Source organism: Nyctereutes procyonoides, unplaced genomic scaffold, assembly GCF_905146905.1.
Source record: "Nyctereutes procyonoides isolate TBG_1078 unplaced genomic scaffold, NYPRO_anot_genome, whole genome shotgun sequence".
Lineage (NCBI taxonomy): Eukaryota > Metazoa > Chordata > Mammalia > Carnivora > Canidae > Nyctereutes > Nyctereutes procyonoides.
Window position 1 is genome coordinate 12,147,035 of NW_026575144.1, and position 288,358 is coordinate 12,435,392.

Here is a 288,358-nt window from a genome sequence, read left to right on the forward strand (position 1 = left end):
GAGGACAGATCTCCTGACCCCAAATGTAACCAGTGACCTAAATTCACAAACACCACACTTCCTTTGACGTGGCCCATGAGCAAGCCATGGCAGTCCACGTTATGAGTCGGGTCTCATCTGAGCCCATCCATCTGCGATGCAGTTGTCTTTTCAAGAGAGTGAAGATTTTGGTCTCTCCCGGCTTGGTGGCTCTTTCTCCTGGTGGGTACCAGGGCCTTCTCCTAACAGCCTGTTTCTTTTGAAGCATTTTCTTGCCTGTGGTTTTCAGGCTTCCAAATCTTCCAGTACCCCTGAAGCTTTTCATCCTTAATCCCTCCCCTGCTGCCCTGGCATCTGATCTCCCTTCTCAGCTCACCCTGCCTCACTGTCCTGCCAGATGCTTCAACTGCAGAGCTAACTGTTAAAGTTTCGGGCCTGGAGCAAACATTTCAGAATCATTCTTCCTCTTCTGTGCATTAATTACCAAATTAATCACTCTTCGGGGAGAAGGTCTCTCCCTTTCCTCCGTTGCTTCTCCTGCGGGCTCCAGAGCAAAGTTTCTGGAATGATGCGTCTTCTCTCTAAATATATGGTGATTGATCAAAGTCGGGCGACGACTCTTGAACATCCAGAAAGCACATCACTGGGGGTCTTAGACTTTCCTGCCTTATTCTAACAACTCTTTTTTTTTTTTTGTAAGATTAAGCTTTTTTTGATTTCTTGATGCTTATCCATCCCAAGTCTCCTCAGACTCATCCAGGTCCTTCTTCCTATCCTTTATTTTTAATTGTGGTGAAATGCATATAAACTTAAGTGTATATATGTTTAACCATTGTTCAGTGTACAATGCAGTGGCATTGAGGACATTCAGGCTGTGTGCTACCATCACCACGCCCCGCCCCGCATAGAACTCTCTTTATCCTCCCAAACTCCTCAAACTGTCCTCATTAAATAATAGCTCCCCATGTCCCCTTCCCGACCTCTGGCGACCACCATTCCACTTCTTGTCTCTATGAATTTGACTGTTGTAGGGACCTCGAGTGTTGGGCATCATGGAGTATTTGTCCCTTTGTGTCTGGCTTATTTTACTCAGCATGATGTCCTCAAGTTTCATCCATGTTGCAGCAAATGTCAGAATTTCCTTCCCTTTTAAGGCTGAGTAAAATTCCATTGAATGGATAGATTACGTTTTGCTTATCCAGTCATCCCTCAATGGACACTTGGGTTTTTGGCTTGTTTTGGCTACAGTCGATAATCCTGCCATAAACGTGGGTGTGCACATATCTCTTCAAGTTCCTGCTTTCAGTTTTTTGGAGTTATGACCAGAATTGGAATTGCCAGGTCAGATGCTCAATCTAGGTTTAATGTTTTAGGAACTGCCAGACTGTTTTCCACAGTGGCTCCAGCATTGCCCATTCTCATCTGTAGCACATAAGAGTTCCATTTTCTTCCCATCTTGCCAATACTTGTTTCACATGTCCATTCCATTATAATACGATTCCCTGCAAGGCAAAACTCTGGAGGGACAAGGCCATGCACGATGACGTCTCAGAGAAGAATAAAGGCAACATGTTTCTACAAGAGCTGCCTACAAGGTTTCTACAAGGGTTACTGCAGGAGGGCTGAAAGAGTTCAATTTTCCCAGCAAGAATGTTGAAAATGGTCATTTATGCTGGCAAATACCTTTATAAATAAAATGTCCGTCTATAAGTTTGATGTTCACATCCATTAATATAATGTATTTATGTGGTCAAAGTTTGTGCACCCAAATTTGTTCTTTGGACAAAAGGAGGGAAGGTTTTTGTAGACATCTTTTTTTAAGATTTTATTTATTTATTTGAGACACAGAGAGAGAAATAGCAAGAGAGAGAGCGAGTGAGCACAAGCAGGGAGAGCAGCAGGCAGAGGGAGAAGCAGACTTCTCACTGAGCAGGAAGCCTATGCAGGGCTCGATCCCAGGACCCCAAGATCATGACCTGAGGCGAAGGCAGATGCTTAACCAAGTGAACCATCCAGGCACCCCTCTTGTAGACATCTTTCGACAAGTGGCCATGTTATTGGATAATATTTAAGAAATATAATTTTCCATTTGGAAACCAATCACTGGCAGGAATAATCCTCATACGAGCAGTAAGACAGATAATTAGGGCAGCTAAGTTTACTTCCTCTGTACATTTCAGGGCAAATCACTTAAGAGGCTCTTGCTTCGAAAGAACAGAACAAGATCTGTCAAATTAGGGAGAAACGCTTGATTTCAGAGCTCTTCTCAGTGGTATCAGTATAAACAGTGTGGCTCCGTATGCCAGTCTCTTTACCTGGGTCACTACCAGGCCTCCGCTTTGCACAGCCATTCAGAAATGAGATGGTTTTAAGACAACACTGGCTGCCCAATGGCCTTCAGGTAGTTCAAGAGTAACAACAAAATAGAATCAAGTGGGAGTTGAGGGGCTAAACCCACTGATTTGGGTCTGAAGGAATGCGCCACCTTCCCTTCTGAATCATGCTGTCGTGCTATTTGGGTTCTCAAGTACTTAATTTAAAGGGATATAGAATGCCCAGCCTTGGAACCCCACAGTCATGGAAGTGGGGATTGTGAATCTCTGCCTGCTGTTTGCAAGCCCTCAGCCCAGATGGGGTTCTGTAATGACTTCTACAAAGGTGTTTAATCAGATCCTAGACAAGCACATGACTGCCATGTTTAATTATTCCAATTTAATGAAGCATTCAGCTAGATCCCTCTTGGTTTCCTATCACTGATCATGGTTGTGGAGATGAGGGGCAAGAACCCAGACGTCCGGGCCCTATTTCTGTTATGCACAGTGATAGAGGAGACTGCCAGGGTCTGAAATCTCCATCTGCAGATGTGTATTTATAGCCATTCTGAGCCAGCACCGATTCAGTTGAGGCAGATAATTTACTGAAATGCTCTGACTCTGAATCCCCCTTGAGCACACAGACTTCATCATGATTTCACTGCATGTGAGGAGCCTGGGAGAGCAGCTGATATTCAAACAACAAAATCACCAGTGCCCAACCTTCCGATCGATGGGTATTGATGCCCAGGATATTGGTAGTCTAAACCTTAATTTTGTTCTTTAATAACTCAGCTATAGTTTAGCAGCCAAAGGACATTTGCATGTCAAGGGAGCTGATTATTTTTTCTTTGCTATTCTGAAAAACCAAGCTGCTCTGTGCATTTTAGGCAGGTCTCTGATATTAGAGATGAAAACCAGAGGCTGGTTGTTTTTGAGTCTGCAAACGCTAACAGCTGTACCCAAACCTTGATGGTAAGGATTTAACAGGGCAGTGCTTCTCTGATATTAAGATAAACTGGAAGGGCTTAAAGGATTTTTTTAAAGATGACTTATAAGCCCCCAAATCTTCTATGCCAAAATGCAAGAATGTCACCTTCAGGGTGATGATTTAAGCTTTTTATAAAATTCACGAGGAGTCTTTTCTCTGTGCTTAAGCTTCTGCCTAATTCCTATTGTTGATAGTCAGGAAGCTTGGTCTTTGGGTTAATTTGGAGGTCACAGGTCAGAAACCTAACCCATGCCTTGGATTTGGGCAGGTTTCTTAACCATTTTCCATCCTGTGGAGCATAAACAAACACATTTACCTCCCACCTGCCTCTAAGCAGGTGTTGGATGAAACCCAGTCAATTCTACTTACTTTCTTTTCCGCTACTGAGTAGCACGCCAGAACTGTGTACACTAGATCAGCAGAATGGTTTTAAATTTTTAAGCCTCAAATCCACAAACATTCAAGCAGACTAGAACTTACTCTTACCAGTAATTCCAAGGAGCAAAGCAACTGTAAAAAACTTATCACTTCTTTTTGTCCCTCCCCCATGCCCAACTTGGAAATTCTGAAGAACACACATTGGTTTGACCTCAGAGGATCTGGGGTTATTTATTAGATTTTTTTTTTTTAATTCATGAGAGACAGAGAGAGGCAGAGACACAGGCAGAGGGAGAAGCAGACTCCCCACAGGGAGGCCGATGTGGGACTCAATCCCAGGACCCCAGGATCACGACCTGAGCCAAAGGCAGATGCTTAAACAACTAAGCTACCCAGGCGCCCCAACCCCTGGCATTTCAAAAGATAACTGTGAGATCAGCAAAGGCAGGACTGGTATTATGGTCCTCCCAAATTTAACTTGTATTTTTAATGATAAACCTACTCTTGGATGGGATATAGAGAATAGGACGATGGAAGCCTCCAATATACAAATTAATTCAGTCACATAGTAGACTGACCTTAATACATAATAGATCACTCCATATGGTTAGAAAAAAAAAACCCTGCTGGATATTAATTATTCCAAAGTAAAAATAATTTTAGTGGATATATTCCAGTATTTAATTAGTTTGTATTTGCTGAATGTTCCAGAGAGTCAATGTGTCTAGTTGGTAGAGGGTACATTTTGTAACCGACAGTGTTCACTAGGATGCCAAGTTGCACAAAACCACATGTACTATGGGAGTAGGAGGAGATTTTTCTATGGCTTGGCTGTTGACAGGCAACACCCCATTTGAAAAAAGTTTAACAGGCCAAAATCACTTTGGCCGTCTCCTTTGGCATGGCCCTTTGGAAGCAGACTTGAGAGATGATTCAAACTTTTGCTAATGTAGGCTGAGAAGCACTTCTTCAAAAAATACCTTTTGGTTTTGTCTCCAGGTACACTTTAGGAAGGTGGGATTGCCCTCCATCAGCTAGGTTTTGGTCGGATCCCCTTCTTTTCTCTAAACCATGTCAACTTTCCTGTCTTCTTCTTGCCCTCTATATCACACGCATCCACTGCTGGCCAATGACACTCTCAGGACCACCTGCTGTGAAGCCTCTGTTAAAAGTTGGACATATTTATGGAAAACTCTCTGGTGAACATGGAGCCCATCTCTTCTGAAGATCAGAGCTTATCCCCAAATCAGACTGTCCCTCCTGTCTCCAACCTATCAGCAGTTCTGTGGGTTCTAGTGTTCAAGTGTAACCCACCTACTTTTCTCTGCCTTTCCTGCCTCCTTGTAGCCCAGCCTGTGCCACTTCCTCCTGGGACCGCTCTCGCTTTTCTGTTTTAAATTTTATTTATTATTTTGGAGAGAGAGAGAGTGAATTAAGAGGGAGAGAATCTCCAGCAGACTATCTGAAGAGTGGGGAGCCTGACACGGGGCTCAATCTCATGACTCCAAGATCATTACCAGAGCTGACCAGATACTCAACCAACTGAACCACCTGAAGGTGGCCTTGGTCTCTCTTTTCTACTTTCTCTTATCCCAGGGGTTGGTCAGCTATGCTGGTGGGTGGCTTGAATGCTAAGAGTGGAGTGATCTTTCAGCTTTCAGGGGTAATCAGAATTTAAAAATATGCAACGGAGACAAAGCATGATACCCAAGCCCTAAAGTATTTACTACAAAGGCCCACACAGCAGTTTGCAGGTGCCTGTCCTAGGTGATCCATTCTCCTTCACAGGTCCGGATAGTCTTTTATTTTTTTTTATTTTTTTTGGGGGGGTATCTTTTATTTTTTATATATATTTTGCTCCCTTCCTGCTTCATCAGCCTCCTTTTGACTTAGGACTAAATCCAGACTCTGCCATGGGCTATCATTCTTTACTGATCTGGCTTCACCTATCTTTCTGACTTGTCCCTATCACTTTCCTCATTACTATGTATATTCTGTGCACCCTTTCTATAGCCTCAGGGCCCTTGAACTCTGTGTCTCCTCTATCTGGGATATTGTCCCCCAGCTTCTCATGGCTGGCTTTCTTCCCACCTTTAAAGTCTCCCACCCACGGGGGTCTCCCCTGAGCACACTACCGCTCATTTCTTGATCTGTATAGAGGAACTGCGTGTAATAATTATCCCACAGGCTGCTGTGTAGACATCAAAGACTAGAATGGTGCCTGGCACAACATACCCACCCAAACAATGTCAGCTGTTACAAGGATTATTTAAGGAAGCCATCCCAGTCATTCCTTATTTCCGTCCCTCACCTTTTGAAATAATCTGTACCCCCATGTAGACTGCATGCCCCATGCAGACAGGCCCTACTGGGTCTTGACCTGTGTTGGTTGGCTCTTCAGCTCCTGGCACAGTGCCTGGCACACAGTGACAGGAAAGGAAGGGGGCGGGAAAGATCTCTCTGTGGCCCATATTAACATCTTGAATCCCTGAAAAACCACATACACTGGATGCATTCTGGAAGCACACCTGTATTGTTCACAGGGAGGCTTCAAGAAACAGCCTTAGGAAGCCTATGCCTACATTGGGTATAGGAATGTTAAGGATATTTTTAGTACACTCTCAGGTGAAGCCCATGAAAACCCATCTCTTTTAGGGTAAGTTCGAGAAATCACTTTCCTTCCTTCAAATTCTTCATATGATTTCTATTCTCAGATGGTTGAGAAATTTGCTCCTTACATGGCTCCTCTCCCACTTTGGCCCACTTTCTGCATCTTCTTCATCCTACATTTGATTCAAATTCATAGTTTACCTCTTCTCAACTATTTTTCAAATTCCCACTACTTTACCTCATGTATTTTCTTGTAAGCGATGCCAAATTCCTGGCTGGGGTAAATCATTTAACTTGAGCCTCAGTTTCCTGAGCTGTAACATGGGAATCCCGCCAATGGAACGTGCAGAGAAGAGTGTGTGGACCACGGCAGCTATTAATAGTAGTTACTCTTTACTTCGAATGAGTTGGGGATTCAGTAATAAGGCGGCGAAGCAGTATTCAGTACAGATTACGATGCCAAATGGCCCAAAACAAATTCACATACACTCAAATTATTGACACACAGATGCTAAAAATCTACATACACCTAACACCGTGACTGATGTGGACTCTTTTGAACATTTATTAAAAAAGCAAAATGTATGTTCATCTCAAATAGAACAGTTAAAAATGGTAAAGCAATACAAAGGACTCGTTGCTAGCAGCATCCAGTTGTTAGAATTTCCCGCCCTGCTTCTCAATCCGACCCGGGCAAGCTCGTCCTCCCGGAGCTTGCTGCTGCCTACACCTCCCTCATCGTAGTGCAGGTCAAACCAAAGTTTATAAAATTAACAATTTAGGGTTAAATAAGCTTAAATAAGGGGGTTAAATACAAGACACTTCATCAAAGCTTCTGTACAAAGATAAACAAATTTGGCGTCTGTGTACACGGGGTTCGGCTGGCTCGCCGCGGCCGGCCGGGAGGGTGGAGGACAAGCAGGCGTGCGCTTCTCTCCGCAGCGGCGACTATACACAGTGAACTAAGTGGAAGGGACTGCTTACTGAGCCATAGACAAGGCATATGTATCTTTTTTTTTTTTTTTAAATCAGAACACTGTTAATATTCAGGCACCGTTTGCTCCTGCAAATAAATAGGCCTCTAAATTAACTGCATTCAAACTAGCGTTAAAGACATCAGTGCTTTTTCCTGTTTTCATTTTTCCCGACACGGCTTCTCCAACTATTTACTATGCCTCTTTCTTATTGCTATGATCATGTGGCTGTGAGAAATAAAACTACTGTACATCCAAAAAAATAGAGCACCTTTAACATTAAAGTATATGTCTGATTATTTGCTTCCGGGTTTATTTTACAATACTAAAGCCCAAACTATGGTCAATTGCTTTTAACATCGCTACCAGGTCACCTGATCCACAGGAGGTGAAGCCCCTCCTCTCCTGCCTCTTGAGGTACGCCCGCGCCAGAGCACCATTCTAGTGGGGTCCCCCACACGGAGGGCCAAACCGACGCCAGGGTTTACATTCATCTTGACACCAGGGGTTACATTCGTGTGCACACGGCCTCGCTGTCCTCGCTGCTGTCACCAGGTGGCTTCCGGGAAAGAGTCGCCTCCCTACCCTGCGGGGGTGAATGGTGCTAGACGGGTGGAACAGCAAAAACATCTACGATTGGCTGCAAGCACACTGAGAAACCGCGCATCTGCGGGTTCCCGGGGTGGGGGGCGGCGGGGGGTGCTCGGGGCCTCTCCCCAACGACCCCCGGTGGGCTAGGGCCGGGTTAAGACTTTTTGTCGATGGTGTTGAAGAACCACTCCGTGAATTTCCGCAGCTGGGCGGTGGCCGTCTGGGACTCCTCCTGCAGCCGCATGTTGTCTTGGCGCAGATGCTGCACTTCGGCCTGCAGGACCGCCTTGTCCTGCTTCTCCTGGGAAGAGGGCACACAGACAGGGTCACGCATGGGCCGGCACGTCCCCTGCCCCCGAGCTGCACACCCAGCACCCTTGCTTCTGTGGGGACAGGGGGTGTCACCTCCTCCCAGGTGGCTGGCCTGCACATGGTGTCAGCCCAGGATGGAGGGGCCGAGGGGGACACCCTGGTGTATTATTTCCTCTCACTCTCCTTGGCCTGCGACAGGTATCAACCTAGCTGTTATTTGGGGCAGGTTATTAGCCACAGTTTACCTCTTCCTCTGTCCAAATCAGAGAGATCACAGGAGGAGCTCAAAAGACAGACCTTGAACAAATGCACGAACTTTCTGCACCAACTCCCTCATTGCTGTTGGTCCAAGGTGTGTTTGTTTCTTTCTCTTTTCTTTTTTCTTTTTCTTTTCTTTCTTTTCTTCTCTCTCTCTCTCTCTCTTTTAAGATTTTATTCATTCACTTATGAGTGACACACAGAGAGAGGCAGAGACATAGGCAGAGGGAGAAGCAGGCTCCCTGTGGGGAACCCAAGGAGGGACTTGATCCCAGGACTCCAGGATCATGACCTGAGCGAGCCAAAGGCAGATGCTCAACTACTGAGCCACTCAGGTACCCCCCGACGTGTGTTTCTAATAAAGTAAGTACTTGGGCCTTTCACTCCATCGTAAGCTCTCCTGCTACAGTGTGTGTCCTGTGACCTTCAGAGTTTGCCACTAAACACTATGTGAAAATAATCAAGAATTTCCAGAAGAATCACATCTGATGTACAACCCTGAGTTTCAATTCCCAAGTGCTGAAAGGCATGTCTTGCTCCAAACAGACAAAGAGGTCATTGTCAGATTGCAACAATTGGTATTTTTTTAAAAGTGGGATCTAACTTGACTGCTAAATCCTGCAGACACCACCCGCTGTGCTGTGCCCAGCACTCTTGGGGGGTGAACTGTAGGGGCTGTGGCTTCTGTTGGCATGTCTGGCACCTCCCTCAAGGTTTGCTTCTATTTCCAGACCTCTGCCCAGGCACCCACAATACTGCCCGCATCACTGCTAAGGGACTCCAGTCACATGAGGAGGCATGAGTATCACATGAGGACAAAGCTCAATACTCCTTTCCTTCTGCCTAGACTCTCCTTGGTGGTTTTGGGGGTCCCTGTCCCAGGATTTGCATCCCAGCATGGTTCAGAGCATCCCACGTGCCTGAGGCCACTTGGTGGCCTGCGTCTCCAAGACTCCTCTGATCCTTTGTGACCTGTGGAACCAGTCCATGAAAACCTTTGAAACTCTCAACCTCTTCCCCCAAATTCCCTTCATCCTCACACCTCTAAGTGAATCCCTACTCTCCTGACACCACCACTCCCTGGCTGCTCATGAAGGGGAGAGAGGGTGTGCTCCTGTAGTTGGAAGACTTGGGCCCTGGTGGTCCGGCAAACAGCTTGTCCCCCAGTGCCCAGGGAGTTACTTACTTCCCTAAAACTTCAGCTTCTCTGAGAAGTGTGACCTGCCACCCCTGCTCACTCTGTCTCTAGTCCCTCCCATCACTAATGGAAGATTCTAGAATGTGGTTTGCTCTTCTCTCCCCTACCACCTGTCCTGTTTGTTGATGGTTCCAAAGCCACTCAGACATTCCACACAATCCATTCTCTCCACCACTTCCTCTCTGTGATCTGGAAACCCACCTCTCCCCAACTCCTGCTCCCACGGCCATCCTGTACCTTGCCATTACCTATAAAACTGCATAGCTTTTGGGATGCTTCAGCCTCTCAAGTCCCACTCACCACCTCTTGTTCTTTTAGAATAATTTCTCCAGTATCCACTCCTCCAATAATTATCTAATGTCTAACCTTATCTTTATGTTCCCTGCAGGGACAGTATGTCTCCTCACCCAGCTTATACTCTAGGCTCCTCAGTTTAATCCCATCCTATAGATACCCCAGGGGCTTTCTCTCTCTCTCTCTTTCTCATCTTGATTTCCTGTCTAAACTCTTAACACTGATTACATTCAACTTTCCAATTATCCTGTGCCCACAGCTGGGGGCAGGGTGATGTCCCAGTTTGCTTGGGGCATTTCTGGTTCTAGCTCTGGAGGTTCTGTATCCTGGAGCCTCTCCATCCCAGGCAAACCAGGACAGGTAGTCATCTGAGCTGGAGAGAAACAGCTAACTTTGCCAACAGATGATGGCTTTAATTGAGGCTGCAAATTCAAATGGACCTTCAGCCTTGCTTGGCAATCCTATCAAATACACCCAGTAAATTTACTCACTACTCTACACCTACCCTCTGACCTCAAACCCCTCCTACTCCTTCCTATCACCTCTCACTCTCACCTCATGACTGGAAAAAAAGAAACCTTCAGAGGGGAACTCTATCAATTTATCTCTATGTGTATGTGAACATATGTATGCACACCCCCACACCCCCACACCCTGCTCTACTCTGGTACTATGTATAAACTGTCCCCACTCTGAATCAAGGTCAGTCCTTTTGTGTCCTAGGTCAGGGCATGACCCTCTGGCTCCCCCTATTCCTGCCATTACTTCCTTCCTAAATGGATCCCTCTACGAGCACTGATACCGGCTGTGATTTCTCCCTTCTTCCATAAACAAAACGGTAACAAAACCCTTCCTGTGACATCTCCCCATCACCCTCCCACTGTCACCTTCCCTTCCATTCCCATGTACAGCACAGTGGTGACCCAGCACAGTGCTGGTGATAGCACAACGGCACAGCAAATGTGTGAGGAATTAGCTAATTTCTTTGGAGGACCGACCATGCACATGTGGACATGGAGGGCAGATGTTGTGAGGGTCACGTAGCTGACTCAGGGGAATGTAATAGCTCGGGAAGAACAGGCTTTCTGGCAGTAACTAACTCCCCTCAGGTCAGTTCATAAACAGTTGATACAACTGGTCACTCACTGAACCAAAAAATACTAGCCTGCGTGTTTCTGCCTCGCTCTGAGGACTGGCCGTCCAGAGGGCTCACCCTCACTGGGTCCTATTTCCAGCGATCCTTGGGCCCCCTAACAGTGAAAAATAATGAGCTGGAGGCCAGAACGCAGAATTAGACCTTATGAGTCTGTTTCTATTAATCATTGGCTTTGACAAGGGCACTCATCTTTCCTGAGTATCTTCGTTTTTATTTCTACCAGTTGGAAGGGGTGGATTGTGCCAGATAGAGCTCTGATTATGGATTGCAATGGATCTCTTTACCTTCCGAAGGTCAGTCTGCAGTTGTCGAAGAATCAACTCCAGTTGATTGACCTTCCCGGTCAGTGTGGATGGAGACCGCTCCCTAGGGAAGAAGGGGTAGTCAGAAAGACTCAAGGCCACTGGAGTGAAGACGCAGCACTCAGTACTCTTGCTGGGAAAGTTTGCACTCCGAGAATTATTTCATGTGCTTAGTGCCCAGCGAGGGAATAAATAATATCATGTCAGACTTGGAAAGGGAACATATTGCTGCTTTGGTGGAAAATCCCTTCTGAGTCTCTGTTGATTTAAAAAGGGATTCAGAATCTACAACCATAGATACTGGTTAAAAACAAAAACAAAAAAACAAAAACAAAAAAACAAAAAAACAAACCAACAACAACTCAGAAGATAGATTATCTAAATCAGTTTATCCAACTGAGACTCGGTAGACCAATAAAGTCCTGGGAACCAAATATAGAATCGATTTCACCAATTTGTTTTTCTCAGTCAAGAAAATATCATGAAGCTTATTACCAAGATGAATGAGCAAGTTAATAGTAACACAAGTTCATATAAAAATTGGAATCAGATAAAGAACATATACTCTGTGGGGATAAACAATGTCAAAAAATACAGGGAATGGGATGGTTCATTCAAGTGAGGCTGGGTCATGGGCTGGGGTTCTGGGGGGAGCTGTGTCCTCGGCAGGTCCGCACCTGCAGCCTGGCAGCAGGAGACTGATCACCAAGGCCCCTGTCCATCCCAGGGCTGTGGCAGCAATTATGGGCAGACATCAAGCCTGGTCCACACCCTCCCTCTCTCTGTCAGAGATCCTGGTCACCCTGAGCCCCAGGTGACATGTCTTAGCAGGCAAGGATTGCCCTCCCCAGCAGGGTAGGGGGCAAGGTCAGCTCCACTCAGTCCCGGGTCTGGATCCTAAAGGTCCAGGGGATGCAGGCTGGATGTGATCTCCTGGTGGCCCAGGGCTTCGCTGAACCCATTACCCAGGGGCCTGGGGAGATGCGGGGGGTGGGGGGAGGCTCCCCAGGGGCTCACATACCCAGCTGTGTCCATGAAATCTTTGCCACTGCCTGGGTCTACACATAGAGGCGGCTCCTGTGCGCCTTCCAGGTCCTGCCCGTGCTGCATATCCGTCAGGGTACAGAAGGATGCCACTCTCTGGTCTGAGGAGGGGAGACACACACATGCCAAGGCAGTTGAGTACTGGCTGCAAGGTGACGTTTGTGCAAGCGAATTTAGTCACTAACCCTCACCCCCACCCCATGCCGCCCCCACCTCCCAATCAGTTACTGCCCTGTTTTAAACAAAATAAAGATAAACGGACTCAGGCAAGCTGCTGACAATCAGAAAGCATGAGGATTGGCTGTCCTTGGGGGCTGTATGGCATGCGCACATCACAGCCAGGGGGACAATTAGCAGATACTGGATTTGCTAGAGCCAATTCGCTTTCTTCCTTCCACATCCCAAGAAATGCCAAAGCAGCCGGCTGGCACGCAAGAAGGGCGTCGCTGATTAACAGAACCGAGGAGACAGACCTCTCCTCAAGCAGTCCCCAAACCGGGGTGGGAGGGGGATCCCTGAGACACAGCAGCCGGGCCCCACGGCCCCTGTGTGTGCCAACCCTCTGAGCTCAGATATAACCATGCAGACGTGCAGACACGTGAAATAGAAAGAAAAGGTTACAGAACATCCGGAGCCCATGGTCAGCCCCGGACAATCACCTAGATAGGACGTGTGGTGACAGAGCAGCCCAAGTTCTTCATCTGAGTCAAGACCTGAAATAAGATTTAGAATTTCCTATGAACAGTGGCATCTCTACGCACCTGGAAGCCTCTGGGGCCCACACAAGACTCAAATAATGGGGTCTCGTAGAGCCCGTGCTTGTGCATGTGCTGGTGTGCATGTGCACCTGTCGTGCTGAAGGAGGCATGGCCCTCGACAGCCAATAACAGATGATGCCAAACCATGTGGTTCAACGTTGCAGGTGAACAGTCCTGGCTGGACGCACGCTCTCGTGTATGATGAAGAGAAGTGGTGTGCCTCACACATGCAAGTCCAACCCTAAGAACACGTGCCCATTGGGTTTACTGAAATGATCCACTCCGTGAACGTAGAATAGTGGCGGTGAGCGAGGTCAGCTACATACTCTTACTAGAAACAGCAGTGGTAACAATGATCAGTGTGACTACACTGCCTTATCTTGGGACTGGACCATTTCTACTCTTGGCACCAGTAATTTCACATTCAAAGATTCCTGAGCCAGGCAGGAAAGGCAATATTTTCTGAAACAGGCACCAGACAGGCTCAGCTCTGGTGGCTGAACACTGACCCAAGAATCAGTCCAGAAATGCCAAGTGGCATGCAGAGCAGTCCCATGTTTGCACAAGGTGGAGGTGAGAACCAGGAATGTATCTTATTATCTACTTCCCCCATTCCCTGGTGTCTCTTTCCTTGGTGCCTGTGCACATATAGGCATCTACAGTTGGAATCCAAGGGATATAGCAGGTGTATTAGTGCTGTGGTGTCTTTTTCGTATGATTTGATTAATGGCTGAGAAATTGCACTTGGGTCCGTGTCAGGGGTGCTCTGTTCTTAATTTATCCCACTCTGACTCCCTCTGGCTGCTGGACGAGTCTCCTAATGAGGCTACCTGCTTGTCTGGTTTATGGAGGGTATTGTACTTCCTGTTAATTAGAAAGAATGGTGGAGGCTGCCAGGGCACATGAAGGAAAGCAAGCTGGAAGCACCCACCAGAGGCCTGGGCCCTCCTGGAAGCAGTGCTGAGTGCACTGCATGATCAGTGGCACAGGGAGTTCTCCGGTCCAGCCTGCTTTCCTACAGCAGATTTCCCAACATCTGTGGTAGGTACACAGATGTCCTTCAACATATCCTTCTATAAAGCTTTAGGGATGTCCATCTCCACACTTCAAGCCTACAAGATGATGGACATTCTGTAACTATGCATTCCTGAGAGATAATCATATTCCCAGTTTGGTACTGACTAGTAGGATTTGTGCATAAAATGAAATAATTTGTAACTTAATTAAGATTAATAGCACAATTTGGGTGCCTACTTCTACACGTGACAAGATGCAAATGGCAGAGGTGGGGGCAGGAATGATGAGGCATAGTAGCTAGCTGGGGCTGAGCAGCTCCAGGGGTGGGTGGGGAGGGTCTAGGGCTGCCCTGACATCCAAGATAACTCTCTGCCCTGTGATGATCCCAAATAATACCTCACACTTAAAAAAAAAAAAAAAATGAACCGCAGATATATTTTTATTCTACGGTAAATTCACTGACAAAAAATGAATGTCAAAACAGATAAAGAATTTATATTTCTCACTTTTTCATAAAAGAGTTCCACTGACTCATCCAGGTTTTACATGATCCCGTGATAATCTGGTTCGTTTCCATCTTTCTTAATATAGGAGTCTGATGGTCAAGCTGAAATACCTGGATGAAAATGTTTTAGCTTGTTCCAACTATTTTTACCTTAATTGATAAAATATCTACATATTTAACAGAAACAGAACTAGTTGCTGGCAGTCATTCAAGCATTCCTTGGGGAGAAACAAGGTCCTACTGGTCAGAAGGCAAGATGCCAAAAGGGGGGGTTTGCCAGCACTGTAATTTCACAAAGAGGATTTTACTCTGGATCTGAAAAGCTGGGATGTTGAAATCCAAACAGAATGCTGCTTGATTAAGTCCAGACACTAAACTATTCTGTAAAATAGCTAACCTCAGTGACAGTTTCCAGTGGAAGCTTTATTCTTCGACAGTTTATTTCTGTGATGATAAATATTCAGTAACCAAGTAGTTACTGACACTGAATCAAGCGGCAGAGAGAAAACCGTGTCTGAGCTTCACATAAATGGTTAGCGCAGCAGATACAATCACCCACAATCCACATACATAGCCTTCTCTTCTTTTCCTTCCTGTTCTCCTCTGTGCAAGAACACCTGGCTAAGGGGGGGGGGGGAGATACCAGGCAATGAGTACATATGGAACACCTCAATCCTTTAAATAATCTTAGAAAAACTTTATTTCAATGCAATTTCTTGGTTGCATTTGGCACTACACAAGGAGATGAACAGTCAACCAGATATTCCGCATCAATCTGGAGCTGAGTTGGCACAACAGTTGCTGGCAATTAACTCCCATGGCCCAACTGGGCGGCCTAGAGCACTCAGAGAACAGTAAGGCCAAGCCGGCCTCAGGGAGGAGGGTGGCTGATGGATTAGTCGTGTCTGCTGAGGAGCAGGAGAAAGGTACCTGTGCCCGGCCATGCAAGCGTGAGGCTGGATTCAACCAAACCCATTTGCACAAACAAAGCTCTTCTAACCTGTCTCTGCTATCACTACAAATTACAGAGAAGCTGGAACTTTATAGTTCTGTGTAGGAAATTAAAGGTACTGGCTCTAAGCACCCTGCTTATCAGATTGTGGAAAGCTGACTTAACTGGCAACCAGCAAAGAGAAAAAAAAAAAAGTTACATTGCACTTTTGACATAAACACTCTGGCTTAGGCCTTTTGCAGCCTGCTCATAAATGCTGCAAGATAATAGCCTAGAGTCTGCCTCTCAGTAATGAGCAAAGAAAAGTGCTGGGATTATGCTTCATTTAAGATACAGCTCTGGTTGCTGACCCGAGACAATTTCCTTACTTTTGAGATCATTTAAGTTGATTTATTTTATTAAATTGACTTTGCATTTTTCAACTAAATAGCATTTTTCTTTTCAGTTTTGTTTTTTTTTTAACTAATTATGTCACCTGGGGAGTCATGCACACTGTTTATGCTTGTATACACACACACACACACACACACACACACACACACACACACACACACACACTGTGTTCAAGTACCAGTAACCAGCAACTTTGTCAAGGTTAAGTTGCAGCTTCACAATGAAAACAGTGATTATAAAAAAAATTATGCTATTAGTCTCTTTTTAAAGACCAAGGGCATATGGAGCCTCATATTAAAAACATAAACTTGTATTTTTTAAAAAATACGTTTCCATAAGCTATTTTGTTCCCACGGTGGGGCCTGATAACCGAGCTGCTGGCTCTGCATGTGTACCGCACCCAGACACTCACGGGCACGCGCATCTCAGTGTGCCCGCGGGCAGACAGCTTATTGTCACCACCAACCACAAAGGGCTGAAATCCAGAAGAGAAGCCGGGCTGTTGCTGGCATGTGGGACCTGGCAATTCAGTCTCCCAGCACTCATTTGTAATTTCACCTCTGAAAGCCTGTTTTCATTTAAAACATCATCCGTTCAGCAAATGCTTACCACTCATCGCCTGCTTCTGATATTTCGATAAATGAGAACTATTTTAAATTCTAGCACTTTTGAAGAGACTCTGCTTCCCTTCCCCGGCTCCAGGTCCAGTGCTGGACCCACGGCCAGTGGTTCCGGTTGGGTCTGTTCACTTGCCCACACTTGAGGGGGATGGGATCTGCTATATTTATTACAGGCGTACCCACATCTTCCATTATCCCGCCCAGTACAGGGAACGAGGCCTCCATGCCCTATACGCCATGACCTTACTGTACTGTGGAGATCAGAGATTTCATGTAGGTGTTCTGATGTGCAAAGGGTCACATCTCGCCCCCGACAAACAAAAGGACTGCATACACGCACTAAAACAAACATGAACTGTGGCCCCATTTTTTAAACTTGATTGTCGCAGGAGAGGGAGGCAGGGGCATAGGCTCACTGTCCTTGAGTTACCCTCTCCCTCACAGGCTTATTAAAGAGGTGCCGATTTTTTGACATTCGGTCTTACAGGCAGAGTTTGGTTATCTACCTATTTCCAGTAAGCAAGTTCTCAGGAATTAGATTTCTGGTCAAAGAGTGGGCTCTAGCTACATATTGTCATACTGCATAAAAAGATGGATCATACCGTCTTTGTAATGGTACCAGCCCTGAGTATTCTTCATAGCTTCCTGGAGTGTGGGATCATTCTTCACCTTCTAAAGATACGAGCTGGTACCTCATCGTCATTTTGAATTTACGTGTGGTTGAACATTTTTCAAATACTTAATTTTGTGATTCTACTTTTGAGGACTGTGCGTCCCTATGCCTTGGCTGCTTATTTATCAGGGGTTTGGTGTTTTTTTGGTTGAGCCCCTCCACACACTTGGGAGAGCCTGGTTTTACCCATCACATTCACTACAAATCCTCCCTCATATTCCTGTTTATCTGAATGTTCTCTTTCAAGTTCATAAAAAATGTAAATGTTTAAATACTTTTATCTGGCATTGTATTTTGTATGTTCTCTCATTATGCAATAATTAAAGCACTACCTTGCTTCTAAGATGGTAATCCTACTTTTACTGTTTCTAGAACTGACTTTTCTAAATCCTAAATCCAAGTGGAGTATACACATTCCTTTCCTGTTTAAATTATATTCAGATTTTTGGTCTGGACTCTTCTTCCTCCAGGAAGACTAATTTCTATTTTTTTGAATCATTACTATGCTGTTTAATTATTATTTACGGTAGACTTTTTGTGGAATATTTTTATCTATTTCCAACTGGATGCAATTAAGCTTTTTAACATATCCTTTAGATATGTGAATTGAAGTTGTACTAAATCTACACATTAATTCAGGAAATGAATTGATTCATCATCTTGACCGTAAGCTTCCCACCCGTTCTTTGCATATATAGGACTTTCCAGTTACTGAAATGTCCTTTGCTTTCTCGAATTAGAACTCTAATGATGGCTAAATTTCCAAAGAACGTATAATTTGATCTTGCAGATACAGCTAGGGTGCCTTCTGTCTACAAACACTGTTATGGGCACATGGTAGCCCTCACACCAAGAGGCAGAGCCTACCTCCCACCTCCAGGATCTCGGCTGACTTTGGGACTTGCTTTGACCAATAGCATGTGGGGGATACAATGTTCTGAGTCCTCCCAGACCAGGAGGCCCTGAGACATCATGTAGCTTCTGCTTTTGCTCTCCTGATTGGATTCCTTGAGTCACATGGGAAGAAGTAGAATTGCCATGCTGGAGACAGGGGTCCAGCCAGAGACCAGCTGAACATATCAGTGAAGTCACCTTCCAGCTGAGCTCCCACTGAATATGGCTGCATGTGTGATTCCAGCTGAAACCAGAGGGAACCCAACCAACCTACAGAATCATGAGACATAAGCCCTTGTTCCCAGCCATAAATTTTGGGGTGGTTTTTATACAGAAATAGATAACTGAAAAAAATTAACAACCCTTTGAGACAAGGCTTACAAAATATGAGATCTATTTTAAAATCTCTCACCTACTTTGTTTTATAATCTTGGATACTTTATTTTTTGAAATTTATTTTTTTTAGTTCAAGTATAAGTAATGGTGTTATATTAGTTTTAGGTGTACAATATAACTGTTCAGCAATTCTATACTTGTGCTCATCAGGGTAAGTGTCCTCTTAATTTGAATAATTTCTTTTTTATCTTTCGTATTTTCTAGATACAGAAGCATACGTATAAATGGTTTGTTACCTCCAAAATTCATTCCTTTTTTCTTTGCATTGTTTGTATAAATGTCAAGTATTTCACTACAGAATGAAAGGACAGAGTCTCAACAGATGACACTGTTTAGTTTCTGGACTGAAGGTATCTGCTTATAAAACCATTTCCCACTAAGTATTTTATAACTACTGGGAATAAAGTAGTTCTTCATTAGTTTTTAATGGTATCTATCAAATCTCAATTTTTATCAAGAAATAGGTCCTAATTCTACTAGGTATATACACCCTTCTTGGGAAATCGGTACAATAACATTTACTTATTTCATTTACTATAACTTTTTGTAATAGAAGTTTTTCTTTTGTTATACTGGCTAAACTCTTGCCAATAACAATGGATAATCTTTCCAATCTCCTACTGAATTTCATCTAAGGTTGACATTGCTATTAGTGACTGAGGTTGTCTTAGGATTTTTCTCTTCTTGTGTGTTAGCAGGAAAGAATTCTCTCATGCTGTTTCTGGCTGCTCCTGAATTTCAAGAAAAATTTATATGGGGACACCACTATTTTTTTAAGCTTTGAAAACAATGAACTCTAAACATATTAGTTTCAGGTAACATTTTCGATGCCCTCCATCTTTGGGCCATTGACAGTTTTTTATGCTCCCTCCTTTGTTTTCTTGCAAGAAATACCCAATTATTTTTATCTTCCTATATAGCTACCTGACATTCCTTAATAATTTTTTTTAATTTCTCTTATGTATTGGTGAATGCTCATTTCTTTTCTCATTCTACTCTTGTTCATTTGTATTTTCCATTTTTTGACCAGTTATGTTGCTTTAAACATAGGAAAAAATTAATCATTGATTTTATTTGTAAATTGCACTGAAGATTCATTTGCCAGTTCACAAAAAAATCTATTTGATTTCTTTCTTTTTTGTTTGCTTTTGCAGCTTTTGTAGAATCTTTTTGAAGTATAGTTAACTTGGTTAATTTTCATGGGGTATTTTTTCCTCATTTAAATATGTTTCTGAAAACAGTACATTTTTGTTTAAGGATTATTCTCTGGCTGCAATCCAAAGATTTTAATAGGTAGCATCTTTTTATTATCACTTACTAAAAAGAAAAATATGCCCTCGTATTCCCAAATGCTGCTTAGAATAATGATTATGAATTACATTAAGAGTCTTCCAAATGGGGATAATTTTTTGTTTGTGTTTTTCTTCTATTTTTCTTAGTTAATTCTATTTCCATTGCCTTGTGGCCAGAAGCGAGTGGAAATGCTTGTTTTTGGAGAAGCTTCACTCATGGTAACAGAGTATCCGTTATGTACCAACAGAGTTTGGATATATTTAAGCAGCCCTGATTGGGGCAGATTAGATTGGTACTCCTGCTCTATTCTAGAATGGCATAGTAAAAAATCTAAATTCTTACACTCATGTATCCAGTGTCAATTTTAGCTCTTAAACAAAGGTAACTGCATCATATGCAAAGTGTGGAACATAAACAGATCAACGGGGGAGAGGCATACCTGCTTGGATGAATCTCACTGGTGGATACGACAAGGGTCATGGTGTTAATAGGCAGATACATTCTATTTTTTGAAGTGTGTTGACTACTTATGTTGATGTATGGGCACAGCATTATTCCAAGATCGCTCTGAGCTCAGAAAGGCATTTTGAACTGCCTTTATTAGTGTGTAACAATTATGCAGACACTTTTTTTTTTTTTGGACTATCTTTATCATGTTTAGTCTAGCTCAGAAATGGCTCTGGGAACTGGTACGAAAAGATCAAGTCACAGGCAGGGCAACTGGGTTATCTCGGTGAAGACATTTCTCTCCACAAAGTGCTGAGGTGACTGATGATGCCCATTTGCCACCACACCAGCGGATGTCAGGGTGGAACTGACACCAACACAAGAGAAGCTGATTAGCAAAAGTCTAGAGTTGCAAATTCCCACTGTTATTTTCTCAAGGTGAATGCCGCCTTATAGGGTAGCACTGAAAATTAACTGGAATTTTGAAATACAAACTATAAACATTTGGAAACTTCAGGAAGGTCAGACAGCCAAAGTCCTCTCCCTCGGCAGAGAGAATTCCACATTCTCTCTGCACTGGCACCTGAGCACCAGTTATCTGGTGTTTCCACACCATGCTTTTGGTGCCATGCTCTATGGGTGCCAACCTCCCACTAGACTCTAACTTCAGCTTAAAACTACTTTCTGAAGAACAGGACTGCAGAAGTGGAGGCTTACGACTGTCAAACCCGATGTGTTCTTTGGTAAAGGTCTTCATTTTATGGACAAGAAGCCTGAACGAAGTCTAAAGCAGTCATGGACCTCTGAGGATTACCGTCGAACATCCACTTTTGGCCCAATGTGTGGCCATTATGGTAGTTAACGGACTTGTCCGAGGCCCACAGCCCAGCAGCTGACCATGACTATGACCAGAGTCTTGAGGTTGATACCTTAATCTTGGCTATATGCGCCATTTTCCTTCTTCCACTTCCTGCTCTTACTTAGCCTGTCTCCGGACAAGATTGTTTCACAGGAGTAATTTTATTCTGAAGAGGTAAAAGGGAACTAAGCATAGATAAAAATGGGGGGGTAGTGTGTGGATCCAGAGATAAACCCATAAATATTGTTTTAAATCTGAAAAATGAGCATAAAATGCAAAGGACCTTCAGAGGTCAAAAACTATGCCCTGAGTTGGTATAGTTCAGGTGTCCTGTGCATTTGATACCTACGTACTCCTTGGGACTAGCTCTTCTCATTTAGTTATCTCACTGTGTGCTTGATAAATAAAGGTAAGATGAATAAAACAAGCAGCCTCCCCTTGAGACATTCATCACCTAATAAGACGACACAGACAAGTGAATAAAGCAAAATTCAGTGTGGTAAGTACCATGCAAATATTTATGCTGTGGAGAACACTGCAGAGAACAGAATAGATGTTCTTATATTCTCCTGGGGGCAGTAAGACAACACAGTGTGTTCAGAACATGCCAGAGAAAATGCTATTACCTGCTGCCTGGGTTGCTCTAGACAGAGTTAAAGACCATGTTCCTGCCCTTTGGGGCAAGGTTGCATCTAGGTCAGTTTGGAAGTACAGAAGTAACTGGGCCATGGGCCTGGGGTTCTATAACCAACTTTGGGTAATGTCAAGGGAATGAAGACTGCATCACAGAGCAGATGGAGCATTCTGAGGCTTCCATGTGGAGTACTTTGCAAGGTGGTGAACCAAAGACCCTCACTCCTATTAAGGGAGCAGTAAGAGCCTGTTCATTTTGCAGAAGTTTCCTAACAGAATTTTGCTTTACTTATCTACTGGAGCTAAATGTCCCTGGTGTCTGAATTAACTTGCTAGTAGCCTTCACCTCCCCCCCCCCCCCCCCCACAAAGCTTACCTACCTAAAGACAAAGATCCCAGTAACTTACAGCAAATCTACTGGCGGGCTGCCCTGGCAGGGCAAGCTTGCTAAGATTGAGGGGTAAGTAAAGCAGCCTGACTTGGAAGCCCACCTGCCACTCCTGGAAAAGGAACCTGCCTTTGTTTCCTAGATGAAGCTTGGACAGCATGGGTGATGGGGGGCAAGCTGCCAGAGCCTAAGAAGGTAAGTCGACGGGGAGGATGAGAGAAGAGATGGGTTGCTCAGGCAGCTGCAGCCCCTCCCGTGGGGACGGCCTTGAACACTGAACTCCACCGGGACGCTGCGGCCCAGGTGCATGGGGATTCTCCAACAGGCCTACTGAAATGGCCCTGTGTCCCTTGTCAGTTTTACCAGTCACGCCAGGAGCAGCTGTAATCTTAGAAGAACAGCATCGGCAAATGGCAAAGATCATAATCCCGGGTCATTTGTTCTCTTCTTACCCACAGGTAAGGTCCTGAGGATGTGGGTGAAGCATCTTCCTTGTTTGGGTCTACCTTGACCTGTGAGTTGGAAAAAAGGTATTTCCTACAGAGCAGCTTCAACCTTCTAAAATTCACATCAGTGTGGCAGCTGGAGGGGTCCTGAGAGGAGTGTGCCCAGCTACTCTCAGGGACCACACTGTTGGAGGTGGAAGCTGAGGCCCAGACAGGGAGGGCCAGGGGCTTGGGTTGGGCAGATCATGTTGCACCTGCGTTTATGCCAAGCCACCAGACACCTCGTGTGTGCCCATCTTGCCAAGCTAGGCAGTGTCAGCCTCTGAAGGCCTTTCCTCTCAGCTTCCCTCATCACACTCAGAAGAAAGAGATGATCTATGCCCTACATACACAACCTCCACATTTCAGGTAAGAAAACAGGTCAGAGAGGAAGAGTGACTTGTCCCAGGTCATAGCTGGGGCCTCATCTGGAATTCAGGTTTGGGGTCCTCTGCCTAGTGCTCATTTCACGAAACGGCATGGTGTCTCCAAGGACATATCCTTAGTCACAGCTCAGGCCTTCTCCTGCTTGTTTTCATCCATGAAGATGTGCCAAGTATCCGAAACATTAACACAGACAATCCCAAATAGAGCCATGTTCCCTACGTGGCCGCCCCAGGCCCTGGAGGCTGCGAGTCTTTACCTTCAAATGCCCGTGCCGCGTCCACAAGGTGGGACCAATCTAAGCCCGTGGCCGTGTCCGGGAGGGGCATCAGGCCAGGATCTGCACACTTGGACTTATCCGATAAGGACCCATCGGAGAACCAGAACTCATCTGAACAGAAACAAAACAGGAGTGTCAGTTGGATGGTAGTGCAGGGCACAGGCAGCCCCTCCGAGGGGCCAGGGACTTCTTCCAGCAGACCCTCTGCCCCCAGTGAGAAAGGGGATAGCATGGTGCAGTTATCCAAAAGACACATGGCTGGAAAGACAGAGGTCTGTAGAGAAGCACGACCTACTGACTCCTTTAGAGGTTGGCCACACTGAGATGGAAGAGATTCCAGAACGGACTAGCTGGATGGTACAGTATTGAAATCTGACAGTTTCCTTCCAGGGCAGGCTTCTCGTGGGGACATCCATCCGAGTTGGACTAGCTGCAGGATCGATTCCTGTTTTCTGTAGGCATTACTTCCCCCTTTCAAGTGCTGCAAACTTCTACTGAACACAAGATTTGGTACAGTCTCTCTCTAGCCTGATGGTTTAAAAAGCTTCCTGAGCACCACACGTTCAAGATGCCCGTTATCAGTTTATTATAAAAATGCAGAAGGGCTAACTTTGCCTTCATTAACAGGCAAGAGAAGACACAGTCTTTTCTCATGCTATGCCCAAATACGGTGGTTGGACTGCTGTGCCGCCTCACTGAGCCAGCTTGATCACCAACTAAACCAGAAACACCTCGTCGTCCACCATGGAATTTTGTCTGTCCTTTGTCTGTATGAACTGACCTTTTAGGTTTTTTTTTTCACCTGTCATCACGGGACTTGAAGTGTTTATGCCATTGATAAAACTCGTTAGAACTCACTACACATCTGAGGACAAATTTTTCAAAGGCTTCAACTGGACTTTCTCTGACATATCTTTTTCTGAACCTGCCCAAAACGTCACAAGCAGCTGCTTGTGAACACATCTGCCTAATGAGACCAATCAAAATAATGACCACCTGGCTGGCTGAGCCTGCAATTAAGTTAAGTAAGGGGCATAATTAACCCAAGGCACCTGCAATTTTTGTTCCCACACCCTTTGGGGTAGCTGTGAAATGCTGGCATCTGGAGGGAGAGCAAGCAGTGGTGTTTGACCTTGACTCTGAAGGGCACTAACGGTCTTCCACCTGCTTGGTACCTTCACGGGCAGCTCTCAGCCTTCCTCTACACGGTGCTGCTAAACCCACCCAATCGTGCTATTTTCAGCACTACCACATTTAGCCATGGTAATACAAAACCAACTTAGTCCTGGCCCCCACTGTGAAGGGAATCCAGTTACGGATGCTCTGTCTGCACCGTTCCTGCCATGCTCCCTTGCCACAGGCTCATCTTCTTTGAAACAAGAACCATTTGTACGTGGTCTACATGTTCAGTCCTCGTCCAGGCCACGGGGGAAACAAGGAACTACAAAAGGAGCAAAGCTGGAGTGCCAGCCAGGAGTGCCATGCTCTCCTGACCCAGGGAGGAAGGAGCTGAGCAGAGTTGGGCTGAAGCCCCTCCCAAGCCTCAGGGCTTCAATCAGAAGTTTAGGGTTCAACCTCCAGGCAGAAAGGTCAGGAAGCCCAGGGATCTGCTATCACTTCTCTTGTCTTTCAAACACACTGGCTGCTTTGCTTAAAGCAGGTTTTCCACTCAGCATACAGGGATTATTTGACTGGGTGGCAGGTGTATTTGTTACTGATTTCCGTGTGACCCAATAAGGTGAAGAGAGTGGCAGTCCCGTAGAGGGTGCATCAGGCAGGCTATAACCTATGTGCCCCGGGGCACTCACCTGCTTCCTCTGCCTCTCCTTCCCTCCCTGGAGAAGAACACAGCTGGGACTGGAGAATTATTCAGCTAAATGAACATTTCTATAGAAAGTATACTCTGACAGTCATGCTTTACTAAGAAATGCAAACTTGAGGATTTTCTTTGCCTTTTTAGACAATCCTTCACCTGAGCTTCTGGCATCATAAAGCCTAAAATCAAGCCAAAGGCATGCTTGCCTGTGCAGTCTACCTTGTTCCTGGCCCCCACAAGACAACACCATCCTTCCCGGCTCTCACAGGAGCCAGGTGAAAAGAGGGGCAGAATGCAAACTGAAAGGGGCACTAGGCTAACATCCCTGTCCCCAATCCGCATGCGCCTCCAGCAGTTGTGTGCTCCAAGAGCCACCCTCCCCACACCAAGGGAGTACTGGCAGTCCTGGGATGCTCCGATGATTCTTGAGCTGCTGGAGATTCCATGATATGTGGCCATCTGTAATTGAGACAAGGCACAGACTTGAATCCCGGTGGCCAGGAAGCCAGAGCCCAGAGTGAGTGAGTGAGTGTGCCCACCTATTCACCCAGAAGGGCAGGTCAACCAGCACCACAGCTTTGCTCGCTGCTGCCCTGCACCAAGCCAAGCAGAGGCCGCTTGCAAAGCATGTGATGACTCGGGAGACCTGGGAAGGTTTTGGGGAGTAAGTTTCGCAAGCAGAGGCATGCCCAGGGCACGCTAACTTCCTCCAGCTTGTGTGGAGAGGCAGGGAGTGAAAGGAGGGAAATACAGTTTGTGGTCTTTCTTCTTATCACAAACGACTACCCCTCCTCCCTGGTTTGTGAATGGAACTTTTGTGTTTACTTGAGACTATGGAACTGGCAAAGACGATCAGTAGATTAGAAGTCTCCTCTCCCCCAGGGTTTACTTGGAGTGTATCCGCTGACATGTCCATCTGGGATGTTCACTAAGTGACTACTGTCTGCCTCGTGTTATGTTTGGGACAGCAGTGGCTGAGGTAGACAAGGCCCATCCCCTCTCGAAGCTTACAAGTGATTGGGGGAGGGGGGAGAAAATAAACAAAAAAAAAACAGGGAAATAAATCTTCTAAAGAAAACAAAATGGGGATGGGAATGAGGTGCCTGATAGCATGTTGGGGGATTGCTGATCTCAGGAGGTGGCATCGCCAAGGAGCTGCTTGGTGGAGAGCACAGTTCAGGTAGAAAGCTCCTGGGATTTGAATCAAAATCTATCATCTGTCAGTGTGCAGGAGGAACCTAGTGTCAACGACAGTCTCCTTAAATGATGTAAGAGTGCCGACAAATTTTTCTCTGGATTATCACAATGAAAAAGCACCTCAATTTCTTTTCAATTGTTTGGAAAATCATATAACTGGCAGAAAAAAATACTTTTTTTTTTTTTTTTTTTTTGTCTGAGACTCCAAACCACCACAAATTCTTTATAATACTTTTAATGGACATTAGGTATCACTACTGCCATCACCTAGATGATGCTTATTGAGCATCTTCTATATTCCAGGCACCACCAGGTACTATATTAGCACCCAAGGAGAGAATGACCATTAAGACCCAGGTTCGGCCCCTGAGAAGCCCAGTCAGCAAGCAGATGAGCCCTGCTGGTGCTGGTGTGGGGGGGTCTGGTATGGCCCAGGCAGTAAGTACCTCTAACCTTGGTGCATACCACAGCAGCTGTGACTGGATAATTTCCTGAGCTTTACAGAGGAGAAGGAAAAGGTACCACTTGCCTTAGGTATCAAAGCCTGTTACTTCAAATCCCGCTCTCCAAAGCTAGCCTTCTGTCAGCAGCACACACTGCTTCTTTTGACCAATTCAAAGAAGAAAGTAGCTTGTGGATTCTGAAGGATGGCTCATGTCCAGTCACTGAGGCTGGGGGCCCCCTCCTCTCCAGCCCAGACATTGATCTTGTGGCTTCCTGTTTGTTTAGCCATGACAGGAAAGCCCTGCCCATCTCTACTAAGTCTGACTTTATTTGTTGCTATAAATTTTGAGGAGCCTTCCTGATGGTCAGATAGCTGAAATTTTGCAGTTTCTCTTCAAAAACCAGAGAACATGGAGAACATTTGAAAAAGGGAAACAAATGCCCTACTGAATCATTGTAGGGTGGCATCCACAGATATCTTCTATAATACCAACTGTAGCAAGGGTCATCTTCTGCCTTCTAGCAGCTCTTAACCACCTATGCTCCCCCATACTGAATCTATACCTGGGACTGCAGCATCTTACGTGAATACTGAAGGAAAGGAAAATACTCATTTTATTTATTTTAAATTCTCCCCCTATTTAAGCTTCAAGGGGCATCTTTAGGGAGGTGCCTAGGTTGAAACTACATGATATGGAAACACACGTAAGTTGATGCTTCTTCTTATCTTTGGAAACTTAAGAAGTCTTGTGAGTCTATGTTCATAAGAAGATTTCTACAATTCCCTGGAGAGCTTTCATTCCATAAAAACCCAGAAATTTTCACAAAAGACCCCAAATAGCTTAAGCAACCTTGAAAAAGAAAAGCAAATCTGTAGGTATCACAATTCCATATTTCAAGTTCTATCACAGAGCTGTAGTGATCAAACAATGTGGTACTGGCACAAAAACAGACACATAGATCAATGGAACAGAAGAAATACCCCAGAAATAAACCCAAAACTATACAGTCAATTAATGATTGACAAAGGAGGCAAGAATATGCAAGGGCTGAATATGCATGCAGCCACATGCAGAAGGATGAAACTGGACCACTTTCTTCCAGTAAACACTAAAATAAATTCAAAATGGATTTAGAACTTAAATATGAATCCTAAAACCATAAACATTCTAGAAGAGAGCAGAGGCAGTAATTTCTCTGACACTGGCCACAGTAATTTCTTTCTAGATATGTCTCCTGAGGCAAGGGAAACAAAAACAAACTATTGGAATTACAGCAAAATAAAAAGCTTCTGCAAAGCAGTGGAAAAAAATCAACAAACCTAAGACAACCTACTGAATGGGAGAAGATATGTGCAAATAAGACATCTGATAAAGGATTAGTATCCAAAATATATAAAGAACTTACACAACTCAACACCAAAGAATAATAATCCAACTAAAGATGGGCAGAAGACAGGAATAGATATTTCTCCAAAGACAGCATCCGGATGGCTAACAGACACATGAAAATATGCTCAACATCACTCATTATCAGGGAAATGCAAATTAAAACTACAATGAGATATCACCTTACATCTGTCAGAATGTCTAAAAACAACACAAGAAACAAGAGTTGACAGGATGTGGAGAAAAAGGAACCCTCATGCACTGCTGCTGGTGGGAATGCAAACTGGTACAGCCACTGTGGAAAATAATATGGCAGTTCCTCAAAAAATCGAAATAGAACCTACATATGATCCAGTTGCATTTCGGTATTGCATTACTGGGTATTTATCCAAAGAATAGGAAAACACTAATTCGAGGCAATGCATGCACCCCTATGTTTATAGCAGCACTATCTACAATACCCAAGCTATGGAAGCAGCCCAAGTGTCCACCAACAGATGGATAAAGATGTGGTATGTATGTGTACGTAAACACACACACACACACGGAGGAATATTATTCAGCCATACGGAACAATGAAATCTTTCCATTTGCAATAGTATGGATGTATGGAGAGAATATACTGCTAAGTGAAACAAGTCAGAGAAAAAAATACTCTATGATTTCACTCATATGGAATTTAAGAGACAAAACAAAGGTAAAAAAGAGACAAACCAGAAAATAGACTCTTAACTACAGAAAAGAAACTGATGGTCACCAGAGGGGAGGCAGATGGGAGGATGGGTGAAAAAGGTGATGGGGATTAAGAGTACATTTATCATGATGAGCACTGAGTAATACATAGAATTGCTGAGTCACTATATTGTACCCCGAAACTAATGTAACAGTGTATACTAACTGTACTGGAATTAAAAGAAAAAGAAAAAAAATTATAAAAAGAAAAAATAAGAACAACAGTTTTCAGAAGGGAACATGAAGGATGTAAAAAGCCTTCCTATTATTCCCTTGAAGGCTCTCTTCCCATTTCAGATATTGTTGAATCTTGAAAATGGATTTTTTAATCAGCCTTTGGCAGTTCTGTCGAGGATATAGTCTCTTATGGCATTCTGCAGAAATAGGATTATTGATATACTTTGTTATTGTTTTAAAATGACATTCATAGCCTTCTTTGTATCTAAAATGGCAGAATTTTTATAAGAAACATTTACCAAGAAAAAAATTGAAAATAAGTTTAAAAAAATCAGAAATTCTCTTTAAACATGTTGGGAACCTGTCAATGCTCGGGACTACACTGAATAAAGTGAGTTGCCCAACAGGAAATACTTATCAATATCACTGGTTATCTGGCCTGTGAACCATGTGTCCAAAGGGCCACTCCCCATTTCTTTCTATCTGGGCCACGGAAGAAATCTTGTTCTGAAATCTAATAATAAGAAAGGAAAACAGAGGCCCCAAATGCAGTGCAGAAATATTTCAGAATTCTTTTCAACTGCTTGATCGGTCATAGTTCTACACCTCCAAATTGGGGAACTAATGATCCAGCACATTTTGGTTGCTCCACAGGAAATATATATGAATCATGGCATGAATCACACCCAAAATGTATTTGTGAAGTACCTGTCTCACCAGGTTGAATTAAGATCTCAGTCTTGAGAGAAGAAAGATTCTGAGGTTCAAATTTGGGACATTTACTAGCTAAAAATATCTGAACAAGGAGCCTGTGATTACTATTATAGTTACATGTAGAAAAGCTGCAGCAATATTCACTGTTGGAGATGAACTTACCGATCCTTTCTCTGCACTATCCTTACTCCAAATTAGGAACGAATCTCTGTAGTGACAGATTCTTTCTTTGAGGATCCCAGGCTAGGAATGCTCAGATTTTAAAGCTTCTCAGGAGAACACGTATGCCTTCTGAGTTTCTGTCTAGCTCTATGTGGCTCCTGGCCATCCGGTGTTAGAAGGTGGATAGAACTGGCCTCCCCCTCCAAACTTTTACATGAAGCCAAGTCTCTGAGGAGCTCAGAGAAACAACTGAAAAACCTCAACTAGTCCTCACTTCTCACTCACACACATCTGTTGTTCCAGTTTCAAACTACTCTGCAAGAGTCTGATCTTCTCACCGAGGCTCAGCTGAGTGACCAGAGAGCACAGAAAGTGAAGAATGAGTAAAATGTGACAAGGAGTCACAAAAGTAATGACCACACAGGAGAGTGCAGGAGTCAGACACAGCACCAAACATCGGCAGCTCTCTTGTTTACATTTTACACTTCACTCATTGAGCCAAGAGAGAATTTTTCTGAGTAGGTTTTTTTTTTTTTTTTTTAAGATTTTATTTATTTGACAGAGAGGGAGAGAGAGAGAGTGAGCACAAGCAGGGGGAGCAGTAGAGGGAGAGGGAGAAGCAGACCTCCCACTGGGCAGGGAGACTGATGCGGGGCTTGACCCCAGGACCCTGTGGTCATGACCTGAGCCAAAGCAAGAGGCTTAACCAACTGAGCCACCCAGGTGCCCCTCTGAGTATCTTAAGTAAACTGGAGAAGTCCCACTGCCAGATGAGGTTCTGTTAAAGAGCAAATAGCAAGGATCACTCTTACTCTTTTCCTAGAGAAATGAATAATGACAACAAGTAGAGCAGCTTTGAACTTGGATGATGAATTAGTTACATATCCTGCTGGTTTCCTACTTGTGCGTTTACACTTTTAAAATACTAAAAAAAGGAGGCAGTCCTTCAGTCAGTGGATGGATGAATAAACTGCGGTCCATCCAGACAATGGAATATTACTCAGCACTAAAGAGGAGTAAGCTTTTCAGGCCATGAACAGACATACAGGCAGGACCAGCCTAAAAAGACTACATGCTTTAGGATTCCAAATCTACGGCATTCTGGAAAAGGCAAAACAATGGAGCCAGGAAAAGGATCAGTGGTTGCCAGAGGTTGGGCGGAGGAAGCTTCGGATGAACAGGCAAAGCACAGAGGATTTTTAGGGAAGTAAAACTATCCTGTATGATACTGTAATGGTGGATACACGGCATGTTACTTCATCCAGACCCACAGAATGGACAGCACCAAGAGTGAATCCTAATGTAAACTATGGACTCTGGGTGATGATGATGTGTTGGTGTGGATTCACAGATTCTAGCAAATGTGTCCTGTTGACGGATATTGATCGTGAGGGAGGCCGTGCCTGTGTGGGAACTCCCTGTGCCTTCTGCTAAATTTTGCCGTAAACCTAAAACTGCTCTAAAAAAAAATCCATAAAAAAGAAAAAGTAAAGCTAAAAAAAAAAAAGATACATATCTTTCACATGGAAGCAAATAAAGGGTACGACACGAGAACTGTCGTACGCATAGGCCACCAATTTCATGAGCACACATCAAGCATTTTGAATGAAAGAAACTACATTTGCAAGAAAATAGCTTCACTGATTTTATGAAAGCTTTCAAGAGGACATTAAAGTTACCTATTTACAAAAAAGGAAAAACATTTAGAGGATTATTAGGTTATTAGAATGTGTTTGACCTTTCATACAGTTATCAAGAAGGAGTTTAAAGGTTTCTCCAATTTAGGCAAATGGACTCGTTATAATAGGCAGGATATTATGTTACTTAAAGAAATAGATTATGAATTTTATGAAACAAGGTTCATTTCCAATTATGTTAAACATCAGAAGAAGCATTATTAGAACTTTTATTTCATTTAGCCTGAGACTTCTATGTATATTATGAAGTTCAAATTGGTTTTAAAGATAATGCTTTTTATGATGAAGCAAGGAAAAAACCTGATAATGAATCTATTTCTGATTAAATCCTCATTCTTCCTGTACAATAGAAATTAAACTCTGAAAAAAAAGGAAATAAAGCCAGTGTAAGAAAAATTAGCAAGCTAAAACAGTAACATGTTAATAAGAAACAGACACTAGGTAAATATCAAAGATTTTAGGGTTTGAAGGAAAATCAGGCAGAAATTGCCTAGTCAGTCTCTGACCAGTAAACTGGAATAAACTGGACATGGACTGAGAACGTGCTCCCTGTCCCAGGTTGAAAACTCAGGTCTCCTGACGCCCATCTACCACCTTGACCACCACCAGGTATTCAATGTCAAGAAGAAACAGAAACAGAAGGTTACCAAACTTGCTTGCTGCCCACCAGAATATCTACCTCCTGTGCCATAGTTCTTTCTTTATAAAATCAAGTCTTAAGATATTTATGAGTGTAATAGCTAAGAGATAGTCACTTAATAAAAATGTTTAATATGGGTTTTTAAATTTTCTTCAAAATGGGCAGTATTGCTTAACTTTTAGAAAATGTCCACTCTGGTGCTTTCATCATATTTTAAAATTACTTAAAAAAAAAAAAGAAAAAGAAGATATACCAAATAATACATTTATTAAAAAAATAAACCAACCCCTCCCAAAGCTCTGTAGGAGATAACACAAAGAGCCCACACCTATAGAAGCTCAGCAACCCTGACCCCACCCCACACACTTACTTCTCAGGCTCCCCATGCTGGGGGCTGGGTGGGTCCGAGGGGGCAGTGTGCTGTGGTAGGGCGGGGTGGTGCTGAACAGGATGTCGTTGGGCAGGGCTTGGTCCAGTATTGAACTTCGAGAACTGCCAAAGGAAGAGCCTCTCCGATTGCTGCATATGCTCTCATCAGAGAGGGTGCGATAGAGTGACCGTCTCGGAGATAGGTTCCCATAGAATGAAAACTAGGGGTTAAAACGTGGGGGGAGAATGGGGAAGACAGGCAAGAAAGAGTTAAAGCATGGAACTGATTGGACTAAATCCGGTGGGTACACACACCACTGTGCTAGCTTCTCTGGGTTGTCCCTAGGCAGGCAGGCACAAAGCATTAGCTCCGGAATGCTAAACCAGGCTTGCAGGTCCTGTAGGCAAACACACCAGGGCTCTGGTGCTGTTACTGGATTTGAATGTTTGCCTCCTTTGACATTCTGTGAAATACTATCATGAATTAGACATGCATGGCTTTATTGATTCTGAAATGTTAAATGGAACCTCCATAACCTTAGAGCAGTGCCAGCTCCTGGAAATGGAGAAGGTTGTTGCCATTTCCAGTACAGTTATTTGAAAGCACACATAGCACTGCCTTGATTTTAATTTGAAATGACTATGTTTTAATATTAGACAATTTCTGTACCAATGAACAGCATGTGAGGTTCAATATCATCTAAATAATAATAAAGCTAAATTTTGAACATGGTATAGCTTTCTAGGCCATGCAAACAGGTTCAAGAAAAAGGCTATCAGTCCAGTAAAATCTAGTTGGCTATAAAAATCACCACCCATAAAAGTCTATTACAATTGTTGAAAATGGAGCTATAGTTACTGATCATAACTGGATTTAAGGGAACCACTGAAATGATTGAGTGTTAATCCCACGTAGGGTGAGGAAAATTCTGACTCAAGAGGCAAACAGTCCAAAGCTCAAGAAAAACTAAATCAAATCTGACTTTCCAACTTCTTCTGCATACCGAACCACATTCCTTTTATATAAACAATAGTAAAAGCCAGAATGTTTGTATCAAACAAATACAGAAACGGCTATTTACATTCATGAGTGCAGCAAGGAGGCTAAAAATATTTCTATTGTATGTGTTCCTTCCATTGTGTCAGGTCTGTCCAACTGATGAATGGCAACTGGAATGTGTGCAGACTACAAAGTTAAATTTATACTACGAAAAGAAGGTGATTTGTCTTAGAAGGGGGGAAAAACGACCCACATGCCAAGGAGAAGCTCATTCCTATAAAAAGAGAAACTATTTGCACTTTTTGTACAATGGTCTGCACTCAAGCTTATACAGTACCATATACATGATTTGATACAAGTTTAGAAAAAAAAAGACTCATTATGATTGACTTCATCTGGGATTCCCTCTTCACACACCAGCAGGTCCTTCAGAACATGATTACAGGCGCATTAGATTAAAGCAGCTTTGAGGTAGTATCTAATTAGAGTGTTATTCTAAGAACACAATTAGGTTAATTGCAGTATTGTTTTATTATAGGGAAGACAGAAGCACACAGACTTGGTGTTTACCCTGATCACAGACAACATAGCAATGCCTGATTTTTTTTTTTTCCTTTTCCTTTGGACAAGAGAGCGCGCAGGATTAGAAGGGAGGACGTCCAGATTCTGTCCCTGACTCTGCCACCGGATATTTATGTGCACTTCTCATTTCACCATGTGGGGACTCAGTTACTTGCAAAGGGAGGAGACAGAGCTAAATTACCTGGAAGTCCCTTTTAATACTTTCCATGACTTCACAAAGTGGTTTAAGGGACTGTAATAATACTGAAGCTACAACTTGTAACAACACTAATCTATCATCAGCCCAGGACCACTTTGTTATGAATGAAGGTGTGTCAACCAACGTGAGGTTGGCTTATCAGACTGACACATGGCCTTCCCATGAGGCTGCTGCATAGTTCCATATTTACAATGTCTCAGCCTGGAGCAGAGGGTAGACTTCTGTAGCACGTCTGGTGGTATGGATTTAACAGCTACGGTTTCTTTCTTTTTTCTTTTCTTTTCTCTCTTTCTTTCTTTTTTAAAAGATTTACTTACTTATTCATGGGACATAGAGAGGCAGAGAAAATAGGCAGAGGGAGAAGCATGCTCTGTACAGGGAGCCTGATGCGGGACTCAATCCCAGATCCTGGGATCACACCCTTGATACGAAGGCAGATATTCAACTGCTGTGCCACCCAGGTGTCCCAACAGCTACCGTTTCTGATCACCCAGATCTGAAAGTACTATAGGAGGTCTGTCTGTGTTTTTTCTTTTCTTTCTTTTTTTTTAAGGATTTATGTGTTTGAGAGAAGGAGAAAGAACAAGCATGTGAGTGAGCATGAGCAGGGGTAAGGCAGGGGTAGAGGGCAGAGGGAGAGAGAATCCTAAAGCAGACTCCCCACTGAGCAGGGAGCCTGATACAGGTCGATCCCAGGACCCTGAGATCATGACCTGAGCTGAAACCAAGAGTCAGCCGCTTAATTGGCTGAGCCACCCAGGTATCCTGCCCATGTTATTTCTTATCTTTGGTCCAAATCTGCAGTGCATGTTTCATTGTCTCCTTTCTTCAGAAGAGGACCCTGGGCCAAGAGGTCAAGTCACGTGCACAAAGTCATGCAGCTGATTGTCGGGAGAGCTGGGACCTTAGGCCAGCCCCGCTTGCCTCTCGTCCATCCTCTCACCATGCTAGAAAGCTGCCCTTCCTAACCTCTCTCAGGCTCCCTCTGCTGAGTGACAGAACCAACCCTGAGGATGGGCAGCCACGCACAGGCTAACAGGTAGAATCGTGAGAGAGAATGCATGTGGGGGGGACTCCTGAAATTTCTGGGTCTCCTTAGAACCTTCTTTAGTGTCTCTGGTAACTTCAAAGCCTCTCGAAAGTAGCTAACCTTTCTTCGTCCCTCCTCCACTAAGGGACTGTCAGGAAGCATCAGCTTCAGGAAATCTTCTTTGGACAGCACATGCTGAGTTTCTGAGGCTGCATCCCCCACCACGGTCTGGTGCTGAGCTGCTGTGGACAGGAGATCCATCTCACCATATAGCCTGTTGAAACAAACCAGAGGGGAAATTAAGAGCCGAGGTCAGCATCTCTGTCAAGAGCCTGTAGCCTAAAGGATTCAAATCCGCTGTTTCGATAACCACATACTCATACATGTGATTCTTAATTATTAAGTCAGCTCATTGTTGCTGCATCTGCTCCAGACCCCCACGTCATTTTACATCTGTGAAATGAGCTCCACAGCAAAGTTAAGAGTTCTGAATAATTCAGAAACAGATCAGATCCCTGAAGCCCTGGATGGGAAAAAAATATAGCCCGCTTCTTTTTTTTTTTCAAAAAGGTCGTGTCAGAAAACACATTTTCAATAATTCATCAGAGATTATCATATGTCCTTTGCAACACTTCCTTGTGATTCTTAGAAACTCGAGAGAGGCTTTCTCTTGTGGCTAGACAACCACACCCCCACATCTCACCCGGACAACACAGAGAGAGGCACCCTAGGGAGCCTGAAGTTTAAGAGTAATCGATTCAGGCATGTGCCAAGCATGTTTTATTATCAGCAATTCCGCAAAGCCGTTTGGATAAATAAAGCAGCTGTCTCCCTTAATTATCAGCATATAAAAATGTATTTACGGACAACAAAAGTCTGTCTCGCAGAATTACCGTTTTCAGCTCCTTTCCAGGGAGAAAACCAGGGAGTCATTTTTAAAAGGTTTACTCTGGAAATGCAATCTGAGCAACCAAACATTCCGGAGGACACACAGAACCATTAGTGGCTGTACTGTCAGCAGAGGTGAGTGGTCCTTGCCGCATGACCTGAAATGTAGTGTTCTAGGAATCCATGGCCCAGGGCAGCAGGCAACACAGGATGACCTGTATGTTATTGCCAGGTGTCACTGGGATGACTCTATTTCAAAAGCCAGGCTATCCTGTCACAGTGTGACAGCTCACTAAGAAATTACCAGCATAAGAAACACACAGATATGCTCAAAATTAACAATGGTTAGGTCTCTATGGCCTTCGCTTTGTTTCTGAGATAGATAAGGCTCAGTCTGAGGGTTCCACAATATGATTTTAAAGGGATAACTGGAAACCTCAGAGTTCTGTGAAACTTCTGGAGGGCAGAACTGATTTTATATTTTATGTCCGAGGAGACACTAACATTCTGTAATCCTCACTATACAGACTAGACACACTATACTTGGCCAGTCCTTTTCAAAGCATTTTTCTGTGATCTGGTGAAACACTGTTTTTGCAGTCTGCGGTGTTAGAGTCATCACTTCTACACTAACTGGAGTGTTTCCTTGTTTTCGGAGTGCTTGACTCAGCTGGACAAGGCCTGGGGCACCTGCCCCCGCCCCAAGCACACAGAGACCTGGCCTGGGAGCCGGGTTCAAATTGCAGCACTAGCCTTGTGTGAAGAGGGTATATAAGTGGTCTGCCAGGCAGATCCTCAAATCCCTTCCTCACCATGCCCCCAGGGTTGTCCTCCTTTTGCTAAAAGTCAGTGCCATCAAACCCAGATGTGAAAATGCACAGTCTCTTGTAGGCTCTGGAGACAAAGATGTCCACATGGGCACCTGTGGACAGAGGCAGGCCCTTTCCTGATTGTTCGAGAGAGCCCCCTGCTCAAATAGTGCTTCTACACAGAATTTGGAAGGCTTGGGATGCATTTCTGGGAAGCACTCAGAAGATGTTACTAAAGAGGCAGACATACCAACGTTATCATTAGGAATTTGCATTTATGGTCAAAAAGTGTGGTTATCACTATAAAATTCCTTTCTAAATAACTCATCTGCAATGACTGACATGTTTTTTTTTTTTTAAAAAAGGATTCCATGTTCAGGTTCAGTACTAAAATGATTTTTAATTGAGAGAGCAGAATCAGGTTCTTCCTATTTAAGAAGTGGAATCATTTTTTAAGAGAAAAAAGTGATACTAATTTATCAACCAAGTTTAAGATCTAGAAGTGCTCTCTGAAAATCACTGCAGCCCCCAGTGTCCCCTGGTGCTGTCAGTATTTGGGGACACAGCCAAACACAGTGGCTTCATAATTTGGTGCATGGGAGATTGTTTTTCCTTAAGGCTGTCTTTTTTTTTTTTTTTTAATAAGCAAATGAACAGTAAAATAGCTCTGACTGCCCTTGCTTTGTATCCTTGAAACATGATTTCTTTACCTCTTCAAAGAGACAGAACAGTTTCCACATGTGCTTTATAAAATGGATTATCAGCATTTTTTTCTTTTTTTCAAACAGGTACATAACATCCCCCCCTTTACCTGTTCCCACAAAACCTAACAACCAAAAGGGAACCAAAGTCATGTTAAAATTAGGTAGAGTCCTTTTTCTTTGAAGATGTCACTTATACGACAGATTTAAGAAACACACTCACAGACTCTGTGGGAATTCAAATTGTCCTTGAACTTGTTTATTTACGGGCGTTATGATCCCATCATCAATAATAGCACATTATCATGACTGTTCTACTGCAGGTGGCTTGTTGGATATAAGAATAAAGAACGGGGATTTCTTTTCTATGCAAATGTCAAGGAAAGAGAAGACTTTTAAAGAGAAACATAAATGCCACCATTTAAGAAGTTTTACAGAGATGTTTCTAGATTACTCCTTTTTAGAAAAGATGTTTCTGACACATGCTCAGTCAATCCCCATGGTGTGGAAGGTTGCCTAGACACGAGCCCCTGGCCACCTTACCCCTGACACTCGGTCACTTCAGGCTCCTCTGGCGGTGGGCTGTCCTCTGATTTCTTCCAGCCGATGACATACTTGCTCACGGCTCCCTGCCGGTGGTAGGGCTTGGACACAGACCCAGGGACCTGTTGGGCACTACTGTGAGACACGATGTAGACTTTGGACGTATCCAGGGACCCACTATTTTTGGAACAGTGAGCTGAGGGGCTTCCTGAATGGTGTGAACCGCTGGGGAGAGAAAACAGACCAAAGCTGTCATACAACCAGATTCCAGCAGTGCTAGATTAGCCTCTGGATGTGGAGCTACCATGCTTGACACCCGGGAGTGACATTGGGTGGAATGAGGCAGGCACAGCTGTCTTTCAACCATGGGACTTTCAAAATGCCCAGTTTTCCAAGGGCTAAGGATGCTCCTGTGCCAGCTATAGGCCTGTGGCTGGAAGGATGTTAAAAACAATCAGAGGAAAATAAAATAGAAACATAAATAGCAAACTGAAACAGATGCTTCAAAAAACAAGGAAACACAAGAGAAGATGCTCAACCTCTGCTGTTGCCAGGAAAATGGCCCTGCAAACCACAAAAGAGTACCCCGCACATTCACTACCTCACAGAAATGGGAGCATCTGACACTGAGTGTCCAGTGTTGGCCGGGACTGGGAGCAATGGGCACCTTCCCACTTCTGGGAGGAGCAAGAAGTGTGGTGGGCAGCCTGGAAGGCAGCCTAGGCATTCCTTGTGCAAGTGTGCACCTGTAGTTATGACCCAGTAGTTCCGCTCCCACGTGCATACCCTAGATAAACCTCTGCATGCGTGCCATTGGAAATAAGTAACAATGTGGACAGGAGGACTGATTTAATAGGTTCCCAATGGCAGCAACCTGAATCATCAGTGAAGTAGATGGTCAATTAATAAACAAGAATGGATAAAGGGAATACGTCATGAACAAATAAACTGAGACTGCACACAACTCAGGTGAACCTCACAGACATCATGTAGAAAAAGAAGCAAATCACAAAGAATATGTTGATTCCATTTTTAAAGGAAGTTTATAAATAGGCAAGATGGTATTACTCAGGAACGCATATATTCAGTTAGCAAAAACAACAAGGAGATGCGAGGGGAGGCTGATCAGAAAAGCAGGTTAGTGGCTACCTGAGGACACGACAATCGCTGGTCACAGAAATGCCAATTCTGTATCTGGTGGCTGTCTGCATGTTTGCCATATGACCACACGATACAACAGCAACAAAATAAAATTTGAATGATGTAATCCCAAAAACAATTTTTTTTTTTTTTAATTCAGTGGTTAAGCTAAGACCAGAAGGACTCCTCACTGGCTGTATAAACACCTCTAGAGTGATAAAAGCCTAAAAACCTTTTTTAATTCAGGAAATTGACACTATCACATTTTATGATTATTGAGTACAAAATAGAGATTATTGGCATTATTTTACAAACATGAAAAAATTAAAATTAAAATCTAAATGCTTCAATTACAGTAGGCCTCCCGGTATGATGAAATATAACCTTATTCTGAAACCCCTGATAAGCACCTACCTTTCTGAAAAACCTACATAATCAAGCATCATGTGATGCAGGTGGTAAACAAAAAAAAGTCCAAAATTAAGAATGGTTATTAAAATGGACTTTTTATAAACATTCACAAAGAAACAGGGTGATAAAATAAGCCAACTCATTTTGAGGGTTTACATAGCTGGAGACACTGTGGTATATGAAAAATTAAAAAACAAACAAAACAAAACAAATAAAACACCTCATTTACTACTATGAAGTAACTGCTGTTGGTGGTAGGTCTGGCGTTCCTGCGTGGGACTCAGAGCAACTTCAGTCTGAGCTTAGACTGGGCTCTGAGGGGAGATGCTTAATTGCCTTCTCATGCCCAAAACTACCCAAGAAAGAAGCAAGGACTGCAGAAGGGAGCTAATGAACTCTTTTCATTTACTGGGGTACACACCCAGTAGTCACCTCCCAAAATGAAATCTCCACATCCAGGCAATGGGGTCTGAAGGCCTGTATGTTTTCCCCTGAACTGCCTATTTTGAAAAATTTCAGATTTAGGGATATGGTATAAAAAAGAGTAAAATAACACCCATATATCCTTTATCTACAGTTACTATCTGTTACTATTTTGCTACATCTGCATTATTCTTCTGTACACATATTCCTTTCTGAATCTTTTGAAAATAGCTGCAAACTTTGTGACATCATACTCCTGCATTTCAGCATAAGGTCCTTAAAAATAAGGACATTCTCCCTACATGGTAACACCATGATTATCACACTCAGGAGATCACACATGAATGCAATGCTATCACCTAATATGTCGTTCAAATTCTAATTTCCCAACAGTTCCCAATCATGCTTATGGAAAGTTTCCCCATTCAGAGCCCTGCAAAGGGTCATGCATTGCCTTTAGCTACCACGAGCTAACATGATTTTCCTTGAGATGTTTTATTTTATTTTATTTCTTAAATATTTTATTTATTTATTCATAGAGACACAGAGAGAGGATGAGAGGCAGAGACACAGAGAGAGGGAGAAGCAGGCTCCATGCAGAGAGCCTGACGTGGGACTCGATCCAGGGTCTCCAGGATCACACCCCGGGCCACAGGCGGCGCTAAACCGCTGTGCCACCAGGGCTGCCCGTTGAGATGTTTTATAGTTAAAATCTCAGGGTACCCCAAGCCTAGGACAGTTAACATGCTGCGTAAACCACCCACATGTCCCACTGAAATGACCAAAATGAACATCTTTTGAGAATGTATTGTGAATAATGACAGCAGGGTCAGAAACTGTCATGTGCTTTTACATTTGCTTTACAAAAGTTATTTTTCTAATGCAGACTTGATTAAAAGTGTCTTTTACCCCAACAGTTAAATGTATAAACCTTAAATTCTAGAAAGATCTCGGGTTCATGGGTTTGAGCCCCATGCTGGGTGTAGGGATTACTGAAGAAAACAAATAAATAAATTTCGAAACAAATTTACTGAGTCGACTGGATGAGCAAAATGGCAAAAATCTATGCTTAGCAGCAGTAACATCATTATAAAAGTTTTCTCTGAAATGGGTAAATATTTTAGCATTTTGGCAATAAGCTTTCCATGAATCCTTCCCTTCTGGACTAAAATTCTTATTTTCAAGTTTCAACACCTGAAAGCTCCAATCGCTGCTACTAAGAAAAGGGTATAAATAATGATAAACAGGAGATAATATGAGTCATTCTGCAGAACAGTCCAGAACATGAAATTATTATTATTTGAAGTTGATTCATTTCACTTTGCAAAACCTTGGTTAGGCTGATATGACTCCTGCTTTATGTTCTGAGCTCTTATCTATGTGTTCTGCCCTCTCAGAAAGAAAAAAAAGGGGGGGGGGCAGAGATTGCTGAACTAAATATCTTGAGTAGCAAAGAAAGCAGGCTGTATCCATGCTTGTTCTGCTTTTTGGATGACTCCTGCACATCCCTCCACCTGTCTGTTTTTGCCTCCTGCCACAGAAGCTTGTCTTAAAGAGTTTTATGTCCTCCATCTTCCTCAGCACAATCCTGGAATTGTACCACACACACAGCCCTGTGCTTACTTTCCTCCTGGATGGCTGCTAGGAAGTAAGCGTGTGGGCGCTGGGGCTGGAGAGGGTGGTGGTGCAAAAGCCGAATCAGAGTAAGAGTGTGCCCTACACTGATGAGGGCTCGTAAACACCAGAACTGGGAACCACTGGTCCCAGGCACCTCCTACTTCTCCAGGAGAAACCCCCCGTGGGTTTATGTACTGAATCAATAAGCATTTACCAAGCATTCTTCCTGCATTGCCCTCCTTCTTTTCCCAAGCCTTCTAAGGCCCACCATGTGCAAAGACGTGTACTAAAGTGCTGTGGATACAAAGTGAATGAGACAAGCCAAGGGCCTTCCAGGCTCCAGGACACTCCAGTGAAAGCAGGCAGCAGTGAGCTACAGTCTCATGCAGGGAGATGTGGAATAAGCATAACCCATCTCGGCTAGGGGTGAGTGCGCACAGGGAAGGAAAACGTTATGGGATCCAGAGTGCGTGGGGGATGGGGTGTGACTTGAGCCAGGGTGGTCGGCCCTGCTCTCAGCCCCTACAAGCAGTTTATTGTGCTCCTTCTGCTACTTGGCCTATTCCCAGTCACTACCCAGACCCCTGGGGACTGGCCCTCAGCTCCCAGGTGATCACGCACCGGCCTGAACAGAAGCAGAAGAGGAAAGCAGGGGAGCTGGTGATTTTGTCATCACAGACTTGTGTATGCCGGCCGGGGCACTGGCCCTTCGGGGTCTGCAGAATCTGACAGAGGCTTTCATGAGCACAACTCCTTTTACCTCAACTTGCAGAAACCTTAAAACTTATTTTAAACATTTTAAATGTAAAGTATCAATATATTTAATGTTTAAAGTATTTCAAGATAAAAATACTTATATTTTATACTCATATAAATAAATATGATATTTGAAATTTTAAAATATTTTAAAAGCTTCAAAATATCTTACGTCTTATTTTCTCTGGTTCTCCTGCACAGGTCAGGGGACAGATGGGAGGAAGTATTCAGAGGACTCAATTTAATGACTGAATTTTACCCTGAGCAAAAGCATAGAGCTGAAGTTGAAAGGTGGCTTCAAAGTCACTGTCAGCGAAGAACAACAAGAAAAACCCAGCCAGGTGCTAAGGGACTTCAGTCCCTCAACATGTATCATTTCCACAACAGCTGTGCACAAGTTCAGTTTAAAGTGGTAGAAGAAAGTAAAATCAACCAGAAATTCCATCTCACACTTGTACATACTTTTTAATAGCCTAACCCATTAAATTAATGAACAGTTAAGGTATTCAAGAAAGTCTACTTCAAATCCCTACACGTATCCCTGCCTCTATTTATAAACGAATGTGCTCTCAGTGCAGCTTCCACAGAAATTTTCCTTAATAGTGCTACAAAATTCTGTTTGCGATGCCAGTAACATTTGTCTTACAAGGTATCACGGAGTCGGCTGTTTTACAAAACTTGTACACTCTGAATAAGACATTCGAAGGGTAGAAATTCCCAAGGTGATTCCTGTAGTGGGGCCAATTTTCAACTGTCCCTGAGGTTGGAAAGGAATAATGTAGGTAACTGAAGTCACTAATACTTCTGCATTATATCAGCTATTTATCACTAAACGTTTTAAGTCAAATTATTAATGAGAACTGGTAAGCAGTAGTAAGAACATCTATTTTGAAAATAATCTCCATATCCTATGCTCCCTCTGCCCCAACAGAAGGAGACCTAGTATGGGGTGAATCCTTAGGACCCCTCGTCTGGCACTGCCCCTCCTTCTCCTGGTGAAACAATACTTTGATTTTCTTCTGGGGAAGCAGCAGTCTTCTCGGCTGCATGGTTTGGGAGGGACTGGCCTCTGTGAGGGGCACTGCCTGCCTCAAACAGTGGTACCTCCTACCACTCCGAGGGGACATGAGGAGGTAATTTGAAGATGTGGGTAGGAGAGTTTCTGCTGAAACTAAAGAAAATCACACTTTCTTCCTGTGGACACAGGAGCATGGGCTAGGGGTCTGCAGGTGCCATGGCCATTTTTGACCAAGAGGGGCCCCCTGAGATTTCTGGGGCTTTGATGTGGAACCTAAGGATGGAAGGTAACCCAGTTGTGGGTGGTATCATGTGAGTTGCAAGCAGAAATACCTTGACAGTTCTGGACTTTACAGTTACATGAACTGAAATATTGTGCTTGTTGTGTGAACTGATTAGTGGGGAGTTTCCTTTGACTTGTAACAAAAATGCCCTCGAGTGACATAAACAGTAAGGAAGACGCCAATGAAGGTGTGAGCCACAGGACAAGAAAAGCAGAACAGCAGCAGTGAGGAGGTGCATGTGTGTGCAAGTTTTACATAAATAACTTTTCATGACTTCCAGGGAAGAGAGCTGAAATGTTCTACATGTTTCTTTGAGAACGGGATCACGGTTACCCCTGTTTCTACCCACTGACTGAACATGGGGTTGTCCACTGTGGCTTTTGGCCCAGAGTTGGTGAAGTCCCCGCCCCTGGCCATGGCTGTAGGAGCAAGGGACAAGGTCCTGGCACACCGATAGCTTCGAGATGGGTTTTGGGGAAAAGCCTGATAGTAACTGGGAGTTGAGTTAGGAAGCCATGCAGACAAGAAGGGAAATTAGGGTGGTCAGTGTGCAGGGGTTAAATTCTGTCCACAGCCAAACCTGAACAAATGAGTTTCTGTCCAGTCTCTGACAGCACAAATCACAAATCATAGGAGTTTTAAAACCATTGTACAGATGTACATCACATAAAAGTTTAAAGCTACTTGTAACTGTGTATTAAACATCTGCACTTCAGATATCATTCTTTTAAACTTAGCTAGTCTTTATTTTAAAAAAATGGAACTGATAATCTGAGTGTACTTTCAGACCTTGGGTGCCCCCTTTCTGGAAGGGGGTCATCAGAACCCAGAAGACACCCGCACTGCCTTCATCAGAGGGGGCTACACCCGGACAATGCAGAGCCTTCCACCCCCAGTTCCTGGAGCGGGGGTACAACTGAGTACTGCCCAGATCTGTCCACTTCTCCTAAAACTTTAGGAGATGACATTGGGAGAGGGTAGTCAGTGGCCTGACTCGAGCAATTAATATCCATGTGTAGTTCTCGCCCTCCGGAGAGGAGGGAAGAGAACAGACACACAGTGCCTTACTGATGTGCAAATTTCACACCCAGACTTCCGAAACAGGCCCTTCATCTGAGGTTGCAGGGCGGGGCGGCCAGTGGACAAGCTACCTTGCCTGCGCACACTGCATCCGTTTCAGGGCCCTACCCGCCCCCAGCAGGACTCCGGGGGCGCCCGCAGGTGCAGGCCCGGCGCGCAGGTGCACTGACCTGGAATGGGACGAGATCTCGCTGAGGTCACCCATGCTGCCGTCGGCCGCGCTGCCGGCCGAGATGGGGGGTGCGTAGCTGTGCACCGCGTACATCTTCGCCTGCTCGTCGTCGGGCCCTGCCACGTCGGCGGAGTCGGCCCACTGCTCGGCGCGGCTGTGCATCACCGCCCGGCCGCCCGGCAGGTGCACGGCGCCCAGGACGGCGGCGGGCATGCAGGGCGCCGTGTCGATGCCGCTGTCGGTGGAGGCCCCTTTGATGTAGGTCAGCCCCAGCAGCTCCGGGTCCATCAGGTCCCCAGACCCGAAGTGCTTGTCGTCGCTGTTGCTGGACGTGTTACTGGAGAGTGTGTTGCTGCTGGAGTGACTGGAGCAGCTTTTGTCTCCGATCTTGAGAAGAAAGAGAAATGGAGAGGCTTCGGATGGATCCATCCCATGCTTTGCTTCTTTGTGAGGATGATTACTCTCACTCAGACTCACAAAGCTATGCACCAGATGACTCCAACTGAACCTTTCTACTTGCTCTTCGGTGTGAGGCAATGAGAAAATTCACTTTTAAAAAAAACACCCTGATTTTAGGCAGAAGTCCCAGACTCATAACTCCTCTCATAATTCATTTTAAGTTAAATGGGGATCATCTCAAGTCTCCGCTCAATTATTTATGCACAAAGCCCAAAAGTATTACCCCGGTGTCACTAACTAGAAAATAATCAGCAAATGTTAGACAAACTGGAAAAGCACATGGAAAATTAATAAAAGGAGGAGAATAGCCTTTTATCGAGAAAATTCTACTGTGACAAATTACAGCGCCAGCCTTGGGTGTGGGCAGAGGACTCAGGTTTGAATCACAGCGGTGCGATATTGTGCCATCACTCTGCCCCTATCTGTGCTTGTAACACTGAGTGTGGGTGATTAACATGTGGACCCAACAAGATAATACACTGTCATGTACTGCAGCTGCCAAGCGCAAGATAAGTGTAAGTGACTTCTCTGGGAGACCTCAGGTACTATTGAGAAGGGGCGCTCTTTGCACTCCCTGGAAGACAAAAAGCACAGACAGTGCAATACATGTCCCCATCTGGCTAAGGTGCTCCTACAGACACAGCTCTTCTGCACAGCCTGGGGATGCTGACACGACCTGAAGCACTGGCAAAGGGCAGAATCATGAGGACAAGTGGTGCCCTGATCTATCTTAAAGTGGCTTGGCCTTGGGACACCTGGGTGGCTCAGTGGTTGAGTGTCTATCTTCAGCTCAGGTTGTGATCCCAGGTCCTGGGATCGAGTCCTGCATCAGGCTCCGCAAAGGGAACCTGCTTCTCTCTCTGCCTCTCTCTGTGTTTCTCTCATGAATAAATAAATAAAATCTTAAAAAAAAAAAAAAAGGAAGGAAGGAAGGAAGGGAGAGAGGGAGGGAGGGAGGGAGGGAGGGAGGGAGGGAGGAAGGGGGGAGGGAGGAAGGGGGAAAAAGCAACTAAGTCAGGCAATGATAAAACTCCTTCACCTGCAAGTTTTCCAAACTAAGCTACTCTAAAATGTTGGCTTTATGTGGCAAACACTACCAATTCATGTTTTCGTGTTTGGTGAAGTTCAGCTTCACTGAACTATGGTTCCCTGTAAGGCTCACCCATTAGGTGAGACTTCTGTGAAGAGTAAATGGAACACTGAGTGCAAATGACCAAGAGCCAGGCACCAGGCCTTGTTGGAGTGCTACCTGCAGGTTAGCTAGCAGCCGCCGACTTTACCGTCAACCATCTGGAACTGGACATCAGGTGGTCAGCTATGGGCAGAGGTGCTCCAACCACATACTGCTTCACAGTTTCTGGCCAGGCCCACAAGGGGGTGAACAGTTAATGCTCACAGTGGGTAAGGAGTTCACATTTTAAAAACAAGATTGTGATTTAATAAGTATTACGCTGGGTATCAAAGATCAAAAGGCTAAGGATATATTCTTGGCTTTGTCAGTAATTTACTATGTGACCTTTCTTTGAGGGTCTTTATAAATTAAGGAGGAAAAAAAAAGCTTATTTATTTTTACCTCCCCTCCACTGAGAATCCCTGGTAGTATGGCTAATACTGGGTGCTGAGATGCCTCAGAATGGCTAAAGGAAAGGTTAGTTTACCAATGAAGGACTTACATGGGAAAGCTTATTGGGGGAGTCTTTGCAACTTCCATCTTTCTGCAGCGCTCTTTCTTTATAGGAGCTCAGGACTTTGGAAGGTGGGCCATGCCATTTGGTTTCTGTCACAGAAAGAAAAGATTTGAATATCTATTTCCAGTGTTGACAATAGAGCAAAGCAAACCCAGAAGCCAAACAAAATGGTTTGTGAAAATGAACAGGACTGTGGTTCTGGAACTTTCTGGTCTCAGCAGTGGATACACTCTAAGAGTACATGGAACAACTACCATAAAGTTAACGTTCCATGTCTGTGGGCACCTCAAGTACAATTATCTATGACTGTGTCCCCTGTGACACTGGGAGACATAGTAGACCACACTGGCATGTTGTACCAAGTGGTCTGACACACGAATGAATGAATGAATGAGGGATGACAGGAAAGGGGGAGCAGGGTGGAAGGGTGTGGAGGTTTCTCCTTACCCAGGTGCCTGCTTCCTTCCAGCGTGTCCTCCCGTTCCCTGGCTCCTTCACACTCCAAAGGGCCCGTGCCCTGGTGCTCGAGCAGCAGAGGAGACTGGCACCTGCAAAGAGCACAGAGCTGAGTGGCCTGCTGGCCAGGCACCCCCTGGCACATCCCCTGTGTGTGCTGCTCTTGAGCAGGCAATCCTGGGGAAACCCCTTATTGGAAGTCAGCTCCTGGAACCGAGGACTCTTGTTTCACCACTGGCTCAACAGAGGCACCTGGATGACAGCCGTTTACAGACACAAAAGGGCTGCCAATGCTAGGAGGCTGGAGGACGGTCCAGGGTCAGAAAACCTGTCCCCAGTAAGCTAAGGAGGAGCTCACTGCTTTCGTTTTCATTTTTTTTTCTTGTGCTGAGAATATATGGCACTGAAACTTCTTTAAATCAAAATTTTTAAGGAAAGTAATAAGACTGATTGGCTCCAGACTACATATAGGTGGAGTCTGTTTCATGAAAACTCCAAATAAGACAATATAATCTTACAAAAGAAATAAAGCCCAGGAGCTCTTCATATTACAAAGCCATTTTTATTTGTAGAATTCAATGACAGATCCTGGTTTGCAGAAAAAGCCAGAAATGGCTTTTCCATTGATTAAAACAAATCTCCTCTACTTTTCAAATGCGACTCAACTGAGAAAAATTTCTTTAAGTTCTTTTTAAGAACTCCATCTATTGCCTAAAGGTAGGGAAGGCATGTAATAGGGAAGGCATGTAACTCTGATGGCAAATGTTTCGCGGATTCCAGGGAGAGACATTTCCCTCTGCCCCTGTGAGAGCAGTAGCAGAAAGCTGCTGCTCCCCCAGGGAGACCCTTCCTGTCTGACCTGGCCATTCATTCTCCTGTCTTCAGACTCCGTTAAAAGCAATAAAGATATTGCCAGGAGTACCATCCTGATCTGCTTCCCCTCCCGAGTTTCTCTGTCAATTTAGCATCACTGTGTTCCCAGCTGTCCCTGGGCTCTACTTGACCTGCTCTCGGATGTCACACACACACTATGAGGGACAGTCCTCAGCCTGATTTGTGAGGCACCCTTCCGCTGTTCTCAAACAGGAGGCAGGAAAAGATGGCCAAATGCTAAACCTGCCTTCCCTGATTTGGGACTGTGTTGTGGAGAAGACGCACTTTCAAGAGAGGCTGTGAACTGACTCCTCGACAGCAATTTAAGCGAGAATAAAAGTCCCAAAAGCTATTGCCTGTAGAGTCCCCAAATCCTTAATTTTCAGAGAAACTTTTCTTGTTAAAATGAAAAAACATTAAAATCCCACCTGGCATTTTTATATCCCCCAAATAGCCTTGTGTACAGCAGGCTCACAGTAAATGCTTCCGTGCACGATACTGAACATGTCCCACCCAGGGGCCAGCAATGGGGCAAGACCAAGTAGTACCCGTCATATGTTGTTTGAGGTCTCCAGGGTCCGCTGCCGCCAGGCCCAGGGTCACTGGAGGATGACTGGTTGCTGGGTGAACTTCTGAAATGTTGACTAGAATTATTAACAGGGCACTGAGGTATCTGCAGAGCACCAACATCGGGATCTGGCTCCTTTTGTTTTAAAAATAAACTCATTTTCAATGACAAAGAAAAGGAAGAAATACACATTGCAGTGTGAAACAGAATGAAATGTGGACAAATAAGCCAAGAACTGGTGATGCCAGAGACATCGGGTGGCTCATGGCTGGCAGTTTATTACAGGAAAGAGATGTGGCAGGAATAAGCCTTCACCATCTGAAGATATAAAGCACAGTAATGATTCTAGTGAAATATGGAAGAATGGCAAGAGAACCCCTAAGAATACAGAATTACGAAAACATTACTACTACTTGTTCTATGAAACTTAATGCAAGGCACGTTCTGGTCCTGTATTTAAAACCTACACAGAGAGAGAACCCTACATTTGTCAAAACCATTTATTTTCACACATCTATTGGATGCAATCCTATTTATTTCAGACACACAAAAATAAGTAATACTCAAGAGAAGTCATTTGATAAAGACGTGCTTGCCAAGTTTCTATTTTGCTGCTAGAACCCTCCAGGGTTCCCCCCCCCCCTAGAATTTACTAAACGTTACTTTACCAAGGGAGGCTCTGCAGACCCCTTCCCTTTCACCTGGGCTATCTATGCGTGCTCCTTTGAATATGGGGAGTTTATAAACTCAGCAGATCTCTGAGTACGGAGAGCCAGAGCTAAGATAATTTAATGTCAAACTGAACACTTTTCCTGCATTCAAACTGGAAAGAATGAACTGGAAAAAGCAGAGAAAGGCCTCATGTTGTAATCTTACTAATTATCAGTAATACTTATATAGGCTTCCCACATGCCAGGAATGGTTCTAAGCAGTTTGCAAATATTGACTGAGTCCATCTTCATAATGCCCTGAAAAGGTCTCTATCATTAGGTTTTATTTTTCAGATGAGGAAATCAGAGGTAGGAGAGGATGAGTAATAGCCGAGGTGAACATACACATCAGGTAAGCAGCCTGGCTCAGCATCCTTGCTTCCAAAGCTCTATTAGACCAGAGCCTGGCAAACTACTTTGAGGAAACTCATGGCATCTCTATGGCCCATAGACAAGTTTACCATTTTGTTCACTTAAAACTACCATAATGGGAATTATGCAACCAAAAATTCTCGCCAGCTTCTAATGCCATAGATGCACTTTTAAAAAAGTGCATTCTCTCATTCAAAAATTAATTTTGGGGGCCCCTAAGTGTTGTTTCAGTCAGTTAAGCATCTGACTCTTGGTTTAGGCTCAAGTTATGATCTCAGGGTCATGAGACTGAGCCCTGTCTGTGCCAGGTTCCCTGCTTGGCGGACACTCTGCTTGAGATTCTCTGTCTCTGCCCACCTCCCCACTCTCTCTCAAATAAATAAATACATCTTAAAAAATCAATTTTAGGGGTTCCCTGGGTGGCTCAGCGGTTTAGCGCCTGCCTTTGGCCCAGGGCATGATCCTGGAGTGCCGGGATCGAGTCCCACGTCGGGCTCCCGGCATGGAGCCTGCTTCTCCCTCTGCCTGTGTCTCTGCCTCTCTCTGCCTCTCTCTCTCTCTCTCTCTCTCTCTCTCTCTCTATGTCTATCATGAATAAATAAATAAAATCTTTAAAAAAATCAATTTTAAAATTATTTCAGTTTGCTTAAAATAAGAAAAAAAAAGGAAAGAAATGCTAATGATCTTGGACCTCTTAAAATATACACATTAGGATGATGGGATCTAGTCACTGATTTTGTAGTTTTCTTTATATTCAAAGCTGCTTGCACTTATCTAGAGGCTCATGAAGAATCCCATCTCGGATTCCTTGCCCAAGATGGTTTAGGGAGGCAGGTCACCAGGAGAGGGAAAGCTGAGGCCCTGGTGGGTGAGTCTGGGTAGGACCTGCAGGTTATTGGCACCACCACTGGGCAGGGGTGGATAGATCCCTGTAGCCCTGCTTGCCAACTTGTTCAGAATAAGCTAACTCAGAAACAATCCAAATAGAAAAGTCCGCCCCCCACCCCCACCCCACACACAACAAGTTCTAATCCGAGTCCTCGAGGAAAGACGCCAGCCTTACCTCGTGCCATCGGGCAGCTTCCGGTCGAAGGAGGTGCTTCGAGGGATGGCAGCCTGGGCCTGCTGGAGCAGCTGCTGGCACTGCAGTCGGTCGGGCGTGCCGGGCACAGGGGAGGCCCGGGACAGGGGCTGCAGGGCCGGGGTGGGCACGCGGTGCCATGTGGTATTCCTCCGGAAGGGGGTTTTGTACTCGCACGGGGTGCCTTCACTGTCCAGTTTGTACTCCACCATGGGGATGCGACAGAGCTCTGAACACCCTCTGTTGGGCGGAGAAGAGCAGGTAAGTAGGGAGGCTCCATGCCAAGCCATCTGCGAGGCTGCTAGTGGCTTCCAGATGATGGAGCAGAGCCACCTGCCCTCAGGAACATCCCTGGGGTATGGGGGCTCTGTCTTATGGGAGGGCATATGGAGGCCCTGTCTATGATCCAGTATGAACCAGTAGCATCCAGCATCACGCTTGTGGCTCTGGTTATCTGACCGATATTGCCTTAGGCATTATGTGCATATATCCTGTCTTTCTAGGTGGTTTGCTTACTTACTTCTTAGACCCGAAAACATCTTTAACCATTTGCATATGTGAATTCTTGCACACTGAAACATGGGCAATAAACAAACTTTAACAGATTAAAAATGCCTCATATACAATCTGAACAGATTCAAAAGAAGTACAGTACATTACGTAGGAATTAGTCACATGTCAGCTTTTCTAGTGAGTCTGAGAAAAGTGAAGAACAAAACTAATAAGCTGTCACAGTCAAGAGGAAACATGAGTGCCCATCCTGTCAAAGCAGGATTCTTAGTTACCATAGTCACTCTCTTAAACTAGCATTATCACAGTCCCCCAGATGCTACCCGCTGGGGTGCCCTCTCACATACTCAAGTGACCAGTCAGGAACGTAAGACCTGTTAGCCTCAAACTGTGGTTTATGCCAGACATTTCTCAAGTTTCTCATTAATTACATAGCACAAATAATACTATCAATTTGACCAGAGTTAGTCTGTGAAACTAACCTGTGCAGTATGGCAAGGACGCAGGAGACAAGGTTAAGTTTTAAATCTGAGCACCAGGGCAAATCATCTCAGTTTACCGTGTTGGTAAAGCCAGTGCCCTTCCCGGACGTTCCAGAGTCAATATAGAAACTTGCTAATATTCAACATCCCAGCCATCTCATCCTCTCCGAGACATCTACTAGAGGAAGGTTCTTTAAAAAGGAGACTTCAATTCTCAAGATGGTAGAGGAACACTTCAGCCTCTTTTCAAAATCATTATATAAGAACGAAGAGAACAAGAAACAAACTTGACCATCTACCAAATTTGAGACAACTGAAACTCTAAACCACAGCAATCACAGATGGAAGGCAAATGGAATAGTGCTGATAGTTCAGCAGAGCACAGGAAGGCAAAACCCAAGGGTGTGCAGAGGGAGACAAGGAGAAATGAGACCATTCCTTTGGCATGACCCTGAGCATGCCCAGGGACAGGAAGTTCCAGGCCTCAGTGCAGGAGATAAAAGTGAAAGAGAAGGCTTCAGAGGAAGGGGTGGTTTAGAAAAGAGAGAACCAAGAGAATTTTGAGCCTGGGCACCATTAGCACCACACAGCACCGGGTCCAGTCACATGCTAACCACTCCTGCCTCTAAAGGGCAAGAACAATGGTCCAGGGAACTCCACCTGAAGGATCCAAACTCCAGTCACAGAGGACAGCATGGCCAAAAACAAAAGGTTAAGCAGAAGTCTCACTGGAAAATGAGACCTAGAGTCATTTCTCCTTCCTTCAAACCTAGCTTCAGAATGCTGATCACCCCACAAAGACAAACAGAATCTTCCTCTAGAGAAAAGACAATGAAATGGAATGAGATGTAAGCCATCCAATCACTCTGCAGGGAGGATCACCAACCATTTCCTTACAGAAAAAGGAACTTCTGAAATTGAAAAACATGATAGCTAAAATTCAAACTAAAAAAGTCCACAAAGACTAAGCTAAATTGACGAACTCTACTGTTACAGGAGAACAAGCATATGGAAATTAAAGCTCAATCTAAGAAGTCTAAAGTCTACCTAACAGAAGTACCAGAAAGAAGAGAAAGGGAAAAACATGGGGACGAGATTAAGAAATAATACAGGAAAATCTCCAGAACTAAAAGATTCATAAAAACCAGAGTAAAGGGCAGCCTGGGTGGCTCAGTGGTTTGGCGCTGCCCTTGGCCCAGGGTGTGATCCTGGAGACCTGGGATCGGGTCCTGTGTCGGGCTCCTTGTGTGGAGCCTGCTTCTCCCTTTGCCTGTGTCTCTGACTCTCTCATGAGTAAATTAAAAAAAAAGTAAAAAGTCCACAGACTGCCCAATGCAACGAATGAAGAAAGGTCTACGTCAAGAGACACATACGTACATACGTAGCATGGGAAGAAACGTTTGGAGGTGATGGGTACATTTATGGTGATTAGGGTGATGGTTTCATGGGCATTGGCATGGTTTCATGGGAGAAAAGTATCTCCAGACTCACTAAGCTTTGTGCATTAGATGAGTATACCTTTGTTATGTCACTCATACTTCAATAAGGTTTTTTTCAGACATCATGTGGAACTCGAACTCTTGGGTTACAGAAGAGATCCTGAGCTTCTCGCAGGACAGGAAGGTGGGGCTGGCCTCACAAAAAGGGCCAAAGCACAGAACAGCTTCATTTTTCTCAACAACAATCCTGGATGAAAGTTGCTTCCTACCCGTCAACCCAACAGTACTTGGGATCTTCGGATGAAGAGACAGGTAGGACTAGAACAACAGCCTGCTTTCTGGCTTGGGAAACCAAACAGATAGTTGGTGCTACCCTCTGAGAACAGAAGTAGACTGAATAACCCATCCAAAAAAATACTCACGCCTGTTTTGGTAAACTTTTACTTCATCTTTTAACTCTCCTTTCCCCAAAGCAAAATTAATCTCTTACCTAGGTGAGTTTAAATTACCCTGAATTTCAGAAATGGGTTAGCTAAATGATTGGTCAAATCTGATAAGCCCAAATTTATACTGGATCACATGGTTATTATTATTATTATTACGATTATTATTTTATAAAATGTCAAAGTTCTCCAACTTTCACTCATGGACTTGTATTGTTTCCAAGTGTTTTTCTCATTAACTAGATGACACATCTCCTGGGACTACTGATTCATCCATGACCAACAACCTAATTCAAAATCATGAAGGTGGGACAGGAGAGTAATATCAGAATATGGATAAAACCTACTCTTGTCTTCTACCCAACCTGGTGCTCTAAGGAAGTCACTGGATATTCAAATGAACCCCCAGGCTTTGGTCTCAAAGCTTGCAGTTGCCCGAAGAGTACAGGTTAGGGAATCCTCAAAGGAAGGAGACCTACCCAGGTTACAGGTCCTGGGGTTGTCTTTGAATGGAAGGAACATGAAACCTTGAATCTTGTGGACCAAAGGGCAAAGGGTATTTCCAGTGCCTATCTGGGCTCCAACTTTACTGGGCTAGGCTTAAAAGGAAGAAAAAGCAAAGACAAGACAGATGATGGAGGTGTGTGGAATATTTAATTCATGCTCATAGATTGTAGCCTTTAATAAGATTGTAATTTAGCTTAAATCTGTAAGGAAAAACATAATATAAATGCATAATCATGAGTAATATTTTAGAGAGTGATGACAAAAACGTGTGTGAATGCATGAGGTCGAGGGGAGACTCGGTGGAATTATTTTATTTTCAACCTCTTGCACAAAGTCATATGTAAATGATCTACTTAATAGTAAAAACTAGCATTCTCTGGCTCTAATAAAGATCAGCTTTTTCCAAAAGAATGGCTCTATGTGAAAATCAAAATTAATTTTGTTAGTATGTGACACTTCTATGGCAACTACTCTTATAAACTAGGTTTCTGCTTTGTTTACTTCTAGGACTCAATCATCGAATAAAAACCGCTAATTTTAACATTCCAGCAAACCTAGTCAAATATAGTTCTGCTCTAAGAAATGTCTGGAAGGACACGTCTAGAAAACTCAACCAATTTTTAGGCAACTAAGGAGTGGTCTAAAATAAGGATTGCCAATTAACCTACTGCAGAGGTCCTCCTGCTGCAGCGAGTCTGAGAAACTCATCCCCACCTGCACCTGTCTCTGCACACACTCCTCTTTGTCTCCATGGATAGCTACAGTGCAAGGACATCAGGTGAGAAATCTCTGCTTCTCGGGAGAGAGCATCAAGCCTGGTGCTGCCCTGAAGGAGCACACGGTAAAGATTTCTGACCACTAGGTAAAGACCCACAGAAACTCAAAGTGACCAAATGCCAAAACACCTAGCACAAAAAGACATTCCCCCAAAGAGTGAGCTACTAATGTTGTGTATAACTGAAAATTTTTAAGAAAGCCTTCAGCTTCCTTGCATTAGTATACAAATTCAGACTTCACAGAAAAATGCTCTCAGCTTCCTTTTGACATACATCAAATCAAGTCCACAGACATGAACTGTGTGTCTCTAGCTTCTAGCACACTTTTCACAGTTTGCTTGCCCAAAGAAGACATTCAAAGACGTTAGAGAAGGCTGTGGGGACACTTCCATGTAAGCATATGGATTTCCTCTTTGCTCAATACCAAATGAATCTGTCACCTACTTATGCTTCTAATTAACATGCCAGGTAGAGATCAATATACACTCTGGTTCAGGGTTAAAAATACATATAATTCTTAACATGGCTTGTCTGGCCAATAATTTCTCCGGGTCTACTACTACTCTGTAGTATTAGAAGGAAGGCAAAACATTCTGTAGACCAAAGTGGTCATAAAAATGTGCTCACTGAATGTGCAATATTACAGAAAACTATAAAACTGACAAGCAGGTCCATTTGTTGGCGCTCTCAGAGCATCTTACATTTTACTGCTTTACTCTGCAAAACACTACTACTTGTCCCTCTGAACTTAGCCTGGTAGACTTTCTGGGATGGCTATTCCTGGACAAGGGACACTCGTTAACTTCGCTGTACCCTCACTGATCAGCGTTCTCCCTGCTTCAAGCTGCCTGAAGAGATTTCCTACGAGCAGGGTTCTAGAGCAACACAGAGATGGTTCCTGCTCCGGGTCATCGTTACAGGCACCCGCCTACACTGCCAAGCACTGTACTTATGCATCATCCCTAACTAGAGAGACACTCTGCAAGGTCCCCAAGTGGGCATTTGCTCTCCCAAGACCAACTTCTTTAAAATGACACCACTGGTTTCCTGGAAAAACGCCCCGTTAGCCATCAATCATTTGAGCACTTGAAAGTAGAATCACCACTGGCCGGGCTGAAGTTCTGAAGGATCACTGTTACCTTCGAGCCTGACCATCAGGGCCATCAAGGATGGCTCCACCCAGCCAGGCCATAGCAGTTTTCTCTACCCATCCCCAGCAGGGACCCTCCCCAGGAATCACGCTGTTTTGCATTAAAGAGACAGTTTGGGCTCTTGGCTCAAAACCCAGAGCTGTCAACGTGTAGCTTAGAAACAGCACACTCTCTTTAGATCCATGTTAAATCATAGGAAGTGTATAAGCTTTCCGAAGTGTTGGCTTCACAAGAAATAAGTCAGTTACAAATAGATACTACTATTTTTTTCCATTGATAAAACAGAAAAAGCTAATATTAAATAAAGACTGAGAGGTGCCTAAATGTTCACGGAAGTTCTTTCTAGATAATATGTAGATTTCTAGAACTATGGAATAGTAAAGCTCATTTAACAATCAGAATTGCAGAAAATTTTAGAGCTGTAAGATTCCCTTTATGTGCCTTCACTTATAGAACAATTCATCATTATCCTGTTCCTTTTTCTTTCCATCTTACATAAAAGTAGGACACATGAGTTTAAGCCACTTCAAAACTAAGAAGGGGGAAGAATTCTAACGGATGACAAATAGGGAAAATGCTTTTGAAGGGTGGCAAAATGAAACCAAAAACCTAGAAGACTGAGAAGACTGAAAGAAACAAGTTATATTTTACCAAAAAAGAATAAGAAAGAAACAAGAAAAAGGCAGTTAGATAAGTTCACTCCTGGACCTGTACGGGGTAAGCCGTGGCCCGTGCAGCAAGGGCTTAATCACATAATTGTGACTTGCATTTACTGTACTCTGAAACTGCCTATTGGTTTTATTTTTCTTGGCTGCATCACAGAGAACCTTTAACTGAACCCAATAATCTAACATAAAGCCTTACAACATACTGCAATGCTTATTCTTGACTTCCAATCCTCCGCTCACCTTGTGTGGCAATTCCCAGTTTTCCAGACACATCATAGCATTTCAGTTTCACAAAAATGTCTGAAGTAATACAAAGGAAATCTCCCACTTTCAGAAGAAGGCTCAGACAGGTTGGAAAACCCCCACAGCCAATCAGGGACAGGTTCACACCAGAACCTGGACTCCTAGCTCAGCACTCATTCCAAAACACTTCACCATCCCCTCAGAAAACTGTCAGAATAGTAATGTGGCCCACATCATGTCACAGTTTCCAGGAGGAGCTAAGAGCATCTTTGGGAACAAAGGCAGATAGATCCCCTCAAATGAACTACCTGCTTCTTTTATATTATGCACTTTGTAAAAGAACCTTTTTATAGCCCTAGGGATTGAAGTAATCACTGATATTTTAATCATTTTAATGTCTGTTATGCTAATAGCCTTCTAATAGCTAAAAGACTCTTTCCAAATCATCCAACAAGGTGACAGGGGTAATTGATGCTCATTCACTTAAATCACAAACTCTTTCTTTCTGTTGCATAGAAAAAATCAAAAGCTTCCAATGGGGAGATAACCACACAGAGTAACTTACTGTAAAGGTTAGGGCAGTGTCATATATGAAATAGGTACTACATGAAACATTAATGCACTCTTCTACGTATTTCCTTAATTTATACAGAAATAGACATCTAGGCAATACATAGAAAAAGACCTATCTAGACCATAAACCTACTTGACCAAGCCCTTTGAATAAAGGTCAAATTGAAAGGGTGTGTGTGTCCTACTAAATGGGAGGTAAGGCTATATGGAATTCAATAATTCATCAGCTTGCACCCCTCTCCTTCCTCACCAGACACGGGCAACTGAGTCTTCACCTACTGTGTACTCAGTACATCATTCAACTTAAAACAAGGGCTCAGAAAGTTCTTCAGGAAGCCAACATCCTTCCTTTTTTTTTTCCTTAGGAAGCTTGAGACCAGGAACAACGTTTTATTGCAGTACATCCTTCAAAGTTAAACACAGAAGATTCTCAATAGCTATTTGATGCCTGATTTTTGAGGAATGTATTTCCATGAAAAAGAAGACCCACTGGCTGTCCATTATTCTTGTGCAGTGTACTTGTCCTTTGTCATGCATGCACCTATTTGTCACCCTCTGTGCTCCTGCTACAATGTCACTGACATCACAACATTTCAAACTGCTAAAAAAACAAAACAAAACAAAACAAAAACACAGGTGCACCAAAAGTGTCAATTATTGACTGGAGAGGGTGAAGCATTTTCTGTACTGAGCTACCAAGTATCAAGTAATAAATTATTGCTATAGTTTGAGAAATACACTTTTGTTGGGAAGACCTCTATTTTAGAATGCCAAGTAGGAAAAAAAAAAAAAAGACTTCAGGGAAATAAGGATGACATCTTTCCTCGTCATTCCCACCACTTCAGTGTCTAGCACAGTTTGTGGCACAAACCAGCTAAGGGTGAAAGAAAAGATGGAATGAGTAAACACAAGGCCACCACCTTCTTGTTACTTCTGTAATGCAAAGCTCTTACTTCACGGGCCGAGAGAAAAATCTGAACTTTAAGTTGGAGGGATGGGGCAGAGGATGCAGAACCTCTCAGTTTACACTGAAAATTCATTCCTGGAGGGCACCCATAAGACAATACTAAATGTGGAGCACCTGGGTGGCTCAGTGATTGAGCATCTGCCTTGGGCTCAGGCTGTGATCCCAGGGTCCTGGGATCCAGCCCCATGTCAGGCTCCCTGCTCAGCGGGGAGTCTGCTTCTCCCTTTCCCTCTCCTCTGTCCCTCCCCACTGCTTATGCTCTTTCTCACTATCTTTCTCACTCAAATAAATAGGTAAAATCTTAAAAAAAAAGTACCAAATGTAACTGGTTTTTCTTATCCACACAAATAAGTTGGAATTCTATTCTAAAAACCACAAAGGTCAAGATCTCAACTCACCATCTACACTATATATTTTTATCTCTATCTCCCCAAACTGCTAACATGAAAAAAAACTGAGTTTTCCTTCTTATTTCTATTTCTACATCTTCTTGTGGGTACTTCAGGGAGTGGAATGGTCTGGCAACCAGCAGCACAGCAGAAAGATGTAAAGCTTCCATTTATAGAATGAGCTTAAATTAAAATAAATTTATAAAATGAGCATAAAGCTTCAGAAGAATGATGAGAGAATAACAATTTAGGTTCAAGACGACATGAGACAATTTCCACTGTTTCACATTATATAGAAAAATATGCCTGGGATGGTATGTCAACAAAGTATGAAAAATCGCCCCAAACAGAAGCGCCACAGCAAGGAATTTCATTTCCACGTTTATTGGACATATTTACTGCATCACTCACATTGTATAACAACTCATGCATAATTCTGATGAGTTGTTATTGCCTTTATATCGGGCTTTTAAATTGATGTGCTTGCCTTAAAATGACAGTGATAGAGTGTCAGTCACCTTTGAAGGCTAGGAGCTGGGGCAATGTGATCCCTTGCAAAACCAAGTTAGAGCTTAATGAAGCATCTTCAGCCAAGTCTTCTACATCTCTGCCACAGAGATGTCTGCTTGGGAAATAAGCTTCCTCTCTTTAAAACCTCATTTTCATTTGAAGAGTGCTATTCCCCAACTGCTTCTTGCCACTCATTCCCCGTCTATGTGAATTTGCTCCTGGTCTAACCCCAGCACGACATCAGTTAATAAGCATTCCCGAAGGGATCCTCCTCACTCAGTATACTCTGGATCTCCACAAGGGAAAGGGAAAACGGATCTGCCTTCCTTTCAAGCTGAGGGACAGCTGAATTACCATCACCTCGAGGCTGGAGAACAGGACTTCAAAATGTTGGGGGAGCTTTTGATAAATACTTTCCCAACTAAAGACTTCATTTAATCCAGCAGCTTCTGAGTCATGAGCAAGCACCTCCTGACCTGTGAACAATCAGAATTAAGTCTATTAGCGGACAGGCCTATCCTACTGCTGATGGCAACAGACAGGCTGGAGGCGAGTCATTCCCCACTAAGGTCCTGCTGGAGAAAATCCAGCTGATCAATGGCAAAAATGAATCGGAGCATTTTTCACTCTATCATTCGTGATGCTGACAAAGACTGAAGTATCTTTGCCATTCATTGATTTGTCTGTTTTTGTAGTCCTATGGGTCTTACATTAGAGATCAACACACACGTGCGCACAAACACATCCACGTGCACACGCGCGCGCACACACAGACGCGTGCGCCCACAGGCACACACACATGCATCTAAATTAACGTCTTCTTTTTTCTGCCCCTCCCTGACAAGCACTCTGAACAGTGTGTGAAAAAGATGGCAGTAATTATCCATGCCACAAATCACACATGTAGCTTTAGCTTGCGGAAGATCCTTGTATATTTTGCTAAGGAGAAATGGCACTAAGCGATGTTTCACTTACAAGTTTTGTACTTTAATTTTTTAAATGAGCGAAGGGGCTATCCATTTCCCCTATTACGCCCCCCTGCCCACCCATCCCAAAACTGTTCCTTAAAAAAATCTAATAACATAGAGGCTAAACTTGCTGGAGCACAGATGAAATTTAAAATGACGTTTCATCCTTGTTTTGCGGTCTGAAGCAAAGGGCTGTTACTGCAAGGATCACTTCTTGTTATGCGAAGCCCCTTGACAACAGCGGTACTTTGATCAGGGAGCCCAGGCAGTTATAGGCAGAACACGAATCCCAAACTAACAAAAATATGGACTTAAAAACTGAGATTCAAATTCCCACAAAATTGGAAGACTGGATGGAAAGAATCTGAAATAACAAACATGAGGCTTTAAACCTTTGTGACTTGCAGAAATGGGGGCGAGGGGCAGGCGGGGTGTCACTACCAGGCAAACAGCTCATTCTGACCCTGACTAAGGTAAAAATACATGAGACAGTGATTCCAGATTAATCGGGATAGAAGTCTGTATCTTCAGGAAATGACATTAATGAGACTCTGAGGAAACAAAGACAAAATCTGTAAATACCTTGAACAGCTTTAATAAAAACATTTGCATTTAAAACAAAGAAAGAATTCATTATGTGCAGACCAAGGCAGAAAACATGTCCTTGGATAGAAAAGTTAACAGCCAGAACTTTTATTTTTATTTTTTTTATTTTTTAATTATTTTTTTTAAGATTTTATTTATTCATGAGAGACACACACACACACACAGAAGCAGAGACACAGGCAGAGGGAGAAGCAGGCTCCATGTAGGGAACCTGACGTGGGACTCGATCCCAGGTCTCCAGGATCACACCCCGGGGCTGAAGGCAGGCGCTAAACTGCTGTATAGTACAGTACACTGGGGCTGCTCCAGCCGGAACTTTTAAATGGTAGTGTTTGTTTGTTTGTTTGTTTGAGCTGAGAAATAATTCAGTACTTCTCAGGAAATTATATTCTTCTAAATCATACGTTCTAAACACCAAACATAATAACTTCAACATCTTCATTAACCAGAGCTCTTGAAAAGTTTAAAAAAAATTCTACTGAGCAACAGGAGGTCAGAATTATAAATAGGTAAGAAATGTCATTTTTTAAAAATATATTTTATTTGTCAGAGAGAAAGAGAGAGGAATCAAGAGAGAGATCGAGAGAGCGAGCACACAAGTAGGGGAAGCAGCAGGCAAAGAGAGAAGCAGGATTCCTGCTGAGCAAGGAGTCTGATGCAGGACTTGTTACCAGGACCCCAAGACCATGACCTGAGCTGAAGGCAGATGCTTAACCGACTGAGCTACACCCAGGTTTCCCAAGAAATGTCATTTTTTAACTCAAAAGGTGAATATGGCAACTTTTTCTGTCTAACTCCATAGCAGTAATCAACCTCTAAGACAGATACTTACCAGATTTATAAATCTGTATTTCCATCAAAGGAAGAAAGAACTTTATATGGAAAAATTTCTGGCAACTGGCTTAAATTTTATTTTAAAACACTTCACTTACACAATATTGTGGCTTCAAAGGTCTAAAGTCTTGCCTCTTATTATTTCCAAGTCTCATTTTTAATAAAATAGTTTGTCTTTGATTTCTTTGCACTCATACTACTATGTGTGATTCGGGAGATTCTCAGAAAGCAAACAGACTGAACAGGACAGAACCTGGCAAGGCAACAAGAAGCATCCTCGATATTTCCCGTGACATACATCTGCTACTCTCAAGAAGAATTTTAGCTCATTAGACCTTTATTTTATAAAACTACTGGGTAGATATAGGAAACAAACCCACAGAAAGTCAGGCAGGTAACAAGTGGTAAGAAGTTTATTTTATTTTATTTTTTATCTTTATTTTTATTTTTTTTAAGTGGTAAGAAATTTAACAGAAACAGACTTTTGCAAAGTCTGCATGCTAACCAGGAAGGAAGGTATACAGTGTGCCTCTGGTCTGTGTTCTAAAAAAGGCCATGGTTTAGGGCTGATCTAGACAAAAAATGGTAGCCACTAGCCACAGGTGGCTATGTAAATCAACTGAAATGAAAAATTCGCTTTCTTAGTAGCACTAGCTCAAGTGTGTGATAAGTGCATGTGGCTAGTGGCCATTCTTTCAGAGAGTGCAGATATGGAACATGATCATCGGGCAGCACTGGTTCACAGAATGAAGTAAGGACACAAAGTACAAAGAATGATCTCAGTTACCATGGAAGTACATCCAGAAAGTGGGCAGTCATCTTGCTATCTTGGAATAATAAGAATTTCTTTTAGAGCATGAAAAAACTCACACAAATATCCTAAATTTTTAAAATTTTTTTAGTAACTAAAATGTGTGCAGTTCTGATCATGCTATGTGCTTTATATGTATCATTCTTACTTAATCTTTATAAAAGTAGTCTGAGGGGACTTGATGGGATGATCACTGGGTGTTATACTGTATGTTGGCAAATCGGACTTCAATAAATAAAAAGGAAAAATAAATTAAAAAAATAAAAGAAGTCTGAGATAGGCAATATTTTAATTCACATCTCACGGAGAGACAGTAAGGCTTAGAGAGAGCATGGGCATGACCCAAAATCACACAGCTAAGGCCTGGACTCCAAGCATGCCTATCTCTCAAAAGCCAGAGCCTGGAAGGAGGCCTGTAGGAACTCCTTTTGAGCTAGGGAGAGAATGCACACTGGCTTCTACTACCAGGCACTCTACAGCATAACAGAGGGCCACAGCCCGATGGATGGCTTATTCTTAATTGGCTTTTGTTCCCCTTTTGGCTTAAGATCTTGATGTTGAGCACGATTATTTTCTCTTAACAGTGGAACACTACTGGGGCACCTGGGTGGCTTCATGGGTTAAGCATCTACCTTCACCTCAGATCATGATCCCAGGGTCCTGGTATGGAGCTCTGCATCATGCTCCCTGCTCAGCATGGAGTCTTCTTGTCTCTCTCTTTCTACCTCTCTCCTCTCTCTCTCTCTCAAAAAAAAAAAAAAAAAAAAAAAAAAGGAAAATATCTCCCACTAATTCCATTCTCTTCCTACTCTCCACCCATCCACCTCTGAGCTTCTTTGCATAGGTTTCTCGTGATGGCTTACAAGAATGTCCTAAACCAGTTCAACTATAATGGAAAAGTCATTTCACAGAGTGTATCTCATGGTCCACCACTCCTTCTGACATACAGTACTGATCTCTTACGTATCCTGTTAATAATCATTGAGCTTGCGTTATAGAAAGGAACTCTAGCAGTGCAGAGTATTTAACTTGCTAAGGGTGGAGCCATGATAAAGAATATTTCCTCTTAGGGATCCCTGGGTGGCTCAGCAGTTAAGCACCTGCCTTCAGCTCAGGGCGTGATCCTGGAGTCCCGGGATCGAGTCCCACATCGGACTCCCTGCATGGAGCCTGCTTCTCCTTCTGCCTATGTCTCTGCCTCTCTCTCTGTGTCTCTCATGAATAAATAAATAAAATCTTAAAAAATAAAAAGAATATTTCCTCTTAGACATGAATCTCAGCAGTCCAGGTGAACCAAGCAGAGTGCTCTTGCTCCTTAGTTTGGAAGATCTCAGCTTTTACATGGTTAATGTCCCTAGAAATTGCTTAGAAAATTGTAATTGATCATTTATTATACACTAATAACTTTTTTAAAGCTTTCTTTAAATCGCTCTAATAGTTGATGTCCAAATGACTTTGGCTAAAGATGCATCTGACAGCATCTTCTGCGGATCCTGTGGGAGCAGCCAGGACAGCACTTGCTACAGAGGCCAAGAAGGGGGCGAGCCCTGCACAGGGCCTCCCATGCCTTACCTCCGGGGTGAGCCATCATCGTGGGGCTGGATAATGACCACCTTCACAGTCACGGAAGTTCGGAGCAGGTCAATCATCTGCTCATGGGTCAGGGTGGCCACAGCCACTTTGCAGATCTCCACGAGGCGGCTCCCTTGGCGGAGGCCAGCCTTCCAGGCAAAGCCAAAAGGTTCCACATCGGCAACAATGCCTTCAAAATTGACATGGAAGCCAAGCTGGCCCAGCCCGTTCCTCCTCAGGGTCATTTCCACGGTCTCGCAGCCTCTCGTTACTATCTGAAGGGGAAGGAGATCGTGAGACATCGCAGTGGAGCATCTCCCCTACCACCCCCCACTACCCCCCACCGCCATCCCAAGGTAGAGATGCACACATAGGCCTCCCAGCCCTGTCCTCCAACAGTCCAGGTGACATGCCAAGGACATCACAATACCAAGTTCACCATAATTAACTGTGGCATCGGACGCAAAGAGAACAGCAAAAGTATAAACAGTGGCTTTACCTTCAAAGGCAAATATACTACTGATACAGATGTCCTGCTTTTTCTTAGAAGCCATTGACCCCAGAGGTCATGAGATTTAGACAGGTTCTGATAACTCCTTCCTCCCCTTCCCTATGTCAGCTGACTTGGGTCTTTTTTTTTTTTTTTTTTTTTTACTTGGGTCTTAAGCATATAAACCCCATGGTTCCAGATGGACTGCAGCAATGGGAAAACACAGACTCTTTTGAAACCATGACAAGTTTCACCCATTAAACATTAAAAGCTATTAAACAATTTCATCCAACTTAAAAAATGGCCTACACCCCTTCCAAGCTAACACTCAGAGGGCTGCTCCCAGGAGGTCACAGCAGAAGTCAGAATGTTAGAAGTGCAAGTGCTCTCTGGGGATATCCTGGTCTGTACTCCGGGAAGCTATCTCCTGGGGGTGGACTGCCTCTGCTTGCCTGGCGGGGGTGGGGGCGGGGGGCTGGGGTGTTTTAATTCAAATGTGGGCAGGCCTCCCAGGCTCCCTGGCATCAGCCGACAAGGGCAGTGTGCAGGATGGCACTCTTGCAGGCAGCAGAGACGTCCTGCACCTGTGGGGCCACCTCTCCTTCACCTCTGGGATCCATCCTTTGGGGGCCAAGGGGAACCCCAAACACAAGCAGCTTCAGTGCTCTGACCTTCTCTCAAGAGTGTGCGTCTACAGCTGTATCACAAAAAGGAACATGGAAGAAAGGTCTGTGTCCCTCGCAGTGCACTAAAGCACTGATAATTAGTTAATGCCACCCTCAAAAGTGCTTACTGAGAGTAACTTACATGCACAGAAAGAAAAAACATGGGCTCATTAAATGTCATTTGATGACTAAGGCATTACTTATTTGTGGGAAATTTAAAGTCAGGAAGTATCATACCCATAATCCCCTAAAGCACAGAGCTAATGTATAAAGTTGCAGTTTAATAAATGCTGCATTTCCATGAAACACGCTTGGAATACACAGATTCCTATTTATTAAGAATTACAAGTGTAAGTACAGCTGTAGGACAGGGCTGGGTTCAGTGTATGTCCACTATGTCTGTTTCCATGGTTACCCACAGGGGCACACATGTGGCCTATCCCATCAATGTCCCATAGACACACAGGACAGTTGGCAGCTCAGGAAAAATGGGGCAAGGTATTATTGGTGTTAGTGTTGAAGTTTTCAAAGATTGAGGCTTGCAGAGTTATGAACTGAACTAACTGGAAATTGTTGGAAAAATACTTTTGTAATATGTACAACCTGAATAGAATTTTCCTTTCTTTTCAACTTTGTTTCAACTATACTCTCTTACCAAAAGTTTGCATATGTATGACGTATACCTTGCCTTCTTTCCAATATTAATGCAATTTTCAGTTGAAATTTAACATCTATGTATCAGACTAAAGAGTGAACAGTCAATCCTTTCCTAAGACCTATGTGTCTCTCCTGCTTATTTCTTCCAAATACCTGCTACCTGCCCTACTTTTGTTTTTTGCTATCTCTTTATCCCTTCTGTTCCTTGCTTCTTAACATTTGCAAAGGGTGAAGGATCAGTTATTTGGAGTTCCTTACATACTCACATGGACTCAATAATCATAGGAGAATGGTGGCTTCTTATCCATGTACCTACCCAGGGCTGGCCACATAATTGGTGGGGCCCAGTGCAAAATAAAAATACAGGGCCCCTGGGCAAAGACTAGAATTTCAAGATGGTGACAGCAGAGCACTTAACCAAGTAGGGACTCTTCTGAGAGTAGGTCCCTGAGAATGGGTCACAGATTGCACACGAATATCCCTTTAGGGGTAAGCTCTCATTCCTCCTGGGTCTCTACCTACATAATAGACACCTTCAATTTCAGTTTCCACCACTATTAAATGCACACTGAATCTACCGCCTGCCGACTAGCACTCATTCCCCAAATCTGCACTATGAATGCAGCATCCTCCTTCTTTGCATTTCTGTTGCTACTACCCTGTACCAATCTTATGTTCTAATCCTTCAAAACTGTGGGTTGGTTTGTGTCCAAAATCTCCTGCTGCAAGTCATCTTAGACACACAATGCATTTCCTCTAACATAATCCAGACATTAGGCAACTCCATCACATTAGCCATACCACTGCTTTTCTAGGAAAATGGTAGAACGGGATCCCCAAGACAGTGAATGGGTAAGGACCTATGAAATGTGCATTTTAGTGATTGGTGAAGTGGTGTTTATTTGTGTTGTATTTTCAGGAGCACAGATTGTAATGACTAAGTGGATTTCCTAAAAAGAAGTATTTATGACATTATCAAAAGCATAGTGTGTCCTGAAACTCACAAAGATAACTCAATTCTCCAGACACATAAACTAATCACATACTTAATCATCCCCAAATCACATCTATGTTTATGCACATGCACTCAATAATACTATTGAACACACTGAGGTCTGTTCCTGTAAATAGTGTCTACAAATAATTACATTATTTCTCCAAGGCTAGCAGATACTGACTTGATTGTATTGTCTCTAATACATGGTCTCAAATAACAAAGGGGAGATTTATATTTAGTGGGAGGATATGGGACAGGAAATGGGTATAAGTTCTTTTTTCATGATCCATAATTGACTAAATCTTTTCTAAAAATTGAAATGTCCATCCCCTTGGGGGGAGATTTAAACATGAGAAATTCTTTTGTCAAAGCATTTGGGTTCTTACAGTATATTTGATTTATTTTTATAACTGGTTTGACAGACAATAAAATCTGGATCTTTCTGTGTGAAAATCAGGATCAGAAATTTTAACTGTTACACACTGTGCATATCATTTAGGAGTTCTGTACTAAAAATAATATTTAAGAAAAATGTTTTATGACTGATTTTTCTTAAAGTTTCAAAGGGTAATTCTATAAAACTTGATGAAACTGTGGCTAGAGATTAATAATATATTGAATCTGGTAGACTAAAGAAAAATGCCTGCTGTATAAACACACACAGAATTGAAGTTGCGAAGAGGACACAGTCATTCATAGGGCCAATGGCAACTGTATGCCCATTAATCTCCCCTAGAGGAGTACTGACATGGCAGTCTCTACACACAGACATATTATCTAGACTTTTTTTTCTTTCAGATACTATAAAAATACATCCTGATGTTCCCTTTTGGAAGTTGTCTAACTTTTCCTTTCCAAATGGTTTGTAACAGGTGCTTCTCTACCACTCATATTTAGCAACTGCTCAAATGGACACAGTATTCAGAATTAAGCCCTGTAGCCACATGAAATAATAATTCATTCTCTAGGTGCCAAAATAGTGGTACAATTTCCACAGTGAAGCCCATTATGAATCTGTTATTAAAGACCTAGGATTGTAGAAACACAAAACCTGTACTTACTCCTAATCGCTGGACAATTTCCCTGATGTCTTCGGCACAGTTATCCACTGAGGACAAAAGGATACATTCCCCTCTTTCGTAAAACACTTTGATACTCATTAATCCAGATGTCCACCCAATGACGTCCCTGCAGGAACAGTTAAATACAACGTTCTTGGAATCCTTTTCAATCAACATTATGAATTCATTGGAAATCCCAAGAAGACATTCAATGTCAGCAGACTGGCCAAAGTCCCGAGCTATTACATGCCACATGATTGCTCCGACACTGAACAGATGGGCATCCTTCCTTGGCTTTACTTTCTCCTTTTTCTTTGCACCCAGTGTAATGAAGCTGAATTTCACAGAGGTATCCACAGTGGCGGTCGTGACAAAGTTCTCCGCCAGATCCTTCAAGTACTCTTGCCTTGTTCGAGTGGCCATCGCTCGAAACTTTTCTGATTTATGGGCTGCGTTTTCTGCATTGATTACTTTGGCTAAAAGGAAGTCCCGAAATACTGCTGACTTTGGAAAAGTTACTCCTTTGGGAATTGGTGGACCAAAAGGTGGCACATCTTTTGATCTAGAAACTCCAACACTGAGAAAGAAAAATAGGAAACAAAATGAGCTGTAATTCCATAATATTTGCCTTCAGAAATGTGACATATACCCATACAACTCATGCCATCTACTTTGTAGCTTTTTGTCATACTAATTTCTGGATATCCAGTGTTTGTTTGCTTGTTTGTTTTTCAAACTTAGTAGATGCGGTGTGTTATAGGTGGAGTTACGTCTCCTTAAAATTTGTATTGAACCCAAGTAATTTGGAATGTATCTGTACTTGTCAGATAGGGCCCTATTTTTGATTAGGTCAAAATGAGGTCATTAGGCTCCAATCCAATCTAACTGGTGTCCTTTTAAAAGGAGATTTGGACACACAGAGAGACACCAGGGGCACATGTTCATAGAAGACCACTAGAGGACCCAACAAGAAGGCAACTATCTATAAGCCAAAGAGAGGCCCCTGGAGAAGCCAAATCTCCCAACACCTTAATCCTGGACTTCTAGATTCCAGAACTGTAAGAAATAAATATCAGTTGTTTAAAACCAACCTGCTTGTGGGTACTTTGTCACGGCTGCCCCAGCTGACTTAGATAGAGGGTAATGGATCAACAGTGGGAAGGGAAACCCAGAGTTTCAGAGGAAACTCAGCATCAGTACTAATCTCATGTCTGCCTGCGCTGATATTTTCTACATTGAAATAAAGGAAGTGATCCATACTTCATCTTCATTGTTACTGAAAATTTTGAACATGGTGAACAAAGGAATGAAATAATTCTGTCCAAATTTGTTCTGTTAGGTGTGGGCTCCTCTTCTGGAAAGTGGCTGGTTAGATTCTTAAAAAGAACAGTCTCCAGATCTCTCTCACCTTTGCTTTAATCTGCACACTCTTCAGGAGAGTGAGTCACTTCTGGTGAGCTGGGCAGACTGTCTGCATGGAGCTGTAGCTGGTATGAAAGGGGAGGGAAAGGCTGATTCTCTTTGGGACAGAGGCACCTAATTCATTCAGGGATGGCAGTGAATACACTAAACCAGACAGTGATAGGGCATACTTGACTGTGTCCACAAAGAAAGGCCTTAAAAACGCTATAGAGGCTGAAATATCCTTGAGACCCACCTCATCCTTGACTCATTTTCCTCTTGCTACTACCCTGAGAGTGGACATTCTAGACTGAGTAGGAATTAATTTGTCCTCACATTTTAACCTTCAGAGACTGTCACAAAGCTACCTGTCTGGACTTGTGATAATGCTAACCACATATTGTTGCTTCTCCTTTACATTAGTCAGTGAGCTCCCATGGCCTATCTGCACACTGGGACCTGCCATCCCAGTAAACTCATGTTATCACCTCCCCGAAATTGTTTTTTTCTTCCAGTAATCAGCACAAAGTCCTGAAAGAACTGTACTCACAGAAGGCTCAGGTGGCCCAATCTCATGTGACACTTTGCAGGATTACTTTTTTGTACCTTGTTCTATGGATCTCAAGCTACTTTGACTACCTGTAGGCATTTAAGCCAAAGCATCAGGGAAAACTTTTTATATCTGTATTCCAAAAAAAGATCTCACTGTAGAGCTCCATAGTGGATAAAGGGAAGTATCTTGTAAAAGGGCAATTGTTTAAAAAAAAAAAAAGGCAATTGTTTTTGCCCCAAATTACTGACCCTAAGATCTAACTGGAAGTTCTCTTCACCACATACAGTATATTAACTTCCTGATCAACTAAAATCCTGGGCATCTCAGATCCAAATTGTACATGAAAAGTATCCAGAATTCAGGTCTGGCTATTCCAGGATCACTGTGATATTATGGAATGGAGATCAATTAGAGATTGCTGGTTACAGAAGTATATATAATTCTTTCAAACAGAGTTGAGGTCAGAGGAATAATCCTTGGCTAGATTTAGATGATTTTCAATGGGTTGAAGCAAGAATGTATTTCAGAATTTCTTTCTTTTGTGTTTATTTTAAAGATTGTATTTATTTGAGAGAGAGTGAGCATACCCACGCATGAGCAGGACTGGACAGGGGAGGAAAGGGAGAAAGAGAATCTCAAGCAGACTCCCCACTGAGCACAGAGCCTGTAATGTGCCTCAAACCCATGACTCTGAGATCATGGCCTGAGCAGAAATCAAGAGTTGGATGATTTAACCAACTGAGCCAGATGCCATGCCCTGTCCAGGATGCCAGCTTTACTGCCTGCTGAGAGTATCTGAGCTAGCAACTTAATCCCTCCATGTCTCAGTTTCCTCATCTGTAACATGGAGAATGAGTGCCATTCTCAAAAGGCCATGGTGAGCATGAAACCAAGTAATGCAGGTAAAGCTATTATTATGCAAACTATTTTATCATTATTACTATCACAAACAATCACTATTTTAGTCATTGATTTAACACTATCATCTAATTTTTGTCCAGAGGGACTACATATTAGATTTTCTAAAGAGGAAGCCATCGCTCTCGGTAGATACCATCTCACACTTAATCAACAGCTACCAAACCTACATAGCAAGAATTTTACTCATTAAGTTACCATGGGATGCATTTTGCAAAGAGTTTATCTTGGAAAGTACACAAACACATAAATCCCTCAAGGTTAGCTTTGCAATAGCTATTGCTAGTAAAATTAAAGCATCTTGTCTAAAGAAAGAGGCAATTAGTTAAGTTTGCTTTTTAAAGATTTTGAGTACATGGAGCTTTGGAGATGCTACCTCATTGTCTCTCCCCAGGCTCTAGTAGACCCAGCCTCACTTCTTGGGAACTCTGCTGCATCTGTGGGAGGTGCCTCAGACTACCTTTCTAAAGTGAGAGCATGCCTTTCTACCTTTCTGGACTTGCCAGTCACGACAGTTCTTAAAGAAGAAAGTCACCTCAACTGACAGTGAGTCTAGACTATGGATCTACACTAAGCAGTCTTGTAGGTCCTTATCAGTCAGAACGTGCCAACCACTCAACACGTGCACAAAGCTCATCAGAGAAACAGTATTTGTGGGGGTTCCCTGAGGTGCATGTGATTTATTTAGTCTTCTTCAAGATGCATCCATGGGTTAAGACATAGCAATTTAGAGAATAGTAAACCTGGACTATATTTTATCATTTCCTTGGATATGATTTTAATGAATTTATTTTGCCTCCGGTGTGTTTTGAGGAATGGCATATGGAAGAGCCCTATAAGGTGTTTTTGGAAAATCTAAGCACTGTACCTTATTCCATGTGACAGAGTTAATATGGCTTCGTAAAATGTTATGGAATTGATTTGACTATAGTATTCAAGAAGATTATTACTGAGTCGTTGTGGGATACTCATGAAGTTTTTAAGCATGATAAGTACAAATGTTTATGAGACACTTACCAAAATTTGAGGCACACTACTGACTTCATATTTGAATCTCACTAGCAAATGGTAATTTAATGATAACAACGTGGTTTCTTAAAGACCAACGACTCCATAGTCGAATGATTTGCACAATGCTACCATCTATCATAGAATACAGTACACCATCTACTTTGTTTAAAGGTAAGATCTACATCTAGTCCAATATTGGTTTCAATATCCCTCCCTAGTAATTTTATTAAAACCAGAAAATCCAAAACAAGTGAAAATAGACATTACTGATAACTTTTAAGATTTTTGGTGCTCATGAACCATCTCCTGACATCAGTATAAACTATAAGGGAAAGTAATTAAAAATACTTGATTTGACCTAAAAACAGCAGCCAATAAAATAACACCAAATTCCATAAAGCCTTAGGCTTAAGTTTCCAATCCATTAGGAAGGTTCACTTAAGATTATTCTTCATAATTACCATTCATTGGGTGAGATCTCAGAAGAATAATCCAACTTACCATGTTTGTACCAACGTCAATCTGTTTTATAGCATGGATGTTATAGTTTTTGTTTCTTTTTTTTTTTTTAATCTCATTTTTTGAAAGTAGTTCTGAGCATTCAGGCCAGTGGTCTTTACCCAGATGTGACTAAGGAATCACTGTGGGAGGGAAACTCACCGATGCTCAGGCCAACTACAAGTCTGATATTAGCACACTGTACCTCAGTAGGGTGGGAGAATGACCGCATTTAACGAGCTGTGAGGCAAGATTCAGGCTAGGAAGTACTAGTTTATAGACTCTGTGTTCCTTTGAGATGGCTAGGCGTGGGGCAGGCCTGTAAAACAGCCACATCTAACACACAGGCTAGTTTCTCTGCCTTTAGGAGAACATCCTTTACAGTCTTCCCCATCTTCCCATCCCCTCCCAGTGCACATACATGAGCCCCAGCTCGGCCCAGGAGGCAGCTGAAACAGCACTTACTGTTTTAGGATGATAAAGGGAAATAATCTTTGGTGAGTGCCAGGAACTCTAATGGGTGTTCTGCATAATTTCTGCTATTTATTCTACACACTGATGTAGGTACTATTATCCTCAAATTTAAGAGAAGGAATGAAAGGTTCCAAAGCATTAAATAACTTGTACAAAGCACCGCAGGCAGCAGCGCTGGATTCTAAACTTAGGTCAGACACCCACTCTTTTACCCTGTAAGACATGATCTTCCAGGGGCAACTACTTCCTACAAAAGAGTCTGTGGGGAGGGGAAAGGAAAAGTCAGAAACAGGCTAGGGATTGTGCGGCACAAGTGTGGCTCTTTGAAGTCACCAACGCAAGCATCAACTCCTGGTCTCAGGAGCCCTGTGGGGGTGAGTGTTTCCAAAATCTTGGATGAGAAGCAAGGTTTTCCCACCACAGTAATTACTTCGCTCAGGAAGAACCGAAATGGCCACATCATCCACCTCCAAGGCTGGTATCAATTAAGCTACGGTTCCGGCAGGGGCTGGATGCAGTTTTTAAGGGGAAAATTGAGGAAATGCGTAATCTACAATTTTGAACTGCTAGGCATTTCACTTTTCAAAACGGGAAGGAGGCAGTTACTTTGTACAGCAAGTACCTGAGTGAAGACAGTGGAAATATAATTAGCAAAAGAAAAAAGGATAATGATGGGGTTTGAGATAATAATTGGAAAACAAAGATATTTCAGGAGAAGGTGTGCTGCTGAAATATAGCTGACAGAGTCAAAGCGCAGGACTGCTGGCTCACCTGTAACACACGTTTTCGGTGCATGGATTGTGTACTCTGACTATGACAAAGACGTGCTGGAAGTGGGATCGGATGCTTCTTGGAGTAAAAGGAAGTGCTCCAGGCTCTTGGAAGACAATGGTCACAATGTCATTTCCAATATGCCTTTTCCTCAGAAGCTGCGGTTGAGAACAAGAATACACATGGGGTTACAAAGGCAATTTTCTGTACAGACAAAATGTGCCAATATATACCACTTGCTCATCTTTCTATTTTAAAGGACTGATTCTGAAAGCCAGAGTGCTTCTTTGAAAGTCAGTGCTCCTCCGTGTGACCCGGGAAGAGCAGAATGGGCTGCGTCCGAAGTGTCTATGGAAAGCAAAGCCTAACTAAGTTAATCTCTTCCACTTTAAAATTGGACTCCTTTTCATCTTGAGTTTCCTCACCCTGTAATAATAACACTTTGGCACTCAAATGTTTTCAAGAATTTTATAGCCTAAGCTCTTCAACTTAAAGCAAGGAGAGAGAGTCCAGGAGAGGGTACAAGTTTGCTAAAAACCCTACACCAGTGTGTTGGGGCCTTCACCTATTGCTCCTCCACAGGCAAGTCTGCAACAGCAACACAGAAAGACTGTTACTTTGGTGGTTAATATATTCAAACTAATTAACTGAAATCTGGCCTTTCACATGTAATTCAGAAACACAGAATTCTACAATAATAGCTAGAAAACTCAACTTACAAATTACAAATGTGACAGAAGACAAGGAACCCTAGAGCAGTAACACTTTATTTATTATTATTATTATTATTGCTATTATTATTTGAGCAGCAACATTTTAACCGCACTTTCACTTTTCATGTTCCTGAAACAGGTCTCCCTTTGCCCCAAGTTGCTCCTAGACAGCTCAGGGCTCTGACTTAGGTATCTCCTCACCTGTAAGGATCTTTCCCAGCAAGCCTATACGGGCACTCCACCCGTACACCCAGGTCTACCTCTATTAACATTAGTGGCAATAGAACTGTGCTAATTGTCAATTTACTTCTCCCGCATCAAATCATGATCTTCAGGGGGGGCAGGAGAAGCGTCCTGCTGACTTCTGATTCCCTATCTCTGATGGCCTGCACAGGGCATAGCCAACACCCATTACACATTTGCTGAAGGCATAAGTAAGTGGTAGATACAGGATCCCAGCCACATCATACTGTGCAATAAAACTGTGATCACACCTCTGAATATATGTCGATGAAGCCATACACAAAGCACTCTCTAAGTCGATGCAAGTAAAACCACAGTATCTGTGTTCACAAAGTTTGTGATCTTCAGTTTTAATAGATACAATAATCTTTATAGGAGCTGATGATGTCACCACAGGAATGAGATAATCTCAGGTAGTAAATCTCTCTTTACTAGCAATAACAAAGACAACGAGCTTGCTCTTAAATTTATTTGGCACCTACAGAACATACCTCACCATAAAGAGCATTGAGTTCAACTCTTAAAGCCTTTTCAACCCAGATACAAAAAGGATTTCATTGTCAGGCCCCTGACTTGTGATTTAGTGCGATAAAAGGTCTGGAAATGCGGGGATGAAATGTTCCTTCTTCCAGAGTTCTCTGATATGCCAGTTAAATCACTGATTCATATGCTGGAAAACTCCCATTTAAGTAGCCACCACAGTTCAAGTCACACACAAAAAGGTCGCTTTCCTGTTTGGGTGAAGTTTTGGAACATATACTCATATATGTTAATACAGACCCAATGAGCCATCTGTAGCTTTAAAAATGTTTGCTAAATACTTAAGTTAAAATGCGCCATTTCAGACGCATGTAAAAAAATCAGTAGCAAACCAGGTCCTATACACTGTGTGATTATTTACCCTTATTACAGTGGACACAGATGATAACCACAATAAATATTTCATGTCAAGGAGAGAAAAAAAAAAGCAAGGATAAATATCTAAAACAAATATCACTGACAAGCTAGAGACTGTACTAGGTTAGGATGTTCTTCTCTCATTTCCACAATAGCTGAAACACAGGATTCAGATATTCCTTAGAAGACAAGGGGAAAAAAAGGAGCAAATGAAAAAGTAAAAAAAAAAAAATCATATATATATATATATATACATATATATATGTATATATATATATGTATATATATATATATATCAAATACCTAACACTGTGTTCAACTTCTCTGTTCAACACGGATCACAACAGTTGACACAATACTTTATTCAAGATCTTTGAAACACAAGAGTTCTCAGATTGATGAGTGCAAGATGGTTCTTGTGATGGCCAAGGCCACACAGTGAATTCTGCACCCCTCCTGCCTACGTGGCTGCTGTGCTGCACTTCACCTTGGGCCGGCCCTCTCAATTAAACTTGTGGGGTAAGCACGAACTCATCAGTCTGTGCTTCCTCCATTTTCTCTTTGTCCAGAAACCGTTAGGTCCAGTTCTATACTTCACATCACAGGAATACTGAAAGCATCACTTAAAAGTCTGGTTCCCTCAACAACATGTCCCTTTTTTAAGCATATTCTTTGGCTTTGTAAAATGGGCCAAAAATGTTTTTAATAGTCTAGTTAGTTGAACAAGGGTCACAAAATGTTCTTGGCAAAACAATAAAGTGTGGGGAAGCAGGATGGGGGGAGGGGGAGAGGCTGGGAATTAGGAGATTCATTAAGAAGAGTAAAATTTGAAGTTCTTTGTAGGAGAAAAAAAATAAGAAAAATTAACACCTTGTCCATTAATGGGATGTCCATTAATTTGTTCAAATTCTAAAGAAAAATAACATCTGGAAAGTTAACAGAAATATCTTTCACTGCTTTCCTGGACTCTGCCAAAACATTAAATAACCTCAGTAATTCCTTAGACTTCTTATCTAAAGGTAAATATTTTCTTTAGTTATTATTTAGGGTTTTTTTCTAAATGGTGAGTGAAATTCTGTGTAATCGAAGTCCAGAATTGGAAGGAGAAAGGATATGGCAGCCCAGCAAGTTATGAAGGCAAGCCCCTGGATCATGAAGAAGACATGTCTGGCACTTTGTCAGGGAAGTAAGGAATGGTGGCTTCTAGTGCTGACCCCTCCTTCTAGATGTGAAGCTCCTAACACTTCTCAGTGCCCAGAGAACCACCTTTGTGAGAATGAGTTAATCAGTACTGTGTTAGATTTACACAGTCAATCCTACAGAATTTCCAATGCTTGATTCAAGCAGTGAAATAAGAATAAAAGCTCTTGTTATGACAAGAAAAGTGAAATGTGATTCTTCACCCAATGCCATGGCAAAAATCATCCAGATGCTACAGAAATAGCAGCCATTGGGGTAATTCTCAATTCCCTAACCAAACATTGGGGCTTTAAAGGACCAGTTTTAACTCAAGGCAACAATCAAAAGCCAGTGAAAAGTGTCAGGTAGCCACACTCAGATCTAGACTGGTATAAAGTTGAACAAGGGCAGATCTAGTAGCCTCTATGCAAACAGCCTCGTTTGTTCATTTTCTCTCAGCATAGTAAGGTAAAGAAAGCATTTTGCACACCTCATTCTGGGCGGCGGGAGGGGGGGGGGAGGAGCAGCCTGCACAGTGTGAAAGAAATGAAGATGGATGTGGCTCACAAGTGCCTAAGAGTCAGAATTCATGAAGAGAGAGTTTAATTTGAAACTGGAAAAGGCTGATCTCCAGAGACAGTCTCCTGTCTCAAGAAGCAAATACGTGAAAATTTGCATGATTTCAAAGAGAAAACTGCATCATGTAATGATTATCTTATGTGTTCCAAAATTCAAAGAGACGAACCCAGAACTGAGCAAGAAATTAAAGGTATCCCCATAAAAACCGATCACAAGTTCTGGATCTTGGTCCTTGGGTTGGAATCTAAAGTCCTGTCCCAGGAATAGTGTTGACCAAGACTCCTTTGAGTGTATCCTTCCTAACTCTCTGACTTGTCACCCATCCCCACCTCCCAGAGAGTCACCTTGCCTCTCCAACAGGTCAGTCTGTTTCTGTCACAGGCACTTTGCTCTTGCTACCCCCTTGCCTGGGAAGTTTCTCCCTCTCACACAGAGGGTCAGCTTCTCTCTCTTCAGAGACTCTCTTAATTCTTTTTTTTTTTTTTGATCCTTTTAATTCTGCATGTGTGCACACAACACACACACACACACACACACACACATACACATCCTACACCCTCATGTACTCTACACTCAAGACTCAACACCAGTGGTTAGGTTTTGGTTTTGATTTTTAAGAGATTATCTAGATTTTCCTATGAAAAGTAGAAATGTGAATGTAGATCAGGAGTCTAATAAGAAAGAGGGAAACCTACACACATGATCACATAAATTCAAAAGGCTTGTATTCAGAGAGGAAAAGTCTCGCCTACCCACTCCCCACAAAAAAAAAGTGAAAGCTAGGTTAACCGCTCTTAGCTTAGTAAATCATATCAAGTTTAACTGCCATCTCAAGGATTCATCGTGGACTTACTTTATATAACCAATATAAAAATATTATGTAAAACATTTAATATAAAATATGTAAAACTGTATTTCACCAATAAGAAGAGTCAATGTTCAAATCAGTTAGGCTAGCAAAGCTGAGTATTCTTCTACAAATGGATAAATAGAAACAAACGAAGAATGTAGATTTTTAGTGATTTAATTAATAACAAAATGAAGAGAAGAGGATTATGAAGATACAATTATTTCTGATACCTGGTAGTAGTACCCACCCTACTGTAAGCTGTCATGTTTATTATCTGGGATAAGTACACATTCTTATTTAGGCCCTGGGGATAAATCTGATCACAGAAGGCTGAATAAGCATTTTATTCTTCCAAAATGTTCCATATTATTATTATTTATAGGTGAACCCAAATGCAGTCAGGACCTACTCGTACAGTACTTAATGAGATATATTTCTCCTGTATCTGAATGGTTCCTTAGCAGTTCCAATTAGGGACTTACAGAACCAAGTGCATACACCCCTCAAGATAGGTCGGCCATCTATCCAAATTATATAGAGAAAGGCTTCCAGGTTGGCTCAAACCTAACAAGCTGTGTTCTCCATTACCGCTGTAGAGGTCAAGTCTGTCCCTAGGCTAATGCCAGTATTCTTCAAATGGAATCTCAGAGACCTAGTGACTTGGCCTAATTCCTTAGGGACCTCCTAGAGACTTGGATAACCCTTGCAAGCAGAGGAGCTCTATCTAACTTTATGCATGTACTTAAAAAAAAAAAAAAACTACATGTTCTAGGCACCATGCTACCATTATCCATTTTATATGCTTACATTTAAGAAAAGGTCTCTGCCCAAGTGAATTCTGAAGCTAACTCATGTTCCTTCCACTGATAATATGTCATGATAGCTAATCTATGATTTGGCTACAGGACAAGTAGAAGGGAAGCATACAGGGGAGACAGCCCTGGGAAAAGGAATCCAACCACCAGACTGGCTCAGAGAAACAGATGGGTCTTCAGGGAAGAGGGAAACCACTCCAAGAGCGGGCTCTCTTATCGTTCCCTGGGGCTGCCTAGGTTTTCTTTGTAAGAGTCATACATTCCAAACACTGAACTCTTTTGCAACAGTGGTAAACTCTCTCAAGACTTTTAATACATCTTGGAATAAGCTTTCAGCTTGATTTATTATAAGAACAAACATAAGAAATTATATCTGATGGGGACGAGTCTGGACCAGTTAAATAGTCACAAATACCGTGGTGCTAATGAGGCCAAAGTTACAGGCACAATTCATGTACAGGCCAGCTAACTTTGCTAAGTTCTGTGGCTTCCAACTACACTCATGAGCCCAGAGAGTCATGTCAGACATTTCCACCCCTGGGATGAACATAATCTGCAGGCATGGGTGAGGAGAATGGCAGATGTGCAGAGGGCCAGTACAACCCATACCAAATTTGGACAGTACATGTTCCAAGATTGCACACTGGCAACATTTATCTACAAACAGAATATTCTGGTAACAAACCAAGATTAGCAAAATATTAAATGCCGAAGTAAAAATAATTTTCTGAAATTTCTGATAAATTAGCCCCTTACTTTCTTAACTATCTAGGCCTTACTGTCTCATAACAGAGCTTCAGGATTGGAAACAGGAAAATAAAATGCAAATTAAGTCATCTAAAAGACTTGTGCTATCTAATATATGATGAAATAGTAAGAGCAATTAAAACTTACCGAGCACATTCTGTGCCAGGCACCAGTAAATGCCTTATATGTATTGGCTCACCTAATTTCAGCCACTGTCTACAAAAGGTTCATTTATTCTTTGAACTAGTGTTTACCGCCTGCCTACCGTGTTTGGGGTATGGTTCTTGGTGTATAGGGACACCTCAATGAAGAAAAAATATAAAGTCCTTGCATTCATGGATAAAGGAAACTAGATCATAAAAAAAATTGCCCAAGATCACAAAACTAGTAGCTGGGATTCGAATCCAGATAGTATGACTTCAGAATTCTTGCTCTGTTAACAACTACCTTTTTCTGTTGAAGCTGTTTTTCTATCTAGAAGCAGGAAGCCTCAAACGGCCCAGAATCACAGAAATCTGACACTAAGAGGGACATGCTGTGTATCATCTAGTCTAGGCATCGTGTGTGCCACATCCCCCAGCTGTAAAATACAACATTCTTTCCGTCTGAGCCAGGGTGCTACCCTAGCATCCTTCTTAACACAGTTTTCCAAGAAGCCACTGCTGGCCATCCAAACCATGTCCTTATTATATAATTACCTAATTTCTTGAGAGGCTAAGATCTTACCCAAAGACACAAGGCAAGTGTCTGGCTATGGCAAGTTTAGAATACATCCACTGACTCTTATGTCCATTCTTCACCATCCCCTTTATATTATGAATACTTGCCCACATAGCATTCCATACACAGATTTCCCAGTGGACCATATACAGGATCATATATGTCCCAGGCACAATAAGGGTACTCATTAAAAAAGTAAAACAAACAATTTTACAGTTTTCTACCTCTAATCCATTAGTATAACTTAATGTCATGGATTCTCACTCAAGTTTTAAGAAACAACAAAGAGGTATAACCAAGGAAGTCTTTAAGCTACAGAGTCTGCAATGTATAGTATCAACTTACAGGGGATTTGTGTTTTTTTGTTTTTGTTTTTTTTTAATTTGGGATGTTTAAAACATCTATCCATCCCCACTCCCTAATGTCCATCCTTCCATCTCCTTTTTTGTGTATAGGACTTTAAGGACAGTTTCAGTGAGGAAAAATAAGTCAGGTACAGAAAACTCATAAACCCATACATTTTAATTACCATGCAATAGGAAGGAGGCAGGGAAAGCCTCGTTTGAGGTCTGCTAACAGCAAAGTCCAGCAGACTTCAGAATTCCAGAGGCTGCCATCTGGGAAACGATGGGGGCCAGTCCAGCTTGGAGTGCAGTGGCTCAAGTAATTAGGGAGCTGGAAGTGTTCTGTGGTCTGAACACTTGATTACTGGGGTCAAAAGGCACTGGCTCTGCTTCTGCTAACGCACAGACGGATTTCTTGGCCTGAGTAAGCCCTATTAGTTTTCCGAGCGACAACTCACACAGAGCTTAATTACTGAATGATTCACAAGTATCCGGTGGACAAATGCACTGGTCTAAATTAAGCTTCTTAATAGCAAGGGAATCTGTTTGGCATTATTTCAAGTAATTTTTTTTAAGAGCTAGAAATCCTTTAGGTTAAAACATATACAAACACATACATATGATCTAGTGATTGTAACTCTTCCCTTAAAAAATCATACAGATATAGGGGCTCCTGTGTGATTCAAGTAAGCATCTGCCTTCAGTGCAGGTCATGATCGCAGGGTCCTGGGATCGAGCTCCTCATTGTGTCAGGGCCCTCTGCTCAGCAAGGAGTCTGCTTCTCCCTCTACAATCCCCCTGCTCATGCATGTGCTCTCAAATAAATAAAAATCTTTAAAAAAAAGAGAAAAAGTACAAATATTGACCAAAAGGTAGATTTTCTGATGGTAGTGGGAAGAAATCTGATTATTAGGAAACACTGCAGATCATCAGGAAGGACAACAGACTGAGGTTAAGTATCAGATAAATGGCCAGAAAATCCAGCTGGCAATGAGAAGGAAAAGGGAAAGAGGAGCTATCCCTATTGTGAAGAGCTTGGCTGGAATCAGAAGCCAGCTTTCTCATCCCAGCTGGAGAGTCTAAGGCGGTTCTTACAATTAGTGATGGGTGGGGCAAGCAGTTTCTTTCCAAAACTTTTGACTACCTTCATTGAATTTCATGAGCATAAAAAGGAGAAGAAACATTCTCTTGCAATTAAGTTTCATTCATTCAGCACATTCTTTTTTTTTTTTTTTTTAAGATTTTATTTGAGACAGAGACAGGGCAAGGCGGGGGAGAGGGAGAGGGAGAGGCAGACTCCCCACTGAGGGTAGAGCCTGACTCAGGGCTCCATCCCAGGACACTGAGATCATGACTTGAACTGAAAGCAGACTCTTAACCAACTGAGCCACTCAGGCATCCCTCATTCAACAAATGCTATGCAGCCCCTGGTGTGCTAATATATTTTTATAGCAAAGGAGTGCAGTTAAATGACATCATAACTAAACTTCCTTGACATGAAAACAAACTTTAACTCCTGACTGAACCCAAATACAATCAAATCACTAAAACTGAATCATGCCATGAATAAATTAAAAGATCTGTTCTTACAGTATTTTCTATAAATAAGTTATCTACCCATACTCAGAAACCTGAGCTCAGCTCACCTCACTGGCTTATTTATATTGAACACAGTTGACACTGGTTTCCACTAAGATTTTGCCTAGCAAGCAATAAGGTGCATGTGGAAGAGTTTCCAAGTATTTTAAGGAAAAAGTGCAACAGAAATATGCAAAACTCCTCCCTTTTAAAGGCCCACTACTTCCAAATGATGAAAAGAGTAAATATTATTAATGCTGCTGAAGAGAAAATCCCCCAGTGAGGCTTTGCCAATTCCAATCTCATGAAGCTCATCAGTGGGCTGAGCTCAGATCTGGGAAGTAGAGGGAAGACCCACCTGCTGCCTGTTGTTGGGCATGTAGGGAAGCATGGTGGACACGTGGAACATGACTTCATAGTCTTTGTATGTGGTGTAGAGGGAGTGAGTTCCTGTAGAATCAGCTGAAAACAGAGGTGGAGGACAAAACCAAGTCAGGAAACTGCAAAAGTTAGCAACGGGACACTTAGAAGGTTGTTTTCCTAAGGCAATCCATTTGCAAAGGACAAACCACCCAACTATACCCCACCGGTGGTGTCTTGGCAGCCACTCTACTCTCACTGCACACCATTCCTGCCACTTCCCAACCCACCTCTGTGGCCTTAATGCTTGGGTTTCTCCTCATCTGCTCTCATCTATGTGCTTCCCCTCCCTTTTTTCAATATGCTCACCTTTGCAATCCTGACATAGAGGACCCACCACGGATGCAGCTGAGCAGAGGTAAGCACAGGATGGAAGCTGGAGGTGCAGCTCGGCAGGTGTGGGTGCCATTATTGGAGAGTACGGGCCAACTAGCCGCCCTCCTTGCCCCACTCTGTGTGTGGGTTTACAGTTAATTCTTAATGATTCTTGGGTACCTGATCTTCCAGAACTCAACAAAATGAAACAGGACTGACTTAATATGAGAATGAGAATAAAAAATGCTCAAGATTTCTTTCCCTGAATTACATAATTAATTTCCTTCCCTTTAAAAAAAAAATTTCCTTCCCTTTACAGCAGGCTATGCAATGATGCAGTCATATGATTAAGGCAGAGAACGACGGTGATCTCTTACTGTGTATTATGCACTGACATGTGTTAAAACCTGTGACATCTGAACCTCTCTTAATCATACAGTTATTCACCTGCTGAAAAGCAGAATGATTCTTTGCAAATTCAAAATCCATCTGCATTATCCACAGGTTACCACAAACTGAGTTTCACACACCTAAACCAACAGTGACTTAACACTTACGTGATAACTTTAAGGCGTAGTTTTTAACCACTTTGCATATGGATAAATAAAGACAAAAGGATATATATGAGCAAGATGTACACAGAATTCAGGGCTGCCTTTCTCAATCTTTGACTAACATAGAAGTTTACTTGTCTATCTTTTAAACAATAAGAAACAATGTTATTCAAGGTCATTAAAAAAAGTTTATTCCACTGTTTGTTAGGAATTCTCTGTAATCATCGTTTTTTTTTTTTTTTTTTTTAAAGTGGGCTCCATGTCCAGCATGGAGCCCAATGTGGGGCTTGAACTCAAGATTGAGATCAAGACCTGAGCTGAGATCAAGAGTCAGACTCTCAACTGCCTGAGCCACTCAGGGCCCCCTTTTTTCAATCTAAACATTTTAATTTGGAATGCCTGGGTGGCACAGTGGTTGAGCGCTTGCCTTTGGCTCAGGTCATGATCCTGGCATCCCAGGATCGAGTCTTGCATCAAGCTCCTTGTAGGGAGCCTGCTTCTCCCTCTGCCTACGGCTCTGCCTCTCTCTCTAGGTTTCTCATGAAAAAAAAAAAATAAAATCTTCAAAAATATATATTTTAATTTTACTTTAAAAATATTACAACACTTAACCTTCATGGACCTTTATTCTTTTCTTTCTGAATCCTGCAGTTTTTCTTTGAATGTTCATTCTGACTCAGAAACAGTCCTGAAAATTTTGTAGAAAAAAATGATCACATCCAGTTTTGCAGATTCTGAAAAGGTATTCATAGCAGACAATTTAATAAAAAGGGGAAGTATTTAAAATATTTGACAAATCAACCTGTAGATGTTAAGAGATTATTCATCTAATAACCTCTTAACCAAATTCCATTAACCAGTTCCCAAATCAATGATCTCTTTTAGTTGTATTTTAGTTGTGTTTTAAGTACATATGTGTTATTTTTCATAGGACTTCTTGGAAGGTACAATTCCATTTCAACTCTCTTGGCTGAAGACAGAGAATGTGGCTTTGGAAGTGAAAGAGCATGGTCATAAGGGACTGATGATCCTCTTCCATGAAGAACTCACTCATTAATAACAACATGAAGGTCAGGGGCTGAAATAACCCAGCACATTCAACAATTCTCATCACAACACCCTGCTATTTGGATGGTTAGAATTCAGTGAGAGGAATCCTTATAGACAGCTAACAGTCTAGTCACCAGGTTTCAGCTTCAGGATATTTCAATGAAGGCAGGGGAACAGACTTGTTTTCCTAAAGATTTTATTTATCTGAGAGAGACAGAGAGATCATAAGCAGGAAGGAAGGGCAGAGGAAGAAGGCAAGCAGACCCCCTCCTGAGCAGGGAGCCCCATATGAGGCTCGATCCCAGGACCCCAAGATTATGACCTAAGCCAAAGGCAGTTGCTTAACCCACTGAGCCACCCAAGTGCTGGAGAAGAAAACATTTTTTTAAAATAAGATTATAATTTGTCCCAAACAGTCCTACAAGATGGATTCCTGAAATTAAATATTCTGACATTTTTCATCTCAAATATCAGTATGGTAATGGAACAGGTGAATGGACAAGCTGTTCAAGGGTCTGCTACAAATATTTCTTTCTTTTTTTTTTTTCCTGCTAATATTTCTATTGGATAAGAGCTGCAGGCCATCAGGGCAGTCCCCAGTTTTGTCACCTCAGCATCCAGACCCAAAAGAGACTGTCCACAGACAGCCTCAGGTCTATACTCCACTGTGGTGAGCAGAGCACCTTAGTGGCTCATGTTCCCTCTCTTCCTACTTCATTTCACTTTGTATTTAAGACAGAAAGAACCCATTTTATGATACCCAGAAGGGACATCCCAGACACGCTAAATTTTCCTTGTGGCTCAGATTCGACCAATGTCCTGTGGGAGGACAGGGTGAAGACCATACCACACCACTCTCCTGAATTCAAGAACGAAGACTTTTTTTGCGTCAGTTCTATGAAAGATCTAATTTTATTTGACCATTTCATGAAACATAATTCTTAGAAACTTCCTCTTTACCACAGGGATGTCTTAGACTTCGTCACATCTCACAGAATGCCTTGCCTTATTCATAAGAATAACTTAGATTTGCTGATTATGAGAACCAACATGTCAAAATCTCATTCTTATGTTATCATTTCCTTGAGTGAGGTACTTAGTATTGCATCTGTAATGGATCAAGGACATGTATCTCCTAGGTCATAAAAATTCAAAGCTGATGTTGATTCTTATACCTAGAAAAGTATTTACATTATCTGTGTGGCAGTTTTACAGAATGTACAGATCAGAAGTTCTTACAATGTTTCCTCAATTCACCCCACTGAAGAGAGATGACAGGCATACATAATAAGGAATCCATGTCAGCAGTGGTTTTCCAGGATGCATATCCCTAAGGGTGGCACGCCCACATCTCTAGGGGGTGGCTGGTGGTTTGCAGGCAAAGGGAGTTTGCAAATAAAAAGGAAGAAAAAGGGATCCCTGGGTGGCGCAGCGGTTTGGCACCTGCCTTTGGCCCAGGGCGCGATCCTGGAGACCCAGGATCGAACCCCACATCGGGCTCCCGGTGCATGGAGCCTGCTTCTCCCTCTGCCTGTGTCTCTGCCTCTCTCTCTCTCTGTGTGTGTGTAACTATCATAAATAAATAAAAATTAAAAAAAAATAAAAAGGAAGAAAAATCAGAAAAGGTCTCATATGTGGATACTTACAGTGGGTGTCACAAATTATTTCCTAATCTTTACAGATCTGAGGCAAGAGCAATATGCATCTGATATAATAGTCAAGTCCAACCTTGGCATCCGTGTAGGACACACAGGGGCCAACATATGAGGTAATACTGTCTCCAGATCTTAGGATCTACGTTCTAAACCTAACTTTCAAAAGTAGATAAAAATCCAGATCTGACTGACAGGCACACAAAGACACAGTACCACCCTGACGCAGGGAAGTATCGATGAGGCTTCCAGGTTGATGGGCTCTGGGTAGCATGGAACCACGGGCCCTGAGATGGACTCACACAGATGTTCCCTTGGGGAAGAAGCTTCCCCTTCATTTCGCGCCTAGTAGGAGTGGGCTACATGGCTTCCCACTTCTTCCAACTGTAGGATCTATCTGCTCACCTTTGATTAAAAGAGTAAGCAGTCAACTGCTTAATAATAAGCAGAATTTCCTCAAATAAAATTACTTTGTCTGGTATGTTAGATGCTGATGGCAATGAAATCCAATGGCACAAAGATAAGATATTTAGAATCTATGAGGACCAGAGGAAAAGGATCCTCTAAATGAAGATACAAGACCAATCTGCACATCACAGGATGGCATAGAGTCTATGTTTTCAGTCAGCTCCTTGAACCTAGTGTGTGTCCCGCTCAAGGGTACCTGGGTAAGGATACTGAAAAACAGGATGCATCAGCTTTTAATCACTGCTTCAATTCCCCAGCTTACATCATGAAACCAGAAATGAACAGAATGAGCCTGAGAACATGGCATGAGCAAACGCGCTAATATTTTGTCTTTTAGAAATGAATGCAGAGGTGAGGCTAAGAGAAAGAAGGAAATATTAAAAGATTCTTCATGAAACACTGGGGAATATCTCTGCTGGCATTACAGAAAAAGAACTGACCTTTTGAGCTTCTGTGAAACATATACTTCTTGAGAAATGTGCTTCCTTTGCTCATCTGAGGAAATCTCAACTCTATCCCAAATAAGCTTGGCTAGGCCACTGCCAGGGTCAGGAATGGGAGGGCAAGTGATTGCTCACTTAGATTTATGTGGTACACCTACCTGCGGAGAATTAAATTTGTGCGCGCGCGCACACACACACACACACACACACACACACACACACAAATATGAAGCTTACTTTTATTGTCTAGCTGAGCTCGGTATTTGGTAAATCCTTTCAGCCGGACTCGCTGGCCCAGAAGATCAAGGAATTCTTCAAAAGCTGGTCCCGCCGTCTCATTGTTATACATCTCCTCCTCTGTGCTCTGGCCTGCTTTGCAATAAAGGATCCCGATCTTGTGCTGAAAGCTCAGCTGAAATGGGGGAGAAATAGAATTACTTGGCAAAGAGTATTAGACAAGCTAACTTCCAGTAAAATTAAAACTACAGTAAGCATGCTAGGACCATTCCCATAAGCAAAAGAGGAAGCAACTGTCATTGCGTGAAATGCTACAGATAGATAATGAACACAGAAACCACCAAATACAGTTGGAGAAATGGTAGAAACCCTAAGAAATAGAATGTAAGGCTATGGCCATGTGGGATTGACCAGGTTTCCAGAATGGAGAGACAACTTCAGGAATCTTCTGGAAAATATAACTGGGGAAGTCCTAATCTTACACCCTCCATGCAGTAAGGAGCATCATCTTCTGAGTCCGAAGAAAAAAGAAAGGCCACAAACTTTTAAGTTTTTTCCCTCTCTGGCTCCTGATGCTTTAGTTGTTGTTGTTCTTTGAACATTCATGAAGATATGAAAGACAGTAATGAAAAAACAAATCAAATGAAGGTCCAGTAAGAAAGGAATCCCAGTGAGAACTGTCATATATGTATATAAGTAGAACAACATTTTGTGTCCGTGAAAGTAACTTTGGCTATGAAATTATAGTTATTTCTGTATTTTTGACTGTCTTGCAAAGAAAACATCTGCTAAATATACAATAGACCATAAAGAATTTTAAGAGTCACTGAAGAGTTCCTGCTGTAATTCTAACTCACAATCAATCTCTTGTCACGCTGGAAACCTCAGGACTGCGTTCTCCCAAGGCCAGGGAGACACTGGATCCATTTTTATAGCTTTCTTATTTTATCCAAAGAGAAACTACTTCTCACTCATGAAATCAGAGCACTTAATCTTACTACCAGCAAACAGAGCCTCAAAACCTGACAGATTTATCAGACATCACCGATTTCTTAAAGGCAGCAGTCCATAACACTATTCACTTTCATTATCAAGCCATAAAATAGAGCCTTTAATCAAAATGTATAGGGGACTATAAGTAAAAGAAGGCAAAATTATATTCATTTCCCTCGAACAGGAAAGTGATAAAAGCCGTCTCATCCACATTACCTAATGACAACACACAATTCAAAAAAGGTAGGAAGCCCCCTGCCCGGGTGATCCAAGCAGACTGCAGGAAGCACCTCACTGCACATTAGGATAAATTTAGAGTTGAAGAGAGTCAACTACCACGATATTCTGAATGTTGTCAAACTGGACTAAGTGCTATTGGGTGAGTGGGGAGGATGTTAAAGGAAGCATTTGTTCACAATCTGACTCAACAAGCTACCGATAGTGATGGACACCACAGCATAGTGGACAGCCCATAGGCCTGGGCTCCTATCATAGCCGAAGACATTCGACTGTACAAGTGAAGACAATGATTCTTATCCTGGATGTGGGAATGTGAGATGCCATACACAAGCTACTTTATAGCTCCTATCACAAATTTTATTGAGCTAATTCTTCAGTAGGGTCAAGTAGAGAAACATTTCCTTTCATCCAGAGACTGAGGAATAAACGTTTCTGATCAACTTAACTCTCCAAATAAATGAGATCCCATATCTACTGCAAATAGACTGTCATCTAGAAAAAATATGAAGTGCAATAAAATGCCTAATATTATTTCATTATAAACACTAATTGTTCCTGAGTGACTCGGAAGACATTTCGGGTATTAAAGCACACTCTGGAAATGCAGCACTAGCAATATCACCACGGATGTTGGTGATCTCAGCGATTGTCAGGATCCATACCGATCCTCTAACGAGCCAACCCCATCCTAGATATGCTGGTCTGACGTCTCTTTTGCCATTAGAGGATGATTTCGACTCTCTCCAGTTACCTGGCTCTAGCCTTAAAGAGAGTCCAGCAGAGATGCAGCGGTATGGTTAGCGCTAGTGCATGCGACCCACGGGCCTGAACGCCCATCCATCCCCGCTTCCACAGCCTTCCCTGCACCCAGAGACTGCCACACTGTCCTCCACATCCTTGCAGCTCATCCTGCCCGCCCGTGCCCTGCTCCTCTACCTGCCACTCACAACAGGGCTCTGCCAGCACCATGTGTCAACATCATCTGGCCACTGCATCTTGGGCTGCCGAAGCCTCCAAGCCCCCTGGCCGCTCCTGAAGCTGTCTCAGTCTAAGCCTGTCTCAGTCTGCCCTGGCATCCCTAGTGGGAAACTCCTTTCCCTCCTCACATCCACCCTTTTGGGAGGAGGCCCAGAGCAAAGCTGTGTGAGGCCCTGCAGTTTGGGCTGGTATGGCCTCATGCCCATTAAGCAGAGTGCTCAGCAGATTGGCACAATTTCTCTATGTGATTCCAGAGTCTTCTGGACTTGATATTCCTTAGGGGGCTCTCATTCAGGCAAAGACCAACACCCAGAGAACTGGACTTCCCCAGGCCTACTTTGCTGGCTGGAGTGCTGTCCACATCACATCTTTCTTCCCAGACACTGGACAAACCGGGCAGAGTCTAGACCCTGACTGTGAACTGGATCTGTGTTCCCTCCAAGAAGCACCTAGGCCCATAAAAATTAGGGTATGTGGTACCAATAGATCTCAAAGCCCCCAAGTATTGACAACAGCCACCAGAGCTCTGTTGCAGTGAAAATGTCCTGGGGCACACACATAGCATGGCATGGGCTTCACACACATTTACTGTAAGGAGCCCACAAAGTGGAACTGTCTTTAGGGACTTGGAACAAATAATTGGAGTTTGCTTGCTACAATGACTGTCATTCCACTAAAGCAATAACAGAATGAAACACTGTGAAGAGACTTCTCTGACTTGAATCTCTTACAAACCTCATGAAAACACTCGACCATCACTCCTCTTGTGTGGTATCACAGAACCAGCAGTTCTTAGAACTGCGGTTAATCAGTTAATCAGGGCACAAAACAAAGAGGAGACCCCAGCTACCAAGTATTAAAATTCCCAATTGTCTTAGAACCAGGTTTGTATCCAAGCCTCCAGACCTCAGGCCGCCCCCCAAACTCTCACCCTTCCCACTGCCCTTGACTTAACTGCTCTGAACTACAGCCAGTCCCATGGTCCTGGCGGGAGTTCGGCTGATTCCAGAGCATCATCAGTGCTGTTAGAAACCAGAAATACTTGCTTGTAGAAACTGCATACGGCTTCAGTGCTGAAAGCTGGACTTACAGACAGGCTGCCCAGACAGACAACCAGCACAGTAGGTTTCCTTTGCTTCCTAAGACAGGATAACAACTGACTGCTCTTATTCCCAAGGGCAGAAGTCTTGTTCTCATTGACAAGGAAATTTAAATTTAAATGAAGGTGACAAAACCCACAAAGCCTCAAAAATGTCTTGCAAATAGACTGGAGTGTGCTAGGAAGCCCTTCTTTCCGGTGCTTTCTCAGGACTCCTACTCCTGGCAAGCCTGCAGTCTCATTTATTTAGATCATTTCTTTAGACTCCTATGACTTCACCTGAAGCAAGCCTGGTATGTATGCATATATATCTAGGGTGAGGGGACAAAAGGGAAGTCAGCCTGAAAACAAATCAATCATTCTGCCAAAGATGTCATGATATTCTAAGACAGTGAGCGGCCATAATTTGAAAGTTTTTTTACACTGACCTATATAATTTTATAAAGTCATCTGTTTTATAAATTAGGATTGTCTCTTAAAACAGGAAAAATGGGATTTGAGAGGCTGAGAGGTGAATTTATGTAAAGTAACAAAAGTTTCAGAGTCTCACTTAATAATTACTTCCTTTATCATTCTCCATTGAGGGGAGTTTTTCTGCTCAAAACATCTTAACGAATGTAAAGAATGGAACATGTATGTGATCTAAACTTCTGCTGAACCTCCCGCTTATGAACCAGTGTCGTGAACACAGCGATGCACTCAATGACTGTGCTGGACCCACTTTGTGAGCTACAAACCCCAGGGAAGCAGCACATGACCATGTATCCCTTCAGTACTTTTCAAAATTAACCACCCCCCTAAGAACAGTGCCCTAGAACTGACCCATCACACTCCTGTGCAGATTTACTATTAAGAAGGTGAATAAAAAGAGCACTACCTAGAATAAATTCTCAAACACTCTAGCAGGTTAGTGGCAACTTTTAAGGAACCTTTAAAAACTCGGACGTTAAAAAAAAACAGCCCTCCAATCTAAAGGATGAATATAAATAGTATCTCTTCCTCATGTCATATAGGAATCAGACACCATCAAGAGGTCAGGGTAAGTGACAACGTCACACTGTACACCATTAGAAAGTATACCAAAGTCAAACAAATACAACTGCCAAAGAAAAACCACACGAAATTCAACCAGAGTAAACGATGCATCGGTCTGCTTAAAAGCAGAGCTTGATTTTGAAAGCATGAATTTTTACATCAGACTACAAAAAGGTATTCATTTAAAAGCAGTTAAACTCTTCATTAACAACAAAAAAATTGCTCAGTATAGCTTCTGGACCTATTCTGCTGAGCAGACATCCCCAGTACTTGCTTCATTTTGTGAGGAGAGGGTCAACTCTAGTTGCTGTGATGTCTCTCAGGGCCTTGAGGACTTTGGGATTCAGGCCTGCGGAACATGGGCCATCTGTGGGAGTTTCCACAGCATCCCAAGGGTACAAGCTACCTCATCCACCAAGTACAGCCAAGCAAGCATAGTGATATATTTTGTGCAGTGTTAATTTCTTAGACAAAATTACCATTTCATCACTTTTGGAATTCCAGCCATCTGAGTATCAAATACACCATCACTATACCACATTGATGTTATTGGGTCAACCAAGAAATACCTCCTATTCTCTCTAAAACAGGCAAAAGAATTTTCCTTAGAAAATTCTGGAATAGACATTATTTTTTTAGTTTTTTTTACAGCATGCATTTAAAAACAAATCCACTCATTTGAAATCTACTGCATACACTGGGATGCTGACCTCTTAGCTTCCCACTACAAGTTATCTCACATCTGACACTTGAAAGATCTCTTCCTGTCTTCTGGGCCACTGTTCCTATCCTGTCCATCATTAATTCTCTCTGGGACGAGGTCAACGGCCCATAATTGAACTCCAGGCCATCATCAGTCTTTATCTTTCCCAGCCTGTCTCATTCCCTTCCAGCAGGATAATCTTTAATATAATACAGCTCTGATCCTATCTTGTCCTACCAAAAAGCTTCAGTGGCTCCCTACTGCCTCCTAAATCACGTGCAAACTCCTTAGCCTAGCTTTCAAGGTCTATATATGCTCTAGCTTTTTTTTTTTTTTTTTTTTTTTTTTTTTTAACTACAACCTCCTGAGATGTGCCCCTGGCTTATAAAGAAACTCATCAGAGTTCCTAAAGCAGCCAACTCCTTCCAATCCCCTCCTGGAATTCTACCTAAATTCCAGTTACAATGCCACCTCCTTCAGGAGATGTGCCGTCAAATGTTCTTTCTTCTTTTCCCAAGGCACTCACTGCATTTAAACTTCCCCAAGGTCCACTCCCATATCTGCCCTGCAGAGGTCTTGTCTTACTTTCCCTCCAGGGGGGAAGGGACTACTTCTCTATATCAGTGTCCCCAATGCACAATGTGCACTTCCACCTGTTAGCATGAATGCCTCACACAGTGGACAAGAATAAATGTTAGTTTGGGGAAAGGTCCAATGTGAGTTTTTTAAACTCTGGAAAAAATACCACTGCTCTCTAAGAATCATGGATCAGCTGTACTCTTGTGAGGACACAAGACACAGGACACACCAGAGCCTTGGTAAAAACCATATAGGTCACGACTCAGCAGGAGGAGAACTATACTAGAAAGCCATTGTGTTTCTTAGGAACAACTGGAGGAGGGGAAACATGCTTTGAGGCATTAAAAATAAATGATCTTAAAAGAAAGATGGATGGGAAGAGTCCAAAACATTCAGAAACACAGACACCTGCTGCTGCCCAAAAGTAGAGCCCCACACACCGTACACACCCCTTGTTCATCAAGCTTGAGAAGCTGCTCCGAGACTTTGGGTGAACTGGAAGCCTGTCTCAGGCACTGAATGCTCAGCTCTGGAATGACGTACTCCAGAACTTCTTTGAGAGGTAGTCCCCGCGCGGTTCCATGCCTGGCAGTGGAGGGTATGGCATCTTCTAGAATTGCTCCCCGTAGGGTGGTAAGCTGCGGGGGCAGAACAGAAGACTTCAGAACATCACAGAAGAGTTTGTGTTTATGCTCGGGGACTTCTTGAAAGCATACTTTCTTAGTTGCCTTCCTCGCAGGTTAAGTCTCTTTTCTGAGGGGGGCAAAAGTGACATCAGCTCTCAACTGGTAGAAACAAAATCAACACGCCCAGAGTCTTTAGATGACAAAAGTGCATAGGGCTCAGGGAGAAGGCAAGAGGGGGCTGAATCAGTGCCTGGAGGAGGATGGGAGCCAGGCAGAACCCTGATGTTCCTGCAGCTCTCGGGCCGACCAGAGGAGGACGCTGAGGAGAAGTTAGATGTCATGGGGCTGGGCCCTAGCCCTCCCTTCTCTTTTCCTACTGCCCTGTTGTTCCACATTGACTTTTGTTCCATTCCTTTCTCTTCTTCTTTTTAACTTTCCACTGCTGATGAGTCCTGAAGCTGAATGGGGACATCCAGTGACACCCAGGGGCAGGGTGATTCAGGGCTCAGGAGATTACTTACTACTGAATTTTGCCTCATGACTTGTGATAGGTCCTCAAATGTGTGATGAATGCCTGGGACTGCCATCCAGAGAGGAAATCCCAGCACTGCAAGTCAAGAGACCTCGCTCTGACTCTACCCACTCTGACTCTGAGAAGAGAACTGATAGTGGTCTACAGAGTCAGGGTGACGGTTGTAGCAATGATGTCTGCCGTGTGCGTGACGCTCTAGAACACCACTGCCCAGCAGTTTTGTGCAATGATGAGAATGCTCTCCATCTCACTGGTTGATACAGGAGCCACTGGCTCCAGGTGGTTACTGGGCACTGGACATATGACCATCATGACTGAGGAGCTGTATTTTTAATTTCCTTGAATTATGTTAAATAGTCACATGTGGCTAAAAGCTATTTAATTGGACACCACAGGCCTGTGACTTAAAATATGTCACTGCCAGAGAGGAGTTTTATCTCCCATTTACTCAGCATAGAGCCCAAATCACTGGAGCACCTGGCAACATACACAGTGGAACACAGGCTCGTGCATACACAGGTCACTAGCAAACAGTTCTCTTCTCTCTCTCTTCTCTCTCTCTCTGATCTGGAAGGAGCCAACCAAAAATACGCACGCTGGAATACTTGCCAGATATATTCCCCTCTAATTACAACAGGTCAAAAGAATGAAACCTTACATGCAGGCCAGATCTCATTCTTTGTCATCAGCATCTCTAACCTATTTGGCTATACACAGTTCATTTGTACAACAATCCCATGTTTTACTCACAGCAAGGCAAGCGAGGCACGAAGCAGGAGCCTCCATGTGATGAAGTGTGCACAGCCATCCTGCCACACTCCCCTCCTCACTGTGGACTGCCTGACTGCCTGCGTTAGATTTTGAAGTGGTTTCTAAGTTCTGACATGAATTGTCCAGTTCATGTATGTTTCTTCTGAGCCTCCAAACCTTGCATTCTTACCATTTTATCCATTCTATCATGTGAGAAGGAAGTAAAATCATTGCCCCTTAACATCTGTGATAGGTTTTCAAATTTTTATTTGGAATACTATAAGCTTTCTCTATGATCTTAAATACTATAATCATTAATATTATATAGTATCTGAAAGAACCTAATGCAGTAACAGCTCCAGCCTCAGGACCGTAAGGACACAAGGCACCCATTACCTCACTTGTCCTGAAGGCTACTCGGTAGTTGAACTGGGACCCCTCTTTCTCCTTGGCGTCTTCCACCTTCTCCCTCCGGATGCTGACTGCCACGGGGCCAAGGTTTTCATCTATTCCAAAGTAGTTCTGGTGCTCTGTAACAGGAGAGAGTGGTGGCATCAAAAGAAAGGAACAAAAGACCAGATGGGTATTTCTCGACTTGTGTGTCAAATCTCTGAAAAAATATCGCAGGGGTCTGGGTACACAATCCCCTGTGTGTGATCACAGTGTTTTGTTTCCGAATCAGATGTGCTCGTATGTCTCATCTTCCGTTACTTCCTCTTCCCATTCTGCTTTTGCCTAGCTCACAAGCAGCAAGAACCCTCCCGCCACCCCCAGCCATGATTTTGGCATCACACAAACAGCATCCCCAGAAAGAGTGTGCTGCCATTCCTAGAAACTGTTGAAAGAGGAAACTACTCGAAGACCATGACTGAACAGTTCCCCTCCAGCTGGGAAGGTCATCCTCTGAATGAGTGTGGGCACTTGGACTAGCCAGGTAATCTTGGTGCCCAGTGCGGTGGCAAACATCACCCCTGCACTACGAGATCACTAAAGGACCTAGCCATCTAAAGCGGAATTTAACAACAGACGGAAAAGACACAAAAGGTCATTAGCTGCTAAGATCAAACTGTATCTACTAACTCTAACTTGGTTTACTGTTATCAGCTACTCATGTCTTTCACAAAACAAAAAAAATACCTACTGGCCCTGCAGGGTTTCTAATCTGTACAGTCTCACTGCAATAACATATTTTGGAGGCCTTCTTCTCCATCTAGCATAGGAATCCCCCAGTATACTGCTCTAAGGGATGGCGATTTCATGGTGGGGTCATAATCCAAGACAAATTCCTATTCTTGAAGCCAATATATGAGCCTGAACTCTGCCAATGGCAGGAAACTCATACTTTGTGAGTAATCACTTCTGGACACTGTCTGCTGAAAGAAGTCCAAACACTTCATTGTGACCGGATTTTTTTTTTTAAGATTTTATTTATTTATTTGAGAGAACAAGCAGGGGAGAGAGGCAAAAGGAGAAGCAAACTCCCCACCGAGCAGGGAGCTGGATGGAGGGCTAGATTGCAGGATCCCTGGCTCACAACGTGAGCTGAAGGCAGACTCATAGCTGACTGAGCCACCCAGGTGCCATGCAACCAAACTTTTCAAGTATTGTCTTCTAATAGGGCCCGACTTAACACAACACTCTGATGTGGTCTGCACCCATACAAAATAGAGGGATCAATTACCCCAATGTTTATTCATGCAGCTTATCTATTCTTGGTAGCCCCATCATACCATCAATTCCATGTGGAACAGGTGGTAAACACAAACCCCCAGGTGGTATTCATTTATTTCTTAATGAACTGCTACCAGGTCGGTTCCCCAAGGTGTATACTTATACAAGTAATTTTTTCACCCTCTATGCAGAACCAGGCTCATCCCTTCTGACTGTCACCCTAAAGCTTTTGGCCCATCTTTCCTGACTCTTCATTTTTTAGTTAAAAAGAAATATATCCGGTATTTATAAACTTGAAGAAAACTGTAGGTATTCGAAAGCCTTTTAGTTATAACATTTTCTACTGCATTAATTTTTGAAGGAATAAGAAATGTCATTCAGAAGAAGAAATCAGGGTGAAAATAGTGCCTAACATTGGCCAGGGCAAGCATCACCCAAAGCCAATGAAGACTACCAGCTAGACCTTGAAAAGGCATTTATTTCTTTTCCTCTTTATTTTCATGATCATTTACTCCTTTACCTTTTGCAACCCAATGAGATTAACACTGTCATTATTTCTCTTTATAGAGTGACGGCTACAAGCAGTGAGTGCACTATTTTAGGGGCTGGAGGGTGAGTTATTGACTTGCTATTGTCCTGGAATTACACAGTAGGAAACAGGCCTTTGTTTTTGATGCATAACTCATCCCCTGTGTAAATTACATGCTAATAACAGCCAGGTTAACTGTTATAGACCAGAACAACTTCCAGGGAAACCAAACACACATTGTAAAGAAAATGTATGGGGTTGAGGAGAGCTGATCCAGCAGCACTTAATCTGAGTTTTAAACAAGAATTTAAAAATATTCATTGTGAACAGAGACTAGAAGTTAACTGTCTACTTCAGACAACTAGGTATATTATCATTTTGTTAAAGTTGGCATTATTGACTATTAGACCCATGGGCATTATAGTAGATCCTGTGGAAAATGCATCCTTACACTTAAATCAGTTTAGGATTTTCTTAGTTGCAGTTAGTAACTGTCCTGACAGAACTTTCCTCTTTGTCTAGTTTTTCATAAGGCAAATGCATTAAGAAAAATATTCAGAAAGTGCACGAAAACAGTCATCATCATGATAAAACTTCCTTCCTAGAACCCACTTTGACAAGTTACTTTGCAAAAATTCTCAAATCAATTCCCTATTAGGCATTTGAGGAATCCTGCTGAAGTGAATAAAATCCTGCTTCAAGTTATTTTAGAGAGAAAAAAGAATGACTAAATAAAACCCCTTCTTGTGGTGAAATTGAGAGTCCAGATTAAGGGAATCAAATCACTAATTCTAACAGCTGACAACTAAAAATCACATGGTGTGTGCTCTCATACTCAGCAGAAGCTGCAGGCACAACAGACCAGGGCAGCCAGGGTCTCATGGCAGGGGTAGGGGCAGGCCTCAGGGGAACACCTGGGAAGTTTCTGGGCTGGGGGAGCTATCCTGCGTCTTGATGGTGCTAGTGGCAATGCATCATATTCATTTTTCAAAATTCTTAGAACTCTACACTTGAAAAAGGGTGAGTTTCACCATAGGTAAAGTATACCTTTATTTTTTAAAATTAGGGAAGAAAAGAAGGTGGATGAGAGAAAAGCTAGTGGGTCTGGCCAGTGGATGGGTCTCTGACAAGACAGGAGTCATGAATGCTCCCTCAGCCCGTACACCATCTCTCCAGCCCTGCATACCTGCTCCTCAAGTGTTCGCTTTCTCCCCCTCCCCCTTCTCTCCCACCCCACAGCCCTGGCAGGCCTGTCTGCCATGCTGGGCACTCTTGGCTCTGGGGGTGTCCTTTCTGAGTGAGCCACCCCCGGCCTCTCTTATCCCAAGTCTCCACTGTCAGCCCATGACTGTTCTGACTCTGTCTCTGTTTTTTGACGTATCTGTTTGAATGTCTGTCTATCTGTTTGTCCTTCCAGCCACCCACCCACCTTCTCCTGGAAGTTCCTCAGCGACATCACCCCAAACTCTCTACAGACTCCTCTCCCGTAACTCCTCTAACCCACACGTTTGCCTCCTCGACCTGACACATCCTTCACTTTTCACTCTAACACATCCTTTAAGACTCAACCCAAGGATCACTTCCACTGCAAATAATCGCCTCACCTCCAGATGAGGCTGAGTCCTTCAACTTTTAGGTCTTCAAGGCCTGATACAATAGGGCCTAATAAATGATAAGTACTTAACAAATTGTACTTGAATTAAGGAACTAAAGTAGCCTCCCTTGGTAATGCTCAAAAATACTGGTCTTACTGAACTTCAACCAAGACTATAAAGTTAAACAAGGAGGGCCACCGGGGTGACTCAGCAGCTGAGCATCTGCCTTTGGCTCAGGTGGTGATCCCCGGGGTCCTAGGATCAAGTCCCACATGGGACTCCCTGCAGGGAGCCTACCTCTTCCTCTGACTGTCTCTGCCTCTCTATTTGTGTCTCTCATGAATAAGTAAATAAAATCTTAAAAAAAAAATTAAAACAAGGAGGCAGCTCATTTCATGCTGGTGAGTGGAGAAGGCAGCATGAAAGGTCTTGGGACCAGAAATGTAGCAGGTCCTGCCCTCATGAGAGGGGCAATATAGTTTCTTGAAATATCTACACCAATTACAACTCCGATGTTAAATCAGTGTCCTAGTGCTGTTATAACAAATTGCCACAAGCATGGAGGCTCAAAGCAACACTCGCTAATGGTCTCAGCTCTGGAGGTCAGAAAGCCAAAACCTATTTCAATGGGCCACAGTCAAGATGATGGTTGGGATGCATTCCCTCAGGAGGCTCTGTTTCCTCACCTCTTCCAGCTTGTAGAACTATATTCCTTGAATTCCTTGGTTCACATGGCCCCTTCTTCTATCTTCAAGTCCAGCCCCAGATCCTGCTTCAGGGGCCACACTGCATTCTGCTCTGTCAGACTTGCCTCCACCTACCTCTTACACGGACACTTAGGATGACATTCAGATTCCACCCAGAGAATCCAGCACAGTCTCTTGGTCTCAAGATTCTTAACTTTACCACATCTGGAAAGCTGCTTTTGACATATAAGGTAAGATTCACAGGCTCTGGTGATTAAGACCTGGGTATCTCTGGGGGCCAGTACTCAGCCCACCACACACACTTCATTCATTCACACAAATACAGAGCATGGGCTAGGTCTCAGTTATACACCAGACACTGATAAATATGAGGGAAACAACATCGAGCACAGTGCCTGCTTCACAAAATCTTAGTCAGTGGGGCTAGCACTCATCGGAAACAGAGAATTACACATTCCAAGTTCTATGACACGAATAAGCATGAAGTACCCTGGAAGCACCGCCAATATCCCCTATGGATAGAACCAACAATCCAGAAGAAAAATGCCACACACGCAGTCAAAGTAAATGTCACAAGGCCCATCTAGCCTATTTTAACATATTCATAAGCACATAATTTTAAAAAGCTACTCTCCTTCTTGTTCTCCATTTTTCATCATTCTTAATTCCATTCCTACAAAACACTTCAAATTCTATTACAGACTGAGTATTCTAACCCACAACCACAACGTGTCGCCTCCACCTTTTAAGGCTTGCACTTGGCTTTAGTGATGCTTTGTAGCCCTCTGTCATTCATTCACATCTTTGTTTGGATTTTAGCCCAAGGTCCTTGATGTTTTAGGATAATGTAAATAGTATCTTTCAAAAAGTTTCCATTTCTATTTGTATATTTCTAGTATATAGATAGTTCAGATCTGAGATTTGATTATTTCCCCTTTCTGTTTGATCAGTTTTTGTCCCCCCCCCCCCCAACCTATTCTGAAGCTATGATTTTGGTGCTTGGAACTGACCCTTTTATCATTATAAAATACCTCTCTTCATCTATAGTGACCCACCTTGTTTTACAGGCCACTTCATGTTGCCCTGACTGGGGAGACCCAGCTGTTCTATCGGGGAAGCCCCCAGGTCTCAGTACAGGGGTGTCTTTTTCTCTTGAGCCCATCCATGGCTCCTTGAAAGTTCTCCCATTTTCCTGTATGGAGGTATTTAGCCCAAATAAAGACACAGGGCTGGGCATCTCACTGTTTTGATTTTCACTTACTCCCTAGTCTTGGGGTTGAGTGCCCTTGTCCTGTCTTGAGCTGTGCTGTTATTCAACTTCCCCAGAATAAATCTTCAATCCACATCCCAACCCCACCCCCAGCCGGGTGGGGCTGAGCAGTCAAGGGACTACAAGGGACGGGAAAGAAAACCCAGCTTTTTAAACATATTTAATTAGTTCCCTACTCTCACTCCTGCCCCAGCTCTTCTTCAGATGAACCTGGTTCTGTAGTGGATGAACTGGCTTCCTCCTGATGGCTGGTCTCTGCCACACACACACACACCCATGCTGGAGAGGTGGTGTTTTCCAATCTGCAAAACTGGTCTAGCTCTTCCATCTGCTTTGGTGTGTCTAGTCTTCCACTGCTTCTCTCTAGTTCTCTCCTTTGTGGCTTTATGCCCTTTGTTATTCCTTCAGGATCATTCTTAGTAATGTTTTAGAAGGAGAGAAAACACATGTCTCCAATTTGCCACACCAAACTAGCAGTTCCAAACTTATGTACTCTTAAATACCTGTGATTCTAGTAAGCCTGATTACTGATTTCTGAATTTGGGCTATACTAACATATCCCCTGTTTGAGCCCTGGGTGAATTACATAACCCTTCTTAACCTCAGTGTGAGCTCCCTGCCCCACTCAAACATGTATCATACTTATCACCCTTAAGCAGTAGTCCCTTTACTGCTCAGCCCCACCCAGCTGGGGTGGGGGGTGTGGATTGAAGATTTATTCTGGGAAAGCTGAATAACAGCACAGCTAAGGACAGGACAAGGGCACTTAACCTCAAGACTAGGGAGTAAGTGAAAGTCAAAACAGTGAGATGCCCATTATAAAGGAAGACATGAATATTAGACAAAAAACTAAATCACAAACAAAAAAGGACTGGACATAAAGTAAACAGCATCATGGGGCATTTTGACTTTGAGCCCAACAGTGCTATAAAGCTCAAGAGTCAGCCTGAAGGTGATTCACACTTATAATCTCAAAATACAGACCTATAATCACCTAGACAAGCTAGATCCCATTCATGGTAGTCTTTTAAAGAATGCAGTGGCACATATCCTACTTAATTATTTCTATCAAGAAGTATATTTAAAAAAACAAAACAAAACAAAAACCTGGGTGAATCCGAAATTTGGATATTGCCTTTTTCAACAAAAATGACAGGCAAATTAGTGAAAGAACTTTTTTTATTTTATGTCTGCCTCCCCACACTTTGAATTTTTCTCTCCCCATTTTACACACTCTTTGAATTCAAGCAGAGAGTTGACGTTCCTGCCACTTAGTCATCACACCTTTGAGCATGCCAGCTCTGAGGCCTCCTAGATGTTTTCCAGAGGGTCCTTCAATGCTTTCAGTTTGCCAGGGAATAGACAGCAGGCTACCTGGATATGTCTCAAAAGAAGTCACAATCTCCTGCTGCACAGCGTAACATGCACAGCATACAGCTTCCACGTACCATCAGGGAATGCACTCCCTCCAAAGTCTCCACTGAGGAGCCAAGTTGACCCCTTCAAATGACACCCTTCAGGACAGCTCAGCTTGCTCGTCTGCATCATGTGATACTATCCATCTGAGGGCAGAGGACAATGAGCAAGTCCCCCTCATCCACTGGAAACTATCTTTATCCCAAGCACATGATTTCCATAAAATTGCTTTAAGGGTGCATCAAATAAAATCCTTCCTTGGCAGAATGGAAACTGTGAAAAGACTAGAAAAGCTGAATGAAAATCCACATATCATGCAAATACAACAGGGCAAGATCAAAAAAATTGGTTAATGAGATTGCAGTGTAGGAAATGAGATTCAGTGCATCTATCTCTGTGGTGCATTTTGTGTAGTTAGGAAAGAAAAAATCTAACTCAGAAGAGTTTAAAAAAAAAAAAAAAAAGGCAGGGCCACTTGCCATCAGGGCCCAAAGGCTATTTCCAGGTACTGCAGTATCTTGGAAGGAACATTTATCAGGTTCATCACTAATGAATTGAATAGATGAGGATCTCAATTCTGCAGGGCCTCCTGAGGTCAGGTATGTAAAAGCACAGTTCTCTGCCTTACATTCTTAGATGTTAGCCCTACATGGCCCAGCCACCATTATCAAGTCCTCCAAAGTCACGAGAGACTGTGGACTGGGCCCTGCACCCTTCACTCCATGAATTCACACAGCAGAAGCTTTCCTCCATCATGGAGAAAAGAAGCAGTTTTCTTGCTATTTTTCCATAAAACATAGTTTAATGTTTCTTCGTTCTTTCAACAGCAAGTGGATCGCTTAATTGTTGGCTCACTGCCTCTCTGGGTTACATCCATGGCTGCAGGTGGCTGTTGCCTAAATTCCCACCTACGATTATCTTCTTTAAACTTTGCCTCTGAACAATCTTGTGTATGCATTTTAGATCAGCTCCCCTGTTCAGAGCTCTCTTAGACTTACAGAGAAAAAGTCAACAAGGGACTATGAGTGGATGGATGGATGGATGAATAGAACAATAGGGCCTGCTTCTACAGATAATAATAGAAGAGTCATTAGATAACTTCAAGAAGTTTCAAGCTCCCTGTTCATGTTTCATGGATTAAATTACTGAATTCACCATGATGGAGAAAAGGATGCATTTTTGCATTTCTGAAGACTCCTTTGACCAAAATTTAACCAAAGTATTAGCTAAGTTTGAGAATGAGGTGTTACAGTGAAAATAACAACATTTAATAAACCTGACATAAATGAACTCATTTCCTTCTCCCTACCTTTGAGGAGGTATCCCCATTTTACAGATAATATTCCTGAAGCGGAGGGGCTAGATGACTTGCTCGGGGTCTTGCAGGGTGACACAGAGGATGCTCACCTTGGTGGGCTGGTCTAGGACTCTCTCATGCAAAGGGTGTTGAGAGTCATGGAAAGTTTGAATTCTAAAAATAAATTAATGCATGGTAAAATGAACACAACTTACAGATGAGTCAACAAATCTGTCCTGAACATAAGGACAGTATCTTGGGAGACACCGTTGTAGGAAAACCTCGAATAAAAAGGGAAAGACTGGAAAAAAAAGGCAGCCGTCAAAGGCTTCCTTCGATAATCCACAATTTTGAGAGTTATTTACTACAAGAGGAAGAAGAGAACACTAGGAAAGCAAGGAAGAATTCACTGTGGAAAAGCCAAGGAAGGGGCAATCGTCCAGCTTTTTCATTGTATTTCCTAAGTATGGTAAAGAGTGAAATAAATCTTGGAACAAAGACAAGGTAGGTCGGTTTCACTAAGCTTCCAGGTGTTCTAAGACCTTATGTTCCAAAGACTCTGACTTCCAACTTGCTGTACCAAGATGCAAGGAAGTCTAACCACCACATCAGTTACACTGCACCGAAATATTACAGTATCCATTCCTCTACTCCTAGGGAAATAAATAAAACCTTATATCCTCTTCCTCAAATAATCGATTCCTGATAAACTCTGAGGCCAGAGGGTCCACAGGAGGAAATCTGCAGTCCTCTCCAAGTTCCTAAAACACGGCAACAGGTGGGAGCTGCCAGCCAGAGTTTCCCACTGCCAGCTGCATGGAACTGATACCATTATAACCCACGAAGCTGGGATCTCCCATGCAGCTGGGCAGCTCCTCCCTGCTCAGAGCTGGCTGGGCCTCAATGGGAGCTCTGTTTGTGGAGTTCACACTGGCCAGCCAGAGAGGTGAAGAGCAGAAGCGACTGTGTCCCCTCCAGGAGGAGGACTTTGCATCCCAGAACAGTCCTATTAAATTGGACTCAGTTCACCCAATATGAATTTAATAGTGTCCAACTCCCTATTAATTTCTTCAGTGACTGTTTAAAACCGGAAGGGGTTGGGGGAGAAGCCGCCAGGCATGAAATTCAAAGCAAATGCAGCCATGCATCACTTAGGCATGGGATTCATTTGATATGTAAAGGTACACAGCGGCCCACAACTGCAACATTTGTGAAATTTAAGTGAATGTGTTTGGAAGGGGTGGCATATTACTTCACCAGACACCTTGCCACAGGGCCCCCTGCCATATGGTTCTACTTTTTTCCTCCTTATCTTTTTAACCTTTTTAGTTGTTAAAATAAAGTATTGCCCCTTGAAATGTGGCACCAGTGGTACAGACAACAGTTTCTTTCTAGAGAGAAAGGTTTTACACATTTATTTAAGAACCACTTGGGGGAGGAGGAGGCCTGTTTTGTGACAGGCATGGTCATAGGGGATATTTTTATTAGGATCCCATTTTATAGATGAGTAACTGAGGCACAAAGCAGTTGAAGGACTTGTCTAAAGCTGAGTTGGGATGTGAACCCAGGAACCTGGCTTCAGAAAGGTCTGGGCTCCTCACATTAAGTTGTGTTGCCCTGCCCACCAGTCATAGGCCTCCGACCACAATTAGAACACATGTGCGCTTCTCTCTATTAGCAAAAAGGTAAATCTCCAGTCATTAAACAGGAAGCTGGTATCGAGACAGGTGGGAGGGTTCACTACACACATTCTGGGAGAACCCATTCGTTTTATTTGTTCATTGAGCAGATGTGTGCACAAATATTATTCTTCTGTTAAAATACTAATGACAAAAATGGCCACTGGAGAAAACACAGAGCCAGTTGAGGGTAGTTATTAAAGACGTGACCTTGAAGATTCTTAGGGAAAAGAGGTTCTAGAAAGAACTGTTGGAAGTGCTGCAGATCCAACAGAGGAGTTCATCCCCAGGTGGTAGCAATGGCCCAGCCCGGGGCTAAGCACAGACATAGGATGGCCTTCAAAGCTTAAAGGTCAGCATCTTGGGGCAGAAATGGACCTTGGAAAGGCCAGTATTGCACCCTACACCATGGGGAGGAGATGGCTTTTGTTGGAGGCCCAGTCTACCTGGAGGCAACTAAAAACTCTTCTCTAAAAAGTTCTGATCTTTCCAAAAAGAATTCTCATCTGCACAGACCTCAGAAGTCCTATAAAGCTAAGATGGGAAGGAGAAAAATCAAAGTTTTCTCCAGCATATTACTTTTTAGAAGAAACAGAAGAGAAGAAATCACAGGTGAATGATGGAACTATAAACCTCTGAAGCACCAGACAGAAGGGAGACAACCATTCAAACTAAGATTAGCTTTTCATATATGCTACAAAACCTGCCCTGTAAAAACCAATTCAGCTCCTTTACAGAGGATTTCTAAAAGATATGTATTTATTTCCTTGGACTTACAGAAAATCCTAAGGAAAAAAATGAGTTGGGCATAAGCTTTCTTCAGAGTTAGTTCAGCAGAGATGTGGGAGCCGAAGAATCCAGGGTATCCCAAACAGCACCCCACAGCCACCTGGCCTTAACATGCAGATTTTAGGGGAAATTCAAAGGGGAAGTCTGTGCATTTCAATAATGAAGAAGAAAGTGTAAATTCTACAGCCTAATAATTACCCTGCTCTTGTAGGTAAGTTTGAGGAAAATATTCCTGGCATTCCACGATTCCATGGATGTGTAGAGAAAGGGCTGTGGCAAATGACATTTTGTCAATTTCACTCTACTTGAAACACACTGTGGAGACAGCAGGAATCCTGAAGAGTTTAATGAAGTAACATAAATCTGTAGGTTTGTTACTTTTAAGAACTGCCTAGAAGTTCTTTTTCATGTAATTGGAAAGATTCTCATATTAAACATATGAAAATTTTTATGACTTATATTTAAAAATATTTTAAGCAAACTATTTTTAAGCTGGTTTTGATTTGTGGAAAAGCTGCAAAGATAGTAGAGTTCTCTCTATATATACTTTTAGCTCACTTTCTTAGTTGTTAATATCATACATTTCTTTGGTAAGTTCACTCTATTAATGAACCAGTATTGACACTATTATTGATCAAGTCCACTTTTATTCAGTTTTCCGCTTTATTAGTGTCCTTTCTCTTCCAGGATCCCATCCAGAGCACCCCATTACAGGTACTCGTCATGTCTGTTACAGGCTCTCCTAGACTGTGAGTTTCCCATACTCTCCTAGTTCTGGATGACCTTGGCAATTTTGATAAGTGGTCAGGATTCTGTAGAATGTCCCTCCTCAGGGGTTTAATGTACTTCCCTAATCAGACTGAGGTTGTGGCTTTGGAGGAAGACCCAAGAAATGCCGTTCCCATCATATCAAGGGTATAAACTAACCGCATGACCTCTCAATGTTGATGTGGACCTTCAGGCCCTGGCTGGGGAGGTGCTTTCCAGACTTCTCCACTGCAATCTTTCCCCTCTCCATGCGCTAGCCCTTAGAAGGGAGTCACTAAGCACAGCCCACATGCAAGTAGAGAAGGACAATTTTTATATTTTTTCAAACTTCATGAAATTAAAACCTCTTTTATAATTTACTTTTTTAAAATAAAGATTTGTTTGTTAAAATGAACACCAATATATTTGACAGGAGGTGTTTTGCAGCTGTACTTCATCTAGGAGAGTAAGAAATAGATGTCCCTTTATCACTGTGCTTCTATCAAGTTGATGGGTTTTTCTCTGAAATAAAGCAAATACCATCATTAGCTCTTCTGCCCAGATCATGGTTGGCAAATACCTGGCATCTACTCGTGCACCCAAGGCAGATAATGGTAATTGATAATGGCTTGTAAAATGCTGATGTAGCTCTACACATAATAACACAGAAGGATGATGATCATCCAAAGCAAGTTCTACAGACACAGCAACAGAAGGTTCCATTTACATAAATTTATTTGCATCAGAAAAAGCCTACAAGGATAAAGAGGAAACTGTTCATGGTGATTATCTCTTAGGGACTAGGATGATTTTACTTCTTTCGCTTTTGCTTCTTTATTTTCCTATAATGATCATGTAATACTTCTATGCCACATAAAAATTCTAGACCAAAAAAAGGTATATATTGTCAATTTTAGTCAATTTCCCCCATATGAAGCAGACACATTCCTGTACCTGGGTAAAACAAGGTCCCAAAGGCTCAAACACTTAGCCACGTTTCACTCCAAAGTCACCAAAGAGACCCAGCTTTATCCTATTCTCTATAGATTACCTTTCTTTCATTATCCAAAAAGGACATATTCTGCCTTCTAGAGTTACTCCTGTCTATAGCTGTTATGGCCTGTGCAATCTGAAGGTAGAGAACATTTTGTTTATTTATTTATTTTTATTTAAATTCAATTAGCCAACATACAGTACATCATTAGTTTCAGGTGTAGTGTTCAATAATTTATCAGCTGCATATAACACCCAGTGCTCATTCCATCAAGTGCCCTCCTCAGTGCCCATCACCCAGTTACCCAATTCCCCCCACCCACCTCCCCTCCAGCAACCCTCAGTTTGTTTCTGAGGTTAAGAGTGGTTAAGAGTCTCTTAAGGTTAAGATTCTCTTAAGGTTTTTAGAGAACAGTTTTAGAACTCCTGAGTAACTGCAGGTATGCAATTTCCTAAATTAGACAAGACTTGATGGACAGACACACAGGGACCCATGAGTTATCTTTCTCCACTGTCCATTCTGGCCCCACTGGGGACAGCCCATTGCTGGCCAGAGGCTCTAAGTGCCCAGGGGCCCAGAAGGAGGCAAAGCTGGCCAATGTGCCAGCTCAAGGGTATCCAAACAGACTGGAACAAGCAGAACGGCCTGTCTAAGGGGCTCTTCCTCGTGGTCTGCTTCACAAATGGAAAGAGGGAAATTGTACTTTCATTGGGACTTCAAGAGAAACAGAAGCACGGCAGGCAGTACCCAATTTTCTTCATGGGCATCGCCAGCAACAGGGAGGAACCTTCTCCAGCATTCCCTGAGCTTACTCCAGTCTTACCTCACTCTTCCTTAAAAAGCTGTTTCAGGGAAGGCTACAGACGGATTTGCCCAGAAGTGATGGAGCTCCACAGTTTGCTGTGGCTGCCGCCACCCCCACCCCGCAGCATCAATCCTTCTGCAGAGTTCTCAACAAGCCATTCAGGGGCCCTGTGTTAGCAGAGCGCACCTCGCCATCAATCGCAGCAACTCCACGCTAACTACCCAGGAAAGAGTAAACCACATCATTAAGGCTCGGTACTTTCAACCCTTCCCAGCAATTGGGTGCCACTTAATTCTTTTGAAAATGAAATTTCACACGGAACGGTGGAGAATGGAGAAAAAGAAAAGGCGATTCTGCGAAGTATCAAAAGATCCTGGGGTGCCTGTTTCCAAAGAGAAGAACTTTTGAGTGAAGGGAAAAGAGAGAAAGGAGAACAAAGCTCCCTACAAACACACCCGATCTGGGCCAGGCGGCCCAAGGGGTTCTGTTTTTAGGTCGAGCAAGGATGTTTCTGCAACTGGGGCTATGTCTGCAGATAAGAGTCTAGAGGTTGAAGCCAGGGACCTAGCTGGCTGCCTGTCCCCATTCCCACACAGTGGGGGGCCATGACCCCCTGACTGCTGGGGACCAGGGTGGCTGCCCAGCTTCCAGTCCTTCACGGCTCTGCAGTGGGACCAGGCAGGACAGCAGCCGCAGATGCCACTGGAGCCAATTTCATTCCGAGACACACAGGCCCACCAGGGAAGAGCTAAAAATAGGAGCAAGCAGGCAGAGTTCACGGTTGCAGGCAAGAGCAGAGGGGCCGGCTTGGTCATATTCTCTCCTCCGATCCATCAGCTGGGACAACGGCACTTCCACAGCCCAGCACCACAGAACACCGATGAAAAGGCGAGCTCAGGGATTGCGGCTCCACACCCTTATCTGGCAGGCTTTGCAGAGGGTCCTTGACTTCACCTGCCTCGCTCATTCACAGGTCCACAGCAAAGCCCAGAACCAGAGTGAGCCCAATGCCTGGGGGCCCCAAATTCACAGGGTATCTGTCCTCAGGATCTTCACTGGAGCTTATTTTGAATTTCACATTCAAAGTTAACAAGTTTGCTGATGTTATTTCCAATGCCCTGGCAAACCCTAAGCAGTAAATCAGAAAAAGCAGGAGAAATACACCAGTCACAGACGCTTTACCGGGAAGTGAGAGTTGACAGTTCAAGAAGAAATCTACAAAATGCAGTCAAGAGAACTAAGAGAATCCAGCACCTAAAACTATCTCTAGGAACAGACCCTAAGGACATTACTGGTGGTGACCTTGGCTGCAGAAAGCATCCACTGCTCATTCCACAGACACATACAAGTGTACTTAACACACACCACTGTATGGATGAGATTCTGGCACTAAGTGTCTGCATAAATACACATGCACACATTCACACACACATATGTAACTTTTATTTCCTGGTATTTTATTTATTTTTATGTTTTGGTGTTTTATTTTTTTATTCTTTTTTAAAAGATTTTATTTATCTACTCATGTGAGACACAGAGAGAGAGAGAGGCAGAGACACAGGCAGAGAGAGAAGCAGGCTCCATGCAGGGAGCCCGACGTGGGACTCGATCCTGAGTCTCCAGGATCACACCCTGGGCTGAAGGCAGGCGCTAAACTGCTGAGCCACCCAGGCTGCCCCTGTTTTGGTATTTTAAAGGGTGATCCACAAACTATTTACAAAACTCAGCTAGCCAAAATGACTCCATGCCTGAGGATTTCAGGGTATAATAATTCCAGTAGACTATTTTATTGCTGGCATGGACAGCCATGGTTTTGTCAATTAAAGGGTCTTAATGGGGGAAGCCTATTTCTTCATGGCCTTCCTTTCCAAAAATAACTAGGTTCCACCTAGAGACCATCTTTGAACAGTGTAGTATAATGTGCTGCCCCTGGACCAATACAGTCATGAGGGCCATGCATTCTTTCACAGCACAGACTAAAAAGGAAGTCCAGGTTTCTCTGAGTTCAACCAGAGGCCATGATGGAAATGGGAGCTGGGGACACACCTGGGGAAGCAAGACAGGCTGATGGAATAATTTCAGTCCCATTGTGTCATCAGAATGAAAAGGGAAACGTAACTCAAATGTATGAGCAGTTGTAAAGCAAGTGCCTATTTAGCCAAACAGCTCATCCAATATCGTGACTATTCTACACATTTCTATGATTTCATAATATTAGGGTTACAGGAGATTGGTTAAATCTGAATTGATACTAAAATGAGGAAAAAAACTGATGGATGTAACAATCACAATGTACATGGCAAGATGACACACAAACATTCTGAAGAAACAAACTCCAAGTAAGGTCAGCTCGCCATGATCCATACCTGTGGCAGGTCGGTTTATTCACGAGACTGGCAGGGCCCACCTACGACCTCCTTAGGTGCTCTGAGAGGTGACACCTGGGCAGCCAGGAGGGTGGCCAGTGACACTGAAACCAGGACAAGACAGCCCCGAAAACTATGCTGCCCTATAAGGCAGGGGCACCGGTAGCAAGCTACACCCAATACCCCGTTTTATGAAGCCCGTGTGGTTGACAGGTGTGTGGGACCTATTTTTCTGCAGGTATCTTCAATAGACCATATTTCATGTCCCCAGAAAAATGAAGACACTCATATAAAGACTGAGGATTCAACTCTATGACTTCTGAGGAATGCATCCTTCAAGCCTGAAAATCTAAATAAAAGTAAACTCCATTTCACATAGGATTAAAGAATTTCGAAAACCATGAAATCCTTTGGAAAATCAAAGGATTACCAGAATCTTGATGTTTAAGGCCATGTATAGAACTTCAGGAAAAATATTTGTTGATCACACTAATTCATACATTCTCTTGGCAAAGATCCACCTAATACTTCCAATGTGTGTGACAATGCATTAGGCTCTGGGATTCCTGAAGAAGGGCTGAGTCTGGCACCATGGAGGGTCTGAGACAGCTCTGTGGTCTATGGCCTCAGACCCTCTGGTGAAGGTGTCACAGCCCAAAGTGGCACAGCACGACCAGCCCCAGACACATGCGCACACGCTGGACTCTCCCTTACCTTTCCCATAGAAGAACTTGCGGTAATAGTAGGCTCCAAGGTCAATGTGCTCTATGATGTAGCGCTTCACCTTCTCCCTGTGAATGGGCTGGTTCTCTCTGGGCACTTCCAGGACGGAGACACCTGCGTTTGTGCAGTGGGAGCTCAGAGAGGACTCAAAGGAGCAGCCTTCCCCGGAGCTGAATGATGAAGAACTGGCCCGAGAAAGGGCGATCCTCCTGTCGCCTTCCCCGCCGGTCTCATTCCGAAAGTAAGGACAACTCAGGACGAGCTCATTGCTCTTCCCATCTCCCTCATCAGCATCCAGGTTCTCCTTGGAGTTGAGATCCTCCTTGCTCCCCAAAGGGGACTCACAGTTGCCCGTCTGGCCTGCCGGCATCTGAGTCTGGGATGCTGCCGAGGCCCCGGTGGTGATGTTTTTCCGCTTCCCCACGTTGGCCCTTGTAGCCATGGCTTCGTTGATATTAAACAAAATGCTCTGGACATCATAATGTGCAAAACACCGCTGGCAATTCCAAGGGCGAACACCCCGCTCCAGACGACCGTCTTCCGGGTCGCATGTGAACTTGAAAGTCTCATGTTCACTTTTAACAGTCCGCAGCTTCCGGAACAGGGACGTTTCCACTGATTCTGACTTTAACCTCCGTTTGAAAGGTTTATCCCTGTCTCTCCCCATTAGGAGGGCACTGTCCATGTAGTCTAATCCTGAGAGACGGACAAATTCTCCTCTAGAAATCTGTGCTGCTGCATGGAGGCTGGGAGAGATCGCAGGATCGCAGGGGAAAAACTCAGGGAACCCAAAAGGGGCCATCGCTTTGTGGTCGTAATTCTCTACTCGGTACCCTCTGAGCATTGCAAAGAAGTTCTCACCAGATAAACCCTGCCGGTCAATGGAAGACGTGCTTCCATACTCCCGGTGGAGCGCCGCCCCAGTGTTGGGGTTCACTGCGTTTTGGTCTAAGACATCTTCAGCGTCGATGTCACTGATGGTGACATCACTATTGCTTCTCTGTCTAATGGGGTGCAGTCCTCTCTGAGGGGAGTGGACAAAGATGTCTCCAATGGTGTACTTGGCCTCCACGAAGTCGAGATCAAGCTGTTCCTCTTGCTGACCATCGCTCTGGTCATTTTGCCCATTGTGTGTAATGGATGTGACACTCTCGTAACTGGTCTGAGACCGGCTTTCCCACAGCGTCTTGCAGGCTAGCTCCTTGGAGCAGTCCTTCTTGGGAGGCCACTCACACACTCTTGCTCTCACACCCATCTTGGGCACAGCTGGGGTTCCATTTGCTGGACCACCACCCTCAGTGGAATTAGAGGCAGTTAAAGAAGTGGCAGGGCCCATGTTGCCATTAATGGCTTTAAATTTTCGAGCAAAATAATCATCAGACTGCATGATTCTGGGAGGATCTTTGAACTTCGATGAGGCTCTACCAAGCTTGTGCTTCTCTTCTTGTGACTGCCTTGGGTCACTCATGTCTGCCGAGCCAAGAAGCTCCAAGTCTCACCAGCAAGATGGAGGTGAATCTAATTACATCTTTATCCACAATGCAATTGTAAATGCAGATATAAAGGCTTCCTCTACAGTTGTGCTTTCTCTTTTTAACCAAAAGCAAACAACATCCTCAGAGGATGGTTTCTCCAGAACCAGCTTCCTTCTCAGTTGCTGAAATAATTTTGTATGTCTCTGTCCTTTTCAAGAGCATTCCTTAAGACATCTGGCCTTCAGTATTTCCTTCACCTGAATCAAAACACAGAAAATAACCATTAACAATTTTTGTAGCTCAAGTTCAAGACATTTTACATATGGTTTCTTCTCTGTCCTCCTCTCCACCTTCTGCCCATCCCCAACTCCTCCAAACTGTCCCGAAGTTTCATGACTCTATTCTTCATACTGCTCCTTCTCTCCAGAACATTCTGCCTTCTTGCTATACTTTGCTGGCTAAAATTTATACCACAGAATCAAGCAGGATCCTCTCCAAGAAACTTTCCCTCAGCCCACATCTGAGCAAAGAGTTCTCCTTTTGTGTTCCCACAGCGCTGGCAACTACACTTCTGGTAGCAGATCTCCTTATACTGACCAATCTCCTCCACTAGCTAACTTCAAGCTCCTCTAAGTCAGGAACATAACATGCCTTTCATCTCTATATCAACATTATCTATTAATGTGGCATGGCTTAAATTAGGTAATCAAGCAACATTTCAATTAGATATAGAGTAACAGAAAGGTCATGTTATTTTTTTGAGTATTATTATACTTTCTTTCAAAATATTTAAACTCAAAATGTCCAGCAGCAAAATGAGTTTTTAGAATGTGGTCTCTGCAATCAAGTAAGCAACTTATAGAGATCCCCATTAAAGTGGGAAGGAGCTTGAAGAATTTGGTATCTGAATAAGTGTAACTTTCTAGTTCATCTCAGCACTAGCAATTTAACAAATATGCAGGGTAAAATAAAAGCATAATTTATCTTTGTGGTCAGTAGAAACTTGACTTCTAATTGACTTTTTTTTCTTTAATCACAAATAACTTTTTCAATTCATTCTATCTTTAGACAAAAATATTTTCCAGGTATGCAGTATTTTCCCAACTTATGGGAACCTTACTACTTGCTGGCATAAGAATGAATGAATGAATGAATGAATAATTATTCTGAAGTAATGATGGTAGTAAAGGTATATAACATAGCTGATTTCCCTCCATCCTCAAAGCATAAAAAACTGCAATTCACTTAGAAAATATTAAAATTCGGGGATCCCTGGGTGGCGCAGCGGTTTGGCGCCTGCCTTTGGCCCAGGGCACGATCCTGGAGACCCGGGATCGAATCCCACATCGGGCTCCCAGTGCATGGAGCCTGCTTCTCCCTCTGCCTGTGTCTCTGCCTCTCTCATTCTGTGTGACTATAATAAATAAAAAAAAATTAAAAAAAGAAAATATTAAAATTCCAACTAGTTGAAGAGTATTAGAACTCTTTCCACTGGATTCTTTTTTAAAATATTTTATTTATTATTCATGGGAGACAGAGAGAGGCACAGACACATGCTGAGGTTGAGAAGCAGGCTCCCTACAGGGAGCTTGATACAAAACTCGATCCCAGGACCCCAGGATTATGACCTGAGCCAAAAGCTGATGCTCAACTACTGAGCCACACAGGTGCCCCAATGGGCTCTTTTTATTTTTTTTAAGTAATCTCTATATGCAACGTAGGGCTCAAACTCATGATCCCCAGATAGAGAGCTGCATGCTCCACCAAACTGGGCCAGCCAGGTCCCCTCCAAAGGATTCTTTTTTTTTTTTTAAGATTTTATTTGTTTATTTGAGAGTGAGACAGAGCACAAGCAGAGGGAGGGGTAGAGGGAGAGGGAGAAGCAGACTCCCCACTGCAGGAGCTCCATGCAGAGCTCGATCCCAGGACTCTAGGATCAGAAATCTAGGATCACAACCTAAGCCAAAGCAGCCATCCAATGGGTTCTTAATGGCTTTGAGATGAACATGCAGTGGTCTACTGGAATAACTGATATTTTCTTATCACAGCAACCTGCTTCTCCCGCATTGGAAAAAAAAATCAGTATCGGCATGGTAAGATGCTGTCTGTTCCCAGGGCAACTTCATAACGGAGGAAATATAATGATATTTTAGGATGTGGTAAACAGAGGGAAAGCACAATCAGATGTTCAGTGCAACAGACCAGTGTCTGTCCATAGTTCTCAGAAAGAAGAGAGATGACTGCATCTTATCTATTTCACTTGGAATCATTGTGTTTAAAAGGATCACAGATGATTCTGAATTATAGTTATTTCCTCTACAATTTACACTATTATCAAATCCTTTTCTGGAAACTGAAAACTGACAACTGATATATGAAAGAAAACAACTTTTTGCCTAGAATCTCTCTGTTCAAATGGTATCTGATTTACTAGATCAGCTTCTACATAATCTATAAATTCTAAGGATAATTCTGCTGCTTAGAGAACACAACAACATTTGAAAGCTTACAAATTAGTTCTGTACCAGGCATCGGAAGTAATTTGTGAATTCTTAGCATTAATAGGACATTTATTTTCCGGTATATGCGATTAATTTGTAAATATCCTGTAACAGAAGGAAGAACCATGTCCACCGAAACCACCAAACTGCGTACTTTCAAGAAACATAGTCAGCAACCAAGTACTCGCCACCTTAAGATATTAGAACAAAATGTCCCAAAGGAAACCAAGAAAGAAGAAATGAATAAAGATTAAAGTGAAGTTAATGGAATAAGGGAAAAACAAGGTAGAAAAAGGAGAGACAAATCCAAAGGTAGTTGTTTTTTGTTTTAATATTTTATTTATTTATTCACGAGACACACAGAGAGAGAGAGAGAGAGAGAGAGAGAGAGAGAGAGAAGCAGGCTCCATGCAGGGAGCCTGACATGGGACGTGATCCTGATCCCAGGTCTCCAGGATCACACCCTGGGCTGAAGGCGGTGCTAAACCGCTGAGCCACCTGGGCTGCCCCCAAGGGTATTTTTTTAAAAAAATAAAAATAAAAAACAAAGAAATAGATCTCCTTCTCAAGCCTGAAAAAGGAAAAGAGAGAAAGAATAATATCATGCAAGTTTGGAAATGAGAAAGGAAACATGACCATATATACAAGAGATTAAAGTAAATATGAAGTATAGAAGAATTATATACTACAAGCAACTGTATAACAACAAATTTGAAAACACAGAGGAAACTAATGATTTCCTAGCAAACCACCAATTTCCAAAACTGATCTAAGAATGGAAAAAAAATTTTTTAATGGAAAATCTATTTATTTTTTTAAGATTATCTTTACTTATTCATGAGAGAGGCAGAGACATAGGCAGAGGGAGAAGCAGGCTCTCTGCTAGGAGCCTGATGTGGGACTGGATCCAAGGACCCCAGGATAATGACCTGAGCCAAAGGCAGACGCTCAACCGCTGAGCCACCCAGGCACCCTAAGTGGATAATTTAAAGACCGATGATCCCTGAAGACAACAGAAACATAACCAAACCCTACATAAAAATATGTCCAATGTATACCAGAAATCCAAAGAGCCATCTTAACCATGACTCTGCAACTCCTTTATCTGCCCATTTTTGAGACCACATGCTATTTAAAAAATTGGGGAAGGATCCCATCTTTCTTCCTTTTCCGTGTCATGGCACACACCGAAAACATCAATATTCTTCATGAAGCACACGGCAGTCAAAGCAGGAAGGGGCTTAAGACTCAGCATGTTCAAGACTCCAGCTACCCCTGGCCCAACCCCACCATGCTTCAAGCTGAGCAGGACATAGGCACATAATGGCTTTTTTTTTTTTTTTTTGGTGTCTGATGTTATTTATTTTGTCACTCTTAGAAAATCTCATTTTTGACTGGACTCAGACTTAGAGGTAGAAGCTCTCAGAGAGGACAGCCTCTTTCTCTTGGCAATCTGTTCCTGGCGTTTTTCTTTGGCCTCCTTCATTCTCTTGGCCAAAAGTTTAGCTCCCCACACAGGTAACCCTCACACCACTCCCCTGGGGTAGCTCTGGGGTTAATGCATCTGCAAGGAGATGTGTAAGACAGGAAACTTCAAAGCCAGGATTAGCAAGGACAATGCATACACTGAAAAATGAACCATAAAATGATCAGCAGTCACCAGGCTCACTCTATTTGAAAAATCAATATTCTGACAATTAACATCTCTCTACTTTTCTAACATTATCACTGTAAGAGACAGTATTAAAAACACAATATCTTTTTTTCATTGATCTCCTGCAGAAATGGAGGATAACACATTGTAAAAAAAATAAGGATTGTTATTTTTAAACATAAATAGAAACAAAAAATGGATGAATCTGAATTTTCTTATTACACTTGACAAAAGGCAGAAAAACAAGGCAAACTCAGAGCCACAAAACCCTTCCCCCAGAAATCTTCTGAGAATATTCCTTCAAAATTATGAATTTTTAATTGATGGTGTGTGATAAGAACATTAGTAGCTGTAGGTAGACAGCTACTGATTTTTCCTGTCTAGGATCTATTGCCCTTTCTTTTCCAGAATCCCTCTGGGGAATCTTAGCTCTAAAATCATTTAATTCATGTAGGGCTAACTCCACCCCCTAACACCTGACAGAGGTTTGACCAATGAAAGCACAGCATCTCCGGGCTACATTGACTGGTCCAGGGATGAGCCCAAAAGCCACCCAGCCAATGAGAGCCCAGCACAGCATTGGTGCTCTGGTGCTCTGATTCTTGGGAGGGCTCAAGTGGTAGAACAGAAACTGGGAGCCGCTGGGCCTGCCTTGCCTATGTGACTGAGGTAGGAACAAGAGCATGGAGGTCATCAAACCTCGAGAGGGAAAGACGAAATCTTAAGGACAGTGCTCTTGACTCCAGCTGGACCTGGAACCAGCTCTACCCATGGAATTTTTCAGTTGTGTGAGCCAACTAATTATTTTTTGGTTTATCCAGTTTCAGTTAGATTTCTATATAGTCCAGGTCAATTTTAAATGTTCTAAGAGGTCATATTTATATTCAATTAAAGATCAGTGACAGTAAATTCAACGACCAAACTATTTTGTACTATGTTGCAAACTGCCTGATCCATGAAGGAATGAATTGAAATTATAGTTCTGGCACTGGAATCCAATATCAAAACCAGAGTCTCTTGGGCAAGATCCCTGCCCTATTATTATAAATATACACCCTTTAACACATTTCCCGTGTCTGCTAACAATTCAAAGTATTCAAAGCAAAAAAATTCTTGACACAGTAGCTAATTAATAAAGTTGCAGCAGAACCCCTCCTGCCACGTTATACTCCTAGCCACATTTTCCACTTTCCATACCTCCCCAAAGTCAACCTCCCTATCAGCAGGACCATAGGCAGCACCTTCCTTTCAGAAGTACTACTAAGTATTACTATATACAAAGTATTATAGACAGCACCTTCCTTTTAAAATTACTAAATATATTATTTTTAATATTGCAGTAAAAAGAAAACACCTCAAAACAATCACAGCACTTGTTTTTAAGTAAGATAAATTAGAAATATGAACATCATGCAATTTAAAAAAAATTACAGCACATAGGGAAGAATTAAAATCAATGTCTTTGAAAGAAGATAACAAGAAGGAATGACATGAGTTCTAAACAGGAGGAAATACAGAAAGCAAAGCAATGGAGGGAATGAAAACTAAAGCACAAGTTGGAATGACCTATGAAATAATCCAGAACCTAGGGGTGAGCTTTGGATGAGAGGGAGACACAGACATGCATACACACACACACCCCTACACCAGTGAATCATGTTCACCCTGCAGGGCTGCAGATGAAGAGCTGCAGATCTGGGACAACATGCCTAGATTATAGGCACTGGCATATAAGACTCTTCTGCATCTCTCATTATCTTTACTTTTTTCTCAAGTTCTAACTTTCTACCTTTGTCTGTTACTTTGCAGCATTCAGCTGAGAAGGTGTACTGTTTTGTTTTCTAGAGAGAGAGAGAAAGAATAGTGGGGGAAGAGGGAGAGAGAGAAAGAATTTCAAGCAGGCTCCACGCCCAGCACAGAGCCCGGTGCAGGGCTCCATGTCATGACTCTGAGATCATGACTTGAGCTGAAATCTAGAGTCGGATGCTTAACTGACTGAGCCACCTAAGTGCCCCAACACTTGCCATCTTTGTTAAGGTAAAAATCCAAACTCTGCCTCACATGTCTCTTCCCAATCTTTTCTGCTCAGTCTGTAGCTCAGGGCCCCCCTCTTTGTCCTCTGTGCTATGGCCCAGACACACAGAGTGCCTTTCCAGTCTTCAAGCAGCCCACTCTCTGCACCTGCGTCTGAGCTGTCCCTGGAAACAGAGCTGATACTGATTGGACCAAGCTGACAACCACTTGCCCTCCTTGCTCTCACCCCCAACTAGGTGTCCCTGCAACACGGTCCCATGGTGTCTTCTCTTCCCCAAACCCCTGCTTGCTACACCTTCACGCCCAGGGCTGTGTCTGTTTGGTTCACCACTTACCTGTCGCACTGGGCACGGTTTCTTATGTGTGGCAGATGTTTGATAAATATTATTAAATGAATAAATTGCTAAACACACACGTTATGCAGTGACCTTTTAGAAGATAAAATATTTGACATTTAAATGGAAAGTTCTTATAGTTACAGAATCTACTGCCATCATAAAAGTTTCATAATTTTGCAGAAACATGTTTATTATAGAAACTCAGATAAAAAAAAAAAAGAAAGAAAAGAAACTCAGATAAATATGGATGCTTGTTAACTCTTTGCAGGATGCCGTTTATACCGAGGCATGCCCAGATCCTTATAAGAACAGGTTATCTTGAACATAAAAAGGCAACAGCTAGGCCACTCTGAAAACAGCTTCCCACCCCCACCACTGTCTTAGCCCAGTGAGGTAGTTATAGACATCTTCTAACTGTACAGAAGGCAAGCATGCCATACGTCATCTTAACAACCATCTCAGCAGTGGCATCTATTAGGCTAACGGCCCATCCCAGACACAATGAGAAATGAGGAGACCCAAATAGCCAATCCCCTCATCAGTCTCTGTCCTGCTCTGAGCTGAGCAAAGTGGCTGATTGTTTGCAGGGCTCCATTTTTCTTGAAATGGCACGGTGCCAGGTTCCTGGGACTTTGGATGTATGCCCACTAAGAGTAACACTCCACAGAAGGATGGAAAAGGGAAACCATCCCATCAGAGGACCTAGTCAAACAGATACTGGGCCTCACATCCAAGTTAGAGACAAAGCCGAATGAATCTAAGAGCCCCCACATCACTGTTTTCCTGAACAACCGTGAGTTAGCTCCTGTCCTTACTCTGATTTTACATTACTTCATCCTTCTGACAGACTTTAAAAAACGGATATGAGAGATGTGCAGTATTCTCCAACCAAAAGGCCATGGTATTCTCCCACAAAAGACAGAAGTGTTATTTCATCAAATATTAAGGAGTAAAATAAAACAGACCCTGAGATGTGCATATTACGGGCACCACCCTGACCACTTGCTCCCTCTTGCCTTAATGAAGAGACTACTGAAAAGTATCTTAAACCATCTGACTTTCCTAACTTCATGGCTAACTGAACTCATACTGCCAACTTGATGTGGCTAAAAAAAATTAAACATGAAAAAAAAAAAAGGAAGTCCTTTAATTCCTTCCTTAGGCCTTAATTAGGAAAACGGACTAATAAGCTATAGTTGGGTCTCATCAGTGGCACAAATGCCCGCCTCACCGGGTAATTCTCCAAACCTAGACAGTGACCATTTGCCAAGATAGGAGAAGGAACAGAGTTCATCTTAGAATGATCATTAATGAAAATGTATCTCTAACATGCTTCTACAGCTTTCTTCCTTTCTTTGAGCTCATTTTTGATGTCAAGGACATTGGCCATCCCCCCTCCATTGTTTCCAATTATTCTCACCTTTCATCCAACTCTGTGGCTTTTGCTCCCCAGTAAAAATGGAAATTTGTCACCAGCACTCTGTGGTCACTTAAAAAAAAAAAAAAGTCTACATGTGAACTTGCGTGACCTTATGAGTGGCAGGGTGGCCTCCAGTGAGGACAGGGCTAGCCAGGGGAGGCAATAACCCACAACTTGGGAAATTCAAGAATTTTAGAGCTTGAAGGAATAATCTGTTCTCATGCTAATGGTCTTGGCAATAATTTGTAAAGGAAAGAACAGAGAAATGGAGAAAATGTGGTATTTAAGCATAATTGTCTTTAGATAGACTGTTTTTCAAAGTTTTCCATGAGACATCAGTGAGTCTTTAAGACCAATATTACAGTTATAATTGAGCCACTTATCAGGATTGCAGCTGTAGCAAATGGATTGAAAACCACAAAATACACAAATTATGAGCCTCTTTCAAGGCAAAAAATGGTTAAAATTATATGGCAGACTTATAATAAAAGCCTAACTACTGTAAAAATGCCTATTTTTCAGACTCATATTCCATTGGCTCTAATCCTGACATGTATGATTGGACAGGGAATAAAAGGAGGAACAAGCTGTCCCCACTTTTACCTTCCCTATGACCAGGAAGGCGGGAAAGAGCTGAGGTGTGCCGCCACTGAAGCCTGATCACCTGAAATGCATTCACCATAAAATCACTGCGTTCAGGTACATTCAGCCCGGTACTAAGTGAAGTTATGGCTAAAGAGCCATAAAACAATCCATTAACTCAACTTCCTATCATAGTAGCCCACTAAAATCCAGGAAATGAGACAATTTGATAAATGGGCTGTTGTTAAGGATTAATGGTCATAAATTGTCATAAATATACAAGTTTAACAGTCATACTTTTGACAGCTAAGTTTTTGGTAGATGTAGACATGAAAATTAGCTCTTAGATATTTATCTTGAACTAGACACTGGGATGATACCAAAGAAATATTCTGGGGCATGAGAATATTAAAAAGAGCAAAAACCTCCTCTTTGGGATTTTGTAACATAGAGGTAACCTAAGATCTGTGAGCAACATGTTGTAGAATTTCTAAAGTAACGTGCCCAGAAAAGCTGATGCCTTTCATGTAGTTAAGGATACTTTCATCAAAGTAAGGCAGGGACCCCAGTAAAAAGCCTAAAGGATTCAGTCTCCACTAAAATGTTGTATTATGAGTCTTACTGAATTGTAATCCATGGGAAATAAAGGGGCCAAATCAAAGGTTTGTGCTCTTGTTGGACTTTCTAAATGAAGCAGCTGTAAGCTTCATCAGAGTAGGGTCCGATCTACCCTATTCACGCTTATACCCACAGCGTTTAGAGTCATGCTTGTCACTTAGTTGGCACTCATGATTAACTTACATCCATCCATCCATCTAAATTGAAATGGTTGCCAATCAAAGTACCCCAAAGTACTGAGTTGACATACCATCATGATACATTCATGAACACAGTGATTCTTGATTCTCTCTGTTTGGTTTCCTTGATGGATCTTCCCCTGGTCTTCTTTGCTGAATAAATGGTGACGATGCTCAAAGTTTATTCTAGGCTATCTTTTCACAATTCCATACATTTCCTCATACAGTTCTAGTAGTTTCCTATGCCATCTCTACAGTGATGACTCTAAAACCTATCCATAAGCCCAAAGACATCTCCTATACAACACCACCAGGTTAAGCTAGGACAGCTTATGTCCTCCTGCTCATCCCCTTTGTACCTGCCCAGTTCCACCCAGCTCAGGAATGGCTCCACCACACAGCTGCCACCCAAGCCCAGCATGCTCATTCTGCCTTCCCTGACAGTCCAACATCTATCCCAAGGCCTGTTAGTTCCTCCTTCTGAACGTTCCCAAATCCATGTACAACTTGCTATCTCAACTGCCCCCCCCACTGCAGTTAGACCTACTCCCTTATTTTTCCTAGAGTATCATAAATCCTTTCAATAGTCCCCCATTTCTGTCACAATAAAGCCTGATTGCCTTAAGGTAGCACAGTTCACTTATGATTGAGTCCCCAAGTAGCTGCCTGGCCCCTTCTCCAGCTGCTGAAACTTCATACACCATGTTTCCCACAAATTTTCTATTTCTTTTCTTTTTTTTTCTTTTAGAAAGGGAAAGAGGGAGAGAATCTTAAGTAGGCTCCATGCTCAGTATGGAGCCCAACCCAGGGCTCAATTTCACGACCCTGAGATCATGACCTGAGCTGAAATCATGTCAGATGCTCAACCGACTGAGCCATGCAGGTGCCCCTGTCCTGAAATTTCTCATGCAAGGGGCCCTGCACAGGCTTTTCCTCCCATCCAAAGACTCTGAGACTCTCCTCAACTTTGCTACCAGGTATTCTTAGTCAGACATTACCCCTTATGTTGGGTTCAATAGAAGCCTTCTCAAATCTCAATATTGATTCTATTTATCTTTATTTGGGCTCCAATACACCTTCTTCCCTACCATACACTATACCAAATCTATCTATACCAGCCTTCGTACTTGTCACTAACTTCCTCTAAACTCTAAGCACTGTGAAGGCATGGACATGTCTTTGCACATGGGCACTCAGCAAAAATCCAGGATCTACACATGCTAGCTAAGATTATGGCAAAGTTACACATTATCCCTGAGCCTCAATTTCCTATCTGTAAAATGGGAATGATTTTATCTATTTCAAAGAATTATTCTAAAGACTAAATAAAATGTAGATGCAAAGTGCTATCCTTGTGTCTCCTATAAGGTAAGTTCTAAAAATATTAGCTGACAAAACTGATTGACATGTGGATTTATCGATTAACTAATTGTCTTAAAATTGAGCAATTAAAATGAGTAAGATCCATAACTTTCCATAAGGACCACAATGTTGTTTACAAAACATACCATGATAATTGCTGGTTTCTATACATTCAACAATAGGAACACAAAGCACTGACTGATGTGCCATAGTTAAGCTGATTCTCTAAGAGGCAAACAGAAGATTTCAGAAGGTGAAGGAAATGCCCAAAACAATCTCCAGTTAGGTGTGACCCTCTTTCCAGCTAGGACTTCTTTTAAAAATTACGTTAGAGGCTCTATTAAATGATAACAAGATTATTTGCAACTTTTTAACTTTCAGTGTGTCAATAAAAAAAAAATTTTTTTAAAAATCAGCTCTTGGTAGTAAGCTGCTTTCCCTATCCAGCCAGCCAGCTAATGTCAAAAAAGAGAATAAACAAAGAGCCATTTTGTAAAGTGGAGTATTTTGATCGTGGAATTTTTTTCAAGGAGACAGAACAGCTGTGGGTATTGACTGTTTTCCATTAAATCTTTTAAATCAGAAAGAGATAAAAAGAGATGGCCCTGCACCTCCTTCCCTCAGGAGGTTATTAGTTAATATGTTTTTTTCAGCTATGTGGCCCTTGAATTACAGATGACACAGTAGGAAATCAGACATTCCAATTAATAATTTAAGCTGAGGCATTTGTGTCTTAGGAGAACATAAGAAGAATTTCAATCCCATGCCCACTGACTTAGATTGTCCTTCTGTTATTTTCATATAAAAATCACAGAAAATAATCTGTGCTATTCTTCAAATAAAGGTTTAGTGATACTGGGTGGCAAAAAAGGGAACAGGGGCATTTTATAAGAAAAACCTGGTAGGCTAGAGCCTGGAGAAAACACTAATCATGATCCTTCTTGTTGTGTTTCTCAGAGAGAACCAATCTTCTCACCCTCTTCTTCTGTTATTTTCCACTGAATCCACAGGGGAAATTCTTGCAAAGCGAAGGTCTGTCACATCTTGCTTCCCAAAACTCCAATCAATCAATACTATTGAAAACTGAACCAAATACACAAAGTGACTACCTTCAATGTGTTCTTTGTAAAAATGCAACAAGTAAACCAAAAAGCCGTCAATCCTGAAGATGCTTCCTTTTGAGTATAAAGGGCTTGAAAAGAAAACCTCACAAATTCACACAATAGTCTACTATTTGAATAATGATTTTAGCAGCAAATATACAACAAATGCCTTTCACTAATCACACACTCAGAACCACCTTCCCATCATTCTCATGTTTATTTGAATTACAGGATACTGAGTTTCGCTGAACAGCTCTACAAGGTTTATTATCTGATACAAAAAAGCCTTTGTTACTCCAGTAAATAAATGTATTCAGTTCTACTAGGCACTGTACTGGATGCTGGGGGGCTGCTCTGGAGCAGTAAGGATGAATGACAGAGCTTGCTAATAATCCTCAAGAAGCTGAGCCGGGTAAGATTCGCACATGCATAATAAGTAACAGAAGAAATGAGTTAAAAGGATTGGACATTACTTCTGACTAGCATGTTATAAAAGTTATCCACATGCATGCACACATACATTGCACTCCAGTGTAGGGAGTGGGGGCGGGGGGATGGATATCCTCGTGCACTACTGACAGCACCTCCCTCTGAACACCAATAAAGACAGTCGTTTGGCTCAACATTAACGCTGCATCTCAAAAATCTACTCACAAAATAAGACATGTGGGGGAAAACTCAGAAAGATATTCGCTCCAGAACTACAAGAATGAAAAATCTGGAATCATAAAAGCCGGTGACCAAGGGTTACTATGCCCTCATATGGTAAATATGATACAATGGAATATGATACACAGTCCAAAAAGGTTCTCTGAATATGCATGATGTTGGAATTTACAACATAGGATTATGTGAAAGGAGCCAAATACAAAACTTGATGTTAAAACTATATACATAAAAGTACTGCAAAGAAGCATCTTTGCCTTATGACAGTGGTTACCTATTATGGATAGGCTTATGCATGCATGCCTTTTGCTCTTCTTTATTTTTCTACAGTGCCCAAATTACATAACTGTACATGATGAACATGTAGATCCACATACATATCAACTTTAAATTCAATAAAAAGATTTTTTTTAATTGCCTATAAAACCAGTGGATGTTACATTACACAGAGCATATTACTCATCTATGTACAATGAGATGACCATTAGCTCCCTCTGCTTGCTCTAAATCCCACAGTAAGATACGTAAGCATGGAAGTGGATAGCCATGTCAGTTGAGCAATACCTACTGCTGATGAACTTACTAGAGTGTATGGTTTTTTTTATAGCAGTTATTCACGAAAATATTGCCCTTTATTCCCACACACTGGATGACACATTGTTTAGAATAGTAATATGGTACACCGGCATATATTTTCCTATATCCTACATCCACTGTGAGCCTGGCAGCCAGCAGTGTCTAGAAAATCTGGAATGGAGAAGGTTGTGTCTCCCTCTGAAGACATGATTAATTGTGGGCCCGTGAGCCATCTATGCACTCACTGACTCAGTTTCATCTGCACAATGGCAACTGTGTCTGCCCAGCACACATAAGACAGGTCTTGTGGGACCAAAGGAGAAAGCATACATAAGCGCTCTGAAGACTATCGTCCTCACAAATGCAAAAGAAGAACAGTATGGCCATCTGATAAATAAGCATGAGGAAACCCAAATGGGTTAAGTGGTTTGTTCCTGTCTCTAAAGTCCCTCTCAAATGATCTTTCACCTCATTGAGGAACGACATTTTTCCCACTTAAAACTGAGGATTGGGAGCCTAGAGAGAAAAGGGAAGCAGGAAGTGAAATAGACCAAATCGCTGGCAAAACTCAGAAAGAGCATATTATTGAATATTAGCTATGCAAAACATTTCCACTGAGTTTCAGACTCTGATCACCCACTTGTAACCCTCGAGGAGCATCACAGCACCTCTGCTCCCAGTAGCATCTACACTGAGAGCCAGCTAAAGAGGACACTGCTGCAGGAGAACACAGACCTGGCCTCCCCAGCCTTGTCCCTGCAATCACCATCTTCACCCGGGACCCACGACCCGGGCGTCACCTGAGTGTAAAATCCTCGCCAGCTGCACTTCGTGCTGCACGGAAGTGTGCATTTCTCACAGGATTCCATGACCCACTGTTCAGGAGTTCTTCCAGTTCCAGAATCTATGTATTGGCACCTGCAACATGCTTTGCCCTGAGCTGACAATCCATACGCTGGCCTGATCATTAACAGGTGGACATGGCCAGCCAGTCACCCGCCGGAGCTGCAGGCCCTGCCCTCACAATGCCTTCGAGGGAGAGAAGCCAGGAGTGGGCTTTACATCTTCCAGCCGAGCCTGTGGCCGCAAGCCCACCACAAGGAGCAGACCAGTGCCTGGCCGCGAGGACAGTGATGTCCCCTCCCAGGAACCCCACGCCAGCTGCCTGCTCTATTCTACAGCAGGGCCTGCTTCTCGGGGCTAACAGACACCAAGGGAGGCTCAGGGAGGAACGGACTGTCACTTACAGAAAACCACCACCCTTCCCAGAAGGCTGGGCCACCAATAAAGCAATGATCTAATGGGAGAAGACGACGTTATAAATACTTGATTTAATAGCTACCACTGTGTGCCATCCAAACTTTCCATCCCTAACCACCAATAAACCTGTCCTCACAAAAAACAGGAAACATGCAGCACAGATACTGAGGTCAGCAAACAGAACGGAGACCCGGGAGGGCTCCATTCATGCTTTTCGCTGGCTGATTTTACCCGTAACGGTCCCAGTGCTGTTCACCAGCTGTGAGGCCAGCTCATTCAAGGCTCCTGGGAACTCAAATCCAGGACTTGTGGCGGAATGAGTCCTGAAGAGATGTTCTGCCCTTGATGTCCTTCGTTAATAAGGTATCTCCTTCCAGGGGGACATGTTTTCATCTCATGAGGCACAGAGAATGAAGTCCAGTGCCTGACATGGAAACTCTTCCCCAACATACCTTACTTGGAATTTTAAAAGTCTGAGCCAAATGCAAAGTAAGAAAGGAAAGTTAAACCACTGGGATGACAGATACATGCTTAATTAATTTGGGTTGGTTATTTTTTTTTTCAAAGTCCCTAACTCCAAGATCTTGACTTGAAGAAAAAAAGAGAATGACCACCTAACATGATATACAGGATTTTATTAAATTAAAAATAACACTAAAAGCTTTATTTCCTATTATAAATCTATGTTCATGGGAAGTCGATACCTTTTTTGAATTTCTAGGTTAATGAATAAGAGAGAGACCTAGAAACTGCAATTATGATGATTATCAGTTCTGAGATATAAACAGAGTATCAAACAGGGAAAAGTGATCTCATGTAAAATAGCAAGTAAATAAATCATCGATATCACCATAAGCTTCATAACAATCACAGGAAGACCCAAAGAATTTGACTAATAATTTGTGCTTTATCATAAAATATTAACATATGTGTATTCCATTTATTTAGGGATTTGCTATCTTCAAAACTCTTTTATGTCCATTCAATCTCAGGAAAACCTCTGGACAGATGAGAGAGAGTGCCTCTTCTCCCCAATTAACAGATAAGGAAGATAACCTTAGGGCAATTAAATAAGTAATTTGCCTACAATCAAATGACGGTGAGTCAAGAGAATCAGAACCAGAATCTAGGCTGCTTCATTCTTTCTACTGTAAACTAGCAGCTTCTCCAATTTACATATGGTCTATTAAACTTGGGAATAAAAACAAAACAAAACAAAATTATTGGCTTTGTCCAAAAGAAGCCAACCTAATCCAAATTTGCTAATTTGAAGCAAAAAGAAAAATAGGACATCCATTGCTTTGAGGCTTAAGGAAAGGAATAGGGCTGAGGGAATGCAGAGGGTGGGTATGACACATGCAGGGGGAAGTAGGGATTTCAGAAGAGGGGATGCTTCAAGGCCTGCCTTGCCCTGCAGAGGGAAGCCAGTCTGAAGGGTCACCACCAGAAGGCAGGGGGGTCACTGAGCATGAAAGAGTTGGGCACCCATGGGTGGCACATCTCTGCAGGCTCTCCCCCTGTTCCACCTCTTTGACCTTCTTAGAACCAGCCTGGGGCGGGGGGGGGGGGTAGGTCCTGGGCCTTAAAGAACCTAGTCACAGGCCCAGCTCACCAGCCACTGGTATTTTGGTCTAAGTTGGCCAATATCTACTAGTTACCCGAATGTCTCAAGGGAGTCCCAAGCGCTTGACTGGCAAAGGAATAACTTGGGCATAATCCTAACCATAAACACAACCAAATAATAATATCAAAACTCTCACAACGCTACCAAGGATAGCATTTTGCCTCCCTTGTGCCAGAGAGTATTGTCTAGTGTTCTGAGTATTAATCACTGCCTTAGACTCACAATTGTAACGTTAGCTCTTAAGGGAGCTACTCTATTCTGACATGCTCATGTTATAAAGCCCAGAGGTTAGGTGATTTGCCTAAGGTTACATGAGTAGTTACGAGCAAAATAGATTTCCTCCTGGGGTCCCCAAACGCTCATTGTTAGGCACTGCCCTTTTTTCTCTTTTTTTGAATGTGGTATTATGAAAACACTCAATTTTGGTTCATACATATCTTGCTATGGCTGAAAAGAGTTGCCCAGCCATGCTCTGTGCCCTCCCACCTCCACGCTTTTGCTAAGCCAATCCTCCTGGCTTGGAGAGCCTCTCCACCTCCATTAGAAGTGACAAAATCTAATGCATTCAAAGCCAGTTTATTTATTTTTTTTTTCAAAGCCAGTTTAGATGACTCTTTCCCTCTCCAACTCACTTATCCTGAAACTTTACCCTGAAAGCACTTTCTGTTGCTTTATTGTAAGACAGTCTACACCCTACTCATCCATGTAGCAAACATGTACCTAATCTACCTGCTAAGTGCCATGCTGGGCACAGGAGGATGGACAAACACAGCTCTGGACTTGTAGGAGACTAGTGAAAGCTTCTAGGCCAAGCAAAGTGGATGAGGACTCACGGTGCCAGGATGCAGCTCAGCCAAAAGGATGCCCCCACAGAGGGACTGCCTGCTGTTGCCCTTGGCTCCCAGAAGGTAAAATCATATTCAGAGTTGTGTGTCTATCCCCCCACATCCTCACTGCCAAGATTAAAAACCCACACATCTGTAAAACTGGACGGTAGCAAGGGACATTAAAACAGAATGGTGTATGAGACATCACAAACACCTCTCTTTCCTCAGCTACAAGGAACAGAGCTGCATGCCTGACTCTTTTCTCCTGGGGAAATAAATAGGTGCTGCCAACAGCAGGCAAAAGCAAGCCACAAGAGGTCTGTAACACCCTCCTGAGGGTACCCTGCCTATCAAGCAGTGTGTCATGAGCCATATTAAGCCTTGTCTCACCACCATTGCTGGCAAATGGGGAGAGAAGTGCTGGTTCCCAGACTTGAGTGTGAGTCGCTCAGTGATTAAAGCATAATTCCTACTGACCCCCGGATCACTGCAGGTGAACCAACCTGTTTTTCCCGAACTCTCTCCAGTTTAACCAGAACTCTTTTCCAGTCTGGAGAAAGAAAGCCTTACCATTTACTGTATTTGCATTTACAGGTCCCTTCATATTTTACCCACTGATATTTTCCTGAAGCACAGGCCTGAGTCCCTCCATAAATGAACAGGATGGCTAGAAGGGTTGCTCAAAACTCAAGGACCAATCTCTAAGCAAAGAGGTAAGGATTCCTTGTCTCTGAGAAAGAAGTTAACAGGTTGGGGGGGGGGGGCATTTTAAATAGTGGTTCCCAATTTTTAAGACTACATGAGATATTTATACCTGGCTTCCTGGGTTCTCGTCCCATGATTCGGGCTCAGAGTGTGCAGCATGAGCCCAGGAACAAACAGCTTTAAAAGGTGGTTCTCATGCACCACTAGCATGAGCAGCTACTGGTTTAGACACAATTCTAAAGGATAAAAACCAAAGTTAAATGCATGATTCTGAAATCTTCTTATTTTCCCTTTTCTCAAGTACTGAAATAGCTTCCACTCAGATTTCACAGCTTAATGCCAAGCAATTTATTTGCTCACATTTGTTAGTTAGTTTTGAGGAAAACAAATGAAATCCAAAATTGGAACTGCTCTGGAAACCATTTACATGAGTCCAAAACATGAAAAGTTTCTACTCTGGTGACAGTAGCCTGGGGTTGCTCTGCTCTCAAGATGTACCCAGAACTGAACATTTATGAGCACTATGTATCAAGCATTTTCTAAGGACTTTTCAAATATTAATTCCAATAACTATATGTGGTAGGAGTTACTATTAGCTTTATTTTTAGATTTTTCTTAATTAACTTATTTATTTGAGAGACAGAGAGTATGCAAGCAAGTGGAGGGGGGGAGAGAGAAGGAGAGAGAATCTCAGGCAGACTCTGCACTGAGCATAGAGCCCAACACAAGGCTTGATCTCACGACCCTGACCCTGAGATCATGATCTGAGCTGAAAACAAAAGTCAGATGTTTAACGAACTCAGCCACCCTGGTGCCCCTATTATCTTCAATTTAAAGCAAAACTTCTCAAGCCCCCCAACACAGCACTGAAGGCCCTTCCCAAATTTAGTTCTATTCTACAAGATCATCCTTAAAATCTTGCTGTCTCCCCAAGTACCAAAACCATTCTGGCCTCTGACTTTCTTCTTGGGAGTCCCCCTCTACCCTGGAACTGTCCCTTCCATTCAACAATTACAACTCCTCTGTGACTAAGAACACAGACATTGATTGGTGTTGGCCCTAAGTAAAATGTTGGCTTCATCATTTACTCACTGTAAAGCGAGTTCCCCTGAGTGAATTCCTTATACCCCTAGGATCTCAGTTTCATTATCTGTACAAGAGGTTTTGATGTGCACATTCAAAGGCACTTGCAGGTGCCTACTACATTCTAAGAACTATTCCAGGGATCCCTGGGTGGCGCAGCGGTTTGGCACCTGCCTTTGGCCCAGGGCGCGATCCTGGAGACCCGGGATCGAATCCCACGTCGGGCTCCCGGTGCATGGAGCCTGTTTCTCCCTCTGCCTGTGTCTCTCCCTCTCTCTCTGTGTGTGACTATCATAAATAAATAAAGAAAAAAAATATTAAAAAAAAGATGAGCTATAAAAAAAATAAGAACTATTCCAGGATTGAAGATACAGTGATGTACAAACTAGGAAAGGCCCTATGTTTACAGAACTTATATTCTGGCAGAAATCATATAATAAAGAAGAACATGCAAATACATAACCTACCAAAGATGAGTGTCACAAAGGGATAGGATAAGGAAGGTTAGGGACGTCTGGGCATGTGTATGGCTTTGGCAGAAGGGGAAGGTGGGTAATCAGAAGATGGGGGAGGAAGGAGATGATGGCCTGAGTCACACCAAGAGGAGGGATGGGTGAGGAAACTCGTATCAGCAAAAACAAAAGACTGGATTTGGAAGCTGGCCTGGGGCATTCAAAGACCAGCAAGGATACTGGGAAATGGGTTAGAAAAGTAGCAGGGGCCAGATCATGCCAGGCTATTTTTCACAGAAGGTTCTGCACAGGAGGAGCAGCAAGGAGACCTGACTCAGGTTTCCAGTCATTTTGTCTGCTGCAATGATAACAGGCTCTGGAGGCCAAAGGTGGAAAGAGGCCGAATGGCAGGGCCCCTGCAATAGGCCAGGCAGGAGAGGGTGATGGGCGCTTGAACTAGGGTGTGATTAACAGGCAGGTTCTGGATGGAAGAATCTGGATCTGGATGAGAAGGGCAGAGTGGGCAACATCCACTAATGGATGGGCTAGGTGGGATTAGAGATCAAGAAGAGTCCAGGATGACTCCAGAACCCGAGGCCTTCTTAATAGGAAGGATTAAGTTGCCCCTCACTAAGCTGGAGAAGACTATCAAATGCAACGATGCACGGAAAATGCTCAGCACATGACTGAAAAACAAGAAGGACTCGATAAATACCAACAGTGATGCCTGCAATCAGCATCAATCCAGGTGAAATCTTGAATTGTCCAGTGAACATTGATCACTCCCCACTGGAAATCATGTTCATTTGGGCACATGATAAATACCAACCTATCTTGCAGTTTTGCAACCTGGGTGGGGGTGGGGGTGAAAAGTAAACTAAGCCTACAAAACTGTGTACATGCTTCTTACAAGCAAGAAAACACATGCCATATACTTGCTAAAATGAACTTCCATGTCTAGGGAACTGGAATTTATACCTAAAAGAAATATTCTGAGACTTTGCTGCTATGTGACCCAACCTGAACAAAGAGCCAGACACATGTAGGAAAAGAAACAAAGCAAAACCAAACCTAGACATCACGTCTGTGTTAAAAATTCAGAGGCAGAACAGGACAACAGGGTTGGCTCTTTTCACTTTAGGAGAAATACTAAAAAGGACTTGGAGAAGTCAGGTCCCTGGAGGAGAAAACAGGAAATAAGATTGGGGTCAAGATGGGCAGCCCCAGTGGCTCAGCGGTTTAGCACCACCTTCAGCCCAGGGCATGATCTTGGAGACCTGGGATCCAGTCCTATGTCAGGCTCCCTGCATGGAGCCTGCTTCTCCCTCTGCCTGTGTCTCTCCCTGTGTGTGTGTGTGTGTGTGTGTGTGTGTGTGTGTGTGTGTGTGTGTCTCATGAATAAATAAATAAAATCTTTAAAAAAAAAAAGATTGGGGTCAAGAAAGCATGCCTGCTGGGGTGCGGCACTCTGATTCACCTCCAGCCACGTCCAGGTATGGTCTGTCACACTATGGATATGAATTTCCAGAGCCACTGGAGGAGATGGATCAGGAGTTCCCAAAGGTCTGAGTGTGGACCAGTGCCAGGTGCCGGAAAACTGGCTGAGAAGAGTATGTTAGAATACATGACTTCCTTAGCCACCCTCCTAGGAATTCTGACTCATGAGATTGGGTGTGGGGCCCCCAGACTGTTTTTAACAAGTTCCTCAGGTATTTCTGCTATTGACTCATCTTTGAGATCCATGGGGGTAGGAAAGTACTTTGGAAAATATTAAACATTACACAAGCATATGTTGTAATTAGACCATTAATTCAAAAGCAGTGCTAGTGGCCACCCTTCAAAGCCACTGCTACCCCCTCCTTCCCTTTGGCCTTATGGACTCCACTCATTCAAGTTCACACTTCTCCACATGCTGGATCCCAGGTGGTCCAGGCACACAGACTGAAGAGCTTGGCCAGGCAAATCTAATCCCTATAGAAGTGGTAACCTACTGGCTTGAAGCTGGACCTGGAGTGGGGAAACTGAACGAGAAAACAGGGAAAGGGATTTAAATCAGAGTAGGCATCCTGGGGTCTGCGTTCAGTCTAAAAATGTGAGAGGCGACAAGCAAAGCACTGGTGAAATCACAGAGGATAAAGCTGGTGCACATCCAGATGTCCAAGGTAGGCAGGAAGGCACAAAGGGAAGAAAAAGATGTCACACAGACTGCTAGACACACAATACTTAACATTCACACAACTTCCATTTAAAGAACAGGAAATCACAACTCAGAGACACTTAACAGATTCATCGATCTAAAGGTGCACAGTGCATTCGGTGACAGAGCAAGATCCAACAGCAAATTTGCCTATCTACACTCTTGCCATTGAAAAATATATACTAAAAAGTATTGGACTCAACAACAGAAAGAAATCCCAAGTGTATGGATTACAAGACTCAAGTATCATTAAGATGTCAATTTTCCACCCAAAGCAATCTACAGACACAATGCAATCCCTACCAAAATTGCAGACTTTTTGTGAAAATAGGAAAAAAAAAAACACACTAAAATTTATATGGAATCTCAAGGGACCCTGAATAGATAAAACAATCCTGAAAAAGAAGAACAAAGCTGGAGGTCTCTCATATATTCCAATTTCAAAACTTACTACAAAGCTACAATACTCACAAATAGTGTTGTACAGGTATGAAGACAGATATACAGACCAAGAGAACAGAGAGCTTGGACATCAATCCCAATCAGATGATCTTTGACAAGGGTGCCAAGACTATTTAAGAGGGAAAGGACTGTCTTCTCAACAAATGCTTCTGGGGCAACTGGATATCTACGTGCAAAAGAATGAAGCTGGATCCTTACCTTACACCAGATACAAAAATAAACTCAAAATGGATCAAAGGCCTAAATGTAAGAGCAGAAACTATAAAACTCATTGAGGAAAACACAGGGCAGAAGCTTTGTGGCACCAGGCTTGCCAATGAGTTCTTGGATAGGACATCAAAAAGGCAACAAAAGCAAAACTAGATTAAGTTGGACCTCATCAAAATCAAAACCTTTTAAGTATCACAGGTTCACAGTGATGTGAAAAGGCAACCCACAGAATGGGAGAAAATATTTGCAAACCATGCTATCTGATAAGGGGGAGCTCCAACAGCACATGGCATCCCTGCTGAACCTAGATGCAAGTTTTCATTCAGATGACACCACTGTGGGTAAATCCTGCTACACTCAGCAAGTCTGAGTCCTGTGCTGCTGGACTCTTCAGATGACTCAACTGTGCTAGCATTTACGCTCAGCCACTCAGTGAATCCTTGCATTACCATGTTCCCCCAACTCCGATTCCTAAAGCACTTCTCCCCTCTACTTGAATAGTATATGAAAATAAATTAGATGCATAGAGTATCTGTTAGGCTCTGACAAATGGAATAAATCAGTTGTAACTGGTAGCTTTATATTCCCAATTTAAAATGGCAATTTACGCTCATAAATATAATACAGTATGACAGGACAGAATTACTTCCACTGACAACATCAGGTTTTGATCCTAGAGTAATGTGTAAGATACAGTTCCCAATCACCAGACTCCAGGCTGTGCGTTCTGAGTCCACCAGTCCAAAGAAAGATAAAAGGGTATTTAATAAATGGCTGAAACATCAAGGAGCTAGGTTACAAGTCTGCCAAAGAGAGTACGCTCAAAGCCTGGGAAACATCCACAACATATGTTTTTTTAAAGCTGTCATAATTTAAAGTCTTTCTAAACATCTTACTGTTTAATCTAATTTTCCCTCATGAATGTTTGGCTGCAGCTCAAATTGATTCAACATTTCCATTATAAATCTCTATTTTCACATTTTCCTGGTTTGATTGTAGAATGTCTTTCGTCTGAAATATGACACAAGCAGAAGCCTAAATGTTAATGCTCTTCACTGGCAACATGGTTTTACTACACAACCAAACTCGCAGTTTTCTGCAAGCCAAATGTCTAGAAATTATTTAAGTGACAGAAATAAAATTTTGCAGAAAAAAATTCTTCTATTATAAATTTTCCTTCTAGATTCTCAAGAAGAACAAACAAAGTCTGCTAGGGTTTTTTTTTTTTATTAATGTTAATTTTTGCCCATCCAAAGATACCACATTCACCTCCTGGAACGCCTGGGTGGCTCAGTGGTTGAACATCTATTTGCCTTTGGTTCAGGTCATGATCCTGGGATCGAGACCCACATTGGTCTCCCTGCAGGGAGCCTGCTTCTCCCTCTGCCTATGTCTCTGCCTCTCTCTCTGTGTGTCTCTCATGAATAAATAAAATCTTTAAAAAAAAATAATTTCACCTCCTGATTGTGGAGATGCACATGAAACTGTGTCCAAATGCTGTCGAATGCCAATCATTACATTATCAAACACATACCTAGTAGGAAGGGATTCTACACTATATCATCATGACGTTTCTTTTCACAAGTCACTTTGTGATGTGTACATTTAAATGTTGAAAATCGACAACAAAAATTCTATTAGTCATTTTTATCAGGGCACCTAAAATTATACATGACACAGAAAATAAGTGAAGTGTACTCCACATAAAAGAGATTTAATGTTCGATCAAGGTTATAAATGTTGGTGTCTCAAGTGACTTTCTCCTTAGGGATGCATTCTGTATGTAGCTCAAGTAAGAGAAAATTCTTTGACACTCACACCTGAGAATCTGACAGCAGCCAAGGCCAAGGGCATGCTGCTGGGGATCTTTGGAGGAACGTGGAGAACAGAGCTCTGTCAGAGGCAAAGGACAGGTCTGCTATCTGAGAGACAGTAGGTAGAAAAAGGGAAAAACCAATGCAATGTGCCCTAAGCATCATGTTGCATTATGTTAGCAACCCTCCCCCACCCCACCCCCAACTCTTCCTTCCACTGACATGACTTTGTCTCAACGATCCTGGAGTAGAATATTCTTACCAATGTCTTATGTACAGGGATGGCTTTCAAATACACAAGGCTTCTTAACGTAAACTAGAGGGAATCCGATTTGATACTCAGGAATCTGCAGACATTCAAGGCCACGTTCTACTTCTACGTGACCCAAACAAGTCTTGCCTCCTCTGTCACTGCCTGGGGAGAACTAGTCTCCTCTCACTCTGCTTCTAATGGTATTTGACTCCAGGCTGGCAAACCCAGGCACTCAAAGAAAAAGTCAAACCTAAGAGGAATCAGGCTACAAAACAATTGAGCTGTTGTAACAAATAAAAGATAGCTCACAACACCAATAAAAATCTGTAAGATTAATGAGAAAAGATGTCTCAACAAAACAAAACCCCTGTAAGTACTACACCTCTTCTTGTCTCATAACTGAAATATTTCTATGAATAATTTCACTTTAAAAGAAATAAAAAGATCTGCCTACAGAAACTAAAGGTGACTGGCTAACAGGAGAACAGATCCAGTAACACAGACTGAACTGTTAAAAACTTCCCTTGTGTCCAAATATTTGGGAAGTCTAACAGCCTAAGATGTTTATGTTCCAAAAAAGGTGCTTTAATTTAATTAACTCCGTGTTAATTTCTGGTATCAAGCAATCTGTGATTACAGTATGTGCTATATGTCTTGGAACAAATCCTATTTTGATCAATAGAATTAAAAAATATTCATATGCACACAAGTCTATAACTAAACCAAATGCATGACAGCAAAGCACAAGAGTTGCTTAAAAAGGACAAAAGAAGCAATATAACTCTTTTTTTTTACAGTTACCACAGTAAATACATATTAAAATTCACAGATCCAAAACATGAAGCAACAAGGGATACTTTACCCACTTTAGGAACTTAAAAATTCCAAACTGTAATTCTAGGTCCCACCACTCTTGGGACAGGAGACACAATGTCGTGATGGCTAATAGCTAACAGCACATCAGGGCTACAGAGACAGACACAGACCTTAGAATCACAGCTCCATACTCACTGACCTTGTGACTTAGCCAAGAAACTTGAGCTTTGTGAGCCTTGGTTTTCCCATCTGTGGGATGGAGATAACAACACCTACCACGCAAGACTGCTGTGAGGATGAACCAAGGTAACACCGGTGAAGCTCAGAACAGTGCTTCCACTATGCTGTGTGTGCAACAGTTACTATTACTCATGATCCTTGCACTGCCTGCAACATTTCTATTTCTCATTAAGATATTTAAGGCTTATCCATTACTCATATATTAAAGTCATCCTGAATGACAAAAATATTCTGCATAGAACCCTTTTTGCAATAAATCATTAGAGTTATCTGTGACAGTCTCCCAGAGAAATTCTATAACCAGTCAGTGGCCAAAGCCTGGGTGTAAGCCCTCATTAACATTTGCTAAATACCACTGACATATGAACCACATGGGTTTGAACTGTGTGGGTCCACTTCCAAGTAGATTTCAACAAATATATAGTACAGTATTGTAAATGTATTTTCTGTTACGATTTGCTTAACATTTTTGTTTTCTCTAGCTCTCTTAATTGTAAGAATGCAGGATGTTAATGCATATGATGTACAAAATACATGTCTATTGACTGTTTACATTCTTAGTAAGGCTTCTAGTCAGAAACAAGCTATTCCTAATTAAGTTCTGGAGGGAGTCAAAAATTATATGTGGATTTTCCACTGCATGGGGGGTTGGCACCCCTAAATCACCCATTATTCAAGGGTCAACTGTATAAACAACAACAAAGACTCAGTAATTTCAAGGGTAGGAGTGCAAAGCTCAAGTACCTCTATGCTACCACTGGCCTGTCACTGGTCAAGCAGATGGGGGCTCCTGCTGACACTGGGCTCAGCATTCAGCTCTGTGGAGGGTGTGAACAAGAAAGACTCCAGCAGGCTGGGGTATTCCTAACATGGCCCAGGCCAGAGCAGTCTACAGGGTCTCTAATCCATGTAACTTCCCTTCTTCAACATGGCAGAAGGCAGTAAGCAACCCTCAGTAAGGACTCAAACTTCAAGAATGACCCTGAGCAAAAAAGAATGACTGAGGGATGCCTGAGTGGCTCAGTGGTTGAGCCTCTGCCTTTGGCTCAGGTCATGATCCTGGGTTCTGGGACTGAGTTTCGCATCAGGCTCGCCTCGGGGAGCCTGCTTCTCCTTCTGCCTATGTCTCTGCCTCTCTGAGTCTCTCATGAATAAATAAATAAAGTCTTTAAAAAAAAATGGTGTCCTAGCAATATCTGATTCTTTCAAAGCATCATTCTATATGACGCTACACAACTCCCTTTCCAGAAGCGCCACTACCATTTTCCATTGAAACTTCTTTCACCACTGGTATCATGTAGCAAAACTTAAAATTTAAGTACCTAATCTGCTGTTTGCAAGTTATCCAGACAAAGAGAATCACTGCAGAGAATGGTGTGATCTTGAGGAGTTTTTATTTTGCTCATTTCTACTTTGTGTAATCTTGAAACTTACGTTTAGTGTTTTGTCTACACTTGCTAAAACAAATAAAACCATGTACACGTGCACACACATTCCCACACACATAACTGAGAAGATAAGAAAAACTATGTCTCTCAATCTCCGTGGCTGTAAGAAGGTACACTGGTGCTGCCTGAATTCCAAGTAGAGATCTCAGATCCTCTTCTGAATTATAGTTACTCATCCAGGAAAGCCACAGCGGGCCGGCTGACTCACCAGGCACGGGAAAAACTAAAATGTGACCTTGGCATCTAAATCTGCAAGTATATATAATACCATGTTCTTTCTCCTATTTTTGTCACCTTTTCAGACCAGCTGATGAAAATTATGGAGACACAAGTTTTATCTACTTTATTTTCAATGCATCTTAAAACTGTTTTGATGGCCTATGCAGGGACCCTGCCAGTCACATGGTTCTGTTTATGGCACCCCAGAATGAGAATGCCTCTCCTCCAGGTGCCCTCTGCGAAGTGACTGGAAGTTCATTTATGTGTGGTCTCCAGCTCTCCACCAAGTTCACTGGAAGCTTCACTGTTAGTAAAGCAGCTCAGTCCCTCAGGCTAATGGGACAAATGAAACCCCCTGGGCTGGAATCCCACCCAGGAGTCTTCCCTGACCCTGCCACTAGCTGGCTCCTTAGGCAAGGCCCCTAGGAGTTCAAAGGAAGGAGTCTTTCAAGTGGGAAGAGTCTCAAAGTTTAGGAGCCAAAGGTCAGGCCAGAATATTCAAAAACACTTAGTTTAACTTCATTTTATAGAAAGAGGTAAGAGACCAACAGTGATTAAGTTGCTAACCTGGAGTCAAGCTGAGCCCTGAAAGCCACTTTTACAGGGATGGGTGAGGGTCTGAGAAGAGACCCCCTCTGTGGCATCTTTCAGGAAGGCACTGTTCTATTCTGTATCCCCATGGAGTAGATCTGGGTCCACGCGATACTGCCCTTAACCATGACCTTGGAAATGCTGCACGGCCATCACTGTGCTCACTCTGACCAAGCCAGCAAGCAGAACCACCTTCCCCACCTTCTAGACGCAGAGGCTGGCGGTTCAGAGCCGTAGCCTCTGTCCACTGGGAGCCTGAGGACCACGTTCTCGGGTCAGAAGGCCCCAGGCACCTGGCAACCAGAACCGGCTCCCGTGGGCTTGATTCCACCAGGTTCTGTTACTGAATCCTACTTCTGCGCAGACTGGAAGGCCCAGACAGAAAGCAGAGGTCCATGCTGGGGGGTGGGGGGAATATCGCTGCTGTGCCCCAGACCAAGGCTCGTGCAGCATGTTCCACGGGGTCAGGTCTTTTTCTCTCTAAATAATCAGGTCAGATCAAAAGCACCAATTATGAAAACCAGACAGCAATGTGGTGATGCCTGCCAATTGGTGGCTAAGTTGCTCTGAATATCCTTACACCCCTTCACTGGTGCAGCTCCACCCCTGTGCTGCCTGCTTCCTCCTGGAGGACAGAAACCCACAGGACCAGGACACTGAGGCCTATCAGGAGGGGAGGAAGTGGACGAAGGCCAGCTGGGGGTCTCTGGCAGTTTACAGACACGTTAGGGAGGAGAGGGCAGAGAATGAGAAGAAGGAAAGGAAGTGGGATGGCAACTGGGGGAAATGAAGGAGGGAAACCTCACAGAGAAACAGAGGAAGGAATCAGACAAGTGGGGTGTGGGGGGGGGGTGAGGAGAGGGGGAGAGAAGGAAGGGGAGGAGGGGTAGAAGTTCATTTGGTGGAACAGGGTAATGAAATTTAAAACCTAACCAGGACATTATCAGCAACAGCCATCACTTTCATGGAGCGCCTTAACACTCCAAGAGCACCCGCTATGCACTGGACATGACACTGACCTCTTGAGAGTTCATCTCTGGGCTTGCCACTTAACCAACAATTTATGATTTTCAATCTGCTCTAGAGTCCGGGAGACAGAAATACCTTTGATGATAAGAAGATGCAAAACTCTGGGGCGCCTGGATGGCTCAGTGGGTTGTATTTCTGACTCTTTGTCTCTGCTCAGGTCATGATCTCAGGGTTGTGGGATCAAGCCTTGAATCGGGCCCCATGCTCAGCCAGGAGACTGCTTGTGATTCTCCATCTCCCTCTCCCTCTGGCCCTCCCCCTGCTCATGCTTGCACACATGCACACACACGTGAGCTCTCTCTTATTAAAAAAAAAAAAAAAAAAGATATAAAACCTGTAACATTGAGATCTTTGGGTTTCCTGCATTCTGAGATCCACATGCCACCCAGGTTGTCTTTAACAAATGAGACTGAATAGTGATTTTTTTTCCTCCTAAGACCTCAGGTTTATTGACACTGAACAAATCCTAAATTACTTTCATGCCAGTATTTGCACCTGTGAGTTAAGATAGTAAGTCAACACAATATAATGACGCTTACATGGTAAAAGTGTTCAGTTACACTTGGACTTTAGCTCCCAACAACTTTATCTGCTGGTATGACGCTTTGTACTGACATTTTAACAAAAAGAAAGAAACTATGGAGAAAATCACATCCATGCTATCCAAATGCTAGTTTTCAGTACACTTGCACAAATGAGCTATCCCCTGGAGCAGGGTTCTCTTTGAAAGCAGAGCCCAAGCACATGACCCAGAGGCAAGGGCGGCCTTGATCCTACAGATACACAGAAAGTGAACGAGGCAGGGAAGGAATGTGAAGTCTTCAATTGAGCCTTAAATCTCCCTTTCTCTGTGCTTTATTTAAAAATACCTACCCAAACCCTTACCAGAAGAGACAAAACAGTCTCATTCCTTTTTTATTACAATGCATCTGATATACAAAAATGTCATCTGAATAGTTAGCATTTGCAGTTAAGGATGTAATAATTTAAAGTTACCATAAGCAGTATAAATAGCACTAGACTGGTACCACCTACTTGCATAACCTTGGGAAAGTCTCATTGGGCTCTTCGGTAATTTCTCTACTGCTTGAAAAAGGCAAATTTCATTTCATAGTTAATCTGCAATAAAAATCATTTCAGAGACACTCAACATCTAAGCCAATCTCCTGCCTACAGGTGGAGCTGCATCTATGCCATACTTGAAAATGCAGGCATTTCATCTATAAGGATTATTCTTTTCCAGTAGGGCTGATCCTATGATGATTCACTGTATGCAAAGTTCACCTTTAAAGAAGCTCACTTACATAGAGTATGAGATTATTTTATCATAAAGTTCTAAAATGCATCTGACTCTAATCTTAAACGCAGTAATACAATGACCTTCCTGAAGCATGTCTGGTTGTGTCTGGTCGTTCAGAACCTTCGAAACCCTTAAGTCATTTCACTCTGTCACAGAATTAAGATGCAAATTTCTCCTCAGGAGCCCTCCACAACCTGACCCCAATCTACCTCATTGCTCACTGTCCCCAAGAAACTCGAGCCTAACCCCACAGAGGGAGAGGGACAGGAAAGGAAAATACAATGACCTCAGGTCATTTGTGGACTAAGTACTGGCTAGGTGTCTGCATTTATATTATCTCATTTCATTCTTACAACAATCCACTGTGCTAAGAATCAATACCATTTGTTCAGCTGGTTAAAGAGAGAGACTTTAACCAGCTGGAAAAAAAAAAAAGTAGCCAAGATCACAAGACTAGTAAATGACCAAGCAAGCACTGGGTAGTCTGTGTATGTCTGCCTCCATGAAGCCAGCTGAGCCCCAAGAGGAATTGCCCATTGCTTGTGCTCACAGATGCTCCTCCCTAAGTGTATGCAAATAGTCTGTGGCTATAAGTGGAACATGTTGTGTTTGTACACTGGTATTTGCACATGACAAAAATCAGGCGCTGCCACCTACTAATTCCCTCAGCCATGGCAAAACAGCTAAGTTGTCCAAGAATCTTCAAGACGTTATTTTAAGTAAATTTTGTAAATCTGTACTCCTCCAGAAGGCTTGCTGTGTACTAGCTATGTCTCTCCCTGTGTGGGATCTGTCCAGCACGAGTCAACCAAAGGAAACCCTGTGATCCTAAGGCTGTGGGATCAACATAGAGCAAAGCCATAATAACCTCTATTTTTGCTCAAGGTCTAATTAGCGATGGAAAAAATGTATTGTACACAAACATAATATGAGTGATTTACTGAAAGATTTTTTGTCATGATATAAAAGAACCAAGACTGGATTTTATGATATTGCCATGAATATTTTCAAAACAAATGCTTTAAATATGGGCTTATGCATGTAAGTACAAAGACAAGTGTATGCATATAGTTATGTAAACCTCCCCACCAACTCAAATCTTTTTTTCTGATATACAAATGAAAGTTTTATGCTCTTACACAGGGAATAGGCACTGAAGTATTTCCATGCTCTGGGACATCTTGAGGCACAGGGAATATGTTACATGACTGAACAGATGTAAAGACTTTCAAATATAAATGTACTTAAATGACAATAGTAATCTCTCAAAAAGAGTATCTGCTCTAATAAACACAAGTTTGGTCAAAGTAGTGTAGGAATGTGATGGTAGAAAGAAATAGTAAGTCTGCTAGGAGCAACTTTTGCCTACTGGGTCACTTACTTCACTAACAAAATAAAGGCATCTAACATCCAGAGTAACAGTAGCAAGTCTTCTCACAGAAAAAATAAAAACTAAGTGTTCTCATTATGCTCTTCTCTCCATCAGAACAGCTCCCCAAGGGGATCCCTGGATGGCTCAGTGGTTTAGCGCCTGCCTTTGGCCCAGGGCATGATCCTGGGGACCCGAGATCAAGTCCCGCGTCGGGCTCCCGGCATGGAGCCTGCTTCTCCCTCTGCCTGTGTCTCTGCACCTCCCCATTCTCTCTGTGTCTATCATGAATAAATAAATAAAATCTTAAAAAAAAAAAAAGAACAGCTCCCCAAACAGACTCCTCATCCCTACTTTTGCTAAGGTAAAACTCCCTGCACGCTGGGGTAAAGTCCACTACATGTAACTTGAACATGTGAATTTCTTTGAAGGGAGTTATCAGGGTTTATACTTGTGAACAGGGCAGACAGGTACTCCTTTTCATACCTTTCCTTCATGAGAAAAAAATCAGCCACGTTGAAGTGTACAGAAGCCACCACCACCTGGGCAACCAAGCCCATATCAAAACAGGTATTTCCATTTGCAGGGATGCCTGAAAATTACAACTAAACTGACAGCCACTTAAAAACTTAATGATTTTGACCAGCCTACTGGGCGGGCATTTCATTAGGCATAAATTGTTACAACATCCCTTGTAGTGTAACATTGAAAAACTGAAAGGTAACTTGCCCAAGGACATCAATTCGTTTCACAAACAGCATACATTTGGTGACGGACTTTTTAAATTAATTAATTTATTTTTAGAGAGAAAGGGGAGAAAGTAGGAGAAGGAGAATCTCAAGCAGACCCCCGACTGAGCAGGGAGCCCAATGTGGGGCTCGATCCCAGGACCCTGAGATCATGACCTGAGCAAAAATCAAGAATAGTGTGCTTAACCGATAGTCACTCAGGTGCCGCTGGTGATGGATTTCTAACTTTTTCTCATACACATTTCTTATTTCTTCTTTTTTCTTCACATTTCTTATTTTCCTTTTTCTTTCTTTTTTTTTTTTTTTAGATTTTTTTTTATTTATTAATGAGAGACAGAGAGAGAGAGAGAGGCAGAGACACAGGGAGAGGGAGAAGCAGGCTCCATGCAGGGAGCCTGACATGGGACTCGATCCTGCGTCTTCAGGATCACGCCTTGGGCTGAAGGTGGCGCTAAACCGCTGAGCCACCCAGGCTGCCCACATTTCTTATTTTCATATGTGATTTAGAAATGTCAAAATAAAGCACTTGACTCAAATATATAAAAGGCTCTGTGTGGGAGTCTCAGCGCTCTGGAAGAACCATGGCTGGCTTTGCTTGTGTTTAACTATAAAAGCAATCTACTTACCTTTACAAAGATGGGGAATGGCAGATAAATAAATAATTCATACATAATATCACCATCCTTACAAAAGCTGTGATTTACATCTATTTCTTCTAACCTCTTGTCCTCAGATTGTTTTCTCTACCAAAAACAATCTCAAACAAAACTGAAAAGTCACTAATAGCTTTTTATTCTAATAAAGCAGGATAATTGTCTTATAAAAAATCAGGTTGTTGAGAAAAAACAGAAACTTTCTTCATATTATTAAGAGTTTAATAATAACAACTTAATAATTAGCTATATTTATCACACTTATATATACATATTAAAGAGAAAGCATGCAGGTGCCTTCCAGTTTTCTAATTCAGGTATGATTATCTAAATGTTTAAAATGGAATTTACACCATACCATAGATACTATATTATTCTAGGACTTTTTTTTTTAATTACAGTATCAGGGGATCCTGGGTGGCTCAGCAGTTTAGCACCTACCTTCGGCCCAGAGTGTGATCCTGGTTCCCGGGATTGAGTCCCCCATCCGGCTCCCTGCTTCTCCCTCTGCCTGTGTCTCTGTCTCTCTCTGTGTGTCTCTCATGTGTAAATAATTTAAAAAATATATTTAAAGAATAAAATAAAATAAATAAATTACAGTATCAATGACTTCTTTCTCTGTCAGTACAGATCTATATTGCTCCTTTAATAAGTCATTGCTGGCTTCCTTTAAGAGCTAGAGGTAGAATGCAAATTTGCTACACAATATTTCAGAACTATTTACAAACTGAGCAGAAGTCCTGTTCCTTCTCCTTCTTCTGGTGTCACTGATAAGAGCACGATCAGCAACCATGCTGCCATTATACTGCAAACTCTGTAAGGAATACTCAGATTACAAAAATCAAAATGCCATTTTTATCTTCCAGCAGACCCAGATCCCTGCCTAAATCTGGAGGCTAACGGAAGCTAGAGAGATTTAGATACAAAACAGTGCAGTAGACTGATCCAGAGACTAGAAAATGTGCCTTGTGCATCTCCTGGGCTATTGGTAGCCAGCTCGATGCATCAAGTAACCTTTTGCATACAAGGATGTCCCTCTCACCTGAAAAACAAAACAAAACAAAACAAAAAAACCCTCAGCTCCTCAGAAGACTTCTCTACTACCCTGTGGCGAAAGAAAACTCTAAAAGCTAGCTACTATTATTCAGGAATTTCCACTCGTGGACTTACCAACATTTTTCATCTACTTTTATGGAAGGATTTTTACAGCCCACACTTCCTTTGTAAGAGTCAATATCCTTGGTGAGTTAGCTGCCTGCTTAGTCTAGTAAGAGATTTCACAGGAGACACTGCTCAGCCAGCCATCAACAACACTGAGAGAGCTCACAGCGCCAGACCACACACCACCTGGCTATGAGAGGAGGTGCAGGTGTGATCACAGACATGCATTAACCTACTCAGCCTGAGAAAACGAACACAGCTCCACCAAATTACACAAAGTAGTACACCAACGAACATAGCCCTTTCCACTCATCCATCGAGGTCTACTCTGCTTCAGGGATTGTGTGAGGCACTGGGCATTGTGGAGGACAAATACTCAGTTTCTGAAAGCAGCACACTGTCTAGTAAAGGAAAGAGACATGCAAATAATTAAAACATGATGATGATGATGAAAGGAAGAACTGCATAGTGCTATGGAAGCATCGAGAAAACAGCCAACTGTCAGAGGTGGGGCTGGTCAGGATGGCTTCTCAGAAGGAGTTGGCTTACACATATAAGTACAAAGAAAAGTGTATGTATATACTTACGTAAACCTCCTCACTCTAAATCAGACCCTAAAGGATGAGCAGGAGGTTTGCCAGATGGAGAGGAAAGGGAAGGGCATCCCAGGCAGAAGGAGCAGTGGACCAAATTAAGACAGGATAGACCATAGGGAAGTGGTGGGTGCAGAAAGACTATAACACAGAGACCAGGGCTCTCAAGAGACGAAGTGAGTGATGATGGGAAGGGAGCTTAAAGCCAGAGCTTTTGGACTGTTTCATGCTCATGCTGTGAGCTTTTGTAGGCAATGGGGAGTCAATGTCAACTGTCAATCAGGAAAACAGCAAGATTGGGTATTTCCTAAAATGTTGTCATTAGTACTATTACCAGATAAGCCAAGATTCCACCAAAGACACAGAATCAGTAGTGTGGTTCATATACATGTGTACAAGGAACAGTGAGGGAGGAGTAGGGGAGAGACACACGGAACTGGTTTACTCGACTGTGGGGCTGGGAAGTTTGAAATCCGTAGAACAGGCTAGAAACTCTCAGATGAGTGCTAAGGTTGCAATCCATACAGTTTTTTCTTCAGGGAAACCTCAGGTTTGATCTTAAAGCCTTTCAACTGATTGGATGAGGCCCACCCAGATTGTCTCCTTTACATCAGCTGAGGAGGCCCACTCAGATCATCTCCTTTATTTAAAGTCAACTGACTGTGGTAATTAGTCACATCTACAAAATACCTACTCAGCAACACCCAGATCAGTGTACTTCACTGGATAATCGAGTGCTTGTAGCCCAGCCAAGTGGACACTCAAAACCAGCCATCACAGGGGTCTGCACTGTTTACTGAAAAATGAATGAATGTGACTGACACCTGACACAAGGAGACAGGAAGAGCAAGCAACCTGAACACCTCGGCAGAGAGGAGTATGTGCCAGTGTTTGGAGGGGATTAGGAAGTAGGCAGCTGGTGATGCTAAACCAAGTACCCGAGAAGAGTCATCTCTAGGAAATAAGAGATAGGAGACTAGGATTCACATACCTCTCATTCAATGAAGGTTTACTGATGAACTGCTTTTTACCCTAAAATCACCATACTGTAAAATATGGGTTATACAAATGTGTACAAAATGGGGTCGCTGTCCTCAAGCTCAAAGTCTGGTTGTGGAGAGTTACATAACAATACAAGACCATACAGAATTAAATGTAAGTTTTAGCCAACAGACTGGCATAGTAGGAGGACACAGCAGCCAGCACAGCCATAAGGACACATGAGGTGGGAAACACTCTGCAGTGTCCCAAGAAGCAGGGGCAAAGGGAAAAATCTGCCTGGAACATTCTGTGAGTTTGCCAAAGAATCAAACATTTTCTAGGAAATGGAGAATGAGACAGTAAGAATTCTGGTTAGTCAAGAAAGTTTTTCTGAACTGGAGGGGTCTGTGTTTTGCTTGTTTTCTGTCATTGGTTGGTTGGTTGGTTTGGGTGGGGGGTGGGGTGGTGACCAGAATCCACAGGCCATCAGTTTGCTCACGGAAGGAGCCACAGATGGAGGTTCAGGCACCAAAATGAGCTCAACCTCCTGAGGAGTGCGGGCTGTTCTGCCAAGTGAGAAGCTGCCCTCGTCGTCTGCCCTTTCCCCAATCATGTAAGTGAAAGGTCAACGAATGTCATTTTCCAAAACAGCTTATTTTTCAGGGAAAGCTAAAGTAGTTAAGAAACATCCACAGCACACTTAGAGATGCGGAGTATTGCACACGTGTTCCCCTTTCAGGGCCAGGAAGGGAGAATATTAGTATCTGCTTGAATCTATGTAACACATCTCTGACAGGATACACGAGGTGCCCATAGTTCTAGATGTGGTGAGGAGGGGACGTGGTAGCAGGCAAGAGGATGGGGGGGGGGGGGAACGATATAAACTTTCCACTGAATATGCTTCTGGACCATGTGAATACATTTCTCCAAATAAATAAAGTTGTAAATAAGTTATAAGTAACGCAAACTTTTGCCCCTCCCTCTCCACCAGAAAAGCAGATTTTTAAAGGAGGATACACAGCTAGAATAAATAACAGACAGGTGATCATAGCCACAGTAAGTAAGTCATGTCCAGGTGATCATGGGGTATGGGATGAAAGGCCCTTTCTGGGCTAGGCGGTCACTGTGTGACAATCAGGTGATCCCTAGAGAAGGAACCGTGGGTGTCTTTCTAGTCACATGTATTTCTAGAACCATCATTTTCATGGTGTTCAAAATGTGTCCTGAGAATCACTTTGGTGGGGAGAGGGCAGAGCAGAGTGATCAAAAATACAAACTTTGAAAATGACCAGTCTAAGAAACGAGTACCAGCATCACCATCATCCAAATCCCATGTTATTCACAGAGAATTTCTTTGAGGCCCTTCTACAGTGTTTACTGAAGTAATTCCTGTGCATAAGTGATGAGCCAAAGTTATCTGACCCAGATACATATTTTGTTTCTAAATTCTTCAGCCTCCATGCAATTTTCTCTGAAATATTAAAATCGGGAAGAGACCCCTCACCTGCAGAGCCATGGCCGACTGTGAATGCCATGACAGGGGCACGAACAATTCTGCTCACAGCAACTGGTTTAACATCTGTCCTAGGCAAAGGCCATACAGAATGGCCCAGTAAGGGCCTGACACACTACTGGCGGTCCCAATACGTGATTCCCATTCTTCTCAAACACTAATCCTACAAGTAAGTAGAAAGCCAATTTTCTAGAGAAGTAATTACATAATCCACTTTTTATAGACAAGCTTTTTGACAAAAGTAATCGCTTGAGCAAAAGGAAAATAAATATTAGTATGAGTATAAGTATAGTAATCAGGCATATGCTGAAGGCAGAGCCCAAATCACAAGGGTTCTCATGAATTCTGTAAACCACAGAGTCGAGAATTGGATGGTTTCCTTCTGCAGCTTGGTGGCTGCCTTATTAGCAGGCTCACAAGATTAAGGTTTCATATGATAAGCAAATATGAAGAGCCACCCTCCTCCTGAGGGGAAATTCTGAGACTACAACCAATCTCATTCATTCATCACCTCGATCGGCTTCCTACCCCCACATACCCTTTCCTCAGCTCATAATTAGCGTCAAATGCAGAATATCCATATTGTTTGCCATTTACCTTCCCACATCATTAAGACTCACAGACAAAACATTTGTTTTATAACCCCAAACAACGATGAGCTCCATAAATACACTTCATTTATTATTTCAACAAACATTTACCAGGAACCTACTGGAAGGCAGCTAACATGTACTTCGCCTCAGGGGAACCCCAAGGAGAGGGACACGGAAAGGCCTCCCAACAGTGTGGTCATGATGTGAGAGCACACAATCCCACAGGATCCCCAGCGCCCTTGATCAAGGACAGCAAAGGCTCACTGTCTGGATGGAACACATCACAAATGGACGGCATTCCAGCCAAGTTCTGGCAGGTGAGGCACGTCACCCAAGCTGATGAGAAGAGCACTGCCTGCAGGCAATGTGTGCAAAGGCACAAAAGCAGAGAAATCTAGGTCCATGAAGGGGCTGGAAAAGAAAACGTGTAGCAGATGAGCCAGAGAGGTGGAAAGACAGGTCCACCACATCAAGAAGCAGGAACTTCTAGAGATACCAAGAGGCCATTACATGGCCAAAAGCGACAAATAATAGAATCTGAAGATGCTTGAATAAAACCAACGGGGGTTCCTCAAGAAAGAATATGGGAAACAGAAGAAGTTCTCGATCACTAGCCAGGATTTACATGCCAAAGGGAAATGTGGGTGCTGGATGTCATTGGCTGGCATTGCCTGCACCCTTCCCTCCACACAGGAGGTGGTCTCTACCCCAAGACAGCTGTGGCCACACCCCCCAATCACCCAGGCTCGCACGTTGAGCCACCAGTAAAATCCCTGCTCTGCTGCCCCCCACCTGCTACATTCAGCCTGCACTTACATCTCACATCTCCCCCCTGCAACTGATCTGGGGCATGTCCTTGACACCCTCTTCTTCTCTAAAACAGAAGCATTACTTCTCTTCACTGCAAATATTTCCAGTCTTATAGCACCATCCTCTTTGACTGATGTTTCACTTTTGCCAGGGCCTTTTTCTGATTCTTCCCAAATGGAAGAAATTTGAAAGCAAAATCCTCAGGGCTGTGGAAAAGTATATAGAATTAAAGCGGTCTACGTCTGAGTGTAAGCAGTTCACAGGGAAGGTTGCTGAGAGCTATTGAGAAAGCCAGCTGGGTGTGTGAAATCTCAGACATAGTTAAACATCTACACTAGATGATGAAGATAGGCACAGTATGTGATGAGATCTGGAAAGTTCACTTAACTGGGACACTTTTTTCCTACTGATTATGAATCAGTGAGGTACCACTAATGGGCCCCAAATTCTGGGGGGTTAAAGGAAGAGGCTTGCACAAATACAGCAGGAAAAACTCAGCCTTTTTCTTTTAACTGAAAATCTGCTGATTCAACTTACATTTCAAGGTGAAACATACAAAAATAATGGTCAGTGTTATTTCTCTCCTTTTTTTTTAAGATTTTATTTATTTTAGAGAAAGAGCAAGAGTGAGCACGAGCAGGAGAAGAGGGAGAGAATTTCTAGCAGACTCTCCACTGAGCACAGAGCCCATGCAGGGCTCAATCTCACAACCTGAGCTGAAATCATGACCTGAGCTGAAATCAAGAGTCGGACGCTTAACTGGGCCACTTAGGCTATTTTTTGACCGTTTTTATCTTGTTTTATACATCCCTAACTCACTGCATCACCGCTACAGATGACAATGACTAGCAAGGAAGGAGGAGTTCTCACAATCATCTTGAAGCCCAGCCATACACAGGCGAAAAGAATCTTAGTAAATATGATTTGATGATAGAAATTGTGACAGTGATCCTCTTTTTCCCACTGCTGTGCAGAAATGGAGAAGAGTCGTTGAAAATGCCTGGGAAGGCATTATACTCCTAGTCCTCTATATGATGGAGTTTAGATATTTTTAATCTGCAGCTACCCACTCTCATTTTGGGGATTTTTTTGTTGTTGTTGCTTAAAATATTTATTAATAATGCTACTTCATCAGTTTACCACATGGCATCTTGCTATATTCAAAGGAGTTCATTACTCAAAAGACCATCTGTCTAAGAGCTCAACAGAAGGTTTAAATAATCAGTAGTGAAGAATGTATGGTCACATTATATCAAGTCAAATATTTACATCTCTCAGATTTTGAATATGAACGTTCTTACCCAGCCATCCACCACAAGTCAGACTTAATTAGTATGCCATTGTTTTGGTATTTTTTACCTTCTATATTTTCAAACTCATAGAGAAATTACAATAGGAGGAGAGCTTAACTTATGCAAACAAGACTGCCAATCACACCCGTCTGTGCAGCACCTTCATTTAAGCAAGAAAAAAATCCTGACAGCAGCAGCATTTTCAAGCAGAAAAGCAGTTAAACACAAATCAGAAAAACATTTGGGTAAAAACAGCTGATTCTGCTTTTCTGAGCATTAATAATCGTGGCTGTTGTTGCTGCTACTGTGATCAGAATGCGCAGGAGCAGCTCCACCAGCCCCGCGTCAGGGCAGGCAACCCCCCTGAATGGCTTCATGATGCCCACAGCAGAGCCGGCTGGCAAACCCCTCCCAACCAGGGGAGGAGACAGAGCAAGAAATCTGGAGAGGTGCATGGGTTAACATAGGCAAACGCTAAAGAAAAAAACTGCTTTCAAAGTCTTTCAAATAGGATTAAGCACAAATATGAATACATGGATACACGTTTAAATAGGGAAAAAAAAATAGGCAAGGTGGAAGAGGTACTACCAAATCCACTCACTAGGTATTATTTTAAAGTACTGAGTGCAGGCAGGGGTGCCTGGGTGGCTCAGTCAGGTAGGCGTCTGCCTCACCTCAGATCATGATCTCAGTGTGCTGGGATGGAGCCCCACATCGGGTTCCCTGCTCAGTGGGGAGCCTACTTCTCCCTCTCCCTCTGTTCCTTGTTCATACTCTCAGTCTCACTCTTTCCCCCCCACCCCCTGCAATGCAGTAGTGGAACAAGCAAACCTAATCCATTGGGTCGGGGGGACAAGTAAAGATGAGCAAGAGCAGTTAGGATTAGGGGAAAATCAAGTATGAATGAGAAGCCCTCTATTCCCCAGCTAGGTGGCCTTGGACAAACTGGCACGCATCTCTGAGCTGCTTCCTCCTCCTCTGCATGCAGTGATAAAGGAAGGGGGGTTATAAAGCAACCTGTAGGACTGGCAGGAAGGTTTAAGTGAGATAACCTAGGGTCTGTGTCTGGGATGTTGGTATCTCAAAAGTACAAACACAAAACCATTCTCTCATTCTCCCCTGGAAGAAGGTTTGTTTTTATTCTCTGACTCAGATCCAATTCTCTCTCCATCTCGAAGATGAAAAAGTTCGATCTGTAACACCACGGAACTTAAGGTGTCTGACAACTTTAACATCCAAAGACTGGAAGGAGCACAGGGTGTGGGTGCCAAGTGGGTTTACTGCTCCCTGCTGCATGGGGGCCGGGGGGGGGGGGGGGGGAGGGATGCGGCAGGAGCCAAACCAACTGAAGATGTGCCCTGAGCAGGTGGAAAGTAACTGAAAATGTACAGCATTAACGCCCACACTGACAAACAAGGAGTACTCACAGCAAGAGCTTCAGGAATTCACCAGGAGGAAAGAGGTCCTGGTGGGAGGTGAGATGTGAGCAGGGCCTCAGAGAAGAGTTCCACTCCATCTTCAAAGAGAGAAAGGGCAGTGTGCTCCAGGCTGTGCAGAGCCTGGCGGAGGCTGATGGATAAGTGGGTGTGGCAGGAGCAAATGATTCATCACCAAGTGAACATTAAAAGCAAGAGCCAGAAAGACTAGTTATTTAGCTCAAGGGTTGAGCCTTAAAAAGCCAGGGAGAGAAATTTTAACTTTATCTTGAAAACAACAGGTTTTAAAGTCAGAGAAAGGTTTAATTTAGGTAAAGTAAGTTTTTATCGTTTTTATATCAATGTGTAGTATTTACATAAATACTGTATCTAGCCTAGTGCCCAACAAAGAGTGAGCAGTGATTAAATGTGTGCTTTTGTTAGTACTGATAACAGTATATTTATATATATATGTATATACACGGCGCTTCTAGAGCATCCAGTCTTTCCTGACCTCCTTAGGACAAGAACTGGAGCCATGAGAGGGGTGGCTCTTGCTATCTTATGGAATTGGTGTCTAACTTGGAACGGGTAAGCAGTGAGGACTTGTTGAATAAAAGAATGCATCAGTGAATGGATTATCAAGGCAGATACAGTGTTAGGGAAGAAAAGGGGAAAATGAAGAAGGAAAGAGACAGGAACAGTGGGCTGAAAGCAGATTCCTATACTTCACGCCACTCACATGGACACTACTATGTGGGTCCCCATCTCAGGTCCAGCTATTCGTGGGAGGCATCAAGGAGAAGCAGCCCACTCAGGATTTCAACAGAGAGGCTGCTCTACTGCCTACTATATTTATATAGCTAACCCCTAAACAACACTGAGGTTTACAGGCCCTGATCCCCACACAGTCCAAAGTCCATGTGTAACATCTGACTTCCCAAAACTTAACTGCTAATAGCCTACCATTGACCAGAAGCCTTACTGATCACATGCAAAATTAACACGTATTTTATATATGTATTCTATACAGTATTCTTACAGTAAAGTAAGCTAGAGAAAAGAAAATGCTATGAAGAAAATCCTAAGGAAGAGAAAAATACACTAACAGAACTGTATATATCATAAAATTCTGCATAAAAGTAGACCTGTGCAGTTCAAAGTCGTGTCATTCAAGAGTCAGCTGCACTCTTCCCCTGCTGCACCTCCAGCGAACATTTTCTTCTCCTTATAAATGTCTCAATCCTCTTCTACTATTAAATTCATTTTAAAAATCCACCTTTTCTGCAATTTGCATTTCCTGTCATTACCAGACTATAAATCCCTAAAGTACAAATATACATGTGTATTCACTACAGAGTTAGAGACTTCAAGGAGTGATCAATCAAAATTTTCTGATTAACAACAGATAAAGCACCAACAAAATCAGACTTCTGGTTTCCAGTGTTCATTCTTTCATTCAAGCATGCACTAAGCATTTACTTCTTGGCTGCAAGGCCTACAGTGCATGAGGAAAGGCACAAAAAGTGTGAGCCCTGACTTCAGGAAGCTTCTAATCCAGTCACAGAGGAAAAACTGATGTACAAATTTTCCCGCAAATTGCTTTCAATCTCATCTCTAAGAAAATCTTTATTTTTCCAACACAATCACTAGTAAGAGCAAAATGGATACATCCTGGACTCCTGTCTGTGCCTCTGAGAGGTCTATGTTAACAAGTGCTAAAATTACTTAATTGCAGCCACAAGAGCAAAGGAGAAAAGAAGGAAAAAGGGAAGAAAGATGTACGAGTTAGATCTGAGACAGGACATATCAGTTAACAGGACAAGATGTGTACAACCCAGAGGAGACCTTCAGGAGAAGACAGGGACACGGCTGCACTAAAATAATAATGTTATATTAGGAAATGAAATATTTACACTTAAAGTTCTATTTTTAACAAACTTACTTTAAATAAGTTTGTTGTTTCAAATAAGTTTCCAATATCCAACCTTTCAATGGGAAAACTCTTTCCTGCGATGCTTCCCTACAAACAGTCCTCTTTTTCTTTCTCAAAATACCGTGCAGATGTCCTTTGGTTTGCTGTTGCAAGAACACTGGTCTAATGAAGAGTGAAACCATTATACACATTAACTAGAGCACACTATTTGTGTCATGCACACACACTGCGACACTATGACACACGTGGGGGATGTTTTCTTTCTAGAAATGTGATCTGCATCCAGCCTGTGTGTGTTGTGGGCGTCCCTGGCCTTACAGCTGTCGCCGGTGAGCTGGATATTGTTCCCAGGCATTCCACAGAGTTTGTCAGTTTAATTTTAGCAAAAATCAAATGTCCCCTGTTTCTCTCCACAAAGTATTTGGCTTGCTTCCTTATAATAACATCCTATGGAATAAGAGCAAATAGGTTAAACAAGAAGTTGAATTTATACATTTATGTACCTTAATTAGCCCACATTGGCAGAGGCTTTTACTTTAAAATCAGACACAACACAAACATCCAAAAAACTTCTAGGCTCTACATCACATCACTAATCTCAACAGTACTGAGAAAACAAACCACACTCTTATCAAACAACTGAAATCACCCAGCAAGATGTATTTATCTTGCAGTTTTGTAAGCCCCGTACCCAAAATTAAACAGCAAAGTCTTTCGGACTCAACAATTTATCTCCAAGGTAACTTAGGCCAGAGTGGGAAAGCAGGTATTTGTGGAGGAAAGTGCAGGTAATTCGACCCACAATGACATGCTTTGCCTGGCCAGTGCTACCCTGGAGCAGCAGAATCCCATTCTGACCTGTAACGTCTCCAGGTATGCGAGCAAGGGCAGGTCTCCTTCTCATAAGGACTTCTGAAGGTAGACTCTACCCAAATGCCACAGACCACAGAACCTAAAATTACTCTGCCATAGGCAGACTCTCACTAAATCCAAGACCAGGCAGAGAGTGACAAAGCCCCCAACTGCTAAATGTAATCTAATAATTTGCATATGTAAAGATAAAGGTCTAGACTATGACATCAGCTTCACAGAAAAATCAGCAGATTCATAAAAGAACCAACTAGCCCACTCAGTCTTTGGAAATCCCAAATAAATGAATAGATGAAAAGGACATAACAGCAGGAGAGAGCAGGATTCTATATTGTCAGTCCTAGAAAGCGCAAAAAACATTTCTAAATAAAAGCATTCTGTGAATTCTCCCTTATAGGAAAGTATGGGGCAGAGTGGGGGAAATCCATTCATCACACGGGTGTTAACTCATGAGGGCATTAACTAAGAAGCTGCTTCCCTAGCAACCTGGATACTGCTACAATGTCCTGGAAGAGCATTCTGAAGTAAAGACAAGCCAGAGTTAACCCAGAAGACTGTCAACAGCTCAAGGATCACCTAAACTTGGTGATAGCCCCTGAACAGCTAACACAGGATTCCTTAGAGATGACATTACAGCCAAAGATAGCAAGAGTGTCCACAGTCTGAAATGTCTACCGCAAGAATTCAGAATCCACTGAGCTATTCACGAGTTCACTGTGTAGACAGTAACTAAAGCTGCTATCCCTGCCTATTCGGAAAACTAACAAGAGTAATGAAGTGAGTATAACTGAGCCTCTATCATCAGCATCTGGCTGGCAGTCCTAGGCCCTCCAAGACCCCCCAATATCTACATCATCTATTGAGAGCCCCAGGCTTTCTCATGGTGGTGGTACTGCTGTTGCTTAAGCAAAGATACCCAAATAATTTATTTTGTTGAGATTTTTACAAGAAAAGACCCCCAAACTTCTTGCCTTCCCTCCTTTCAGTGATGAGGCAGGGCCACGTTGAGGCTGAAACAGCAAGATGAAAATTGATTCTGTAAATGTGCTCTAATGCCACAGACCCTGGTGACCATGGAATCCTGCAACTGGGGTAGCTATGAGCACAGGAACTTCACTCAGATACGGAGAAACCAGACAGGTAAGTCTGCAGACCAGGAGAAACTAACAACAGGGACAGAAGCAAGATAAAGTCAGAAGAAATTCCATGTCATCAGGAGCTGTTTTCAATGGTACTTGAGAAACTTTGAACTTTTGCTTTGTAAAACAAGACATCTTATCCTCTCTTCCACAAACACTTAAAAAAAAAAAAAACCAAATTGAAGGCCTCCAAGTTAATGAATATCAGGGGTCAGACTAAGTCTGCAAAAAATACTGATAAGATGATTTACCCAGAAAAAGTTACACTACACAGAAAGAAAGAAAGAAAGAAAGAAAGAAAGAAAGAAAGAAAGAAAGAAAGAAAGAAAGAAAGAAAGAAAATGATAAAGAAAGAAAGCTTACTTCAAACTCAAAGCTTTAGACCCAGATATACCAAAATCTCAATAAGTACGGGATAGAGGAGGACATTGGAAAGGCCAAAGAGACACAAGCCAACACTTATCACAGCCCTGGGGCCACAGTCAAGAATGGAGAGTAAATCCTAATACCCAACCAAGGTAAATTTTCACTTGTGCTCCATCATCAAAAGAAGATTGCTAAATGCTAAAGAGGACAGCTCAAAACAATGGGATAGATGGAGGTGGAGGCTGGCATAGCACAGTGCTTGTCAAATCCATGGTAGGTGATGGTGGAAGTTTGTGGACCTGGTCTCTTGTACATCTCCCACAATCAGGATGAATGGGAGGGAGTAACATACTGAATGCCTGCTCCACGAGGAAGGCATTCTATTTTATGTTAGTCACCCCAGGATTTGGTTGCCAGTATCCCCATGAAATGTGAACACAAGAGGCTCAAAGAGTTAAGGCAGCTATTCAGTCCTGGAAGCCACAGGCAGCAGGAGCAGGTGTTTGATTCTGGTCAAGGCAGTACAAGATCTCCCTGCGTGTCTTCACACATGCATCATTTTCTCTCCCAGCCCCACAGAACACCAGGTCCTACCAAAGTGTGACTTCAACTAGTCTTTCCATCCCTGTCACTGGCCACTATGGACTTCTTGATTGTCCCCACAAACATTTTTTTCTCTGGCTAGTATATCTTCCGTGTGTTCTCACTGCCTCGGGGAAGACATGACACTAGCCCTCTCCTGTTTTCTGGCAGACATGACCCAATATTACCATTACTTACCTACATTCTTGTCTCTCCCACTAGACTGAGAACCTAGAAATCAGAAAACTCTACTCAATTTGGTATTTTCTCATCCTGCCTAACAAGGTACCAGCTTCAGTGAAGATTAAAAAAAAAAAAAAAAAAAAAGGCAGCTAAATGCAATATTGCCAGCCAGCCCAGAGCTGAATAGTGTCAGCAGGCCAAACACCCTGTATGAGCATGACACTGTTACGTGACCTGTCAATAGATAAGTCATACATTTAAAAGACTTAGGTGGAATATCTTTATATAAATTATTATATCCACATCAACAAAGCAATGTTGGTATGGAGAGCAAGCCAAAACAAAGAAACAGCCTTACTGGAAAAAATGACAAGCCTTAACGGCATTGTTCAAACAGAACCCTACCTGGAAAGTCAGTTGCCGTGGGCTTTCATCTTGTACAATAAAACCTCCCTGGAGAGTTGAGAAATAAGGAAAGATCTCCCTCTGAGATTTAAACTTTAAAGACTGAGAAGCCCCAAAGCCTCTAAGATCTGACTGTATGTATCCTAATTAATGGCAAAATATAATTTGGAAAAAGGGGTTTGGGTTGGGCACTCGGGATGTGGAAAGGGAGGATACTGGAGCAAATGTTGGCATCCAGAGGAGCAGGAACTTCAGCCATGAAACAACAGTCTCTCATGACACCCTTGCCTGAATCCAGTGACTGCTCAGTCCATCAACATAATCCTCTTCTCATTGCAAATATGCCAACCTCCAGATCTCTGCCTACCTGTGGACAGAATGTGGGGACTGAGAAGAGGTCCCCATGATTACACTTTTTTCTGTAAATTACTACTAAGTGGGCACTCTGGTCACATACTCAGGTTAGTGAGCTTAGTTAATGTGATTATAGGTCTACAAGACAGATCCCATCTCAGTGCACTGAAAAAATATTTTTTTAAATTTTTCTGAATGCCAAATAATGTCTATCACCCATAAATGTCTTTGGAAGAGTTGGCTGGCATTTCTGCCGGCCGATGCACTATCTTACATACTCATTCATGTTTTCTTCAAAGCCCTACAATGTGTGAATCATGTTTTAGAGGGACATCAGTTTTGGTCAACAGATTTGTTTTTGTCTTTTGTTTTTATCAAACAGACAACAATTTACTCAGCAAGACTCACTGTCCTGGTGTAAAACTAAACTCTTACCTCTCAGGGTAGAAATGTCATACAAATAGTTTGGCTTTCCCAGTACAGAGGTAACTCTGCCTTAGTCAGGCTGAAGCTAATTCCAGAAAAATTTAATTTGCAAAAGCCAGCCCAAGGCTACCCTGATATAAATTCACTTGATGTGTTAATTTCACACTTTAGAGTCCTCATCCCCTTGGTGGGTGAGTGATCTCAAGTATGTGAAGTAGCACAGGGACTGAATTTACAAGTCATTTGTAAATTTACAAATTTACAAGTAACCTCGGACATCAACCCTCCACACCTGAAGAGAGCCAGAGTCCAGCTTCCACCCTCCTGCCTGCCAGTGGGAAAGCAGGGATTATGACCCAAAACAGCCAGGCTAACTAAATTATTTTCATTATGCAGAGCTCTTATCACTGGGAACCAGCATCTCATTTAATCAAATCTTTCTTCCACATCTTCTTCTTCCTCTTTTTTTTTTTTTTAAGATTTTATTTGACAGAGATCAAGAGCACAAGCAGGGGGAGTGGCAGAGGGAGAAGCAGACCCCCGGCTGAGCCCAATGCAGGACTCGATCCCAGAACCCCAGGATCATGACCTGAGCCAAGGGCAGATGTTTAACCAACTGAGCACCCAGGCATCCCCCCTTCCACATCTTCATACAGAAGGGACAGTTCCAATATGGGAAAATAATGATAGAAATGCAATCGGCTCCAGTTAGATCTAACAGGTAAAAAGTACTATGGGCTCCACAGCCAAGGGTACCAAGCCTGGGAACTACACAGGCAAAGATTGCAACCTCTATTTGCCCAGGTCTGTGTTCTTGAAAAGAACTGTGACAGCTTCAGTAAAATAAATCCATTAAATGTTCTGGCATAAAAACACTTTATAAAGACCATGAGGTAATGAAATGAGCAATGTTAGAATGCTTTAATATATATATTAAAATATATATACAGAATGTTCACACTCTATAATACAACTATACACGGATACACAGACACACTTAACTCACAGAAAAAAAAAAGATGATATTATCAGTTTTCATCATTGGGTTTGGGTACTTGGGGTGATTTTATTTCCTTCTTTCTATCCAAATATTATATATGGGATACACATTACTTTTGACAGGGATACCCCTATAAAGCAAAGCTGCCTTTGGATATAAGCATAAATATCCTCAATTTATCAGTAAGAAGATCTAGGTCTTACTTTAAATCAGGAAATTGTTTGAGTGAGTTGTGATGCTTCTATGGGAAACTAATCTGTTACAGATATAAGTTGACTCCATCTGTTTATCAGGGGAATAAAAGTTCTGTGATCCAGGGAGGGTAATACCTACGTGTCAGCAAATCCATCTCGAAACAAACTTCATTCCTGTTGAATCCTCCTAATTCCTTCATGACTTTTAATTCCTGCCGACCCCTTTATCTATATTTCACACAGAACTGTTGGCCTTTCAGGGCCCACAGAATTAGCTCAGAACAGAATGATCCCTATATTTTGCCAACAAAGAAACCTACTTCGAGTTCAAAAGTAAGAGTTCTCCTTGGGACACTCCTGGCATCATGGCAGCCAGCAATCCCATTCCGGGGTCCCACCAAACTGTTTGGATGGAACCCCTTGGCTAACTCAGACCCCAAATCACATTCCTGAACCAGGCAGTTAATAAGACATCAGTAATCTGGTTATTAGTAATTTATAACCAAACAATAACATATGAAAGAAGCTGTTCTTCCCTGTCAATCTTATACTCCAGTGGTCTTTAATAAATCCCTTGGAAATATAAAATGTAATTCAATCCTCTGCCAATCAGCTAGGGAGGCTAGGGAGTACTCACAGCTCCTATTAAAAGGGCATAACTCCATGGTGCCTGGGTGGCTTAGTGGTTGAGAGTCTGCCTTCGGCTCAGGATATGATCCCGGGATCCTGGGATCGAGTCCCACACTGGGCTCCCTGCAGGGAGCTGCTTCTCTCTCTGCCTGTGTCTCTGCCTCTCTATGTGTCTCTCATGAATAAATAAATAAAATCTTTAAGGAAAAAAAAAGGGCATAATTCCTCAGGAACAGGAAGGTTTTCCAGGTATGGCTTAGTCCTCACAGGAGGGACATCATTGCTTATTAGTCAACGTGGTCGGCAGGAAGAACCTCTAACTCTCCACCGCCTGTGCATCTGGCAGCTGTGGGCAGAAGGGACAGCACTGAGCAGGAGGCTGGCCCAGGCCTGGAGCAGGGTACGGCCTCCAGCCTTCAGGAGGCTCACTGGCAAGGCCTGGGATCATGATGCAAGGCCTCTCCCACAACAGGCCTCAGACCCAGACTGTGTTGGTGATAAGTTCTAATATCAGCCAGAAATGGAAGCTTCTAAGTAGATATAATTTTTCAAAGGGGACAGAAGCATGAGAAGTAAGATTACTATAAAAGTACCAAAATAAAAAGCTAGGATATAAGAAATGTAAATTATTCTATTAAAGATATTGGATTTTAGAGCCCAGATATTTAGGAGGAGGAAAAAGAGTAAATAAGAACACTTCTCAAGCTAGAAGTTTAATAGATATAAAAGAAGCCTTTTTTGAAGCATGAAGCTTTCATTCATCAAATATTTATTAAGTACATAGCACCTGTCAGACAAACACACCATGACCATTACACATTTGTGCACACATATAAAAGAGTCACTCCCTACATGTACCAGTTCCTGGGAGGTACATCACAATCCCCACATCAGTAAGATAAAGTCAGTCAGACAGAATGAATTCCTGGACCTTTGTGATAAATGCCATAAATGACCTCCTATCCTCACAGATCAGCATCTTTCCAACTCCAAATAATTATTTATCACTGTTAAAAGAGAATGAGGTTTAAAGTAAATTTCAAGAACTCAGCTATGCTTCTTTTAAATGGATTTGCAAATGTGCGTCTGTCACCACGTGACCAGAATAAGGACTCTTATGTTTTAGGCATTTCCTTGCCAGACTCTGACCAGCCCCGTAATATACCTGCTGTGTCCAAGGAAGCATACTTGTATTATCATCAGTAGGCAAAGCTAACTAGAATATCCATGCAACACAAATGTGAGGCCAACAGCAAAATAATACACTTCACAATTCTTTCAATACACAAGAATTCAAACTGGATCTCATATTCATTATCTTTGAGTTTGGTCCTGGAGTGGGTGAGTCCATAGATCACCTATCCATCCTATGCTCCTCTCTGTCATAGAGACACAACACACAGAGTCTCCAAGAACATGAAATGGAAAACTAACATGTGTGTCCAGGGTAAATAGCCCTGTTAACTTTCTGGTCATTTCTGCAATGTCTATATTCACTATACATCAGCAGAGGATACCTGTCTTCTATCTCTGACTGGCATGTCTTCCATTGTGACTCTGGCTAAGTTCCTCATCATCGCTGGGCTTTGAAAGTCTCATCTGTACTATGAGGTTTGGAGCTACAGGGGTGATTCCCAAACATTCAACCGGCACACAGACAACTGCATCAGAATGACCTTGATGAAAATTCCATTTACTAGCTTCCACCTTAACCTACTGAATCAAAGTCCAGGGGCAGGAGAAAAGGGGACACAGGGCAGCATGTGGAGTGGGCCTGGGAATGGATAGTTTGACAAAGGCCAGTGGTGGCTCTTGATATGGAGGTTTGGAAATTATAAACCATCAGGGCTGAAGGTAAAGGGAAGGCCAGAGTGCCAACCACCTGTTGTGTTCCCATTGCTCCAGCTCCCCTCTGACGCTGGAAGAGAATAACTATGGCATGAACATGGATGAGCAGCAAATCCCCACAGGGGTTTTGGAAAGTATGGGACCTGAGAGAAATACTGAAGAAATGGAGGAAATTGTCCAAATGTAGTTGGGAAAACAAAAATCTTCCCCTTGACAAGATAGGTCAGGCCAACCCCACAGAGTGACATGAATTCCCAACAGCAAGGAGAATCGTTAATTTGTAACGCGAGCAGAAAGGAGGAGTTAAAACCCATGGGTATTAAACCTAAAAGTCATCCAAGATGGCTCAGAGTCTATCCCCTCACTAAGCACTGCCAAAGAAAATCTTTACTTGGCTAATTGCCTGGTTGTGAATTAGTTTGGGTATGATCTTTATGAAGATGCGTACTCTAAAAAGTCAAAGCTATACAGCAGTGATTCTAATATACTGCTCATTATGACATTTTAATGACAGGAGAAACAATAAAGGAAGACAAGAATTATAAATAATATGTAATCTATTATGCGGACACTTTAAGGACATCACATTATTTTACAATGAGAGATTGTTTTTCCATTACAACTATGAGGAACTTCATGTTTCTGCCTCCTAATGGATTGATGCATATTTCTGACAATGGATTAGAACCCAGCAAGTTCTGATGGCTGCTTTAAAAACAAGTTTAAACTAACATTTAAATGGTATGGGTTTTATCTGTTTAATCCTTTTGATAAGCAGAACCAGACAATGGTATCCCCCCAAGGGGAAGGAAAGCACATCTTTTTAAACAGAGAGCAGAGATTCTAGAACAAGAAAATGTTTCACGTGTTCATTCCCCACCCAGCACTATAAAATATGCACATTTCAGTGCATTTTAAGAGGAAAAGGAGAAGAAATAAAAATTAGCAACCGAACAAACACCTGTGAAGCAATGTGTCTGGAGAGCTGGTACACCGGATTAGAGGTAGGTACACATCTGGCATCACCTGACAGATCGCCAAGCCTCTGCATTTTTAGGCTATTCAGACTCTTTATAAAGAAGAAACAAACAAACAAAAATGCTACACGCTTGAACTGTGAGGCGGGAAAGCCTACTTGTAACTCAGCCCTTGTCAGACCAAATCCAGCAGAGCCTCAAAAGGTTCAATAGCCTTTTTATAAACCTATTGTGTGGATTAGTGCCTAAAAATAGTATGGTTCAACAGGCAGATCACACCGAGGAATAATTCCTATATACTCAACTGCCAAACAACAGACAAAGGAATGGCAAAGAACACCAAACATACTTGTGGGCAGCACGGAAGCCCCTGCGGTCGCCCCCTCCATGGATCCCTCTGGGTTCCCGACCTTGTCTGAATACCCAGGGACCCACTGAACCATTCCAACCTAGACGGGAGAGACCGAGGTGAGGGGGTGGACAAGAGGGCACAGATTCTACAGGATTTTAGATTCTACAGTACTCATGGCTACTTTCAAGAGACTGCATTCACCTCACCAAAACAGACATGACTGACAGTGCTAATGACACGATTGTAACAAAGGACCTTCCAGGTCTCCCCTAAACTAATGCAAAATTTTCCGTCTCCCCTGCTTATCAGCATCAGCTGGGAAGGCTTAAAAAGATACAGAGCTGGGAAATTCAGTCACAAATCAGTTGCTAAATCAGGCCCTGATATTCTGAAAAGCTTCCTAGGTGATTCGGATGGGTAGCAAAGAGTGAAAACCACTGCTTACAACAACAAAGGCTTTTAGGCCAAGTTAGGTCCACAGCCCAGGTCAGAGGCGGCAAGATAAGCCAGCTGGGAAAGGGTAAGCATGAGGCACTCCACTTGCAAAGGTCCGGCCACCAAGATGCCACCAGTACTACATTCCTAGACACCATTCCTGGAAAGAACAAAAGTCAACTTACAATGGGCTACTATGAAATAGTCAGATAAGATCATAAGAGTAAAAAAATCACAACCTCAGTTTTAATAATACTTAATCCCCAGTTTGAACTTACTGTTTACTTTTCCTTCTCTCATTATATTTACAAAAAAAGAGACTCTACCATGGATTTTTATGGCGGAGACAAGATGAAGCCAAGATGGGAGAAGAAATAATAGTGTCTTACCAACAGATTTCAGTTGGTTTTTCAGATAAAATTGAAGGGAGATAAATAAAACAACAGATCAGTTGTAATAAGCACTATCTCGCTGGATTCAGATTAAAATCTTACAACAGATTATTGTATCCTTTTAGCCAATATCGAAACTGGTCATATAAAAGATGAAGGAAATTGCCCAGGTGACATTAAGCTAATAATCTGACAACCTGAGTGGCAAACTCTGTCACTGACCAAATAAAGGTTCTTTTGCCTTCTTGTCACTAACTCATACTATTTGCACAAGCTCATTTGCCAGATGTTTTTGTACAAATCCATGGGAGTCAGCACAGACTCAGGCTAAGAGCCAGGTGCTTACATGCAAGTGCCCTGGGCATCTCTGTCCTTGGAGCACCTGTGTCCACAGGGCAGGATAGACAGTCACGGGAGCCATTCGTGTTTAAGGAGAACATACCTGCCAAGGGCTTACAACAAGCCTTAGAATAGAAAAGTGCCCACAGGTGCTGGCTACTATTATCACTATATTGAGTGTAAGAGAAAATCAAAGAATCTGATATCAGAAACATGCTCACAATTGTTAAGTAATTAAATATAAAAACTTAGCGTGTTTCACAGCACATGTAGACTCCAAATAAACTGCCTTATACAAGCAATGACTGCCATGACTTCATGTCACTTGTGCCTCAAAGTGTGGAGGGGACCAGAAGACCTCAGATCCTACAACATCCCAGACTGCAGAAACGTGGGAGGTATAAGGACGGTATAAGTTTGGAAAGACACCCAGTATGTGATGGATCGTCTCCACCTCTATCAGACACATGGCTAATTACCATAGAATTGCTTCTCTCAAGGAAAAACAGTTATTTTAACTTTAGAAAGTCTTAACATTATCCATTGTTCTCATTAGCTTCCTTTATAAAATCTTCCACCCATATTTCCTCCAGAGAAATGTTTAATAAAAACAAACAAAGGAAAGAAAATACAACATGCTGAGATGTAAGTTACCAACTTACAATGCGTTTTGTGCAAGAGTCCTGCTGGCAGTCAGGTTCATGAACTAAGAAGCACATTAGTGGCTTTTCAGTAAGGGAGCATTCAGAATTATGTCTTTATAATATGAGACTTCAAATGTTTCCCAAATTAATAACTCTCCAGAAGACTTTTGCAAAGCTGGACATCACACTGTAAACATTTTATAATGGAATTCCTAATATACTGACTTTACTATTCATCCCATTCACCTTTCAGAGGTCATACGGAACTAAGCAGCCACTTGAGGTAAAGATTCAACCAACCAGGAAAAGGTCCAGCTTTCATGACGCTCAAGGGTTAAGTGAGTTTTGAGAGGCTTGCTACTTCAAGTGGGTGCTGGGGCCATGGTCAGGTCACTCCTTCAACATTTATCTGAGAATCAGAACATACAATGATTTGTTTCTGATGATTCTTGTACACATTGAGGTTTTGCTAGGATTCTATTTGGTCTCACACAACATCAAATGTTTATCTTTGTGAATGATAGATATACGGTATCAGTGTAATTGTACCAATTCTCCTTGTTGATTCTTCTCAGAAAATAAGACCCCATCTTGAAATCTCTGTAAGATGAGGCTAAACAGATAGTATAGCCTTCTCCAAAAGGCACCTACCTTTGGGGCATTTCCAAAGAATGAGGTCTGAGGGCCCACCTCCCCCCAGATCTGTAACTGACTAGCTGACTAACCTTGAGCACATCATTTGACCTCCTCGGGCCCCAGCTTCCTGGTCTTTAAAATGTGGATAGTAACACCTACTTCAGAGAACTCCTGGGAGATTAAATGGGCTAGGTGAGGTACTAAAATAATATCTACCACATAGTGGTAACATTAAATAAATAATTGCAATAATGTACTAGAATAATTACTGAGAAGAGGAGAATATGGCCTGCAAATATACTGCAGATGAAACTGTCTGCCACATTCTATCAAAAAGTCCCTTTCATGTGATTACATTGATCACTGTTACATTTTGGGGAAAATCATTTGTAATATAATGGACATAAAGCACATTGTCATTTATTTGACTACACAGAACCTAATGGTAAAAGAAATTGGAAAAAGAAAAGGAAAAGAAATCCCTGGCTATCACGAAAAGTGTATCTTAACTGTGAGTTAAGAAAAATAATCCCCCCCCAAAAAAAGAAAATAATCCCTACCATAATAAATGATAGGTTTGTAAAAAACAAAGTAAAATGACTGATGATTCACAAAACAAAAAGAAAGAAAAATAATCCCAAGTAAAAAGCAGTTTTAAGTGTGACTGGCATCAATCAGTCCAGAAGAAACCAGAGCCCTGTACCTATCACATTAAGCACCAAATCCTACTTTGCTCAAGTGATGGGCTCCAGAGAGTCCTCCCAGCCTTGGGAGGAGAAGGAGAAGGAAGGGGAACAATCAGCAGGACTGTCCCTAGTGCAGGAGGAGAAAGGATGGCTCCATGAAGATCTTGCTCAGCCTGCCCTATACAGGGATGACCTCACCAAATTCTCATACCCTATATGATCAGACACAAATTCATCATATCATCTATTTCCACACATGTTTTTGTGCTATGAATAAAGTGCACCAAAACGTATGTGTTCATCCATTCAAACACATGTAGTAAGTGCCTACGACATGCCAGCGAACCTGATGGGTGCAGAGATCCATGGTCAACTCAGCTCACTAGTATTTCCCTAATATTTAATGATTACAGCAATCATACCTCTTATTAGAACTATTTGTAAACACTTCTTTCTTCCCTGTTAGATTATAAATTCTCGAAAGGAAAGGCCAAATTTAATCATCTTGTTTCCCTTGGCTCCTAACAGAGTGCTCCACGAATAGATATTACCCAATAAATGTTCACTGAACTAAATCAACTCCAGTATGCATAGAACGGGAGAATCCACAGCCTCCCTCCTGTGAGTTCTTCAGATCTTAAAAATCCTTTGTCTGAGGTGACTAACCCTTTTTAAACCTGGCTGACTGTGGGATGCAAAATGGAACATTTTGAAACAAAATCTGGAAAATGTCTGTGCTATCCCATGAGTATAAGCAGCAAAAATGAAGTTAAGGGAGAAGTGTGAGATCACCCAAACATTTTATAAATAGACCAGTACGTTTCCCAGTGACCAAGTGCCTGAGTAGATGATCAGGCACCATCACAGTTCAGCCTTAATCTTAACATCCTGAGCCTGGCAACGGAAGGTACACAGCTACTGGAAGTAAGCAAATGGCATCCACCCCAGTGTCCTTCCCTAGGTAGAGACATCTAAGGAAGTATGAGGTCTCTGCAGAACTTGGGCAGGACAATGAGAAATGTACCAGTCTGCGTACACTCTAAGCAAATCAAGATAAACTGTGGCCCCTTCTGAGGTCCACTAGAGACTTAGAATTTCGTTGGCCTCACATAATTGACCAAAAAGAAAAAAGGACAGGATTGAAAGGAAGCCTAGCACCCCCTGCCAATACTTATCCTGATTCCTAAAAGTCACAAGGTTGAAGGTAAAGCTGAGAACAGAGAGGAGGAATAAGATACTCCTTTCTTTTAAGATTGTATTTATTTATTCATGAGAGGCACAGTGAAAGAGGCAGGGACATAGGCAGAGGGAGAAGCAGGCTCCCTGCAGGAAGTCTGATGTGGGACTCGATCTCAGGACCCCGGGATCATGACCTGAGCCAAAGGTAGACACTCAACCACTGAGCCACCCAGGTGACCGATACTCCGTTCTAATAAGAAAACACAGGGGCACCTGGGTGGCTCAGTTGGTGAAGCAGCTGTCTTCAGCTCAGGTCAGGATCACAAGGTCTTGGGATCAAGCCCCACATTGGGCTCCCTGCTCAGCGGTGTGTCTGCCTCTCTCTCTCCCCTTTCCCGACACACACACACACACACACACACACACACACACACACACACTCATGCCCTCTAATCTGTCTCAAGTAAATAAAATCTTTTAAAAGAAGAAGAAGAAGAAGATGTCTAAAGAGTTCATTCCTATCAGAAACCTGAAGGCTGAAATATACACCATGAGATCAGTATGATACCAGCTATCCTGGAAAATCCTATTCATCTTTGTTAGGACTAGAATTTGGAGCTCAGCCCAAATTTTTCTTACTAATCCCTTAATGATAATAATTGATTTCTCTCACAGAACAAGTCTTCTGATCCTCCGATAAACAGGTGGCTAAGCCTTTATGAAGGCTAAATAAATCCTAATTTCACCAATGGGAAAATGAGAAGACCAAATGGTAAAACCATCCCTCTAAGATTATGCAACAAGTCAGTGATTAAACCAGTGTAGCGCCTCCTCAGTTCTGAGGCTCTTACAGAATTTATAGGCTTCAAGCAATGTACTCTTTACATATAAAATCTATGTGAGAATAATGGTCCTTGCACAAGAGAAAATAGAAGAACCAAAGCTAATGAGCTTCATTCATACCTTATAACAGAGAACTGTAAAGATTCGTGATGGCCCCTTTACCTGGACTGTAAGCATAATCCATGTTAGAATAGCATCTGAAATAGATTTACAACTCAGAAAAAAAGCCTAGCTGGTACAGAACAGCCACAGCAGAGCACAACACAGCACGATGTTACTCCACACTACACTCTTCAAGAGTTCGTCTGGGTTCACATCAAAAGCAACTCCATGGTTTTAAAAAAGAAAAAAACAGACGGTAACCAAGAATTTGCAAAAAAATACTTATATCAGGGGATTCCTGGGTGGCGCAGCGGTTTGGCGCCTGCCTTTGGCCCAGGGCGCAATCCTGGAGACCCGGGATCGAATCCCACGTCAGGCTCCCGGTGCATGGAGCCTGCTTCTCCCTCTGCCTGTGTCTCTGCCTCTCTCTCTCTCTGTATGACTATTGTAAATAAATAAAAAAAAAATTTAAAAAAAAAAAATACTTATATCAAAAAAAAAAAATACTTGTATCATGTCACAAAGGACTAATAACCAGAATAAAGAAGTTTCCAAAAAATATCAGTGCATGTAATAATTCCAAAGATAAGTGGGCAAAAAAAAAATTTTTTAAAATTGGCCAATAAAGGTACCTAAGGATTTTTTTTAGGTACCTTTTTTAGGTAAAGGTACCTAAAAAAAAATCAATATTAAAATAATGAAAGAGTTTTTACATTAAAATCAGAAACCAGGGCAGCCCAGGTGGCTCAGTGGTTTAGCGCTGCCTTCAGCTCAGGGCCTGATCCTGGAGACCCGGGATCAAGTCCTAAATTGGGCTCCCTGCATGGAGCCTGCTTCTCCCTCTGCCTGTGTCTCTGCCTCATTCTCTCTCTCTCTCTTTCTCTCTCTGTCTCTCATGAATAAATAAATAAAATCTTTAAAAAAAATCAGAAACCAAATAATGAGATTACTTACAGCTGGTGCCAGCTAGAGGCTTACTACTGAGTCATGGATGGAATCCTACATGGGCACAACCTATCTGAAAGGCAATCTAGCAATCTCTGCCAAAATTTTAAGTGTAAGTACCCTCATCCAATAATTCCATTCCCAGGAATTTATCCTAAAGAAATAGTTGTATATATCTGTATCTATATAGATATAGATACACATACACATACAAGCATTCTATTAATAAGAGCCAGGCGCTGACAAGTACCTAAACACTCTTCAACAGGGATTAAATTATAGCATAGCTACACATGAAAGTCAATTCATGATTAAAAAGAATAAGGAGGAACTACCTAAATGTTGACAACAAAAAGACAAGGGCCACTCAGTGCAGGGCACCCCACCACCCAGGACGGCAGCCTGTGTGCAGCCCTGTATCCCCACCATACTACATTCACATTGTGTCCCTTTAATCTAAGGGGCACCCCATGTAGAAATACAAACCAATTCCAAGATTCATAGCCTTTCCAACACATTGAAAGCATGCTCACTGGAACCTGCTAGTCACCCCTTCTGAAATCCCCAATTTTGGCAATCCCCAAGTCAAATGGCTTTTTAAAGCAATGCTCACCTATGCGTGTGGTGAAGTGAAAAATCAGAACATGCCATCCCGAAGCCAAGGGAAACAGAACCTATTTTTAAAAACACCATTCATGGGACACAGAAGCCCAAATTTAAAACTTTAAGCAAAGGTTTAGGGTGTGGTTGGGGGGCAGGCTCACCTCACAGGGAGAATAGCAGGTTTCAGTTCACAGGACCAGGAGCAAGAACCTACAAGAGAAGAGAGAGGTCCAGTTCAGACTCACAGAAAAACTCTTGGTCCGCAGTTCATAAACCATGGTCCCAGGGTGCCCCCAGGGTCTCAAGACCCTTCCAGGGGTCTACAAGGTTCAAACCATTCTCACAGAAAAACACATAATTTCTCTTTCCTGTGCTCCTCTCATAGGGGCACAGCGGAGTCTTCTGAGGCCGAGGAGCACGACACAGCACAAAGACTTGAGAGTCTGGCTGTATTCTCTCCAGCCAGATATTAAAGAGATGGAACTGGAGGGGATTATGCTGAGTGCGATCAGCCAATTGGAGAAAGACAAGGATCATATGGTCTCACTCATGTGGAATACAAGATACAGTGCAGAGGACCATAAGGGAAGGAGGGGAACCTGAGTGGGGAAATATTAGAGAGGTAGACAAACCATGAGAGACTCCTGACTCTGAGAAACAAACTGAGGGGGAGGGGAGTGGGGGATGGGGTGACTAGATGGTGGGCATTAAGCAGGGCACACAATGCGGTGAGCACTTGTGTTACATGTTGGCAAATTTAATTCAATTAGTTAAAAAATAAAAAAAATTTGCAAAAATGTAAAACAATGCCATTCTGCTTGTTAATATTTTGTTGTTTTGGAAAAGAGTGATTTTCATAAAACATATTATTTATGATAAAAGGTAAAGGGCTTACTGCCATGTTTCATTAATTAATAACTATTTTTAAACTTCTCAATTTTAATCCTGGTATCACAAACATCAGTAGAGATAAGCTACATAATAAAAAGCTCTCTGGGGTCTGTAAATCCTCAGTAAGTTTTACAGATGTCAAGGGGGGGAGGGTCTAAGACCAACATTTGGACAACTGCTAGTCTAGGTGTCTATGTTTGGTACTAAATTCTGTTAAAATGCATATGCTTTCAATAAGGGGAGTGCACAATACTGGATATGCAGCAGTGACTACGTACCATGCGCTCCACTAGATACTTTCCATGTTATTTCCAAAACTACTATCACTTACACACAAAAATGACCTCTTCTGCCTCCCAGATGAAGAGACTGGTACTCTAAGAGATTATCTGCCCAAAGGGAATCACCCAGAACAAGGTGTGAACTCAAGGCCGCCTGGCTCCTAAAATCATGATCTTTTACTACATCATTTCTAAAAAAAAGTAATTAGAAGAATTTCTGCTGACTGAACCGAAGCCAGGCACACCACGGCCTGCACTCCTTCTTGACATAATGCAGACTCAACACACAACAGTGTGAGGTGCACAGCTCGGATGACCTGGCGTCAACATGGCTTCTCTAAATCCTGCCAGAGATCTGCACTCCACTCCCTACAAAAGACAGACCCCAACAAGTGGGGTGAGCCATGACATCTGGGTTTATGCCTGTGGTCCCAGCAGAGTATTAACAATGACCCTCTCATCCACACGGTCACCAATTACAGAGCCACCTACTGACAAGGCTACCATTGGCCTTGCCTCTAAAAAGCCCACCTTTCTGAATCTGTCTCCATTTTAATGAAGTATTCAAACAGTTGAAGAAATGTGACTATTACTGGTCCCTCACTGTAGCTGAATTTAGGATTGAATGTACCTACAAAGGAAGGGAGGGAAATTCTCATTGACTTTACTCATGGAGCCAATATAGTCAATTCTAAGCTTAAAAAGCTAAAGCATCATATGGCGAATCCCTCAATAAACCTGAACATGGAATTACCATATAATCTAGTAATTCCACTTCTGGATATGTACCCAAGAAGACTGAAAGCAGGGTTGTGAAAAGATATCTACACACCCATGTTCACAGCAGCATTATTCACAATAGCTAAAAGGGGGAAGTAACCCAAGTGTCCATCAACCAATGAATGGACAAACAAAATATGGTAAATCTATACGATGGAATACTACTTAGCTTTAAAAATTAGGGAATTACAACACATATGGATGAACAATTACAACAACATGGATGAACCCTGAGGACATGATGCTCAATGAAATAAACCAGTCACAAAACAACGAATACTACAGGATTCCACTTATAGGAGGTACATACAATAACCAGCTTCACAGAGACAGGAAGTAGAGTGGTGGCTGCCAGGGGCAGGGGAATGGGGAGTTAGTGTTTACTGAGAAAAAAGCCTCTGTTTGGGATGATGAAAAATCTCTCAAGACAGATGGTTGCACAACAATATGAATATACGGTAGCTACTGAACTACACACTGAAAAATAGTAAAATGTATGTTATGTATAGTTTAACACACACACACACACCAAAAAAAACAAAAAACAAAAAACCACACCAAAGTATTTATCAAAAAGATTTCCCAACACTAAGTAATTAGAAAAAGAATATGTTATTGGGCATCTTATCTCACATCATTGTTTCAATCTTCACTAGTTTATTAAATCCAACCAAGCATTCATCCACTCGGTCATGTTCACTGACATCTCTCAGTTTCCAGCTCCTGAGATAGGAATGCCTGAAAAAGAGCCTCAGGGACTCAGACACAGCGCCAAAAGGCAACCTGGAAAGGCCTACATAGGAGACACAACCATACTTAAATGATAAATGTTGCTTGCACACAAAGCATGAACTTGTACAATTAAAAAAAAATGCAAGTCCTCTAAAGTATCGATATTTTTCAAAGTTTTAGGAACCTATTTTTTTTTCCCTCTCAAGAGGCTTTCTGGTTTTCTACATTTTTTTTAATGCTGATACATTATAAAGCCCTCAACTTTAATTTATGAAGTAAGTCTTTAGAAGTCCTATTGATTAAACAGTTTGTGTTTCACAACTAAATATTTTATGGTTAATTTCTCTTCTCCAGCAGAGACCCCTTAAATGATGTTGTAATATCCCCTACACAATGAACACAACTCCGTAAGAGGCGCTTTTCCTTCCTTTGATACAGCAAACATCCTGTAAACAATCTATGCCCCACTCTTTTAACTCACTGCCTTTGTTTACTGACAGGAAAAGAGACTACAAATCCTCCAAGTGGCACTAAGGGCCTCCTTCATTTCCTACGAAGCAGGTGGTTTAGATGAGGCAACTGGCTATTGTCTTTTGCCTTGTTTTCACTTTACAGGAGAAAATGAGTAAGCTTTCAGTGGACCATAGTCCTCTCAAACAGCCAAACTTGGGACTGTGGGCCGTCTTGCAGAGAGCGGGTCAGGGAAAGGCAAGATGCTCTCCTGTTCCCCAGTCCACGGCTGAGAGGAGGCGACTCACACTTCAATAGGGAGCTCAGCCAGAAAGCCAGATTTGCAGGCAAAGAGAGGCCTGGCCCTTTGTTCCCACCAGCAGGTTCTTCAGATGCTTTCCCAGTGACACAGGGTTCTGAGAGAGTGAAGGCAAATATTTACTTTCCACCAAGAAGAATAAAAATATTCCATCCAGCTCAAAGTCATTATTTCTCCAGTGTTAGGGTAGGCTCTCTAGTATTCAGGAAAAACACCAGAGAAAGGCTAGTTTTTGTGATTTTTTTATTTTAAAACTAAAAAGGCCTTTCATAATAATGACAGGTTTCCAAGAGGCTAAGTCCTAAGCACTAATTTTCTGTGAACTCAGGCAACATACATGAGAAATACCTGCCTGTCTCCCCCGACCCACCCTGCCTCTCCACCCCACCAGAGCCCAACATTCTGGGCCAACAGGCTGGCCACAGTTCCTGCACCAAATCTAGGAACCACATCCCATGCATCATTATTGGGCCCAGGGGTGCACAGCTGGAATCCTAACCCAGATCTCACCTACTCCACAAGGAAAGTACACACCTCAGGAGACAGGGCCTCTAGAAGCATATAACCTAATACAGAATTGGCACCAGATTCAAACAGTCAACTCCTAGAGAGAGTCTGGGATCACAGAGGATTCTGCAGATGAACACCATCTGCTCCAGGAAATGCATTCTGGAGAGCAGTATACCTGTCCCGCCCAGTGTTCAACAGCACTGACCACTCACCAGCACTAGTCATCAGGCTTTACTAACTCAACCAGTTGCACATAGACACACGGAGACGAAGGGTCTGTTAATTGTTTCTAGTGTATTCAAAGGTCTGTTTTTATGCAGATGTCTAAATCACAGACAAGATGTCAGCTCAAGCCTCAAGCAAATGACCAACTACTCTAAAGAGTGTTTTCGTTATGAATCAGGTCAGCACAACGTAAAACTCTCAACATAGTCATGTGGTTTCACTGCAGACACTTCCTTTTGATTTCAGCGTGGCGTGACACAGTACGTCACTGGGGGGGGGGATTCTGGGGGAGTTTTGGTGGCTGCTATATATATATATTTAAATTACAGTAAGAACATTTACCACAAGATTTATCCTCTTAACAAATGACTAAGAGCACAATACAGTATTATTAACTTAATAGGCACAGTGTTGCACACACAGATCTCTAGAAATTATCCATCTTATATAACAGCAACTTTATACCTTTTTGAACGGCAGGCAACTCTCCATTTGCCCCCTGCCCAGTCCCTGGGAATCACCACTCCACTCTCTGTTCCCATGGGTCTGATTATTTTTAGATACTTCATGTTAAGTAGAATCATGGAGCATTCTCCTACTGTGACTAGTTTATTTCACTTAGTATAACATCCTGATAACTTTATCCTTGTCACATATGGCAGGATTTCCTCTTGTTTACAGCTGAATAATATTCCTTTGTGTGTGTGTGTGTGTGTGTGTGTGTGTATAGAGAGAATATATGTAGTGTGTGTGTGTATATATGTATATATACATATATATACATATATACACACACACACTGGCATTCTTTTTAAGTCAGGTAGAAATAAGAGGGGTTCTGCAAATAGAGCCCCTTCAAAGTTATTTTAACACTTGATAAATATTTACTTAGCACCTCTAGCATCCAAACACTTTACTGAATGACATCCATATTAAGACATGGTTCTCGTCTGCTAAAGTTTACTGTCTAATGGGGGGAGCCAGCTTTAACACAAGTAAATGGAACAGAGCATCAATGGGATGTAATGGCTGAAATCTCTAATGGGGTACTGTTGGGGCATCAGGGAGGAAGAGGCCAAATTTTACCCAGGAAGAGAGATGGGGAAGAAGAAGTTTTCTACAGCAGGGAAAATTGGAGTATTTGAACCATGACAAAGGTGTGAGAAGTAGCAGGGAGAGTCCCATCCTCTCATATCTGTCAGCACAGTACAAAGCTATTAGAGTTTCCAGTAGCCCCACACACACACCCATCCCTGGCCCAGGGTGAATCAAAAAGAATCTAGAACTTGGATGCCTCCCCACAGCTTTCAGAGCATTCCATCAGCCCCTGCAATGCCACACCACATACAGCATCCCATGAACCCTACAGCACCAGTACCTAAGAGTGTTCATCAGCCCTATAACACCACAGCTCACAGGGCATCCCATCAGCCCTCCTACACTCGCTCATGTCAAGACTCTAGAATCCAGGAAGCTCGGGACAAGGTTCACACTACAGATCCAGCACGAAGCACTGTGTTCTGCACTTCAAAAGCACCCAGTTAATATTTTCCCAAGAAAGAAGGAAGAGGAAAGGGATGAAGGGAAAGGGGAAAGAGGGAAAAGAGAGGGAGAGGAAGGGAAAAAAGACTGGCTCTCTGTGGAGACTTGAAAGCCGCAGAGAATGAGAACATGGGAGACCAACACAGTATAGAGCACACAGTACCATCTGCTGAAAGAAAGAACACAGGCACTTCTAAATGTGATTCCCACAGAACAGGCTGAATGATAAGAAATTGCCGCTGCACTGCCATTTTTTACCTGTAGAAGCAGTAATTTCATGTGATCCAGCCTTAACATAGGATCCTCCTCCGCGAGCTAGGGTAAGCTCATTCCATGCCTATCCATGCTTATTCCATGCCTATCTCTATGATCGATCACTTACTTTGGTACCATGCTAGCTTTATCGTTTCTCTTGTGCCCAAATAGCTAGCTGCCACATCAATGCCTCTCCACCATCTCTAACTCACCATGCAAAAAGCAGTTTGCATCCTTCCTGCCAAGCCTCCCCTTCCACGTGTGCTCTGTACCTCAAACAGGTCTGGTCTCCCTGCACATGCTCTCTTCTTGCTGCCATGAGCCATGGCAGCTGCAGGGTCTGCCTGCCCAGCACGCCTGGCCCACACTCCCTTCTTCTGCCTCTTGTGAAGACCCTTCCCTGTCCCCTACAGAATGCTGGCCACTGGGCCACTGGGGGCACAGCATCCCCTCACCCTCACAGGTGCCTAGTTCCATGTCCAGAACCAAAGCACAGTTGTCTACATCTCCCCTGGACAGCACAGGGGGCTTTGGCTACAAGGGCTAAGCTAGGAGGAGGTGAGCTCTGACGACTAGCCGCCATCTTGCTGATGGCTGAGCTGAAGGACTCTGCAAAGCACAGTCAAGATAGAGAGGAAGAGTTTCTGTGGCCATGTGAGACCCCTGGACCCAATAACACCTAAAACACGCTACTTCTAGATGCTTCAGTTACCAGAGAATTATCTTTCCTTTTTTGCTTAAAAAAGTTTTTGTGATTCATAACCAACAGTCCAGATGAATTACCTATGCAAAACAGTGTTGTGTAGGACTTCAATTTCAAAACAGCCTTCAGCTAATTCCCCAAGACAGCCTTAGTCATGATATCCATAGGATCTTTCCCAAATAAATAAGCGCTACAGTTCCCATCACCTGAAATACTGGCATCCTTCACAGTCTCAGAGAAAGGCCTTCACTCCGACAAAACGTTCTCAGACATTTCCAGATGAAAAAAGTTTTAAAGAAAAGCTTCCTAGACAGACAGTGTCTCTTGCTCTCTGCTAACCCCAGAGACCAATCCTTATACCTTCTGTTCTGATATTTTTCGGTCAGTCCCAAAGATGATGATTTATTTATAGATGTCTGCTGCCCTCAGTTGGGAATTCTTCATGAGCAGAGGCCTGAGGCTTAAAGGTCATCAATACACAGTTGGTGGAATGCATCACCCTAAGCAGGCAAGCATCTTGTATTCGGAAACCATGGCTGGTGATGATGTCACTGTTCGTTCTAAGTCTGTAGCCCTTTCCATAAACTTATTTTGTTAATTTTTCTTTGAACTCCTCCGAGTAAATAACTAAATTTCGGTCACTGTTGAGATGTCCTTGATGTGGTATAGGAAACACTCTGGGTTCCCTTACTATTTCCCACAAATAAGATAAATAAGAATGACTCCCGGGAACCAGTACATCCCTGCTAAATTAAGCTAGAAACCTTTAACTATTCCTCAGTGACCACAAAGTCCAAACTTGCAACTAAGGCACCCAAGCACTGGCAGTCTCTCCAATCGACTCTTCCCAGCTTCTTGTCCTGCCATGCTCACTCACACACCCACATAGTGGTTTTCAGACTTGCTTCAGTAGAGGATAGAGCAGTAAAAAAGTCCTAATATTGTTCAGTGAACACCCACCCCCCTCTTCTACCCACTGTGTAACACATGATGAATAGTGAATATAATTTTAGTATGAAAACTGGGAACATTTTTATTAGCAGAAAGATGTGTGTGGTGAACTCACATGCATCACCACTAGCTGACCTATCCAGGAGAGGAAAAAAAAAAAAAAAAAAGGATGTTGAACTTGCCACACAGTTGATATGTGTCCTTCCATTTACCAGTTTGCTTTATCATCTGCATGAGGACAAGCAAAATTTAACAAATAAGAAAGTATCATTCCTTAATGTGGTGGTTTGTTATAAGAACTGAAGACTGATTCAACCTTAGGAGCACCCATGATCCATTGGCACAGATTCAGAAACCTGTGGTATCCTACACTCTCTACAGGTTGAACAAAGTTCTAATGCAACAATGTTATGGTTTTAAGACTGGGGGATCCTCTATTATATACTTGAAACCCTGTTCATTATAGTCAATCAAGAAAAGAAAGTTTGAAACATACTTCACAATTTTAAGTAGATTCCCTATTTTAAGGAGAGCTGCTAATAGCAACCATAATAAACCTGAAAAGTCTAAATCCACACAGATGACTACCATAAAAGGTAAAATACTCCAACTAAAGCCTTGCTAGTAATGCTATCTCTGTTTTCTGACACTGAAAGGGACAGAGCCCGTGACTGGAGGCATTTCTTGAGTCATCCTTATATGTCACTTACACAAAATGCAAAATGAAAATCTATGATAAGCCAGGTAAACCAGACAACAAAAATGAGAAAGTGTACTGGTATGGATTTATCTATTGTAGGCTTGACCACATCCAGAACAGAAGAAAGAAATCTGACAGTGCAGAGTTACAAAATAACTATGCTATCTCCTTTGAGGGGAAAGATAGGGGGAAGTATCCCAGCTAATATGTATCAATCATTTACTAAATAGTAAGCAGTATTTCATTTCAACCCCATTACTTCACTTTCTTCAGATTTTAAACATTGCGTATCTACTCAACTGAAATCCAGATCTTTATTTTATATACATAAATGTAGAAAAGGTGAAGCTAACTTCTGTAACTGATCCACAAAGTGAGGGAAAGATACAAATAAGCCATTTGAAATGCAGGAAGAGAAAATAACCTTTATCCATCCATTTAGGTTATCAGCTATTTAGGTTATTCAAGAAAATGTGCCTTCCATCAGTTTTCTCAGTACCAATATATTAGACCTTTAGGTGACAGTTCTATAAATACAGTCAGCATCCTAGTCTAGAAGCTACTGCTTATTTTCGAGCTAAGCACCCCATGGTCATCAGAGAAAGAAGATATTTTACAGCCTCCTCTCTGGAAGTGGTCACCCTACCCTGGCAAAACACCACTAGCCTCATCACACAAGCACAGATGAAGAGATCCAGTCTCTTAAGTCAGGGGCAAAAATGAGACGGACCAAAGGTTAGGAACTTCGAAACAATGGAAAGAATAATCATCTCCTCTAATGTCCTCTCTTGTCCTCCCAATAGTCTTCCCACTCCCAAGAAGGAGCCCACAGCTTGACACCTGCAGCTGTGTGCACACACACAAGAGTAAAGTACAGCAATGAAAACACAGAGAACAAAGGAGGAAGAAAAGGAGTCTAGAAGAGTCTTTTTCCATCACAAAGTTCTCTTAATCTTAATTAACCTAACAAGGGTAAAAAGCAGAGTGAAGAGGAAGTGAAGGCTGATACTGAACATGCAAATCATAGGCCTTTCAGAAATGACGAAAAACAAAGATGCAGGTTGGTAATAATACCGCTACTGACTTGCAAACACTCCTGACTTGCAAACACTCCATAAATGCCTGATGAACTTAATGAAAAGATTTCACAGGCTCCAAGTTAGGAAAGCATCATGAGCAAAACTGGAAAAGGTGGTACCTTTAATCTATAAAAACAATACCAGTGATAAAAAGAAAACTAGAGGACAGAGTTGGAATGGCATTTCAAAACAAAAGGCCAACATGAAAAGAAGATAATATTTACTTAGCTTGGCTTCATCAGCTATTCCAGAAAACTCCCACATAAAAGCAAAACACCAATAAAGTATTTATTAATATCTTACCAGACATTTTCATTTTACCCAGACCAGTACATCATCTCCAGAATGCCTCTACAACTGGGGATTCCTAATGGAAGAGCAGTTGAAGGAAACCTGGCCTCCTCTCAACAGGCTCAAAGGTACTAACTCCAGCCTTAGTATTCCACACTCACAGGAAGAGTCCTTTGTATCATCACACAAAATCAGAAAACTCAAGAGAAAAATAAAAAAGGGCAAAATATCAACGCACAAGTAACCAACCAACCTGAATGACTTAATTTATAAAAACACCAACAAAAACAAAAATGAAGTTCTAACCCACAAAGTATAAATCTGTCCTCTCTACCACCCAGATAAACATCTGTTTAGGAAGAACAAGGAAAAGCAATGAAAGAAATGACTAAGTATTCCTCTAGGCACAAAGGCCTTTCTCTTCTGGAGCCACCCAAAAAAGAACTCCCGTCTGATGCTTCATACATACAAAACAAAATCAACTGCCAAACCCCCCAGTCACGATGCAAAGCATGAGGAAAACCTGACTGAATGACACATTATCATGAACAGTGGAATCAATTTCACAACTGATGCAATGCTGCCCTTTACACTGGGCACCTGTAATTGGGGAAAACAGTGGTTTTCTTAAGCTAACATCGACTTGCAATTTTGATTGCTGGAGTGGTTCTCCACAGCAGGTGACAGGGACCGCCATGGAACAGGCAACAGACCTACAAGGGCCAGGGCAGCATTGCATCACAGAACATCACCTTGTACACAAATTATGGCTCTTCAGACATAGCTACGTGGTAGACACCTTACAGGGAAGGGACAATATGGGTCGAGTTTCAAGGAAAACAGCCGATAAACTAATGAGATCCCAGCCTCTGCGCAAAACTTAGACTTTCTGAAAATGTATACATCCACATGCACTGTGAAGGTGACAACTTCCCTATATTTAAAGGTTCTTCTAATTGGTGGCACAATTATTTTTAATTGCAAGATAAAATGTATCAACACTTGGGGAGATTTCCCAGATGACCAATGCATGATGTTCAAAACCATAACACAGAACAGGGTTTTAAAAGTCCATATATGTGGTTTCAGAATCCACATCTCAACCAACCTTTAAGAAACCACCACTGGTTTAGCATAGTATCAAAGAAGAAGATCCACAAATGTCTAAAAACAAATTAGAACACTCCAGTTCTCACATTCTTCTCAACCACGTATCTGTGGGAGGCTGGATTTTCATCACACATGGTAACCAGAACAACATATCACATCAGAATGGATGCAGATGCAAAGATGAGAACCCCGCCATCTTCCATTACATCAGATATTAAAGGCAGTTTTATAAAAAGGTATAAAAAAATTTAAAACACTACTTAACATTTCTTTGGGTTGGGAAATGGTAACTTTTGATAAAAAATAGTATTTATGTTAACATGAACTCATTGTTAATTTCATAATTTAAAAAAAACCTCTTGGTTTTTATTTCTAACATGATAAAAATTAATAGATATAACCACATAAACAAAGCTCTCTGGAGTCTTCAATAATTTTTAAGAGTGTACAAAAGTCCCAAGACAAAAACATTCAAGAATCACCATCCTACAAAGGAACATTTAGACAGCAACTCTCACAGGGAAACAAATTTGAGAAATAAAGCAAGTAAATTAACATTTCTTATTCATCAGGTGACAATGCAAAAAGCAGGTCCATCTTAATTCATGAAGCCAGATATACATTTATTCTCTTTAAAGAACAAATGGTTAAAGTACTTAAACATTTCGGTCTCCATTAATCTCCTATAAATTTCCCAAATGACTAGTCTTGTGTGACACTACAGTAACACCATATGTAAATTCATCCAATTAGCTCACCGAAACTTGTACATTCTCCCAAATTCACTAATATCCACTGCACTATCCTCTGCCACCACTGGCTGAGAGACTTCTCACTGAATTATTGATTTTCTGCCAATTAATTACCATAGTAAGATTCAGTTGGGTTTCTCTGCAGAAATTTTCTCTTTTTCCCCCCGCCTTACTGTTCTTGTACCCTTTAGAGTCTGTTGGGGAATCAAAATAATTGGAGCCTTAAGATGAAATCCTGAATTCTAAAAATATCCTTGGCATAACTTACAGACAACCCAGTTGTCAGATGCTTAAATGGACAAAGACCTCTTTTTTGCTGGATAACAGACTTTGAAGCTTTCCACTTAGATCTTCCCTCAATTCCCTATCAATTCAACAACTTCACTATGTGAATCTTAGAATAAATCAGCTGTGCTAAACCCAGCCAAACACTGATAAGCACATTCACGTATATGCTCTTCATTCATAAAAGCAGCATGCTTGACTGTGCAAAGAAAAATAAAAAACAAAAATTCTCATTACCTATGGGAATCTAAGAGAAGGAAAAACAGGGTCTAATTCTGAAATAATACTTGCTCAATGGACACCCCTGCAGCAACTCCTAAAGCACCCACTGTAGGATTTAGATTCCACAGCAAAATAGGGAGCTCATCTCTGTCTCAAGCAGAGGTCCCCTGTAGGACCTGTCTCCTGGCCTGGAAGTCCACCTCTCCCATTCCCTTCCCCACCAGGAAAACAAGACACCTAGACACTCCAGAAGACCAGGCAGGTATGGGATAGGACATCATCCTCATCTCCTCATGCCCACACACTCTCCCCTCTGTCTCAGGGGTGAGGAGGAGGCTGGCTACTAGATAGGCTATTCAAAGTCTCCAGAATCCATCTCAAGAATACCCATGATGACTCTCCTTGGGTGCTCTAAAATTCAGGTGTCACCGATCTGAGCAGTGAGACTCAATAAAGCTGTTTTAGGGCACAATCTAAGTCTGAAGAAAGCAAACAAATTAAGCCCAAGTGTAAATACTGAAGAAGGAGAAAGAGAAGAAAGAAATTTAACTCAGCAATATGGTAGGTTGCAATAACAAAGATGCTGAAGGAAGAAATTTCGAGTTTATACACATTCTGTTCGGAAGGAGGATGGTACAGAGAGAAAATACAGTGGACGTGGCATCAGATGGGACTGCGAACCCCAGCCTCACCTCGCACAAAAAGAACAAAATGGTGCTGTGGTGAAAGAGTGATATCTTCCAACTAGCAGCAGACCAAAGTCACCATATCAAACAGCGAATTCCTTAACACACAAGACAAAGGGGAGTGAAGAGAGAAGCTTTTTTTTTTTTTTTTTTTTATGATAGTCACACAGAGAGAGAGAGAGAGGCAGAGACACAGGCAGAGGGAGAAGCAGGCTCCATGCACCGGGAGCCCGACGTGGGATTCGATCCTGGGTCTCCAGGATCGCGCCCTGGGCCAAAGGCAGGCGCCAAACCGCTGCGCCACCCAGGGATCCCTGAGAAGCAATTCTTAAAGCAAATTCTCTTAAAGTGGAGAGAGAAGCAATTCTTAAAGAAGCAATTCTTAAATTCTTAAATTCATCAGACTTTCCTCAATAGTTTAGAACAAAAAAAAGGTATCAAAACTTGAGCAAGTTAAGGTCTGCTTAAGTTTAGGCAAAGCTGGAAAATCAGAACACAGCTTGTCCAGAGGTGTAGGCACCTGCCCACCATTGGGGCTGGTGCAAGGCATCTGCCCCAGTGGGACTCATGAGAACATGGTCAAGTGGATATGAATGGAAAGACTTATTGCAATAAAAATGAGTAGCCCTGGGATGCCCGGGTGGCTCAGTGGTTGAGCATCTGCCTTTAGCTCAGGGCGTGATCCTGTGGTCCCAGGATCGAGTCCCACACTGGGCTCCCTGCAGGGAGCCTGCTTCTCCCTCTGCCTGTGTCTCTGCCTGTGTCTCTGCCTCTCTCTCTGTGTGTCTCTCATGAATAAATAAATTTTTTTTAAATGAGTAACCCTGCCTATGACACAAATATTTCACTGTGATTCTCTGCTTCCGTGACCAAACTAGAAAATAATTCAACTGTTTCTATTTCAGGGAGGGGGTCATAAAAAAAATGAAGTTGGAAATGTTCCACACTGATCAGCAGGATGCTGAAAGCAATCCTATGACCGACACATGGACGAAAGCAGGGCTGTGAGGACTTGTCCCCATCTCCCTCCACCCCCAGGGCAGCCCAGGGTGCAGGGGAGCAGCCAGGCCAGGTGGGGGCCTGGTGGGGGGTGGTACCCAGTGCTCTTGGAGGACCAGACAGGACAGCAGGGAACATGAGGGATGGGACGGCCCGCAGGACAGGCAACTCCCAGGCCAGCTGCCCGCCTCGCCAGGGCGCAGGGCTGCCTGTGGCTGGGCAGCGGCCAAGTGTGTCTTCAGGCAGAGACTGGCTTAACCTTTAACCCGGAACTGCTTGACTGTCTAGCATGTCTGCCCCTGGTCATGTTTTGGTCTTGAAGCCCCTTCTGCCCTCCTGATGCAGTTTGGCTGCTGTCATGGCCTCCTGGTGTCCCTTGTGAGGCCACAAGAAGAGAGGCTAGGAGAGTCAAAAAACATAGGGCACTCTCTGGAAATGAGAGGCTTTGTGCCAAACAACTAACCAAGAGGCCGGGGAACAGGTGTCATGTCTACCTCAAGAGCCGAGGGGACAGGGCTACACATCCCACTGACCCTTGCTCAGGAGGAACAAAAGGCATTTCTTCAATTTACTAGAAGATGCTAAGCCTCTTGTTTTAAGAAAATTTAAAACACAGGAGAACCAGCACCACTTGCCACCAGGGCCACTCCCAGGGGCGCCCACAGCGAGTGGGCCAGCCCTCCTGACTCCAGGCACTGGGCCCAGTTCCTCTTTCCCGAGGCTCTTGCTGCTGAAGGGGGGGGGAGCACCTAGGATCGGGACGGGGGGGGGGGGGGGGGCGGGGGAGAATGGCTGAATTACCTACTTCCACTAGTCTGCAATTGCAAATAAACCACCAGGGAAAGGGAAGAAAAAAGAAGAATGCACAATTATCAATTCTTAGACACACACACAAGCTCTTAGAGGCTGTCTGATAGCAAGAGGAATATTTAGCACAGACATTTGCAGACACTTACTGTCTGAATTAAAATGGGAAGCAGCATAGATAGGAGTCACTGAATAATTAGCAGTGAGGACAATTTTACTCTGCTATCTGCCAGATACAATTACTTTCGCTCCATCTCCGGAGGTAAACACATCTCAACTGGTAGAGCTGAATGGGACCACCTGCCTCTTGTTGTTGTTGTTTTTTTTTTTTAAAGGTTCTTTATTTGGGGTTACAACTGTGGCCATCTAAAATGTTTACGTCTGAAAGAAAGAGTCATACTCTATTATAAATTATGACTGCGGGTACTGAATCAAAATAACTTCTGGTTTACATGTGAAAATCAAACAAGAGCTGACTTATCCTCCTGTCTCTCCACTGCTCACCCAAAGGCTTTAGAAGGACCTAGGAAAACTTTATTGTCAACCAAAAACTTGGTAAACTGCTAAGTTTTCTAGAATTGAAAAAAAAATTCTTTTTCAGAACCTTTCCTTGTTAGAAAACTAGCAACAAGACTGATTTCTTACTATCGGATAGAAAGGAGCACTAATATCTCAAACTTTGATGTATCCTTTCTTATACGTTCACCACTCAAGAATGAACCCTGCAATTAAGACGGCTTTCCCTCCTTAAATCCTACATCTCATTCTTTTTTGCCCCACAGCTAGAAAAATGGAAGAGGGGGCCAATTCCTAGTTAAGTAGTAAAGGTCAGCTTCTTCCCCCACAAGAGTCTCAGTTCTGAGAGCAGCCCAACCACAGAGCGTGGGCACAGGCAGGTACACCCAAAGTCTTTGGGAAACTCAGACAGCTGCTGCAAAATGAATCCAAAGAACATCTTTTCTGCATAAATTATTACATCTCCTAACAAACACAAAAACAACATTTGCAAGAAAAAAAACAAGAAGATAGTCTTCATGAAAGTTCTAAGTCAAACGCTCTACTCCCCCACAAATACGCCTTGAAAATGTTAAATTATCTGGTCAAACTCCTAACTTTTTTTTAAGATTTTATTTATTTATTCATGAGAGACACACAGAGAGAGGCAGAGGCACAGGCAGAGGGAGAAGCAGGCTCCCTAAAGGGGGCCTGATGCGGGACTCCATCCCAGGACCCCAGGGTCATGTCCTGAGCAGAAGGCAGACGCTCAACCACTGAGCCACCCAGGTGCCCTGAACTCCTGCCTAACTTGAGTCAAGAAATATCCATTTGTTTAATGGATCTTGTTTAGAGTCCTTGCTGTGGCCTGGGACAGGGGCTGGAGCCAGGAGGCAGTACCAGCCAGCCCCGCCAGCCCCTCAGGCTACTTGCATTCAGCCCACAGGCTAACACCAACCCACCTTTCCAGATAGTCCTGAACCTAACAGTGCGGTAACTAGAGGTGTTCCTTGTAAGGCACAACATTAAGACTACATTACACAAAACACTTAAAAAATATATACAGCCCTGTAGAATAAGGCATTCTGAAATAACTCTCAGACAAGATTTATTATGTCTAGGGTGCTTTTCATAAAATGATTTATTACGGTTTTGCTAAAATGATTAGAGAGAAACGTTCCAAAACATCTATAAAACGTTGCTAGGCATCTTGAAAGTGAGCAAGAATTTTCCAACAAGTTGTCAAAATAAAATGAAAGGACAGAAATTCTCAGCAACACAGGAAACAAAATAAAGATAACCCATTAAAAAAAATCCTCATATGAAATAAGCAATATTCACAGAGCTACAACGAAGGCTTTTAGAAAAGTTGACTTTTAGCAGGCAAGTAGTTGGACTACCTGGTCTAAGGGATGTCTACTGTCCGTGGATACATCGAGGGCAGAGACCCTGCCTGGGCAGGCACAGGCTAGCTCTTCTGGATGCTCCATGCTGACCCATACAGGCAAGCTCAGGCCCCTGACAGCCCCACTCAGCTGCAACCTTGACCTCCTGCCCAGGGGTTGGACCTCTGATCCCCTAGCCTCCTGTCTACCAGGTGACTGGTTCCAGCCCTTCTCCCCTCCAATCTTTCAGTGACCTCACTCCATTACCCTGCCTGGCTACAACAGACTTGTAGGGCACGACTCCAATTCCACCTAACTGATAACAGAAAATGTGAATATAAAACATGAAGAGAGAGAAAAGGAAGATGTAGCCAGAGCTACAAAGTGGTTAAGGCCAGTGATGGGGGGTAGGGGGCAGTGAATAAAAGTGAGCAGCTGGTCCTGGGAGTGTAAAAACACAGGGAGTGGAATCAGAGGGACTGCTGCCAAAGATGAAGTAGCAAGCGGCGACACTGGCTACCACCCAGAGGGGCCCCAGGGAGGGAACCTCACTGCATGCTCCTCATCATCCATTCCAATAATTCTGTCTGGAGCAGCTGTGCCCATATAATTTTGTTCCAGGAACTTCCATCTTCATTCTCTCTCTGGGAAAAATACCTTGGACCAGCACTACTGGGAGCCTTTCAATTTTTTCCCCAGTCTCCCTCCAAATATTCCCTTTAAGGTTTTAGGAACATCAATAGGCTCTGAAGCTCATTAAAATTTCTCCCAACCCAACTATACTAAACGGCCTGAGTGTCCCAAATTTAATAGGCTCTTTCTCAGATCTGATCAGAATTTCTCCTGATTCTAACACCATTCAACTTATCTAAAAACTCCAAGTCCTGGATATCAGAAAGAGTGCCAATAACCCCAAAAGCTCAAAGGGGAAGAGTAGCGCCTCTGAGTTCCCATAGGCTATACTGCTTCCAGGCAAAACAGATGCAGGCAGTCTTGGCCACGGCCACATGCTAGAATCACCTGAGGAGCTTCGGGAAGTCCAGGTGGCCCCACTCTGATTAGATCAGAACCTCTGGTGTGGGGCCTGGGCACGCTTCGCTTTTCAAATATCCCTCATGATTCTAATGTGCGGACAAGTCTGAGAAGATTCACTTAACTCCAATGAAAGTGCTCATTCTGGGGACCAGGAGCAGCTAATGTTCCTCCTGAGCAATTACACCGCCCTTCGTAGGCATCACCTCATTTACAATCTTTAGCTGTCCTGATCCAGCTCGTGGACTCACTGGTCTGCTGCTGAGGGAGGGTGGGGCTGGATCTTAGCGTCTTTCCTGTCAACTCTTCCCTTTTCATTCTTTCAAAAAATAGTTACTCCCACCTCATGTAAATTCCAGTCCAAGGAGCACAAAGACTTGGAGCAACGAAGGTCTTACTCTAATCAAGTGGCTAAACAAAACAAAGAAAACACCACAAAAGCAAAAAACATAAAGGAGAAGAATATAAAAGTCTGAGTTCCCAACTACAATTAAAGGTTTAGCAAGGGACAGCTGGGTGGCTCAGTGGTTGAGCGTCTGCCTTTGGCTCAGGGCGTGATCGCAGCATCTCAGGATCCAGTCCCGCACTGGGTCCCCTGCAGAGAGTCTGCTTCTCCCTCTGCCTATGTCTCTGACTCTGCGTCTCTCATGAATAAATAAATCTTAAAAAAAAAAAAAAAGGTTTAGCAAAAAAAGTTTCAACCAGAAACAAGCTCCTTCCCTCTACTCCCTTCCCTAGAACCCCTATGAGAGGGAGCAAGAAGCAAGGACTGGCGAAGGTCAGAGGCCCACCACTCTTTGTGCCCATGGCCACTGCTGTCACTGGGCGGATCCCAACTCCTTTCAGCTGTCACCTTCCTGACAAAGGACAAAAGGCCTGGGGACCCGACACTTTCTCCCAGCACACTAATCTCATTCCATCCAGCTCAAACGGGGCTTGAGGACTGCAAAGTCATCTTTTGTGCTTCCTTCAATAGGGGTTTTCAGAATCTTGACTTTCATATAAACTGTCTAAATTAACTTTTCATAAAGTCACACGGGGACGGGGGGTAGACACTATACGTAGACTTCATGTAACCTTAGAATTAGTCTTTGCAGTGAATGACCATTTTCTACCAAATAATATGCTCTTTAAAAAAAAAAAGAATAACTGACTTTTGGAGACATTTGAAATTTTAGCTTTACTTCTTTAAACATTTCAAAGGCAAAAAAAAAAAACCCACTTTCATTATGAAATCATCATTCAACACTAGCTTAGAGGATGAACAGCATCCACAAACACTAGCAAGCCAAATGTTAACTAGGTGAGAATAAATATCAATCCTGTCTTCCAGGATGGCCGAAGTTATCTGGAAAGTTCCACTGCTGGGAGAGAAGCGAGTGGCTTCCCCTGCGGTCCCCAGAACTGCTCTGATTCACTAAGGATGCCTTCAGAATGCACCCTTCTAAAGAAAAGTTAACAGCTGGTTTTAAGCTGAGGACTGGGGAAGCGGTGGGGGGAATACTGGCTAGATGCAGAGGAAGGGAAGGAGAAAGACGAGGAAAGTCTCCCTTACAGCAACCCTGATTCCAGCACGTCAGTGGGCTCCTCTTGAAGTGGTTCTACTGATTCTCCATTCAGGCAGCCCTGGAACATACCACACATTCTGAGTTCCCTGCTGCCTTGCTCTCACCCCTCTTCCCTCAGGAAACCACCCAAGGTAAAGAGCACAAAGCTGGAAGACTTTCCCACTCACATGGCTACAGGAAAACTGTCCTGTGGGCTTCCTGTACATGAAACAAATTCTAAGCGGACGTTTTTCATATTTTGCTATATGAACCTCAAAGTCAAGCCTCGATCAGAGCATAGCACAACTGGGCCCCAAATCACAGGCAAGGAAGGATCCTAATGTGATTTTCTGGTCACTGAAATTACTGATGTTAAAATGAAAAAAGATTTAGAGTTTGTCCCAGAAAAATAAAACTATTTCTCCTTTAATTTTTTTTTTTTTTGTCAACTAATATATTCTAAAATACTCATGTTCCTATGGAGGAAGGATAGGGTACTGCTACTTGAGTTCAACAAATCACCTAAAAAAACATGTTCTCTTTACCTGGAGAGGTAACAGTTCATGGTTTTTGACATTAAAAAGAGCATGAAAGAGAAGAGAAGCAAGAAGCCTACTGTTATTGAGAATTTCAGTTCCCAAAAGGACACACCAACCTAATACTGTTGAGTCTGTGAATGCAGCTAACATTAAAATGTAGCTTCTATACCACCACCCCCCACACACACACAACTAGGATACCAGAATTTGCTGCATGGTTGGTTTATCTGAAAGTCCACTATTAAAATATATTAGCAACAGATACAATATAAAAGACAGAGTCTTGGGGTGCCTAGGTGGCTCAGTCAGTTAAGTATCCAACTCATGGTTTCAGCTCAGGTCATGATCTCAGAGTAGTGGGATTGAGCCCATTACACGCCCTAGACTCCAACCTAAAGAAGTGACAAGATTTATCTGGCATCGCATCACTCAGACAACTGTTCCTTGCAGTGACCACGGAGACTAGAAATCTCAAGAGATACGACCAGAACCCCAAACACAAATTCCATTTGTCAAGACTGAGTCCTAGGCATCTGAAACACTTTAGAAATGCAAATAAACACCTCATTTAAAAAAATCTGTTTCTTGGGGGTACCTGGGTGGCTCAGTGGTTGAGCGTCTGCCTTTGGCTCTGGGTGTGATCCCAGGGTCCTGGGATTGAGTCCTGGATCGGGCTCCCCATAGGAAGTTTCCTTCTCCCTCTGCCTATGTCTCTGCCTCTGTGTGTGTGTGTTTCTCATCAAGCAATAAATAAAATCTTTTAAAAAATTAAAATTAAAAATTAACAAATCTGTTTCTTACATCGATTTTCTTAAAGATACACCTGCATGTGAGCTACAGGCTGCTCCCAAAACGACACAGCTTGTTCTTAACTGCTCCTTCGCCATTCTGGCCTGGCTGTGAGCCCTTCATTTTCATTATCTGGCTCCCAAAGAGCAGCCTGCTCTATTGGGTCAAAGTTCCTTTAAACGACAGCTTGTGCCCAGCTCAAAGACACCTGCTGTCCTCCATAAGCATTAGAAATATGGTACAGATGTAAGGTGTTGAGACTGGTGAGCCAGTCAGAGATGAACCCAGACAAATGGGCCCCAAATGCCACTCAACTCCAAAACTTGCCCTGGCCTCATGGGCTGAAGGCCATCATGGAGGTGCCTTCCCTGAAACAAGCTTATTCTCTGACTACAAGCTGGCCCTCACGTTATCTGACACTTTACAAAATAAAAGACTTCCAAACTTGGGGATTTTTAGCTTGACCCTTTAAATTGAATTCAATAATTGCTGATCAAGCCATTTCCCTGACAGCCTGGGATCCATTAGATTCAGTTAACATTACTTCCCTTAGCAAATAATGAGCATCCACTGGGTAAAGAGCAACCACCAGTCACATGCTTTCAAACCTGCACCACACCAGAATGGGCATGGGGGGCCCAGATTCGGATTACATACCACTTCTTTAAAAATAAACAGTCAAGCTGCACTGCTCATCTGGAACACAGCAGCTGCTGCAAAGCTGCCCATTCTACTAAAGCCAGGAACAACTCAATGAGTCCTATGGTGGGCCTGATCCCATGGCTGCTTCCTGACACCTGATAGGTTCCCCTAACCACACCATTTGGCAGGTGAGTTCAGGATAACAGAATGCTGACACCTTTTCGGCAAAGCTCTGCCAGTAAGAATTTTGGCCAAGGGCAAATGTTTACATGTTATGAGAAATTGCATCAGCTTCTGTACACTATCAAATCAAAACCTGTTACCAATTGTGGGGACACCCACAAGTCCACTTTGTGTATCTATGTGTGCCCACCCGGCATGGCTCAGCAGCAGGAAACAGCCTTGTTTAGTGAGAGTGGCTGCACACTGCAGCAAGACTACTTCCTCAGAGTTTGGAGACTATCCTCCTCCCGTGTCCCCCTGCTGCAGCTCTGAGCAAAGCCACATAAAACAGAGTCGTGTGAGGCCTGAGCTCCTGCAAACATAACACAATCACACCCTCCAGGCTGGAGGAAGTCCACAACACAAGCCTAGTCCACTTGACACACACGCACTGTTCAAACATCCTCAACAAACCATTCAGTAATCACGTACTGACCTAGGCATCATCTGTCCAAAATAAAAAACACCTTCCTGAATGTGCTACTCAGACCTATCAGATGAAACATTAGCAACTAATGCACTAACGATGAGAAAGCAAACCCATGGGCTTTGCTTGCACTTACACAGGGCTCCCAGCAAATCACAGTCAAGAGTCCACGCCAGGGTTTACCGCTGTCTCAGGGGCACCCTTGGCCCCAAACTGGCTCTGAAAGGAAGACCTTGGGCTTTGCTGGGGGCTTGCCAGGGATGCTTGCGAAGTTTAAGCGCAGCTCTGGCAGGAGCTGTAAACAGGATAGCCACTTTAAGTTTTCAAATGAAGGGGCAATACTGGGGACAGTTAACAAGAAAAAATAATGATTTCTTTGCATATCCTTCTGTGCTATATTAATAAGCAGAATCAAAAAGCACATTCTGTAAAAAAATTATAAAATCAATTTTTTCCCAGTTTCCTCCTTCATCAGCTACTGCCAAAAATCAGCCCTCCCTTTTATTTTCACTCAGGTGTTTCTAACTTACTCTGGTTCCTTCAGGCTTGTAAGGACACGATCCCTGATCTGGGCAAAACACCTTACCCCTGAGAAGTGGGAGTCAGGAGCATGAGGGGGTGAGGAATGAGAAAAGGCTGCTGGGGCGACCAAGCACCAATGTTGCTGTCTGAAACTGGCTTCTTCCTTTTGCCTGAGGGTGTCTGTTTATATAATTTCCCAAAAGAGATGACAGCCTAAATGACTGAGCGTGCCTGTTGGATGACACGAGTGGTCTATCTCTGGGCTAGCCGTGAAAGAAGTAGGCGAATCCTGAGCTCTGCATACACAGAACTGTTCCAGGGCAGGAGGCCGGCAGTCCCTGCAGGAAGCAACGGAAGCCCCAGGACACACACTCCAGTCGTGCAGGCAGAGTGAGGGAAGGCAATCATCTTTGCCATCCTAGAAGGCCGGTGATGGAAGGCTTGATAAAATCATGCAGCTGCCATGAACACAGTTCTTGGCTTCCATGGTACAACTACTTCTCATCCTCCTCAAGGCATAATGTAAGTTACCTGTTTTCCCTGGCCAGTGGTGGCCAAGACATACCTATAGGAAGAGGGAAGGTTTCCATAGCAGTCCCTCACTGTACCTCATAAGGAAAGAGAAAGAGTGAGTTTACCCCAGAAGACAGGTCTACTCACTGGGCCTCATCTGCACAGCCAGGCTGGGGTCAGCCCCAGGCCAGACACTGAGACAGACGGTGAAGACCACCCATCCCACAGCTGCAGTTTTCCAACTGAGGCACAAAGTCCCAAGTGCCCCAAGGTTCTCCCAGGAACAGTAACTGGGTAAGGGGGATAAGGAATCAATCCCTAGACCCTCACCTTCCACACACTCTACCTGAAAACAGCTGCACACTGCTTTCTCCCAAAATCTTACCACACACTGCATCATCCCAAAGTTCAAAAACCAACCCCTAGGGCTCCAACCAAAGGGATAATTGAAAATGTGCTTATCAAGGAAGACCTCTTTAGTAATTAATCATGACCCCTTCAATTCATAAGGCTTCTTGTTTTTAAGTGCTTTAAATATATTTCTAAGGGGAAAATGTGACCTGTCTGACCCAGAAAAAAATAAAGAAACATAGATTAATGGTATGGATTCTCTTACGTTCAACCTGGGATTTTTCCCCAAATGCCAAAATGTTCAAGATAGGGAAACCCCTCAGGATAACAAATTTACTTGAATGCTGTATTTTTCACCCAGGAAGTTAAAATTGATTCCCTCAAATTATACTGTCAAAAATGTATTTCAAGTAAGTCAGTCCTCTCATTATTTTCACTATTTTTATATATATATACACACACACACATATATATATATATATCACTGTTTAATATTTTCTACTTCCTACTAACAAAGACAAATCACTGGAACTTGTTATTAAAACATTGGGTGTTGACTTAAAAACATGTGAAAGAGTACAGAGATTTTAAAAAGTTATTTCAAATGGCCCCAAGATGAAAACTTTGATCACGCCCTGGACACCCACTCAAGTGAGGCCAGTGCAGTTAGCATATGTTACAAGGCCATGAGGAATGTCACTACTGAAGACAAAGAAGTGTGGGAAAGTCTGAAGAGGATGAGGAGGAGAAAGAGAAGGAGGAGGAGGGCATTCCAGGCAGAGAGGAGCCATGCAGAGCAGCAGAGCTGATCATGCATGCAAGGACGCTGAGGGGCAGAAGCTTCCAGCCTTTAGGGTAGGAGCATGGGGCGGGAGGAATGAGGCAGTGGAGGACCTATGTGCCCTGCTTAGGGGCTCAGATCTTATCCAAGCACCCAACAGAAGGTTTTTACTAAATCACTGCCTCTTCGGAGAAAATGCTGGCGACAACAATGAAGGATGAAAAGGGGAGAATGACAAGCTGGTAGCTGGGAGATTAGACAGTAATGTCCAACAGAACCTTCTGTAGTGATGAGAATGTTCCATCCATTCCATCAGTGATGACAATGTTCCATGTGACTACTGAACATATGAAATGCAGCTCATGAGAGTCTTTATTCTTATTTAATTTTAATTAATTTAAATTTGCATTACTACATGAGGCTAGTGGCTATCATACTAGAGAGCTATTTCAAAGTTCAAAGGATGATATATCCTAATGCAAGTCAGGAACAGTGGGAATAAGATTCAAGAGGGATTTCTAAAGCACAACTGGTAGATGCTAGTGATCAACTGCATAGATGTGGTGTTAAGGACTGAGTTAAGGTGGATGTAATAGCACAGTACAAAGCAGGAGAGAGGGTAAACGACATTTGTTAGGGAAGGTAACTGGTCCAAAATGAACTCATCTACTTTGAAATGTACCAAGAATACCCGGAAGATAGCTAGAAGGTGGGTGGAAAAATGTCAGGTAAAGATTTGGAGGTCACCATCACAGAGATAGTGAAAAAAGCCACTTAGGAAGGCAGGGTCACCCAGAGGGAGAGAAAGGAGAGGGAAGCCCAGCATTTCAGAGGTATTCTGGAAGGAGAGGCCAGCCAAGGCCAAGAAGAAATGACCAAAGATAGTGAGAGAATGGGAAAGGGTGGTGTCACAGAAGCAGAGGGGAGAGAGACAGGGTGTTCACCTGGGAGCAGGAGGCTAGCACTCAATAAGGTAAAAAGTAGGGGAAGTCCCAAAGGACAGGGCCTGGGGGCTGGCAGGAGGATTCCTAAGACCAGGAACCACAGATGGGAAACGGGCTCTCACTCACACTCACACATGAGGTACAGTCATAGTGGTGATAGTATGATGCACATGGATGGGGACCTCAGGCCCCGCTCCAGCACCAGCTATAAGACTATATCCATTGCAAGTTCTAGCAAGGTAATCCCTTCCCCTAGGCCCCCACAGAAACTACCAGAAAAGTTCAAGTCAACTATATGACAAAGTAAAAGGGTACCCAACCAAAAACATTCCTCAAAACCCAACGTTAAGACAAGGACGTTTCACTGGAGTGAAGAGGAGACAAGCAGAAGCCATAATCTACTTTGAAAATCCTCTTTTGTCATCATACACCTACCTGTCACCTACAACCTTCTCCTTTCAGACCAGCCGGGGGGACTTCTCAAACAAATGGAGCTGATCCCACCACAGGGTTAAATTAAAGCAAGCAGAAGGACCCAGCACATCCTGACTCTCACCTTCAAAGGTTCCTGCAGGTCGTCATGCAGGAGGGAACCTCCCCTGCAAGAATCCAAGCCAACTTTTTTCAAATCAACTTTGCTTCTGACTCTCATTATCACTAATGACAGGAATATTAACCCCTGACTTAAAATTTCCTTAACGTCCTGATTTTTTTTTTTAAAAAAAGAAGTATTCATTCAAAACTCACTCAGCTCCTATAGGTAGCTATGTTCATTTCTTTTTTAGACTCCTGCCCTCCCTGTGTGTCAGCACTGGCGTGAAAGTCCTGCACACATGCTAGATGCTCAATAATGTGTAAGAGGAACAATAACTGGAGTCACTGAGCACCTACGATGTGCCAATAGCAGGCAAAGCACTGTTTTTTTTTTTGTTTTGTTTTGTTTTGTTTTTAAGATCTTATTTATTTATTTGACAGAGAGAAAGAGAAAGTAAGAGAACAGAAGCAGGGGGAGGCACAGAGGGAGAGGGAGCAGCAGACTCCCTGCTGAGCAGGGCAATGTGGGGCTTGACCCCAGAACCCTGGGATCATAACCAGAGCAGAAGGTAGACACTGAGCCAACCCATGCACCCCAGGCAAAGCAATTTTAAAAGCACTGTCAGTGAGCTCACAACCACCATCCACAATAGGTGTCATACCCCCATTCTGAGTTGTGCGTATAGTGGAAGTACAGAGCTCAGTCAGGATCAAAGGGGGTCACCACAGTACCCAAACCATAATAGGTGTCACTAGCCGCCACTACAGCCAGATACTGTCACTGCTTTCTGATCTATAAGGCAGTCAAACCACACAGCCGTGCCTCAGACATGTGATGCTAGGAAGGGCAAGCCATTTCAAGGACATTAACACTGAATTTTAGACACATCTTTTGTAGCACACACATGGACTTCATCATCTATTAATACTATTCATTGAAACAATCATTACAATTTGATAGATACTAAAACCTGACTTCAGAGTTGCTATTCAAACATAATTCTTAAATCATGCTTTCATAAGTCATGTAGATAATTCACAGAGAGACAATTAGCCTTTGACACTGCACTTAATTTAATAAGCCATTTCAGAATTTTAATAGAAGCATTAACAGGCATGAAAGAAGAATGAACTACTTTTTGAGACCTTATAACTTACAAATTAGCTAATTTTTATTTTTAACATAAATGTCAAAAAGCACAGTATAAAGGGCTGGCAATTATACTGCCAAAAACACATGGATGTTATTGGAGTCAAGGTATCTCTGCTCTCAAAGATAAGTAAAGAGCGACAACAGTATTTTGAAAGTAAATGCCAAAGTCTCTAACTTAATTCTTAGTACCAACTAAAAAAGATGTCCCCATTGTCAAGGAACAGCAGCTATGAGATTAAATAAAATATAGATCTAAAAGCATTTAGTCCCTCACCAATAAACTACATAGTAAAGATAGCAAAAAATGAATTTCCTCAAAGTTAATTTAATGCTTTCACATTATACAAATACATATTTTTTCTTGTGTAAAAAGTTTAAATGACAAAAGGCAGTCAAAAGGCTAAAAAAAATAATGCTTAAGCTCTTAACATACAACATCAGCAGGTAAGCCTACATGATACTAAACTCAGATTACAAATGTTTTCATGATAAAAAACATACACCAAAAACAAATTTATTACACATAGTATCTAATAAATGCTTGCTAAATACTGGACTGAAATACTTCTGTTAAATATACTCAAAAAAAAAAAACAAATCAATATTACATAATAAAATAAACAAAATCCAAACTATACTCCGCCAGGAAACTATGCTGAAACAGAATTTTTTTTAAGGGTACATGTAACTGAGTCATATAATTCAACTACTTTAATACCATGTTTTTTCCTCTTATAAAAGTAATATGTTCACTTTAGAAAAACTGGAAAACAAATGCAAACAGAAGATAATTACACATAACCACAAGTAATAACCACTGTAAATTCTTTAGCGTATCCTTGTTCTGAGAATGCATATGCATATTTAATTTTCCTGCAAAATTGGGATCTATTATATATATATTGCTTAGCAAGAAAAATTTTTCACTTAATATTCAATGTGCATTTTCCCATGTCATTAAATGGCCCCATAAAACAAGATATTTAATTGATTTAAATTACTTGATCATATTGAGAATCATTATTTAATGCCTTTACTGCCAATACTTTTCAAATTTTTCACGTCATAACTAATACTGCTTTGAGCATCCTCATACATGAATCTTTTGCACCAATTGTGATTATGTTGTTGGGCTAAATTCTCCACCCCAAATCCCCATGCAATTATTAACTTCTACTTTATTAAAAGTTGCATGGAGCTTAACCCAGGAGTCATGGGAAGCCAGGCTTGCAATACAGAGCATTAAGGAAAACTTCACTGTTCTATCTTTTCCTCTTCTCCATTAACCTCTGACCCACGGCCATGGAAGAGCTGCTTCCTTGGGAAGTCTTCGGGCACAGGTGCAGGGCTACCAGGTAATGTTTGTCTCTCACCCACACCCCATCTATCTTTCACCTCTTGAGGGAAACAGATAGGGGACCCTCAGATACAGCTTCTCACTAGGGGACAAATGGCCAGTGGGGACCTACTGCCGAAGACAGACCACCTGCCATAGGTACCCATGACTCCAAAATAACAAATAAAAGATGGGCTGGAATCCACAGGATTGTGCCCAGTTTGCAATATCATCCCTTTGTCCACCCCCTTAGCACAGCTTTAGCCATTTATACAGTCCTCCCCTTATTAAATATATGTATATATGTCTTTGCATTTTGGTATTATCAGACAACTCAACACTGCTTTTCCTCTATATGCAGCACATCTGTATCTCATGCAATACTACACATACCAGGTGCAAGGGAGAGCTAACCAGCACTCCAAATAGAGAGGCCTGGGGGCCAGAAATACTCACCTCATGCCTGGCAGGCCAATCTGGCCAGAGAGAGCTACGACATTCTATTCTATTCTATAGGCTTAAATTCACAGCACAAAAATAAATGTTTTAATAACTTCCCTATCAACCAGCTACCTCCTTGCTACATGTCAGTCTTTATGACGTCAAACACATTCTCTAACATGAATACAAACCACCCCCTTTAAAAAAGAATTAGCTCTAAAAAAAATTTTAAAAAAAAACTCTTCTCCAATGAATTTATATTCCACAATTTTAATCTCCCTTCTCTGAAAGCTTACTCAGGATAATCACCCACAGCAAATTACCTGGAAACCAGTTTGCAAGTTGTTGAACGCATATGGTAGGCAAGTCAAGTGACTAGTCATGATCATCAGAACAGTATTACGATTTCATAGTTGTCAAAGGTAACACAAGAGTACATAAAAATCCCTTTTGTTCTTAAAACACAAATGGTCTATTACTTTACAGAATACATTTTTGGACCCAGCCACCAATGACAGACCAAAGATCAATTTTGAAACACACCATCTGTTTATTTTTATTTTTTTATTTTTTTATTTTTTTGTTTATTTTTAGATAAAAGTTTAAAATGCTATATAGGGCAGCCCGGGTAGCTCAGCGGTTTAGCGCCCCCTTCAGCCCAGGGCATGATCCTGGAGACCCAGGATAGAGTCCCACATCGGGCTCCCTGCATGGAGCCTGCTTCTCCCTCTGCCTGTGTCTCTGCCTTTTTCTCTCTCTCTCTCTCTGTGCGTCTCTCATGAATAAATAAATAAATACAATCTTTAAAAATAAAATAAAATAAATAAAATGCTATATAAACTGAACTTGCTGAAAGTGCTTTAAAATTTCTTCTTCCATTTCCATCAGCGTGCTTCATGTCAGAGGGTCTCTCTGCAATAAGCATTGTTAAAACAAAACACAGAAACTATTTAGATACATATTATTCCCCGGAAATAGCATGTCATCAATCTGACCCTGATTAATTAATAAGCAAGAAGCAAGCAAGCTCACTTATCACATTACAATCTCTAAAAATAGATGACCCTTGAGCAGCACAAGTTTGAACTGCAGAGGTTCACTTACATGCCGATTTTTTGATACAGTACAATACTGTAAATGTACTTTTGCTTCCTTACAACTTTCTTAATATTTTCTGTTGCTTATTTTAAGAATATAGTATTTAACACATATAACATACAAAGTAAGTGTTCATTGTTATCAGTAAGGCTTCTGGTCAACAGCAGGCTATTAGTATTAAGTTTTGGGGAGTCAAAAGTTACGTGCAGATTCTCGAGTGGCAGGGGGTCAGCGCCCCCGATCCCCACATTATTTAAGGGTCAACTGTACTGACACACATGGTATTTGTTCAAAATGTACAAAATGTATTATGAGAATTTAGTATGAGGAACTGCTCTTTAACTCATAATTGTTATTTGGCTACAACTGCAGAACAAACTTATGCATGTAACTGTGACTCATTAATATTACTCCCATATTCATAATTCCAGTGGACAAACTGACAGTTCTTTAAATGCTTTTCTTCCTCCCTATGTTTTGTTTATTGTGATCACATGTATAGAAATGTAATTTTATGTATAAAAGCTTAGGCTCTGTTGTTTTGTGTATCTTTAACTCTGGTAGTACCTATGTCAAGAAGAGAGTAAACTCAAGGTGATCAAAGATGTCAGGGAGGTCACATTCTTGGTTATTTTTGTAGTATTTGTTTAATGAAATACTTAAGAAATTATGCTAAGAGATTTTGATAAATACAATATTTGTAAGCTTTCCAGTACCTGTCCCCAAGTCTAAACAAACAAAACTGCACACACCACACTAATCACCACAAATGCTGGCATCTACACCCAACACCAGGCCCTTAGACTAACTCAGAGATCAGTCTTCCTCAGGGCAGAGAGGACACATCAACTCAATATCTCTCTCCATAAATCTGAATTCATCAGAATGCCAGAGTAGGTGTCTGATAAAATTAGAATAAAGTGAATACATAAAGTGCAACAGAATAAGGCAATACAATGGGGCAGGGGATAGGTGTTTAGGGGAGAAGAACACCCCTGTCCAGTCAGTAACTTTAACTCACATTTCTACGATGAGTTGAAAAATTAAAAATTCTGTAAGGTCTAACAAGAGGCTCAAAGCACAGAGGGCCATGGATGCTCTGTGACCTTGGGCTCTTTAACCAGAACGAACGGGGCAGTAAGTAACAGCCCGGCACTATAAATGGACTTGCCAATATCTTTACTCCAATATTACTGACAATATTATTATTTTTATAAGACTTTTAATACTATTTTTTAAAAAGCATGCTGATGGTAAGTAAAGGCTGCAGAAGTCCCAGACAAGAAGTAAAAAGCAGTGTTATAAATGTTCTCTAGCAATCTCTCACTTTCATTATGGAGTCAAGAGGACTATCTCCAGGTATCAAAGGTGGAACTGTCTCCTGACAATTCTGGAAATTATTTGGAATCAAAACATTCAGAAGAATGCAGCAAAGATTAAAAACTTGTGAACAGGGCTGAGCTCTCAGGGGGACTTGGTGGCCTTAGGTCTGAGGTGGGAGCCCACAGGAATCAGGGACAAACCTAAAGAAAATTGCATTTCAGAGCCCATTAAGACTACAATTCCATTTGCTGATGGCCCATAATGTGTTCCAGTGACTCAGTAATTAAAACAACAACAAAAAAAAAAAAACTGGAACAAAACAGACACACTACTATAAAGACAAGATCGGAAGAATCAGACTTCTGGAAACCTCCAATAAGTTATGTAATCCAAGAACAAAGAAGACATAATGGCAAAAAAAAAAAAAAATTCTTGATGTAGGTCAGACTAGTTCATCTCGATTTAGGGAGCACAAAATATGATCCTTCAGGTGCTGTGTGCTTTTTTTAATCCACAGAACATGCCCAGCATCTGAGCAACAGGAAGCCAAGATGGTTCTGAACACAACAATATAAGGGTCAACCAGAGGAGTAGAGGCACAGTTCATCAGGTCTTTATTCTGAGTCCAACAATAACAGAGAACAGTGGGAGGGTGCTGTGTAAAAACCACTTGTAGGAGGATTATTAGAATATTTGCAATTTCTTTGGCATCTCTTCTTCCTCTCCCCATGAAGACATGATCCCTGAGAAACCTCCTCTAGCAGCATTCCCTCTTCCTTCAAACTAAACAAATTAACTTAACACATGAAATGCACGCCCATGCTCCCTACAAGGGCTACGGAATACTTCCCCTAACAGCAAAAGCAGAAATTTTCTTCTGGTTTTGGTTGGGTTGATAGAATGGTGAATTTATAAGTGCAAAAGCCAATGTAAATATTTACCCATTGAGGGAAAGTCAAAGCACACACATTTTGGAGGCATGTTAGTACAGGATTTAATCAGACACCAACAAATCACCAGGCTGATTTCCCTCCCTTACATATAAGTTTAATATTTCAGTTAAGATAGAGACACTGACCTTAGAATTTATATACACTTGATCTAACTAAGTTCCATACTGCTCTTTTGTTCATTACAAACAAAAAGATGTAAAAAACGCCCAAACTGCCACAGTGTGAGTTGAAAACACACCATCTGCGGCAGCTTAGCTGCGGCTACTGCCCCCAAATCATATGAAAGCCTCCAGAAATGCTCTTCTCTCAAAGTTATCCTTAGCAGCTGTGTTCTTATCGCTCGGGAGGTTCCCTGAGTCCTTCCGTGCTTAAATTATTGGCAAAAATTAGCAAAATCAGCATAACCCATCTGTAACATATCCTGAGCAGATAGCAATCAGGAGGAAATGAATTATCAAAAATGTCATGATGCTCCTGTGAAAAATAAAAACCATTCAGCCTCCCCATCCTTAAAAAATTTTTGTGTCATTAATGTCAACCAAGAGTTCCTCCCTACCCCACCCCCACTGCCCTTTTAACTTGTTAGTGCAAGATGACAAATGCAACTGAATCACTAAGTTTTCACTCTTTTGCAGACCTTCATTCAAGATCACGAGCACTCCCGACCTCTAGGAAAAAAAGCTGATCCAAAGCTGGATACAGTCCCCTCAACGCGGAACAAGCAAGCGGAAGGAAGTCCCTTCTCTCAAACGTTTTGAGGGAAATAAACTCGGGTTCACAGCACATTCTGGGTGTTATGAGGTGGCCCACTAGAAGGAATTTATTTAGTTTGGTAGCCCCAGGATTGTTCTACGCACACCTGGAAACCCACAGGATTACTCTAGAGAACTCAATACTCAGAGCCCGGACATGGCGGCCACTCCCCACCTCCACACTCTTGACACCCAAGATGCACTGACCTCGTGCCCTTGAGCCCAGAGGGACTCACAATCTGCTCCACATGGTCTCCAAAGCAGCCACTTGGACCCAGCGGACTGTCACTCAAGAGTCTTTCAAGGTGCTGGCAAAGAATCTGTTCAAAGTTCTTTGGGGGCGAAAGCAGTGTCCTAGTAGCTCACCAGAGAGGAGGGGAAATCACACACGCAACTGTTTCCTTTGGATCTGCCCCATGACCTCATCACAGCCCCTCTCAGAGCGGGAGATGGCCCTCGGACTCCAATGGAACTTCCTCCTGAATGGCACGCAAGCCGGAGCACCCTGCAGTCATTCAAAAGGTTTCTGCTACCGACAAACCCTCTGGCTCCAGAATAAATGATTGCCATTATTCCATTCATCAAGTGTCTCTTAAGCCTTCTATTATGAGTCTGCATTTTAAACAGGGGACGAGGTCCTTTATTACATCCCCTAATCCATGTCCCCAGAAACATTTCTTTCAGAGTTACAGAATCTGCCTGCAATCTCATTATTAGTAGACTTTACCCTCCCTTCCTCCACTCAGAACTAAACCGCACTTTAAGGCAGCACTCCCTCCCATTAAAAAAGAAAAAAAAAAGAAAAAGAAATCTACTGAGAAATTATTAGAAGATCTACTATATTTCCAGAACGCAAGTGCTATAAGAACAACACCCGCATCTGCCCACTCACGACTGTAATTTGAGTCCCTCCCTAGGACTGCGCCTGGCACAAAAGAGCACGTGGTAAGTGTCTGACAAATGAAGCAAGACATCTGAGCACCCACTATACCATGGGCAGGGCCAATGCCACAGTTGTGGACCAGAAGCGCATGCACGGTCACAACACAACCTTCATTCCCCGGCACCCCCTGAAGTTAGGTGCAGTCGGGGCCTTGATTTCCCCAGAGGAATGAGAGCAGGAGCCATGCAGAGCCCTGCAGGAATTTTAGATGACCACGCCTAGGTGCTCGGTCCCTTTACAGCAAGCCTGAGTACAGACATGCCCAGCAGGCTTCACCCTGCCATGAGGCTGAGGTCCTGAGGTGGAGAAACGAGATTGAAGGAACCTGGTTCCATGAGTGTCAGGCCGAGTTGTGCAGCACTTACCCAGATGTTGGAAAAAAGTCAGGTTATCTCTTATCTGGACCTGCATTTTAGAGTTTCTTGTACAAGCAGGTAGAACTCCTTAATCAACAGCTCTCAAGAAAAATCTTCACACACCAATAGCATACTTTTAAAAATAACAAAAAAAAAAAAAAACCATTAAGCTGGTACTGCTGATGAAAACGTACTAGTTTGTTTCTAGCTAGAGAGGTGTAGCAACTTGGAGCTTCATTAACAGTGGGCAGAGCAAAAGGCACAGTTAATTAAATCTAGTATTTTCTTTTTCTCAAGTCGGCTAGTATTTTATTAGCCAGTATCTCCTCACCCTAGGTGATTAAAAAATCTCCTAATTTTTTTATGTCATAAAATTGAACTCAGGAAATTTTAGCTTTAATAATTTATTACATTTGAACTAGAAATTATACCTCAGAGATGCCTTACAAAATTTCCTTAATGTCAAACCCTAGAAGTTAAATCACAAAGGTAAGAACAGACTTGGCAAAAATAAATACACGGATTCTCTTTTAACTAAAATTTTCCAAGTAGCACACACAAGTAAATGGTTCTTGTGTCAGTCCAACTCTTCAGAAGCAAGAGGGCTCAGCTGAAATCTTCCCACCAGCCTGAGTTCACCCTACGGCAAGTGTCTGTAAACTGACCGAAGATGTGCCTGGTTTCTCGAACATATGGGTGGAATGTAAGATGAGATTCAGGTAGAAAATGGCCAAATTAAGTGTACAAATCACATCCCTATTCACAAGGGAAGATGAGATTTAAGAAAGATACACAAATACCCAAAAGAAATTGCTCCCTAAAATCACTTGACAATATGACCTTCCAAAAGGGCCCATGACCAAGATGTAGCTAAAGCCAGCCTGGCGTTGTAATATATTTAAAAACATGACAAAATAGGAAAACATTATGCTGAGCAAAAGCCTTGAACAAAAAAAGTATATACTGCAAGATCCCATTTATAGGAAGTTCAAACACAGGCAACACTTATCTATGGCAAAGAAAAAAAAAAAAATGAGAACAGTGTTGCCCAGGATGAGGGTTGGGGGGAAGAAGTAAGTTGATGGGGAAGGGGCAGGAAAGAACCTTCCGGTGGTAGGTATATCCTAAGAGCAGTATGAGTTCAATGGGTGTGTATTTTGATCGACACTCATAATGATACACTTAAAATGTTTGCATTTCATTTTATAAATGTTAGCTCAAAAAAGAAGTCAAAAGTTTTAAACTCATTTATGATATGTACATTGATGTGTTTAGCCCAAGTACACTGATGTGTGCCACTTACTTTTAAATGCATCCTCCCAAAAATGGACTGATGGATAGATATGCATACACCAAATGTAGTAAAATGTTAACACTTTATACAACATAGGTGGCAGGTAATACGGTGTCTACTACATAATTTTTATAATTTATCTGTATGCTTGAAAATCTGTATGAAAAAAATCTGAGGGCAAGCATAGGGTGATTATATTGAGATCTCCTGTCATAGAGTTTAAAGGACAATGCAAATCTTACCCAACACTTAATACAACTTCATGGCACTTAAAAGGTAAGCCCAAGCAACAGGGCATGGACAGCAACTTAACTAATGCATACCCTGGAGAGACCCCGGGGGGGACAAGCAATTCTGAGCCCTCTTCGGGGTAAGTACTCACTGTCCACAATCCTGCTTCCCAAGCCTGCTGCCTTAATTCAAAACTTTGACTACTCAGAATAATTTTCAAATAAATTACCTAAGGAAATCAAGTACCAAAAGTTATAAATTCCTAAAGTCTTAGAACACGTGACCTTGAATTGCAACTGTAATACTGTGCGTGTGTTTTCTGGGCAAACAATTGAAAAAGATTCAGTAACTGTATACCAATACACCGATAACTGGAAGGCACAAACTTCCAGTTATAAAATCAGTAAGTCAAAAAAAAATAAAAATAAAAAAATAAAATAAAATAAAATAAAATAACATAACATAACATAACATAACATAAAATAAAATAAAATAAAATAAAATAAAATAAAATAAAATAAAATAAAATAAAATAAAATAAAATCAGTAAGTCCTGGGGACATAATGTACAGCATGGTGTGATAGTAAATAACACTGGAAAGTATATCTGAAAGTTGCGAAGACATCTTAAAAGTTCTCATTACACAAAAAAGCACAATTCTGTAACTAGACTTACTATGGAGGTCATTATACAACACATAGAAATGTCGATTGTTATATGCTGTACACCTGAAACTAACACAATGTTCTCTATTACACCTCAATATTTTAAAAATACATCATTTACTTTCTATATTTTTTCTATATTTAAGACACATTCTATAACCTTTAACAAACTCCAATGGGGGAAAAGTCAGATTGACTCTGTTATGCAACAGACAAGTTAACCACCATGTCAAAAATTCTGTCCCTCACTTCTCCTTGATGTTGCTTTGATAATAAAAATCCATTTTTGGAGTTGCAAAACCTAAACCAGGCAAGGAGGGGAGTTTTGTTTCAGGCAGAGTGAACTGTAGACAATACTGGGAGTAAATGAACAACTAAGTGACAGTTTTATCTGCATTCTGGTCCCTACAGAGCCACAAGTGTCGATGCATACAAGGGCCCCTGGTGGAAAATTCCAATTCTAACCATTTTCCAAAGCATAACTCAGGCCCTGCCTTCTTGAATGTTCTCCTGACTAAGAAAACCACCACAGTCTCAACAGCCTGGGGAGCCTTCAACTGAAGAAGTTGCAGTGCCCATCCATCCTAGGGATTTTCTTCATCCACCTGACATGTAGCCAGCAGCAAGGCCACAACTACAGCAGAATGGGTGAGGAGTTTATCATCCAGTAAGGCAGCCCATTCTTTTCCACAATAGGGCCTAGCTGGTAAGCCATTCTCTCAAGTTTCTGAATCAGTTACATGAGGAAGTTTGGTTCAAGGATAACCGGAAGGGCCCCATGAGGCTGGAAATGCTATGAGTCAGTTAATTTGCTGTCTATGCTAGACACTTACCTGGGGTACAGCAGGAGATGAAGTCACAGGCCCCTGCCCTCCTGAGTCTCATACCCCAAGATGCTTCCCGCTAACTGGGAAATCTTAGAAGTCCAGTGTTGAAACAGACCTGACCTGGAGGTTGTGTGGCTCCCATTCTTGTTTTTAAATTGGATTATACTCATTGTCCAGGAAGCTCAGTGGAGTGTACAGGGCCACAAAACCATGCCTCACCCCACCTCCAGCTCCTGGAATAGACAGAAAATTCTACCCTGGGGCTCTTCTATACAGTGCTCCAAATGGCTTTCCAAAATTTCTCATCATTCTCCTCGGTTTTACCTTTTCCAGAAAAGGAGAAGGCAGAGGAAGCTCAGCGTTAAACCAGCCAGCGCTTGCAGGCAGAGCAAGGAAAACAAGAAAGTGTTGTCATCGTGCTGCCCTGGGAAGGCGGGAGCCTCTATTTACACTTGCCTCCATCCTCAACACCTCCCACGGCCAAGTGTACTCGGAGACGGATTTGTTGACGGAGTGACAAAGAAAATAGTGGGATTCAAGGCGGTGTCTCCCAAAGCCCTGCGAGGGCTCTGCTCCTCAGCACTCCTCACACCCTGGGCCAGCCCAACATCGCCTCTGCTCCACAGCTCATTTCGGAGAAAGCCGAGCGTGGACTGTGATGCCAGGCTCGGAGGTTGGGTTTGGAAAGCTCCGCGCCACCAGACGCACAGCGACAGCAGTCATCAGACATCACCCAGATTTAACTGCCCTAAAATTAGCAGCCGGAGCAAAGTAGTGACTGCAGTGATTGCGTCAGAGCCCTTCGGACTGGCTGGCTGCCAGCTTTAAACAAACCTTGCTGCCTTCTCTACCAGGGAAACAATATTTTGGACTAGAGCCAGCAGAGCATTTCAGCAAATGTTCCAATTCTAGCTTTGCTATTAATGTATTATAATTCAGTGACAAGGTGAACAAAGTCTGTATGGGCTACATCTGCAAGGGGGTTCTTCTCTTTGTTGTAAGCACTTATTCTTTGGGTGAGTAAAGTGCTGTGGATGAATCCTTTTAAATATTTAAATGCCTGAAATTTATTTAGGGATTCACATTCAACTGGCTCAAACAAAGATTATGCAAATCTGGCAAAGTATAAATGCAAAACAAAAATTGTTTTCCCCTTATACTTCTTTTAATCTTGGCAAAGACGCAGGAGCTAAAGAAATGTTCCCCTCGCTCCCCAACAAAGGGCCGATAACCAGATTCGATCAGCAGAATCGCTACCCCACCACAAATTACAACATTTCTAATTAATAACAGATGATCCACTGGCTGATAGAACAGGGCATTTGTCAGACTCGTTAGCCGAACCCTGGGCCACTTTTCTCCCCCTTTCAGGGACAGCTGGTTGTATTCCACCATTCTCCTGAGCATGCAGCTTCTTTCCCTCCTCCCTCCTTCCACTCACTCTTTCCATGCTCTGTGGAGACCAACCACACCTCACAAGGTGGCTGGGAGCAAAGAACGAGCCCTATACTGGGGGCAGAGACTGGGTTCAAAGTTGAAGACTAAGATGACTCAGAAAACCATGTGTTCTCTCCTTAAACCTTAGTTTTTGTGTCAGTAAAAGGAGATCGTCCCATCATCAGCTTGAAGGTTTTTGTTAACTACCTGAGAAAATGTCAAAGAACATTCCAGCACAATCACTGGTTTTGCATTCATTTTGAAGAATACTTAATTCTTTATTCCGTTCCTAAGTCAAAAGCATTGGTCTCCCTCACTCATTCCTACTATCACATCAAAGTTTTTAAATAGAAAAATAGATGCATCATTCCAAGCAAATGACTTCTACTGACCCTCAAGTAAGGAAAATCAGTTGATCGGTGAGGTGATTTTACTTTTATTTAGAGGAATCTCAAAATCGTGCCTCAAATCTCATTACAGCACATCTTAACACAGATTTATACAAGCAGGAGTTAGAATGACATCCCTCTGAGAGCACCTGGGTGCTCAGTGTTAAGGGTCTGCCTTCGGCTCAGGCCAGGATCACAGGGTCCAGAGATCAAGCTCCACATCTGGCTCCCTGCTCAGGGGGGAGTCTACCTTTCCCCCTCCATCTACCCCTTCCCAGATCATGCTCGCTCGCTCACCCGCTCTCTCTCTTTCGCTCAAATAAATAAAATCTTTAAAAAAAAAAAAAAAGTGACACCCCTCTGAATTCCTGGAATGTAGGAATTAATACTGTATCAGGATATTCAAGATGAGAGACTTTTATGCTTACTGAGCACCTACTATATTTAAGGTATAAGTAACTCTTCTCACATACTTTGTAATCCTCAAAAGTCCTAAGTCAACAAGAGTTATATAGTACACTACTGACAAGTTTCCAAAAATCACGGTCTCCTCCAGAAATGATTGTGACTAATGGACCGGACAGGTTAGAGACTATAGCTGATGCTGCACAATTCAGAAATCATGTCTTTTCACTCATCTTTATTAACAAGCCTAATGAGGGTTTTAACGTGAACTGCAGCCTTATCGGATTCTAACAGGGCTGTGCCCTTGAGACTTTCAAACCTGGGAAAGGTATAGACCACACCCTCTCATAAAAACAAGGACACCCAGGGCACCTGGGTGGCTCAGTGCTTGAGCATCTGCCTTCAGCTCAGGTAGTGACCCAGGGGTCCTGGGATCAAGTCCCACATTGGGCTCCCTGCAGGGAGCCTGCCTCTCCCTCCACCTACGTCTCTGTCTCTGTCTCTCTCTGTGTCTCTCATGAATAAATAAAATCTTAAAAAAAGAAAAAAAAAAGGAAAGGAAAGGACATCCCCAGGATGCCCCAGATCCCAGAGCCATGCCCTCTGAAGGAGGCTACCAAGGCCCTCAGAACAGATGGACCTCCACTCTCACTCTCTTCAGGAACTACTTCTCCACTTTCACTAGTTTGGTATCAAAGTCCAATCACAGGTCATCTCAAGTGTCCTGGAAAAGATTTAAAAGTAAGTATAAAAGGTTGTTTAGATAGACCATTTACAAAAGAAATAACCAGAACTTTTAAGGCAACATTACTTAGCTTACTTATAAAAGCCAAGATACACACTTCCTTCATGTTTAAATACATGGCTCTCCATCATCCCTTTAACAAACATTTGTTTGCTTAGAGCCTATTATGTTGGCAAAACCCAGGGAAGACCTGGCAGGCCTGGTGAGTGAACCAGAAATACCCCTCCCATATGGCCCTTACATTCTATTGAGGGGAGACAAAAGATTAGCATATAAAAATTAAGATACAATACTGGGGGCACCTGGCTGGCTCAGTCAGTAGAGAGTGCGACTCTTGATCTCAGGGTCCTGAGTTCAAGCCCCAAGCTGGGTGTGGAGCCTACTTGAAAAATACACATACACACAGACACACACGATATTAGGTCAGGCGATCCTAAGTGCTTCAGATTAAGATCAAGCAGAGTACAGTTGAGCAGAAGGTGCAAAGGAGGGAGGGTGGGGTGGGAAGTGCTGGTTCAGCTGGGCAGCTGCAGCACCAGGGCTCTGGACAGGCTAGGTGGCTGGGCTTCCTACACCCTCGAAGGAGGAACTAGTGTGTGCTACAGTTCTAGCCAATGACACACAGGCAGAACTATACTACTCCATACTTTTAGGTTTGTTCTTACTCTTCAGGGGTGCCTGGGTGGCTCGGTCAGTTAAGCAAGCGACCCTTGATCTCAGCTCGGGTCTCAATCTCATGGTTGTGTGCTCAAGCCCTATACTAGACTCCACACTGGGTGTAGAGCCTATTTAAAAAAAAAGAAGAAGAAGAAGAAAAAAATTAGGGATGCCTGGGTAGCTCAGTGGTTGAGCACCTCCCTTCGGTCCTGGGCGTGATCCTGAAGTCCTGGGATCCAGTCCCACATCGGGCTCCCTGCATGGAGCCTCCTTCTCCCTCTGCCTGTGTCTCTGCTTCTCTCTCTGTATGTCTCTCATGAATAAATAAATAACATCTTTAAAAAAGAAATTGTTGTTACTTTTCAGAAGTTTCTGGATGAGCAAATGATTAGTTATATCCCATCCCTTTATCTTGATCGTGGTGCTGGTATGGGCTATGTGTGCTAGTAGGAGGCTTCTTCAACGGCTAAATTCAATTAGAAATGTTCCAAGGAGAACAGTAGCCCTCAATAAGTTATCCCCTCCTCTACAAAAAATGAAAAAAATGAAACCTCTAATTAACCCATAAGCAATTCTGGAAGAGAACAGCCCAAAGTAAAAAAAAAAAAAAAAAAAGTCCTCAGAATAGGAACAAGTACAGTAAACAGAAGCCCAGGAAGGATAGGAGGATCCCGTCTGTCTTAAACGTTTGCAAGATGCTGAGAGACTCCTGAGAAACTGCTTCCAACCAGTCATGAACTCTAATCTGAGAGGGGGGTAGAGTGCAGGTCTCTAGACTAGGGGCCACATATTTCACAGGGTAACAAAAGAGCCCTTGAAATGCAAAAGGAAATAGTCCACTTTTATTTATTTTTAATATGCCACCCTTCTTAAAATGTTTATTTTTATGTTTTATAATGTCCGTATCTTAGCATTATAAATTCACATGCATACATGTATATATATGCATATGCACAAACACATATACACAGACATGTATGTATGTATGCATAGGCATACATGTATAGAGAGCTATTTAGGTAAGTGATTTTGTATAGAAGGGGTATCCATGTTGAAAAAAGTTTAGAAAACCTACTACAAAGAAATCACTGTTCTTTAGGTTGAGGTATTAATACTCAAACCACAGCTTTTGTCCTTTATGAAAAATTAAAATTGTAATTCTTAAAATTACTTATTAGAAACTTCAATACATAGGAGACTATATCCCAGAGCTATTCGTGAACCACACGAATACGCACTGTTCAACCAGGAACCAAATGCATTATCGAGCCCCCGAGAAGACCAGGAAAGCAATCATCGTGCTCGCTATACGGGCTACTACGCCGCCCTAAGCACTGCTATCAGAAATGCTTTTTTAGCTCTACACAAATAGTTCATACAGCATACATAATTTTTTATTTACCCAAGAGTTCTGATTTTCCATAGTAACAATTTTTTACATTGGCTCTCTACCTAGATTTTTTTACTTATGAGTAACTGGATGCACAACTAAACAGCCTCCTTTGGATGACTCTGATTGCTTGAACAGCTCAACTCACTGGAGCTTCTTCCAGATTTAGCAAAACTGCAAAAGCGAAAAATATGGAGTCATCCAATGCGCAGAGCTCAAGAAGCCCCTCAGGACTAAATAGATTTGGAGAATAGGAAGGGAAGAGTATCTGCTGGTTAATAATTAAAACACCAGAAAAATGGTAAAATATCATGGGTCTGTTCTCTACTACCTGAAAATTATGCAAAATAAAATAATACCCAGCTACAAAATACGCTTAGAGTGTCCAATAATATTCTGATCTTTCCCGCAGTCTTTTTATTGCCTAAGACCTCCTGAGGTCAGAGGTCACAATGGGGCCCCATTTTCTAGGTCACTCGGTCAGTCATTAAACAAATATTTCTTATTCACCAACCATGCAGAGCACAGTTCTAATTACTAGGGACACACTAAAATTGAACTCACTTCTGTCTTAGAATAACTTGACCAGTAGAAGCAGCAAAGGATGTTTGACAGGCTCTTTCAGGACATCTGCGTGGAAAAGGCAGAGAAACAAGGGCCAGCCGGTAAGAAAGTAGGTGCATTAGTAACCTAACCAGAACCAAAGTAACTCCTTATAAACCTAGAAGCTTCCAGAGACACGATTCATAGTTGAGCCAATTTAACAATTTCATCAGTGACTTGGGTAGAGATGTATAAAAACCAGTGTGATGTACCCTGCAAATGGCATTTCTTTGAGAGAGCAAAAAAAAGGTTCTAAATGACAGAGTCATACTCCAAGAAACACCAGGGGTAGAACCAAATAAAATAAAGCAAAACGAAGCACAATACATGTCAAATCTTGCAATGACATTCATACAGGAAGGCAAGATATGGCTAACAGCAGCATATGATTAAGGACTTAGGGGTTTTAGTGAGCAGGAAACTCACTGAGTCTGAGCAGCGTGGCCACCAAAAAATGAATGCACCCTTGGACTCCATCCATGCAAGCAGGACATGCAAGTGGAAGGAAGGGCACTCCTACTCTGCCCAGGTCAACGGGAAGACTTCAGTTCTGGGTCCAACTTTGACAGGTGTTGGTTGCCCAGTGAGTAACTGAAATACATCTATAAAGACCTGTGGTACAGGCCACCAAGGGAGTAGAATACAAATCAGCAAGTAACTTTAGATTTCAATGTTACAGGTTAAAAAAAAAAAAAAAAAAACAAACCACTTTCTAATAGTCTAAAAGGTCAGCAGGGTGGAACTCTCCACCTCTTCTAGGCAATGTTCAGATATTGCTGGAAGACCACTTGTAGAACACAGAAAAAGATCCCAGCATCACAGAAGGGTTAGTTGGGCTGGATGGTGACTTCTAAACCCTGGACCTCAGAGAAGTTTTCACTGGGTGATGCAAAAGGAAAAAGTGTCTCTGTATGCAAATGTAGGATAATTTCAACAATTATGTCCCCTCTGGGACATAACATTTCCCTCTGGAGGGGAAGAACCTTCCTGTCTTGCAGCATGCATATTCCTTCCTCCTTTTTGCCGGGGAGGCTGGAGGAAGTGGGGTATATATCAATCTACCTTGATGAAATGTAGTGAAAACAGTAACTGCTGTCTTAGTGTTTGCATGGCAGCATCACATACAGACAAATATCATGATCCCTAAAATCCACTTTTGTTTTTATTTCATAGATGGATAAGAACAAAATATACAGCACCAACAGGAAGGGGTAACCTTAAGGATCTCTGTAGTATGGAGATATTAGAACAACTAGACTCAACTTACTGCCTCTTTTCTTCTTTCTTATCACCCAACTTGGCTGGGAGGGGGGGAAGGGGCCATGGAACTGGGTTATACTAAATATGAAATTTCTCAAGACACAGAACCTCTACGACGGGTCAGATGTGGCTCACTTCAACCACTCTTGGGAACCAAAGTTTACGAATCAAATCCAGGAAGGATCAAAATAATTTAGCTCTGAAGTTATGAAGCATTCAAAGTCCTATTGTATTGTTCTCTCTCCTTTGAAGGGGTCACAGCAAAATATGATTAGAACAGAAAAGCAATTTCTGAATCAATCACAGATTCTGAGGTAAACCAAGGTCAGCAAACCAATGTCCATTTACAAACACAAAATAAGGCGATGAAAGAAAGGAGAGTCATGAAAACATCAACCATCTGTCATGTCCATTACGCTAATACCTTTATTTTAAATGTTAAAGAAATCTAAAATGTTAGTGCTGAAAGGGATCATGGAAACACGTTATCCAAACTCATTTGTGCCAGGCAGTAGAGTCAGGAAACTAGCTAGCATTTCCTATCCCTCCCACCTACTGCTCCCTATTCTATCACCCTGCAAAGAAATTAGGTACATGCACAGGAGTAGAAAAATCTGGAACACGACTTCTTGTATTCTTTAGAACTGTATGGCATATTTCATTCAGATTCAAAACAGAAAAAAAAAAAACTGCATTGCTTTTCAGTCTAAATTTTCTTCAAATTCAGCATGTCTTTGTAAGGATATGTAATCCTAAACTGCCACAGCAAGTAGATCATAAATGCAGAGACTTGATGCCTTCCTCAATCTCAAGAAAAAAAGAAAAAAAAAAAAACACCAAAACACCTTGCATTTACCAATTATGGCTGGGATTCAGATGGAGGCGGTATCCACTTAGATCAGGCTGGTATCCACTTAAACACACACTTCTTTGCAAAGTATGCAGTAAACATGATCTCTTTTAAATTTGTTTTGATAACCATACACTTTCAAATCAGTTTCAATTACCAAACCATTGCCCTTTCAAGGTAGCTCACTAATACTTCCTGACTTTCAAGAATAGGTAATCAAAATAAATAACCCACTACTTCTATTGCCTCAGGTGAAAAGATTCCCCAGGCAGACAGGTGTTTACCAAGCTCAGGTATCAAGGAATCCTTTAAAATACCATTCCAGTCGGGGGGGGGGGACAGCTTACAAAACCCCAGTACCCAGCTTGAACTACAATAAACATCATAAAAGCCAAATCATGATGCTCTGATAATTCCCTTAAAGGCTAAGACTTAACAGAAGCATCTGATGAAAAATATGCACTTAAATCGGCTGGGGAAAATCTGCAGCCTATACCCCAAGGCCAGAAGCTCTACCTCCATATCTGCAATTTATCTCTTATTTTCCAGACCAAATGCTTATACTGCTTATACTGCTTCTTACCCAAGTTCATTTCACCCCATCTATAGGTAGCATGTGGGTACTGATAAAAGCTGTTTCTGATTTCATTTCCTACTTCCCAGATGTTTGCCACAGAGTTCTTTTTTTCCTTCAGCTATTTATGAATACACTCTAATTTAGAACAAACAAATTCAACATGTCATATTTTAAGCTGGGTAAGACACACAATAAATGACGGCTATATAGTCAATAATTTCTCCAGCTTCTGAACAAGTTTGCCTACCTAGGCAAGATTTGGACAGGCTGCCATGGTCTTACTTTAGAAAGAAAGTGCTTAAAATGTGTTACTGAGAACCTGCTTCTGCTAAAATGGCCAACTACAGGCTACTGTACTTCTCAGAAAAGGGTTTATGCTTCAAAGTGAAAAACCAAGCATCAACTTGGAGGAAATTAATGAAGATGACCCTAACACAATCCTTGGGATGAATCATGCACGTGCACTCCCAACTACATGCATGACTGGAATCTTAGGAAGAAGCAATGCTATCTGTACTCAAAACTCAAGAAAGACTGTACTTTCCCATGAATAATATTGATTTAGCCCTCTCTGAAACAAGCAGTGAACTATTAAACTAAGCAGTAAACACTGTAAGTGAAAATGCTGTCGAAATACATTCCCCAAATAAATGAAAACATAAAACAGACATCCTTAAATTTGTGATTAAAGATGGTGACCAAGTTGCCTCCTAAAATTCATCTTTAGGAGTGCCAGAAATAATAGCACACCTTTTGAAATCTAGGTGTTTGTTTTATAAGGAACTAATATATTTCAAAGAAAGCAACAGTTCAGGAGATCTTTTTTCTCCCGTTACTAATTGCAAAACTGGAAAAATTGCAGCCCCGATTGCAGACAGGCAACTCAAAAGCCCAGCTAACTAAATGCCTGTCATAAGAAAGCCATCTAGTGTTAACATTTAGAAATGAAAACTGCAGACAAAAGAGGCAAAGAAAAGAAAAATCTTAGTGACTATTTTGAACTTACTGAAAGCAAACCTATGAGAATCGTCAAGATTCTTTGTTTTTAAAAAAAAAAAAAAAAAAGAAAGGAAGAAAAGAAAAGAAAGGCCATCCTTATGAAAACCAACACTCATCTACACAAAACCCAAACCGTGCACAATTTTATTTTGACCAAAATCATGTTTCGGTGACCACGATTCCGTGACCAATGCACTTGATTTTTTCCAATACTCACGCTGGAGTCATCTTGGGCTGAATTAATTTAGCTGAAGCAGGTTAATGATGATAAATATCTCCCAGAGGGGCAATGCCAAGTTGTTTTCTCTTCCCTAGAAGCATCGGCTCTCGCTTGTAGATGATGAACCGAAATTGATTCTTTGGGTTTGTGGCACGGTTGGAAATTAATCTGTAGGTGCTCAAGGGGATGCTCCCCGGACGTGGTCAAAGTAGCTTTAGTAACGCGGGGGACGCGACCAGGCCCGGGAGCGGCGGGCGGAGCGCGGCTCGGGCACCCACCCGGGGCGGCACAGCCGTCGGGACCCCGGGACCCCGGGACCCCGAGTCGGGAGGGCGCTCGCCCCGGCTCGGATCTCACACGGAGGGAGGGAGCCGGGCGGGGGCGCGCTGGGGTCGCGCACCCTCCCGGGGGTGCGCCCGCAGCAAGTTCCGCAAGTACCCGCGCCCGGCGGCCCTTTATCTGCGCTCTCAGGTTAGTCCCAGCGGAGTTGCGGCGCGCCCAGGGGAGGTCCTCGTTAGCGCGCGGGGCCCCAGGCCGGGAAGAACCTTCCTGCCGATCGCTAACTTTGAGAGCGCGGGCGGCGCGGCCCCTCTGCCCGCCGGACCCCGGCCCGCGCCCCCGCCCCCGCCCCCGCCCCCGCCCCCGCCCTGCCCCCGCGGCCGCGCCGTCGGCCCCCGGGCGCCCCCGGGGCAGCCCCTCACCCCGGGGCAGCCCTCGCGGGGCCGAGCGCGCACACCAGCCGGAGGCTCCGAGCGGACCCGCTCCGCTCCCCGTCCGCTCGCCCGACACGCACCTCGGAGACGCAGTCCGCGGGGACCTGCTGCAGCCCGCGAGCGCGCGGCGGCGCCTACCGGGGCCGCCGCCTCGCCGCCCGCCGCTGCCCGGGGCTGCCCATCGGCCCGGACTCTGCCGGCGCCGGGCTCCGGCGGGAGGCGGCCCGGCCCCGCGGCTGCGGCTGCGGCTGCGGCTGCGGCTGCGGCTGCGGCTGGAGCGGTCCGCCCGGGGTCCGGCGGGCGGGCGGGCGGGCGGGCGGCCGGGGCGGGGGCGCGGCGCTGCTCCTCCTCCTCCGTCTTCCTCCTCCCGCTCCGCCGGCTCCTCCCGGGCTCCCGGTCTGCGGCGCCGGCTCCCGACGCCGCCGCCCGCCCGCCCGGCGGCCCCGCCCCCCGCCCGCTCTGCGGCCTCCCATTGGCTGCTGCCTGCAGGCCCCTCGGCCCCGCCCCGCGATTGGGCGCGGGCGCCGTCCGTCCCGCCGCCCCGCGGGGCTCGGGGCGCAGCCGGTGCGCGGTTCCCAGGCCCCGCGGCGCGCGAGAGCTCCGCGTCCCGGAGGCGTCCGGGCGCCCTGCCCCGGGAGGGGGCTGCGGGGCGCGGGGGCGTGGGGGCTGCGGGGCGCGGGGGCGCGGGGCGCGGCGCCTGGCGACCTCGCGGCAGGTGCGTCCCACCTGGCCCCGCGCTCCGGGAGGGCCGGCGCCGCCCTCGGCGGACTCGTCCTCCCCCTCCGGCTGGAAGAAGTCAAAAACCCGGAGTCGGGCTCCGAGCGGCCCCCTCGCGCCGTCGCGAGCCTGCCCGGGCCGCAGTCTCCGGAGCCGGAGAGACGCGGCCGCCGGCACCGAGGCCCCGCGCCGCCCAAGCCCGAGCGCCGCCGGCCGGGCGTCCGCCGTAGCCGCGGGCGCTGCGCGGGACCTGGAGTCGCGGAGGCCGGCGGCAGCGCAGTGGCCTGGCTCGCTGTGTCCGTGTTCGGAGGACGGCTGGCGGGCGGGCTCCCGCGGCGCGCCGGGCGGGGGGGGGGGCGCCCCGGGACGACCCCGGCAGAGCCCCTGCCCCGGGGCTGCGGTGGGAGGTGGCGCGGAGATAGACGGGGCGTTAGGTCGAGGTCAGGGGGACGCCCGCGCGCCGGCGTCCTGCAGAGGTGAGAACTCTCGGGGTGCCTAGAGAGGCAAGAAGTCCGGGCGCCCCCAGCTCAGCCCCAGCCCGCCCAGCCCGCCCCCAGGCAGTCCTCAACCTAGAGCAGGAATGCTTTGGACCTTTACCTCAAGGAGGGGGAAATGAACTTTTTATATCCATCTTTTCTACTTCCTAGGAAATGTTGGTCACCGAGGAGGGAGCACTACCTGAAACTATTAATATGAATTGTTCGACATCTGAATGGGTTGCTGAAAAATTCAAGGAACTCTTTTAAGAAAGAATGATTTTATTTATTTATTCATGAAAGACAGAGAGAGAGAGAGAGAGGCAGAGACACAGGCAGAGGGAGAAGCAGGCCCAGGATCACACCCTGGGCCAAAGGCAGGCGCTAACCGCTCAGACACCCAGGGATCCCCGAGGAACTCTTTTTTTTTTTTTTTTTTTTTTTTTTTTTTTAGGAGAAGACTTGTTAAGCTACGTGGGATTGGCTATGCTTAACCGGTCCGGGGGGAGTCACCACGTATAAGCAGGAGTGGACCGGTCTAGGTAGTCGCTAACCTACCTTCCAGCCCCACCATAGCATTTCCGGAGCTGGCTTTAAGGCAGCAGTAGAGCTGGCCTGGCAGTTTCCTGAGACTGGATCCAGGGCTTTCAGTTCCTCTTTCTAGACGAAGAATTCTTCCTGGAGAGATAAAGAGGTCTGTACTTCCCCATTACAGACACTCCCTAGAATGTAACCCTGTGCAAAATTAGAGGCTGTTCTTCCCGTGCTGTATTTCTCTGTTATCTAAAGCATGTACCCATGGTACAGTCGTTTACATCTCTTTGTGAAATATGGGTATAATACATGGGAGTGGGTATAATAAAACATGTCAGTGTTACAATGACATGAAAGAGTTTCTGAGTTCTCCGGGTTTGCAGGGCTTCCTATTATCAGCACTTACAAGACTGTCATTTATTCATTAAGCAAGCACAACGTGGAGTCCCCGTGATGTTCCAGAAAATGCTAGGAGCAGGGATATAAAAACACATAGGACATGGGCCCTGCTCTTCCGGAGCGCACCATGTCACAGGCGTTGATCCTCACACATGGTAGATGCTCTACTAGACATACGAACAAAATCCACAGGGATTTTGTCCCGGACAGACATTTCCTGGGGGAGCCCAAAGAGGATATATTTCTCTTCCTAACATCATCACAGTACTGCTCATGCCTCACAAGGCTGCATGGTTCATTGTCTTTCCCAGTACTCCCTAAGGGCCTTAAGGAACAGAACCACGCACGGCTCCCCCTGCATTGTGACTGTTGGCTCAAACTACGTGAGTCAGTGCTTGGCCCTGAGGTGGCTCCTGATGCGGCAGCTGCAATTGCCCGTTGTCTAGTAGATGAGGAGGAACTTTGATGTGTTCCTCAATGTCCAGTATGTGACAATATTATAAGGAAATCTGCTTAGAAGCTCAATGATGATGTCAGCCACAATTCCCTTCATCTCCCACTTTACCATCCCTCTCCTGGTGTTTTGTGAACCGAAACACCGGAGGCCCTTTTGGGCACTATCGAAGTTGGTGGCATTTTTCTAAGTACTCATAAGGGACAGCACACAGTAGTCAGCTGTCTGCATTAATGAAAGCCCTAGAGAGTTTCTGATTTCCCAGAACCCCAGGTCACATGCAGCCCTCCCTTGTCACAATGTCCCTGTCTTTAGGAGACATATCCTGAGCCCCTTTGCCATGTCTGGCCCAGGCTGGACAGTGGCGACGGGGCCCAGGGCCAGCCCCACAAGGTGTCCACCTTGTAGCACACTGTGAGATCTTTAAGGGACAAAGCTTAGGAATGAGCTTTGCATCGTCTTCCCCCAAAACAGACTCTAGAAATACTATTAGATGTAATGCTTGCATCCTTCCTCACTGGTTTTAACATCAGCCCTCTTATTTCACACCATTTTGAGGAAGGGAAGGGCAGAAGCTGAAATTACCTCCCTGTTAAGATATCAGTGGAACATTTTGGCCTTAGGATATCTTACTGGGGGAAAAAAAAAATCTTTTTCTATTCAAGCTATAAATTTTGCTGAAGTTCTAGAGAAAAATATCAACTATGAAGTGTGACACTGTATTTGCCCAAAAGCTAGAAGGAAGGGTCATGTGTTTATCTTGTCACTGTCACCTTCCCTCGGGTCCAGTCTTCCTCTTACCTTGTTCACTTTCGGCCTCTCAAGTCTGTTTGCTCCTGTGAATTTCATTGCGCTCTGAGGGGTTCCTAAAGAAACAAACTCAAGGGATTAATCCTCTTGACAATTATGAATCAGCACATCCACTCCTTCTGAAATAATTTCAACATCAGTCTCAACTGTTTTTCTCTGCATGGTGTAAAAAGGCACAGAGTTCAAAGGCATACCAGCTGTCTACGCCGTTCCAAGATTTTGAGCTTATTGGCTGACCTTGGCTAGTAGTTGTATCTATTTACCTTTGAACTTAGGAAAACAGGAGTTTTTATTTTCTTAACACACTACAGGAAGTTTCTACCGACAAACCATTTGTATGCACTGTAATAAGCCCAAATGGCTCTCTAAGCTAATAAGGTTTTAGATTCCCACCCTCATTTCCTCTTCCCCTTTTCTACTATCAACCCTCTTTTCAAAAGTATTTCTTTTAAGTCAAATGAATATTCATAAGTTGCAACAAATGTGTATTGATTTCATACTACCTTCAGGGCATTTCGTTAGATTCGGAGCACCCAAAGGGCTGAACCCCAGTTGTCTGTGAATTTCATGATAAGGAGCAGGTGCTCAGGACCACTGATGAGTGGTGCCCACAGGGAGACCAGGAGCTCCAAGCACCTGCAGGCAAAGCTTGAGCCAAGGGGGGAAGGTTCATCAAAGATATCAAACCTGCCGAGCAAGGAGGAAAGAAGAGAACACGACCAGTAAAGACACAGGAACCAACAGTGCGAGGCATGTTTGGGAAACAGCTGTGCCCTTCGGCTGTGCACAGGCTTACTCACTTATGTAACATACACTTATCCAGTGCTTTGTCCCTGCTAGGTTCCGTTTTCTTCTTAGAAGGGAAATCATCATCCCAAGCAGACAAGCATATAGGCACTGCTTCGCCTTCCTTTCAAAATGGCAATCACTCACCACAGAAATTTGTTAGGCTATGGTCTTATAAAGTAAAATAAGAAGGGCCAACTTCTGTGGCAATTCACAAAACATGGTGAAGCTCCAGCTCAGAAAGCTGGGCTACTGGCTCTGGTTGTGAGTATTCCAATAGTTCTGATAAAAAGAAAGCACCTAGTCCTCTTCAAGTGGAACTCAAAAGAATAATATGAGTCATTAAATAATGTGCTATATATCACACATTACCCATAGGAGCCAGAGAAGAAAACTACTCTAAAAAAAAAAAAAGCAAAAATCCTGCAAGTATATCTGGAATTCTACTGTGTGCTCAGTTCTGCCCTGGGGAATGTAGAAGATTACCACATACAAGTAACCAGATCATCCTCAAAAGTGTATAATACAGCTAAGCTGGGATTTTTACATAGGAAAATTCTAATAACAGTGCAACATCAACACATTAAATGTTGCATGTTGCATAGATATGGGCTTGAGGATTTGGAGAGGCAGTATGCAAAGAGGGGTCAAAGATCAGTGACAAAAATCTTTCGGAATGGAAGGGTTTCCTGTTTTCTTAACATCTGTTTCACAAATAAGAAATCCTATGTGTTGATCTTCGCTGTAATCTTCGCAATCCAATGTTTGCACTAGACTCTTCCAAGATACATGGATTCTCTCTTTTCTGATGACCCAAGCTCATGCCCACAGCTACTCACATTGTCTTCCCTTTACCTTCCTTATCCCAGACGCACAGCTAAGCAACATGTACAAATTTTATTACTCTGACAGCAGTCTTCTGCCCTCTTACCTCACTTCAAAAAAAAAAAAAAAAGAGAAAAGAAAGAAAGAAAAGGAAAAGCTAAAGGCCTCAACTACAAATAATTTAAAAGCATCTTCCACCTCTGCTTTTGCTTTGGTGGAAGCCCAGAGAGTAGATATTTTGGGAGCCCACACACTTTGGCATCAGACAACCCTGGCTCTGAATCTGGTTTGAAAGCTTCTTGGATACAAGACTATAGACAAGTGACATCTAAAAGTTCCATTTTCCTTGTAAGAAAATGAACGTAACCATACATCAGAGGGTGGTGGTGATGATCTCATGCGATTTGGGGTATAAAGTGCTTAGCACGGTGGCTAGCACACAATGAGTGCTGAAAATACACACTGCATCACCAATGTTTACCATCTCCTCATACCTGTTCAAGGGAGGGATTGGCCTTTTATTTCCACCTCCTCACACAGAACCAGCCACAGGGGAGGGATTTGGTAAATAATCCTCCAAATTTCATTCCTACTTGGGGCTTACAGTATTCATCAACCAGTGTTTTGGATTCTACTTTGTAGAAACCATCAAGCAATAACAATACCAACAGGGGCACTTGGGTGGCTCAGCAGATGAGCGTCTGCCTTTGGCCCAGGTCCTGGGATCGAGTCCTGCATCAGACTCTCTGCAGGGGGCCTGCTTCTCCCTCTGCCTGTGTCTCTGCTTCTCTCTCTCTCTCTCTCTCTCTCTCTCTCTCTCTCTCTCTCTGTCTTTCATGAATAAATAAACAAAATCTTAAAAAATATGTACTAACAATAACAAAAGTTGATCTGTGAGCAGCTGCTCTTCTCTACCACTAGATGGTGTCTATCAATAATAACACTAAAAAGCACCACACATAGCGAGGTAATAATTCTAAAGAAATTAATACAGAAAAGGCATATGTATCTGTGTGTATACATATTCAGATATATATATATTTACCTTTTTCATATGATTTCTCCTTAATACTGGCTATGAATCTAAAGCTGTCTACAGTTTGGCAAACCCTTGCTTTCCTAATTTTAACAGACTCCCAGAATAACATCTGCAGTTGTTATTTTACATATGACTTCTCTTTAATATCAGTTATGAATCCAAAGCTGTCTACAGCTTGGCAAACTCTTGCTCTCCTAATTTTAACAGTCTCCTGTAACTACATTTTTAGTTGTTAATTAAACTCGAAGCAGCATCAACAGGCAAGAAGCTTCACTGTAGTTGGTGACTTTTCTCCACGTCTTTCGGCAAGGTTGATGGAAAAACTCACCGTCTGGGAAAAGAAGAAGGTGAAAGCAATAGGGAGAGAAGGAAGGGACAGACAGGCCGTTCTGCTGGCCTTTGTCATTCATTCAGTCGGCCCTGGGGAGCTGGGGACCCCAATCACCAGCACCATGCAAGACACTGAGCCTACAGTGATGAAGAGGATTTACTTTGAGGATGTGCTTGCTAACCCATATGGAAAAACGTTCAGACTATCAGAGATAAATGTATATAGGATGGTACTTCAGTCATCAGAGGGAATGGATGTTTCTTAGAAATTGTTAGGACATATAAGGGACATATAGGCTTCAGGAATGTCCGATCAAGACTAGAGGGTTTCTGCTTTCCGGTGTCAAGGTGGATTTACAAGACCATGTTTCCTTGTGCTGACATTTGGTTGTCTGTGTCACTTAGGTAAGAAGAGCTGCACTTTAGGGGCACCTGGGTGGCTCAGTCAGTTAGGGGATCTGACTTCCGCTCAGGTCATGATCTGAGGGTCCTGGGATCAAGCCCCATGCCATGCTCCCTGCTCAGCAAAGAGTCTGCTTCTCCCTCTCCCTCTGCTCCTGCTTACAATCTCTCTTGTGGACTCTCTCAAATAAATAAAGTCTTAAAAAAAAAAAAAAAAAGGAGAGCTGCACTTGAGCATGCTTGGGGAGAGATCTAAAGGAGGGGGAAGGGAGGGAGAGAGTGAAGGGTGAGGAGGCAATCATACAGAAATATGAGAAGAGTGGTCGAGGAGGAGCAATGTTAATTCTTCCCACAAAATCTGAACATTCAGTCTTTGATATGGACAGACTAAGCCCATATTTTAAGATTAGAAGGGTTAGTAAAGAGAAAAAGACCATAAAATAAGATCAAAACACCTTTGGACTCCTAATTCCATTTTTTCTGGAAATTGTAAAATCAGGTGTGGAGGTTGTAAAGATGAACTCTGAGCCCTATGACCTGATACTTCCTTATTCTAGAAATTCAGAAAGCCTGTGATAGGCACCATTTTAATCCACCTACAAAAAAAGCCTCCCTCAGGGGTTCCTGGGTGGCTCAGTGGGGTGAGTCTCTTGGTTTCAGCTCAAGTCATGATCTCAGGGTCATGGGTTCCAGCCCCGAGTGATCTCTGTGCTCAGTGTGGAGTCTGCTTGAGACTCTCTTGCTCTCTCTCCCCCTCTACCCCTCCTCTTCCTTGTGCACTCTCTTTCTCTAAAATAAATAAATAAAATCTTTTTTAAAAAAGCCTCCATCAGTATTTCACAATATTATTTACATCTCAACAGGCGGCAAACCAAATTTTCTGCAAAGGCTGGCTTGTCTTGCCAACTCTGACATTGTGACAATGCTGCTGTCATCTGCTAAATACAAGGTCCAATAGGACCTCCTTGGATTCTTCTCTTTCTCTACCTTCTATGATCCAACGTGAAACTACTTAAGTTTTCCCCAGCAGTCTCTCACACCAGCCTCCTTCCCCTCCTGGCTCATCCATCCTCCACAGATTCTTTTCTCCTCAAGAGTGGACAGCTCTCAGGATGCCTGGGTTGCTCAGGGTGTGATCCCGGGGTCTTGGGATCAAGTTCCACATCAGGCTCCCTATAGGGAGCCTTCTTCTCCCTCTGCCTGTCTCTTTGTCTCTCATGAATAAATAAATAAAATCTAAAAAAAAAAAAAAGCAGTGGACAGCTCTCTTAAATGAGCTCTGTTTTCTGCCTCTCAACCTCCAAACCACTGGCTATACACTACTTCAAGGGCATTGACTTCTATTTCAAAATCCCTCCTGAGCTTCCTTGTGCCTCCTGGACAATGTCCAAATTCTCCTCACCTAACATTTGGACCTTCCACAGTCTGGCTCCAACATGGGCTTCATGGATCTCTAGAGAATATCTGGTCCCACAGACCACTGCTCCTTCCTGGAACACTCACTTCCCTTTGCCCCATGTGTGACCTTCTCTGGGATTCCCTCTAACCTCCCTGCCCACTCTCACTTCCTCTGAAGCTCTTTTCCTTCTCTATCATCTTCACATTTGATGCCCTCATGATTACCTCCTATTCTTCTCTCCCTGGAAAATCTCATTCTTCCCAGTGTTTTCACTTATTATTCTCATGTTGTTCACCCCTGAACCTATCTAGGCAGCTCTGGCAGATATATTGAACTCTTAGGCATGTGCGCGCACACACACACACGCACACACACACACACACACACTCCTATACTCAATATACCTCAGTTACAATATATCCCCAAACTTGACCATCATGTGTCCTCCCAAACTCTTTTCCCTATAATCCCCATTTCAGTAATGGCATCACCATCCAATTATTGTCATGTCTTTAAGAAGACATGACAAAGAGAAACCAAGGGCTCCTCCTCAACCTCTCCTTCTCTCTCATGCACTCATCCAAGCACTGACCCAGATTTGCTTGACCTCTCTCTCTTTAGGATTGCTTGCCTGTGGCTGCTTCTCCCCATCCTTCCTGCACCATCGCATTTGGCCAAAACAAATGGAACACCTCCTACGCAACCTGTCTTCTGTTTCCTATTCAGTTCTACTCTAATCCATCTGCTCCCCGCAGCCTTTCATACACATAATCAGACAACCCCCCTCTTGCTTCAAAACCTTCAGAGGCTTCCAGTGCTCCCAAGGTTAAACTGCTACTGCCCTCTCCAACCCCCAGCCATCCAAAGACCATTTATTTGGTTCTGTCCTCCCACTTCAACTCTGAGCCTCCGCACAGACTTTCTACCCCTGCTTTGGTCCAGCGAACTCCTTACTCATTCTTCGGTCTCAAGGAGCGCTCTCTCAGAAATGGTCTTCCATCCCTGCACTAGTTTAGGGCATACATACTTCTTCCTGTGGCACTGGAAGCAGCCCATCACCTACTTCCTTCTCCTTTCCCGTGCGTGCAACCTCCATCTTTCCTACCAGAACACTTTGTGAAGACAGAGAGTGTACAGCAACCTTGACTGTCTCCTGCACAGAGCCCAATCTGCACCTGAATCCCTAATAGCAGTTGCTAAAGATCCCAACCTTACCCCAAACAGGCCTCTGCTGGTGGATCTAGGAGAGGGAGAGATGGGCTCAAGTGATGGTTTTTTGTCTCCGCAAGTGATCAAATGTGCCTACAGGGAACCAATTCATCCCAAAGAAAAGGACACATCTGTCCACTTGTGGAAACTTGGAGTTGGAGCAGAGGGCTGAATCTCATGACAAAATGATGTCTATTACGCATATCAATTCATCTTGAACCCACCCAAGTGGATGGGTTCCCATCAGTATTATAGGAAGACTGATGGCTATCTTTGAAAATTATCAGTTGAAATCCAGTGCAGCACCAGGACCCAAGCAAGTTGCATTTGTTTTCTTCTATTACAATGTGACTCAGCACAGCGAGAGTGGCCCTGGATTCAAACAGCAGTGGCACATTGGGAGGAGTGCCCTGCAGGAGGCTGCAGAAGCAGAAGCAGGGCCTGTCAGGGGACTAGAGCAGGGGACTAGGGGATTAAAGAGGATCAAAGAGGTGGCGGTGTCCAGCAGGTGTGGTTTTGCTCAAGCTGGTAAAGGAACTGGCAGCTCTTAACAGCTGCAGTGACCCAGGAGCACCCAGTGGATGTCACAGAGCTACCAATAGAAACAGTCATGTGCACTTGAGACTCATCTCCCGAAAATGCCCAGAAATGTGTGAGCCAGACAATGATTTTGTAGAGAAGAGGCATTCTGTATTAGCAGACAGATGGGAGAGCCAACAAAGACCAATGATTACTCTGAACATGGCCACTGCTGGACCCAAAGCTTGTCTATGGAATTTCTGGTCACATCCAAATTGAGTGTATGTGTCACTGGATTTTATAGATATTATCTCCAACTCTTTGCTATTATTGTAATAGGTACAATCTATGTCTTGTCTCCCTAACCACATTTGATAAGTGATGGAGATAAATCTGTCTGAGCAACTTGGCCACTGTTCAAGGACATTTGAGGAATGCTATGAGCGTATGGTATTGTTTAGAGAGTACAGCGCAGGGGGAGGCAGGACTCATAAGTTTTTACCCCTCTGGGGGTGTAAAACCTGAAAAATGCAAGTGGACTTTTTGTCTCTTGAGCGCACAGGGCCAGAACTCTATTTTCCTCTTGATCTTACTATATTTTAAACATGGTCATTTCTCCATTATTTGGATGCTCCCCATTATCTACCCACTTATTTCCCACAGGAAATTAAAGAAGAAGGGTGTGAAGAATGGGTGTTGAAGGTATATGTGGGCAAGTAACTATGATAAAGTGATCTCTCCAACTACATTCTAATAATGAAAAGCAATTGCTGTAGAGTCACCTATTACATTCATTACCCACACCTCATCTCTGTGCAATAATAGCACGAGTCATCAATAATAGGGTATGATTGTTTCTTCCCAAAAGACAAGTTGTATGAAATAAAACACAAAGCAACATAGTCTCAGGCAAGAGTTTTATGTTAGTGCGCTGTTCAAGACTGTTTCTGATTGCCTAGTAATGGCCCACCAAGGACCAGCTCTGGTAGCCAGTGTTTTGCAGGAGGGGAAGAGAAGTGATGCCTCATGTCCAGGCACCATACAACATCCAATGGCCAGGATAAGTAGTCAAGTGCCCAAAATACTCAGTCTGATCATTGACTACCATGCTTTCCATTGACCCATCGACTATTACTCAGTATACTCCCTGAGTAAAGCCTGCCCGAAAGGAAGAAAAATTATAACTATGTCTATGCCTATCTGTATATACAAATTAGTGATGCCTTTCAACCAGGAGGATCCCATTAGTTCAAAGAATATACCACATTACATTTCATTTGCTCTTGTTCTGATCTGTTCATGCTTTCAGTGGTTTACCAGCAGGAAAGCCCTAGAGGGGATCTATCCAGACAAGATTAGACAACATACAATTATCATCTTTAGTATTCCCACTTGGAAAATTGACTGGTATTCATGTGGAACAATAAAATCAAACTTGCTGGCATTTTACTCCCAGATCATAGATATAAAGAGAGGATCTGTTAAGGGCTCAAGGGCGGTCACTGTATGGAGGGAAGTGGGGGAGAAGACACCAAAGAGGAAAGTGTATCTGTATCCATTTTAAACATGTAGTTTAAGCACTGAGCTCATTCATTCCAGATATTCTGTAAAGTGATTATCAGTAATCTTGGTTTCCTACATGCTCTTTGGAGATCAGAGAAACTCTCAAGCATTGTGACTCAACAAACATGAATACATTGAACTCTTTTTTTTTTTTAACATTGAACTCTTACTATATGCTAGACACCCTCTTGGGGGGTGGGGGGCAATTCCAAAGGTCCATCTCATAGATGAAACTGGTTCATATCTAGTACGTGACTGTGAAACACCAAAAGAGTCTAGAGCAGGGGACAAGGATGTAAAACAACTCTAGGATAAATGCTTACTTATCCATTATCCCTGTTTACCTCCCCATCCATGCTTTTATCCATCAAATATACTTTGGGTGCTATGGTATGCGTGGTTGTTAAAATAAATCAATGCCCAGTCATTAAGGGAAGAGAAAATAAGTAGGTGAAGAATTCTTAAGAAAAATAATAGGATTGGGCACCTGAGTGGCTCAGTTGGTTAAGTGTCAACTATTGGCTTGGGCTCAGGTCATGATCTCAGGGTTGTGAGATTGAGCACTACGTTGGGCTCCTTGCTCAGTGCAGAGTCTGCTTGTTCCTCTCCCTCTACTCCTCTTCCTGCTCTCTCTCTCTCTCAAATAAATAAATCTTTAAAAAAATTAATAGGATAGTCACTAAGACTTGAATCCATTCCAAAAGTCTGGGGGATTGTAATGCTATAGTGAAACCGAAAGAATGCCACAGATTAACTCAGTGGGGAAGCAGCCAGTTTTGGATTAAGATACCTTCCCCAATTCTCTTTCAGCTGCCATTTTTCTCTGATTTTCACCTTTCGTCACCTGTTTTCTGCCAACCTCTGATAAAGGCACAATTTCCCTGGGTTTTAATGTTTCCATTGGCCTCACCTCAAGGTTATAGCATGTCAAGGTTATTTTTGAGCCAAATCTAGTGAAATATTTTAGAGATAATGGAATAATTTGGAGCGGATTAGTTTAGAGATAATGTAAAAAGGATTCTTTCACTCTTTAAGATGAAATCTCCTGAGCCTAAATTGACATTTACTAACCAAAGATTTTAGACTTCTTTTTCTTTTTACCTTAAATTGTTGTTTTTCAAATGTGACATCTTTTTCTTTGTTTTATCTTTATCACTGCATGCATTTTTACATTGTGACTGCAAAGGTAAGTGAGAAAACTCAAGTTTCATTGACAGCTGAAAGAAATGTCAATGTTAAAGCCTTTGAGTACTATCTAAGCCTATCTATGTGGCATGAGCATAATTTTCAATCCTTCTTAAATTCTTAAATACCATCTGATCCACTCCTTGATTTCAATCGAAACAAGTATTTGTAATGTATTTATTTAAGAAAACAACCTTAGCATAACCTCTTGCTCTTGAAATTTTGAGTTAGCATTTGTACTAACAGAGTTATTGAACTTTACAGGGAAATTCTATTTTAGCTTGAGAGAACAGAGATTTTATTTTTACTATTGTGTTCAGGTTCTACTACTGTATACCTACAGAATGTAAACCTGCTTTTCCACCCTCCTTCAGAACATAAAACTTGGCTAACCAAAACTGGTTCTTTCCAAAGGAAACAAGACATATCAAGACATAATACTTTATTACTCTTTGTAGCTGCTGTGAAAAAGAAAGTTAATCCCATTTGTAAATAGGAAAATAGATAAGGTTAATTACAAGGACAATAAAGCATGAAGGAAAGAGACTGCATACTGGCTTCTTGCTTGGGAATAGTCTGGACACAGAGAATATGGCAATATTATTCATCTTTGTTGCAACCTTGTGATTCACCTCTGACCGTTTTCATTCCCATGATTATTGCTCTGCATGTTTCTCATTCAGGTAAGACAGGTCCAACTACCAAAAAGCTGACAACTGAGACTCCCCTCTGTGGAGGCCTGAATTTGTCTTTAAGGGAAGATAAAGCCATTAAGTCAATCTTACAGGTAGCCACCGTATTTACTAGACAATGCAATTACTTCTCCCATTGACCAGAAAGTCAGGGTGGTCCGAAGTCTAGCCTAGCTGTGCCACAGACTGGCTATGGGATTAGTGACTTCACTCAATCACTAAGCACCTGATTTGTTTGGCTGCCAAGTATGGACAGGGAATTAATCATCTCTAAGACTCTCCTGGCTCTTATCTTGTAGGAGTCTGCAATGAAGAGATGGACGGATACAATTGTTCAAAGTTAGCAGATGCCAGCTACTCTGAGAACTCCCTGCTCAATTATGGAAGAGGAATATATCTGATTCCTCAACACAATATTACTTTCTACATGCAATTGGTTGTGCCTCTGCATTTGTTGTGAGTAAAGCATATTGAAGGCAAGAGTTTTTTCCTAAAAACCAATGACTTGGAAGAGTTGAGTTTGTCTCCTTGAGACTGGCTGTTGGTCTAATGGAGTAGAAACTATCTGAGTAGTGTTGTCATAGATCACAGAGTTGGACAGTAGGAAGGGCAACAACCTAGGTTTTCTGGTCTCTCCTGCTACAATCCAAGACTGACAAGATCTTTTGTTGTTGCTGTTATCTTGTTGTCAGGGCTTTTTGGTTTTGGTTCTTTAAACTATCATTTTCCTTAAAGAATGTTAGTGTGGTGGTCATGAGTCTTTTCATTATTTTTGCATTAGTATTGATCTGTGTCAATCTCCCACTGACCTGTGCCCAAGCAGGATTCTCTTCCTCAAAGGGATTGCACTCTGAGCAGCTACAGCTTCTCCCTGCCTTGTCCATCACGAAAGAAATGATTGTCACACAGAAATCTCTTTTATAGTGACTCCTACTTTTCTCCAGGGAGGAGGGCTGACTTTCACTCTTCTTTTATTAGTTACCAGCCACTCCCTAAAGGAAAGAGACTTTAACTAAGAATAAGACTTGGTACAGGACAAGTTAAAAAAAGATTTATGGGCCTGTTTTCTCTGAGCGAATGCCTAAGAGTTCGGTCATCCAAGGAAAACAATTATATGAGTTCATTCACCACAACGAAGGCTAATCCAATTGATCTTTATGTTGCTACATGCTTCTTTTTCAGACCACCTCAAATGAAAATATAAGTTGAAAACCTTGGTGATAAGAGGAAAATAAAAACGATCAAAAGCTTTTGGCAAAGGTCAGCAAAATATTTATTCTAGATCGTTTTTACCTAATTGAAGTTCTGTTTTAATTGGACTAAAGGGATGTATGGAGACCTTTAATGGTTTCGTTATCCACTGTGTTTGTATTAGGGGGCAGACCCAGGTTTATGGGAAATAAAGCTTAAATAAACCTGAGTGTTCCCTTTGAGAAAAATATTGCAAAACTACAAATAAAAAGTTAGGTATGAAAGTGTACCTTGCTTTGCTGCCACTACCTGCAGACTTCTGTGGCTGGATGCCTTAGGATAGACTCCTGCTGGGACACGACCCCAGCCCTGGACTTTCAAGCTTCTGATTTCTACAGAAAGAAAAAAAGCCTCATGGGCACACACACAAAAAGACACTTTACCAAATGGATGAACTCTAACCTTTTCAGTCAGGATTCACCTTGAAAAACAAAAACTCTTCAAGAAGGGATGTTACACAAGTGATAAGGGATCTGGATACTTGAACAGAGGGTTGTGAGGCCATGTGGCAATTAGCAAGAGCCAACAGCCACTTCCACCCTAGGGCTGAGTGACAATGGGTAAGGCCACCACAGCCAGGCCCAGTCTGATCTGCAGATAACAGAGTAACTAGAGCCTCAGGGATTAGCTACCTAGGCCTGCATAACAAATCACTGCGAACATTGCAGCTTGAGACAATATGCATTATCTTGCAGTTTCTGGACATGGAGTCCAGGCACAGCAGAGAGAGGTTGTGTCTCTCAAGACTGTAATCCAGCTGTTGGCCAGAGGTGTGCAGTCATCTGCAGGCTGGAGTTATGTGATTGCTGGCAGGACTCCATCCTCATAGCTGTTGGCCAGGCATCTCTGTCAATTTCTTGCCACCCACGGCAGCTCGCAACATGGCAGCTGACGTCATCAGAGCAAACAGGTCAGTGAGCAAGAGCATGAGCAAGGCAGAAGCCACAGTCTGTTTTTTTTTCTTTTTTTTAAAGCTAATCATGGAAGTGATATCCTGTCATTTTTGCCATGTCCTATTCATCAGAATACATCCAGCTCACATCCAGGGGACAGGACAGAACAAGAGCATGGATGCTAGGAAGGTGGGGTCTTTGGTGGCCACTGCAGATGCGACCTCCTGCACAGGGAGACATCGGTGTTGCAAACACAGTAGAGGAGGTAGTGAGGAGGGAGGAAGTATTACCCTGGCTTCTCCTTCTCCCTCACCCTCTAATCTTCTACTAGGGCCTCCACTGGCAGGAGAGTCTTGGCCATGCAGTTCTGTGGGCTACAGCAGAGCAGGGCAAGGGCAGAGATGGCTCTGAGAGCCAAAGGGTGACTGACTGGCCTGGTATCCTTTTAGATTTTCTGCCATAACAAGGCAAACAACTCAAGGGAATTTCATCTAAAGAGAACTATTTAATAGTAATTATGCCTCTTTCTGGAACCAAAAGGTATTATTTTTGCTCTCTTGTGAGGTGGGCCTACACTATATTCCAACATTCCTACGCCCCAAAGAGCTCCCAGTGCACATCCTAGTTGCCTCTACAGCTATGACCCAGAGAGGCTACCTTTACCCGAATAAGGCCTACCTGTGATTCTTGTAAACTGTACTTGATCATCAAGACAAGTCTTGGGAGACCTGGTTAAACCTCACAGGGGATCGTGACTTCTCTTACTTGAAAACTTCAGCATGATTTTTGCAATAAAACAATGCTCTGATTTTGATTTATTCCTCTTCTCTGTAAGTGACCACATGCAATCTCTAGAGCACAACAACAAAAGTAACAATAATCAGTGACCAACTGATGTTATAGGATACCTTCTAGCAGGTGGTATTTTTCAAAGATGGCTGTAGAAACATCTCTCATCTCACAAGATGTAGGACCTTGCTAATGTCTATTAAGAGATGGTGTTTATGTCCACTCCCCTTGAACCTGGGCCAGTGTTCATGACTGCCTCCACCGACAGAGTGTGGTGGAAGTGATCCTCTGTGATATCTCAGGCTAGATCATAACAATGCCGCAAACTGTCACCTTGTTCTCTTGCTAAACTCAATCTGGCAATCTCGCTTCCATTCCGTGAGGAAGCCCAGGCAGCTACAGAACCCCACGTGGAGGGATACAGAGGCCTCTGGCACCAAACCGCTCAATTTTGTCCAGTCAACAGCCTAGATCATCAAGCTATGTGAGTGAACCATCTTGAAATGTATTCCTCAGCTTCCTGTTCTTTAGCTTCTCCAGCTGACACCACTTGGAACAGAGACAAACCATCCCCATTGAGCCTTGGCCAAATTATAGGTTTGTGAGCAGAATAAATGGTTGCTGTAGTTCTTTAAGCCACAATGCTTTGAGGTGGTTTGTGACACAGCCGTAGAAAGCTGGAACCTACTCTTTGGGGATTCCCTAAAAAGTTGAGGCCAAGTATGTCACTTATGAATAAGTCTGGCTAGAAGTAACAGAAAACCTGACTTCGAGGTTTACTCACAGAGCAGGAAAACTGGAAGGAATAGGCCACTGGCATTGGTTTGGAGGCTCAGCTCTCTCAGCCATGGCCTCTGAAATGCTCTTTTCTTTTTATCATTTTTGTTGCCTGAGTATAACAGGATGGCTGTCCTGGCTCAAGGCACAGAGTCTGTGTGCAAAGTGGGATGAGGACAAAATGCAAAGAGGCCAACTCAGATCTATTTGCTTCTTTTAGCCTCTCCTCATACTCTCCTTGTCAATGGATCCCAAGCTCACCTCCCGCTAGAAGAGAGGCAGGAAGAAGGCCTTTACACACCTTGCAGTGAGGGGTGACAAAGAAGGGGACTGGGTAGGGCTCCCAAGGCAGCCAAACAAAACATTTGTCACAGGACTTTGCAAGGGGTCCCTGAGTGAGATGAAGAGACTTCAAGTGAGCAGCAAGAAGTTTCCAGAAACAAAAACTAAAAGAAATGAGTAGGAGTCAAGTCAGTTTTACCAATCAAGGAAAAAAGAAAAAAATATTTAGATTTTATTGTCACCTGTTTAATATTCTAAAGGTTGGCAAAACTCCATATCCATATGACTAATTTGGGTATTTCCTCCAATTCTTGAAACATTTCTGGTATATATTTCCCAAATTCCTCTCTTCCCAGCCTCTGTCTGAATTCCAGTTCCACAGAGGCCACCATCTCAAGCTGGATGGCCTCCCACTGCTCCCCGACCAGTCCCATCCCCACCCCCTTATTCGGTCCCCCTGTCACCTCTCCTATTATGACTAAAGTTCAGTCAACTTTTACATTTCTCTCTCCTCCATCCACAAATTCTCTTCTCCTGTCATGAGCCACTTCTGCTTTTTTCCTTCTCTCTGTCGCCAACCTGGTTTCGTCCTACTAACTTTCTCTAGAAACAGGGCAATAAACTCTTACTGGCTTTTTTCATCTCCACTTTCTTGTCTTTCTAATCCATCCTGTATTCAGCTGGGATATTAGGAATGACTTTTATATGGTTTGATATAGTTTTGTAATTTCCTAGGAAGATTCTGTGGGCTATGTGAGTGGTTTCTCCGACAATATTGCCTGCCCTTTTGTAAATAAACACATCACTTACTCATCAATGGGTCTTGGACCAGGGCCTAAGGGTAGAACAGGGGGCTCAGCTTTAATATCTTAAAAACAGAGGATGCAGAGAGGCAGAGTAAATCTTACCAATGAAATAACTACCCAACTTCCGAGAGTGTAGGCAAGGAAATTCTATTGTAGCTAACATGTACGGATAACATGATTGTTCACATAAAAGACTGAATGCCTGTGTGACTTTCCTTTAAATCCTCTGCTATCAAGTTAGTGGGGGGGGGGGATCTTGTTCAGATGTGTGTTTCCCAGCTGAAGTGTCCAATAACCTTTAAGTCTGCTCTTGTCTATGAGAACATGGAATCCCTTGTACCCCCTTTTTGCTCCAGACTCATCAATTTGAACAAGCTGGAGCAACTCAGCTTGATATACAACTTTACCAGATTAAGTCTGAGCACAGCTCTGGTCTTGTACTTCTCTGCTTCAAACCTGTAATGGCACCTCCATCTATGCTTCTCCTCCATGACGGGCAAAGGTCTGACCTTCCACACTCATCTCTCCCTGTTCTCCAGCTGTCTTCTAGTCTCCAGCATGGTGTATCCAAGCATTCCTGCCATCTACCTTTTGCTCTGGCTGCTTCCTCTGAATCATGTTCTTCCTTCTTAACAAAATCCAGTTCAAAAAAAATGTGCAACGTCATTTATTTAAGTGATTTATAAGAGAATAAACAACTTCTTCCTCTGTAGAGTATGGGTTTGTCACAATGTCTTGGACAAATTTGGTACTCAGTGAATATTTGTTGAAAAAAATAGATTGAAGATCTTTCATCTATCAGCTCTTTGACAGACAAGTTCTAATTTAGAAAACATTTTCAATTGATTGCCTGGTTAATTAATTGTCCCCTGTAGTTTGTGATGCTACCACCTGCCATTTTGTATATTAGTGTTTGTCCTGCATTGCAGTTTATAATGATCATGCTGACATAAACTACCTACTGACCCACACGGGCCATTCCTGGGTTAATTTCTCCACTCCCGCATGCATCTACACACGTGGATATATGTAGAGTAGATCTCTAACACCTCTTCTAGTGCTTAATACCACAACAGAAGTTCAGTATGAGGGGAATTTTAAAAGGTAGGTTACATAGATGACCACAGTTCTGCTTGCTGCATACAGGATCCAAATCACCGGGTTCTTCTGAGTGCCGGTCTTGGCCCTGATCTGTTTGGTGACTGAAGCAGACTCACTAGCCAGTTACTAAGGTGGATGCACCCACGAAATTAAGTCGGCTTATTTCTCTCTGGTTTTCAGCTAGGCCAAGTGGAAGCTTAGGCTGATTTGTGGTTATTAGATATAGTAAATGCCAACATTCATTCTTTTCTGCAGTTTCTCTGCCTTATATCAGCAGCTAGCAGAAGACTCCAGTCTCTCTCTATTTCAAAGCATGACCTTCCATTTGAATATCTTTCAAAGTTCTTAAGGAATCCTCTATTTCTAAATTTGCTCGCAAACCCTTGAGGTCCCCAGGCTCCATCCTGCCTCAGAACTGTGCTAATACTGCCTCACGTCGGGATGCCAGCACTGCCTTTATTCCTGTACTATCTTGGGTCCTCATAATTTGGGAAGGGCTTCCAAGCCCAGGGGAGTTAATTTTGGAACACAAAGGCCACAGGCTTACCACATTAAAATGACTTAGCTACAGCTAACAAAAGACCATCCCTTGCACTCCACAAATATGGTGCTCCTCCCTCAACATCAGGATACAGAGCATGTGAAAACAGAAGACAGCATAAACATTTCTGAAAACAGTATCTAATGGTAGCCTCTTGGTTAACCTTTTTCTGCCTCTATTTCTTTTCTGTAGCTAGAATATTCTGCAGCTGCTGCCCTGAGAGGAACGGCTGAAGATTAAAAAATTGATTTTAGTTGAACCATTGAATCCTTCACATTTAGTGTATATTAAATATTATTGGTACTAATCAGCTTTATAACATAGTCTCCCTAAGAATTCTCTTTCCTTCATGAACGTATTTCCTGGTGCCATCCCCCTACCCCACCTTTCTTCCTATAGCTCAAGTTAATATAATTACCCTAATTCAGAAATTAAATGACATAATGTCAGAACTACCACTAGTGAAAAATCAAATAATGTTAACTTTAGAGAATTCCCAATTAATTTAAGAGTTAACATAGACATCTTTCATGCTTAGAAGACACATAAATATTTTGTTTCCATTTTATGCCTGTTATGTTAGTATCCTTTCATTCCTAAGCCTATATCCTTTGATACCTCCAGCTCACTAGCACTTACTAGTGCTGACGTTCAATGCCTGCTACATAAAGGCCTAATGTCCAATAAAAACCGAGTCACAATTTGTTGAATGAAGAAAGGAGTGAATAAATAAAAGCAAAAATGAAAATGCCTGTGTATAACTTTTGTCATATGAATTCTAACCTAGGTCTCATGAAGCTTAATTTTTAAGTTCCATTAAGTTCCATTTGCTAATAATTTGAGACAAGGAAAATCAGCTGCCGAAGTTTACATAGCAACATAGGAGTTATGTCCAGTACCCAGAAATATTTTAAACTCAAAATCAGAAAACATAAGCACACTCTTAAAATTTGAATGCCCCTATGATGCTCTTTGCATTTTCCATTTGAAGAGACTGAGACCCAGGGAAATTACAGATTTACTCAGAGGCACACAGTCAGGCAAGGTCATGCACCCTAGGTCTTTTTACTCCCCTGGCAGCCTTTAACCTATAAAATTTCTCTCCACCCCCAGCCCATCTGCTGATTCTGGGCATGGCATCTGTATTAGATCCAGCTTCTCAGAGCATATCAACTGTGAGCCAATTGGATATAAGTACAAAGAGAACAGAAAACTCTCTTTTCCCAGGCAGCTGGAAAGTTTCACTTGCAATTTATTTTTAGCATCTTGTGTATGCTCAGGAGGACCATAGTAACAAAGGCACCTGGGAGAACCTGCTGGAGATATTCGCATGGACAAGTGAATAGCCTCAGAGGGAGACTGCTCCATCTTTAGGGGGAATCAAGGACAAGCTGGACGTGTCCCTGTTACTAGGAAAGCCATCACTAGAGTAGACTAACCTCAGAATCAGCAGGTCTCGCCTCTATAGAGGCTGTTAATGACTAATGAGATCATCTATGTAAAACTGTCATCTCTTCCCTTCCATCCCTTCCTCCCCCAGCACCAATGCAGTGTGTAAACACAGCCAAGCAAGTGACTTCTGACTTTGAGGTCTGATCATGTGTGATGTTTTGTTAAGGACTTCACGAAACTTCTAAACCGCATAGCTGCAGGAGAGGAAGTGAACCATTCAAGACATCAGGCTACCATTTGTTGAATGGCTTCCAAGATGTTCATCCATCTTCACCATCCCAGCAAAGACAATATCAGAATCTCTTTTCTTTCTTCCAGGAGCAGGATATGAGGCTATGCACAGAGTGCACCTGCCCAGGAGAAGCCATGTTGCTGGAAGAAACTGTAGCACCTGATGGGAGCTAGCTTCATACACGTCAATTTTCCCATGCCAAACTCTCGTATTTACCCATGGGACAGAACCCAGAGCCAATTCAGGAAATGCTTCAGTTCTGGAATTTCTCTGTCTAGTTCTTGAATGCTGACAGATTCAGTCCGGTGATTTATGCAAGGTCATACTTTGTATGTATGGCCTTTTAAACTTCACACCAAAGATGTACCCCCTTGCTATTCCTTCTCCAACATTCGGTGAAATGCTGTTCTCTCCCTTACACTTGTTGGAGAAATACTCCACCAAATGAATCTAATGTACACAGTCTGCAGGATGGTTCACCCAATGAAGTGAGGTATACTTCAGCTCAGTCTTGTTCACTTAGCATTTCTCTGCCTGGGTGCCTTTTCACTATGACTTTGGAAAAGCTTGAGTGTTTCTAATTACATTTGGTACCTTTCCAAAGGATATAAAGATACTTATTACATTGCATTTGTGCTTCAGTGTTATCTTGAAACGTGATAGTAACTGATAAAATGTTTTTCATGGGCATATCTTCTATAATTTTAAACACATTTTAATAAAATCCAAAGTTTCATGATGATATCACTAACCCGAGGCCCATACGCAGTCCTGTTATTCAATCATGCTCAAGGCTGAGGACAGCGTTATTCACAAAGAGGTATTTAATAAATGATAGCACAGGAAACGAAAACCATCATTCTAGTCACATGGTTGGAAAGACCTGTATCGATCTTTACTTCCCCACAAAACCACATAAATATATGATGGTGTTATTGAACCAGCTTCCTCCCAGCAAATGAACTATGGCATTGCTCAAGTGGTATTCGTATTATTAAGAAACAAAATCCTAAAAATAAAATAGGAAGACAGCTCACAGAAAAACATAAGTATCCAATAGAGATTCTATATCAGTAGGAATGATGCAAGATATAGTTTTAAGAGAGGAGCCTATTTTTAATTTAGAATATTCACAATATATGTATTAGAAAGGAAAGCTGTGGGTGGAAATTAACTCCCCTATGTATTGCAGATTGGGAAATGACCACCGTACAACCTCTCCAAAAGTGTGATGAGACTATATTTGCAGTTGTTCTTCTCTCTCTGCCAAAACTGAAAACTTCCTCTTTAACTTATTTTTTTCTCCAAAGTAGATAATAGCTTAGAATTCTACATAAAATACTTCTATTTATTTGCATTAATTTTATTAATCTAACATTTAAAAACTGTTAGAGTATCTTCAAATCAACTCTAAGTGAATGAATAGAACATGGTGACATTTGCCCAACCATGTGATTTGCAGGCCAAACTTAGCATCTCTGTGCCACAAAGTAAGGCAAAATTTGGCTAACTAAATTTTAGACATGAAGAAAAACAACAGCACCAACTGAGAAGGTGAAGACAACCCTCAGGAAAATGCAGGCACTATGTATCTTGCTCCTGGATTGTCTCCATAAATAGAGAATATGATTGGTCCAGGAAAAGATTGTGCTGAAGAACAAACAAGCAAATAGAAATGAACTAGAATATTCCCCTGAAGTCCACATTCCACCTGCCACTTCCCCTAAATCAGAGGGCTATCCACTTGTTCTGCTGTCTCAAACCCTGCCTTAGAGAGAGAAGCCCATGGGAGCAGTGTCTCTCTTGGCATACATCACAATTTATTTATTCTTTACAGACACTTATAAAAAGGGAAAGAGACATATATATTTCCACATATTTTGGGCAACATGACACAGCTGCAAATGCATGAGAACTGTAATCAGCAAACTTGGGTTCAAGGCCAGATAACAAACTTCAGCTCTCTGAGACTCGTTATCCCCATCTGCCACCAGGAACTTATGATCCCTGCATAATGGAGACACCTTGAGAGTTAAAGGTCCTGAAGTCTATCCAAATACTGGTTTAGAAAGGGTCATGAGAAACCACCATAGGCAGTCTTATAGTTCTCACCAGAATCACCTCTCAGTTTGCATGGACTGAATTAAGAAAGAAAGTTCAGAGAAGGATCTATAGTGGAAAGTCCTCGGTAACATTCTAAGTAGGTGCTATCCAAACCTTCACACAGCCTAAGTCTTTATTCCTTTCTTCTCACCTCAGTAGAGATGGAAAAGGTACCCTATAATTAATTAATGCCTGTTGTTTTCATGAGGTCTTTCTTCTGAAGATAGAATCCCGCCAAAACTTCAACCAGGTTTTAAAATCATGCCTGTAGATAGGTGCTACGCTGCCTACAATCTCTCCAGCTCATTTTCTCCTGGGCCCAGAGTTCTGCATGTTTGAATTCTGGTCTCATTCTGATGCAGTGTTTCTTGGTTCCCACTGTGAAACTTGCTCAGCCTTCTTACACCACCGATGGGGGATCCGTTCTTTGCAACTATAACCTCTTTGTCTTCTCTTGCCATTAATCCATGTAGATGTTTTGTCTTATAGTCATGCATTGCTCTCTCTGCTTGCTGTAATGCTCCTAGTTCAAGCTGCGCATTTACCAAGCCCACATTAAATTCCTATATTCCCGTATTCCAAAGTCTCTGTCTCATCTAATTTAGGATTAACTGCTAAACTAATGACGGCTGCTCTTATTCCATCATCCCGACATTATGCTGTGCTGGATCCAAAACCAACACCCCGAAACAACAGTCATTATGCAATTTTCAGTTGGTGTTGCTATTTAGAAAATACCCCTTTTGTGCATCAATTTCTCATGGTGTGTAGTCATGTACTAGCTATGCAACTTAGCTCTTATAGTCCTCGTTCTCTAGTATAGTGCATCGTCTGAATGCAGCTATGATACCCATGGCTTTTTCTGTCTGGTTCTCCCCAGCTGATTTTTGTTAGAGAAGAGTCCTTGATTGGCCTGACCAAGTTTGTGCTTCCTAAAGCTGTGTCACTGGCCACTCAGGAGTTTGGTACTCTTCGAGGCAATTTAGAAGTGAGTTCTGGGATATAAGTTAAATGGTTAATATTTACTGAACAGAACAGATTCAACACTGACTCTTAAGGACTAGGAGCACTGTGCTTTGAGCTGATCTTTTGCTCACTTTCAGAAAGTAGGAGAGTGACTTAGGCAGAAATAAACATTCCCTGAGAAGTGGTACCTTTGAGCAGTGGGCTGATAACCGTGCTCTCCTGTGATGAGAGCAGAAGAAATGCATCCTTTCTCCATTTCCTCCCCAAGCTCTAGCTACTACAATCTTGTTAACAGATGAAATCAACTTTGACTTATTAATTTAGTGAAAGCCACATGCTCTGAATGAAATGAAGAAAAATAGCTTTAGTTAACACAGGGGAAACATTTTGAATTGGCTCCTGGCTCAGTAAGTCAGCTTTCCGCAGTGGTAACTGATGCCTTTTACAGACTTCCAAATGGACTTGACCATAATAGCAGAGGTAACTGTACAGCTTATTTGGAAAGAACTCCTCCATGAGCTGAGATTTCCCACTCAGGCCTCAGTTCTTGACCTACACTTTGAAATACAGAAAAAATATTAAAATCCCCACACTGAAGTCACCATTCAAATTAAGATGCAGAAAAAAGATTTCAGGCCTGGAAAGGTTAGGTCTATAAAAGACCCACCTCACCAAATTTTGGTGACTCTATTATATCATTAATTTATTCTCTCCCTCAAAAAGCACCACCATCAAAAAAGCTTCTTACAACCTACGCTAAAGTCACCAACACACTTTCCCTTGTTATTACAATTTATTCCTCCAGGCTGATCAACTGTTTTTCAAAATGAACACAAAAATCACATTTTCCCTTCATATTCAAGATTCATTCTAACCAGCAGAGCATTCTGTAGCATTTAGACAGAGTTTCTTACTGAAATGTACCAGGATTATATCTTTAATACAATGCATTACATGTATGAAGCAGCTCTCAGTAAAGAAGCAATTTCTATAAAGTGATCTCTCACTGTGTCCCTCACAGGTTCAATGAGATAAACGTTACTCAGGAGGCTGAAAAGAGCATTCTCTTTTGTGAGTGAATACATTGAGACATTGAATAGGGAATAGTAACTTGTCTCAAATTCAACCCATTCAATAACTAGTGAACATTTAATATGTACTCAGTAATATGGGAATTACAAAGGAGCTATGTGATACGTCCCCTTCTCTGCTGGGTTTGCATTTATGTTGAAGGTGGCAAGACAAGCATGCATAAATAACAAGAAAAAGAAGTGTCACAGAACCTAATTCAACAGCAGAGAATGAAAGCAATGTTAAACATAAGGAAAAGTTGGTTGTTGCATCCAACAAAGGGGCATAAGGAGATTAAATGATCTCTATGATTCTGTAATTCCATGAAAGGAACCAGTCACAATATGCCAGATCCTATGGGTAGAGTCTGAGACAAAGTTCAAGTATTCCTAGTTTTAGATATAATGGCCCTCTGTCCATTCCTAAATGCTTCCAGGACCTCTGATTCTATGCAGCCAAGGTCATACTTAGTAACTGGACTTTATGAAGGGAGTTGTGGGAAGGGAGTTGTGGGAATCACAACTCAAAGTGTCAGAGAAGCCAGATATGTGACCCAAGAGCCCATGCTTGCCTGAAGGAGGTGGTGTCTTCTCTCCTTTAACTGAGGAAGACCATTCTGCCTAATGCTACCAGAATTCCCCATTTTTCAGGACAAGCTCTAAGGGAAAACTTTATGTAAAATCTTATGATTTTAAGTATGTATTACTTTTGTGATTTTGTGACTTGTGCTTTGAGTCGTTCCAGTATTTTATGGTGACATATGTTAGCCTGAGATCTCAGGCAGTGAACATATGTGGTTTAGCAATGAATGATATATCAGGCTGTAAACCATTATCCTTTGGACCATTACATCGATATGAACTTATGAGTAAGTGATTATAAAAGGATTGTCTACCTGACTCAGCTGCCCTTGAGTATCCTAAGGGGTTTCTGTGGTGCAGAAACTATTGAGTTTAACAATATTCTACATAACCAAACTGCTGCCTGGCCAACAGCTATAATTTGCTATAATGGACAGAACCATCTAATATATGAATGACCTCAGGTTAGAGATATTTACCTTCCTAAACTCAGGCACAAGTCAAGTCACATTACATTAATAATCATAGAGGAGTGGTTTCCTTTCCCCCTAGAGTATAAGATACTCAGAAGAGAAAACTGAGCTTTGAAATAGTCTATGTGGAATTAGCAAGCCACTTGGAGAATGGCTATCACTGGGCTGCAGCACCAAACATAATTGACTGGAATTTTCGGTGAGGAATAATCCATTTGTGTGTGCTATTGCCCTAGTGCTTGGTGAGATAATCAAGAACTATCAGCGGAGCCACCTTTCCAACACATGCATTGAACAAAAGCACATCTGACATGAGGCTGGTGGACACAGCAAGCTGTTAAATGACTGCCAGAGCTCTGCTCTAAGTGACAGTCTAGGAATCAGCTCTTTTGCTGCTTGCTCTCATTTAAATATGAATTTGACCTATAGCTAATTAGAAATGCATATAGCATATGATTTATGTTAGGGGGAGAGAGTTTGGGGGAAAGGTCCATTAAAGAAAAGAATAATGGAACCCAAGTGCCTTAGGATTGGAGGAGATGTCAATTATCTCATTTAGTTCCTTTCTTCTGGAAGGGCCTATTACTACCATGTAATTTATGGGCCTGGGGAGAGCAGTAAAACCATGGAGAAGAGGAAACAGATGAATCCAGACTATTAACAACATGATGTAGGACTTATAGATTTTTACCTTCATTTTTGAAGGAGCTCACTAAAGCCCAAATATAGGGTACAAGAGAACAATGATGGTTAATTTTAAAGATTGTTCTATCTCCTCCATATGATTTTTTACTTATAAAAAATATACGCCTCCATCACCCAAGCCTTTTTTCTTTCACTGAACTTTTTGTACTCAATGTTTTTATATCTTTGATGATTAAATTATAACAGCCTAACATATGTGCTTTTTGATAGCAGTGCCCAGAAATAGAATGTTAATTTCATAGACCTGAAAAAAAAAATAAGCGAAAGATGCTAGTGTTCATTTTCCCATATCCAAGCTAGAGATTTATTAAAAGTCTTTTGCATGCACATATCTCCACCTTCCCACCCATATTCCCATGACCCATATATGGATGGGAGGGAAAGCAGGCATGTATCTGTAGTTGGAGCCACAGTGCACGGAGCCAGGAAACAAGGACCAAATCATGTCCAAGAAAAAATACCAAGAATCAGTGCTGGAGCACTGCCTGCAAATGAGACTCAAAGAAGCAAGAGCCTGGACTGGTTTTGGGAAGGCTAGAATATAGGGTCAAGTGGCTGGAGATACATAGAGAGCCAAGAGCCAAGACAAGGACCTGGAGATAAAACACAGGAGAATGGAGGAGACAGTTGAACAATGCTTGAGATTGCTCATTATTGCTCTTAGCAGCAAGTCCTCCATGGAACCGAGTCTCGAAAAGGCAGGCAGTAAGATGGAAGAAACACTCTATTTGGAAATCTCTCCTTCTTCTACTCGGTCTGGAGCATGCTTCTCTCCCAGAAAGGCATTCTCTCTAGGAGTGTTTTTCTCACCAGCTCCCTTCCATTTAGCCCAATTCAATGTTTATCTGAGCAAGCATGAGTTAGCTACTGATATTCTTAGCACAAATACTCTAGCTTTTTCCATATTGTCTTACCTTTATCCAAAGATAAGCTGTTGTAAAAACTATTACTCTTAATAAAAGTATAGTGAAATGAAAAGTAAATAAAAGCATTTTTTTTTTCATTTCTAAAAAGTGTTTCATTTCATTCTCTGGTTTTACTTATTTCATGCTTTTAAAATTTATTATTGTTTTTCCAAGTATCAGACTTTTTCATGTAAACTAAGTACTGGATTTCTTCCCTTTTTTCTTCCACAGTTCAGTGAATATTCATTCTGCTTTAGTCTGCAGATTTGCTGTGTGGGTCTATATGAACATATATGATGACTTTTCTTCAGAAGTCATTAAAGTGGGGGTACTGGGTGACTCAGTTAAACATCTGCCTTCCCCTCAGATCATGATCCCAGGGTCCTGGGATTGAGCCCCAGGAACCCCCACATTGCATCAGGCTCCCTGCTCAGTGGGCTTCCCCCTCTCCCTCGGCCCCTCCCCCTCTGCTTGTACTCACACACACACACACACACACACACACACTCTCTCTCTCTCTCTCTCAAATAAATAAAATCTCTAAACAAACAAACAAAAAGGCATTAAAGTGTAGTTGGTCCTTTTTTTTTTTTTTTTTTTAGTGTAGTTGGTCCTTAAGAATGATTCTGAGAAGCATGAAGTTACCTTTAGACAAGCAAATATAAATAAAGAAAAAAGCAAATATATACCTCTCTACTAGATTATAAACTCCCCAAGAACAATTAAACACAATTTGCACATTTTGTATTGACAAAATTTAGTATACTAAGATTCTAATCACAAATATGAATTATTTAGTAAATGAGTGAATATTTATTGATGAGAATGCACTGAATATAAAACCTTGTTCTTCCATGTGGGTGCATATCTCCATGTTTTGCTTCTCTTCCCTCTTCTGAATTCCCTATACTCCAGTCAAATGGGAGTACTCATTTTCATCTATATAATCTCATCCCTTCGCTATTTTATTTATTGGTTCATTCATTCAATATTTCTTTTATTCAATCAGTTGTTTACTCAAGAAAATAATTGTATTTTCAAAGTGCTAAGAAAAAATATCCAGTGAAAAGGGCTGAAAAATTAAGGTAATAATATACTTCCAGATAAATAAAAAAGTGAGGGAATTCATCACCATTATAAAAGAAATCCATAAAATAAACTCAAATTTATCCATAATAAAGTAAATACAGAAGGAAGCAATCCTGGGGTGATGGAAATGATTTCATGTGGCAGCTCAGAGACTCAGGAAGTAACAAAAAGCAATAAAAATGGTAAATATGTACATAAACTAAATGACTATTGATAGCAAAAATCAACAATTATGTTTTATGGTTTAAAATATATGGAGAATTTGAAAACAGTAGGATATAAGATGAAATGGGGTAAGAGATGATAAAGAATCCTAAGACACTAGTCCAGGAAGTGGGAAATGTGCTGGCTTTGCTTTAGTCAAGGTGGGAAGTTTTGTTTCTGTTTTTGTTTTTTAAAGATTTTATTTATTTATTCATGAGAGACAGAGAGAGGCAGAGACACAGGCAGAGGGAGAAGCAGGCTCCATGCAGGGAGCCCAACGTAGGACTTGGTCCCGGGACTCCAGGATCAGCCCTGGGTGGGCCGAAGGCAGGCGCTAAACTGCTGAGCCACCCATGAATCCCGGGAAGTTCTAATCTCTAGATAACCACCACATAAGGAGTAGAACAGTGAGGTGGTAGGGAATAGATATGTTAAAAAGAATCAATCCAAAAGTACGTGAGAAAGAAGAAAATAAAAACAGAGAAAGGTGGGATAAAACAAACAAACAAACAAACCTAGTAATTACATTAAATGTAAATGGACTACCTGCTTCAATTAAAAGACAGAACTATTCAGGTGGGATAAACAAAAATTATATTCTACTTACAAGTGATCCATCTCAAATATAAGGAACTGAGAGGTTGAAGGTAAAAGGACAGAGGAAGATAAACTACAAACTCCAGGGATCCCTGGGTGGCTCAGCAGTTGAGCGCCTGCCTACAGCCCAGGGTGTGATCCTGGAGTCCGGGGATGGAGTCCCACACCATCCTGCATGGAGCCTGCTGCTCTCACTGCTTATATCTCTGCATCTCTTTCTCTGTGTTTCTAATGAATAAATAAATAAAATCTAAAAAAACCCTACAAACTCCAAGCAAGAGAAAATTAGAGTAACTACTTTATTAACAGATGTAATGAGCTCTGGGGCAAGAATTCTTACTAAAGGTAAAGATGAGGCAGCCTGGGTGGCTCAGTGGTTTAGCGCCGCCTTCAGCCCACGTTGTGATCCTGGACACCGGGGATCGAGCCCCACATCAGGCTCCCTGCATGGAGCCTGCTTCTCCCTCTGCCTGTGTCTCTGCCTTTCTCTCTCTCTGTGCGTCTCTTGTGAACAAATAAAGAAAATAAAATAAAAGAGTTGGCCACATGCCAGGCTTTAAAAACAAAAAGATGGATGCAGTAGATATAAAATTTTACATTTTTATCTACCTATAACAATATATATTAATGTATAAAATATATTTAATATCTAAATTTAATATAGTTAAATATAAATAATAACAATATTAATATATCTAATACATAAAGCAAGAATTGATGGAACTAAAAATGGAAATAGAAAAATTGGAAAATTTTCAAATTTGAAGTAGTGGGAGATTTTAAAAACTTTTAACACTTCTTTCTCAGTTAACAATAGAATATACATATAAAAGGCTCTAAGGTATAGAAAATCTGTACAATGTGATTAACAGACTTGACCTCACAGCATGTCTATAGCACTGATCCTGGTGACTGAAAAATACACTTCCTTCTTAAGTTTATGTGGAGGATTTACCAAAATTGACTCTTTCTTGAGACATAAAGCAATCTCAATAAATTATTATGTATTGTCATGCAAATTACATTCTCTGACCACCGTAAAATAACAATAACAAATTAGAAAATATCTATATACTTGAAAGCTATGCAATAACCTCTAAGCAGTGCATTGATAAACTAAGGAATCAAATTAGAAATTAGAAAATATTTTAAACCAAATGATAAATGATTATTACATGACAACACTTGTAGCATGCAACTAATACATGCTTAAAGGGAAATCTCTGGCTTAATATTAGAAAAGAAGAAAGGCTAGAAACAGTTTAGTCATTGATCTCCAGAAGTTAGAGAAACTCAAAATAAAAAAGATAAGGGGATATTTTAAAAAGAAAAGAAAAAAACAAAATAGAATCAGCAAGTCAAAGTTTGGTTCTTTGGAATGAAGAGCAAAATATAACAAATCCCAGTCGAAGTACAGATAAAAGAATAAAGAAGACACAAATAACCAATATCAAGACAAAACTACCTATTCTATAGATAACAAAGCCATCATAAAAGGATAAAATGAACAACTGTATGCTGATGTGTTTGACAATTTAGTTGGACATATCTTTAGAAGAATACAACCTATCAAAACTGACACAAAAAGGAAAACAAATTGTTAAGAAAAACCTTCTCAAAACAAAAACTTCCCACCCAGACAACTTCACTAGTGAAATCTTCCAACATCCACAGAAAAGTGATCCCTCTTACATATGACTCCCCCTCAAGAATAGAAAGAGGAGTATTTCTACATTTTTTTAAAGAGACCAGTCTACACCAAGACATATAACCATGATGCCAATAACATATAAAAAAGTCCCAGAGCAAACATCTTACTTAAAATAATAAAAGCTTTTCGCCAGAAATCAAGAAAGAGGCAAGGATGTCCACTATTAGCACTTCTATTCAATCTGTTCCTAAAGATTCTAGCCAGAGAAATAAGACAAGGAAGAGAAAAGGTATAAGAACTGAAAAAGAAAAAAAAAACTTATTTTCAACAAGGTATCAAGACTGCTATGTAGAAAGTCCAAGAGGATCTACAGATAAAGTATTGGAATCAATAATGAATTTATCAAAGGTCTTAATTAAATTCACTATTACAAACTGTTTTTCATAGATCAACAATAAGTAGAAAATTAAATTTGTAAAATGATATCATTTTTAGCATTAAAAACCAACACTTAGTAATATTTATGAAGAAATGTGCAAGGCCTTTTCACAGAAACCATAAAATTTTATCGAGAAAAATTAAATAAGAACTGAACAAATGCAGAAATATACCATCTACATAAGGGGCATAGGGTCTTCTTTTTTTTAATATTCTATTTATTTAAGAGAGAGGGAACATGAGTGGGAGGAAGGGGCAGAGGCAAAGGGAGAGGGAGAAGCAGACACTCCCCACTGAGGTGGGAATCCTAGGTGGGGCTTAATTCCAGGGCCCTGGGATGATGACCTGAGTCAAATGCAGGTGCTTCACCTACTGAGTCACCCAGGCACCCCAGCATGGGATCTTCTGAGGGGCTGGTAATATTCTGCTTCTTGACCTGGATGGTAGATACCCAAGTGTATGAAATTATGGTAGTCCAAGCTACAAATATATGATTTTTAAGGCTTTTCTACTTGTTTGCTGTAACTAACAAGGTTTACCAAAAAGTACATAGATGAATAAAAGTTCTTTGTTCTACATTATTAACATATAGTTGTAAAATTATATATTTACATTTTCTCTTCTTGACTCTTTGTAATCAAGTTTGGTGTATTTGTGCTATTAAATGTGTTTCAAAGAACAGACCTACAATGACAACATTGCACATATAGGAAATGAGTTTTGGCTTGGATCCATCAACCAGAAATCACTTACCTTGAGCTTGATAGGAATGGTCACACATATTTTGATCAGTTTGCACTTTTAGACTGTATTGGAGGGGCATGACGTATGATTTAGTCTACACCTCCATACTACCAATTCAGCTACCATATTGTCTGAGTGGTCTGGGCTATATAATCAAGGATTTAACGTCACCATAGAACATAGGACTAGACTGTCATTACAACATGGCTTCTGAAGGATTTGATTATCAGTCCAAGAGGAGTGAGAAGCATTTATGGTTCCTTTAGAATGGCATTTTACCAACGTATCAATGAAGTTTATCATGAAACTGCCGGGCTAAGCTGGGAAGGAAACTCAAATGGTGGAGAGGGTCTGACAAATGGTATTGAAGATTTTGGATCTAAATTCTTAACTTAATTTGATCCCCATGGTGCAATGTTTGAGTCTATTCGGGCCATTTCCCTGATACAGATCTGGTATTTGCCTCTGGCCATGTCCAGCTTCTTTATGGTTGTGATACTGATAAGGTAAAGATTGTCAAGTGACTTTTTACTTCTCTAGGAATTTCTTCAAATATTAGGCACATTATTTTTGATTGAGCCAGGACGCAATAGAGAAACGAGGAGTAGATGTTGATTGTTGATTACCAGTTGGTTCCATTTTCCATCAGCTGGTAACCTTCACGCACTTTTACTCAGGCTATATTTACCCATAAAACCGACACATTCAGTATTTAAAAAAAAAAGGCAATACAAATTAGATCAAAACATCTGGATATTTAGTGAGTTGGCCAGATGTTTTTGTGGTTAATAAATAAAGGCCGAAAGGAAAAAAAAAGAGTAAAAGAATGGACAAGGACTTAAATTAGCTACCCACTCCTATCCTCCACCTCCTCAGAGCAGTGATGATGAAACAGTATGAATCACATTGAGAAGGTAAAGTCAAAGGGATAATACATTTTGAAATTTAGCCCTGAACAAATAGAGGTGACCTTCGTCGTTTTGAAGAGAAATGGAAAGTTGCCTAAGCCTTTTTTGTATCTAGAAATTATTTCTCAATTGCTCATAATTTTTGAATTACATTTATATGGTTTCTCAGATCCAAGCCAAGATATGAATCCTCTAAGAGAGTTAGATGCTTTGCCAAATTGAAAATAGATTTGTTTTCCATGTTGGAATTACTGATGAAAACTGCAGGCACAAGTCCCCGCCCCACCCCCCTTTCTTTCTCAAAGGTGAAACACATCTTGTTTTGTTCTATTTATTTCTTTCTCAACACAATATGCGTCATTGAATAATTCTCAGTTTCAGGAAGAGCTCCAGTTGGGAAATAAGTTTGTGCTCAAATTCATACTTTTTGCTTTTTGGCTTTGTAACTTTGGGCCACTTAACTTTTTTGGATCTTCAGTTTCTACCTTTACAGGATGGAAATAATAATGACCTCGTAAAGTTACTTTCAGGAAAAAGAAAATAGTTTAAATGTAAAAGCCCTAGCACCTTTCCAAGTAGAACCTCTCCTCTACCGTTTGTGATTTGGAAGTGGGCAAGTCAGCTGGGGGAAACTCCCTCTTAGCTGGACACCTGAACACAAAGTTTTTTAAAAGGCTGGCTGTCATAGATTTCAGCAAAGGGAAGTGAGATCAGAGTGGAAAAGTATCTGGTATTTCTATATGCAAATTGACGTGACACCCTGAAATGGGAAATGCTCCATGTGCATTTTTATTTATTCCTTGAGCAAATATTCGTTGAATACCTATGATAGCCAGAAATGATTCTAGATGTCGAGGACACAGATCTTAATCCCTATTCTCACAGAACATACATTCTGGTGGAGAGAGTGATAAAAACATAGCAAAATGGATAAACTCTATGGAAGCTAAAAGGTGATCAGCCTATAAAATAGCACAGTTAAGGGATGTCTGGGTGGCTCAGCAGTTGAGCGTCTGCCTTCGGCTCAGGGCATGTTCCATGGTCCCAGGATCAAGTCCTGCATCGGGCTCCCTGCATGGAGCCTGCTTCTCCCTCTGTCTCTGCCTCTCTCACTGTGTGTCTCTCATGAATAAATAAATAAAATCTTTAAAAAATAGCATAGTTAAGACTTTGGGAGGCTGAATGAATGAGTTTTAAATATCTTGGTCACTGGCAGATATTTCTGAGCTTTTTGAAAGATGTTGCCTCCACTGGATAATATTAATAAGAATAATAAAGTCTCTGTGAAAACTTGCCAGGGTGGCCCAGGGTAGATTGGGATTTTTACTTAGTTGCACATATTAAACCATAGTGGATGAGTTTCCATTTGGGCTAAGATATTATGCTTCTGCAGAGAAGAAACAGAAACCATTGCAATTTGGGAGCAAAATTTTCAGAAGGACCCCTACCCAGAGCTATACGTCAAACAGAATATTCTTTCCCAGGGTACCTAGCATCGCAAGGGGCTTGCCTCAGCAGGCTTGTACTTCCAGACATCATGTTCTGATTCTGAGTTCGATGTGTTCTGAAACGATTGCCCTATAAAATGCTATAGAAAGAAAATCTATTTCTGATAATGGTTATATCTTTGCAGAAATATTTCAAGTTTCCAAAGTTTTTCTTTGATATAAAGAAATAATTAGTTGGAAAAGAAATTAATACCACAATGAAAGGGTCTATCAAAATACCAGAATAGGTTGCTTGAGAGTAGCAGTTAGTAAAGGACTTTGAAGTGTCTGCAGGGAAGGAACTATATAATTCAAAGCAAGCTTTTTATGGCTAGGCAAGAATTTCAATATTTGTCCTGAGCGAATGACCCCCTCTCCCACTTCATACAGAAGATAAAGAAAGAGCAAGGACATGGAATACTTCAGTTCCTACCTCCAAGTCCCTTCCTCCAAAATGTAAGCATGTTTCTGAGAACATAGCCACATCCACCACTCACCCCCATTATTATTTTTTGCCCTCCATAGACACTTTGCCTTTCTTTCCCAAGTGAATCTATTCCCTGCGGCTCTGGATCCCGTGCCTTTCAAACCCTCAGGAATATTCTCTAATCTTTTGTCCTTTTCTGTCTCCTCTTCTTTTTCCTTTCTTCTTCCTCCAACTTTTCAGACTGTACTACTGACTCCTTTTCTTGTGTATATACTGACACCTTTCCCACCTTAAAAACAAACCAAACCCACCACCACCACCACCACCACCATGACTACCACCTCTCACAACTCAATGTCTGCCTGCAGGAACTACTTACCCTCTTATCAACCATTCTTCCCACACTCTTTATAGGGGGCTTCGGAGCTCTCTCCACTACTTTGCCTCTCTGTTCAATCTCAGCACAATCTGTTCCTCTTTTGTTAATGAAACTTTTTTTTTTTTTAATCAAGTCAATGATGACCTCTTGGCTATAGAATGCCAAGAATGCTTTTGAATCCTATTCCCTGGCCTTTGATAACAGTAGACAGGTGACTACTCATGCAGCTTGTGGATACATGTTATCTGCCAGCATACTGGAAGATCAAGGACATATAAGAAGGTTCACATTGGGGCACCTGGGGGGTTCGGTCGGTTAAGCGTCCAACTCTTGATCTCAGCTCAGGTGTTGAAGATCTCAGGGTCTTGAGTTTAAGCCCCACCTTGGACTCTATGGTGGTGGTGGAGCCCACTTTAAAAAAAAGAAAAAGAAGGTTTAGGTGATTTCTGTTTAACAGTTGTCTCCTCTAGGCTTCTATTTGCCCCTGGCTCTTTTTCTACCTCCCTGCTTTTCCTATCCCAATGTTTGCCGACTTCTCTTTTACCCTCTGTGTAAAGGTTGGTTTTCCCTGGAATTCTTAATTAACACTTGTTTTCACTCCCTCCTCCTCCTGTAGGCAGTCTATGGCACATGACCTGTGCAGTTGCAAAAGTCAGGTGTTCCAAAGGCCTCTGCCGTTGGATCAATGCTCTGCTGTCACCATCTTGAAATTCCTCGTTTTTGAACAGAAACCTCTGTCTTCTCGTTTTGCACTGGTTCCCACAAATTAAGTAACCTGTCCTACTCCAGGTGATCTCATCCACAACCAAGAATGCCAGCACCACCCATTACTGATGAACTTCCTAGGTGTTTATACCTAGTATGGAATACTACTAACTTCCTGCTCTGAGAAATGCATCATCAAATTCTAACTTCTTTTAACTTCTTATTAGCCATGGTGTGTGTGATGTATTCTAGCCTTCTGGTTTTCTGCCCCAAATGCTTTTACTCTTTCTTCCTGCAGGTAAAGCCACAGTTTTCCTCAGGAAGCAGTCTTGGGTCTGTTTCAGCAAATGAATAAGAGCTTGATTGTGTCCCTGAAATGCTACAGCAAAGAGTAAGGCTTGGGTGACACTGGCTTGGAAAATGTTCAAATAGGTTGTACTAATCTGTCCCCTCTGGAACTGTGGGAAAGTCTTTACAATGCCTCTGTGAAATGTCTGCTGAGCAAAATCCATCAGCATGGATTAGTTGCAAAATGTGGCGCCAAGTAACTGAACAGGTAACAATGACAGGAAGTTACTTTGTTTCTGTTTTTTTTTTTTTAAAGGATTATTTATTCATGAGACACACAAAGAGAGAGGCAGGGACATAGGCAGAGACATAGGCAGAGGGAGAAGCAGGCTCCATGCAGGAAGCACTATGTGGGACTCGATCCCAGGACCTGGGGATCATAACCTGAGCCGAAGACAGATGACAACCACTGAGCCACCCAGGTGCCCCAGCGTGAAGTTATTTGATTAAAACTAATAGGATACTCAAAATCTCTCCTGAATAATGATCTTTAAAAAGGATGGTTAGGTTGAGGCCATCTTGATGACAAAGTCACTTATAGAATCAAATGTCTTTTGAGATTGCTTTTGGTCAACTTGAGCATATAGGAGGACATTGCTTTGATGTTTCTACGGCAGTGAGTATATGTCTCGCTCATCAGAGGGTGATTTCATATTATTAAAAAGGAAGTGAACTAGAAGGGAGTGGAACATAGCCTTGTCATATGCCATTGCTGATTGTTACCTGGAACCAAAAGTCTTTTCTTGCCAACTCTGGCTTTTGCAATGGCATTAAAATTCAGGATCTGTATTAGCATGAAAAAAATGACACCCACCCCTTTCCTGGTATCAGAGCCAACGGGTGAGGAAAAGTCATTAAAGACTGCATTACCTTGTATTGTTCTTTTCACATTTCTCTACAAGTTGATAGAAAGCTTAATGATGACCAATGGTAAAATAGTTATTCTTAAAACCTTCTTGTTCCTCAAATACAATGTGATAAGCCCAAACCTGAAGGATTTGCTGTTGTTGTTTGTTTGTTTTCTGTTGTTTTTTGAGAAGCAAGTTAGCATAATAATTTGAAGAAAAGTAAGGGCTATTAGGGTTAAGGAATCCCAGTAACCGCTCTTTTCTCCTTGCCCCTGGAATGTTATCCCAGAAAACAGCCTCTTCATCTCTATCCCAAATGCTCCTTTTTGTTATAAGCAGTCTGGAATTGTGATGGTACCAAAGAAAGACAAAAAACAAACAGACAAAACAACAACAACAAACCAACAGAACCCTCCGGTTCCCTTCTTCAAAGTCCTTGCCTGTGTCTCCCACATATCCTGTCACTTTCCCACACCAACCCTGACTCCAAAGGCCTGTACTGGTCCCAATCTCCTTTCTGTTTGGTGGTCCTGATCTCTGTTATCTTGGCAATAACTTAAGGGAGACTAAAAGAATCTTAATTTTTATTTTCTTGCAGGACTGGATAATAATGAAAGAGCAGACACTTCAACAGCTCTCAGGCCACATGAAGAATGGAAAGTGACACAGATTTTACAGGTGGCATCCTTGCCCAGCTTAGAATCGTATCTGCGATTCTCTCCTATTGCATATTCTTCCTCAATGGCACGTCTCATATCCAGTTAGAGAACTGGTGCCACTATCAGGAGGCAAAAGATGAGGACTTAGATATTTATTTTCCGGGCTCCCCACAGGCATTCTCACCGTCTTCTCTCTTCTCTCGGGCTATTGGCATCTAGAGATCCAGAACACCACCTGTTGGAACCAAAGGCACTGATACTGCCAGGCACTCCAGACACCTCGGAGCTGAATATGCTCTCCAAGTTCATGCCTATCCTTCCCTGATGCCTGGAATCCATATAACAAAATAAAAAGGGTATGTCAGGCCACTTAAACCCTCTACAACGCATGTAGAAGAGAAGCCACCATCTCATTGTGCCCTAATCACATACCAAAGCGACTCCAGCTCCATCAGATAGAGGAGTCCATTTAGATAAGGAAAACTCAGGATGTGAGAGACATTTTCTTCCATCACGAAAGCTTTTTATGACATCTTTCATGAGTAAACGTTACATAGAAAAGGTGTTCTCTATCATCAAGGCTTATTCTCAGAGACCATGGGAGGAGAGGAGGCTCCAGCCAAGGCTGGCTTTAAAAGCATCTGCACCACAAGCGGCATGCCTCGTGAAGCAAACTGTCACCATGGTTTTGTCCCAGGCCTTGACCATACTTGAAAGGAAGAAAGAGGGGAAGGAAGGATGTCAGGAAAAGTGAACAAAGGGAGGGATGCCTGGGTGGCTCAGTGGTTGAGCGTCTGCCTTTGGCTCAGGTTGTGATCCCAGGGTCCTGGGATCGAGTCCTGCATCAGGCTCCCCATAGGGAGCCTGCTTCTCCCTCTGCCTATGTCTCTGCCTCTCTGTGTGTGTGTCTCTCATAAATAAATAAATAAACTCTTTAAAAAAAATGTGAATGAAGGGAGCAGAAAGGGAGGAAGGGCTTGGGAAGCACTCAGACTTGCAGTCTCTGAACAGGTTTAATTCTGAGATCCAGCACCAGAGATGCCCACAATCTCACCCCAGTGAGCAGCCAGTGGGGGCTGCTCGTGTGCACACGACCAGCAAATCTGTCTCCTTCGTGCATGCTTCACTGAGATAAGCAATCACCATCCCCACTTCAGCGGCTGTACTTACTTTCTCTACAAAAATATAACCCCTCATTAAGATCACAACATAATTTTAACGAAATGCTAATTGCTACTTTTGTTTAACTAACAACCCTTAAAGAAATAGACAATTTAGAGTTAGTTTGGAGCAAGGTAAGTATTGTTTTGATTCCCAAGATAGCCAAAGGGCGGAGCATTTAGACCATCACTTTTATGGCTCCAGCGCCACCCAGCTCTGCACACAGGCCCCCAGGCTTCTGCACCCCAGCCCTCTCCATTCCTCACCGGTTCTGACCAGGGCATCGCAAGTGCACTGAGCCCCTGAACCTGGGGCACATGTATTTCATCTAACTTGCATCTTTCTTCACATTTCTGACTTCTCGACCGCATGTGCCTGGTTTCTGATCCGTAACCCTAGTCCTGCTGAATGCTGCAACCTGTCTGGTTGAGACTCTGCTAGTTTGCCTGGCTCTTACTAGTCTCCCTTCTAAGGAGGCTTAATTCTGTTCCCTGAACCCACAGCCACTGGCCGAGGTCCTCCCTCAGAACCCTAAGAACATTACCTGACTGAGAGGGAGCACCATCCTTCTCCAGCTGGCGTTGCTTTGATCCATCTGCTGGCTTGAACGGCCTGAAATTCCAGTCCCAACTCCCCACTCCCCGCTAGGTACTGCAGGTCAGACTGGCCACCCCAGGGGCCAGTTCTATCACTGACTTGACCTTGCGATCGTTGTGGTACCTGGTCTTTTCTTCCTCAGTCTTCCGGCCTCAAGGGCCTGAAGCACAGCCAGGCTTCCCCAAGCTATGAAAATATCTCAGAAAATGACACAATGGGTTATTAGGCAGATGGTTTGTCAACATTCATAAAATACTGCATTCTTATCCTAGCACTGTCCTCCCACCAGTTCAGAAATAAGATCCAAAACAATAAGGAACTGGGAAGGTTTCTCTTTACTTGGTTAAAAAATGAAATAGAATAAAATTGAATGAGAATGTATGCAGAATGCTGTCAAGAGCTAGAGACAATCATTAAGAACTTAGTCAAATATTAGGTTATTCAGAAAGGGACACAGAACATGGGGACTCCTAACTCTGGGAAACGAACTAGGGGTGGTGGAGGGGGAGGAGGGCGGGGGGTGGGGGTGAGTGGGTGATGGGCACTGAGGGGGACACTTGACGGGATGAGCACTGGGTGTTATTCTGTATGTTGGTAAATTGAACACCAATAAAAATTAATTTATTAAAAAAATATTAGGTTATTCATGATCTCCTCTCATGTATATATCACATACATCTCACATATACATCACACACATATACATATATACACACGTACATAATACATATATGGTCTGTTTCTCGCTCTCTTTTTTAAGATTTTATTTATTTATTCATGAGACACACACAGAGAGAGAGGCAGAGACACAGGCAGAGGTAGAAGCAGGCTCCATGCAGGGAGCCCGATGCGGGACTCAATCCAGGACCCCGGGAATCCCTGAGCCCAAGGCAGATGCTCAATCACTGAGCCACCCAGGCATCCCTGTACAGTCTGTTCCTCATCATGATTAGCATTACAAATATGAAGTATATTAAAAATCAGTTTCTAGGGGCACCTGTGTGGCTTCCTTGGTTAAGTGTCTGGCTTCAGCTCGGGTCATGATCCCAGGGTCCTGGGATGCAGCCCGAGTTGGGCTCCTTGCTCAGCAGGGAGGCTGCTTCTCCCTCTCCCTCTGCGCTTGCTCTCTCTCGCTCTCTCAAGTAAATAAAATCTTTTTAAAAATCAGTTTCTATAGGCCTAGTAGTACTGTGAGTGAAGTTACAAATGCCTACAAGTGGCCAGGTGCCAGCTAGGATCTAAATCCACCCCACCCACCGGGCACTCTTACTCTGCCCTCTGTCCAGAGTAGAGTAGAAGAGCTCTCTCCTTCTTCCTGGACAGCCTCATAATGGGGGCAGGGGGTGTACTGCACTGGCTCCCCCGAGACTGACGCATCTCAGCTGGGATGCAGTGACAAGGGGTAAGCCGGGAAGCCTCCTCTCCCCCCCTGCTTTATCAGTCCTCCCTGCACACCGTAAAGCCCAAGGGGACTGGACGGTCCAGGTCTCTGTTCACACAAGGTTGTGTTAAGAGGACCAGCCCTTTCCTCCCAACACTGCTGAACACATTTAGACAAACAGAACAATTTTTAAACAAAGTTAGAGCAAGGTCTCCTCACACCTTGGAAAAGCTGTTTGGCCTTTGGGTGAGTCATTCCACCCACTGTGAAGTGGGCGGTTATAATAAACAGCACCTGCCTCCGGAGGCCCCTGCTAGGCTTTGCTGGCTGTTACGTTGTTTCTGTTGCCACAGCATGTGTGTATCTTGTGCTTTGCTAAAGAGCAGATCTGCACATCTGAGTCACCAGTATGAGGGTGAGAAAAATATATGCAAACCATGTCTTCCTAGCTTGGCAATTAACTAATTAATTGAGAGCCAGGGTAAACAGTTGAGTCTAACATCTAAACTGCATTAATTACTGTTTATAGAACTCCAGGAAAAGCCTATGGGGAAAGGTACAGTCTAAGTGGAGGGCGGTGTGATTACAGTTGTGGCTGTCGGTGTGGGGAGGGAGGCCTGCGGTAGCTCTGTCAGGGCGCCCAGCCTCCTTGGGTCCCTGGCTCTGCCAGCCACTCATTTCGGTATTTTAAAGGAAGTTGCTTCATTTATAAATTGAATTCAATAAGCAAAATCATTGAAATACTTAAGATTCTTTGAAAGAGGCTCGGGATAACGAGAAGCTAGAAATGCATTAATTAGCACTCATGGTATATGGATGAGGACGGTTTTAAACAAATGTCACATGTTAATGTTCGGTCAAGGGGTATCCTTTAAAGTAGTCACTCTGGAAGGCTTTGCGGTTATTCAGTTCAATGCAATAAATATTTATTGAACACCAACTGGGCTAGACACTTATGGGAATAAAAAAGATGAAAAAAATTACTCATTTGCAAGGAAGCTGCAATCTAACTGTGGAGCTGACACATGAATGCAAACAACTAAGACCCTGAGATAAGTGCTAGAAAGTGCTAGAATCAAAGGTTCAGAAAAGATACTAAGATTGCCAAGCAGAAAGGTTAGTAACGAGTTTGGCTGAGACATCAGGGAGGGTTTGGGGAAAGACTTGTCCTTTGATAAAAGCTTAGAAAGCTGGTAATGTTGTTTTGGGAGGAGGAGTTGCGGGGAGGAGTAGGATGTAAAATGCATTCAAAGTAGAGGCAACAGTAGATACCTGGAAGGCCCATCAGGGTACCCTACTTTTCCTCCCTTCTCCCCTTCCCTTCTCATTTAAATCTTTCCCACCTTGAAATGATGATTGACATCCCACAGCTTCCTTTGTTTAGAGACTTTATGTTTACCTAGGGTGTGGACTGCAATATACAAACAATTTGCAATCTACAAGGCAAGGCAAGTGGTTGGAGGTTGAACCGGAAGTACTAATATGTAGGTGGGTTAGACAGAAGCTGCAAGTGTAGCCAGGCAAAGGATCAAGTCTATATAACTAACTCATCCCCTTAGGTTTTCATTCAATACACATATGTTTGGTGTCTACTATGTTCTTAGCATTATACTAGCCCTTGGGAGGTATAAAGAAAAGTAATAAATGGTCTCTGCCCTCAAGAACCCTGTAGACAAGCAAAAGCGGGCCTCTAGACAGGCAAAAGCAGGCCTCTATACAGGCAAAAGTGGGCAAACATATACATGAGCACGACAGCAGATGAGGTAGGAATGACTAGATCATAGCAGGGACACACTGGGGGAGGGGAGACTTTTATGGACAGACAGCTACACAGGATTTAAGTAAGTGACAGATGGCATGGAATGGCACAGTTGAGCTCTGCAGCCCTATCAGAAGTGGTGTTTCCAGTGTGAATGTGTGATCAGTCATGGCCCACAGCTGTGGTTAATGGGATCTGGGCATGCTGAGACTCTGATCAGGACAGATTTTAAGCCTGATATTCTTAAAGTTTATGTTCAGCATTCATTCATGAGAGACAGGAAGAAATTTATTTTGCCTCAGTAAGGATTTTTTATATAGAAATATGTTAATTTACTAACCAATACACTTTGAGTGACTAAAACAGAATCAACAATCTCAATACAGTTGGCAAGACTTTCCCCACTTTCCTACAAATGGATTCTGAGATTTATTTTGTCTTTTAAAAAAAGATTTTATTTATTTGAGATAGAACATGAGCAGGAAAGAGGAGCAGAGGGAGAGGGAGAAGCAGAACCCCCCACCAAGCAAGGAGGCTCGATGCAGGGCTTGATCCCAGGATCCTGAGGTCATGACCTGAGCCAAAGGCAGACACCCAACCTACTGAGCCACACAGGCATCCCTCTTAGACTTATTTTGATCTGAGTTCTTCTTGGGAGGCTCATTGAATAGTTGAACATATACGCATGATTCCCATCAGCGGTACAAAGGACCAACTTATATTTCAGCACCTAGGTAAGAAGCCATGTAAGAAAACCTTAGTTAATAAGCATCATCATCTAAATTTATCTCTATGGTAGTCTCTTCCTGGTGCAGATCTGCCTCTGAGGAGTGGTCCAGCTGGCCCTGCCTGAGAACAATTCCTATCCCCGAAGAAAGCAGAAACATATGTGCAAGTTATCTGCCCTGTCACCCCGTGAGGACAGTTTAGCATTCTGAGCACCCCAAGTAGATAAGTCTTCAGAGTAAGTGGCCAGTTCACACCTTCCCTTTGGAGCAGGTTTGACAGGAGAAATTGGAGAAGGTGTGAACACCCTCTGGTCCCACAGGGAGTGCTGATGGGACAGAACAGTACAGGCCAGTACAAAAAGATAGCCTGGGTCTCCCTCATGCTTTCAGTTGGATGGAGCCTAAACATAGGACCTTAGGTATCAGGACCTCTTTATTTTCAGACAAACACACCAAAAACCTCTCTATCCAGATCAATGCTGGGTCTTAAAAAAGAGTCACCTTCAGAAGTTCTCTAGTTAATTTCAAAATATATATATACATATAATTTGAAACTCTCCACGTGGAATAGACATTAAAACCTATGTCACCTTTTGACCATTCTCAATGAAGTTAGACTCTGACATTAAGTTAAAGAAGTGCGAAGTAGTGGGGGTGCTTAATAGGGGCCCTGATGTTTACCTGGTATGGGGCACCCGAGTTACAGCAGGAGGAGCTAAGACACTGGCCAGTGCCAGAATGTGCTATAATACAAGGTTAAAAAGATGGCATAGGAGGAAATTGGCAATTCCTTCTGGCCAGAGTCATCAGAGATTTTTATGAAAGACTTTCTCTTTGAAAAACGCTTTGAATACTGGCAATGATTTCTTCCTCTTTTTCTTCGAGGGAGTGGGTCTTGCAAAGCAAAAATGAGATTCTTGGCCACACGGGGAAGGGAAGAAAATATCTGGGGAGAAAATCAAGGAGCGCAATTTTTTTTTTCCTTTACTTTCTGTGGTGGGAATAACTTTAGCAAAACAGAGCAAGTGGCTGCCTCAGGACTGTGATGAAAATCATTACTATGGTTCTAGGGACGTGTATCAATGACAAAGGCACCTAGAGAATTGAGCCTCAGTGTGGGTAGGAGGCTACTCTCATAGTGGAGATCAGTTCAACCAAAATTGTATAAATCAATTTAATTCATTACTGAAGTTTCTCATCAAATATTAGAGGATGTTCCATGTATTTTACTTAGGAAAACACCTAACAATCTGTAGTCCCATAGAGACCAGCCCTCCTCCCCTAGAACCTTCTTTCTTTCTGTTTTCTTCCTACCTTCAAGCTCTACCCTTGAATAACTGACCTCAGGTCTATGTTTGGGGGTCATTGGCTGGGCTGAGAAGAGTTGCCCTTTCTCCTGCTATGGCAAGTCATACATTGTTTTTGGTCAGTGCCCTGACAGCCCAGACACAGCCACAAGGGTCCCTCCCCACTGTGGGTCTAATATGGGCATCAGTGACCTCTGCTTTGTTTACCATTTCCTATGGAAGACTCCAGCTAGTCTGGAAGGTCTTGGCATCTGTGTGTTGCCTGGAAGTGGCATTTGGAGACCATACAACTGATATACCCTGCTTTTGCAAGGAAAAACAGGAAACTCATCATTTTCTACTTCTTTTAAACTAAGGTATAGGTGTGAGACCCAGGCTTCACCAATCAGACCCACTTGCCCAAGATTTTATTTGGGCATGAGAGTAGGGATATGCTATAGATCCATTTCCCTAGTCTATGCAGAGGCAGAGCCATCAAGCTTTTGAAGGTGGGATTGTTTATGAGATCATGACCCTTAGGCAGAAGTAGGATCAGTGAATCAAATGAGCTCATTACTGAAGTTTCTCACCAAATATTGAAGGACATTTAATTCATTTTACTCAGAAACGCACCTGATAATCTCCTTCTGCCATTTCTCTTTATCTATCTCACATAGATGGCAATGCCAACTTAAAGCATTCCTGTCTCAACGTTCTGCCCCAAATTCTCTCTCCATTCATCCAGGTAGTACCAACTTCACTTCTTACGCCCACCACACTCCATTTGGCTCTATTCCATCTTCCTCCACCATAACCCCTTGCCATTTTCAGTGTGAGCCCAGTCAAGCCAGTCTAGATTCCTTTTGGTTCTCTCCTTATAGAATCCTATTCTATAATTAAAATGCCCAGGAAAAGCATCCTATGTGATTTTGCAGAAGCCAAATGAAAAAAGTTTTATCCAATCCAACCAAAGGCCACAGAGATCAGTACTTTGTGCAAATTTATAAGATGGTCATAGACTAGACTGGAATTCAGGATTTTGGGTGGTTAGTCCCGAGCACCCTGTGCCATGTCATACCTCTCTGCAGTGGCCCTGGGAGGCTGGGGTGCCTTGGAGTTCTCCACACAACCATGGACCAAACCAAGGTGTCCTCAGCTTCCAGAGACAGATCGGGTTGAAAACTCTCAGAGTAGTATGGCCATGCACAATTGTGTGTAATCTAAAGAATTCTATAGAATAATGTAGTTTGGTGGATACAGGGAGTGCTGAGTGCTGAGCACTGTCCATAGAGGAACCAGGATGAACTTTTCTCTGGTGGAGTCCTCAGTGTGACCTGAAAATACTTGCACAGGAAAAGTCCCCAAAAGTCCCAAGAGAATCATCCAGGAGTCTCTGGCACCTGCACGTTCCCTTCAGTCTCCACATTTTAGGTATTCATTGCCTCACCCTGGACTGTTGGCGTGTCTCCCTGACATGTCTATTGCTTTCCGGTTTTCCCCACCCATTATATACACAGCCACCAGAGTAATCTTTGTAAAGGTGGATCACTGATAACTTAGAAATCTTTTAGCCCACCAGAGGACACCTACGGTTTTGAAGCCCCTTGTATATTTGTCTCAACCTAGATGACCTGACATCTCTGCCCCTTCTCCAAATTATACATTCTATGAAATTGCTAAAGTGCCAATTTTCAAACTTTACATTCTGAACTCACAACTACTTTATAAAGAATAATGTGACTTCTGGGTATTTATCTTATGCATGTAAAAGTACTCAGAAAGAACAGAAAATAAGTTCCATGTTTTTCTCATTGACATAGTCCACGTTTCTAAAACAGGACTGGGAACATAGGCGATGTTTAATAAATATTTATTATAGAATGAAATATGGGTAGGACTGGTTGTGTAAAAGGTATTATTGAATGGCTGTAGCAACTGGAGGCTGTATGGAAACATACAGATAAAGTGTTCGGTTTTGCGTGCATATGTCTGGTTGGTAATACAACTTTATTTCAGAAGCTCAGAGAAGTCAGAAGGCAGTATATTTATTTATGCATTCATCCACTCATTCATTAATTCAATCAATTTATTCAGCATTGGCTATAGAAATGGTCCTAAATTTTATACATCTCCATTTGAAAAAAATCAGATTGAGCTTTATATTGATCCAGAGAAAGCCACTTAAAAAACTTTTAAAATAATTGGTAAAAGTAGCTCTTCTGGGATATACATAACTCTTTACACTACATGCCAAACTTAGTGGCTTCAGTGAAAGGAACTAAAAACCCAGGAGTTAATGTCTATACTCTAGATGTTCAGTGAGAACCAACAACAGATATGGACAATTTTTTTAAAAGATTTTATTTATTTATTCATTCATGAGGGACACAGAGACAGAGGCAGAGACATAGGCAGAGGGAGAAGCAGGCTCCCGCCCAATGCTCGGGACTCGAAGGTGGGATTGGGACCCGGGATCATGACCAGAGATGAAAGCAGACACTCAACCACTGAGCCAGCCAGGTGCCCCAGATATGGACAAATTAATCACATCCATGATTTTCAAAGTTCCGAAAGTTCTATCCTATTTGCCATTAAGAGATTAAAATTTCACAGGAAAATTTATTGGCTTACCTGTTCATTGAGGAATAGTCATCAAATGTCTGCTATGGGCTGGCATCTGGAAAAAAAGATGACTAAGACACAATCCTCATCCTCAAGAGGCTCCCTGTGATAGGGACAGCACATGAACTGATCTTCGGACAGTGTGAAAACCATGAGGGAGACAGTGCTCTCAGAATCAGAGCTGGGACACAATTTGCTTCCACTAATTATAAGATTTGCTTCCAATTGGGAAAACTGGATAACCACCTGCAAGAACGAGACTGGACTTTTTCTTTACACCATGCACAGATATCATCAACTCAATATTGATTAAAAACTTAAGTGTAAAGACCTGCAACTGAAAGAGAAAATAGGGAAAAATCTTTATGACACTGGTCTTGGCAATGATTTCACGGACATGATGCCAAAACCACAGGCAACAAAAAAAAAATAAACAAGTGGTACTACATCAAACCAAAAAGCTTCTGCACAGCCAAGGAAACAATCATAGAGTGAAAAGACAACCTAAGGACTAGGAGAAAATATTTGCAAACTGTTTATCTGTTAAGGAGTTAATATCCAAAATACATAAGGAGGTCCTACAACTCAATACTAAAAACTCTAATAGGCTGATTAAAAATGAGCTAAGGACTTGAAAAGATGTTTCTCCAACAAAGACATACAAATGGCCAACAAGGATATGAAAAAAATAAATGCTTGGGATACCTGAGTGGCTCAGTGGTTGAGCATCTGCCTTTGGTTCAGGTCATGATCCTGGAGTCCTGGGATCGAGTCCTGTATCAGGCTCCCTGTGGGGAGCCTGCTTCTCCCTCTGCCTGTGTCTCTGCCTCTCTCTGTGTGTCTCTCATGATTAAAAATAAGTAAAATCTTTAAAAAAATAAATAAATGCTCAACATCACTAATCATTAGGGAAATGGACATCAAAATCAAAACCACAGTGAGATATTACCTCACACTTGTCAGGGTGGCTATTATCAACAGAAGAAAAGACACTTAGGTACTGTGAGGATGTGAGGAAATTGGAACCTTCATGTACTGCTGGTGGGAAAGCGAAATGGTGCAGCCACTGTGGAAAACAATACTGAAATTCCTCAAAATATTAGAAACAGAACTACCATATAATCCAGCAATGTCTTCTCTGTATGTTTATCCAAAAGAATGGAAATCAGGATCTCAAAGAGATAGCACTCCAGTGTTCATTGCGGCTCTACTCACAGGAGCCAAGATATGGAAACCACCTGAATTTTCACTGACACATGAATGGATAGAGAAAATGTGGTAAGCACGCACGTGGGAATATCATTCAGCTATAACAGAGAAGGAAACTCTGCCACATGTGACAACGTGGAAGAAGCATGAGGAAGTGATGCTAAGTGAAATAAGCAAGTCTTAGAAAGACCGATACTGCATGATTCTGCTTATATGATGCATTTAGATGGTCAAATTCATAGAATCAAAGAGTGAAATAGTGATTGTCAGGAGCTGGAAGGATGGGGAAATGAGGAGAAAAAGTTTCAGTTTATAAGATGAATGAGCTCTAGAGGCTGCTCTAAAACATGATGGCTACAGCCAATACTGATATACGCTTAAAATTCGCTAGGAGGATGGAACTCATGCTCAGTGCTCTCATCACAATAAAAATTTTAGAAATTAATTTTTTAAAACCCCGTTTAAAAAAATTTTTTTTAAAAAAGCTCCTCTTTCTTATTTTTCTCTTGGCTGCCAGGAAGTTCAGTCAGGGTCTATGCCAGTTGCCTCCTCTTTGCTCTAGGTTTCTGGGATTCCCATTCTCCCCACTCCATTCATTACTCAGAGCTGAAACCACACATGTCACTTAAATCCTTTTATTGTACTTGTGCTTTTAACATTTGGGGAAATGGACAGGGCATAAATGGAAAATAAATGAATTCTTCCCAGAAGCATAACAGTGAGGAAGGCATTAGAGCCCAGGCTCCCTGTTTATCAAATTTGTGGCTCAGAGAGAAGCGCTCTTGCAGGAAACTGAATTGGTCAGAACTCTGAAAATCCAGAGCTTCTTCTGGAGACTTCCAGTGATATTTGCTTTATGAGTTGGAAGTGGGAGTGGAGTCAGGTGGGTGGGATATGCAAGGACCATCTTTATTGTGCTGGTGCAGTTGAGGGGGGTGCGAAGACAGAAATCGCAGAAAGTACCTTGCTTCCTTTGGAAACCTCCCTGGCTCTCCTCTATGCTGTTGGACTCTGTTGGCCTCCCAGCACCCTGTAAGTGTTTTAGGGGCTGGGATCATGCCTTTTTTTTAAGATTATTTATTTATTTGAGAGAGATTGAGAAATTAAGAGAGAGAGCGCGCGAGAGAGCAGGCAGTGGGGCAGGGGGAGAAGGAGAGAGAGAATCTGGAGCAGATTTTGTGCTGAGTGCAGAGCCCAATGTGGGGCTCCATCCCAGGACCCTGAGATCATAACCTGAGCCAAAATCAAGAGTCAGATGCTTATGTGACTGAGCCACCCAGGCACCCACAGGACAATGCCTTTTGCCCTTGTGATCCCAGCACCCAGCACAATGCCCGATTTAAGGGGCACATATAATAAATGAACAGACATGAAACATTTCTTGTGAGCTTTGGCTTCAGGTCACTGAAGGAATGGCAATGGTGTTATTTAAAAATGGAGAAGCTTGGGGAAGAATAGGTGCACAGGTCAAGGGACGATGGAGAGTTTAGTTCACAGTGTTGAGCGTGAGGGGCAGGCTGGTGTCTACCAGCACATAGAAATTCCCTGCAGACTCTATGTGTCTCAGTGTTCTCATCCGTACAATGATATCCTAATACAACCTCTCTCATGGGGTTATCGAGAAGGTCAGAAAAGACGATGTTAAGTAAAGTGTTTGTCACAGTGCTTGGTTCATCGAAAGCACTAAGCGTTAGCTAAGAAACATGCTACAGGGCTAATGTTGATCTCTTTCTCCGCATATTTCATTTCATACTTGCTTAGTAAGTCTTGCTAATTTTCCCATAATCTATATAGCTGTGTCTGTTTCTCCCTTTCTACTTGTCTCTCACTTATTCAGACCCTCTTCCAATTTCAGAAAATGTATCTCAGTCTCTCCAGCTCTGTCAGACTTAGTGCCGCCAGATGCCCATCCTAGAGCATTCCCAGACGCCTCCTCTCCACTGGCACTCGTGACCTGCAGCAGCTCCCACTGGCCACTGTAAAAAGTCAAAGTCAACTTGGTGCCCTAGGCCTGGCTTTACCCACTTTTCCAACCTAATATGCAAAGCCCATGATTTCTAGCCTTACCCAGACTAGGCTCTGCTGGCAGCAGCTACAGAGGACATCCTCTTCACTCACCCCAACTTAGTCACTCATTTATGCATGCTACTGAAACTGCCCTGAGCTCAGGAGCCTCGTGGGCTCTGCTAGCTTCTAGCTGCAGACTCCATGCAGGGTACTCAGCCCCTCCAACGTCAGCTTGCTTATCTTTCAAGATGAGGGAAGTAATGCCCTATGAGTATTTCGGTGTGACTGCAAATAAGCTAAGTGAAAGGGTCTGGCACACAGGAGGAGCTATAAACAATTTTTTTCTAAATAGCTTGCTGTTCACATGTCTCAGGCCTGCTGGGAACCCACAAGCCTTCCCCCTCCCTCTTGCATTAAGGAGAGGGCAGCAAGCATCACATCCAAACAGCAGAGACGACATGACGTTCAGGTCTCATGTTCAGCATTGCTCCAGGGGGCTGGCGTTTCTTCCTGAGGGAGTGACAAAGACCTGCCTTGGCAACTGCCTCCCCAAGGAGCACAGGTAGGTGTGAGGTTGGGAGGTCTAAAGTTGATGACCTAGTCCAGTCTTTTCTCATTTTGAGAAAGCAAAAGGCTGGGTCCTGGAACATGGAGTTTACCCTGGTCATGGAGTGAACAAGAACCATATTTCTCATGTTCCAAACCCAGCCCTCATCTGCATCACCAAACACCTTTCTCAGGGCAGCTGGGTGGTTCAGTGGTTGAGCATCTGCCTTCAGCTCAGGACATGATCCTGGGGTCCTAGGATTGGAGTCCCACACTGGGCTCCCTGTGGGGAGCCTGCTTCTCCCTCTGCCTGGGTCTCTGCCTCTCTCTCTCTGTCTCTCATGAATAAATAAATAAAATCTTTAAAAAAAATGCTTTCTCATTATACAGGGTTTGTTCCCCTTTTAAAGTATTCAGCTAAAGCTGTTTTAAGAGAGACTGTGTTCTATTTATCTTTGAGGCCCTAGCACCGGGTACTAGGTACTTGTTAAATGTGTGATGAGTGAAGGAAGGAAGGAAATGGACTTCTGTCCCAGTGGACTGGGCCCTCCAGGGCTTCCCAGGGCCCCCTCAGAGGGATTCCCTGTTGTGCTGATCCAATGACAGGGTGTTCCAAAGCCTCTTCCCCTCCATGAACTGGGATGCACAAGAGGCACCAGAGCTTCTCATCAGACCTCCATGCGAGGTCGTCAGAGCACCACAGAAGGCTCCAATGAGAACACCAGCCCAATGCTCCCCCAAATTAGACACTATTCTTTTTTTTTAAAAAAAAAAGATTTTATTTACTCATGAGAGACACACAGAGAGAGGCAGAGACATAGGCAGAGGGAGAAGCAGGCTCCTGTGGGAGCCTGATGAGAGACTCCATCCTGGGACCCCGGAATCATGACCTGGGCCAAGGGCAGGCTCAACCACTGAGCCACCCAGGTGCCCCAGACACTATTCTTATGATGCCTGTGAGCAGCTTACTTGGGGGAACAGCTCTTGACAAGAGATGTTCAAGAAGGGAAAGCTGCTCCTTGGCAGAGACCCGATCCTAATTGCAGGGAAGGGCTTGTCACCATTGGCTCCCTTTTCCAGGACTCCATAGTGGCAACCAGATGTCCCAGCCATATGCTGATTTTTCTGACTCCCTTTTATTGTCCCATCTCAAAGAAACCAAGTGTCCAGGTGGCCTAGTTGCAAGACTTCTCGATGCTAACCGTCTCTTGCTTGGGACATCACTGCAATGCATTTCTAAATAGGATATAAACCCTTAGGAAAAGCTGACCCCAGAAATAAAGAACATTTATTTTGGCTGGCAAGTGGAGTGCTGGCTCTGGGGACCCATGTTCTCCTCTGATCCTGACTTCCTTCCTTCGGAAGCCTGATGTTGCCATTTGATAACCTGTCCCAGAGAGCGTCATTAGAACCTGGGCTTACTGATGATGTTCCATTCTCCCTGAACACATACTCCGTCAAAGTCACCTCCACTAATGCAGAACAAAGAGGAAATGGCAGCTGTGCTGTCCCAGGCTTCCCTGGGGGCCACTGTCCCTGAGTCACTGCTGGCGACCAGGTCTGCTCTGATGCTGGTCCTTGTCAGCCCTACGCTTCTTTCAGGGCTGTGACTCAGCTCGGTGGCAGCAACAGTGGCTGGAAGGCAGCATTTGCTAAGCCCTGCTTCCCACCAACGTGGCCTGCCTCTGAGCCCAGGTGCAGACCTGTGCACAGCCCCGGGGCCCCGAAGCTGGCGGTGCGCTTGTGGCATCTTTTGAGGAGCAATAGGAAGGTCTTGGTCCCTGTCAGATGTCATTTGCCCAAATTCCCTTATGACAACTCACTCTTTCAATACTCCCCTGCCCTCTTGCCAGACTAAATGTCAACCGGAGGTTATCCAATAGAGTGACTAGTATTTCAGGTTGTTCCAATCTTTTCTGGGTGCTTCCTCCAGGCCTCTCACACACAAGGAGGAACCTACTTAATTTCCCTCAGGACCAGCCCTTCGTATCCTTAAAAATAGCATTCAGTTTTTTAAATGACTCAGAATCCATGTGCGAAGGTCATTCACTGCACAGTGAAGGCAGCTTCTTCTGGCGGAAGGCTCACTTGGGAGACGGCTTCTGGGCTCACCCAGCTCGTCAGTGGAGAGGTCTGACCTCTGAGAGGATCATCCCCTCAGCAGAGACTGGGTTCTGCTCTGTCACTTCACTATTTTTTCTCAGATGCACATCCAGAATGTTCCTGGAGCAGAAGGGGACAGAGCAGTGTGTTACTCATCGACCCCTAAATACACAGGCCGTCTGCAGGCTGTGGCACTGTCCCATCTCTGCACCTCTGCTCACTCTGCTTTTGTCCGGTCACTTCCTCGTGGCACCTTTTTTTTTTAAAAAAAAGACTTATTTATTTATTTGAGAGAGAGAGAGAGTCAGCACAAGCAGGGGGAGGGGCAGAGGGAGAAGGAGAAGCAGGCTTCCTGCTGAGCAGGGAGACCGACACGGGGCTCAATCCCAGCACCCTGGGATCATGACCTGAGCTGAAATCAAGAGTCAGATGCTCAACTGACTGAACCAAGCAGGTGTCCCTTCCCCGTGGTGACTTTAGAGGCAGGGAGGAACGTGGCCAGATCCTTCAGATTATCACCAAACCAGGAACCCCAAGCAATCCAACAGAATTATGCCAGGCTGCCTTCTCTCCTTGTCCACTCGTCTTTTTCATGTGCTCAGATCCTGCATCTCATTGGTTCTGAGTAGTTTGGAGTTTGGGATTCAGTTCTGTGACTTCAAGGTTGCTCCTTCCCTCATTAGCTCTCCATCTAGATGCCTAGGGATTGACCCTGGAGCCCCCTTTGTCTGCCAGGCTGGTTTTGTTAGTCACAAGTGATGTTCTGCTGCTCACCCCAGGGGACACCACTTACTTTCTGACCTACTCTGCCTTCTGGGAAGCTGATAAAGCAAGAACTCTCCTCCTTCATATCTTAAAATTCCACCCAACTTTCAAAGACAAACTCAGCTTCCATGTGTGAACAAATCTCTCCACTCCGCATATCAGTAACTCATTTATATTTCTGTCCTGTTATTTACCCACCCCCCAAATAGTATAAGTTCTAGTTTTAGATGTGGATCTCTCTGAGCACAAACTTTTATTTGCTTTTTATCCCCCCTCCAGCAGCGTTTACTCTGCAGGAGAGCTAGAGGTGACCCAGTAAAGTAACCATTGAGTTGGAACAAGGTAGTCCACCGAGCAGGAAATTTAAAAAAACATACTCTGATTTCCTCACTTTAAATGTTTCTAACTTTTGGTGATATGACTATATGTGAAAAACCTCTACTTTCAGAGGGATGAGAATCAGAAGTATTAAGCTTATCATCCCAACCTTGTTTTTCCAATGGCAAGCATATTTAGGTTTCACTTTTCTCAACATTTTTTAAAAGGTTATTTGAGGGAGAGAGCTGGGGGTGAGGCAGGGCAGAGGGACAAGCAGACTCGTCGCTGAGCAGGGAGCCCACGAAAGACTTGATCTCAGGACCCTGAGATTATGACCCAAGCCAATGGCAGACACTTAACCAACTGAGCCACCAGGCACTCCTACTCTTCTCATCTTTTTTCTTATTTTTAAAGATTTCATTTGTTTATTCATGAGAAACACACAGAGAGAGGCAGAGACATAGGCAGAAGGAGAAGCAGGCTCCCTCCAGGGACCCTGTTGCGGGATTTAATCCTGGGGCCCTAGGATCACGACCTGAGCCAAAGGCAGATGCTCAACCACTGAGCCACCCAGGTGCTGCTACTTTTCTCATCCTGAACACAGCCTACACTGGTGTGTGTGCAAGTGTGTTATCTGTGCTCAGTGCTTCACAAGATATACTGGTGATCTCAGGGTCTTTAAATCTTTGGGCAGCACTCTAATCCCCATCACCTTGAAGGCTTACAGAACTCACTCCTGCTTTCAGTCAGGAATCTGTATCACATTGCATTTCTCCTTTTGGATGGAAATGAATGTTAATCAATGTAAAGGAAATTATAACCTTTTGAATTTCAGACTATCACATGACTCTCTAGGCTGAAATCTCCTACAAAGGAAAATTATTGCTCAGGTGACAATTGCCAGGCCTACTCACTCCATTCACAGACCATTACAAAAAAAGTTGTTTTTACCTATATTCATATATCTTCTATGCAGCAATCATGCAGGTTTTATGTGCCATTAGCTCCAAGAAGTGATGTTTAATTTTGTTAAAAGTAGTGATGGGTTTTGCCGCCCAAAGAATTGAAGGCAAAAGATTAGAGAATGCTAGCAAATTTATTATTATTTTAAGCAGCCGACTATGCATCAACCATCACTAGGCTGATTAAGAACTTTTGTGCTACATCTCCCAACTTGTGAAAAGACTCTGTGGTCAAAGAAGCTTAGGAGATGCTAAATATTGATGTCTTACTCTTGGAACATTGCAGCGAAGGAGTTTTAAATATGTATGCTAAGTTTACATAAAAGATGGAAAATCCCGCAGGTGAAGAAACTGAGTTAATTTCATTTAATCAGGTATTTTCCCAAGCTTGGTTAGTCCAGGTAATGCATTATGATCTCAGGGAAGGCAGTCCTCTTCGTACATATGTTGGGATTTGTTGCCCGGTGAATATCCTCTTGGTGAATTAGAGAACCCCATACCTCTCTCTTCAGTAGGCAAGGCGTGTTTATTACTACAGTAGAAGATAATAGCTCATGACAGATAAGCCTCCTAAGAGCAGACAAATTGATTGGTTCATATTTAGGCTTTTTCTCAACTTCAAAAGGCCCAAGCCATAAGCAGCAGCACTTACTCAATCTGCTTCCAATTTGCACATTCTAAACACAATCTGGTTTTCAGGTAAAGGGATGATAAAATTTTTTTTTTCCATAGAACTCTGCCTTTTATAAATGTCTTCAATTTTCTGGCTCCAGATAAATCAGAAATATCCCAAGAATAACTGTCTTGTGAGAAGTTTGGGTTTTTCATTATCGTCTCTGAGAAAACATCCTACGACTTGACTCCCAAGTTGACAGAGATTCAAGTTGGTTTAATTCCATCTATTCAGTCCTAATTCCAACATGGGAAAAGAGAATTAGGGAGAATGGAAGTGTTCTGAATAACATCTGGGTAGCAGAGAAAGAAAGAAGGGATCAGATTTAACTGTGCTATGGAGGAATTGATGCAGGAGACCTCGCGAGAGTAAATCATGCCTTTTGGTCACGTCTGCTCATGGTTAAATGGAAGAGGACTGGGGAATCACCCAAGGCTGGTCCCTTCCAGGCCCTGAGCACCAGGGTGGAGTAGGAGGAGCCTATTTTCTTCTGACCACTGTTTGCATCTGGTAACTTGAAATTCCTCCCACGATATCAGCCCCATCCAACTGCCCTCATCCTCTCTCACTTCGCATGGCCCTTTCTTAATCAAAACCAGCTTGTGGAAAAAGTGCTTTCAAACTACGGTTTGCATGCCTGATAAAGTTGAGGACTTTATCCTTCCTAGGAGTCTTCGTGAATAAATAGAAAGCATCTCCTAAGATTTCCCAGCTGGCCCAGCCATGGCCCAGTCTCGGCTGTTTACAGTGAGCATCCAGGCATTTTCATTCAGGCCTCTTCTTTAGTAATAACTTTTAATAAGATTGATCCTGTATTACTGTTTCTCTAGGTGGTAGGCACTGTGCTGAGTGTTTTCTGTTACTTAATTCTCTCAGTAACCTATGAAGTTGAGTAGTCACTCCATTTTAAAAATGAGAGTACAGTCTGAGAGTGGTTAATTCCTAACTGATGAGTGCCAGAGCTGGGATCCACGCTGAGTAAGGTTCTGTCACTCTCCAAAGTGTGTGCTTTTGATGATGATTCCATATACACTCTGCAGGAGCCCAGCCCGCCTAGGTGTTGGTGGTTCTCACCTAGTAGCTGGAACAGATGGTGAGTGAATACAGAGGCTCACTGACCCCCTCAAGTCACCCACATGGGTCAGCCTCTTGGGCTCTCTCCTTCCAGAGTCTTCTCAGTGCACAAGATTGATGTCAACCCCTGCCATCAAATCTCTGAAATCTGGGGTGACAGATCACAGCTTTCCCTTCCACTCTGGAATCTCTTCCTTCCTGGTCTCCTCTCCCAGGATGGTACCCTTGCTTCTGAGCACCTGCTTCCTGACACTTTTTCTTCTTTAAAAATTTTTATTTATTTGAGAGAGAGAGAGAGAGAGAGAGAACAGGGGGTGAAGCAGAGGGAGTGGGAGAAAGAGAGAATCTCTAGTAGACTCTGTGCTGAGCACAGAGCCCAACTTGGGGTTTGATCCCAGGAGCCTGAGATCATGACCTGAACCAAAACCAAGAGTTGGACACTTAACCAACTGAGCCACCCAGGTGCCCCTCTCTGCCCTTCTTTTCCTCATGAGAACCATTCCTCACATTCATCTTTGGCTAGAGGAACGTAATAGGAAAAAATACTTTTAATAGAGGTTGTCTCAGTATTTCCTCAAATCACATTATACATGTGTATATGTGTGAATGTATATACATATACATACTTACATGATACACACATATAAATCTCTTTGTGACTGCACATATATATGTGCACACTCACACACACACACACACACACAATATATATATATCACTCAACAGTGGATGAATAGAACTTTCCTTGCCATACTATTACCCCGAACAGTGTTCCAGTGATGTTTCCTAGAGAATGAGGAGATGTTGGCTGATATTCATACTGTGACAGTCACATTATTCTGCTTCACCCACAGTATGCAACAGACTTCTGAATAGTTAAGTAACTGGCTGAAAACTCTTACTGCCCCACTGCAGTCTGCATAAAGAAGTCAGTTCAACCAACGGCAGCACTCAAAAAATTCAGCATCCAATAAATATTTCTAGAACACCTAGCAGGTAACAGGCATTGGGAAGGATCTTCCCAGGGAAGGCAAAGTTGAAAAGGTGTGATTCCTTGCCTCAGTGAGCTTATCTCTGTAAGATGGCAGAGGAGCAAAGCATTACAATGTAATCAGAACTTGGCTCCCCAGTGTCTGAGGGTCTGTATAAGGGCAGTGGCTACAGAAAAGACTATTCACTTACTTATGAGTTGAAATTGGTTTTCTCGTTTGTCTTTTTAAAGTTCACAAATGCTTGGTTTCCCAAACTGGATATGAAGCCCTGGAGGAGAAAAGAATTCAGGTTTTTGAGCTCCCATACTCTCTGTTAGCTTTTAGCTCAGTCACCTACCCACAGCCAAGCGCTAAGTCCTAAGGCAGGCTACCTCTGTGTTGCATAAGGAACAATATTGAGACGCCTCCCAGAGGTGCTCTAAGGACAAGCTAATAGAAATGAGGCCAAAGTATTTTGTCAGTAAAAGTTTAAGAGACCTGCAGAAATCCTTTGCCACAAACTAATGGAGGAAAAATGGGCCAGGCTTCTAGAACAGCTTTCAGATCACCATGAAACTCTTTGGTTTGAGAAAGTATGAAAACCCATCAGAAGACACTGGCCACATCAACCAGTGACCAAGGAACCACAAAGTGAATACTGGAGAAACCAGAACTGCAGAAGGACACACTGCCTTTGGCTAGAGGAGACTGGCTACAGGCTGGTTCTCACTGCCGGTGTTTGAGAACTAATCAAAGGGTCAGGATGCCTGGACGGAGCTTTGCTTATAGCACGCTTAGGTGGAGAGGTGAGCTCTTTATCTAGCCAACACTCACTTGGCTCCCCAAAAGCAAATATAGACTCAAAAGACCAAGGTCTCTTGGGATATATGGTCAGCTCCACTTGGCAACAATTGGGGGCAGTCTTCCCCAAATTAAGATTCCGCTTCTGCTAATCTCCACATAAGCCAACAGCACGTTGTTACAGAACCCTGAGTAAAGACACCTTCGTTGACTGGGATCCTTGACAAAGTTGAATAAAAGGGAGCTGATGTCACTGGTATGAAGCAGACCGCAGCTCTGAACCTCAGAAACCTATTCCGGCATCTACTTTAAAGAACCATTTAATTGTTTTCATGAAAATCTTAATAAATACATAAGTAATAATCCATGGAAGGAGAGACCTATAAATCATGTTTGTGAAAGGATATCATTTAACCTCATGGATTCTATGGACGTTCTATGCACCCTGCCTCAGAATTCTTTAAATGATACAAAAGGGTTGTATCATTTCCTATGAGTCACAATTGCTGTCCTTTCTTTGCCCATAATTTGCTTTTAACCTCGCTATATTGTAATTTTCTATTCACCTGCATTTATCTTCCACAAGATTGAATTTCTGGAGGGCAGAAAATGTGTCTTGTTCAGCACCTGCTTCCCAGCTTGGCACACCCAAGATGGTGCTCCACCTTTGATTGGATGAATGAATAAGCGGTAGTATGTTTAGATGATAAAGGTACGGTCTTGAGATTGTCATAAGGTTCTCAGGTAAGCCAAGACAGCTTTTGATTGTAATTATCTTTCACATGAGGGAGTTCTTATGCTCCTAAATTGTGTTTATAGTCAACGAGCTATGGATGTTCTCACCATCAGAAATGCTCACTATGCATGGGCTTCTCTTTATATTCTGGACAATGAATTTACAACCTGATGTAAATTCCAGTCTTCTTATCTCATTTCAAAAGAAAAAGGGAAGCTTTAGTCCTGTTTTGCGGAAAATTAAGCTATTTCCCCTTCACCTTGTGCCATCAACTTTGGATTGAGTCAAGTGCCACCTAGCTGGGTCCCAAGCTTCAGACCTCTTCTTCCTTTGGAAACTCAGCTGAGGAGGCTTGAGCCTCACATAAAGCTTCTAAGAATCTTGCACATGTGCTAAATTATTTGCAGTTAGGTCCTGGCTCTCCAGGCTGGCATGTGAACAAACAGGGCTCCTGCTCATCATTGCATAAGAACACTTTGGAGAGTAGGAAGCCAGGCATGTAGTGATGAGCTTCGCATAAAGTTGAACATAAACTATTTTGTGCATGCATTTCTGGTTTTCCAAAGTTTCCCCTTCCGTCTCCCCTGACTAGGTAGAATCCCAAAGACCTCCTTCTGTTCACATTGTCACCTTTGGTTAGTGTCTAGCTTGCACTTTCAAATTAGAAAGAGAATCAACTCACATAGGAATGGGTTTCTTCTAACCTGAAAAAATAAAGCAAATCACTTTTCATCCTCAGAATGTCTCTGTCAAGTGAGAATAACATGGATATGGCATGAATGAGATCAGGAGTTGTGGTTTCAGATGTAAATACTTGCTAATAACTATATTACCTTGGAGGATCACAAGGTCAAAATTGTCAGCTTTAAAGGCTTGTTGCATCATTAAATCTGGGCTGGGAAACAAACAAAAGAACTAGTCTCATTAGAATTGTGCCCAACAGGGTTTTCTCAGATGTGTTTCGGTTGTTTGTGGTATGATTAGGGAAGAAGTTTGGAGATACAGGAAGAAGGGAACAAAGCCTTCATGATTTAGTGAATTTTTCATATTTGTTACTTGGAACCTGTATTAGTCAAGATAGGGTTGTGCACGCTGCTGTAATGGATAATCCCTAAATCTCAGGGGTCTAAAGCCACAGAAGTCTATTTCTGTTTCTACCACATGTCCATCACTGACTAGGAGGGAGGGACCTTTTCTCTTCATACTTGTAAGGGCCCCAGGCTGATGCGGGCTTTATCATTTCATGACCGCCAGCTTCACAAAGTTTCTATGTTGCCTGGGGCAAGGTCACTGCTGCTCCTATGCTGTTAGCCATAGTGAGTCACTCTGCCATATTCAGTCTTAAGGGAGAGGAGATATGTACCCAGATGTGAGCTCGGGGTGGGATTTAATCCCCAAATCCTGTCTCAGGCAGCCTTTCCTATCCTGAGTTAAGTTTAAAATACTCATGTGGCATAGGAAGAAACAAAAAGAAATGCAACCTTTTTTTAAATCTGATCTGGACTTGAATAACCATATTTACAATAGAGAGTTAAAAATGCCTCTACAAAGGACTCAAGTCTAAGGTCTGTGGAAGAATATGTTTGACAAGAATTTATTAACATGGTGCCTCCAAAAAGTCAAGAATATACTCTATGAGAAAGCATGTTGGTGATAGCTCACCCTAAGGTGTTGGTAAATGTTCAGACTTTATCTCAATAAAATGTGTGTGTAAGATTTACAATGCAGAGTTTCTGAGTGTTTTAGTGTGAAAAGCTTGCATTAGGTTTAAAGTGTAGCTAGTTTGTAAGGTTGCTACTTGAACACATGTTGGTCCCTTTCAGGTCTTCAGTGAACCCCTTTAAAATGTCATGCTGCTGTCTGGAGAGCCTTGTGGGCTCAATCAGTTGGGCATCTGACTTGATTTCAGCTCAGGTCATGATCTCAGGGTCCTGAGATTGAGCCCACAAGGCTCAATTCTCACTCTCTCCCTCTACCCACCATTCCCACTCCCAATCTCTTTTTCTAAAATAAGTAAAAAATCTTTTTAAAACCTAAATATAAAGGGGCACCTGGGTGACTCAGTTGGTTTTGCGTCTGCCTTTGGCTCAGGTCATAATCTCAGAGTCCTGGGATTGAGCGCCACGTCGAGCACCCTGCTTAGTGGGGAGTCTGCTTTTCCTTCTCCCTCTGCCTGCTGCTCCCCTTCCTTGTGCTCTCTCTCTCATAGATAAATAAAATATTTTAAAAATTTAAATACAAATTAAATATCACAGTGCTGTACTCACTTGGGCTGAAGTGATCATTGAAAAATGATACAGAGAAAATTGCCCGGAGCAAGGATGACATGCAAAGTCCTGAAGCAGTGCTTTTTCCAGGTAGGAGGAGATGAAAAATATTCTGTGGCTGGATGGTGGTAATGGTCACACAACAATGGGAATATACTTGATGCCACTGCTTTAATGGTTAAAATGGTAAATTTTATGTTACATATATTTTACCACAATAAAGATATCATGTTAAACTGGTAATATTTTGGATGTATTCAGTTAAAGTATTATTAGCATTTTAGAAAGTTATAGTGCTGGTTAAACACAGCTGGGACAGACATCTGCCCTATGAAAGACCAAAATCAGAACACTTTATTTTGAGCATCCAATGAATGACAAGTACAGGTGTAATGATTACAGATGCAGTAGCTCACTTATGCCATATAAGAACACTGATGGAGTTATTAATCTCCCCATTTTACAAATGAAGAAACAGAGCTCTAAGGAAGTAGACTGGTCCAAGGTTACATGGTTGATTGGAACAGGTCCAGGATCAAACCCAGGCAGGCTGACTCTCAAGCTCTTTGTTGTCGCCCAGTCCCCAGCAAGGCAAGTTGAGGCTCCCATTGGGAGCAGCAAGCAGCAGCCATGAATTCAGGACTAGCACATGGGCTGGTGACCTGCATGCCCCTGAGCTCTGCTTGGTTACCATGGCAGGCATCCCAGCCATATCTTCGGAAATGAAGGATGGACGAAAAGAACAGGGAAACACTCATGACCAAGCCAAAGATTTAGGGACTTTTTTTCTGTTGTTTGCTTACTTCTTTACTGGAGGAATTCTACTGTCCACAGCTACACATCACTGAACACATGCAGTGATCTCTCAGGTGAGTTCCTGGGAAACCCATCTGTGGGGGCTTTGGGACTCACTCCTTGCAGACAGAGTTGGCAAGCAGCCTGTGGAGTAAGAGTCCCAGGCAGGGCAGCTCACCATGGGCTAGGGAGTGAGTCTAGCCAATGCACTCAGTTTGGTGATGATCATAGCTAAACCTTGACCCTTGGCTAACTGTGGTGGTGATAATAAAGTCATTGGTGAGCAACCGAAGTTCCATCAGGAGGGTTGGGGCTGAGAGAACACACATCTACCCTCACCCACCTCCTCCCCATACCAACCCACACCCCTTCATCACCCAGTCTCTCCTTCCTTATTCGCACCTACACCCCCTTCCTTGACTATTCCCTTCCCCATGCCCACCTGCACTCCCCAAGTCCCTGATTTTGGAGTTCTAAGCCAGCTCTGCGGGGCAGTTGTGTGCCATCTGATGAACACTCACCCTCCCTTGGACAGCCTCCTCTGCTGCTGCTTCTGCTTCCACCTGCCTGTGTGCAGACTCTGCCCATGTATTTCTTCATTTCATCCTCACAGAATCGTGGAGGTGCAGTAACTATGACACACCTATGCAAGTGTGAATATGAGGTCACAAACCTTTAAACTCTAGATTGTAGCAATAATGGAAGAGATAGAAGACATTTATGTACAAGTACTATTCCTTTTCCCAGCACCAATATACTTATTTCTATCACAGCTTCAGTTTAAAAGCATTCAAGGAGTTTCTGAAGCCTACAGCTTGTGAAGAAGAGGTAGGTTGGGTTTATTTTCCTGTGGAAATTGTCTGTCCTCCTGTCTGCCTAGCTGACTGTGAGCTCTGTGAGGACCAAAGAAGTGGTTTTTACCTTTCATTTTCTTTTCCTTAAAAAGATTGTATTTATTTATTCATGAGAGACATAGAGAGAGGCAGAGACATAGGCAGAGTGAGAAGCAGGCTCCCCACAGGGAGCCTGATGCAAGACTCGATCCCAGGACCCTGGGATCATGACCTGAGCCGAAGGCAGATGCTCAACCACTGAGCCACTCAGGCCTCCCTTATCTTTAATTTTCATTGTCTGTTCCTTTAGTTACCCAGGCTTTCTCTTCTGTGAGCAGATCCCCAGGTCACACTGGTTCACCCCTCACTACTTTGAGAATTGCTGTGCCTTTTACAGATTCCTTCCCTAACCACTGAGACCATATTTCCTCCCTACTCCCAACTTTCATCACTATCTGTGTCATTCCTGCTCTTTTTTTCTGACACACATTGTAATCATGTATTTGTTTCTTGTCCTCTTTTTTTTTTCCTAGAACATTAGCTCCATGAGGGCACAGGTTTTTGTCTGTTTTGTTCACTACTATAACCCCAGTGTCTAGAACAGGGATTGTTGAATGAATGAATGAATGAATGAATGAATGATTACATGCATTGTCAAGGCCTAAACAATCCATGTATTGAAACATTTACATTCCCAATTTCTCCCCTGAACTGCAAACAGTAGATTCACCTGCCAACCTGATAGCCTCGCTTGGCTAAGAATGGCCAGATAACACGGCCCCCAGAAACTGACTGCCATTGGCATTTCTCTCCCCACAGATCTAACTCAGTAAAAGGTACCATTATGCACCCAGATACTTAACCCAAAGTCTGGGCATTATCCTTAATTCCTTTCCCTCCCCTACACTCACATCCAATCCATTGCCACAACCTGTTAGCTTTACCTCCAAGATGAATCTCCTCTGTTAACTTCTCTCCATCTCTCTGTACCATTGTAGTCTAAGCCAAACTACTAGAATTTCTCACTTAGAATAGACACAGGCTTCTAACTATTCTCTCTGCCCTCATGTCCTTCTGTAATCCCTACCCTCTAAAGCAGTCAGAATGATCTTTATAACATACAGATCAAGTCATGTCACTTCCCTGCAGAAAATTTGTTCATTGTATGGTCAACCGTAGAACGTAGGCCTAGATTCAGGCTCTTTACCATGGCTACCCAGACCCCACACTGCAGGCTCTGGTTCTCACCTTACCTGTGATCACATTCCTTTTTTTTTTTTTAATTTTTATTTATTTATGATAGTCACAGAGAGAGAGAGAGAGAGAGGCAGAGACACAGGCAGAGGGAGAAGCAGGCTCCATGCACCGGGAGCCCGATGTGGGACTCGATCCCGGGTCTCCAGGATCGCGCCCTGGGCCAAAGGCAGGCGCCAAACCGCTGCGCCACCCAGGGATCCCTGTGATCACATTCCTGTTGAATACCTTCCTGTCTCTACACTCCAACCATGCCTTCTTAAAGCAACTTGTTCCTACCCATAGACCCTCGCTCTTCCCTCTGCCTCCACTTTTTCTCAAAGCTGGCTTCCTTCCCACGGTGTCGCACTGAATGTTGCCTCCTGGATGGGACTTGCTCTGACCTCTTCCCTCCCCACCATCTAAACTCCCACTGCAGTCACTCTCTCTTAAATCATCCTATTCTACATTTCTTTGTTTCCTAACAGTAATCACTATCTGAAATTACCTCCATGCATATTTGTTTGCTTGCTTATTTTCCCATACCACACGTCTCACCCTTCATAATGTATATTCATTTCCATGCCAGCACGAACCTCGTCCGTATGCTTTATACTTTACCACCATATCCCTAGTGCCTTGAACAGTGCCAGGCTCAGAACAGATGACCAAGAATATGAATATGCAGACAACAGTGACAAAGAGAACTGGAATTCATAGGAAGGGAACCCAGGAGCTGGGACACCCTGGTGGACAGGCAGAGGCAGGGTCTCTCTTGGAAAGACTGAAGTAGACATCAGGAGACCCTATCATTAGGGACGTGGGGTTTAGGCAGGAGTCCAGTCACGTACCAGGCTAGAGCATCAGAGACCTAGTGATCAGCGGGGAAACCAGATATTGAGGGAGTGGGAAATCCAGGGACTGGCCAGAAATCTTACTAACTGCCATCAAAGCCCCATCCCAGGGAATCGTTCTATACAATCTGACCTAGGTCCAGTGGCTGCAGATGGGGCAAAAGGTGGGCATCAAGTAAAGTGACCACCAGTGTCAGAAGAATGAAAAAGTGAAGATTCACACTCCCACAAGACTGGCTAACACCTTGTGCCTCCTCACCTGGCTCCATGTTTCTCATTTTCTTCTCCTGAATTGAAAGGCATCCTGTTCTTATCCTATCAGGCCATTTGTGCTCAGTTAAGTCCCCAACCCTGTGTCTCCCATTGCCAACCATGTTTTGGCATGACACACAGCAGAGTCACCATGTTAGAGTACTAACATAAAACCCTATGAGCAGAGAGTTTGTTTCTTGAGGGGCTGAATGAAATCAGAATGAAACAGTACCGTCCATTGACTTGGTGCATGGGTGTGACTACTTAATCTCATGTGAGGACCAAATAGAAACAGAAAAAGAAAGAGAGAGAGAGAGATCAATTTAAAGGAGACTTGTTTGATCTGCCGATGGTGAGCAACCACTTATGGGGTGTAAACATTCTTGTTGCTGGGTTCAGGTCTCCAAAATAGTCAGCAGGCAGAAGGTCTTGTCTGTTTAATAACAGTCCTAGATCTGTCAGTTTGGCTGCCAACCCTCATTTGTAAGTTCTCTTCTATAAAGATTGCACAATTGTACTTGTTTTCTGATGACTGTGGGCTGGCTAATGGTTGCTAATGGATCAGCTGCCCAGTGACTCAGCATCGCTTCAACAGAGCAGATTCGTTCCTGCCTGAATCTGTTGGAGGAAAATTTTGCTTTCTTTGTAAGTTTGTTCCTTTTGGCCCCTGCTGAGAACTTACAACATAATGCATTGTGTAAAGCATCCCATCTTCAAAGAACCCACTCCTACCTTTTGAAACAACTTGGTTCAACCTTGAGGGCATTATGTTGAGTAAAATAAGCCAGAGAAAGACACATACTGTATGATCTCACTTGTGCAGGGATTCTAGAAAAGTCCAACACATAGAAATATGGAGTAGAACGGTGGCAGCCGGGGGTCTGGGGTGTGTGGGCCATGGGGCAATGTTGGTCCAAGGGTACAAACTTCTCACTAGAAGAGAATTAATGTGCAACACAGTGGCTATAATTAATAACGCTGTATATGTACTTGAAAGTTGTCAAGAGAATAGATCTCAAATGTTCTTACCACATACATAAAATGATAATTTTGTAAAAGGAGGGAGGTGTTAATTAACATTATTGTGGTAATCATTTTGCAGTATATACATGTTTCAAAATCATCACATTGTCCACTTTAAACATATAAATATATATGTCTATATATATGTCTCTATATATATTATGTCAATAATATCACAATTCATCTACGGGGAAAAAGCCCCACACAAAGCCTCTTCTACTTTGTCAACAATTATGAGATCAAGAGGAATAGTAGACATTTTTTTGTTTTGTTTTGTTTTCTTCACTTCAGAATGTTCACACTCGGATTTTGGCTGCTGAACTTGAAAGTCCCATCTTTCTCCTATGTAAAATGTGCTATTATATCTCATATTCCACAGACAAGGGACAGAGAAGCTGGCCAGGCTTAGATGAGTCAGGGTTGGGGGTTTGCCACAGGTGCAGAGTACGCCCTAGCAGTCAAGAAAAAATCAGGAACATTAAACAATCCACTAGCACAGTGGAACCCTCATAATGTAATGGGCACTTGGCAATGCACATGTGTTCCTCTCAAAGAAAACTCAATGTTCATGTACATTGGCAAAAGGTTACTTATAATGGTCTTCCTATCACTCATGAGATGCTTCACCTAATAAAAGGTCCCTTGAGGGGCACCTGGGTGGCTCAGTCAATTAAGCATCTGCCTTTGGCCCAGGTCATGATCTCAGGGTCCTGCTATCAGGTCCCTCTGCCCCTATCCCTTGCTCCTGCTCTCTCTCTCACTCTCAAATAAATTTAAAAAAATAACTAAAAAAATCCCTTGAAACAACATCAAACATCATTTGAAGGGTGATTCACATCATACATTTCTCAGGATCTATGGGGAATTGGACATGGAAACAGGAAAACCGGGAACAGAAGACCTGAGGCAGGGACCAAAGTTAGCCTGCAGAACTGAAGAGCAAGAGAAGCTGTAAACCCAATGAGTCTCGAGTGCATGAGCATTGGAATCCCAGACCTGGAGTTGGACAAACCAAATGTGGAATCAAAGGTGAACACCTGCCAGCCAAGTCAGAGGTCTGGAGA

The 288,358-nt window shown here is 42.7% G+C and overlaps 1 protein-coding gene across 11 annotated transcripts; it reads right to left on the reverse strand.

Annotated features, from left to right (window-relative positions):
* Positions 1 to 6,812: 6,812 nt before the first annotated feature.
* SIPA1L2 (signal induced proliferation associated 1 like 2) lies at positions 6,813 to 219,789 on the reverse strand. 11 transcript variants are annotated; one of them, XM_055308735.1, is made up of 24 exons: positions 219,668 to 219,788; positions 172,838 to 172,886; positions 167,983 to 168,091; positions 112,435 to 114,175; positions 96,252 to 96,385; positions 94,397 to 94,585; positions 88,321 to 88,495; positions 83,540 to 83,643; positions 74,517 to 74,674; positions 68,891 to 69,467; positions 65,021 to 65,295; positions 51,554 to 51,811; positions 49,389 to 49,484; positions 47,959 to 48,059; positions 47,497 to 47,600; positions 45,363 to 45,751; positions 38,465 to 38,689; positions 35,644 to 35,797; positions 32,714 to 32,933; positions 23,356 to 23,487; positions 13,059 to 13,112; positions 12,377 to 12,500; positions 11,338 to 11,419; positions 6,813 to 8,136 (listed from the first exon to the last, which is right to left on the reverse strand). In XM_055308735.1, exons 4-24 carry the CDS (start codon positions 113,909 to 113,911, stop codon positions 7,990 to 7,992), a joined length of 5,175 nt encoding a protein of 1,724 aa, XP_055164710.1. In that variant the 5' UTR covers positions 113,912 to 114,175; positions 167,983 to 168,091; positions 172,838 to 172,886; positions 219,668 to 219,788; the 3' UTR covers positions 6,813 to 7,989. The 11 variants fall into 11 exon arrangements, with proteins under 11 accessions (XP_055164710.1, XP_055164707.1, XP_055164713.1 ...); XM_055308732.1 differs by lacking the exon at positions 167,983 to 168,091; XM_055308738.1 differs by lacking the exon at positions 167,983 to 168,091 and having other exon boundaries at positions 49,389 to 49,472; positions 219,668 to 219,787.
* Between the last annotated feature and the right edge of the window lie 68,569 nt (positions 219,790 to 288,358).

Coding starts and splice junctions, on each gene's coding strand:
- SIPA1L2 (XM_055308737.1), bottom strand. CDS start 113,911: ATGAGTGACCCAAGGCAGTCACAAGAAGAGAAGCACAAGCTTGGTAGA. Junction 96,386..112,434: donor CAAGTTCTTCTATGGGAAAG/GTAAGGGAGAGT, acceptor CTCCTGTTACAG/AGCACCAGAACTACTTTGGA. Junction 51,812..65,020: donor GATGATGGCTCACCCCGGAG/GTAAGGCATGGG, acceptor TCCGCCCAACAG/AGGGTGTTCAGAGCTCTGTC.